The 262,961-nt window shown below is 40.1% G+C and overlaps 5 protein-coding genes across 6 annotated transcripts; 2 read left to right on the forward strand and 3 right to left on the reverse strand.

Moving 5' to 3' along the window:
• Positions 1-34,885: 34,885 nt before the first annotated feature.
• On the reverse strand, positions 34,886-139,834 carry Spag6 (sperm associated antigen 6). Its single transcript, XM_004668415.2, has 11 exons — positions 139,760-139,834; positions 139,593-139,688; positions 99,529-99,695; positions 82,131-82,314; positions 70,803-71,008; positions 67,797-67,970; positions 66,144-66,296; positions 55,070-55,261; positions 47,458-47,574; positions 42,498-42,643; positions 34,886-35,781 (listed from the first exon to the last, which is right to left on the reverse strand). Exons 1-11 carry the CDS (start codon positions 139,782-139,784, stop codon positions 35,712-35,714), a joined length of 1,530 nt encoding a protein of 509 aa, XP_004668472.1. The 5' UTR covers positions 139,785-139,834; the 3' UTR covers positions 34,886-35,711.
• On the forward strand, positions 71,168-74,494 carry LOC105944769 (protein cornichon homolog 4-like). Its single transcript, XM_045135278.1, has 3 exons — positions 71,168-71,239; positions 73,976-74,325; positions 74,467-74,494. The coding sequence occupies exons 1-3, from the start codon at positions 71,168-71,170 to the stop codon at positions 74,492-74,494; spliced, it is 450 nt and encodes a 149-aa protein (XP_044991213.1).
• On the forward strand, positions 120,831-121,356 carry LOC101606223 (S-phase kinase-associated protein 1-like). Its single transcript, XM_045135329.1, has one exon. It carries the CDS (start codon positions 120,831-120,833, stop codon positions 121,320-121,322), a length of 492 nt encoding a protein of 163 aa, XP_044991264.1. The 3' UTR covers positions 121,323-121,356.
• A 12,287-nt stretch (positions 139,835-152,121) lies between the features above and the next one.
• On the reverse strand, positions 152,122-160,966 carry Bmi1 (BMI1 proto-oncogene, polycomb ring finger). Its single transcript, XM_045134848.1, has 10 exons — positions 160,812-160,966; positions 156,503-156,633; positions 156,103-156,199; positions 155,509-155,564; positions 155,364-155,414; positions 155,087-155,195; positions 154,967-155,006; positions 154,437-154,535; positions 154,015-154,095; positions 152,122-153,930 (listed from the first exon to the last, which is right to left on the reverse strand). The coding sequence occupies exons 2-10, from the start codon at positions 156,612-156,614 to the stop codon at positions 153,598-153,600; spliced, it is 978 nt and encodes a 325-aa protein (XP_044990783.1). The 5' UTR covers positions 156,615-156,633; positions 160,812-160,966; the 3' UTR covers positions 152,122-153,597.
• Positions 160,967-161,957: 991 nt separating this feature from the next.
• Positions 161,958-165,653, reverse strand: Commd3 (COMM domain containing 3). 2 transcript variants are annotated; one of them, XM_004668413.3, is made up of 8 exons: positions 165,477-165,652; positions 164,145-164,256; positions 163,980-164,043; positions 163,847-163,881; positions 163,452-163,512; positions 163,309-163,365; positions 163,155-163,214; positions 161,958-162,318 (listed from the first exon to the last, which is right to left on the reverse strand). In XM_004668413.3, exons 1-8 carry the CDS (start codon positions 165,613-165,615, stop codon positions 162,259-162,261), a joined length of 588 nt encoding a protein of 195 aa, XP_004668470.1. In that variant the 5' UTR covers positions 165,616-165,652; the 3' UTR covers positions 161,958-162,258. The 2 variants fall into 2 exon arrangements, with proteins under 2 accessions (XP_004668470.1, XP_044990784.1); XM_045134849.1 differs by lacking the exons at positions 163,847-163,881; positions 163,980-164,043 and having other exon boundaries at positions 165,477-165,653.
• Positions 165,654-262,961: the final 97,308 nt, after the last annotated feature.

Consider the following 262,961-nt stretch of genomic DNA (forward strand, 5'->3'; position numbering starts at 1 on the left):
AACGTTCATCAAGAAAGATAAGGAAGGTCACTTTATATTGATTAAGGGCACACTCCAACAGTACGACATTACAATCCTAAACATACATGCACTTAACATGGGGACTCCCAGATTCATCAAACAAACACTATTAGAATTAAGGTCACAGATATCATCAAACACAGTGGTGGTAGGTGACTTTAAGACCCCTAATCAATTGACTCTAATCAATTGACAGGTCATTCCGGAAAAAAGTAAACAGAGAGGCATCTAGACTAAATGAGGTCATAGAAGGAATAGACCTAACAGATATATACAGGACATTTCATCCAAATGCTGCAGAACATACATTCTTTTCAGCAGCACATGGAACATTCTCTAAAATAGACCATATATTAGGACACAAAGCAAATCTTAACAAATTCAGGAAAATTGAAATAATTCCTTGCATTCTATCTGACCACAATGGAATTAAACTACAAATCAGTAGCAAGAAAGGCCATAGAGCATACACAAAATCATGGAAACTAAACAATACACTACTAAATGATGAATGGGTCAATGAAGAAATCAAAAAGGAAATCAAAAAATTTATAGAGTCAAATGATGATGAGAATACAACATATCAAAATCTCTGGGACAAAATGAAGGCAGTTCTAAGAGGTAAATTTATAGCCTTACGTGCCTATATTAAGAAATGAGAAAGGTCGCAAGTAAATGACCTAATGCTTCACCTTAAGGTCTTGGATAAAAAAGAACAAGGCAAACCAAAAATCAGTAGACGGGAAGAAATAATAAAAAATAGGGCAGAAATTAATGAAACAGAAACAAAAAAAAAACAATCCAAAGAATTAATGAAACAAAGAGTTGGTTCTTTTAAAGGATAAACAAGATTGATAAACCCTTAGCAAATTTGACCAAAAGAAAGAGAAGAGACACAAATTAATAAAATCAGAGATGAAAAAGGTAGCATCACAACAGTAGCCAGAGAAATTCAAAAACCATAGGGACATACTATAAAAGCATATACTCCACAAAGTATGAAAATCTAAAAGAAATGGATGATTTCTTGATTTTTATGACCTACCTAATTTAAATCAACATGAGATTAATCACCTAAATAGACCTAATAACAAACATGGAGATCCAAAGAGTTATCAATAATCTCCCAACTAAAAAAAGCCCAGGCCCAGATGGATTAACTGCTGAATTTTACCAGACCTTTAAGGAAAAGCCAACACCATTGCTTCTTAAGCTTTTCCAGGAAATAGAAAAAGAAAGAATACTACCAAACTCCTTCTATGAGGCCAGCATCACCCTGATACCAAAACTAGGCAAAGATTGAACAAAAAAAGAAAATTACAGACCAATCTCCCTCATGAACATAGATGCAAAAATTCTCAACAAAATATTGGCAAACAGAATACAATAATATATCAAAAAGATCATTCACCCTGACCAAGTAGGCTTTATCCCAGTGATGCAGGGATGGTTCAAAATATGCAAATCTATAAATGTAATACATTATATAAATGGGTTGAAGGACAAAAATCACATGATCATCTCATTAGACACAAAGAAAGCATTTGACAAAATCCAACATCCCTTCATGATAAAAGTCCTACAGAGACAGGGAATAGAAGGAACATATCTCAATATAATAAAGGCTGTTTATGACAAGCTCACAGGCAACATATTACTAAATGGTGAAAAACTGGAAGCTTTTCCACTAAAATCAGGAACAAGACAAGGGTGTCCACTGTCCCCACTTTTATTTAATATAGTTTTGGATGTCTTAGCCAAAGCAATAAAGCAAGAGACACACATAAAAAGGATACAGATTGGAAAGGAAGAGATCAAGTTATCATTATTTGCAGATGACATGATTCTATACATAAAGGACCCTAAAGACTCTACTAGCAAATGGTTAGAGCTGATAAAAACCAACAGCCACATAGCAGAATAAAAAATAAATACACAGAAATCAGTAGCCTTCATATATGCTCACAACAATTACACAGAGGATGAAAGCAGAGAATCACTCCCACTTACAATTGCATCAAAAAATAAATAAATAAATAAAGTACCTTGGAATAAACCTAACCAAGGAAGTAAAGAATCTCTACAATGAGAACTTTAAAACACTTAAGTGAGAAATTGCAGAAGACACTAGAAAGTGGAGAAACATCCCTTGTTCCTGGATTGGAAGAATCAATATTGTGAAAATGGCAATCTTACCTAAAGCAATCTACACATTTAATGCAATCCCTATCAAATTTCCAAAGGCATTCTTCATGGAAATAGAAAAAACAATCCAAAAATTCATTTGGAATCACAAAAAACCTCAAATATCTAAAATAATACTAAGCAGCAAAAATAAGGCTATGGTATCACCATACCTGATTTTAACCTATACTACAGAGCCATAGTATCAAAAACAGCATGGTACTGGCACAAAACCAGACATGTAGATCAGTGGAACAGAATAGAGGACCCAGATGCAAGTCCAGGTAGCAATAGCCACCTGATATTCAACAAAAATGCCAAAAATACTCATTGGAGAAAAGACAGCCTCTTCAGCAAATGGTCTTGGGAAAACTGGATGTATATCTGCAGAAGGATGAAAATAGATTCTTCTCTCTCAGCATGCACAAGATGAAGTCCAAATTGATTAAAGACCTTAACAACAGACCTGAAACTCTGAAACTGCTAGAGGAAAAAGTAAGGGAAACCCTTCAACATATTGGTCTTGGCAAAGACTTTCTGAATACAACCCCAATTGCTCAGGCAATAAAACCACAGTTTAATCACTGGGACCTCATGAAATTACAAAGATTTTGCACTGCAAAGGACTCAGTGAAAAAACCAAAGAGGCAACCTACAGAATGGGAAAAAATCTTCGCCAGCTGTATATCTGATAGAGGATTAATATGTAGGATATACAATGAACTCAAAAAGTTAAATAATAAGGAATCAAACAAGCCAATCAAAAAATAGGCTATGGAGCTAAATAGGGAATAGAGCATTCTCAAAGGAAGAAATACAAATGGCATATAAGCATCTAAAAAAATGTTCTACGTCACGAGTCATCAGGGAAATGCAGATTAAAACTACATTGAGATTCCATCTCACTCCTGTCAGATTGGCCACCATCATGAAAAAAAAAGATCATAAATTGTGGCGGGGATATGGAAAAAGAGGAATCCTTCTACACTGCTGGTCGCAATGCAATCTGGTCCAGCCATTGTGGAAATCAGTGTGGAGGTTCCTAAAACAGCTAATGATTGATCTACCATATGACCCTGCTATAGCACTCCTAGGTATATATCCAAAGGAATCATCTCATCTCTTTAGAAGTACGTGCTCAACCATGTTTATTGCTGCTCAATTTATAATAGCTGGGAAATGGAACCAGCCTAGATGTCCCTCAATGGATGAGTGGATAATGAAGATGTGGCACCTTTATACAATAGAGTTCTACTCTGCAGTAAGAAAAATGAAGTTATGAAAGTTGCAGAAACATGGATGGATCTGGAAAGGATTATACTAAGTGAGGTAACCAAGGCCCAGAAAGCCAAGCGCCACATGTTCTCCCTCATATGTGGATCCTAGCTACAGATGATTGTGCTTCTGTGTGAGAAGGAAAATACTTAGTAGCAGAGGCCAGTAAGTTAAAAAGGAGACATAAAGGGAAGAGAAAGGAAGGAAGGAGAGTACTTAATAGGTTGATATTGTATATATGTAAGTACAATGATTGAGATGGGGAAGTAATTTGATGGAGAATGGAATTTCAAAGGGGAAAGTTTCGGGGGGAGGGAGGGTATTACCATGGGATATTTTTTTATATTCATGGAAAATGTTAATAAAAATTTTAAAAAAAGAAAGAAGGCAGATAGACTGAAAGAAAAAAAAGAATTGCAAAAATAGAACGCCAAAAATAATAAATACATCAATCATCAATGGGCTAATGAAATGAGCAGTTCATGAAAGAAACATAAATGGTCAGTAAATACTTTAAAATTTTTTCAACATCTCTAGCCTTCAGGGAAATGGAAATCAAAACAACTTTGAGATATCATGATAAAAAATAGGAAGAGAAAATGAAGTTCCTGACAATGAAACAATGTAACAAAGTCAAAGGATTTCTTCTATCTGTTCATTGCTATATCCATGGAACCTAGAACAATGGCTGACACATAATAGATCTGCAATATATACTTAAATGGATAACCACCACAGATACCTCCAATACTGCATACTAGGATGCTATAATTACTGCATGATTGAAGCATTAATGCAGAAAATCTAAGTTTATTTTTTATGAAGAGCTTTCCACTATATCCTGTAAGCTTGCCTAGCCATGGTGTGACTTTTCCTTTTTAAAATTTCCAAAGAAATAGGAATTGAGGCAAGGGCACTTCCTCAGAGAAGTTGGTTTTTCTGATTCTTCCCAATTCCACTGAAATGTGTGTGTTTGTGCACGCGCGTGTGCGTGCACACGTGAGCATGCTTGCACGCGCAATCATGTGCATGTGTGATTTTTACCATTCTGCACTGTTTGTTTGTAGACTAAAGTTTAAGGGTAGCATTGTCTGTGTGTTACGGTTTTTTATTTTTACCTTTAATCACAGTATCTTTAAATAATGTGACTTGTGTCTTATTCACTGAATTAAATATTTTTCAAGCCAGATACCACACTAAGCTTCAGTAAACAACAATGAACTTCTATCTTCCAATCTCATAAGTTTACAACAAGAAAAAAAAAATAAACAGATATATAAAATACATAAGGTATCAAAAGGCTATGAATGCCATGAAGAAAGAAAAAGAGGATTATGGAAAATAATCAGTGACAAAAGTTCTAAACCAAAACTCTGAAATTATGAAAAAAAAAATATTGCTACCATATTTTAAATGTATTTTTTTATTCACAACTTCTATACTTACAGACAATAAACCATGAACATTCCCTCCCCTTCCCCTCCCTCTCTCCATTAGTCTCTCTTTTATTTTGACGTCATCATCTTTTTCTCATATTATGAGGGTCTTGTAAAGGTTTTGCTAGGCACAGCAAGGTTGTGGATATCAAGGACAATTTCTGTCTGGACAGTTGCCTTGTAAGGAGTAGTACCCTTCCTTTGGCTCTTACATTTGTTCCACCACCTCTTGCGCAATAGACCCTGAGCCTTAGAGGGTGTGATAGAGATGTTTCAGTGCTAGACACTTCTCCATCACTTCTTTTGAGCACTATGTTGACTTTTGGGTCATCCCAGTGGTCATTGCCATCTGAAAAGAGAAGCTTCTTCAATCAAAAGTGAGAGTAGCTATAATATATGAATATGAACATTAGGTGTAGTGCTTACCGGGGAATTTGGTGAGCATAAAATATTCATTTAGCCAGAAAAAAGCAGGCTTCATACTATGAAGACTCATGACCTCAGCTGCCATAGGCTTTTGATTAGGTTTTCAGTACCAGGCATGTAATTCCTTCCATAGAGCTGGCCTCCAGTCCAATTAGAGAGCAGTTGAGTTCCCACAGAACAGACATGCCACTATTGCACCCATTTGGTCATTTAGCATATCTGGCCAAACTTGAGGCTTCCAGTGTCCACTGTTTTCACTGCTGAAGACTTCTGTCTCCCATAGGGCTGCATGCAGTACTGCTTTTTCCAGTTTTCAGTTGGATGGCCTACAGGGAGGAGATTTTCTGTTCTGCACCAGCTTGATTTCTCAGTGACCTTGCCACCCAAGCATGTGGAGTCTTCAGCAATATGGTCTTACCACCTGTTTCTCAAGGGAAACCCTAACCAAAAACTTACTGTAAGGTATCACATCACTGACACTGAAAATTTTCTAGTAAAAATCTATGGCTTCTGGATGTGCCAATTATCCAAAAAAGTAGGCTTTCATGTGTCTTATTCCAAGTATCTTGAATTTTCATTGACCCTTCCCCTACCCTTCTCTTATTCAATCTCTTCCCCTGGCCTCACGTAGGCCTTCCACTCCCTGTAATCTGTTCTTCTACTTACATATATACAATACCATCCCCTTAAGCCCTTCCCTCTCCTCCCTCCCTTATAGCCTTTTTCTAGCTTACTGGCATCTACTACCAATTTTCAGTTCCAGCTCACACAAAAGTCTAAACATTTGTAGCTAGGATCCACATATGACAGCGGACACATGACATTTGGCTTCCTGGGCCTAGGTTACCTCAATTAGTACAATCCTTTCCAGATACATCCATTTCCCTGCAAATTTCATAATTTCATTTTTCTTTACCACTGAATAGAACTCCATTGTGTAAATGCACCATATCTTCATTATCCATTCATATACTGAGGGACATCTAGGGTGGTTCCATTTCCTAGCTATTGTGAATACAACAGCAATAAACATGGTTGTGCAAGTATCTCTAAGGTAGTGAGAAGAGTCATTAGGATATATGTCAAGGAGTGCTATAGCTGGATCAAATGGTAAATCTATTTTTAGCTATCTCAAGAACCCCCACACTGATTTCCACAATAGCTGTACCAGATTACATTCCGAACAACAGTGTAAAAGGGTTTTCCTTTTTCTGCATCCTCACCAACATTTATTGTCATTTTTTTTTTCTTGATGATAGCAATTCAGACAGGAGTGAAATAGAATCTCAAAGTAGTTTTAATTTGCATTTCCCTGATGACTAAGGATGTAGAACACTTTTTTGGATGTTTATATGCCATCTGTATTTCTTCTCATGAGAACTCTATTTAGCTCCAAGGCCATATTTTAATTGGGTTGTTTGGTTTCTTATCGTTTTGTGTTTTGAGTTCTTTGTATATTCTGGATATTAATCCTCTGTCAAATGTATAGCTGCCAAAGATTTTCTCCCATTCTGTAGGTTGTCTCATTGCTCTATTTACAGTGTTCTTTGCTGTAGAAAAGCTTTGTAATTTCATGAGATTCCAGTGCTTAATTAGTGGTTTTATTTCCTGAGCAATTGGGGTTATATTCAGAAATTCATTGCCTATGCCAATATGCTGAAGGGTTTCCCCTATTTTTTTCCTCTAGCAGTTTCAGAGTTTCAGGTCTGAAATTAATGTCCCTGATCTACTTGGATTTGATTCTTGTTTATGGAGAAAGACAAGGATATATTTTCATCTTTCTACATATAGATATCCAGTTTTCCCAGCACCACTTGTTGAAGAGGCTATCTTTTCTCCAAGGAATATTATTGGCATTTTTGTCAAAAATCAGATGGTTGTATCTTCCTGGATTAACATCTGGGTCCTCTATTCTGTTCCATTGATCTATGTGTCTGTCTTTGTGCCAGTACCATGCTCTTTTTGTTACAATGGCTTGGTAACATAGCTTAAAATCAGATAAGGTGATCCCACAAGCTTTATTTTTGTTGCTCAAAATTGTTTTGGCTATTCAAGGTTGTTTTTTTTTTTTTGTGTGTGTGTGTGTGCTTTCAAATAAATTTTAGGATTGTTTTTCATATTTCTGTGAAGAATACCATTGCAATTTTAATGGGGATTGCATTAAATGTGTAGATTTATTTTGATAAGATTGATATTTTTCCAGGAACAAGGAATGTCTTTCCATTTCCTAGTGTTTTCTACAATTTCTCACTTGAGTGTTTTAAAGTTCCCATTGTAGAGATCATTCACTTCCTTGGTTAGGTTTACTCCAAGGTACTTTATTTGTTTGTTTGTTTTTTGAGGCAGTTCTGAGTGGGAGAAATTCCCTGATTCCATCCTCCACATGTTTGTGTTAGTATATAGGAAAGATACTGATTTCTGTGTGTTTATTTTGTAACCTGCTACATTACTAAAAGTGTTTATCAGCTCTTACAGTTTGCTGGTAGAGTCTTTAGGGTCCTTTATGTACAGGCCATATAATCTGCAATGATAATTTGATCACTTCCTTTCCAATTTGTATTCCTTTTATGAGTTTCTCTTGACTTAATGATATAGCTAAGATGTACAGTACTATATTAAATAAAAGTGGGGACAGAGAATACCCTGGCCTTGTTCCTAAATTTAGTGGAAAAGCTTCAAGATTTTCCCCATTTAGTATTATGTTGGCTGTAGGTTTATCATAAATAGCTTTTATTATGTTGAAATATGTTCCTTCTGTTTTAAGTTTATGTAGGACTTTTACCATGATGTTGGATTTTGTCAAATGCCTTTTCTGCATCTACTAGGATGACCATGAAATTTTTGTCCTTCAGTCCATTTATATAGTGTATTACATTTATTGATTTGTGTATGCTGAACCATCCCTGCATCTGTAGGATACAGCCTACTTTGTCGGCCTGAATAATCTGTCTGATATATTCTTGTATTCTGTTTGCCAATATTTTGTTGAGAATTTTTGCATCTATGTTCATGAGGGAGATTGATCTGCAATTTTCTTTTTGTTTCTGGTTTTGGTATCAGGGGAATGCTGGTTTTGTAGAAGGAGTACAATAGAATTCCTTCTTTGTCTATTTTATGGAAAAGTTTGAGAAGCATTGGTGTTACTTCTTCCATGAAGGGCTGGCCAAATTCTCCATTGAATACACCTGGGCCTGGAAGTTTTTTAGTTGTAAGATGCTTGAATCACCATACTTGTTATAGGTCTATTTATATGGGTTATCTTATCTTGATTTAATTTTGGCAGGTCATATGAATCAAGGAAATCATCCATTTCTTCCCTATTTTCAAACTTAGAGTCATATATATTTTTGAAGTATGTCCTTATGATTTTCTGAATTTTCTTTGGTGTCTGTTGTAATGGTGCCTTTTTCATCTCTAATTTCATTAATTTTTGTCTCTTCTCGATTTCTTCTTCAGAATTGCTAAGGGTTTATCAATCTTGTTTATCCTTTCAAAACACTAAGTCTTTGTTTCATTTGTTCTTTGGATTTTTTGCGGGGGGGAGTTCTATTTCATTAATTTCTACCCTAATCTTTATTATTTCTTTCCATCTACTGATTTTTGGTTTGCCTTGTTCTTCTTTTTCCAAGGCATTAAATTGTTTACTTGTAAACTCTCTAATTTCTTTTTTTTTTTTAATTTTATTTATTTATTTGAGAGCGACAGACAGAGAGAAAGACAGGTAGAGGGAGAGAGAGAGAATGGGAGCGCCAGGGCTTCCAGCCTCTGCAAACGAACTCCAGACGCGTGCGCCCCCTTGTGCATCTGGCTAACGTGGGACCTGGGGAACCGAGCCTCAAACCGGGGTCCTTAGGCTTCACAGGCAAGCGCTTAACCACTACGCCATCTCTCCAGCCCTCTAATTTCTTAATATAGGCACTTAGAGTTATAAATCTCTTTCTTAGGACTAAAGGTTTTGGCATGTTGTATTCTCATCACCACTTGATTCCAAGAATTGATTGATTTCCTTTTTGATTTTGCCAATGACACATTCATCATTCCATAGTGTACTGTCTAGTCTCCATGAATTTCTATATGCTCTGTAGTTTTTCTTGTTGCTAACTTGTAGTTTAATCCCACTGTGGTCACTATGTGTACTAAGAGTACAAGGGATTATCTCAATTTTCCTGTATTTTTTAAGATTTGCTTTTTGTCCTAATATATGTTCTATTTTGGAGAATGATCCATGTGCTGCTGAGAAAAAATCTATATTCTGCAGCATTTGGATGGAATGTTCTGAAGATATCTGTTAGGCCCATTTATTCCATGACTTCATTTAATCCAGATGTCTCTCTGTTTATTTTGTTGCTGGGATGACCTGTCAATTGATGACAGTGTGATATTGCAGTCACCCACTGCAATTGTGTTTAGTGTTAAGTGTGACCTTAAGTCTAATAGTGTTTCTTTGATAAAATTGGAGCCCCCATATTAGGTGCATATATGTTTAGAATTATAATGTCCTCCTGTTGGAGTGTTTCTTTAATCCATATAAAGTTATCTTCTTTATCTTTCCTCACTAATGTTGGTTTGAAGTCTATCCTGTCAGATATTAGGATAGCACCTTCTGCTTGTTTCCTAGGCCTGTTTGCATGAAATACTGGTTTCCTTCCTTTCACTGTAAGAGAGGGTCTATCTTTTATTAAGAGTTGAGTTTCCTGGAGGCAACAAACAGCAGGATCCTTCCTTTTAATCCAGTCTGCAAGCCTATGACTTTTGATGGAGCATTGCAGCCATTAATATTAAGAGTTATTATTGAAAGGTATGTGTTTATTCTTGCCATTCTTTTTGTTTAGTAGTGCTTCCTGATTTCCTTCACTCTCTTGTTTTTACTGTTATTTGAGTATGGTTTATTTTTTCCTGTTTCGACATGTGTGTGCCTTGCTTTCTCTTCAGTATGAAGGATTCCTTCAAATATTTTCTGTAAAGCTGGCTTAGTTGTCATGAATTCCTTTAACCTATTTTCCTTGTGGAATATATTTATTTTTCCTTCAATTTGGATAGATAGCTTTGCAGGATAAAGTAATCTTGGTTGATAGTTATCTTTCAGAACTTGGTACATCATTCTAAGCCCTTTTGGCTTTTAAAGTTTGTGTTGAGTCATCTGCTGCTATCCAGATGGGCTTGCTTTTATAGGTGACTTGCTTTTTCTCTCAAACTGCTTTCAATATATTTTATTTGGTTTGTAAGTTTAGTAGTTTAGTTATAACATGGCAAGGAGAGGTTTGTTCCAGGTTTTGTCTGTACAGTGGTCTAAGACCTTCCTTTATCTGTATTGGCATTTATTTCCCAATTTGGGGAAATTTTTCTTATATGATTTTTTTGAAAATGCCTACTAAGCCTCTGGATTGAAATTCTTTTTCTTCTCATGTTTTATCTTTTCATAGTTTCCTGGATATCTTGAAATTCCCATTAATACCTTCCTATCAGCTTGTCTTTTTGTTGGACTGTATTAGATCTGCCACCTGGTCTTCTAGTTTAGATATTCTGTTCTCTCCTTCATCCATTCTACTTGTGAGACTTCCCATACAGTTTTTTGTTTGACTGACTGTGTTTCTCAGTGCTAGCATTTCTGACTGGTTTTTCTTCAGTATTTCAATTTCCTTTCTCGTGTCTTATAGTGACCTCCTTATTCCATTAAGCTGGTTTCCTGTGTTCTCTTGAAATTCCTTCAAGTTTGTTTTCTTTAATTACCTTGTTTTCTTCTTTGATTCCTTTGATTTACTTGAGTATGGATAAAATCTTTTTTTTTGGAAATCTTTGTTAGGCATTTCATCTAAAATAGTCTCATTGGGGGTCATTTCTGATGGATTTATAAGTTTTAGTGGGATTGTATTTTCTTGATTCTTTGTGTCTATTGTATTATAATGTAGGGATTTTTGCATCCTGAATTGACCTCATGCTTGAATTTTCTAATTATCTGTGGTGCTCTTAGACTGGAAAACCAACTTTATAAACCTTCAGAGTAGGAGTTTAAGGTGCCAGGTGTAGCTCTTGTGCTCCAGTCCAACCACAGAAGCAATCCTAGGTGTTGAGTTTGCCTGCTATTCAAGTATTCTAGTGGGTTAGGTGGAGCAATTTACTGGCGAATTCTAAAATTCAACTGGGTAATATACACATTCAATAAAAACCAGCACAGAGTATGCAAGTGTGGGGATTGAAACACAGATAACCTTATAAAGCCCAAGTCCCAAAGATTGTGTGTTGCTCTACACCCTTAATCCTGTCAGCTGGGAGTTTGAGATTTCTGTTCTGAAATGGGTTCCAGGTCAGCCTGGGTCTGAATCAGACCCTGCCCCCAATAATGACAGAAGAAAAAGACAAAGGCCCTATGAATCTGAAAGCATCAAAGGCAGCAATAGGCAACCCCAAAATACAGCTTAGTTGAGAATGGTAAAGCCAACCACAAATATGTAAGCCATACCTTGCTGCCCTGACATGGAAAGAGAGATTAGCACTTCCAGTGCAGGCCTAGGTACCTGTTTTTTGTCAGTCGGCCTTGTTACCTTTTGGGGTGGCTTCCAATCTAACCAATGCTGAGTGCCCATCTCGATCCCTCCATGTTGTGCTGTGGATCTGGTGTTCTGATTGGTTGTGCTGGATGCCCTGCTGCCAGGGGTGAATGCCTTCTCTGGAGGTTCCTGGTTCTGACTGTTGGGGGATGGCAGAGTGCAGGAAGCCTGGAGTTATACTGGAACTGCTCAGGTAGTCCCACCTGTATCCCCTTCAGTTGGTCTCTGCTGTCTCCCCTTCAAGTTTCTTGACTTTGCAAGGAGACTGATGAGGTTGGAAAACCCCTTGTTTGATCTCTGCTCCTGCAGCTCACTGGCAGATATGTGGGGACTGGGTGTGCACCCGCCTTGGCAGGATTCTGGCCAGCTTCCTCCTTTCTGTTAGATCTTAGTCTCTCCTGCTTCCCCACTGCGGCTGATAAAAACATATACACCTCCACTTTTCAGAAGAAAAATGAATTTTGCTGCGGTTTTGCTTAAATCCCTCCCTGGGCTGGTTTGGCATGACTCCTACGCAGCCATATTATCTGGAAGTCCTTTTTTTTTTTTTTTTGTTTTGTTTTATTGTTTGGGGTTTCCCTCTAGTCCAGACTGATGTGTGTGTGGTCTCAGGCTGCCTTCAAACTTACACTGATCCTCCTACCTCTGCCTCCTGAGTGCAGATATTAAAGGTGTGCACCACCACGCCCATCTTATTTTTATAGGTTGCGTGCTCAAATTAGATGCCTTCACTGATGGCTGCCCACCTCCAGCTTTCTTATTTCTGACAGGAAAAAAAATGTTGCTGGGAGCCAAAAAGAAAGAACTTCCCACCATACAAAATGTAAGAGCACACCATAAAATCTAACAAAACACAAGAAATAAAGCCCTAAGGGGGACGAAGGCCACTGCTCCGCACTAGCGCAGACACAAGGCTCAGACTTGAAGGAGAACTTAGGGACACCCCGTCATCAAGGCCCAGAAGGAAGGCGGCTTCCTTAGCTGGGGACCCGCCCCTGGGAGGCAACAGCGCAGCCCCAACAGTGTCCTTCCCTAAGGCCCAAAGCGCAAGCCGCCTCCACCGGACCCTCGGGGAAGCGGCCACCGACAGGCCCACGGGGCAGGGAGGGCGCGGGGACCCGCCGCCGCGGTCGGTCGGCGCGCGGCTGCGGGGCGCGGACTCGGGGCGCGGCCGAGAGTGCCTCCCCGCCGCCCGCCCTGGACGGAGGCGCTCGGTCGGTCCATCGGCGGGCAGGTGGTTCCGGCGCGCGGGCGCCAGGTGAGGAGCGCGCAGGTACGTGCCTAACAGTGGAATACCGCAGAATGCAACCAGCACTGATGCGGGTAACAACCCTCTCAGAGCGTTGATGGGAGGAAAATCTCAGCAAAGACCATAATCTGATTCCATGTGCATGAAATTTTAGGAGCCCTTAAACTAAGATACCCTTTGGCGAGAAAATGAAACAGGTATCAAATGGAATGCAAGGAGAGGGGGAACTTTTTCAGGGCCCAGGGAGCAATTCCGTATGTTGATACGAGTGATTGCATCAAACAGTTGACAAAATTTCATCAAATCGTGCAATCTCTGTCTAAATGAATGCTTTATTAACTCAAAGTTTAGGTAAAATATTTTCCTCGGAAGTTGTTTGTAGGGGCGAAGTGTTAAGGATGACCAAAGATCGGATGGTGGCATGAGGTCACAAAATCCGACGTTAAGGTACGCAGTCTGGAATGGAGCGGTGTGCAGTCCTCTAAACAGCAGTGAGCACCAGAACTGGGCACAGCTGAAGACAGGAGACTTGCCATGCTCTGCCCCCCAGATCTGCGCAGTCCCATCGAGCCCACGTCACCTCAGCCTCGGGCTCCCGCAGCCGCCGCGGCCCCTGCCTGGGCGCGGAGCTGTCTGCGCGCTCCCCCGGCCGCGCGGGGAGGGCCACAGCCCCCCACCTTCACGGGAGGCCGGAAACAGTGGTGACCCGCCTGGGAACGCCTTGCCTCCGCGGACAGTCCCGCGAAGCTGCTTGGGGATGTGCAGTCGGCCGTACTTTCATGTGAAGCTGCTCTTAGCGCAGAACTGCACCACTTCGTAGTTTCTTTCCTTTACACTCCCCTCGCTCTTGATTTTCTGGGATCCTTACTTCTGATCAAATCTTAGTACTTACGGCTTGGCCTCTGGCTCAAGGTAAATCTTTTCTTAAAAATTTCACAGTCTAAATAAAAATTAAAAAAACATTCACAGTCAATAATTTTGTTGTTTTGTTTTGTTTCTACATTACTGTCCCATTAAACGCGCTACTTTATAACGCAGTTAGGTGGCACCAGAGCTAAATACATACATTTTACATCTATCTGAGATTCGTAGAGATAAAGATTTGGATTTGGTTTATTGGTTTCTACTTGTGTTTCAATCATAAGTTCCTAGATCACAGACACGTGATATGTTTTAAACAAATGTGGAAGTTTGAAACATTTAAGATGTATGTTTATGTAAAACAGAAAATACTTTGTCATGATTATAAGGCTATTGGTCTGGGAGGTCTAATTATGTTTTTGGTTTATTCACAAAGCTATTTTCACTAAAATCATTAGGGGATGATCTTAAACTTTTAAAGTAAGCCTGGTTCTCAATGCTTTGCAAAACAATTTTTGTTTACATTATTTTCCTTTATTTCCAGCTAGGATCTCACTGTAGCCCAGACTGACCTGCAACTGACAGCAAACCTCTGTCTCCTGAGTGCTGAGATTAAAGGTGTGCTCCCTCACACACACCTTCCTTTCATTATTTTAAAGATCAGAGACTTAAGTTTGCGTTTTTAATGACAACTGGCATTGGCTGTGTGACCAACTATTTATGCAGATTTGTCAAGTTTACTCTGGGATTCGGTCCCACCTAACTGTAATTTTATCACAGTAACTTAAAATGGGATTGGCCAGGATCATATGTTAAATGACATTTCCACTTTTCTATCCACAAAATTCTCCCTTTCTTGACCATTTAAAACTGTTATATAATCTACAAACACATGGACTGATTTCTGCTACATGCCTTGGCAAGGGTCACACTTGGAAATTTACCTTTCTAATGGCATAATGTTCTTTATTAGATACTTATTTTTCTTTTAGGGGGTTTTGTTTGTTTGTTTTGTTTTTTTTTTTTTTTTTGGTTTTTTTTGTTTTTTTGAGGTAAGGTCTCACTCTGGCCCAGGCTGACCTGGAATCCACTATGTAGTCTCAGGGTGGCCTCGAACTCACGGCGATCCTCCTACCTCTGCCTCCCGAGTACTGGGATTAAAGGCGTGTGCCACCACGCCCGGCAAGCTTTGCTTTTTAAAACATTTTTCTTGGCTTTGATTTACTTTGTTTTCCTACTTCTTGATTTATTGTTGGTCATTTCTGTCTTTCCAGAAAAAATAAATAAATAAATAAAGAATAAAAGCAGTAGAATGTAACTAATGTAATTTAAAGCAATATAAACTCCTTATCTGTAATGTCTCTCCTCTACAATTTTATATTTTTTCTATTTTGTTAAATATATTTATCAGATTTCTCTATTTCTTGATCATTTTCCTTTTGAATTAATCAATAATTTTATTGTTTTGTTAATGCATTAATTCCTTTTATATTTTTTCTTCTATCCCCTTTTCTTGGACTTAAAAAAATTGCTAGCTTAATTTATTCTTTTTAGTTAAAATTTCCCCTGCTAAACAATGTTAGTAATCTAGATTTCTGGTATTTCTAATAATTTGATCTGCTGAGTGTTGGAAGATTTACTATCAGTGAGTCTGTTATTTAAAAGAATGTGACTCAGACTCTTGAGGCAAATTTCTAAAGAATTCTAAAAATATTTGAGTAATGGCCCACAACTGCAACAAGTTTATGACAGAGTCTGAAGAGTCCAGTGCCTATTTGTAAACATAAAACATGCTCTGTTGTTGAACATTATCTGCCCTCATAAATTTGGAAAGAACCAACAGCTAGGATTTAAGGGGAGTTCTTATGTTTATGGGGATTATCTCTGATACTGCACGTCTATAACCCAAGATACTCTTAAATATCTTTTTCTTTGTGTAAAAATGTAAACATATCAAGTTACAGTCTGGTTTCATTTTTTTATTGTAGTTGAAATGAAATTCAGATGAATATTTTTCAAATGCAAAGTAAAAATTGTCACCATAGCATTTTCACTATGATGTAATGAAAACATGATATATTCAAAAGTAATTTTAAGCATTTTGATGGGCTAGAACTGTAAGCAATAAAAATAAGTCTCTAGCCAGGCATGGTGGCGCATGCCTTTAATCCCAGCACTCGGGAGGCAGAGGTAGGAGGATCGCCGTGAGTTCGAGGCCACCCTGAGACTACATTGTGGATTCCAGATCAGCCTGAGCCAGAGTGAGGCCCTACCTCGAAAAACAAAACAAAACAAAAAAAGCAAAGCTTTAGGCTAGAAATATTACAGGCATAGCCCAACAAACTTTAAACAACATATAATTCCCTTTCTATGTGCATAAAGATTATAAAGACTGGTTTTTATGCATTAAATTTTTTTCTTATTAAATTTTCTAAAATCTATAAAAACAATACTCAAAAAATATAAGCTCACATAACAAATTTTCTTCCAAGATCCAGCACACCAAATTCAACAAAGTCATTTTTATCATGGTATTTTTTTCCAGAAATAGGAAGGTTATTTTGTTTTTGTTGTTGTTATTATTGTTTTTGGAGGTAGGGTCTTGCTCTAGCCCAGGCTGACCTAGAAATCACTATGTAGTGTCAGGATGGCCTTTAGCTCACGGGATCCTCCTACCTCTGCCTCTTGAGTGCTGGGATTAAAAGCATGTGCCACCATGCCCAGCCTTAGGAAGGCTATTCTAATATTAGGAAAACAAATCATACATATAGGCCAATTAAGAAAAAAAAATCTTGAAGCTGGGTGTAGTGGCGAATGTCTTTAATCCCAGCACATGAGAGGCAGAGATAAGGAGGAGTGCTGTGAATTTGAGGCCACCGTAAGACTACATAGTAAATTATGGGTCAGCCTGGACTAGAGCAATACACCACCTCAAAAGAAAAAAAAAAGTGAATGACAGAAGAAAAAATATATATTGGGCTGAAGAGATTGCTCAGTGGTTAAGGTGTTTGCCTGCAAAACCTAATGATCTGAGTTCAATTCCCCAGTAACCATGTAAAGCCAGATACATCTGGAGTTTGTTGGCAGTAGCTAGAGGCCCTGATGTGCCCAGTGTCCATTCTCTTTTTCTCTCTCTCGTTCTCTCTATCTCTATGAATAAAAATATTTTTTTAAAAAAGAAAACATCTTCATAGATAGTAAAATTCCAATATCTGTTCCTTATTTTTTTGTTTGTTTGTTTTGGTTTTAGTTTTTCAAGGAAAGGTTTTTCCTCTTGCCCAGGCTAACCTGGAATTCATCATGTAGTCCCAGTCCTTAGGAGGCAGAGATAGAAGAATCACAGTGAGTTCAAGGCCACCCTGAGACTACATGGTGAATTCCAGATGAGCCTGGGCTAGAGTGAGACCCTACCTCGAAAAAACAAAACAAAACAAAACAAAAAAAACCCAAGAATGAAAGGTATTAAGTTAATTCCTGTCCTTCTCATTCTCACTCCTCATTCTTCCTTTACAAAAGTAATCTCTATTTGCAGTTTTTTTTATATACACCTCCAGAAATCTTCCATACACATACAAGCTCTCTTCCCCTTTAATTTTTTTAAGAATGGTATCATACCTATGTAGTAGCTTGTGCTTGCTTTTAAAAAAATATTTTAAATTTAATTTGTTTTTTTTTTTAATTTATTAGAGTGAGAGACAATAAGAGAGAATGGGTGTGCCACAGCCTCTAGCCACTGCAAATGAACTCCAGATGCATGCACCGCCATGTGTATCTGGCTTATGTGGGTCCTGGGGAATCAAACCTGGGTCCTTAGGCTTCATAGGCAAGTGCTTTAACCACTGAGCAACCTCTCCAATCCCACTGTGCTTATTTTTTTATTTCATTAAACAAACAAAAAATAAAACCTTAGGGCTAGAGAGATGGCTTAGTGGATAAGGCACTTGCCTACAAAGCCAAAGGACCTAGGTTCAATCCCCCTGGACCCACATAAGCCAAATGCACAAGGTGGCACATGTGTCTGGACTTCCTTTGCAGTGGCTGGAGGCCCTGGAGCACCCACCCTCTATCTTCCTCTCTCTGCTTCTTTTTCTCAGTCTCAAATAAATAAATAAAAATAAAATATTTTTTAAAACGTAAGCACTTTATCATGTCAACACATGATGTAGTAATTTTTTCACATTAGTTGAGTAGGATTATATGAGGACCAATTAAATTGTTTCCTAGTTTTCTGCAATTACATATACTGTTACAGTGAGCATCATTGAATGTCTTTGACTATTAAGATTAATGTCTAATAATAGAATTGAAGATTGATATTTGGATAGATATTTCTAAGTCAGTATCCAAAAAGGCTGGATTAATTTATCCCTATAAAAGTGCATATAAAAATGTTGATAATTGTTGAAGACAGATGATAGGCATATGACAGGTTTTATTGTTTAATTATTCAATCTATCTTTGTGTAAATTTTAAAATTTATATACTTAGATGTGATTATAGAGGCATACTCATTAAAACCAGGTATAAATATACCTGTTGTAAGTATCATTATTTAAAATTATGCTGAGGGCTGGAGAGATTGCTCAGTGGTTAAAGTGTTGCCTGCAAAGCCTTAGGACCCAGGTTCTACTCCCCAGAACCCACATATGACAGATGCACATGGTGGTACGGTACATGCATCTGGAGTTCATTTGCAGTGGCTGGGGGCTCTGGTATGCCCACTCACACACACTCTCTCTCATAAATAAATTAAAAAATAAAATATTAAAAACAAAAACAAAATAATGCTGAAATCTGTAATACAACAAAAATGTAAATAATCAGGACAATATTGCAAAGACAGAAAAATGCTTTTATTTGCAGACAATACTTTTGCCTACAAAACTGTAGAGATCTGATTGAAAAGCTAGTATAAAATAATGATTGAAAATCAAATACCTTTCCAGTCATGTCATTACTTAGTTAGAATATACTTTTTAAAAGATTCTATTTAAAATACGTAAGTGTTCTTTTTTAAAAATAATATTGGCAAGACTAAATAAGATTTGTACTCCAAAAGGAAAGAGGACAAAAGTAAAAATATTTGAATGGATTAAGAAGTACTATATAGGGGGCTGGAGAGATGGCTTAGCGGTTAAGCGCTTGCCTGTGAAGCCTAAGAACCCCGGTTCGAGGCTCGGTTCCCCAGGTCCCACGTTAGCCAGATGCACAAGGGGGCGCACGCATCTGGAGTTCGTTTGCAGTGGCTGGAAGCCCTGGCTCTCCCATTCTCTCTCTCTCCCTCTATCTGTCTTTCTCTCTGTCTGTCACTCTCAAATAAATAAATAAATAAATAAATAAATAAATAAATAAATAAACAACAACAAAAAATAATAAAAAAAAAAAAAGAAGTACTATATAGGGGCTGCAGAGATGGCTTAGCAGTTAAGCGCTTGCCTATGAAGCCTAAGGACCCAGGTTTGAGGCACAATTCTCCAGGACATACATAAGCCATATGCACAAGGTGGTACACACATCTGGAATTTGTTTGCAAGGGCTGGAGGCCCTGGCGCGCCCATTCTCTCTCTCTCTCTCTCTCTCTCTCTCTCTCTCTCTCTCTGGCTCTCAAATAAATAAAAAAAAATTTTTCTTTAAAGAAATACTGTATATATGTGTGTGTGTGTGTGTATATATATATATATATATATATATATACACACACACATATATATAGTAAATAAAGTAATCATATATGTATATATATAATATTTATTTAAATGTTTTTGGTAATTTTTATTTATTTATTTGAGAGCGACAGACACAGAGAGAGAAAGAGAGAGAGAAAGAGAGAATGGGCGCACCAGGGCCTCCAGCCACTGCAAACGAACTCCAGACACGCGCGCCCCCTTGTGCATCTGGCTAACGTGGGTCCTGGGGAATCAAGCCTTGAACCGGTGTCCTTAGACTTCACAGGCAAGCGCTTAACTGCTAAGCCATCTCTCCAGCCCAATATTTCTTCACACACACACACACATATATATATATATATATATACCCCCACACACATACATACAGTCTCCACATCTTGGAAATAAAGCACAGAGAAGTTATGTACCTTGCTGAAGTCCACACAAATGGAAAATAGTGGAAGCTGTATTGGGTAAGGCAAGCAGCTAGAGCTAAGGCAGGAGTTATATATGAGTTCCTGTGATCCTCACAACTTTGTGAGGAATCACAAAATACTCTAGCCAGGTGTGGTGGAGCACACCTTTAATCCCAGCACTTGGGAGGCAGAGCTAGAAGGATTTCTCTGAGTTTGAGGCCATCCTGAGACTACATAGTGAATTCCAGGTCAGCCTGAGAGAAGATGATCCTACCTCGAAAAAAAGGAAAAAGAAAGAAATATACTTCCCAATTTAAACTAAGGTGGAGGAAAACCAGAAATGGGATATTGGAAATAATTTTTTAATGATTGGAAAGAAGTAGCTGAGCTGGCATGACGGAAAGGGAAGGGAAGCAAGGCATGCAAAGCATGTGGGTCAGAGGAAGACGTGCCTGGAAGTAGGTTAAACACAAGCCCTGTGGAGGGGAAGGGGCTGTACTACAGGTGAAGGGAAGTGATTCTAAACACAGTAAGCATAAAAAGCATATGAGTTCTTGAGCTATCAAAGTTCATGATAATGTTAGATAACAGAGAGTAAAAGACGTCACACCCACAGAATTTCCATTATTTGGGATCTAGCTGTCTGAAATGTTGGCTCCTGTTTGATGTCACTGTTTATCTAAGAATTTTGTCCATTTATATGTCATTATTTTTCTAATATTCTTGTTAATTCATGTTTGCTTATTTACATAACCTTTGTTAATTTAGATAAGACAAGAGTAAACTACCAAAATGAGGTTTCAATTGAGCAAAAGGATTTTACCTAGTTTTTTAAAAAAAAATTTTTGGTTTATTTTTATTTATTTATTTGAGAGTGATAGACAGAGAAAGAGGCAGAGAGAGAGAGAGAATGGGCATGCCAGGGCTTCCAGCCACTGCAGACTATTTCTAGATGCATGTGCCCCCTTGTGCGTCTGGCTAATGTGGGTCCTTGGGAATCTGGCCTCAAACTGGGGACCTCAGGCTTCACAGGCAAGTGCTTAACTGCTAAGCTATCTCTCCAGCCCTTTACCTAGTTTTTAAATCTATGTAGCCTAATAAAATTTAGATTGAAAAAAAATCTATAGAATTTGCTTAAATAGAACTAACACAATATTTGTTAGCCTCTGAAGTTGTTGCTTTTTATCACGATTTTTTAAAATTCTGAAATACTATGACTGTAGAGAAGACTCACAAGAAACATGCATATCATAGAAACTTTTATAAAATGATTATGTTAAATACACTAAAATTATCTGTTTAAAGCTAGAAAAATAAGTGATTCCTTGGCTATAAAAATGTCAATTGTCTGCTTTTGTTTGGCTAATTTCATAGGTATCAGGACTGATATATATATTCTAAACTTTGTTCCAAGTGTTCAGTTCTTTGGAACTTAAAATTGAATCCACATTTACCACCTGCAAGAAAATTGGTTTATGTACTATAGATTATAACAGCATGTTCAACTTTTACATGAGGTTTAGATTACTTTGGTATCAGAGGGTTTATCAATAAGCTTAATGTTTCTTTAGTGTAAAACACTTTCTTACATATATTTAATAAATACATAGATCTAAATCTTCTCTTAAAAGTAAGTAAAGTCTGTTCAATAAACCCTTCCTAACTTCCCCTGTGCCTAGTCTAAAATTCTTTGTCTTCAAAATCCTCTAGTTACTAGTAGCAACCAAACAGGTTTCTAGTATTTGATCTCAAATAGTTTCTGTTTTTTAAAAGGGGGATGGATTGTTCAGACAAATATTTTGACTATGCCTCAGGGGGAAAAATAAAAGGCATTCTTAATCCATGGTTATAACAACCTTGTTCTAATTTTTAATTTTATTTTATTGTCGGTGCTTGCATGAATGAAATACAGGATGAGTCATTCACTGAGAATTTGAATGCTGGTGGAAATCCAGATGAGTTGACTGAAACAGAGGCCTTTGGAGGAAAAGGCTGTCAGCCAATGGAAAGAGGTTCAGTAATGCAGGGAACACACATATGCAGGTCTAAAACCTGCTGAAGGCCAATGACACATAAAACCAGGATGGAAAAAAAAGAAGCCGAGGGTAAAAAAGTTTCTAAGCTGACTTAAATAGATGTAACTCGCTGACTCATATGTCCGTGTAGGATTTTAATGACACAGACATCTTTAGTGAAGTGCACTACTAAATAGGGATCAAATACAGAGATCAGATTATGTGAGGAGGGTAGTGGAGTCAGAAGGGAGAGCTAGCATCCAGGGGGAAATCAATCCCAGCTTTACATCTCACCAACAGAGAAGCAATTATTTTAGATGTGAGGCTGGTTAGCATCCTAGGTCATGAATTTAATCAAATAACCCTCAAGTGGTAGAAAACAGAGCAAACCACATGCCATAAATATGCAGTCCAAAATTCTTTTTTTCTCCTCCCACATAGATTTGTGGTAGTTCCTCCTCCCTCCCCTCCCCCAGTGTCATCCAGTAAACTCAAATAGATGGGTTGAAATAGAGAGACAAGATTTAGCAAGGGTAGAAGGTTTAAATAGCTATCTGAATTCCTTCTTGGGTTCATTATAAAGGCTAGAAACAGAAATGCCTTGGAGTCAGGGAGAAGATTGTGGTCCTCTTCCTGGTCTTCAGTTGACACCTTGGATAGCTAAGCCAGGAAACCCAAAACAAAGGAATTCAAATGACTGGAACAAGAACTACAGGGAGCCTCCCTTCTGGGAATCTACCCTAAGGAGCCACTCTTCACTGCAGAGATATTTGTTCAACCATGTTTATGGCTGCTCAATTCACAATTGCTAAGAACTGGAATCAACCCAGATTCTCATTGTTTGATGAATGGATAATGAAGATGTGGTACATTTGGTACATAATGGAATTCTATTCCCAGAAGAGGAATAGCTGGATCAGTTGGTAGCTCTATTTTCATCTTTTTCAGGAGTCCCCATATTGATTTCCATAGTGGTTGTACAAGCTTACACTCCAACCAGCAATGAATGAGGGTTCCTCTTTCCCCATATCTCCATCAACATTTGTTATTGTCTGATTTTTTTAATGATTGCCATCCTGATTGGAGTAAGGTGGAATCTCATAGTTGTTTTAATTTGTATTTTTCTGATGGTTAAGGATGTTGAACGTTTTCTTAAGTGGGTATTAGCCATTTATATTTCTTCCTTAAAAAATTCTCTATTCAGTTCTCTGCCCCATTTTTCAATGGGCTGTTTGATTGTATTGTTAGTGTTTAGTGAGTTCTTTATATATTCAAGATATTAGGCCTCTGTCAGTGGCATAGCTGGTAAAGATTTTTGCCCATTCTATGGATAATCTATTGGCTCTACTTATGGTATATTTAGCTATACAAAGGCTTTTTAGCTTCGTGAGATCCCTCTGGTTGAGTGAATATTTAATTTTCAGGAAGGCTTTCCCTACTCCTATATCATGAAAGTTCTTCTATTTTTTTGTTCCAGTCTTTTAAGAGTTTCAGGTCTTATATTGAGGTCTTTAATCCATTTGGAGTTGATTTTTGTGCATGGTGAGAGGAGTGGGTCTAGTTTCATTTTTCTACATGTGGTTGTCCAATTTGTCCAGCACCATTTATTGAAGATGCTGACTCTTTTTTCCAGTGTATGTTGTTGACTCCTTTGTCAAAGATCAAGTAGCTATAGTTACTTGAACTAAGGGATAGGTCTTCAATTTGGTTCCATTGGTCTATTTATCTATTTTTATGCTAGTACCATGTTGTTTTTGTTATTATGACTTTGTAGTATAGCTTTAGATTGGGAATGGTGATACCTGCAGAGGTGTCTTATTTGCTGAGGATATTTTTGGCTATCTGAAGCCTTCTGCTATGCCATATGAATGTTGATATCATTTTTTCTCTGTGAAAAATGATACTGAGTTTTTTATTAGTATTGTGTTGAATCTGTATATTGCTTTTGGTAGAATGGCCATTTTTGCAATATTAATTCTACCTATCCAGGAGCATGGAAGATCTTTCCATCTTCTCATATCCTCAATTTCTTTCTTGAGTGTTTTATGTTTTCATTATATAGGTCTTTTTCATTCTTGGTTAGTGTTATTCCAATGTATTTGATTTGTGTGTGTGTGTGTGTGTGGCTATTGAAAACAGGACAGCTTCACTGATTTCTTTCTCTGTATGTTTGTCTTTTGTGTATAGGAAGACTATTAATTTTTGTGCATTGATTTTGTATCTGGCCACTTTGTTGAAGGAATTTATCGCCTTTAGAAGTTTTATGGTAGAGTCTTTTGGGTCACTTATATATAGGATCATATCATCTGCAAATATGGCAAGTTTGACTTCTTCCTTTCTAATTTGTATCCCTTTTATATCTTTCTCCTGTCTTAATGCTTGGGCTAGGACTTCTAGTACTATGTTGAAGAGCAATGGTAAGAGTAGGCATCCCTGTCTTGTTCTTGATTTTAATGGGAACTACTTGAGTCTTTCCCTGTTAAGTATGATTTGGGCTTTAAGTGCTTTGTATATAGCCTTTACTATGTTGATATATAAATCCTACATGCCTAGTCTTTCTAGTGTTTTAAACATAAAGTGATGCTATATTTTGTTAAAGGCCTTCTTTGCATCTATTGAAATGATCATGTGGTTCTTGTGTTTATTTATGTGGTGTATTATGTTAATTGATTTCCATATGTTGAACTACCCCTACATCTCTCAGATGAAGCCTGCTTCAGAAGGTGGCTAATGCTTATGAGGTGTTGTTAAATTTGGTTTGCAAGGATTTTGTTCAGGAGTTTTACATCTAAATTCATCAGGGATATAGGTGTATAGTTTTCTTGTATCTCTGTCTGGTTTTGGTATCAGGGTGATGCTAGCTTCATAGAAGAGTTGAGGAACATTCTCCGTTCTCTGATTATGTGAACAAGCTTGAAAAAAGTGGTTTCAGTTCTTCAATGTAGGTTTGGTAGAATTTGGCTGAGAATCCATCAGGTCCTGGACTTTTCCCTTTGGGGAGGTTGTGATTACATTTTCAATCTTGATGGATGTTATAAATTTGTCTATGATATTTATCTGCTCTGAAGTTAGTTTTTGTGTATGGCATGTGTCTAGGAATTCATCCATTTCTTCCAGATTATTCAATTTTGTGGAGTAAGAGGTTTTGGAAATGTGTCCTAATGATCCTTCCAATTTCATTGATACCTGTTGTGATCTCTCCCTTTTCATTTCTAATTTTGTTGGCTTTCAACTTGTCTTTTTTTATTGTCAAATTGCCCAGGGGTTTATCAATCTTGCTTATTTTTTCAAAGAACCAACTCTTCATTTTGTAAATTTTCTTATTTTCTTATTTTACAATTCATTAATTCCTGTTCTGATGTTAATTACATCTTTTCATCAGAACTCTTAGGAATAGATTGTTCTTGTTTTTCCAATGTCTTTAGGTGGATGATTAAGTTATTAATTTGAGATTTCTCTGTGTTTGTGATGAAGGCATTTCATGATATGAATGTACCCCTTAGGACTGCCTACATTTGTCTATAAATTTTGGTATGTTGTGTTTTCATTATCATTCAGTTCTGGAAATTTTAAAGCTTTCTTTTTTATTTCTCCCACAACCCATTCTTTTATAGTTTTCATTTTTGTTTTGGTTTTTCAAGGTAGGGTCTCACTCTAGCCCAAGCTGACCTGGAATTAACTATGTAGTCTCAGGGTGGTCTTGAACTCATGATAATCCTCCCACTTTTGCCTCCCAAGCTGGGATTAAAGGCATGCTCCACCATGTCTGGATTCCTATATAGCATGTTGTTAAGTCTCTAGGTTCTTGTGTAATTTCTGTTGTTTCTCTTATAGCTGATTCCTAGCTTTAATTCATTGTGGTCCTATATGATGTAAGAAGTTACATAAATTTTCCTGAATTTATGAATATATGCTTTATGCCCTAATATATGATCTATTTGGAGAAGGTTCCATGGGCTGCTGAGAATAATTCTGTAGAATTCGGGTGGAATATTCTGTAGATGTCTGTTAGAGCTAGTTGAGCTATAGTATTATTAAACTCTATTATTTCCCAGTTGATTCTGTGCTTGGATGATTAGTCTTTTGATGATAGTGGGGTTGTGAAGTCCCCTACTATGATAGTATTGAGATTTATTTTTGGCCTGTTGTCAAGTAGATTTTGTTTTGTAAAGTGTACTGTACTTATGTCTAGTTTGTATAGATTTATAATTGTTATATCCTCTTGTTGGATTGTTCCTTTGATGAGTAAACAGTGGCCTTCTTTGTCCTTTTTGATTTGAAATCTATTTTGTTAGATATTAATATAGCCTCATCCACTTGTTTCTTATTTCCATTTACTTAGAAAATGATTTTCCATCTTTTCACCCTGAGGAAGTGGGTTTCTTAAAGACAGCAGGTAGAAGGGTCTATTTTTCTGTTTCACCCTGTTGTATCTTTTGATGGTTAAGACCATTAATATTTAAGTTTACAATTTAATTTAATTAATATTTAAGTTTACAATTTAATCCCTGCCATGTTGGAGACTTTGTGGGGTTTGGTGCTTTGCTGGGCTTTGTACATTTTCATGCCTGCTCTAGTTTTGTTTATTGTGGTATTCCTCCTGTAGGCTCTTGAGGTTGGTTATTCAACTCTTCTGTGTGGAGTATTCCCTGAAGTATTTTCTGTAACTTTGGCTTTGTTTTCATATAATCATGGAGCTGGATTTTATCATTGAAAGTTTTCCTTTCACCATCTATTTTGAGGGACACTGTCCCTGTGTACAGTAGTTTGGGATGGAAACCATAGTTTCTTTAGACTTTGAAGTGCTTTTTCCATGTCCCTCTGAGTTCCCACATTTCCATTGAAGATCCTGAAGTAAATGCTATTACCTTGTATGTAATAAGTTTTTTTTCTCTGCTTTTTGTACTCTCTTTTTGTGTGTAGTGTTTAGAGTTTTAACTGTAACGTGCCTTAGAGAGTTTCATCTTTGGTTCAGTCTGTTTAATATTCTGTGAGCTTATTGGATCTGGTTGGGTCTCTCTTTTGAGAGGGTGGGAAAGTTTTCAATAGTTTTGTTGAATATGTTCTCTATGTCTTTGTCCTAAATTTCTTCCCCTTCTGTATACCCATGATCCAGATGTTTGGTCATTTTAGGGTATCCCACAATTCCCTCTTATTGATTGCATGATTTTTTGAACTTACTAAAGGTTTTGGACTCCTGAACAATTTCTTCTGTCTTGTCTTCCAGATGTACTGTCCTTCACATGATTTTCTCTGTTAGTGAAGGTTTCTAGAAAGGCTTTTACAAACTCTTTTTGGTTTTTGTTTTCTGTTGTATTTTTCTGCATCATATCCATCCCTTTACTAAGTTCCAATTATAGGTCATGGTTTGATTTTCTTTTTTTCCTGTCTTCTTTTTTTCTTTTCCAAGGTAGGGTCTTGCTCTAGCCCAAACTGTCCTGGAATTCACTACGTAATATCAGGCTGGGTTCTAACTCACAGTGCTCTACCTACCTCAGCCTCCCAAGTGCTGAGATTAACATGTGCCACCATGTCCAGCTGGTTAGATTTTCTAATGCTTCCTGGAATTTATTCTTGAATTTAATCATGTCTTTATTAAGCTTAATAAGCTGGTTATTGAGACCCTTAATTGCTGACTCACCTTCAATTCTTTATTTTTCTTTTAAGGTCTCTTTGGTTTGCCTCAACTAAGTCTAGTGACAAAAGCTGTTTGTTGTAAGAGATGATTCCATTGCATTTCATTTATGTGATTATTGGTTTTTTGATGATTTGTTTCCAGTTTGGCTATTCATTTGGTCAAGTTCACATAGCTTATTGTACTTTCATCTTGGGATTCTATTTCTGTTGTCTCTGTGTTTTCATTGGATACTTCAATTGTGGGACTAGGCAATATTTGTGGAGATCTCTCAGTTTGTTGTTTTGCATTTTTATTCTTTCTTTTTCTGCACTGGTGTCTACCTATCTCAGGGTAAAAATCTTGTTTTATTAAGGAGGAAGAAAAAATGTGTCTTTGTAGGATCTTCAGTGAGTGTTCTGTTTTGGACTGGCTTGGAGTGGAATGGTACAGAAGTATGAGTTGTGGAGGCTGCAAGTGCAATCAGCACCATGAGTGTGTGAGCACTTAGGACTGCAGCCACAAGCTTGGTGGTTTGGGTATTCCAGTCTAATGTATTGTCTCCAAACCTAGAGAAGTTGTTGGAACTGCCTGTGTGGCACTCCCAAATACATCTGTAATCAGCAGTTCCTAACCCACCCTAGGCCAGGCCCAAAATATGCTGGCAATTACCTGGTCTGAGTTCATCAGCCCCAGTCACACCTGGACCTCCCCCACCCTGAGGACATAGGCCCCAAGCATGCTAGCACCTCACCCAGGCTTGAAGGTGTTATTTTTAATGTTTGGCAAGTTATTAAGACTCATTATGACTATAAGTAGAAAATATACTTCAGTTCATATCTCTGGTTAGGTTATAAAAGTGTGACTAGACCCAAATGATAGTACACACCTGAAATCCTAGCACGATGGAGGCGGAGGCAGCAGGATCTTGAGCTCAAGGCCAGACTAGGCAACATAACTAAGACTATCTCAAAAATTTTTTTAAAAATGTGACTCAAAAATTGTAAGCCAGGTATGGTGGTACATGCTAGCATTTGGGAGGTAGAGATAGGAGGGTTGCCATGAGTTCAAGGCCACCCTGATACTACATAGTGAATTCCAGGTTATCCTTAGCTAGCATGAGATGCTACCTCGAAAAAAACAAATGCAGCAGCTGGTCCTTGGCCCTAAAGAGGAGATAAGGATGGAACACTATTGATTATAGTTCACACCTGGTCAGGCTGGAGAGAGGGCTTAATGGTTAAGCATTTGCCTGTGAAGCCTAAGGACCCTGGTTCAAGGCTTGATTCCCCAGGACTCATGTTAGCCATATGCACAAGGGGGCACACGCATCTGGAGTTTGTTTGCAGTGGCTGGAGGCCCTGGCACGCCCATTCTCTTTCGCTCAGCCTTTTTCTCTCTCTGTCTGTGACTCTCAAATAAATAAATGAAAATAAACAAAAAGAATTTATAGTTGGTGCTGCACAGACATACTTCTTATGGTAACTTTACTCAGGACCCGTCAAGTCCAGAATCCTTGGTGGCCTGTATTGTTGAGGAAGCTAAGATTAGTGGGCAAACTATACTTGCTGCAGTGGCAGTGGATTTCTTTCTTTTTAACTTAAATTTTTTTAATTTACTTTAAAGAGAGAGAGCAAACATATGGGCATGCCAAGGACTCTTGTCACTGTACACAGACTCCAGATGCATGCACCACTTTGTGCATCTGGCTTTATGTGGGTACTGGGGAATCAAACTTGGGGATAGACATGGTAAGCAAGCTGTTTTAATCACTGAGCCATCTCCCTAGCCCTGCAGTGGATTTCAACCCTGAAGAAACAGGGAGCAGAAATTTCCCAAATACATCAGGGAATGATACAAAGCAAGACTTTGCCTATTTCCCCAGGCTCACGGTTCCTAGACCCATGCATTTATTTGGAACAGAGGACCCATATAATGGTCATTGACTTAGGGTGCCATCTCTCCAAAGTGAATATAATCACGGAAAGCCATACTGTTGGGCTGGAACATGGCCAATGTCCTTGCCACTCTGACTGCTCTAACCATGTTCCATTGTGCCATCACTGAAGTTACCCTGAGAGAGGCTGGCTGACATGCAAGACTGTGTTATGAACATTTTTCAGTACCTTACTTTGAGATTCCCAGTAACGAGTGCTAGGGTAAAACACCAACTAGGAAGTTCTTCCAAACACCATTTACAAAAGTGGGGAGGGAGCAGCAAATGCGCTTTACTGAGCACTTGTGCGTGTAGCTGGGCAGGTTGTGTACTAGACAAGGGCACCAGCACTTTTTGGATTGCTTTGTTTATATATTAACATCATAGATTTGCATATTTACAAAGAGAATTTTCCAGCAGATGGCAGTAAAGTGTCTTGTTTTAACAAAGTAAGACTATTGCAATAATTTCTGCCAGTTAGAAATGTCTTGAGGATTAGTTATCTTTTCCTACATACACAAAAATATGTAAACTAATAGTGGCTTTGCTTTCTACCTCTGCCAAGCCCTGTGCTCTTTAAAACTCATTTCATCTTCAGAAACCTAGGAAAGGGGTGCTATTGGTAACTTGCCAAAGGTCACTGACTCAGAGTTGTTTGGGGATTATCATGTAGGTCTCAGTATCTTTAGCACTAGTTTGTTCCCTTCCACACCACACTATTTCAGAAAATTAATGCCTCAAAACTTGGAGATTTGAAGTTGACTCAGCCTGTCAGCCACACACCCAAAAGCCCTCTCAGCACAGCGTGCCACTCCTTCTGCCTACCACGCGCTTCCTACAGAGCCGAGTAGCACTGGGGCTAAAGGAAGCACAGCAATGACATATGTGTGATTTGAATTACATTTTATGTGCCACAGAAATATGCAAAAGTGCCAAAAACTCAATATAGCTTATATTGTTTATAAACAGTTGAACTTATTTACTTATTGTTGTTTCTTTTTTTTTTTTTTTTTTTTTTTTTGAGGTAGGGTTTCACTGTAGTCCAAGCTGACCTGAACTCACTCTGTAGTCACAGGCTAGCCTCAGATTCACAGTGACCCTCCTGCCCCTGCCTCCCAAGTGCTGGGAATAAAGATGTGCGTTACCATGCCTAGCTGAACTTCTTCACATCCAAAATATTTTGAATGAAAATTTGTCATCAGTAATATGTACATTTTATATTTTTGTTTACATTTTACCAAGAATGTATTACCATAAATTAGATGCCTGAACAATTAGAGGTTTTAATGTATAAATACCTATATCAAAGTATCTTCACGGTGATATATTAATGTTCTTGATCCAACGCTGAGAAATATATAGAAAAACACTGATCATGAATAAAATGAACTCATTAATAAAATTTTATATTGATCTCTAAATTAATCATTGAGAAAATACCCTTTCTTAAGTCTTCCTAAATCCATTCAGATAAAAGAAAAGGTTAAAACTCTGTGCTTTCTAAAACAACCTTGGGGACTTTAATTTTAAAATTCATGTATATCCTCAATGAGTTTCTAGATGTACAAGGCTAAAAAAGCTTTTTGGAAGTATGTTAACTTGTTAATAATTGTTTTCTTTTTTGTGTTGTGCAGTCTAGATTTATGTTCTACTTCCCTCATACTTGTTTTTACAAACCCAATGAAACCCACCATCTTTAAGGTACTATCAGTGCATATGGATAGCTCTAATTTTTATGGTTTTCATGGCCTCATAAAGCACAATGATATAATCCAGCATGGTGGTGTATGCCTGTAATCCCAGCACTCAGGAGGCAGAGGTAGGAGGATGGCTGTGAGTTTGAGGCCAGCCTAAGACCACATAGTGAATTCCAGGTAAGCCTAGGCTCGAGTGAAACTCTACCTCAAAAAGCCAAAACACACACACACATCCATGTTTATACCAAAATAAAAACATGCTATAAAAATCTAATTTTAAAAGTCAAAAGGTGGGGCTGGAGAGATGGCTTAGTGGTTACATGCTTGCCTGTGAAGCCTAAGGACCCCGGTTCAAGGCTCGATTCCCGAGGACCCATGTAAGCTATCTGGAGTTCGTTTGTGGTGCCCGGAGGCCCTGCTGCACCCATTCTCTCAATCTTTCTTTCTCTCTCTCTGTTGCTCTCAAATAAGAAAATAAAAAACAAAGTCAATAGTAGCAGAGACCAGTAAGTTAAAAAAGGAGACATAAAGGGAAGAGAAAGGAAGGGAGGAGAGTACTTAATAGGTTGATATTGTATATATTTAAGTACAATGATTGAGATGGGGAGGTAATATGATGGAGAATGGAATTTCAAAGGGGAAAATGTCAGGGGGAAGGGAGGGAATTATCATGGGATTTTTTTTATAATCATGGAAAATGTTAATAAAAATTTAAAAAAATATAAAAAGAATATTAAAAGTCATATAATAAATAAATGTCAGGCTGGGTAAAAAAAAAAGTCAAAAGGCTTTGAGCCAACTTGCAAATGCAGTGGTTATACATGACTGTCACTTAATCCTTCTAGTTTCTGGACAAAACAGAACAGTTACAAATCATTTCTTAAACACCAAAATTTTGTGGCAAAATTAGCCTCAACACTTGCTGTCACTTATTTTAATCAAAGTGTAGGCTATCTAAAAACCTAACAGATTGGCTTAGCGGTTAAGGTACTTTCCTTTAATCCCAGCACTTGGAAGGCAGAGGTCGGAGGATCACTGTGAGTTTAAGCCACCCTGAGACAACATAGTTAATTCCAGGTTAGCCTGGACCAAAGTGAGACCCTACCTCAAAAAAACAGTAAAAAAAAAAAAAAAATAGTCAATGTCCTGTAAATATGAAGTTGTCATTTGTTTTTACATACAAATTTAAATATGTCTGTGTTATGTCAGTGTCCTGTGGCTATCTACCCCTGTCTGGGAAAATGTATGTTAGAAAACTCCATGAGGTAAGGAAATGTAGTTTTGCCTTGTCATAAATCACCTGGTTTAAATCTTACTTACCTAAGAGTGTGAGGCTTGTAGGGTACTGCACAATTGATGACCAAAATGTTAATCTTGCCACTATCAGAGTTCCCATAAATCATAACAAGCTTGTGTAAAGTTTAAAATATTTTTATATGTCCACTACAGGTTGTTTACATACACATCTTATAAGTAAGATGAACAAGTATTAGCACTCTTATTATCTAAGAGACTAGTGACTACAACTCAGATTTCAACATCCTTTTTAGAAAGACCACTTACTTACCTCTTCCCACACAGGTAAACTGGATGCAACTATAATAATATCCACCTAAGCCTATTCCTGACATCCAAATAGTAGTTGTTATTCCTAATATAAGTAAGGAAACCTTATAAAAGTTAAGTTTGGAGCTGAAGAGATGGTTCAGCAGTTAAAGTGCTTTCATGCAAAGCCTAATGGCCTGGGTTTGATTCCCAGTACCCACATAAAGCCAGATGCACAAAGTGGCACCTGCCTCTCTAGTTTGTATACAGTGTAGGAGGTCCTAGTGTGTCCCATTTATATTTATTCATTTATTCTCTCTCTGTGTTCTTGCAAATGAATAATTAAATAAGTTTTAAGTAAACAGCATAGTGTAGTGAGCAGTGGGATAGGGTCAGTCTGCCAGATAATTAGAACTGACAAAATGCAAACCAGGAGCGAAAATATCAGAGAATGTCACCAATGAGAGACTCCATTTTTGTTCTGACACAAATGAAAAATCTTTTTTGAAAAAAAACTCACATTTTTCAAAAAAAAAGAAAGTTTCATGTTGTATAAAAGTATTTTGTCAAGGAATACCTCCAAACATAAAGTTTCCTCTGATCAAATTACAAACACCCATCAAAACAATATTAAATATATTTTACTTTCTTAGTATTATCTTGGTTATATGTGTACAAAGTAAAAAGTTTTGAGTATAAAGTCTAATGCCAACAACAAGAAACACACAATTGGTAATTCACCATTCTAATGTCTATGGAGGTTTTAACCTAGATAAACTTGATTTTGTTATTGCTAACATGGTCACCTAAGAAAAACTCTTTTTGTTTGTTGTTTTATTTGAGACATAACCTTACTATGTAACCCAGACTGGCAGGATATTATAGGTGTGTACCACCACACCTAGCTGAGAGAGAGAGAGAGAGAGAGAGAGAGAGAGAGAGAGAGAGAGAGTATCAGCATGTCAGGGCCTCCTGCCACTGCAAATGAACTCCAGACATGTGCCACTTTGTGCATCTGGCTTCATGTAAGTACTAGGAAATCACACCTGGACAATCTGGGCCAGCAGGCTTTGCATGCAAGTATCTTTAACCACTGAGCCATCTCTCTAGCCCTTGAAAATATCTTAATGATGAAAGAAGAAAGCTATTTTTACTTCCTCAGATTGCTAAATGGCTGATAAGACAACTTGAGAAAGCAGGAAAGACAAAGGGAAGCAACAAATGTAGACTAAAAATTATGTTTTCCTATGAATTAAGTCAAAGAAATTGCTGTGTGGAAACAAAATAGGCCATGGACATATTAAAGAATAATCAGACAAAAACATAATCAGGAGGGAGGAAAGAGCTCAGTGATCAAATGCATGCTTAGAATACCATGCACATGGCTATGAGCTCAATCCCCAGTATCATTGCCAACAACAGAAATGGAAATTACTAGCAAATCTAGAGTTTTACAGTAAAAAAAGAGATGGAAGAATGTTGAATGGTCTTAATGTGGCCCAAACTGACCTGGAATTCACTCTGTAGTCCCAGGTTGGTCTTGAACTTGTGGTAATCCTCCTACTGTTGCTCCCTCAGTGCTGTGATTAAAGGCATGTGACACTCACTACATCCAGATATGAGAAGTTTTCAAAGATTCAACAGAGCTATGCACTGTTGGAACTATAAAGAAATGAATCCAGAAAAATGCCCAAATACATGATGAGTAGTTTCCTCTTGAGAAAATTAAAGAGAGTCCAAGAAGACCTCTAAACAGGCCATGGTACTGGGAGCTGTTTGGACTGTGCAGTACCTCCCCTTAAGGCCTCTGGGACAGACCTCCATAAGGAATATTCTTTTATGCTCAAATGCACACATATACCAACCAACAAAAAGACTCCTGAATGCAAGTACAAACTGCCAGGGTCATAAACACAAGAATTAGGAAAAATAAAAAGGGACAAAGTCTAATTATTTTTTTAACATTTTATTGAAATCTGCTTTGACCCGTGTTACAGCTTCCTATGTGCAGTGCATAAAAATCAGAGCCTGATGGCATTCTAGTCAAATTATACCTTAAATCCCTGAAAATGTGACTTCCGAAATTTGGGAAGTTCAATCTGGGACAAGGGAGTGCTGAAGACATCATTTTCGTGTCTGTGTCCTTCAATGTGAGTCATAGGGCTCTTCTAATGAGAATGGATAGCATGTTTGCCAGAGAACGGTGGCTTTTCTTCTAGACAGACCCATCAAAGTTAAGGACTGTTTCAGGCAGAGGGAGAATGAAAGGGCCTCACTCACTGATACAGAGGAGAACTTTCCTAAATTCTTAGAAAAACCTGACAGGTTATCCAGAGATTTGTGTGTTTAGTCAATGCATTTATGTAATCAGCATCCAAGTCTCTTTCATGGGTCCTGTATTCCTGCCACCAGATTCCTCTCTCAGGTATTTTCCTTCTATATCCTTTTCAGGGCCAGTTTTCCTTACTTATGTTTATGAGAAAGTGGCCAAAATAACTAAGGATTCTGAATAGCATTTCTCATCTATTTCTAGTTGCAAGGGTGTGTGTCATGTTTGGGTATTGGTTTTCAGAAAAATGATAAGCTCTCCTAACACCCTTTATTGTCTTAAAATCTATTTGTAGGTCAAATACCAATCATGTCAATGACTGTTGACTAGTCCTTCATATATTCCAGATACTAATTTTTAAAGTATTATACTAACTTAGAAAATATCAACTGAAGATAATTCCACATTGAATAAAACTAGAGTGAACTTAGTTCAAATATTTAGATCATTGGCAATTGTCATTCATCTCCTGTGAATTTTAATATAACTTTGTTCAGTTAGTAAGTGGCTGATAGCTGTCCACTCTCTGCAGAAGTATATCTGAGTATCCAGGGGAGTAATACCTGAAAGAAAAAAAGTGCTATTAGGTGCTTATTCAAAGATTTCATGTAGTAAGTACAAAAGATTCCATATAAAGAATTTACTAAAATAATTTTATAAATGAAATCCCATATATGTCCTTAATAAAAGAAGAGAATACCAAGTCATAATGCTTTCTGATAGTAGTAAAACATTTAAGGAGTAGAGTGCAATGAGAAAGGATATGTCTTCCAAACAAGAACCTTTGATCCAGTGATGATATTTCGTTTCAGAGGTTTTATTTTTATTGCATAAGTAATGTTACTTTAAGGGTCACAGCTGATGGATGATGGATTTTTTTTCATATATCAGATATACAACCCATAATCACTAATCATGTACATTCCCACTGCTGTAGAAATCATCTCTTAATCTCTAATCAGATCTGGTTAAGAAGTAACTTACTTTACTTTTTAAATATAGCTACCAGAAAATTTGAAATTACATATGTGGTTCACATTATCTTTCTGTTGGACATCATTACTTTAAAATAAAGGTCCCTGAATAAACCAATTAGGATCTACCAATAATTCTTGAAGTTTTACCAGGCTTATTTCCATGCTAACTGCCATTGCTATATTTTCTTCCCTCAAACCTCAGAGAGTTCATCTATAGATTCTGAGAGAAGAAAATCTGCTCAGACATACCTGCTCACCCTCAGCAGCAGAGTAAACACTTAGCACTACTAGCTTTCTATGGAGGTTTGATTCACCCCATAAACTCAGGTGTTCTGAATGCTAGGTTCCCAGCTGATGGAGATTTGGGAATTAACGCCTCCTGGAGACAGTACATGTTGGAGGCAGGCTGATGGGTAATATAGCTAGTTTCCCCTTGCCAGTGTTTGGCACACTCTCCTGCTGTTATTGTCCACCTGATGTTGTTGAGAAGGTGATATCCACCCTCTGCTCATACCACTGTTTTCCCCTACCAACATGGAGCTTCCCCTCGAGTCTGTAAGCCAAAATAAACATTTTTCCCATAAGCTGCTCTTGGTCAGATGATTTCTGCCAGCAATGTGTACCTGACTGCAACAGCAAAGTTGGCAGTGAGAGTGGTGTCATTTGCTACTACACACTTGACTGTGTGTCTTTGGCCTTTTGGAGCTAACTTTCAAGAGGAATGTGGCCTAAGAAACACCTTGCAGCATGGTAAGTACAGTTTGATGGGCTATTCTGATGAGAGTTGAAAGACCTGAATACAGTAAGAACTATGAACTGTGAGGTTTAGCTTGTAAAGATGAGAAAGAGCTTTGTCTGGACAGGGCTAGAAGCAGTTTGTATGAGAGGCTTGATGTTATGCCCATTTCCTGAGAACTTGTGCAGGCTTGCATTGCATAGAAACAGGCTGGTATGATCAGAGGGATATGGCACAGAAAAAAATGAAATCTTTGGGCTGAAACTGCTACCTATTCAGCTGCAATTGTATGAAAGATTACAACCTTTGAGATTGGGGCAATAGGAAGAATGCAGACTCTTTTGAAGGGGCCTGAATGCTCAAGGAGTGTCCTGCTCTTCAAAGTCTGCTTTATTTTCCCCTGGATTAACAAATTGGCACCCTACCTGGTATTATGGAGTGCAAGAAATGCAGGAAAGAGAGGCTCATTGAATTTGCAACACAGTCTTGTGTTTTGAAAATGGCCATGGGAAGTGTGAAGCAGGTTAGCTGGATGACTGCACAGAGACCTGATGGAGCTGTGAGGATGAACCATGGGTTGCAGTGGATACCCAGTGGAGATGCTGGGACCATGACATGGCTGCTAAGGAGAGCTGCCAGCCCCAGATGAAATTTCCAGGACTGTGATTAGCCTAGCTGGAGAGGCAGAATTGGAACTCCTGAGACTTGTTGCTGGTTAGAATCACTGGACTTGGAAGCCGGGCATGGTGGCACATGCCTTTAATCCCAGCACATGGGAGGCAGAGGTAGGAGAATCACCATGAGTTCAAGGCCACCCTGAGACTACATAGTTAATTCCAAGTCAGCCTGGATCAGAATGAGACTTGACCTTGAAAAACAAACCAGCAAAAAAAAAAAAAAAAAGAATTGTCTGACTTGGAGATTTGTCACTGACTAGAGTTGTTGGAATTGAAGCTACATAGTCTGATGTTTGCCCTATTTAAATCTTGTATTGGTTGAATATTTCTTAATATTTCTTTGCCATGCTCAATGCCATCTTTTGCAATGTAAGTGTTTATTCTGTGCCATTATGGGTTTTGGTGGGATTTTTTGGTATTATGGTTCAGTTAAAAGACCTTAGACTAGCCGGGCGTGGTGGTGCATGCTTTTAATCCCAGCACTCGGGAGGCAGAGGTAGGAGGATCACCATGAGTTCGAGGCCACCCTGAGACTACATAGAGAATTCCAGGTCAGCCTGAGCTAAAGTGAGACCCTACCTCGTAAAACCAAAAAAAAAAAAAAAAAAAAAAAGACCTTGGACTATGGGGATGTTTGAACATCATTGGGATCGATAATAACTGGTTAAAGTTGTATGAATGCATTGCATTTTATATCATGGATGGTTATCAGTTTATGGGGCTCAGAGACAGAATGTAGTGATTTGATTCAGGTATCCCCATAAATGTGGGTGTTCTGAATGCTAGTCACCCAGCTGATGGAGATTTGGGAATTAATGCCTCCTGGAGGCAGTGTATTGTTGGGGGCGGGCTTATAGGTATTACAGCCAGTTTCCCCTTGCCAGTATTTGGCACGTTCTCCTGCTGTTATTCTCCATCTGATGCTGGCCAGGAGGTGATGTCCACCATCTTCTCATGTCAACATTTTCCCCTGCCATCATGGAGCTTCCCCTTGAGTCTGTAAGCCAAAATAAACCTTTTTTTTCCCCCACAAGCTGCTCTTGGTCAGGTGATTTCTGCCAGCAATGTGAACCTGACAGCACTTCCCATTAGTACATACAGACCAGGAATGTATGTCAAAATACAGACCCATAAATCAACACACCAAGTTGTTCATTCACTATCAGAAAGCCCCATCACAACTAGCCAATCTGATGCTAAAGAATTCAAAGCAGTTTTTCATTAGGAAAAAGTATAGAACTACCCAAAACTAAAGACAATTTAAGTCTAATCAGAATAAACTTATTTAATTCCTTTTTCATCAAAACAAACAGTAAAAATAAGTAACCAAGTATTGCTATATAATTTCTATACTACTACTATAAAATTAAATTTGATATACCTAGTAGTGCTTTTTTAACCTTAAAGGTAAAATGAGAATAGACAATAAGGGCTAGAGAAATGGTTTAGTGGTTAAGGTGCTTGCCAGTAAAGCCAAAGGATCCAGGTTCTATTCCCTAGTACCCACATAAAGCTAGCACATGCATCTGGAGTTCATTTGCTGTGGATAGAGGCTACGGTGTACCTATTCTCTCTCTCTCCCCCACAGCCTCTTTCTTTCTCTCGAATCAAGTGGTTAAGGCAGTTGTCTGCGAAGCCTTGTTGGACTCTTCCAGATCCCACATAAGCCAGACGCACAAAGGTGAGGCAAATGCAAGGTCACACATGCCCGCTAGGTGGCACAAGCGTCTGGAGTTTGATTACAGTGGATGAAGCCCTGGCACACCAATTTTCTCTCTCTCTCTCTCTCTCCATAAAATAAAATAAAATAAAATAAATATAGGCAAATTTAGGGGATTGAAGCAGGGTCTTGCTCTAGCCCAAGATGACCTAGAATTCACTATGTAGTCTCAGGCTAACCTTGAACTCACAGCAATCCTCCTGCTTCTGCCTCCCTCTTACTACCATAAGCTCTTTGGCTAGACATTAGCTCATTTAATGGTAATGCTATGAAATAAGTGATAATCTTTACCAGAAACTGGCTTAAAGGGTTAAATACCATCTCTAACAACACACAGGAAGTGAAACTGAGGACAATCTGTTTGACATACAACCTGAGCTTTTAACTATCACGTTTCTCATTCATGAATCAAAATAAATGTCCCCAAAAGAATGAGAAATTCTTTTACTCCAATTATCAACCCTGCTATCCTAGTCTATCTCCAAATGGCATGTAAGAATGAAATTGAATTAGCTTTAGTCCAGACTATGTAGAACTTGGGTTATTATTAGACTGTATCACTTCTTGACCTTTTGGCTATGATCAAGTATATAATTATATTGTAAGATCACCAGAAATGTGCTGAGTGGTGGGCACTGTGTATGCCTCCTTCCCTAGATTAGCTGTTTTCCACAAGCCACTCCCCTCCTCAGCACCACAGAGATCCAGAAGTCAAAGTCTGTTATGGATCTGGAGTGGACCAGACTTAGAGCTTAGGTCTTTTTAAGCCTAGTTTGGGCTCCTTCCCTCTTTAATACCTGCCTGTACTAGAAATGTTTAAAGAACACTAAAATTGGAAAGAAATATGAAATGACTCTTCAGGCTGTTAACAAATTAGAGAATTTATTAATTGGTTATCGGCCTTAGAGAATTAATCAATTGACAATCTGCCTTACAAAATATAACTATTTCTAAAAGATCTGTTAATAAGTGATCTTGAGAAATATATAATTGCAAATATAAAAGTCATTTTAGAGCCAGGAGTGGTGGTGCACACCTTTAATCCCAGCACTTAGGAGGCAGAGGTAGGTGGATTGCCATGAGTTTGAGACCACCCTGAGACTACATCATGAGTTCCAGGTCAGCCTGGACTAGAGTGAGACCCTACCTTGAAAAATAAAAATAAATAAATAAATAAAATAAAAGTCATTTAAAAAATTGTATCAGCCTATTTTCACAGAAAAGACAATACTTTAAAGATTTCTATAAAACACCATTTTATAGGATCTAATACTTTAAAAATAATAAGCTAGTCAAATTGCTTGTGAAAATAAGTTTTTAAAATGAAATTACAGAAAGTAAGAAGTTAAAAAGAAAGTACCTTCCCATTGGTTGATTCGATTAGGCCATTTCATTTTGAGGATCTTTTATGTGCCCGTTTCCCATTTTTCTTTAATTTTGTTTTGTTACATATTAAGCAAATTTATTTTAAATTTATATAAAATATCACTCTTCCTGAAGGGTCATATGTTCCACGTATAAAAATTTTACCTGGGTGTGGTGACACAGTCTTTAATCCCAGCACTAGGGAGGCAGCAGTAAGAGGATGAATTCAAGGCCAGCCTGAGACTACATAGTGAATTCCAGGTCAGCCTGGACTAGAGTGAGATCCTGCCTTGAAACACCAAAAAAAAAAGCTTAAAAAACCTTTGGGCCTGGAGAGATGGTTAAAGGTGCTAGCCTGCAAAACCTGACAACCTGGCAACCTGAGTTCAATTCCCCATTATCCATGTAAAGCCAAATGCAGGAAGTGACACAGGCATCTGGAGTTTGTTTGCAGTGGCTGAAGGCCCTGGTGTACCCAATTCTGTCTATATCTGTCTCCTCTCTCTGCTTGCAAAAACATGAATTAAAATATTTTTTTAAAAAGCCTGACATGGTGGTACACCCCTTGAGTTCCAATATTTGGGAGGCTGAAGTAGGAGGATCACTGTGAGTTTGAGGCCAGCCTGAGACTACACGGTGAATTCCAGGTCAGCAGGGGCTAGAGTGAGACCCTATCTCAAAATAAATAAATAAAAACATTTATTAATAAGTATTTTTAAAATTCCTTCAGTTAATGATTGTACATATAACTTATGTTATACAACCTTTTATTAAAAGCTGTAATTTATAATATGTAAATTTTAAAACAGGAAATATTATTTTCTAATATTAATGGACAACATATAAATATACCTTGTATTCTGCATGTTCTACAGCATTTTTCAAAGCTAGCTTGTTTAAGTTGTTCTGTTTTTGGGGGGAGGGGGTTCCAGCAACTTTGTATTTATCATGGGTTCAATGGTATAGTTCTCTTTTAAGGTTACAAGATCTGAGTCTTGGGTATAATACTCTGCAACCAACTTCATTTTTTAATAATATTAATCTTGGCAGGAAGTATAGTTCAGAGGCACAGTGCTTGCCTAGCACGTATAAGTCTTTGGGGTTAGTTCCTAGAACTGATCTGAATGTAATATAAATATTTTTTTCTTGCTGGGCGTGGTAGCGCAAGCCTTTAATCCCAGCTCTCAGGAGGCAGAGGTAGGAGGATCACTGTGAGTTCAAGGCCACCCTGAGACTGCATAGTGAATTTCAGGTCAGCCTGGGCTAGAGTGAGACCATACCTTAAAAAAAATTTTTTTTTTCTTGAAAATATCTTCCTGTTAAGCTTGGTGTGTGATGATTCATGCCTGTAATCTCAGAATTTGGGAGTCTGAGGCAGAGGACTTATTAGTTTAAGGTAAGCCTGGCTTATACAGTAAGACCCTGTCTCAAACAACAAAAACAAATAGCTTCTGACTAGATTTTGGTTTTTTTAGATACTGCATATCAGAAGCAATATAATGTATGTAATATTTCACATCTAGATAGTAAACGTTTTGTTATTCAACATCTCTTTTCTAACTATAATGCTTCCATTCATGTAAATATGAACTGAAAAAACTGTGCAGGGAACTATGAAAATCACAATCTATCATGTTCACAACTTTAAAACTTAGTTTAATTTTAACTCTAAATTTAGATATTTAGTAAGGTATATGTCAAATTAATACAGAAATATCTTATAATAATATTAGATTGGTTTGAAGATATGCATTTTAAGTCAAATTTGGTTATTTAATATTGAGGGGAAGTTTGTTTTCCCTACCTTACTATTTCTTCTGGGTAACAATTGTTAATACTGTTGATGTATTCTTGAAGGAGAGAACCAGGTTCTGCTTTTATCTCTTGGACCTTTTTAAGTCCACCACTGGTTACAAAAAGTCTTCGAGCTTTGCTGTCATGCGGCAGCACCTTGGAAAGGAAGCATATGGAATGTCAGCCTTGCTTTGCCAAGTTAGGTCACAGCTATGGAATAAATATCTACAATAATATCTACAAAATATGCTCAATACACTGGCAATGAAATGAGCCAAATATCCTGACTGGAAGTGAAAAGCACCTTTTCTTACAAGTGTACTAATTTCTTAGGTTGTGGAGATAACTCAAAGCAATGAGCATGAGCAGTTAATGAAGAATCTCCCTTACATAAAGCTTATACCCATTTGAGGTAGCTATCTCCACTATCTACAAAATTAGATAGGATCCTTAATGAAGAAGAAAGAGTTCCTTCCCACCTACCTCCTAATACCTCTCCAGGCTCCTTATCCACCACTGTCTCCTAACCTCTGTCTCAGTAACATCAGAGCACTCATGCTGTGCCATTTATTGCCTTTGCCTGTTCTGCATCCTTTCTCTAGAATGCCTTTCCATTCTAGGAGCCTCCCATTTTGCTAGGTTTAACTCTTATTCCTTATTTATGACTCAGCTAAAGTGTTATCTCCTTTAAGTCAAAGGCTGTGTGTCTCCAGACACACATATATAATCCCAGCAGGAAGAGCCCAGAGGATCATGAGATAGGAGGTTTATGAATTTGAAACCAGACTATTTGTTTAAAGAAATCAGTTCAGTGGCAGAGCAATGGGCAAGGATAATGCAAGAACCTAGGTTCAATTCCCAGCACCTCAAGATGAGGAGGAGGAGGAGGAAGAAGTGGAAGAAACAACTACCTTTAAGTAAATATAAGATCTACATGCAGCAAAGACACATTTATAAGCATATATTAAATACTAGATTTGACTTTAACTGATATACTTCTCCACAAATCTCACTGATTTTTTATTTGCTTATTTTGAACTCTTTTTTTTTTTAAAGATTTGTATTTATTTATTTGAGAGTGACAGAGAGAGAAAGAGGCAGATAGAGAGTGAAAGAGAGAATGGGCGTGCCAGGGCTTCCAGCCACTGCAAACAAACTCCAGACACATGCACTCCCTTGTGCATCTGGCTAACGTGGGTCCTGGGGAATCCAGCCTCGAACCAGGGTCCTTAGGCTTCACAGGCAAGCACTTAACCGCTAAGCCATCTCTCCAGCCCATTTTGAACTCTTAATATAGGTTAGCACTTATTTTCATAGCCACTTCAATACAACCATAATATCTTGTTCATTAGCCTACATGATTAAATAACAAGATAAGACTTTCAGAAATGTCAACTACCTATTTTCAGGAGCTGATGACTGGTAAGGGACAATCCACTCATCACTTAATCCTTCTCAAATGAACAAGTTAGCTAGTGACTTCTTACATAATGCCCAACAGTATACAACAGTGAAAAGTGAATCAACTTTTCCCTTGAAGTAATCTAGTCTTTGTGTTATGTCATTAGTTGGTTTGTCAAAGGGCCAAACCATTATATCTCCCACATCTCATCTAATTAAAAAGAAAAGAAAGTTTTAAAATATTGTTATTTTTTATTGTTATTTATTATTTATTTATTTGCAAGCAGAGAGAGACATAGAGAAGAGAGGGAGAGAAGAGAGGGAATGAGAATGGGTGCATCAGGACCTCTAGCCACTGCAACCAAACTCCAAATGTATGTGCCACCTTGTGCATCAGGCTTTATGTGGGCACTGGGGAATTGAACCATGTTGTTAGGCTTTGCAGGCAAGTGCCCTAACGGCTGAGCAATTTCTACAGTCCTATAACGTTGTTAAAAGAGGAAGAATACCGAGCACAGGTGTCTGTTACACAGAACTTTATACAGAAGTGGCTTCAGCCCCAAGAGACCATTGTTTTTAGTAGCTGTGATACTTGAAGGTCAGCCAAGATGGACACTATGGAGAGGGCCCAGAGAACTGAGAGCTGTTGGCAGCCTACTTTTCAGATGAGCACATTGAACAAGGCCCATGTAAGTATCGAGTGTACTTTAAAAATTAAGAGTGATAAGCTGGACACAGTAGAGCTCACCTGTAGTCACAGCACTTAGAAGGCTAAGGCAGAAGCAGCATGAGTACCAGGTCAGTTTGGGCTAGATATTGAGATCCTGTCTTGGAACAACAACAACAACAACAAAAAATAGAATACATAGTTTTTGTTCATTTTTTATAAAAAAATAGTATACAAATAGGACTTCATTTATGTATCATATGATTAACTATTCAAATAAATTTTGTCCTCACCTTAAATACATTGTTTTTAGTTAACATTAACCAGCAAAATGTTTTCTTTTTTTGTTTTGTTTTGTTTTTCAAGGTAGAGTTTCACTCTAGCCCAGGCTGACCTGGAATTCACTATGTAGTCTCAGGGTGTCCTCAGACTCACGGCAATCCTCCTACCTCTGCCTCCTGAATGCTAGGATTAAAGATGTGTGCCACCATGCCCAGCTTCAAAAAGTGTTTTTAAGAAATAAAAAAGTGTTTTTAAGAAATAAAACATGCTAGTCAGTCATGGTGCGGCTTCAAAAAGTGTTTTTAAGAAATAAAAAAGTGTTTTTAAGAAATAAAACATGCTAGTCAGTCATGGTGCGGCTTCAAAAAGTGTTTTTAAGAAATAAAAAAGTGTTTTTAAGAAATAAAACATGCTAGTCAGTCATGGTGGCACACATCTTTAATCCTAGCATTCAGGAGGCAGAGGTAGGAGGACTGCCGTGAGTCTGAGGACACCCTGAGACTACATACTGAATTCCAGGTCAGCCTGGGCTAGAGTGAAACTCTACCTTGAAAAACAAAACAAAACAAAAAAAACCAAAAACTTTTTGGTTGGCTGTATTTTCATTTTGGAGTACCTTGGATTGAACTAAACTCGACATTTAATCTTTACAATGATCCTATGAAATAATTGTATTATTGACATTTTATATGTAGTCAAACTAAGGTGACAAGAGTCCAGACTTTGCTGAAGAATTAGAACTATAGCTGGGAGTACAGTCAGTGGGACAGCACTTACCTAATATATATGAGGCCTTACGTACCATTCCTAGCACTAAAACTTTTTTTAAAAATGCTGAGCCTATACACAAAAATCATGTAGCACTTGACTTGTATTGACCCCATTTTAAGTAAGAGACACAGAGTATAGTCTCATCAGTTCACTCAGCTGTGCTTCCTTCTGACAGCTTAGTCTTTCTACCTTGGTACCATTTACTATTGCTTATTCTCCAATATCTAAGACATATGATAGCCACATTTGTTAAAACTGTTCATAAAGAAGAAAATATGGGGCTAGAGAGATGGCTTAATGGTAAAGGTGCTTGCTGGCAAAGCTCAAGGACCCAGGTTTAATGCTCCAGTACCCATGTAAAGCCAGATGCACAAGGTGGTACATGCATCTGGAGTTTATTTGCAATAGCTAGAGGCCGGGGAGCACCCATTCTCTTCTTCTATCTGCCTTTCTCTCTCATAAATAAATAAAAAATATTTGTTTAAAAAAAGTCCATATGTTCTAAATGACTATCTCAGAACATCTTCAGTAAAGAATGGAGTTTCTGAAAAAAAGTATCTTGGTGGCTCAAATACTTTATTCCTTTCTTTTTAAAAAAAAAAAATTTTTTTATTTATTTATTTATTTGAGAGCAACAGACACAAAGAGAAAGACAGATAGAGGGAGAGAGAGAGAATGGGCACGCCAGGGCTTCCAGCCTCTGCAAACGAACTCCAGACGCATGCGCCCCCTTGTGCATCTGGCTAATGTGGGACCTGGGGAACCAAGCCTCGAACCGGGGTCCTTAGGCTTCACAAGCAAGCAGTTAACTGCTAAGCCATCTCTCCAGCCCTATTCCTTTCTTATATATAAATATCATTGTTGTGTCTAATGCAGAAGAGGTGGCGGAAAGAATGTAAGAGCCAAAGAACTCCATACAACATGCTCCCTCCAGACATAAAATGGCCTGGATATCCATGACCTCATAGTGCCTGACACTACCTACACAAGACCACCATAAGAGGAAGAAGAGACCATGACATCAAAATAAAAGAGAGACTGATTGAGATGGGGAGGGGATATGATGGAGAATGGAATTTCAGAGGGGAAAGTGTGGGGGAGAGAGGGCATTACCATGGGATACTTTTTATAATCATGGAAAATGTTAATAAAAATTGAGGGAAAAAAAAGAAATCCTATGAGCAATCTGTTAAGGTTGGAATTAGATTTGTTCTACAGCATGGAATACTGGAATTCATTAATAACAGAACCTTTAATTTATTTTGTTTCATTTCATTTTAAACATGAAACATAAATGAGGTAAAAAGTAGGAAATGTTAAGTCTGGAAAAATATGATTGGAATAATCTTATAAATTAACCAAAAATGGTTACAATAAAACCTTGTGTAAATATGACTTTCTGAGCAATAATTTTCAATACTAGCTTTATTTAGAAAAGAATATGGAAGCAAAATAAAGAATAAAAATTATTCTCAAAGAAAAAAAAATATCATTGTTGTGCTCCTAGAGGAATCAAACTAAACGACACTGGGAAAGATTACTAAGAGATGGTTATCATAAATTATCTGTATTGTGGTGTTTTATGTGTTGCCATAGTATTTACTTCCCAAGAACAGTAAAAAAAGATAGTACAAAGGCTGGGAGGAAAAGGAGGGAGTGTTTTATTTATCTGTGTATTTTATTAGCCTGTGTTACCTGTGCCAATAGACTGGTGAGAGTGAAGAGTTTAATAGTGAAACCTAGACCCCATCTTACAGGGGAAAAAAAGAACAATAACAACAACAAATCTAAGTTCACAGAATAGTTTCATTTTGTTCCCCTTCTCACATGCTCTGAGAACATTTCTTACCTTACTGAACTGTCCAACCACATGCTTCAGAATATTGGGAGGTGCATCATATAGGAATGGCTCAAGGGCTGGTAGGTAGGTGCATTTTTGTATGATATTCTTTATGGCTTTTTTACTCTATTAAAATACAAAGAAAAATATATACAAAAGCTTGACAATTCATGTCTTCTTTTGGATTTTGAAAATGAAGTCATTTTACTGACCTAACTTATAGTTGCTTTACCTTCAAAAATAGTTGTCTGACAAATTATTTTTGACTGGTTTTATCATATAAAACCCTGTTAGTTGTCTTCATATTAAACCTTAAATGATACAAAGAATTGTTGGACTCTTAAAATATCTATCAGAACATTAAAACTATAAATAAAGCCATATACTTTAAATTAACATGTATTAGTATAAAAATTATAGATATGAAACTAAACCATGCTGTTCCTTCTAATCAACAACTATGAACATATAGCTATTATAGCATATCATTTTCATATATTCTATATTCTCCAAAAGATTTTGTGGCTCATTTATAGGCATTCAAAAATATCTGCAGTGTACATTATTAAACAAGCATTTACAGAGAGCTGCTATAAGCTTATGTGTAGAAATTTCACCATTCTCAAGGAAAAGCACAATGGAATCTTTTCAAGTGTAAAAAAAAAAAAAAGATCCTTTCAGGACTGAAGGGATGGCTCAGTGGATAAAGCACTTATCACGCAAGCTTAACAACAGGATTTTGGAACTTTAGCACGCATGTCGAAGCTAGGCGTGGGAACGACCTGGAATCCCAGTGCTCAAGAAGTGGAGGCAGGGGATCCTCAGGACAAGCTGGCTATCTATTTATTTACTCTTTTTTAATTTTTATTTTCTTTTCATAATTTTTATTAACATTTTCCATGATTATAAAACATATCCCATGGTAATACCCTCCCTTCCCCCACCCCCCGCACTTTCCCCTTTGAAATTCCATTCTCCATCATATTACCTCCCCATCTCAATCATTGTACTTACATAAATACAATACCAACCTTTTAAGTACCCTCCTCCCTTCCTTTCTCTTCCCTTTATGTCTCCTTTTTAACTTACTGGCCTCTGCTACTAAGTATTTTCCTTCTCACGCAGAAGCCCAGTCATCTGTAGCTAGGATCCACATATGAGGGAGAACATGTGGCGCTTGGCTTTCTGGGCCTGGGTTACCTCACTTAGTATAATCCTTTACAAATCCATCCATTTTTCTGCAAATTTCATAACTTCTATTTTCTTTACCTCTGAGTAGAACTCCATTGTATAAATGTCAAGCTGGCTATCTAGACTAGCTGAATCAGGGAGGCCTGGGTTCAAGTGTGAGATTCAGCATAGGTAAACAATATGGACAACAATTGAGAAAGACATCTGACATCCACCTTGGCTTCCATGTGCAGGTATGTGCATGTGTACCCACACACATGTACACACATATGCACAATACACACACATACACACACACACACACACAGAAAAGCTCTCAAAAGTAGGGAGTTTATCGTCTATCACAATAGAACAGGCACTACATGTACCTTTCCCACCCCCACCTCAGCACTCTTCCTTATTTCAAAGTGACTGTATATGGTGCTGTCTCCCTACCAAAGATGTGGCTGAAGAAGGGCCCTAATGTGGCTATAGCATCTTGTTACAACCATTTTAAAGCTGTGGCTGACCATGATTTTATTTATTTATTTTACTGTCCCCTTCATTTCGGGATTTGTCTGTGGCTATTTTCCTCTATCATTTTACATCTTTGTTGTATGTGGTGTTGTACTATAAATCCTTAGAGAATTTGCTCTGCTCACATTTTCTTTCTTTGAGGCCTTTGCCAACTTGTTCTTCTGGTTTTGTTATACAAAATATTTGTCAATGATCTTGGAATGAAGACCATTTTGGCTTTCATATCATGAATTTTACAACTGGCAAATGGATTCAGCCAAACTTTCATATTTGTGCTAACAGTAAATGACCTCTTAAATTTTACATTTTCTCTAGAGACCCAGTCTTCTATAACCTCTTATCTCATGATATATTTGATCTCAAATATTGCTGAATAGATTAAATAAGAAATATCGGAAATGCAACCCAACTTTTCCCACAAATAGTGTAAGTTGAAAATAAACTCAATTCCTAGCACACTTGACTATTGTATCTTTGTGAACTATCCTAAGCTTATGGTAACCTTAGCAGGCCAATATATTGAACTTAGCTATTATTGGTGGTAAAGACAAATAATACCACAGATCACATAAACTGTACCACACAGACAGCCCTACAGTAATTCTAACTTGATTATGTAATACCAAGTTTTTAGTCAGGAACTCTAGAAGAGTCTCAAGGCCCCAGAAATTCATTGAACTTTACTGTCCTTCATTTGAAAGAAATATACTCAATTTATGACTATATTCCCCCAAATAGAAATGCATGTGATGATTGATAATCAGCTCTATTATCCAGCATAAGAAAAGTTTTAAGATTTTGCTTGCATATCTACTTCTTGGCTTAAGAGGTTTAACAATTTTATTGAGATATATGTATTATTAATCCTCTCAAGTACATAATTTAATGATTTGTAGTAAATGTAGAGAACTATGCAAATTATCTCCAAAGTCTAATTTTGGAGCATATTCATTATCCCCCAAAGAATCTCATGCTCTGGCTGGAGAGACTGCTTAGTGGTTAAGGCTTTTGCCTGCAAAGCCAAAGGACCCAGGTTTGATTCCCTAGGATCCAGGTTACCCAGATGCACAAGGGGACACATGCATTTGGAGTTCATTTGCAGTGGCTGAAGGCCCTGATGTACCCATTCTCTCTCTCTGCCTCTCTCTCTTTCTCCCTCCTTCTCTGTCAAATAAATGAATAAAATAAAATATTTTTAATAAAAAGAATCTCTTGCTCATTTGAAATCATTCTCAATTATTCCTTCCAATTATCTCCTGGCAACTACTAATCTACTTTCTGTCTATAAATATGGCTTTTCTGGATAATTCATATACATTAAAACATATAGAATGTGAACTTTTTCCTGAAATCTTTCACTAACTACAATATTGTGAGGGTCATCCATGTTGTAGCATGTATCAGCATGTTGTTCCTGTCACCAATAAACTAGAATTCCATATGTGAGTTTACCATATTTTGTTCCTCTAAATAATAACCATGTGGCTATTTCCCTTTTGGTTACAATAAATAATTCTACTATAAATATATAAAATCTTGGTATAGAAAAATGTTTTAATTTCTCTGGGTAGACACCCATGAATGCAGTTGTAACTTAATAATGTTAAATTCATGTTTAATTTTTTAAGACACAACTAAACTGTTTTCAATATTATCATAACATATTCCTACAATCACTGAGAGGGTTCAAAATTCTCCTTATAGTGGTCAATACTCATTATTGTCCAGCTCCTTAATTGTAGGAGTCCCAAACCCAGACTAAGAAATACATAAATCAGGCATGAAAGGCCACATATGTTGTATGATCCTATTTCAATGAAATATACAAAAGAGGCAAATCCACATAGATAAAACATAAATTCATGTGCCTAATCAGAGGAGACCTAGAATGACTGCCAGTGAGTACAACATTTGTTTCCTTTTGGGGGGGGTGTACATTATACTATGTGTGGGATATGTATGTACACAGCTTCACGTGCCCTGTGCAAGTAAAGTCAGAGGAGAATATCATTTGTCCTCTGTTGTGTATCACCTTAAAACAGAGTCTTTCTGAACCAGAACCTGCCATTTTCTTGAGCCTCAGAGATTCTCTGGTCTCTATTTCTGTTGCAGTCAAGTTCACATTTCTGGCAGAAAGCAGCCAACAAACAGCAGCTTGTGAGAAACAGAAAGGTTTATTTTGGCTTACAGACTCACGGGGAAGCCCCATGATGGCAGGGGGGAAATGATGGCATGAGCAGAGGGTGGACATCATCTCCTCACCAACATCAGGTGGACAACAGCAACAGGAGAGTGTGCCAAACACTGGCAAGGGGAAACTGGCTATAATACCCATAAACCTGCCCCCAACAATATACTGCCTCCAGGAGGCATTAATTCCCAAATCTCCATCAGCTGGGAACCTAGCATTCAGAACACTCAGTTTATACACATTCAGTGTATGGGGGACACCTGAATCAAACCACCACATTCTACCCCCAGCCCACATAAACTGATAATCATTCATGATATAAAATACAATGCATTCAGTCCAACTTTAAAAGTCCCCATAGTTTTTATCAATCCTAATGATTTTCAAACATCCCCATGGTCCAAAGTCTTTTAACTGAGCCATAATACAAAAAATAAACCAAAAACCCATAATGGCACAGAATACACATTCATACTGCAAAAGATGGCATTGGGCATAACAAAGAAATATTCAACCAATACAAGATTTAAACAGGGCAAACGTCAAACTATAGTTCCAAGTCCAACAACTCTAGACAGTGACAAATCTCCAAGTTCAATAATTCTAACCAGCAACATATCTCTGGAGTTCCAGTTAGGCTACTCACAGTACTGGAAGACTTTGTCTGGGGTTGGCAGCTCTCCTTAGCAGCCATTTTGTGGTCCTGGCATCTCCACTGGGTCTCTACTGCAACCCATGGTTCATTCTCACAGCTCTATCAAGTCTCCATGCAGGCATCCAGCAAACCTGCTTCACACTGCCCATGCTACTTTAAAAACGCAAGACTGTGTTGCAAACTCAATGACCCTCTCATTCATGCATTTCTTACACTCCATAATGTCAGGTAGGGTGCCAAGTGGCTAACCCAGAGGAGAATAAAGCAGACTTTGAAGAACATAACACTCTGAGCATTCAGACTCCTTCAAATGACTGTATTCTTTCTGTGGTTCCAATAGGTCAGCTAGCCCAATCTCAGTGGTTGCAATCTCTTAATTGCAGCTGAACGGGCAGCAGTTTCCCAAAGATTTCATTTTTTTTTTCTATGCCATATCCCTCTGCTCACACCAGTCCATTTCTACACAATGCAGCCCTTTATAACTTCTCAGGACACAGCCGTAACAGCAAGCCTCTCACACAAACTGCTTCTAGCCCATTCCAGGCAAAGCTCTTTCTCACCCTCATAAGCCAAACCTCACAGTTTATAGTTCTTACTGCATTCAAGTCTTTCAACTCTGACCAGAATAGTCCACAAAGCTGTACTTATAGCACTGCAAAGCTTCTCTTATGCTAAGGTTTCAAATCCTTCCACACTCCTCTTGAAAATCAGCTCAAAAAGGCCAAAGCCACACACAATCAGGTGTCTAGGAGCAAATGACTCCACTCTCAGTACCAACTTTACTGTTGTAGTCAGGTTCGCATTCCTGGCTGAAATCACCCAACCATGGCAGCTTGTGGGCAAAAAACAGGTTTATTTTGACTTATTGACTCGAGGGGAAGCTCCAAGATGGCAGGGAAAGTGATTTCCTGAGCAGAGGATGGACATCACCTGCTTGCCAACATTAAGTGGACAATACCAATAGGAGTGTGTGCCAAACACTGCCAAGGGGAAACTTTTCTAAGTCAGTTAAAAAGCTACATGTTTTCCCCAGAGAAAGTGTGTTGGGCTGGGAGTGGACACATGCACCTGTAACCCCAGTCCTGCAAAGGGTAGCAGAGACCAGAAACCAGGGAATTGCTAGAGCTCATGAAAAGCAGCAAGTTCTAGTACTAGTCAGTGATCCTTGCTCAAACAAGAACAGGCAGAAAAGCAAAGGACCAACAGGCCAGATGTTCTGCTCCAGCCACCACAGGCAAGTACTTCCCCCCTTTGCCACAGGTAAGCACATGGGGCACCACGTGGGCACATACATGTGCACACCCCACACATACCACATTACATCTGCACACACACACACACAAGCAAAACAAGCAAAGCAAGTTGAAGACATTTTCTTTTAGAAAAATTTAAAATTATTAAATAACCTATCCTACTTTATTCTCATGTACATGAATCACTTTACGAGACAGTAATATTTTTCATAAAATTGCCTTTATGATTTAAAAATGTTTAATCTAGTTAATTATATGAATTTAAAAAATATTTTGTTTATTTATTTGTCAGAGAAAGAAGGAAGGGGAGAGAGAAAGAGAATGGGCATGCCAGGGCCTCCAGTCACTGCAAATGAACTCCAGATGCTTGCGGCCCCTTGTGCATCTGGCTAATGTGGGTCCTGGGGAAACAAACCTGGGTCCTTTGGCTTTGTATGCAAATGCCTTAACCACTAAGCCATCCATCCAGCCCTATATGAATATTTTTAAAGAAAATAATATAAGGCACATAATTAAAGAATCAGGTGGCCTTGAATTAGGAGAGGTGAATTACAGCTTTGGAAACTCACTAGTTGGATCATATCTTTGAAAAGCACCTCAAATTCTTTTGGACTCAATTTTTTTATGTAAAATAGGCAAAGTACTGTTCAGCAAACCTCATCTCTAAACCTCTATTGTGAGGGCTCTCCAGAGTTTGTCCCCAACACCCCTGCAACCCCGGTGCTGATGGTGATGGAGACAGGAGATTCACTGATGCCCTGGACAACCAGTCTGATAAATGTATAGCTCTATGTTCATTAAAAACAGTGTCTCAGGCTGGAGAGATGGCTTAGTGGTTAAGCGCTTGCCTGTGAAGCCTAAGGACCCCAGTTCGAGGCTCAGTTCCCCAGGTCCCACGTTAGCCAGATGCACAAGGGGGTGCACGCATCTGGAGTTCGTTTGCAAAGGCTGGAAGCCCTGGTGCACCCATTCTCTCTCTCTCCCTCTATCTGTCTTTCTCTGTGTCTGTCACTCTCAAATAAATTAAAAAAATTAAAAAAAAAAACAGTGTCTCAAGCTGGGTATGGTGGCACACGCCTTTAATTCCAGCACTTGGGAAGCAGAGGTAGGAGGAACGCTGTGAGTTTGAGGCCACCCTGAGATTACATAGTGAATTCCAGGTCAGTCTGGATTAGAGTGAAACCCTACCTTGAAAAAAAAAAAGAGAGAGAGAGAGAGAGAGAGAAAGAAAGAAAAAGAAAAAAACAGGTGTGGTGGCACATGCCTTTAATTCCAGCACTTGGGAAGCAGAGGTAGGAGGATCGCCATGAGTTCGAGGCCACCCTGAGACTACATAGTGAATTCCAGGAGAGCCTGAGCTAGAGTGAAACCCTACCTCGAAAAACCAAAAACAGAAAAAAGAAAAAGAAAAACAGTGTCTCAGAGAAATAAGGAAGAAAAGCAACATATTTTGGCCTCTTCTGGCCTACACCATGTGAATAGGGTGTGTGCATCTGTATAGAACACACAGCTGCTATTATTGTTCAATTCCTATTTCATAGAAAATGTCAACAAAAATAAAGAATGCAAAAAACAGACATTCATTTTACAAACAACTTTTTTATAGATTATATAGAGTACTTTCTTTATAATAAATTACTGAATTTGGAGACAAAAATAACTCATTTTAGAAGTGTGACGTCAGTTTTTCTGATAAATTTGTATATTTTTTGGACTCAAAAGCAATAATGATCCTTGGGAAAATTAACATATTTTAAATCACATGGAGTCAATATCTAACCAATTTTCCTAAACACATCTTAACCAAGTACTTACTTTCACCTGAAGATCCTCAGAAGTCTCTGTTGACATGTACAATGATAACAGAACTGGCAAAGTGTTCGAGACAGCAACAGCACGTGCATGTTCGGGAGTGTGTCTCCCAATTTGTCCTAAGGCCCAAGCAGTAGCGGCCTTAATATGATCCTCTGGTTCTTCTGACAGACATATTGACAGCTGGGGCACACCCTGCAGGGGTGATCAGAAGAACAAGTGTTATAATCTAGAGCAGGGTTAAAATCTTGAGTCTCTCAGAGTTGGAAGAAGTCATTTCAACCTTGATCTTGTTTTCCTTAAATAAATGAGCACATCACAAGGTCTGTCATTTGTTGAGTCAATAAAATGACTAGAATTAAATTACTTAATTGACCTCTAACAATCCAACATAACTAAGAATATCTCTTAGGTTTTACCCCACCCCCAACCAAATAGAGGGATTTTACCAAACAACAAATGCCACAGACTACACAAAACCAGATTCCGTTGTGATTAATTAAAAGTATTTGGGTAGGATCTTAAAACCTTTGTTATCCTTTGATAAAAATGCCTTTAATCCCAGCACTAAGGAGGCAGAGGTAGGAGGATTGCTGTGAGTTCAAGCCCACTCTGAGACTACAGAGTGAATTCCAGGTCAGCCTGGACTACAATGAGAACCCTACCTCTAAAAAAAAAAAAAGAAAGGAAGGAAGAAAGAAAGAAAGAAGGAAGGAAGGAAAAGGGGCTGGAGGGATGACTTAGCAGTTAAGGCATTTGCCTGCAAAGCCAAAGGACCCAAGTTCGATTCCCCAGGACCCACATTAGCCAGATACAGAAGGAGGTGCACACATCTGGAATTCATTTGCAGTGGCTGGAGGCCCTGGCATGCCCATTCTTTCTTTCTCTCCCTATCTCTTTCCCTATTTCTCTGTCAAATAAATAAATAAATAAAAATAAAATTAAAAAGTTAACTCAAGTTGGGTGTGGAGGTAGGTGCATGCCTTTAAACCCAGCACTCAGAAGGGTTGCCATGAGTTCAAGATCATCTTGAGACTACATAGTGAATTCCAGGTCAGCCTGGGCTAGAGTGAGACCTTACCTTGAAAAAAAAAGAAAAAGATGTTTGAAGCCAGGCATAGTGTTGCACGCCTATAATCTCGGCACTCAGGAGGCCGAGGTAGGAGGACTGCTGTGAGTTTGAGGCCAATCTGGGACTACACAGTGAGTACTCAAGAGGCTGAGGTTGAGCTTCGCTGTGAGTGGTTAGGTCAGCCTGGGATAGAGTGAGGCCCTACCATGAAAAACAAACAAAAAGAGATTATCTTTTCACCAAGAACAGTAAATGTGAGACCAAAATAACTACTACAGAGTAAAAAAATCAAATAATTATGAGCAAGAATCTAAGGAATCTTTTGGATAGAAAATATTCCACTAATATCTTTCCTGAAATAGTAAATAACTTTCCATTAATTCTGGTCAACATTTTTTTGTTTATTTTTATTTATTTATTTGAGATCGACAGAGTGAAGGAGGCAGAGAGAGAGAGAGAGAGAGAGGGAGAGGGAGAGAGAGAGAATGGGCACGCCAGGGCCTCCAGCCACTGCAAACGAACTCCAGACGCATGAGCCCCCTTGTGCATCTGGCTAACGTGGGTCATGGGGAATCAAGCTTCAAAGTGGAGTCCTTAGGCTTCACAGGCAAGCGCTTAACTGCTAAGCCATCTCTCCAGCCCCTGGTCAACTTTTTAATTAGAGTTTTGCTCATTTTAACATGACAGAATGTCAAAGTAGTGATGATTACTTTTGTGGTTGTTTTTGTTTTTGTTTTTGTTTTTTTTTTGGTTTTTCAAGGTAGATCTCATTCTAGCCCAGGCTGACCTGGAATTCACTATGTAGTCTCAGTCTGGTCTCAAACTCATGGCAATCCTGCTACCTCTGCCTCCCAAGTGCTGGGATTAAAGGTGTGCACCACCACACCTGGCTTGAGATGATTATTTTTGTTTCATTAAAAAAAAAAATCCTCGTCCGGTTAAGATGGCAGCGTAGATACCACTGGGCCAAAGCAGCCTGGGGGGGGGGGGGGGAAAAGACCCAAAAAACTCAGCAAAATACACACTTTTACTAAAAAGTGAGGTGTATAGGAAATTGAAGCGGCAGTGGAGAAGTAGAAGAGTTCCAGAGCATCCAGAGCCTGCACAGGCGGGAAAAGCGGCTCCGGCAGCTCCGCCAACCACCGCGGCCGCGGCGCACCAGAAAGCTGCCAGACTCGGCTCCAGCCGCAGGAAAAGCCAGGTGCGGGCACTTCCCCTCACACCGTGCTCTCCGAGAGGCAGCAGCAATGGTGGGTCCAGCAGCAACACCTTCAGCAGCAGTGGCTACAGCCCAGCAGGGGCAGCTTGAGCAGCAGCAGTTCCAGCAGCAGGGGTGCTGATCTGCAGGGCCACACTTGCCAGGCTCGGTTGCCCCGCAGGAAAAGCAAGTGCCCAGCTCCAGAAATCAGAACAGCAGCCCAACGACCCAGGCAGCAACTTGACTGAGACCAAAATCACCCAAGGTAACTGGGATTGCACCAGGGAAGGGTCTCACTTGGTCGCAAGCTGACTTGGATCCCTCAACAGATCAGAAATCTTAACCTTTTTGTTGATAGAGGATCTGGTCGTTATAATAACTACTCTTGTATACATACTCGGGGCTGTTTTTGATTGAATGTGTACAGTATTTAGTTTAATTTTAGAATCTACCTGTATTTTATTCTACTTAGCCTGCTTGAATACTCCTATAGCAGGGAAACTCAACCCCTAAGAACATCTTTGTAGATACTCTGAGAGTCTTAAGAGCCACACCTAACACCTTAAGGTCTTACCCTGAAAATATATTACATCAAATCAATTGATACAGCTAAGAATACACAGCTAGCTAGAAAATCCAAGCATTAAATTAATCCAAGATGCAAAAATTTATACATTATAACACAAGAAACACTAAAAAGCAAGACGATATAAACCCACCTAAAAGTATTAATGCATCAGAAATGTCCTCCAGTGAGAAAGAGTTAGAGGAAATGCCTGAGAAAGAGTTCAAAAGAATGATTATAAATATGTTCAAAGAGGTCAAAGAAAAAATCAAAGGAAACAAAGAAGAAATCAAAAAGGAAATCAAAGGAATCAAAGAAGATGCAGAACACCAATTTAATGCAATAAAGAAGGCAATACAAGACATAAATAAGGAAATAGAAATAATAAAGAAAAACCAGTCAGAATTACTAGCAATGAAGAACACAGTTAATGAAATCAAAAACTCTGTAGAAAATCTCACCAGTAGGATGGATGAGGGAGAGGACAGAATATCTAAGCTAGAAGACCAGGTGGCAGACCTAATACAGTCCAACAAAGAGAAAGACAAACTTATAGAAAAGTATGAGTGGGAATTCAAGATATTCAGGACACTATGAAAAGATCCAATATAAGAATTCAGGGCATAGTAGAAGGAGAAGAACTCCAATCCAAAGGCATAATAGGCGTCTTCAACAAAATCATAGAAGAAAATTTCCCCCAAATTGGGAAAGAGGTGCCAATGCAGATACAGGAAGCCTTTAGAACCCCGGCCAGACAAAACCCAGAAAGAACCTCTCCACGCCATATTATAATCAAACTTCCAAACACACACACCAAAGAAAAAATATTGAAAGCAGTTAGAGAGAAAAATCAAGTTACCTACAAAAGCAAGCCCATCAGGATTACAGCAGATTATTCAACACAAACTTTTAAAGCCAGAAGAGCTTGGAGTGATATATTCCAAGTTCTGAAAGATAACAACTGTCAACCAAGGTTACTTTATCTTGCAAAGTTATCCATTCAAATAGATGGAGAAATAAAGACATTCCATGACAAAAGCAGGTTAAAGGAGTATTTGAAGACAAAACCAGCTACACAGAAAATACTTGATAGAATCCTCCATGCTGAACAAAAGGAAAAGCACACATATAAGGAACCTAGAAAAAACAAGCTATACTCAAATACCAGTTAACAGAAGAGAGTACAGGCAGAACCAGAAACACATACACAAAAAAAAATGGCAAACATAAATACACAACTTTCAATAATATCTCTTAATATCAATGGCCTAAATGCCCCAACGAAAAGACATAGATTTGCAGACTGGGTTAAAAAGCAGGATCCTACAATTTGTTGTCTCCAAGAAACTCACCTTTCTACAAAGGATAGACATTATCTTAGGGTGAAAGGTTGGAAGACGGTGTTTCAAGCAAATGGGCCTAGGAAACAAGCAGGGGTGGCTATCCTAATATCAGACAGGGTGGACTTTAGTCCGACGTTAGTCAAGAAAGATAAGGAAGGTCACTTTATATTGATTAAGGACACACTCCAACAGGAGGACATTGCAATCCTAAACATATATGCACCTAACATGGGGCTCCCAAATTCGTCAAACAAACACTATTAGAACTAAGGTCACAGATAACACCAAACACAGTGGTGGTGGGTGACTTTAACACCTCACTCTCATCAATTGACAGGTCATCCCGGGAAAAAATAAACAGAGAGGCATCTGGACTAAATGAGGTCATAGAAGGAATGGATTTAACAGATATATACAGGACATTTCATCCAAAGGCCACAGAATATACATTCTTTTCAGCAGCACATGGAACATTCTCTAAAATAGACCATATATTAGGACACAAAGCAAATCTTAACAAATTCAGGAAAATTGAAATAATTCCTTGCACTCTATCTGACCACAATGGAATTAAACTACAAATCAGTAGCAAGAAAGGCTATAGAGCATATATAAAATCATGGAAACTAAACAATACACTACTAAATGATGAATGGGTCAATGAAGAAATCAAAAAGGAAATCAAAAAATTTATAGAGTCAAATGATTATGAGAACATAACATACTAAAATCTCTGGGACACAATGAAGGCAGTTCTAAGAGGTAAATTTATAGCCTTAAGTGCCTATATTAAGAAATTAGAAAGGTCGCAAGTAAACGACCTAATGCTTCGCCTTAAAGCCTTGGAAAAAGAAGAACAAGGCAAACCAAAAATCAGTAGACGGGAAGAAATAATAAAGATTAGGGCAGAAATTAATGAAATAGAAACAAAAAGAACAATCCAAAGAATTAATGAAACAAAGAGTTGGTTCTTTGAAAGGATAAACAAGATTGATAAACCCTTAGCAAATCTGACCAAAAGAAAGAGAGAAGAGACACAAATTAATAAAATAAGAGATGAACAAGGTAACATCACAACAGATTCCAGAGAAATTCAAAAAATCATAGGGACATACTATAAAAGCATATACTCCACAAAGTATGAAAATCTGAAAGAAATGGATGATTTCCTTAATCTATATGAACTACCTAAATTAAATCAAAATGAGATTAATCACTTAAATAGACCTATAACAAACATGGATATCCAAACAGTTATGAATAATCTCCCAACTAAAAAAAGCCCAGGCCCGGTTGGATTCACTGCGGAATTTTACCAGACTTTTAAGGAAGAGCTAACACCATTGCTTCTTAAGCTTTTCCAGGAAATAGAAAAAGAAGGAATTCTACCAAACTCCTTCTATGAGGCCAGCATCACCCTGATACCAAAACCAGGCAAAGATAGAACAAAAAAAGAAAATTACAGACCAATCTCCCTCATGAACATAGATGCAAAAATTCTCAACAAAATATTGGCAAAGAGAATACAAGAGTATATCAAAAAGATCATTCACCCTGACCAAGTAGGCTTTATCCCAGAGATGCAGGGATGGTTCACCATACGCAAATCTATAAATGTAATACATTACATAAACGGGTTGAAGGACAAAAATCACATGATCATCTCATTAGACGCAGAGAAAGCATTTGACAAAATCCAACATACCTTCATGATAAAAGTCCTACAGAGACTGGGAATAGAAGGAACATATCTCAATATAATAAAGGCTATTTATGAAAAGCCTACAGCCAACATATTACTAAATGGGGAAAAACTGGAAGCTTTTCCACTAAAATCAGGAACAAGACAAGGGTGTCCACTGTCCCCACTTTTATTTAATATGGTTTTGGAAGTCTTAGCCATAGCAATAAGGCAAGCGACACACATAAAAGGGATACAAATTGGAAAGGAAGAAATCAAGTTATCATTATTTGCAGATGACATGATTCTATACATAAAGGACCCTAAAGACTCTACTAGCAAGCTGTTAGAGCTGATCAAAACCTACAGCAATGTAGCAGGATACAAAATAAATACACAGAAATCAGTAGCCTTCATATATGCTAACAACAAACACACAGAGGATGAAATCAGAGAATCACTCCCATTCACAGTTGCATCAAAAAAAAATAAAGTACCTTGGAATAAACCTAACCAAGGAAGTAAAGAATCTATACATGAGAACTTTAAAACACTCAAGCGAGAAATTGCAGAAGACACTAGAAAGTGGAGAAACATCCCTTGTTCCTGGATTGGAAGAATCAATATTGTGAAAATGGCAATCTTACCTAAAGCAATCTACACATTTAATGCAATCCCTATCAAAATTCCAAAGGCTTTCTTCATGGAAATAGAAAAAACAATCCAAAAATTCATTTGGAATCAAAAAAACCGAATATCTAAAATAATACTGAGCAACAAAAAAGAGGCTGGTGGTATTTTAACCTATACTACAGAGCCATAGTAACAAAACAGAGTGGTACTGGCACAAAACAGACATGTAGATCAGTGGAACAGATTAGAGGACACAGATGTAAGCCCAAGTAGCTATAGCCACCTGATATTCAATAAAAATGCCAAAAATACTCATTGGAAAAGAGACAGCCTCTTCAGCAAATGGTGTTTTAAAACTGGATATATATCTGCAGAAGGATGAAAATAGATTCTTCTCTCTTGCCATGCACAAGAATTAAGTCCAAATGGATTAAAGACCTTAACATCAGACGGGAAACTCTGAAACTGCTAGAGGAAAAAGTAGGGGAAACCCTTTAACATATTGGTCTTGGCAAAGACTTTCTGAATACACTCCCAATTGCTCAGGCAATAAAACCACAGATTAACCACTGGGACCTAATGAAATTACAAAGATTCTGCACTGCAAAGGACACAGTGAAAAAAGCAAAGAGGCAACCTACAGAATGGGAAAAAATCTTCGCCAGCTATATATCTGATAGAGGATTAATATCTAGGATATACAAAGAACTCAAAAAGTTAAATAATAAGGAATCAAACAAGCCAATCAAAAAATGGGCTATGGAGCTAAATAGAGAATTCTCAAAGGAAGAAATACAAATGGCATATAAGCATCTAAAAAAATGTTCTACATCACTAGTCATCAGGGAAATGCAGATTAAAACTAAATTGCGATTCCATCTCACTCCTGTCAGATTGGCCACCATCATGAAAACAAGTGATCATAAATGTTGGTGGGGATGTGGAAAAAAAGGAACCCTTCTGCACTGCTGGTGGGAATGCAATCTGGTCCAGCCATTGTGGAAAACAGTGTGGAGGTTCCTAAAACAGCTAGAGATTGATCTACCATATGACCCAGCTATAGCACTCCTAGGCATATATCCAAAGGACTCATCTCATTTCCCTAGAAGTACGTGCTCAACCATGTTTATTGCTGCTCAATTTATAATAGCTGGGAAATGGAACCAGCCTAGATGTCCCTCAACAGATGAGTGGATAATGAAGATTTGGCACATGTATACAATGGAGTTCTACTCAGCAGTAAAGAAAAATGAAGTTATGAAATTTGCAGAAAAATGGATGGACCTAGAAAGTATTATACTAAGTGAGGTAACCCAGGCCCAGAAAGCCAAGCGCCACATGTTCTCTCTAATATGTGGATCCTAGCTACAGATGATTGGGCTTCTGCGTGAGAATGAAAGTACTTAGTAGCAGAGGCCAGTAAGTTAAAAAGGAGACATAAAGGGTAGAGAAAGGAAGGGAAGAGGATACTTAATAGGTTGATACTGTACATATGTAATTACAATGAATGTAATGGGGAGGTAATATGATGGAGAATGGAATTTCAAATGGGAAAATGTGGGGGTGGGGAGGGAGGGAATTACCATGGGATATATTTTATAATCATGGAAAATGTTAATAAAATTTTTAAAAAAATTCCTTAGAACTGGGCGTGGTGATGCAACTTTAATCCCATCACTTGGGAGGCAGAGGTAGGAGAATTAATGTGAGTTTGAGGCCAGCCTGGGCTACAATGAGACCCTATCTGAAAAAAAAAAAAGAATATGCTTACAGATTGCATCTTAAGTTTCAATTCTATCTAAATAACAAAAACAGAACTAGAGGCTCTCAAACATATTACAGATATCACAGTTTATGTACCTAAGAAACAGTCAAATAAGTTAAATTCTAATTCTGGTTCTGTATAAGCATATTTACTACCTGTTTTGATAGTATAATAATTACCTCAAATTTACTACCACAAAAACCAGTATCACATGCTCATAGTACCATGACAAAGGCCAAAATCATCTTATGTATGGTTCCCCTCTACCTTTGTATTTTAGGATGAATTTCCTGTAGAGACCTACTGTATTTCTTCATCTACTCCTTTCCTATAACTAAAAACATATGTCCACAAATACAAGAGGTCCAACCTGCCCTCAGAATGAGTAACTTTATAAAAGCTTATATTTATAGGATATAACGGGAACGTGGAAGAAGAGGAAAAGCAGGTTTCCTTTCCACTCCATCCTGAGTCTGCTTCACTGGCCCCAGTTGCTACAGATACATAGATGAGACAGGGAATGAATGTACTTCAACAGTTATAGGGCCTGTGGTTAAGGTAGAATGGTGGGAGCTTACAGTAATACAAACTGCTCACCTCATAGCAGAGAGACAAAGAGAGGAAGGGGCTGGTTTCCCAGTGTGTCTCTCAAGGGCACACCTCTAGCAAACTGAGTTCCTCTCACTAGGTGCCATCTCAAACCGTTCTAGCACTTCTCAGAAGTAGCACCACAGGTGACCCTTTAACACAAGGGTTTCTGTGGATACAAACCACAGCATCAGCTAATTGCAGTGTATGGAACTGTTTCAGATCATGATTTCACCAAAACAATTGTAAAAAGGCTTGAAACAAATGGGAAATTTAATCATGAATTGGGTACTAGATGTTACTAAAACATGATTGCTAGCTTTGTTAGATATAATCATTACGTTGCAAGTTATGTTAGAGGTACGAGTAATTATTTGTAGTTGAAATGACAATAAGTTTTGTATTTACCTTAAAATAGTCCATGAAAGATAAAATAAAACTGGCTAAATGAGCCAGGTGTGGTAGCACGTGCCTTTAATCCCAGCACTCGGGAGGCAGAGGTAGAAGGATTGCCGTGAGTTCGAGGCCACCCTGAGACTCCTTAGTGAATTCCAGGTCTGCCTGGGCTAGAGTGAGACCCTACCTCAGAAAAAAAAAAAAAAAAAAACTGGCTAAATGCCAATTGTTAAAAGTGAACAGTGAGATTCATTATATTATTTGCTTTAAATCATAAATTTCACAAAATACAAAGACAATTTTGAGAAATCATATTCCTTTTTTCATTGTTAATTTGTTACTGTCATTTTTCTAGTAGCAGAGAAGAAATATTCTAAACCAATTATTATTATTATTTCCAATAATGATGAAGTAGTTCAATAGTCAATCATTAAACTGAATAATTACAAAAAGAAAGGTACAGAGTGCCATTCCTTGTGTGACATTATCACTAGTCCATGTAGCTTGACAGGACCAGGAAAGAATGCTCTCTGCTGTGTGGCTTGCCACAGACTACCAATCCCCCCTTAATCCTGAACTAACTGAAAAATAAACCAGGTGAGAGAGCTGACTTCAGCCCACCGAGACGCAAAGAGCCTCCTGGCTGGCTTGAGCAGGGCGCACAGGAACTGCAGCTGCTTTTATCAGCCTTCCCAAGTGGTAGCCTCCAGACTCAGCAAGCACGAGAGAGCTGAGGGTCAGAGACGCCAGGAGCACCCTTACGTGACCCTGCACTACAGCAGCACTGCAGTCACCGCCACAGTCTGCCGGAGGGAAGAACAAAAGCAGCTGGATAAAGGATTGAGGCTCAGCATCATTGCGGAATAGGTAGAAAATAAAGATCTGAGACTCCTTTTTATTCTCAGGATTAGCAAGGGATTAAAAAATTCCACATTTCTATTTAACACACAGCAGCAGGTTTTCTATGCTGATAAGAGCCCCATACTCTAGAGGGTCACTACACACCCTGTGAGCACACAGCCTTGAAGCACTTCTCTGGTGAGCAATATTTATGCATCAACATATTCTGTGAGCACCTACTATGGGTCAACTGCATGATGGAGTCATACAAAGTCCTAAATTGGGATAAAGCAAAATCTCTATAAACAATGAAATTTTGAAAAGTACTGCTAATTAGCCATTTGCTCTGATTTCCTATGTGTAAGAAGAGGAATTACCTTATGACAGCTATCTCCTTATATATCTGCCAGGAAAAGTAAAAAGTCATAACCCTCTGAGAAGAGTAAACTGACTAATGGGCAAGTCATTTATAATGCTGTTTCAATGCCTGTGCTCTACATGTTTGTAAAGGTGCATAATTCTCAAGGTAGACATATGTTTGATATTGAAACAGACTACATAGCGAATTCCAGGTCAGTCTGGAGAGTGAGAACCTACCTTGAAAAAGAAACAAACAAACAGAACAAACAGCCAGGTGTGATGGCGCACGCCTTTAATCCCAGCAGAGGCAGAGGTAGGAGGATCAACGTGAGTTCAAGACCATCCTGAGATTCCATAGTGAATTCCAGGTCAGCTTGCCTCAGAAAACCAAAAAAATAAAATAAAATAAAATAAAAGTTGATGTTTGTTAGTAGACGCTGAGTAAAACTTTGCATCTCCTGTAATTTGACCCTTTCTTCAAAGATGGCCCTGGAAATTTGCTCTGGTGAACAAAAGAAGTGGGTGGTTCTTTTGCACTAGCCAGTTATGTTTTCTGTTCTGGTGGAGAATAAAAACCTAAGGTTCTGTCTTTGAATATCCTGTGCAATAACTGGAAGAAATGAAGCAAACTCGCACCTTGGAGATGATCACAGCCATGGCCAGGTTCTCAGAATGAGCAGCCACATAACCAAGCATCATGATGCCAGGCAGCCGTATGTTTCCTTTGCAGGACCCAATGCAATCGATCACGGCCGCAACTCCTCCTGAGTTCACTATCAGCTGTGAAAGCTGAGAGAAGGGCAAGAGCACAGACAGCATCAGACGGTCATGAATGTGACTTGGCCACACTTTGCCTCAGACTTAAAAACAACTAGTAAAATTGAAATACTATTTAAAGAAATTAATGCATGAAAGAAATATTCACATATAATAATAACCCTGCTATTCCAAATGCACAGAGAGGAGGTTTGTTCTGTGGTTTAATTTTTCTTCTTTTTTATTTTTTTTATTTTTTGTTTATTTTATTTTATTTATTTATTTATTTTTTTTTTTGGTTTTTCGAGGTAGGGTCTCACTCTGGCTCAGGCTGACCTGGAATTCACTATGTAGTCTCAGGGTGGCCTTGAACTCATGGTGATCCTCCTACCTCTGCCTCCCGAGTGCTGGGATTAAAGGCGTGCGCCACCACACCCAGCTTCTTTTTTATTTTTATTTATTTATTTGAAAGTGATAGACAGAGAAAGAGGCAGATACAGAGAGAGAGAGAGAGAGAGAAAGGGCACGCCAGGGCCTCCAGCCACTGCAAACGAACTCCAGATGCATGTGCCCTTTGTGCATCTGGCTAATGTGGGTCCTGGGGAATCGAGCCTTGAACCAGGGTCCTTAGGCATCACAGGCAAGCACTTAACTACTAAGCCATCTCTCCAGCTCTAGTTTAATTTTTCAAACACATTGATGCCACTACCTTTATCCCTACTATAATGAATGTCAAAATTCCTCACCTAGACCCAGCCTAGGGCAAGTTCATAGCTACTGAAATGCCAAATCACAATGCCTGAGTATAAAGATTAATTGCTGAATGCCCTAAAACAACATCAGACTTAAAATAACCTACCCTTACTACCTCCTTTGCTAGCAGTGATTACTGGCAGTATATACTTCAATTTTGCAAAATCTCAACCAAAGATGTTAGATGAAATGATGAGCACTTTAATATGAAAATTGATTGTCAAAATATACATAGAAAAAGGATATAAATCTTCAGAATCAACAGACTTGATTTGTCTGTTTCTTTCACATCTAAGAACTCAGAGCAGAAAATGACCATGTAAGAAGTACTATCAGTATAGTCACCTAGGCCAGAGGACCACTGTGGTCTGTCCCAACCAGAGGTGTAAAATATCATTCTCACTGCTCCCTGCTGTGCACAGTCCCCATAATCTAAAATGGAAAGCTTGAATGATGTCCACAATTCAGTGGTTCTCAACTGGGCTATTTTTTACACTGGAGGACATATGGCAATGTATGGAGACTTTTTTGTTTTCATTGTTACCACTTGTAGGGAAGACAACTACTGGCATCTAGTGGGCAAAGACAAGGAATACTGGTGAGTAGAATAGGTCACCACAAAAAAAAGAATTATCTAGTCCTAAATGTCAACAATGCTAAGGATGAGAAACCTCGACCTATGGAGATCATGGGTCACAACTCTCAGGCTCTACAAACAAATTGATGTTTTATTTAAAAACTAAGGCTAAGTATAATTGCTCCTTGAAGTTTTGGTTGTACCTCAGGTGTATGTTTGGCAATCTCTCTAATTAAAGTACAAGCATTTTTCTTCACATAGTCATCTTTGTCCTTCAGACAGGTGAGCACAACTGGGAAAATCTCTGCTTCAACGACCATTTCTGCCAGATCCACAGAGTGTTTTGCAATCTGACTAAGAGCTGACAGGACCTGGTGCTGTGAAAGAAAAAACAAGCCAAAACATTATGGAGAGTGACTAGTCCACCTTAGAGTTCAGATGCAATTAAAATGTTATAATATTCAAATTCCCTTATAAAAAGAAAAGAACTACATATCTAGCATAATTTAAGATTCCTAAGTGTCAGGTCATTCACATCCTGGTCACACAGTCAATTTTTAGAATACTTTAATCTCCCCTGTAGTTCTATACCGATCATTTTAAAACTTTACCTTTGGAGATGATTAAAGAATATGATCTTGGGGCTGGAGAGGTGGTTTAGTGGTTAAGCACTTGCCTGTGAAGCCTAAGGTCCCCAGTTTGAGGCTCAATTCCCCAGGACCCACATTAGCCAGATGCACAAAGGGGGCGCACACATCTGGAGTTCATTTGCAGTGGCTGGAGGCCCTGGCACACCCATTCTCTTTTTCTCTGTCACTCTCAAATAAATAAATAAAAATAAACTAAAAATATTTTTTAAAAAAAGAATATGATATGGGCTGGGAAAATGGCACAGTGATTACAGGTACTTGCTTGAAAAGCTTGCCAGCAAGGGTTCAATTCTCCAGTCACCCATGCATGTTAAGCCAGAGACAAAAAGTGGCAAAAACCTCTGGGGTCTGTTTGCAGTGGCAAGAGGCCCTGGTGCACATGCATGCATGCACACACATACACACACACATCCAAATAAGTGAATAAATGTTAAAATTATTTTTTAAAGACTATGACCTCTATAAGACCCTATTTCTGAAGACTTCACATGCTTGGGCTGTAGGTCATTAAAAAATGAAGCTGGAGTTGAGCTGGAAACCCCCATTGACTACCTGCTAGGATGCAGCATGCAGTCTTTTGAGAGAAGTCATCAACAATGTTAAATAGCAGTGGACTCTGTAAACCTTATAGCTGACCAGCCAGATCAAACGTACCAAATGGTACAATAGTGGTATGTCTGTTATGGGTAAAAAATGCTTTCTGAATGCATGGAAGGCCTGATCCGTGGGAGGGAATGCATGCCTGGTACTGAAAACCTAATCAAAACCCTGTCTGGGTAGGTCATAAGCCCTAGGGTAGTAACAATACTGTTGTCTGGCTAAATACATATGTTATGCCCACAAAACTGTCCTTTAAGCACTCACATTTATGTCCATCTATTAATGCTACTTTCAATTTTGCTTAGAGAAGCTTCTCTTTTCAGGTGGAGACAACCACTAGGGTGATTCAAAAGTCGTCATAGTGCTGAGAAGAAGTGACAGTGGAGTGTTCAGCACTAAGTGAGACATCTCCATCATGCCCTCCAAGGCTCAGGAACTATTGCAGAAGAGGTGGAGGAAAGAATGTAAGAGCCACAGGAAAGGGGAGGACTGCTCACAATGCTGTCATCCAGACACAAAGGAGATTCATGAGCTCACAGTGGCTGATGCTACCTACACAAGACCTGCATAATAGGAGGGGAAAATGATGGCATCAAAACAGAAGAGAGGCTAGGTGGAAAAAAGAAGAGATTCAGTGGAGTGGGGGTTGGAAAGGAAAAAAGTGTATTATCTATGTTTATGGAAGTTGTCAATAAATAATTTAAAAAGAATATGACCTTTAGATGAATAGCACTTCTTTTTATATTATTTTATTTGTTGTGTGTTTGTCTGTGTGCATGTCTATTTGGGTGTGCCAGAGTCTCCTGCCACTACAAACACACACCACTTGCACATGACACTTTTTGCTTTACACGGGTGCTGAGGAATTGAACCCAGGAGACAACAGGCTTTGCAAACAAGCACTATTCACCACTGAGCAGCCCTCTAGCCCACTACCACTTTTTACACAATACTAAGGTTGCTAACTTGGGTATTTAGCACAACAATAATTAAGCAGCAGTAACATCTTTTTGGCATGATATTGATACCTTTTCTTTTTTTTTTTTTTTTTTTTTTTGGTTTTACAAGGTAAAACCCAGGGTAAACTGGAATTCATTATGCAGTCTCAGGTTGGCCTTGAACTCAAAGCAATCCTCCTACTTCAGCTTCCTAAATTCTGGGATTAAAGGTATGTGCCACCATGTTCTGAAGAGAGAGAGACAGAGAGAGAAAGACAGAGAGAATAGGCACACCAGGACCGTTAGCCCCTGCAGATGGACTCCAGATGCATGTGCCACTTTGTGTATCTGGATTTATGTAGGTACTAGGGAATCAAACTTGGGTTATTAGGCTTTATGAGCAAGCGCCTTAACTGCTGAGCCACCTCTCCAGCCTGAGACTGGTACCATTTTAAAGAACTTATCATTGCTTAACTAGCATTAACAATTTTAAAACTTTATAGAGAAATATAATTGGTATTTTTAGAAAGCTATAAGAGGACTAATGTAACAACTGCATAAGACATTTAAATATTTAGTGGTGAGCTAAAAAACTTAGGTCCTTTCCAGCCCCCTGAGATTCCCTCAAATTTCAGCACTGCACATTGATTTAATTATCACGTTATAATTGTGTATTTCTTATAGCATTATTTTGACATATTAAAATACCAAATATATTTATATATATAATATATATTTGCATGTTTTCAATGATAAATTACTAAGTTGGGGTTTTTTTTAGAGGTAGAGTCTCACTCTAGCTCAGGCTGACCTGGAATTCACTAAGTATTCTCAGGGTGGCCTCGAACTTGTGGTGGTCCTCCTACCTCTGCCTCCCGAGTGCTGGGATTAAAGGCATGCACCACCACACCAGGCAATTTACTAATTATTTTTATTATATAATCTCACTCTCTGCACATTTCCATTTTATTAGACCATAAGAAGACTCGCTTGTCTGTCTTTGAACCTCATTTTTAAATACCTTCAATTTTGCATCAGGGTTGAGAATCATCTGGGCTAAGTGAGCAATAGCTCCTGCATCCACCACCGTCTGTGCTAATTCTGGAGAATGCTTTGAAATATCACTGAGGGCTGAGGCAGCAATCCTTTTCAAAGCAATTTCTGGCTCTTGGATACAGAGTACTAAAAGAGGAACGGCTCCTGCATCCACCACAGCTTGTGACAGTTCTGTGGGTTCAAGAAAAGTAATTAAGTGAGTCTGGGTGACTGACCCTTGTGGCAGCCGTTTTTCACCCTGACAGATACTGCAAAGACAAACGGGGTGGGGGGTGTACTTCAGTCTTTCGACATCTGCATTTCAAATCAGCCTTCCTGGTTTCATACACCATGTGGACCAATCCTGAGCTGAAAAGAGCACAGGTCAATAGATGGACCTCCATTTACATGAACGCATTTGAGGTAGATTAGGCTGAAATGGCTTGTTATTCTTTTTTTTTTTTTTCTTTTTAAGAGAGTAAGCAGATGTCAGCTGTTTAAGCGCTGACAATTCTGCACTTCTCAATAGGCAAGCATTTTATGCATGGTTTACAATAACAGAGAAAATGAAAGTACCAAAAATTTACCAACCACACTAATTAGGCAGTATTTTGTGCTATTTATGTGAGTAAACATTAGCATGAATCTTGTGCCAATAATGTCAACTTTTAAATTCCTTTCATCTTGCAATACTTTGAAAAGATTTTTAAATACTTTATACAAAATAAAAAGCTGTGTTTTCATGGTACATTGAAATCACTTTCAAAAAATGAGGTTTGCAAGTTATCAACACACTTTTACACTTAAATGTTGATATTTAAAGAAATAAATTTTATCCTAGCCATGTTACACATCAGAAAGCAAGTAAATATCTTATGAGTACACATGTTAATCTAAATGGCAAAGAATAAGAGCTATAAAATAATATTAAGCTCTATGAAGCTACAAACTCCTCTCTTACTGATTTATGGTATCTTACTGAATTATACATGATTTTTATAACCTCTTCTTTCCAAACTATCTTTGTATTTCCAGATTTGTAGGGACTTTGCAAGATATAAGTGTCTTAATTGTCAAGATAAAATAGCTATCTAGTATGTCACTTAAAGTCTTTAGTTTGAAATAAATAGAGTGCTTAATTTTTCAAAATATTGGTAACATCATGTTTTCTAAAAGAAACTAATTTCAGCAAATGCCAGTTAGTATCCATAATTTGTTTTCCTTAAATTATCATAATTATCTTAGAAGTCTCAATATTGTATAAACAGTTTATTCTTTCTTTAATTAGACAAGTATTAATGAAAGGTTATTACATGTTAGGCTCATTCAATTCTGTTGCCAATGACACACTTTTGCAAATTAACACTACATTCATTAGCAAAAACATGTATTAATTTTTAAAATCTGGTGCATGATATTCAGTGGGAAGTCTATATGTGATCTCAAGAACCTGAGGTAGATAAGGGGGATTTTTTATTTTTATTTATTTATGTTTTAATTTATTATGTATTTATTTTCAAGCAGAGAGAGACAGAGAGAAGAGGGGGAAAGGAGAGAATGGTTACATCAAGGACTCTAAGCTTGGCCAACTCCAGATGTATGTGCTCCTCCGTGCATCTGCCTTTATGTGAGAACTGGGAAATCAAACCCAGGTTGTTAGGCTTTGCAGGCAAGCACCTTAACCACTTGAGCCATCTCTCTACTCTGGGATTTTTTTTAATTAATGCAACAGCAGAAAGACTGGGCCATCAACCTGGCAATATAGCAGGTTCCTCTGCAGCATCTTTGGTCAGCTACTGCAAGAGATCGAAGGCCGCCGGACAGCAGACAGCCACAGCTTCTCTCCCACCTCAAGCCCCACCCCAAATCCACCCGAGGAGAACAGGAACAGACATGAAGTAATTTCTAAATACACTCACTTGCTGTTAATTAACATGCTCCTTCAGAATTGACTCAATTAAAATATGCAGGTATCATATGGTAATGTCACCTTATATGTACCTACTATACTATAATGGGCTAAACACCTCAATAAAGTATAAAGATAATATACCTATTCATAATTTCCATTTCACACATGATTTCATAGAGCAAAGAACATGCAGTAACCTGCAACTCTAAAAAATCTCTCAGGGCTAGATATGTGACTCAGTAGCAGAGTACTTGCCTAACATACCACAGCCCTGCATTCCACCCCGCCCCCAGCATAAATATATAGACCATTAACCAAAAAATGTTCCTTTCATAAATTTATTGATTGACACTTTTTATACATGTATATAATGTATTTTGATGATATTCACTTAGAACATATATTATCATCATAATTCTCAAACATTTTAGCCTTTAGTTGGAGTGCCATCTGCTTTGCCCTCTGAAAACTACAAGGTTAGTAATAAAGCCAATTGTTTTCCTGACTGTTACCCAACCCCATCCTAAGCTGTTTTTCTTATCTCTCCAGAGCAATGATGTTAAATGTGGAGCAAACTGGAAATGTCTCTGGAGAAAGGTAATGAAGTTTCCAAACTCCCACAATTAGCTCAACAAGTTTATAACTGCACTTTCTTATCCTCTATGTTAACATATGCATAGTCTCCAAAAGTAGAATCCACCTTAGGTGCTGCATAGTATTTCTTAGAAATAATATTATTCTATAATCTTCATACACACATTCTATATTAGCTGCTCTTAAACAGGTGACAATGTAATAGTCTATGAATATATACACAGACACTACCAGTTACCTCATCCTGTCACACTCTTTTCTTCAATGATATATATTTCCCCTTCCCCCTACTAGTACTTTCTCTGGTGTTCTGTGCCAGGCACCACAGGTGTCTACACAGTGCCCTTTGTCAGCTTGACATGAGCTTGTGAGCTCATCCTGCCCAAAGGACCTGAATGGAAGTCCACTGGAAGCACCTGTGAAAGTTCTTTTCTATGTACTAAGGGGAAATTCACTATAGAGAATACCATATCCTCTCTGTTGAACATGGCCATGTCTCTAAATGACATGTAACACTCCTATATGCATCTTGAAACTACACAGGAGAAATCAGCAAAATGCTAGCATGACTGGGCACAAAAAAGAAAGCATGACACTTCAACAGCATAGCCAAACTGGAGTCAGAACCTTGATCATATTAAATTTAAAAATAGACTTATTGCTTCCCGTGGGACCACAACTCCCGGCATGCAGCCCACGTGGGCAGCGTGGCTCCCAGTGGATTTGACAGGCAGAGTGGAGGCAGAGAGAGGATAGAGGCGGCCGTGTTCTTCTTCTCTCTCCTCGACTGCTGCATGTTCATCTTCCTCTCGGCCTACTTCATAATTACATTGTTTGATTTAGAATGTGATTATATTAATGCTAGATCATGTTGCTCAAAATTAAGCAAGTGGGTAATTCCAGAGTTGATTGGCCATACCATTGTTACTGTGATAATGCTTGTTTCCTTGCCCTGGTTCATCTTCCTTCTCAATTTACCTGTTGCCACTTGGAATATATATTGGTTCATTATGGTCCCAAGTGGTAACAGGAGAGGGTTCCACCCAACAGAAATACACAATCAAGGGTAGCTGAAGTGACACATGAAAGAAGCTATGATCAGGCTTGGGTTCTACTTGCTTTGTTTCTTCATGTACCTTTATAGTATGATTTTAGCTTTGATAAATGACTGAAGCTGGAAAAGCCGGGTCCACATCAACCTACACTACACTGTGCACTTGAGGAGCCAGAGACTACTTAAATCATCCTTGGAACCATGACCATAGCAGTATATATTTTGGTCTTTGAACAAAAAAACCTATTTTTGCTGTACTTTTTTTTTTAATTTTTTATTTATTTATTTGAGAGCAAGAGACACAGAAAGAAAGACAGATAGAGGGGGAGAGAGAGAATGGGCGCGCCAGGGCCTCCAGCCTCTGCAAACGAACTCCAGACGCGTGCGCCCCCTTATGCATCTGGCTAACATGGGACCTGGGGAACCGAGCCTCGAACCGGGGTCCTTAGGCTTCACAGGCAAGTGCTTAACCGCTAAGCCATCTCTCCAGCCCAGCTGTACTTTTACCATATAAAGTCTTTAAAAAACCATTGAGTTCCCTCACCTTCCAAGACAGAAGAACACAAGTGATCTGGAGAGAGAGGTCCATGTTTTCTCACCCCTCAAGAAGGAAGATCGCAAGTAAACTGCGGAGAAAGGTCCATTTTCCTTCACCCCTCCAGACAGAAGAACACAAGTGATCTGGAGAGAGAGGTCCATGTTTTCTCACCCCTCAAGAAGGAAGATCACAGGTAAACTGCAGAGAAAGGTCCATTTTCCTTCACCCCTCCAGACAGAAGAACACAAGTGATTTGGAGAGAGAGGTCCATGTTCACAGATCACAAGTGACACACAAGATGTTTGCCAAATGAACTGACCAACTGTGATGTAATGTGGCAGAAAAATGCACAAAGGTATTGCTATAAGACATATGGTATTGCAGGCTAGTTAATATAGTTTGTACTCGCATATATATTTATTATCTCTACAGTTTACACACAAAAGAGACAGAAACAGCAAAAAAGAGAATTAAAATGAATTCAAGTAACAGGCTCAGAAATAAAGTTACTGAAAGTGTTAATTTTTAAAGGTTCTTGATATTTTAAGATTTACATCATCAAAATTGCCATTTTTGTTGGCCAAAACTAATCAGACATAAAGAATTTACTGTAATAAAACCCATAGGGTTTGTATCAGAATGTATCCTCTTAACAATCTATGAAAATAGACTAGCAATTAGGCCACATGTCATACACTGTAGCTCTTAATTCAAGAAAAGGTATGCTAAGATTGGAGAGATTGCTTAGTGGTTAAGGCACTTGCACACAATGTCTAACAAGCCTAACAAACCAGGCTCAGTTCCCTAGAATCCACATAAAGCTGGATGCAGAAAGTAGTCCATTCATCTGGAGTTCATTTGCAGTGGCCAGAGGCCCTGTACACCCATTCATTTTCTCTCTCGCTCCCTCTCTCTCCCCCTCCCTCCCTCTCTCTCTCTCTCTCTCCCCCCCTCTCTCTCATTGTGACTAGAATAATTAAGAAAGAAAAAATATGCAAGAAGTTGAGTAATAACCAGGTGTGGTGATGCATGCCTTTAATCCCAACACTTGGGAGGCAGAGATAGGAGTATCACCATGAGTTCAAGGCCACCCTGAGACTACATAGTGCATTCCAGGTTAGCCTGGACTACCTCAAAAAAAAAAACTTGAGGGCTGAATATGTAGCTTAGTGGTTAAAGCAATTGCTTGCAAAGCCAGATGATCAAGATTCAACTCTCTAGGACCCATGCAAGCCAGATGCACAAGGGGGTGCATGCACCTGGAGTTCAGTTGCAGTGGCTGGAGGCCTGGCGTGCCATTCTCTCTCCCTCTCTCTCCCTCCCTTTGCTTCTTTCTCTCTCATAAATTTTTTTTTTATAAATAAAGTTTTTTATAAATAAAGTTGCTTCTTTCTCTCTCATAAATAAATATTTTATAAATAAAGTTTTTTTTATAAATAAAGTTTTTTTTTAATAAATAAAGTTGGTTTTTTTTTTTTAAAGTTGAGTCATTTGCTTCTCCCCAAATTGAATTTTTAGGCCCAGATTTCTTAGCTGACTGCATAATGGAATTTAGTTGTATTGATTCATAAACATATATAATCTGACCTTCTAATGCCATATTGCTCTCTCTGCCCTATGATTCTGGGGATGGAATGCAGGGCCTCACACATGCTAAGCAAGCACTTTACCAGTAACCTGTATCCCCAATACTGCACACTGCTTCTTAACAAATATCCAGAAAGCATAGGTACAGTGTTTCTAAATCTATGCTGGACAATAGCAACATATATCATATAATACATAAAAACAGTTTTAATATACTCTAATGCAATATATCTAAAAGTTATAACATGCAATCAATATTTTAAATTTTTAATATTTCACTTTTATACTAAATCTTGGAATCTATTATGTGGTTTTTAAATGAATTTGCACTTAGAATAATCACTAACTTGTATACAGTTGAAAAGTAGATTTATATAACCAAATTGTTCCAATCATTAAGTAACAATTTTTATACTAAAAAGGTAAAGAAAACATGTAGTTTCTCATCAGTGCTAGCCACAGTTGCAGTTGAAGTCTACCACAATCACATGTGACAGGTGGCCACCATACTGGTAAAACTGTACTGTGAAGCCAACAGAGGCAGAAATGCTATATGGGGTTTAAAAAGATGGCTCAGTGCTTAAAGGTACTTGCTTGAAAAGACCAATGGCACAGGTTCACTTCCATAGTTCCCATATAAAGCCAGATGCACAATGTAGCACATGTGTCTGGGGTTCCTTCACAATGGCAAAAGGCCCAGGTACACCCATTCTATTTCTCCTCTCAAATAAAGAAATTATTTTTTAACTCATGCTTTATATGTAGTCATAGCACTGTAACACAAAGTTACAGCCTTTTCCAAGTCAGAATCCCAATCTTCAGTAAAATATTTTGATGTGATCACCTTATTTGATAACTTGAAAGCCATGTCTTGTTTTTGTGGGGCTAGGGATCAAACCCCATAGATTAGTGCATACTAGGCAATAATTCTATGAGCTGAATTATATCCCCAGCCCTTATTCATGCTTTGTAGTCCAGAACTATGCTTTATATGCCTGTCTAATGTTTGCCGTGATGTCTGGATGATCTCTATGACCATTTGTATCAAGTTTTCTGCCTTAGACTATAAGGTCCGAGAGAGTAGATATTAGCCAATTTATTTTATCCAGTAAGAAAGATATGATAATACACACACACACATACACCCTTCACATACTTTTTCATGACTAACCTAATGATAATGTGCTAAGGAAATTGACTATTAGTCTTACATAGTTATGGGCTGAGTAAAGAAGTTGAAGTTAAATGATTATACTTTGTTGTTCTACATCCTAAATGATCTTTTTAAGTATAAAATATTCTAAAGATCTTATTAACCAAAAGCTCCTAACTGGGAAAAAAAAATAACATCACAAGAATAAAAATATTGGGGCTGGAGCAATGGCTTAGCAGTTAAGGTGCTTGCCTGCCGAGCCAAGTTCAATTTGCCAGTGCCCAGGTAAGCCAGATGCACATGGTGGTGCATGTGTCTGGAGTTCGTTTGCAATGGCTAGAGGCCTTGGCACACCTATTCTCTCTCTGTGCAGGGCCTTGCTGGGTGGGAGCCAGGTAGTGCCCAGGGAAGGCCCAGGCCTGCTGGTTCCTCCCTAGGGGTTGAGGGGATGATGAGCATCCCTACCCAGAAACCTCTCCTGGCCAGGGAGAAAAACCACACTGAACCATGAGTCTTTTCCCAACAGGAACTCACTTTATTGTTATAGGCGGGTGTTTATATAATGTTGAGAACAAAGGCGGAGAGTTAGGGTGGGGTGAGATGTAAGGGCCAATAGCATACCACGACCTTTGAGATGATTGGTTGTAAGCGCATGAGCAGGGGACTCTAATTTCCTGTGCGAAAGTGGCAGGCCAAAGGCCATTTGGCCCCCTGCTGAGTCATAGCTGGGGGGGGGCAGCTCGCCAAACTTTAGCTAGGCTCAGGAAGTTCCACTAGGCCTCCCTTCTGGGCCTCTCAAGGCCCAACATCTCTCTAAATAAATAAATAAAAATAACTTTAAAATATTTAAAAATACTGAAATATCAAAATATACTTCATACCAACATGTAAATTGAACCTTGAAAATGGACAAAAAACATGGTTATAATTCAGACATTTCATTTGGCCTCTATGGTTAAAGAACATAGAAAAAGAAGAAAAAAATAACATATAAGAGACATTTGTTTTCACTTTTTTCTTTTCTTTTTTATCTATGCTCAAGTAATTAGAAAGTTATTTGGAAAAATACGTGTCAATATCAAATTGACAAGCTATATAATATGTATATCCCATATGACTCATGTGCCTCTGTGTTAAGAGACAGAGGAATCTGTCACTCACAGAGCTTGAAAAGAAGGATGACATCTTGTATGTACACTTATCTCTCCTTACATTATAAGAAGGAAGAGTGTGAAGTTCTTAGCTGTCAAATAGTTACACCATAAACTGCCACATGACCAGAATAGACCCTCTAGCCTCAAGACTGCTGTTTCCTAACCAAGACTCTGATCTACAATTTATAAACTATAGAATATCTAATCAGATGTATTCTTTGCCAATCTTAAGAACTGCCCAAATCTATTCCCAAGAGACACCCTGTTTTTTCGCTAAAACTCCCCAAATAAATACTTAAGCCTAACTTTTGAGTCCAAATGTGGAAAGTCTTCCCCCAAAACACTTCCAGCTAGGGTAAGGACATTATTCCAGTCTATACCCTTAACTGGAGCCACTGGAAATATTTCAAGTGTGGGGAGGGCTACTCAAGGGAAGCAGGGAAGGAAGGTTGCAGGCTCTGTGGCACCTCCCTATGCCCATTTCCCAGGCTTCCCAGTGGCTGCCGAATCCTGTCCCTTCTACCTTGCCCCTCATGCTTCTGACTGGCACCTAGTCCTCAGACAGACTTTTATCTCAAAAAGGCCATACTCATCCATGGAAACAGTGAGAGACTTGAGTTTTTTTTTAATTTTTTTTGTTACTTTCATCTATTTGAGAGTGACAGAGTGAGAAAGAGGCAAATACAGAGAGAAAGGGAGAGAGAATGGGCGCGCCAGGGCTTCAGCCCTGCAAACGAACTCTAGATGTGTGCGCCCCCTTGTGCATCTGGCTAATGTGGGACCTGGGGAATTGAGCCTTGAACCATGGTCCTTTGGCTTCACAGGCAAGCACTTAACTGCTAAGCCATCTCTCCAGCCCGAGAGACTTGATTTTGATTAAGTAAACAAATACATTAACAAAATAATTCTGCAGAGTGACAGAGTGGGGAAGAGTAGCAAGAAGGAAGAGAGAGATAACCAATCTGAGAAGAGTTCTACCTCAACTTTTACTAAGAGCGGGAAAAATGAAAAAGTTACAGGTAAATTTATCTTGTGCATTCAATAAAGAGTAAGTTAATAAAATTTAATTTCAGAATTCATACACACAGGGAGACCAAAAAAAAACACCATTTCTGCTTGTTACCCCCCAGTTACTTTTGATTGTTGGTAAAATGTTCTGAAATCTACATGTAACTTTTAGATATTGTATTTTTCAAATAAGCAAAAATCAGATACTTGCTAGTTTCTTTTTTCATCTACTACATGCTTGTTTTAGTTTTGTTTCATACATACATATACATATATATATATATATATATATATACCTCAAAAAACAAATAAAAAAGTTTAATTTTGAATACCAACATATCCTTAATTCTACCACATTAGTAATCTAAACATGTATATTTTTATAATTTGTGCCCATATGAAAACTTATTTTTACATTATTCTAATTGTAATGTAGTTTATTATGTTAACATTAACACTTTTCTATGTTTCCACGACCATGTAGGGGTCATACTTACCTCTTTATCTTGTTAGATTAAATTCTATTAAGTGAGTTACTATAATTTAACTACTAAATTGCTGTCAACTATTTGCTATCACAAATAATGTAATTAAATTTTTAAATAATTGTATGTATTTACTTCCAAGCACACAGATACAGAGAGAGAATGGGTGCCCCAGGGCCTCTAGCCACTTCAAATAATCTACAGACACATTTGCCACTTTGTGCATCTGGCTTTATTATGTGGGTACTAGGGATCTTCATTCTGTGGTATTATTCTTAAAATTTATTTCCAAAGCAGACTTTTTAGGTAAGTATGACTCTTTCATGACTTATATTAGTTTTACCTAACTGCTTTACATGAGTTCATACATTTTGTAGTTTAACCTCCAATGTGATGTCATTTTATTTTACTTTATAATATTTTTAGATGAGAGTCTCACTATATTACACTGACTGACCTGGCACTCATTATGCCTCTGCCTTCCTCGTAGGTGAGAATACAGGTATACTCCACCACGCCTAGCTAAATGTCATAAATGTTATAATAACCTCTCCAGTATTTAGTACTAATACTCATGTCACATTTATTTTATTTTATTTATTTATTTATTAGAGACAGAGAGAGAGAGAGAATGAGAGTGCTATGGCCTGTAGCCATTGCAAACGAACTCCGGATGCATGCGCTACCATGTGCATCTGGCTAACGTGGGACCTGGAAAATCAAGCCTTGGTCCTTAGCCTTTGCAGGCAAGCACCTTACCTGCTAAGCCATCCCTCCAGCCCTCATGTCACATTTACCAAATATTGACCAAGCAGTCGTTCAAGTACTTTGCCAATAGTTTAATGGTCCTCACAATACCCTTTTTTGCAGATGAGGAAGTTAAGGCTTGGGAAGTTCAAAGCCATGTTTGAGGTCACACATCTAAGTGTGGTACTTGGACTCAGATGCAGATCCTGTCTAAATGCTATGGCACTCTTAACCCCACAGTTATAGCGCTGCTGTATTCTTCCTCCCCACACAGAAAAGGAAAATGATGGCGTTTCAACAGCAGTTTGAATCATGGCACACTTGACTATCTTTACATGTATTTACCCCCACCACCTTGTAAGACGTGATAGGAGGTGGGGGTGATTCTGTTCCCTCTGTATTACTGACTACCACGTGTCTGCACAGCCTTCTCCCGGAAGAGTCTGCTATCTCTTCTTGATGACTTCACCAAAATGTCAGTTTACAGGAGAAGATTCTTTTTATTCTTCCTCCTTCCTGCCCAATAGGAGCAGAATATAAACATTTTCTTCACAGTTATATTAGCTTTTCACATCATTTACACATGTGGTAAGGCTTCTGGATAACTTAAGAGTGCCCTTTCATGGATGAGAATGATGACCAGTTGAGCTCATGAGGGGTGACAAAATACACTCACCTCTGTAATTTTTACCTGGTTGGTTGGTTTTGCTTTGTTTGGTTTGGTTTGGTATTGAGGCAGGATTGTACTATGTAGCCCAGATGAATCTTGAACTCATGCTTGTCCTACCTCAGCTTCTTGGATACTGGGATTACAAACATGTATGATTACGAATGGCTACCAAAGCCTTTGAAAGCCAATCCTACTCTTCACACCATCCCCTTCCTTCAAATTTCCCTTCTATTGAAACTAATATATATTGCTATTTTGTAAATATATGATTCAAACAACTTGGTTGTCATTCAAAAATTGATCTCTCGTAATGTAGCGACCTGCTTAAAACCCATGTTTGCCATATTAAACAAAACTGGAATACCCTAACCAATCTAAACTTGAATCATCTATTTCAAATATGCTCCTTTACCTGCATTATGTCGTGCTATATATGCCAGTGCCCAGGCTGCAGCCTCCTTGACTCCAGGGTCAAAGTCTTCTAAGCAGATCACCAGCGTGTCCAAGGCTCCACAATCAACTATAGCCTGAGCTAGCTGAGGAGAGTGTTTACCAACTGCTCGCAACACGAAGGCAGCTGCTTTCTTGTAGAAACGCTACCAGGGAAGAGAACAAATGCCAAATCTAAAATAGGCCACAAACAACATAAAAATGGTGTTCATATAAAGATCAATGGTTTTGAATACAAAAGATTTAAAAGTAGCATGCAAAACCTTTTGATATTTTTGTTCATTGGTTTTTTCAAGATGGGGTCTCACTCTAGCCCAGGCTGACCTGGAATTCACTATGTGGTCTCAGGGTGGCCTCAAAGTCACAGCAATCCTCCTATCTCTGCCTCCCAAGTACTGGGATTAAAGGCAGGCACCACCACAACCAGCTTGATTATTTTTGATATTACCCATTGCTCTGTCAGGAACTAAACTAAAAATAAGGTAAGTCTTAAATTGCATTTCAAATATTTGACTCTGAAGCACACATTAGGAATTTATAGAAAATCAAATATAAACATAGCACTTTCCACAAATTCAAAAAATGATGACACTTTATGTATCTGCATGACACTGAAAGGTACTGTTTGACTCATAGGAACTCTTAGATTATTATCATATATAACTAAACTCCCTGTCAACTTACTAATTCAATTTCCTTTACTTGCCCTCAGTCTACAACTATACCAGGACTTTGATGACCTCAACTAACCTTTCTGGTGACCCAAGTTATCTTGAAATAACAAGCATGTTCTAAGATGCATTTAGTCATCATCACAGAAGTAGAAAAGAAAATCATTCATAATATTTTTAAACTTCTCCTGGTAAAGAAATAAGCTAAACAGGGTAAGAGAGATGGCATAGCAGTTAAGGTGCTTGCCTGAGAAACCTAAGGACCCACATTTGACTCCCCCCGCAGATCCCACATTAGCCAGACACACAAGATGACATATGTACAAGGTTGCCCATGCGCACAAGGTGGCACATGTGTCTGGAGTTCGATTACAGTGGCTAGAGGCCCTGGCCAATTCTCAAACTCTCACTCTCATTAAAAAAAAAAAAAGCTAATAAAAATTTAAAAATTATAATAAAAAATCTAAACAATGGAATATAAGTTATCTGTCCTCTCTTTGTAAAAAAAGATTATTAAAATAAGTACACTACTATGTTATTGCTAATATTTTGCTATATTTTCTTCAGTTTCCTAAATTATGTTAGTAACCCAATCTCTAGTTAATCCATTACAAAAATTAGGAAAACCTTAGGCTGGGAGATGGCTCAATAGTTCAAGGTGCTTGCTTGCAAACCCTGCCAGCCCAGGTTCAATTCCCTAGTACCTACCTAAAGCCAGATGCACAAACTGGTGCATACATGTACAGTTCATTTGAAGTGGCAAGAGGCCCTGAAATGCCCATTTTCTCCCTCTCTCTCTCAATCTCTCTCTGTCCCTTGCTCTTTCTTTCTCTCTGCTTACAAATAAATATATTTTTACAAAATTAGGAAAATCATTTTACTGAGAACTTTAATATATGAACACACTGTAATTGAGTCATGTTTCTGTCACTTTATCCTCTTTCTTCCCTTTCACCTGACCCCAATTACACTGGAGAACCCCCTCTTTCAAAGTTAACTACAACATATAAACCAATCAAACTATTCCATGTTAAAGTCCACATATGAGAGAACATGCAACATTTGTCTTTCTGAGAATGGGTTACCCACCTAGTATAATTTATTACAGATCCACCCATTTCCCTGCAAATTACATAATTTCAGTTTATTTTACAGCTGACTAGAACTGCACTGGGTATACGTGCCATGGCTCCATTATTTTTTGTGGGGTTTTTTTTTGTTTGTTTTTTTGGTTTTTGTTTTTTGGTTTTTGGTTTTTCGAGGTAGGGTCTCACTCTGGTCCAGGCTGACCTGGAATTAACTCTGTCATCTCAGGGTGGCCTTGAACTCATGGCGATCCTCCTACCTCTGCCTCCCGAGTGCTGGGCTCCATTATCCACTCATCAGTTGATGGGCATCTATAGCTATTGTGAACACAGCAGCAACAAACATGCCTGAGCAAGTCTCTGTAGTAAACTGTATACTCTTTAGGGTGTATGTGCGGGTGCAGCATAGCTGGGTCATATGGTAGATCAACTTTTAGGTTTATGAGAAACCTCCATACTGATTTTTCACAGTAGCTGTATAAATTTGTACTCCTACCTACAATGAATCAGAGTTCCTCTTCCCAACACCCTCACCATCATTTGTTGTCATTTGATTTTTTTTTTTATGAATAGCCATTCTGACAGGAGTGAGATAGAATGTCAAAAGTAGTTTTAATTCATGTTTTCATGATGGCTAAGGAAGTGAACATTTTTCAGATGTTTATTTTATCATTTGGATGTCTTCCTTTGAGAACTCTCTTTTTAGTTCCTTGTCACATTTTTTGAGTGGGTTGATAGATATTTTTACTAGTTTTTTGAATTCTTTGTATAGGCTAGATATTAGATCTCTGTCAGGTGTATAGGTGGTAAAGATTTTCTCCCATTCTGTAGGTTGTCTATTCATTTGACTGAAAATTTGCTTAGCTGTACAATAGCTTTTTAGTTTCATAATATCCCATGGATTGAGTATTTTCTTATTTTCTGAGCTGCTGGGGGCTTTTTCAGAAAGTCTTTCCCTTATGCATACATATCTTGAAGTGTTCTCCTTATTTTTCCTCCAGCAGTTTCATAGTTTCAGGTCTTATACTAATCCATTTGGAATTGATTTTTCTGTAGGTTGAGAGAAAAGGATCTAAATTTGTTCTTCTACACACATTTATCCAGTTTCCCCAGCACCATTTCTTGAAAACCCTGTCTTTTTTTCTTTCATATATATATATATAATTAACAACTTCTATACTTACAGACAACAAACAATGGTATTTCCCTCCCCTCCCCCATTTTCCCCTTTTAACTCTGCTCTCTGTCATATCCCTTCCCTCTCTCCATTAGTCTCTCTTCTAATTTGATGTCATCATCTTTTTCTCCTATTATGAGGGTCTTGTGTGGGTATTGCTGGCACTGCAAGGCCTTGGATATCCAGGCCAAATTCTGTGGTACCCTTCCTTTGGCTCTGGCATTCTTTCCACCACCTATTCCACAGTGGACCCTGAGCCTTGGAGGGTGTGAGATGTTTCAGTGCTGGACACTCCTCTGTCCCTTCTTCTCAGCACTATGTTGCCTTTTCCTGTCTTTTTTCTAATGTGTGTTGTTGATTTCTTAAAAAAAAAAAAAGTTGGGTAGGTTTAGTTATTACTGTAACTTCTACCTGGATCTTCTTTCTATTGCATTCATCTATCTGCTTGTCTTGTGTCAGGACCAAGCTTTTTTTTCTACTGCTATAGCTTTGTAGTATAATTTAATAACTGATACCATGATATCACCAACAACAATCTTTTTGCTGAGGACATTTTTGCTATCTTTTGTGCTTCCATGTGAATTTTAAGATTATTTTTCCTATTACTATGAAGAATGGTGCTGGAATTTTGATTGGAATTTTATTGATGTGGCTTTTGGTAGGCTGGTCAGTTTCACATTAATTCTTCCAACCTATGAGCATGGGAGATCTTTCCATCTCCTCATGTCTTCCTCAATTTCTTTCTTCAGTATTTTTTTTCTTTTCTTCAGTCTTTTAATGATTTCTCTAAATTTTTTTGTCTTTAAGGACATGCTCAGTATATAAACAGAACATGTTGGTATCATCCTTACCCTCATCCCTGCCCTCCCTCCAAAGAGACCCTCCCTCATGAGGAATGCTAGTTATCTCCATGGGGATTGTGGGTTGTGCATTGTGGGATTACCCATCAGTTATGTGGAAGAGGCAATGTCTCTGTGTGTAATGTCACAACTTGTGGCTCTAACAATCTTTCTGCCCTCTCTTCCTCAAAATTCCCTGAGCCATGTTGGGTTCATTTTAGTTCTACTTCAGTGATGGGCTCTTAGGAGCCTCTGGATCTCTGGTTTGGTGGGTATTGAGTGTCCTTAGTGTCTATCTCCTTCACCCTTGTGTTGATATCAGGTTTACTGACAAAGCAACACTCTTGCTCATTTTCCCAGTTCCTCTTTGGTTTCAGCTGGGGCCCTGGTGAAGTGTGATGGGCCATTTCTCTCCTCAGGTCCTGCTTCTATCTGCAAAAAAAAAGCAGATTCTCCAACAAAGAGTGAAGTCAGCACAGGTTAAATGGGATAACTATTGTTAGTTTAGAGATAATTTAATGTGTATAGGCCCTCTTGTAGCCCAAGATAGGTGGGAGCTTGATATTAGAGAGCAAACTTGTTATTTGAATATGATTCTGACTTGTTTCCCAGTTCCAAATATGGGTTCCTTTCCACTGTGCACATCTGTTTGCCAATCCAAAAGTAGTTGGTTTCTGGGCTCCCCACAGCAGGTAGTGCTGGGGAAGGACCAGGCCCGCTGGTTCCTCCCCAGGGGTTGAGGAGGAGGGTGGGTGTCCACGGCCAGGAACCAAACCACCAAGCCAGGGGTCTCCTCAAAGCAGCAACTCACTTTATTGTTACAGGCGGGTGTTTATATAATGTTGAGAACGAAAGCGGGGATTTTAGGATGGGGTGAGATGTAAGGGCCAATAGCATACCACGACCTTTGAGATGATTGGTTCTAAGAGTGCACAGGCAGGGGCTCTAACTTCCTGTGCAGAAGTAGCAGGCCAGAAGCCATTTGGCCCCATGCTGAGTCATAGCTGGGCAGAGGCAGTTCGCCAACCTTTAGCTAGACTCAGGAAGTTCCACTAGGCCTCGCGTCCAGGCCTCTCAAGGTCCAACAGTTGGTTCCCCACCATGGCTGTGTGCCACTACTGCACTTGTGTGAGCATGTCAGGTTGTTTGCTTCTGAATAGCTTAGACCTCAAGTTGCTCAGACAGATATTGGCCACTTTCCCCCAGCAGACTATAGAGTTACCAACAGACCCAGTTATTCCCTTACTGGGCATTTACCCTAAAAGCTCCATACCTCAGTTCAGAGATGTTTGCTCAACTATGTTTATAGCTGCTCAAGTCATAATAGCTAAGAACTAGAATCAACCCAGATGTCCATCATTGGACGAATGGATAACCAAGATGTAGTATATCTACACAATGGAATTCTACTCAGCAGTTAGAAAAAATGACACGATGAAATTTATAGAAAAAAAATGGTCAAATTTGGAGCAAATCATACTCAGCGAACTCACCCAATCACAAAAAGACATTTGTCACATGGTCTCATTCATCTGCAGCTCCTAACCTGGATCAGCCCAAGATGCTGACATACCTAATGGGCATCACAAGGACTGGAAAAAAGGGAGGGGAGGGCTTGGGGGAAGGGTGAGAGTTGGGGGAGGGGACACAAAACTGAACCCAAATGGAACTGGTACCATAAAATCCTATATTCTGGAAGACAGACTAAAAGGTTGAACCCTCATCAGGACCTTACAGGGAACACCTGAATCAAAGGGCCCTGGAGAAGGTGAGATGAAGCCTAACCTTAATTTTCTCCTGTTTCTCTCTTTTTTGTTTTCATCCTTTTTCTTCTTCCTTTTCCCTTGGAGCTATCTTGTAACTCCCAGTACTAGGATGTGGTTAATATCCACAATGAGCTGTTGATACAAGGTTCCCCAAAAGAAGACAGACTTCCATAAGAGCACTTGATTACCCCCCAGAGGTTAGTGGTAAGACCCCATTGCTGAAGACAACATATGCTGTTGGTACAGAACATGGAGAGACCTGGCTGGAATCTGAAAGATTGCCAATCCCCAAACAGTTAACCCATCTAGTGCTAGAAGGTGCTACATGAGCTACTGGGGGAAAGTGGCCAACATCTTTTAATGTTTTCATTGTAGAGGTCTTTCAGTTCTTCGGAAGAGATGCTTCAAAATATTTAAATTCTGTGGCTACTATAAATGGGACTGTTGGGACGGGAGAGATGGCTTAGCACTTAAGGCACTTGCCTGTGAAGCCTACAGACTCAGGTTCAATTTCCTAGTACCCATGTAAGCCAGATGCATAAGGTGGTGCATGCACCAGGAGTTTGAATTGGTTAGAGGTCCTGGCATGCCCATTCCCTCTATCTGCCATCTGCCTCTCCCTCTATCTTAAAAATAAATATTTTAAAAAACTAAAATAAATGGGACTGTTTCCCTGATTTCTTTTTCAGTATGATTGTCATTGGTATATATGAAGCCTATTTATTTTTGTGTGGTAATTCTATATCCTTCTGCTTTGCCCAAAGAGTTTATCAGCTTTAGGAGTTTGTTGATTGAGTCTTTAGGGTCTCTTAAATACAGAATCATATCTGCAAATAAGGCTGGGTGGTTTGACTTTTCCCTTTCCAATTAGACTTCTTCCTTTGCCTTTTATTTCTTTCTCTTATCACTCTAGCTAAGACCTCAATTTCTATGTTAAATAGCAGCAGGGAGAAAGTGGACAACCCTGTTTTGTTCCAGACCTTTGGAAAGGTTTCAAGTTTTTCCCCATTTAGTATGATACTGACTTTAGGTTTGTTTTATGTAGCCTTTATTATGTTGAGATATGATTCCTCCACCCCTCATATCTTCAATGCTTTTATCATGAAGGTATGCTGTATTTTGTCAAAGCCCTTTTTGCATATATTGAGATGATCATGGGATTTCTGTACTTAAGTCTATTTATATAATATACAAACTTCATTGATTTCTTTAGGTTGAACCACCTCTATGTCCCTGTGATGAAACCTACTTAATCAAGATGGAAGATATTTTAATACATTTTTGAATTATATTTGTAAAAATTTTATTGAGAATTTTTACATTTATTTATCACAAATATTAATCTATAATTTTATTTTTTTGTGTGTCTGTCTGGTTATAGTCTGTGCTGCTGGCTTCATAGAAGGTGTTAAGGAGCATTCTGTCCTTTCCAATTTTATGGAATAACTTAAAAAGCAATGGTTTCAGTTCTTCCATAAATGTCTAGAATTGTGTTGGTTTGAATCAGATGTTCCCCATAAACTCATATGTTTGAATGTGTGCTCCCAACCTGGTGGCAATTTGGAAGTTGGAGCCTTGATGGGGGAGGTGGGGTTCTGGGGGTGGGCATGGAGTGTTGTAACTAGCTCCCCATTGCCAGAATTCTCAGCTCACTCACTTGTTGCTATCTTATGCTATTGCAAAGTGTGATGTCCAGTCTCTGTTCATGTCATGCTTTCCCATGCCATCATGAAGCTTCCCTTCAAGAATGTAATAGGGCTGGCAGCATGGTTTAGCAGTTAAGGCATTTGCCTGCAAAGCCAAAAGACCTAGGTTCAATTCTCCCAGGACCCACGTAAGCCAGATGCAGTATCTGAAGTTCGTTTGCAGTGGCTGGAGACCCTGGTGCACCCATTCTCTCCCCCTATCTTTCTCTCTGCCTCTTTCTCTCTATCAAATAGATAAATAAGTAAAATATTTTTTAAAATTTTAAAAAAGAATGTAATAAATAAATCCATTCCTCCTGTCAGCTGATTTTGAGTCAGGTTTTTTTTTTTTTTTCATTTTAGAGAAAGAGAGGCAGAATTGGTACCCAGAGCCTCAGCCACTGAAATTGAACTCCAGACATTTGTGCCACCTAGTGGGCATGTGCAACCTTGTGCTTGCCTCACCTTTGTGTGTCTGCCCTACATGGGTTCTGTAGAGTCAAACATGGGTCTTTAGGCTTTGCAGGGAAGCACTTAACCGCTAAGCCATCTCTCCAGCCTTTGGTCAGGTATTTTGTCCCAACAATATGAAAGCAACTCCCCCCTCAACACTGAGTCCATCTGGGCCTGGACTTTTTTTGGTTGGGTGGGAGAGGGGGTAGTTAATTCTTTTTTTTTTTTTTTTTTTTTTTTGGTTTTTCGAGGTAGGGTTTCACTCTAGCCCAGGCTGACCTGGAATTCACTATGGAGTCTCAGGGTGGCCTTGAACTCACAGCGATCCTCCTACCTGTGCCTCCCAAGTGCTGGGATTAAAGGCGTGCACCACCACGCCCAGCTCAATCTCATTCTTTTTATGTCTCTATTTAAATTATTTATCTCTTCCAGGTTTAACTTTAGTAGATCATATGTGTCAGGAAATTATCCATTTCTTATAGATTTTCCAGTTTAGTGGAATATAGTTTTTGAAATATGTCCTTATGATTCTCTCAATTTGATTGGAATTTGTTGTAATATCTCCCTTTTCATCTCTCATCTTATTGATTAGAGACTTCTCTCTATTTAGATTAATTTGACAATGAGTTTATCAATGTTATTTAACTTTTCAAAGTATTAACATTTTTTCTTTAGTTTTTTTAAATTGTTTTCATTTCTTGGTTTCTTGATTCTTTCTTTCTGTCCAGTACTTTTGGGTTTGTTTGTATTCTTGTTTGTCCAAAGCTTTCAGATGGATCAAAAAATTATTTGAGAACTCTCTAGTTTTGGAATATAGGCATTTAGGGTGGTAAGCTTTCCTTTTGGGGCTCCCGTCATTATGTCCTATAAATTTTGATGAGTTGTGTTTTCATTTCATTCAGTTCTAGGAATTTTTTGATTTCCTCAGCGACCCATTCATTTTTCAATCACCAGGAGTTTATATATTTTCTGTTGTTTCTTATTTTTTTTTTTAATTTCTAGCTTTATTGTACTGTGGTTAGATATAAAAAAAGGAATTATTTGAATTTCCTGGAATTTTATTTGTTTGTTTGTTTGGTTTTTCAAGGTAGGGTCTCACTCTAGCTCAGGATAACATGGAATTCACTATGTAGTCTCAGGGTAGCCTTGAACTCATGGTGATTCTCCTACCTCTGCCTCCTAAGAGCTGGGATTAAAGGTGTGTGCCACCACACCTGGCTCAATTTACTGGAATTAACAATATATATCTATTTATTTGTAAGCAGAGAGAAAGAGAGAGAGAGACAGAGAGAAAGAGAGAGAATAGGTGTGCCAGGGCCTCTAGTCACTGCAAACAAACTCTATGCCAAATGCATCACCTTGTGCATCTGCCTTTATGTGAGTACTGTAAATTGAACCTGGGTCATCAGGCTTTATAGGCAAGTGCATCTACCACTGGTCCATCTCTCCAGCCCCAATTTTCAGGAATTTGTAGAGACCTGCTTTGTGTCCTAATATGTGATATATTTTAGAGCACACTCCATGAGCTGCTGACAATGTGTATTCTATTGAGTTTGAATGGAACATTCAGTAGATGGCTGTTATATCCACTTGATCTATGGTATTGCTTAGCTCCATTGTTTCTTTACTTATTTTCTGTTTGGATGTCTACTGATGATAGTGTGGTATTAAAGTCACCTGCTATTATTATGTTGGGATTGATTTCTGATGAATGTCTAGTAGATGTTGGTGTGCCTGTGTTTGGTATATATATGTTTGTGTTTATAATATTCTCTTGTTGAACTGTTCCCTTGCTGAGTATAAAGTGACCTTCTATATCTCTTTTGATTAATTTTCATTTAAAGTCTATTATGTCTATATTACTATAAACACATCTGCTTGTTTCCTATTTCCATTTACTTGGAGTATCTTTTTCCATCTTTTCACTCTAAGGTGTTATCTGTCTTTGACAGTAAGGTAGGTTTCTTAAATATAGCAAATGGATAGATCCTACTTTTTTTTTTTTTTTTTTTTTTTTTTCTGAGGTAGGGTCTTGCACCAGCCCAGGCTGACCTGGAATTCACTATGTCATCTCAGGGTGGCCTCGAACTGCCAGTGATCCTCCCACCTCAGCTTCCTGAGTGCTGGGATTAAGGTGTGCACCACCACACCTGGCTAATAGATCCTGTTTTCTGATCCACCTGTTAACCTGTGTCTTTTGATTAGGGAGTTAAATCCATTGATATTCAGAGCTATTAAGTGTGGGTTAATCTCTATCATGTTGAAGGTTTTGTGGAGTTTGGTGTTTCCTTGATTTTTATTTGCATTAACAACTGTTCTAATTTTTATTACTACTTTTTCCCTTTGGTAGCCTCTGGAGTATTATTATTCTTCTCTACAGTGTGGAGTATTCCATCCAATATTTTCTGCAGGGCTAGCTAGTATTTGAATACTCATATAGTCATATGCCTAGCTTTGATCATGGGAAGCTTATCTTTTTCATTCTAGTAGGAGGGATAACTTGGTTGGGTATAGTTTGGATTTGCAGCTATGGACTTTGAATATTTAAAATACTCCATTCCAAGCCCTTATGGCTTCTAGAATTTCCACTGAAAAAAATGGATGTTATTCTAAAGAGGTTAACTTTATAAGTAAGTACCTATTTTTTTCTAGCAGGTATTAGTGCTCTTCCTTTGTTTTCTGTGTTTACTGTTTAATGTGATATGAGGAACTTCTATTCTGGTCTTATTTGGTATACCTGATAGGTCTCTCTTTTCTAGGCTTGGAAAATGTTCTTCTGTAAAATTATTAAAAATATTTTCTACGCCAAGTGTGGTGGCACATGTCTTTAATCCCAGCACTCGGGAGGCAGAGATAGGAGGATTGCCATGAGTTCAAAGCCACCCTGAGACTACCCGGTGAATTGCAGGTCAGCCTAACCTAGAGTGAGATCCTACCTTGAAAAATCAAAATATATACATATTATATTTCAATGACCTAAAGTTCTTCTCCTTCTTGTATGCCCAGGATTCAAACATTTGGTCTTTTTTTTTTTTTTTTTCAATGTAGGGTCTTACTCTAGTCCATGCTGACCTAGAATTCACTAGTCTCAGGGTGGTCTTGAACTCATAATGATCCTCTTACCTCTGCCTCCCAAGTGCTGGGATTAAAGGTATATGCCACCATGCCTGGCTCATTTGTTTTTTTCTTAAAGCTATCCAAATAACTGGGCAGAGCAGTGCATATCTTAATTCTAGCACTTGGGAGGCTGAGGCAGGAAAATATCGATGAGTTTAAGGTCAACCTGAAGATACAGAGCAAGGTCCACATCAGCCTGGGCTAGAGTGAGACCCTACGTTGAAAACAAATAAATAAAAAGATCCCACATTTCTCTGTTTTGCTCATACTGTTTTTTCTTTTAGCTTGTCACTGATTTTGACCTCCTGATGTATTTCCTCCATCTTATCCTCAAGTCCTGTCCTTCATATAATCTAATCTATTCACACTGCTTTCCTGCCTACCTTGTCAGATATTAGGATAGCAACCCCTGCTTGTTTTCTAGGCCCATTTGCTTGAAACACCATCTTCCAACCTTTCACCTAAGATAATGTCTATCCTTTGTAGAAAGGTGAGTTTCTTGGAGACAACAAATTTTAGGATCCTGCTTTTTAACCCAGTCTGCAAAACTGTCTTTTCATTGGGGCATTGAGGCCGTTGATATTAAGAGATATTATTGAAAGGTGTATATTCATGTTTGCCTTTTTGTGTGTGTGGTTCCGGTTCTACCTGTGCTCTCTTGTGTTAACTAGTATTTCAGTATTGCTTGTTTTTTCTAGGTTCCTTATATGTGTGCTTTTCCTTTTCTTCAGCATGGAGGATTCTATCAAGTATTTTCTGTAGAGCTGGTTTTGTCTTCAAATACTCCTTTAACCTGCTTTTGTCATGAAATCGCCTTATTTCTCCATCTATTTGAATGGATAGCTTTGCAGGATAAAGTAACCTTGGTTGACAGTTGTTATCTTACAGAACTTGGACTATATCACTCCAAGCCCTTCTGGCTTTTAAAGTTTGTGTTGAATAATCTGCTGTAATCCTGATGGGCTTGCTTTTGTAGGTAACTTGATTTTTCTCTCTAACTGCTTTCAATATTTTTTCTTTGGTTTGTGTGTTTGGAAGTTTGATTATAATATGGCAAGGAGAGGTTCTTTCCAAGTTTTGTCTGGCTGGGGTTCTAAAGGTTTCCTATATCTTCACTGGTACCTCTTTCCCAATTTGGGGGAAATTTTCTTCTATGATTTTGTTGAAGATGCCTACTATGCCTTTGGAGTGGAATTCTTCTCCTTGTACTATGCCCTGAATTCTTATATTGGATCTTTTCATAGTGTCCCGAATATCTTGAAATTCCCACTCATACTTTTCTATTAGTTTCTCTCTCTCTTTCTTGGACTGTATTAGATCTGCCACCTGGTCTTCTAGCTTAGATATTCCTCTCCTTCATCCATTCTACTGGTGAGATTTTCTACAGAATTTCTTATTTCATTAACTGTGTTCTTTATTGCTAGTAATTCTGACTGGTTTTTCTTTATTATTTCTATTTCCTTATTTATGTCTTGTATTGCCTTCTTTCTTTCATTAAATTGGTGTCCTGTGTCTTCTTTGATTTCCTCTTTGATTTCTTCTTTGATTACTTTGATTTGTTCTTTGACCTCTTTGAACATATTTACAATCATTCTTTTGAAATCTTTCTCAGGCATTTCCTCTAACTTGTTCTCACTGGAGGTCATTTCTGATGCATTAATACTTTTAGGTGGATTTATATCGTCTTGCTTTTTAGTGTTTCTTGTGTTATAATGTATATATTTTTGCATCTTGGATTAAGTTAATGCTTGGATTTTCTAGCTAGCTGGGTATTCTTAGCTGTATCAATTGATTTGATGTTACATATTTTCAGGGTAGGAGCTTAAGGTGTTAGGTGTGGCTCTTAAGACTCTCAGAGTATCTACAAAGGTGCTCCTAGGGGTTGAGTTTCCCTGCTATGGGAGTATTCAAGTAGGCTGAGTGGGATAAAATATAGGTAGATTCTAAAATTGAACTAAATACTGTACACATTCAATCAAAAACAGCCCCAAGTATGTATGCAAGAGTAGTTGTTATAACAACCAGATCCTCTATCAACAAAGAGGTTAAGTTTTCTGGTCTGTTGAGGGATCCAAGTCAGCTTGCGACCAAGTGAGACCCTTCCCTGGTGCAATCCCAGTTACCTTGGATGATTTTGGTCTCAGTCAAGTTGCTGCCTGGGTCGTCGGGCTGCTGTTCTGATTTCTGGAGCTGGGCACTGGCTTTCCCTGTGGGGCAAACTGAGCCTGGCAACTGTGGCCCTGCAGATCAGCACACCCACTGCTAGAACTGCTGCTGCTAAAGCTGCTGCTGCTGGGTCCACCGCTGCTGCTACTTCTTCTTCTGCTGCTGCTGTAGCTGCCACTGCTGGAGCCACTGCTGTTGCTGAAGCTGCTGCTGCTGGGTCCACTGCCGCTGCTGCCACTGAGGCTGCTGCTGCTGGGTCTTCCACTGCTGCCTCTGAAGCTGCTGCTGCCACTATTGGATCTGCTGCTGCTGGGGCCCCTGTTACCATTACCAATGCCGGAGCCACTGATGTTGCTGCCAGACTCTGCTCCTGCTTGGGTCCTGCTGTGGGCTCAAGTTGGTGTGGCCGGGTCCCGGGACCACTGCTCTGTTCGCTGGAGCTGGGCTCAGGCTGTGGGGGAGGGGAGGGAGCTGCAGCTGCTCTGGTTCTCTCACTGCTCCACGTGTTCTTCTACCTCGTGGTCTGCTCCTCCGTTGCTCACTGCCGCTCTCCCTTCACGTTTCCTGAGTTGCGGAGAGCACAGTGTGAGGGGAAGCTCCCGCACCTGGCTTTTCCTGTGTCTCAAGCCGAGCCTGCTGGCTTTCTGGTGTGCCACCTCCGCCACGGTTGGCAGAGCTGCCGGGGTCACTTTTGCTGGCCTGTGCGGGCTCTGGATGCTGTGGATCTCTTCTACTTCTCCGCTGCCGCTTCAATTTCCTATACACCTCACTTTTTAGTAAAAGTGTGTAGTTTGCTGAGTTTTTTTTGGTCTCCCCTCTCCCCCCAGCTGCTTTGGCGTGGTACCTATGCGGCCTTCTTAACCAGAAGTCTTGTTTTGGAATTCTTTATGTAGAGTTTCCTCTAAGTAGGTCTCCTTGGAGGCTTCAACTGCAGGACTACACATTGTTGGTGGGGATACAGTTTCTTGTGTTACTTGCCTTAGTCTTGTGTTACTTGGTCTGCATAGGGGTTTTTCCATATGGATATATTCCCTTTGTCTTGGCAAGAATGTAGCAACAGGGCCTTCCCTGGGGGTTGGGAGAAACAAGGTAGGCTGGGGTTGGGCCTGCTCCTGTAACAGCCCACAAACTTATTGGACTGACTGCTTCCAGTAGTCTTCAGGAGTGGGGCAGAGGTATGTGCTTGAGTGGCCTGGTCCTCTTGGCTATAAGAAGGCAGCCTAAATGGTCTGAGTTAGGTGAAAGGAGAAGCCAATTATGACCTCATAAGGGCCAGGGGCCTGTGCCCCACAGCCTAGAACTTTTGGCTCTGAATGGGTGGTCTACACACATCTCTAGGGTAAACTTTTAAAGTAACTTTTAAAGTAAAGATTACTTTCTTATAATTGTGGAAACAGAATAGTGATACATTTCATGTCATTACCTTAAACTAATATGACATTTTATTTTTCAGGATTATCAAATTTTAAATTTGTAGCTATCTACCAGTGCCTGTTATTCATACTTTCCGGTTCCCTTCTCATGCTTTTTACTTTTTCTTAAATCTAATGTTCCTCTTTCTTATCCATGTCCATAAGAATTGCCAAAAAAAATAAACTAACTAATAAAGAGGAGATTAAACCTCCCATGAAAAATAACTTAAGAGGTTGGTAGATAAAAGATATGAAGGCTTGTGAATACTGCTGTACATTCTAGCTGCCTCCTCTCTTTTCTGCCTAGTACTCATTGTTTCTTTACATGTAGTAGACATAAATATTTACACATAGAAATTTTTTTGAAAACTTCTATGTGGAAACAAAACATGGAGCTTCTTCTCCAAGGAAAGAGCAGACCCAGGAGGAAGAACAATATCTGATGAAGAATAGCCACAGCAAAAATATAATTTATAACTGTCAAGTTTATAAAATAAATCAAAATTTCAATTTAATTCATGTGGGGGGCACAACAGGGCCTCCTGCTACTGCAAATGAACTCTGAATATATATGCTACTTTGTGCATCCTGCTTTACTGGGGAGTTGAACCTGAACATCATGCTTTGTAAGCAAATGTCTTTGACCACTGAGCCATCTTCTCAGCCTAGACCCTGAATCAAATTATTGTACAATTAAGATTTTATTCTGGTAAAATACACATGTCATAAATTTCTACCTTGAATGATGTTAAAGTATATATATTGATGGCATTTAATGTATTTAATGCATTCACAATGCTGTGCAAACATCACCACTTCCTAGTCCCATTCTTAAACAGAATCTTCTTAAAATTAACCTGTTATTCCCTGTTCTTTTCCCTCCGGCCACTGGCAACCACTAATCTGCTTTTGTCATTATGAATCTGCATATTGTTTAAATTAAAAAATGGGATTATATGGAGGCTTCAAAAATGGCTAAATGGTTAAGAGCAGTTACTGCACAGCTTGAGAACCTGAAGTCAATTCCCAGCACACACATAAACAAAACACCAGGCATGGCCACATATGCCTGCAACCTCATTGCTGAGGGCAACAGAGAAAGGAAGATCTGCTGGGGCTTGCTGATCCACCAGTCTGATTGAAAAACAGTAGCTTCCAGTTTAGTGAGACTCTGTTTCAAGTAAATATGGCAGGTCACCTGATGTTTTCCTCTGGCCTGCACAAAGGGTACATGCATCTGCACACACAGGCATACACCATACACAACACACTCACAAACAATAAAACAAATAAGAAGAATTACATACTACGTGGCCTTTTGTGTCTTACATCTTTAACTTGGCATAAGGTTTTTAATCCTCTATGTTGTCACCTCAGTACTTTAATGACAGAATAATAATCCACTGTACAGATAAACATAACATTTTGTTTATCCTCTATTGATATACTTTGACTGCTTCCACCATTAGGCTGTTATAATGTTGCTCTGAACATTTGTGTATGACTTTTGATAAACTATATTGAGTTCTTCTGCATGTATAATTACAGGGAGAATTGCTGGATAATAGGATAAAAACATTGAACTTATTGCATACCTGCCAAACTGTATTTCATAGTATTTTTTGTTTTTGTTTTTTAAGGGGGTCTCACTCTAGCTCAAACTGACCTGGAATTCACTATGTAGTCTCAAGCTGGCCTTAAGCTCATGGCAATCCTCCCACGTCTGCCTCCGGACAAGTGCTTGGATTAAAGGTGTGTGCCACCACGCCCAGCTGTTTCACAGTATTTTATATTCCTACAGTAATATATTAAGGCTCCGATTTCTCCAAATGTTTGCCACCACTTGTTATTTTCCTACTTTATTTTTTATTATGGACATTCTATTAGGTGTGAGGTGATATCTAATTGTGATTTTGATCTTTATGGCTATGCTGTTGAGTTTCTTTGGGTATGCTTATTGGCCATTTGTAGATATTCTTGGGGAAAACATATATTCAAGTCCTTTGTACTTTTTTGTTTGTTTGTTTTTTCCAGGTAGGGACTTACTCTATCTCAGGCTGACCTGGAATTAACTATGTAGTCTCAGGGTGGCCTTGAACTCAGGGCGGTCCTCCTACCTCTGCCTCCCAAGTGCTGGGATTAAAGGTGTATGCCACCTTGCCCAGCCCCTCTGCCCATTTTTAACTGAATAATTTGTCTAATTATACAAGTAGGGATTTATTCTTATATATATCAAGAAATAAATATAATAAAATAACAGTGGAAATGGATATTCTACTTACAGAGCCTCTAACTGTTGAGGAAAGTAAGTAGCACTATATAGAACCAGACTAGCACTGGCAAGCAGGGAGGGAACAGGAACACTTTTAGACTGTTTTTAAAGGGTTGAAATGCTTGTTAACTTAGGGAAATAATGTTTTACCAAAATTTCCATTAAACATTTTCTCTCCTCTCCCTTCAAGACTATCTCTCATTCTTTCTACTAACCATATTTCACCTATGCATAAGAGCTGCTGAAAACAACTACTTGGTTGCCTGCCCCCTATGGTCCTACCTGACATAGATCCTACACTTTCATTTAAAGGTCTCATGTGCCGGGTGTGGTGGCGCACGCCTTTAATCCCAGCACTCAGGAGGCAGAGGTAGGAGGATTGCCGTGAGTTCAAGGCCACCCTGAGACTACATAGTGAATTCCAGGTCAGCCTGAGCCAGAGTGAGACCCTGCCTCGAAAAACCAAAAAAAAAGGTCTCATGTGCAGAAATACTGATGTATTTGTAATTCTCTATTTTTTGTATTGTCCCTTTAAATTAACAGTAATAGAAAAAGCTGCATATCAACCCCCAAAACAAAATATTGCTATGCACAGTTCAGAGAATATGATGCTGTGTAACACCCAATAATTCTAATGCCTTCAAATTTACAACTGTGCCAAAATCATCAAGTTTTTGAACCTAAACCAAAAACACAGATTTTTTTTTAAAGTCTTACATTCTGTTCTGCCAATGAATAGACAAGTTGTGGAAGAATGTCACCCTTCACAACTGCTTCTGCCAAGTCATCATTATAATTAGCCAGTCTTCCCAGGGCCAAAGCAGCAGTCTGTTGAATGGTTGGGACCACATCCAGAAGCAGAGGCCTCAGCAAAGACATTACACCTAAGGTAAGTTATGAAAAGCAGAAATCAGCAAAATTTTAGGTATATCAACATCATCACCACCATAAGTTGTTTATATTGATTGGGTACTTTATTGTATGAAAGCATTGTACTAAAGACTTTTTTCCTTATTAACTCATTTAACTCTCATAACAAACCTAAGAAGTAGGCCCTTTTTTAATATCTATTTTACAAATAAAATTGAGACTGACGAAAGGTAAGTAAATTGTCTACAAATAGTAATAGTAAGGTGAGACTAGAATTAAAACAGTCTTCATTGATAATTCTTAAACAAATAATATGGTTGAAAATGTGAGGTGGGGAAAGGGAGACCAATAATAATCCATTGTGTTTGGATATTCCAGCTCTAAAGTTTGTGTTCAATTGCTATTTCTGCTTTAATATCACTACTTTAGTCTAAGGTTACAAGAAAAAATAGTGACAGAGTTCAAACTGGAATAAAATGCCCCTTGATTTTCTAAACTTACTTAATTTGCATATTTATTAAACTTGCTATTACATTTAGTCTCTTAAAATATATACTTGTGATAAAATCAAATATTACCAATATTATTTTATCATGTTAGGACCAGAAATATTTGAAAGAGAAGAAAGTAAGATTTTCAATATCACTTCAGATCAGACCAAAATAAGAGAAATAGCACTACCAAACAGCATATACTGAAAACAAGGATCCTTATTGAGGTGCATTAATATTGATTCAGATAATGATGTGGCCTGGGATTTTTCCAGTTTCTAGTTTAATTCATTCCTTATTTTATGCCTAAATTGGCTAGATTAGATCAGCTATGAGGCCACAGCTGCCAACTGTGAACACCACATAGGCTGGTTAGCTTTGGGTAGGAAAGACCACCTGCTCATGTTTGGGTCATAGCTAGCCTTAATGTTCATGGATGTTGTCTGCATTATTATCTCAGCTTTCTTTATAGAGAAAACTTCTTAAATCTCAGAACAAAAAAGTTAAAAGCACAAGACACAGAATAAAGGATTAGAATAAAGTTCCAAATCTTTACAGACTATTTCTGGAAAGTTTCTAGATTTAAAACAATTTGTTGAACTCTTTTCAACAGTTTGCTTTATTTTGTTGTTTTTTATTGTGATAATCTGTAAGTACCATAAAACTACCAATGTAATTCTTTTTAAGTATACAAATCAGTGGCATTAAGTCTCTTTATGGTGTTGTATATTTATCAACATCTAAGAGCCACAAAACGGTTTTCCATAGTGGCTGCACCATGTTTTGTTTCCACCAGTAAAGTACAAAGGGTTCAGTTTACCCATATCCTCATCAATTAATATTTTCTATTTTTAAAACATATTAGCTATCCTACTGGGAGAAAAGTGTCACTCACTGTAGATTTGATCTGCATCTCCCTACTACTAATCACATTGAATATATTTCCATGTGCTTCTTGGCCATTTGGTTTTCTTCTTTGGAGAAATGTCGATTGAAGTCCCTTGCCCTTTTCTTAATTTTCTTGGTTTTGTTGTCATTGTGGTATAACTTCATATCTTTATAATAGATATACATCACTTTTATTGAAAGAGGTCAATACTCAATGGGTGTGGTGGAGCATGCTTTAATCCCAGCACTCAGGAGGCAGAAATAGGAGGATTGATGTGAGTTCGAGGCCAGCCTGAGACTATATACTGAATTCCAAGTCAGCCTAGGCTAGAGCAAGAACCTCAAAACAAAACAAAAAAAAAAAAAAAAAGAGGTCAATACTCTAAATAGAAAACTTTTCACTACTGAAGCCAAAACATACAATGTATGCTTAGAATAGCATCCAAAGAACCACAGTTCTGTTTCATTTTTAAATGACTTTATTATTCCCTTTTTTTCCTCCACTTGACATCTTCATGTGAAGGCAGTGATTTATTATCATTTTAAATATGCACTGGGAAAACCATCTGTACTGGGTGTTGTAGTCAGCTTTGCATTGCTGGCAGAAAACACCTGACCAAGAGCAACTTAGGAAAGGGTTGATTTTTGCTTATAGACTTGTTGCAGTCAGGTTCACATTGCTGGCAGAAATCACCCAACCAAGAGCAGCTTTGAGGGAAAAGCGGTTTATTTTGGCATATAGACTTGAGGGGAAACTCCATGATGGCAAGGTAAAACAATGGCATGAGCAGAGGGTAGATATCACCCCCTGTCCAACATAAGGTGGAAAATAACAACAGAAGAGTGTGCCAAACACTGGCAAGGAGAAACTGGCTATAATACCCATAAGCCTGTCCCCAACAATACACACTCCCTCCAGGAGGCATTAATTTCCAAATCTCCATCAGCTGGGAAACTAGCATTCAGAACACCTAAGCTTATGGGGGATACATGAATCAAACCACCACATTCCACCCCTAGCCCCCATAAACTGACAACTATCCATGATGTAAAATGCAATTCATTCAGTCCAACTTTAAAAGTCCCCAACATGCCCATAATCCAAGATCTTTTAACTGAGCCATAACACCAAAAAAAAAAAAAAAAAAAAAAAAAAACATAATGGCACAGAATAAACATTCACACTGTGAAAGATGACATTGGGCATAGCAAAGAAATACATATACACTTACCAACACAAGATTTAAAACAACCAGGGCAAACATCAAACTCTGTAGCTCCATGACCAACAACTCTAGTTAATGACAAGTCTCCAAGTCTAGTAATTCTAACCAGCAACAGGTCTCTGGAGTCCCAATTTTGCCCCTCCAGCTAGGCTACTTAGACCTAGAAAACTTCATCAGGGCTGGCAGCTCTCCTTAGCAGCCTTCTTGTAGTCCTGACATCTCCATTGGGTCTCCACTGCAAACTACAGGCCATCCTCATGGCTCCATTGGGTCTCAATGGAGGCAAACCAGCAAACCTGCTTCACAATGCCCATGGCCATTTCCAAAACACAAGACTGCATTGCAACTTCAATGACCCTCTCTCTTCCTTGCATTTCTTATACTCCATAATGCCAGGCAGGTTGCCAATTTGTTAATCCAGCGGGGAATAAAGCAGACTTTGAAGAACAGGGTACTCCTTTAGCATTCTGGCCCTTTTAAAAGACTGCATTCTTTCTGCAGGTCAGCTGGCCCAGTCTCAATGGTTGTAATCTCTCAATGGCAGCTGAACAGGCAGTAGTTTTGGCCTGAAGATTTCTTTCTGAGCCATATCCCTCTGCTCCCACCAGTCAATTTCTACACAAAGAAACCCTGACAACTTCTCAGGACACAGGCATAACAGCAAGCCTCTCACACAACCTGCTTCTATCCCAGTCCAGACAAAGTTCTTTTTCACCCTCATAAAGCAAACCTCACAGTCCTTAGTTCTTACTGCATTCAGGTCTTTCATTTCTGACCAGAATAGTCCATCAAGCTGTACTTATAGGACTTTAAGGAGTCTCTTAGGTAAAGGTTTCAAATCCTTACATATTCCTCTTAAAAATCAGCTCCAAAAGGTCAAAGCCACACAGTCAGGTATCTAGCAGCAATCCCACCTCTCTGGTACCAACTTTACTATTGCAGTCAAGTTCAAATTGCTGGCAGAAATCACCCAACCAAGAGCAGCTTTGGGATAAAAAAGTTTTTGGTGTTTTTTTGTTTTTTTGTTTTTCCTGCTTACAGACTCGAGGGGAAGCTCAATGATGGCAGGGGGAAATGATGGTATGAGCAGAGGGTGGACAGCACCCCCTGGCCAACATAAGGTGGACAATAGCAACAGAAGAATGTGCCAAACACTGGCAAGAGGAAACTAGCTATAATGCCCATAAGCCCACCCCCAATAATACACTGCCTCCAGGAGACATTAGTTCTCAAATCTCCATCAGCTGGGAACCTACCATTCAGAAAACCTAAGTTTAGAGGGGACACCTGAATCAAACCATCACAAGACTCGAGGGTAAGCTCCATGATGGCAAGGGGAAATGATGGGCAGAGGATGGCCAACATCATGGTAACAGCAGCAGAGAGTGTGTCAAACACTGATAAGAGGAAGCTGACTATAACACCCATAAGCCCGCCCCCAATAATACATTACCTCCAGGAGACTCTAATTTTCAAATTGCTATCAGAACACATAAATTTAAGGGGGACACCTGAATCAAACCACCAAATTCCACCTCTAGACCCCATAAACTGATAACCATCTATGATGTAAAATGTAATGCATTCAGTCCAACTTGAAAATTATTTATTTAAAGAGAATGAGAGAGAGAAAGAGGCAGAAAGAGAAAGAGAGAATGGGCACACCAGGACCTCTAGCTACTGTGAACAAACTCCAGACGCATGTGCTACCTTGTGCATCTGGATTTATGTGGGTACTGAGGAACATATGGGGACTTAAACTTTGGCCTTTAGGCTTTACAGGCAAGCACTTTAACTGCTGAGCCATCTCTCCAGCCCCAGTCCAACTTTAAAAGTCTCCATAGTTTTTATCAGTCCCAGTGATGTTTAAACATCACTACAGTCCAAGGTTTTTTAATTGAGTCATAATTTATAATTTAATTGAGTCAAAAAAAAAACCCACAATGGAACAGAATAAACATTTACAATGCAAAAGATGGCATTAGGCATAGCAGAGAAATATTCAACCCATACAAGATTTAACACAAACAGGGCAAACATCAAACTCTGTAGCTCCAAGTCCAACTCTATCCAGTGCCAAGTCTCCAACTTCAATAAGTCTAACCAGTTATGGGTCTCTGGAGTTCCAATTCCACCCCTCTAGCTAGGCTACTCACAGTCTGGGAAAACTTCATCTGGTGCTGACAGCTCTCCTTGGAAGCCATCCCATAGACCTGATATCTACCTTGGGTATCCACTGCAACCCACAGTTCATCCACATGGCTCCAATGGGTCTCCACACAGGTAGTCCAACAAGCTTGCCTCATATTGCCCATGGCCATTCTAAAAAACAAAACTGTTCAAATTTAATGACCCTCTCTTTACTGCATGTTATTCTCCATAGTAGCAGGTGGGCTACCAATTTGTTACTCCAATGGGGGAAAAAGAAAATCTGACTATAAAGAGCAAGACACTTCAGCATTCAGGCCCATTACTTCAAAGGAGTTCACATTTTTTCCTGCTGTCATAACTTCTCAAACAAATGCAGCTGAATAGGCAATAGTTTCAGCACAAAGATTTCATTTCTTTCTTTGCCATATCTTTCTGCTCACATCAGTCTGTTTCTACACAATGCAACCCTAAACAAGTTCTCAGGACATGGATATAACAGCAAGCCTCTCACACAAACTGTCTTTAGCTAGATCAGACAAAAACCCTTTCTTCCCTTCATAAACCAAACCCCACAATCCACAGCTGCTATTGCATTTAGTTCTTTCAACTCTGACCAGAATAATCCATCAAGCTGTACTTACAGCACTGCAAGGCATCTCTTAGGCCAAGGCTTCAAGTCCTTCCACATTCCTCCCTCAAATTAGCTCCAGATGACCAAAGCCCCAGTGTGATTTCTATCAGGAGAAGCCCCACTCCTCTGATACCACTTTACTATTGTAGTCAGCTTTATATTACTGGCAGCAAACACCCAACCGAGAAAAGCTTGTGGGAGGAAAGGGTTTATTTTGGCTTACAGACTCAAGGGGAAGCTCCATGATGGCAGGGAAAAATGATGACAGGAGCAGAGGGTAGATATTATCTCCTGGCCCACATCTAGTGAACAACAGCAGCAGGAGAGTATGTCAAACACTGGCAAAGGGAAACTGTCTATAACACCTATAAGCCTGCCCCCAACAATACATCACCTCCGCAAGGCTCCAATTCTCAAACTGCCACGAGTTGGGGACCAAGCTTTCAGAACACATAAGTTTATGAGGGACATCTGAATCAAACCACCACACTGGGTTATTCATAATTGGATTATATATTTGGGGGTATTTTAGGTGGGTTCTTACTCTCACCCAGGGTGACCTAGAACTCAATCTGTAGCTCATGGCTGCCTTTGAACTCATGACAATACTCTTACATTAGCCTCTTAAGTACTGAAACTCAAGGTGCATGCCACCATACCCAGCTGAATTATATTTTAAATTAAACCTTAAAATTACTTAAATCTTAAAAATTTGCAAAATGAAATATTACCTGGGGTTAAAATATTTTACTTTAAATGTGTATTGGCTGTGACTCATTAGTTGGAGCTAATCAACCCCAAATCTCTCAGTGTTGTAGTAAGCTCCACATTGCTGGGATGAACTTCCACACAGTTTATGGGAGAAAGGGATTTATTTCAAGCTTTAAGATCCAGGGTCAAGTTTCTATCAGTGGTGGAAGCTGCATCCATACAGCCAAGCATAGAAAACTATCACCATCTGGCAAGCATCAAAAGCAACAAACTCAAAAGCAAACAGCAGGGACCCTCCATCACTCAGACCTCTCTGCATACCTCAGTTCCACCACCACCAAACGAATGTACCATAGGGCTACACCCCAGGATCCACCTACAGTGACTTCCCCTTGTGGCAGTTTGATTCAGGTGTCCCTATAAATTTAGGTGTTCTGAATGCTAAGTTCCCAGATCATGGAGATTTAGGAATTAATGCCTCCCAGAGAGAGTGTATTGTTGGGGTGGACTTATGGGTATTATAGCCAGTGTCCCCTTGCCAGTATTTAGTGCACTCTCCTGTCCCTGTTGTCCACCTAATGTTGGACAGGGGGTGATGTCCACCCTCTGCTCATGCCATCATTTTCCCTGCCATCATGGAGCTTCCTCTCGAGCCTGTAAGCCAAAATAAACCTCTTTTTCCCACAAGCTGCTCTTGGTTGGGTGATTTCTATCAGCAATGCAATCCTGACTGCAACAGTAAAGTGGTACCGAGGAGTGGGGTTGCTGCTAGACACCTGATTATGTGGCTTTGGCTTTTTGGAGCTTATTTTCAAGAGGAATATGGAAGGATTTGAAACCTTTGCCTAAGAGATGGCTTACAGTGCTTTAAGTACAGTTTGATGAACTATTCTGGTCAAGGTTGAAAGACCTGAATGCAGTAAGAACTGTGGACTGTGAGGTTGGGCTTATGAAGGTGAGAAAGACCTTTGCTTGGACTGGGCTAACAGTTTGTATGAGAAGTTTGCTGTTATGCCCATGTCCTGAGAACTTGTACAGGGTTGCTTTGTGTATACATGAGCTGGTGTGAGCAGGGGGATATGGCATAGGAAAAAAAAATATTTGGGTGAACTGCTGCCCATTCAGCTGCAATTGAGATTACAACCTTTGAGACTGGGCCAGCTGACCTGCATTGGGGCAACAGGAAGAATGTAGAGTTTTGAAGGGGTCTGAGTGATCAAGAAGTGTCCTATTCTTCAACGTATGCTTTTACCCATGACCCCTCCCCCCAGATTAACAAACTGGCATCCTACCTGGTATTGTAGAGTATAAGAAATGCAGGAAAGAGAGGGTCACTGAGTTCACAGTGTGGTGTTCTGCTTTGGAAATGGCCATGGGCAGTGTGAAGCAGGTTTTCTGGTTGCCTGCATGGAGACCCCATGGGGCAATAAGGATGAACCCTGGATTGCAATGGAGACCCAGTGGAGATGCCAGGACCATGAGATGGCTGCCAAGGAAAGATACTGGCCCCAGATGAAGATTTCCAGGACTGTGAGTAGCCTACCTAGAGGGGTGGAATTGGAATTCCAGAGATTTGTTGGTGGTTTAGAATTATCGGACTTGGAGATTTGTCACTGACTGGAGTTGTTGGACATGGAGTTACAGAGTTTGATGTTTGCCCTGTTTAATTCTTGTATTGGTTGAATATTTATTTGCTATGCACAATATCACCTTTTGCAGTGTGAATGTTTATTCTGTGCCATTATGTGTTGTTTGAGGTTATTTTTTGGTATTATGGCTCAGTTAAAAGACCTTAGATTATGGGGATATATGAGCATCATTGGAATTGATAGCAAATAAGGAAACTCTTAAAGTTGGACTAAATGCAATACATTTCACATCATGTAGATTATCAGTTTATGGGGCCAGGGATGGAATGTGGTAGTTTAATCCAGGTGTCCCCCATAAATTTAAGTGTTCTGAATGCTAGGATATCAGCTCATACAAATTTGGGGATAAATGCTTCCTAAAAGCAACTTATTATTGGAGCAGGCTTATGAGTATTATAGCCAGTGTACTCTTGCCAGTGTTTGGCACACTCTCCTGTCCCTGTTGTCCACCTAATATTGGCCAGGGGATGATATCCACCCTCTTCTCGTGCCATCATTTTCCCTGCCATCATGGAACTTCCCCTTAAGCTTGTAAGCCAAAATAAACCTCTTTTTTCAACAAGCTGCTCTTGGTTGGGTGATTTCTATCAGCAATGCGAAACTAACTATAACACCCCTCTAGCTAGGAGACTATAGATCCAAGTTTCAAGCTTTATTAAGACACCTACGTACTTTGGTTCCTCTTCAGATTGAATAAATCTTTTGCCTTTTACTAAAAAAAAAGAACAAAAAACCTGAGAACGGTACCCCCTTGTCCCCGCACAAAAGCTGCCCTGCTCCCCTCCCCCACATGAAAGCTACTCTGCTCCTCCCTCCCACCCAAGGCATGAAAGCCACGCCGCTCCCCTTCAGCCCCCACGTGAAAACTGCCCTACTCCCCTACCCCTCACGACCACAGTCCCACTCTCCCTGCCCCTACACTGTGATGGGAAGACCACAGCACAAAAGAAATAATGTGAAAAATCAAATACAAGTAAATCCATTAAGAGCACCCAGTCCTACAATGGATGTCTCTAATCAAAATATAGAAGAGACATTAGGATCAGAACCCCAAAATGAAGTTATGAGTAACGCAAGCTAATAGCAGAACTTGCAGAAAAGCAACAAAGGGCCAATAATTGTGTGGATATTGTCACCACTAGACTAGACCTAATAGATAAGAAAATGGAAGGGCTCCAAAGACAGTTAAAGGATATGAAGGAGAGAGAGGGAAAAAAAAGAACCTCAAAAATCAGCTGGCTAAGCTAAATAAAGACATAAAGAAATGCAAAGATGAATTCCAAGAAGCATCCAGAAAATCAGAAAATGATGTGAACAGGGAACTTGACAGAGAGATGGAAACTATACATAGAAAAGTAGTAGAAAATGTAAACCTAATTGAACAAGCCCAAAATACTTTAGAAGCTCTCAAGAAAAAGAGTCAGCCATATGGAGGATGGAAACTCAGATCTGGTTTTTATGTTTAACCTTGTTTATGTGGTGTATTACATTGACAGATTTCCGTATGTCGAACCACCCCTGTGTTTCGGGGATGAATCCCACTTGGTCAAGGTGGATAATGCTTTTTATGTGTTGTTGGATTCGGTTTGTGAAGACTTTGTTCAGGATCTTTGCATCTAAGTTCATCAGGGAAATAGGCCGGTAGTTTTCTTTTCTTGTGGCATCTCTGCCTGGTTTTGGAATTAGGAGTTGGGTAGCTTTCCTTGTTCTTCAATTGTGTGACACAGTTTGAGGAAGATTGGTTTGAGATCTTCCATGAAGGTTTGATAGAATTCAGCTGGGAAGCCATCTGGTCCTGGACTCTTCTTTTTGGGGAGGTTTTTTTTATTACTTTTTCAATCTCCATGAGTGTGATGGGTTCATTGAGGTGATTAATCTGCTCTGAATTTATTAGCTTTGATAGATAATATGTATCCAGGAATTTATCCATCTCCTCCACGTTATCCAATTTTGTGGAATAGAGGTTTTTGAAATATGTCCTGATGATTCTCCCAATTTCACTTATGTCTGTTGTGATTTCTCCTTTTTCATTTTCTTAATTTGAAGCTTCTCCTTTTTTTGCTTGACCAAATTGGCAAAGGGCTTGTCAATCTTGTGCATTTTTTCAAAGAACCAGCTCTTTGTTTTGTCAAGTGTGTTAATTGTTTCCTTGGTTTCCAATTCATTAATTTCTGCTCTGATTTTAATTATTTCTTTCCTTCTGGAGCTCTTTGGGTTGGATTTTTCTTGTTTTTCCAGTGCCTTTAGGTGGATGGTTAGGTAAAACCACATGATCATTTCGATAGATGCAGAGAAGGCCTTTGACAAGATACAACATCACTTCATGATCAAAACATTGGAGAGAATTGGCATGGCTGGTTCATATCTTAACATAATCAAGGCAATATACAAAGCTCTAAAGGCCCAAATAATACTTAATGGAGAAAGACTGGAGGAATTCCCATTAAGATCAGGAACAAGACAGGATTGTCCACTCTCACCTCTGCTTTTCAATGTAGTACTAGAAGTCAAAGCTCAAGCAATTAGACAGGAGAAGGAAATAAAAGGGATACAATTTGGAAAGGAAGAAGTTAAGTTATCTCTATTCACTGATGACATGATTATATATGTAAGAGACCCAAGAGATTCCATCCCAAAACTCCTGAAGGTGATTAATTCCTATAGCAAAGTAGTAGGATACAAAATCAATGCACATAAATCAGTAGCCTTTCTGTATGCAAATGACAAAGATACAGAGAAAGAAATAAGAGACATAGTCCCATTTTCAATAGCAGCAACAACAACAACCAAAAAAAACCTCAGAATAACATTAACCAAGGAAGTGAAAGATCTCTATAATGAAAACATAAAAACACTCAAAAAAGAAACTGAGGAGGACTTGAGAAAATGGAAAGACCTCCCATGTTCCTGGATAGGCAGAATCAACATTGTGAAGATGACAATCCTACCAAAGGCAATATACAGATTTAATGCAATTCCAATTAAAATCCCTACAGTGTTCTTCACAGAGATAGCAAAAATGATCTCAAATTTCATATGGAAAGGCAGAAGGCCTCGCATATCCAAACATATCCTCAGAAAAAGAAATACCTTTGGAGGCATTACCATACCTGATCTAAAGCTATATTACAAAGCCATAGTAATAAAAACAGCATGGTACTGGCATAAAAACAGGAGTATAGACCAATGCAATAGACCGGAGGACCCAGACTTTGGGTCAAATAACCACAGCTACTTGATATTTGACACAGGCCCTAACAATACAGGCTGAAAAAAAAGACAGCATCTTCAACAAATGGTGCTGGACAAACTGGATAACCATATACAGGAAACTGAAACTTGATCCACACATTTTGCCATGCACAATAATCAAGAAGACTGAAAACTCGGTTACTACTAGAAGAAAATATAGGAAGAACTTTCCATGATATAGGAATGGGAAAAGACTTCCTGAACAAAACCCCAACAGCACAGGATCTTAAACAATCATGCAACCAATGGGATCACATGAAGCTGAAGACTTTCTTCACCAACAAACATACAATAAGCAGAACCAATAGTTAAGGCACTGGCCTACAAAGACTAACCACCCAGGTTTGATTTTCCAGTACACATAAAGCCAGATGTACATAGTGGCACATGCATCTGGAGTGTTTACAGTAGCTACAGGCTCTGGTGCACCCATCTCTGTCTCTCTCTGCTTGCAAAAATAAACTAATTAATTAATTAAATAAATAAAATAAAATAAATAAATAAACTTTTTAAATCCTCTGAGTCTATAGGGAGCATACCACTCTCAGGTTTGGAAATTTTTCAGTTTATAACTTTCAAAACTATTTTAGTTATTTATGAGAGAAAGAGAGAGAGAGAGAAAAAGTGATTATGAGCATGTCAGGGCCTCCTGCCATTGCAAATGAACTCCAGATGCATGTGCCACCTTGTATGCTTGACTTTACATGAGATCTGGGGAACTGAACCAGGACAGGCAGGCTTTTCAAGCAAGTGCCTGTAACCAGTGAGCAATCTCTCCAGCCCTTAAAAGTAAAGTATTCTACCCTCCAAAATTGTATTCCACCAGTCCAAAGAGTTTTCTTCTTTATGTGTCTTCTCTATTTTTCTACTACATATGGCTCATATGTAAGGTTATATAATGTAAGGATAAAAAAATGACTCATAATTCTTTTCCTTCTTTTTTATGTCCAAAATCAGAGTTAAGCTTCTATGTCAAGGCTTCTGCCCTTCTTACAATTTCCTGTACTCCTTAGTTTAGATAGTAGCACAATGTAATTTTTGAAAAAATTTTAAAAATCTTTAAACATATAAAAGTAAAAAAGTCAGTTTGAGATACCTTAGTTTGAATAAACTTACTCAATAAATGACCTTGAGAAGTCATTTTTATTGAAAAATAAATTTTCAAAAATATTGCCCCAAATATCTAGCTAAATTGCTATTCAAGTGTTTCCTAATTACCCATTCTCAAGTGCTTCTCATTCCATAAAGAGCATGCTCTTGCCTCTTAGACCAATTGAAATGTAGACTGTTATTCCAATGATAAATTTGGGGTTTGGAAATATAATTCAGTGGTAGAACACTTGCCTACCATGTCTATGAGCCTGGGTTTCAGCCTTACAACCACAAAAATATATAAATTTGTTCTAAAAATATAGAGAAGGTACAAGAGGTACTGTATAAAAGAGAAGTAAATGAAGAAGGAAAAACAGAAACAGAGAAAAGAAAGAAGAAAAAAGTGATATATCAAGAAAAAGCAACAATATTTTTGTTGCCAAACTGTCCACATGAAAAGCAAAAATCCATAAATTACAGATACCTGTGCTCTTACCCTTCATTGGAGTATTTTTTCTTTTACAGAAAACAGTGAAAACCAGGAAGAAATAAAATACATCAACATAACAAGAAAACATAGCTGACTCACTTAATGTCCCTAGTCCACTTGGATTTGATTCTTGTGCATGGAGAAAGAAAAGGATCTATTTTCATCCTTCTACATGTAGATATCCAGTTTTCCCAGCACCACTTGTGGAAGAGGCTATCTTTTCTCCAATGAATATTTTTGGCATGTTTGTGAAAAATCAGATGGCTGTAGCTGCTTGGATTAACATCTGGATCAGCTATTCTGTTCCATTGATCCATATGTCTGTCTTTGTGCCAATACCATGCTATTTGTGTAACTATGGCTTTGTAACATAGCTTAAAATCAGGTATGGTGATGCCACCTGGCTTATTTTTGTTGCTCAAAATTGTTTTGGCTATTTGGGTATTTTTGTGCTTCCAAATGAATTTTAGGATTTTTTTTTTCTATTTCTGTGAAGCATGCCATTGGAATTTCAATGGGGATTGCATTAAATGTGTAGATTGCTTTTGGTAAGATTGACAGTTTCGCAATATTGATTCTTCCAATCCAAGAACATGGGATGTCTTTCCATTTCCTTATGTCTTGTAATTTCTCACTTGAGTGTTTTAAAGTTCTCATTGCAGAGATCTTTCACTTCCTTGGTTGTTTATTCCAAGTTACTTTGTTTTTTTTTAATGCAACTGTGAATGCAAGAGAGTCCCTCATTTCATCCTCTGCATGTTTGTTGTTAGTATATAGGAAAGCTGCTGATTTCTGTGCGTTTATTTTGTATCTTGCTATGTTGCTTAAAGTGTTTATCAGCACTAACAGTTTGCTGGTAGAGTCTTTGGGGTCCTTTATGTATAGAATCATATCATCTGCAAATAATGAAAATTTGATCTCTCCCTTTCCCATGAGTATCCCTTTTATGAGTGTCTCTTGCCTTGTTGCCATAGCTAAGACTTCCAATACTATATTAAATAAAAGTGAGGACAGTGGACACTCTTGTCTTATTCCTGAATTTAGAGGAAAAGCTTCAAATTTTTCCCCATTTAGTATTGTGTTGGCAGTAGGTTTGTCAGACCCCTTTTATTATGTTGAGATATGTTCCTTCTATTCCCAGTTTCAGTAATACTTTTACCATGAAGGGATATTGTATTTTGTTGAATGTCTTTTCTACATCTATTGAGATGATCATGTGATTTTTGTCCTTCAGACCATTTATATGATGTATTACCTTTATCAATTTGTGTATGTTAAACCATCCCCACATCTCTGGGATAAAACCAACTTGGTCGGGGTGAATAATCTTTCTGATAAATTCTTGTATTCTGTTTGTCGATATTTTGTTCAGAAATTTTGCATCTATGTTCACGAGGGAGATTGGTCTGTAATTTTCTTTTTCTATTCTATCTTTGTCTGGTTTTTGTATCAGGGTGATACGAGCTGATGAGCCACCTCTTGCATATCAGTCAGGGTCTGGGGAAACCACAGAGGAATTGGCAAGTTAAGCAAGAGCACTGCTTTCATGGAAAGCCTGACAACCTGTGCCAAGGAGATGATGATAGATACTGGGGACATTCAAAATGTATCAAAGCAGAAATCCAGAATTTGATGAGAGCTTACCAGTAAAGTAGACTCATAATATGCCTGCCAAAGCTCAGGGAACATTGTGGAAGAAGGGGTGTAAAGATTGTAAGAGCCACAGTGTATGGAGTATCCAAAAGCATTGCCCCCACCCTTATAATGACTGACTGATGCTCTCATAACTTATAACCCCATGGTGAATACCAGCAATGCCTCTGAGGAGGGTCCTCATTGAAAGGGGGTCAGGGAGGAGAATGAGACCAATACATGATTTTTTCATACAATGAAGTTGAATAGTTGCTATGATGTCTGATAAGCAAGGTTTCTAATGAGGAGTTAATGATGTCACTGGTGTCTTCTCTAGAGGTCCTAATGTGTACTAACAATATAGCCAATATTAAAAGTAAAAGTTTGGGCTGGAAAGATCACTTAGTAGTTAAGACACTTGCCTGCAAGGCCAAAGGACCTAGGTTTTATTCCCCAGGACCCATGTAAGCCAGATGCACAAAATGGTGCATGTATCTGGAGTTTGTTTGCAGCGGCTAAGGTCCTGATATGCCCAATCTCTCTCTCTCTCTTAAATAAATAAATAAAAATATTTTACAAGTAAAAATTTAGGGCTGAGGGTGTGGCTCCATGGTTCAGTGTTTGCCTAGCATGCAAAAGGTTCTAGGTTCACTCATCAAGACAGCAAAATAAAATAATTCACATAATGTACTCTAATATATAAAAATATTCTGTCCATATAAACAGAGGAAATGGCACAAATATATTTTTGAATTTTACCAATACCAGTTTATAGCTTTATGTTCCTTTTCTGTTTTTCCTGTATGCCATGGTGCAAACATGGCTTCTAATGTTTGCATTGTAATCTAGTTATAAGAGAACAAATAACCTTACTGAAACATTCATTCATTCAAAAAATCTCATCAGGTGTCAGGCATGGTGGTGCATATCTTTAATCCCGGCACTTGGGAGGCAGAGGTAGGAGAATCACCTTGAGTTACAGGCCACCCGAAGACTACATAGTGAATAACAGGTCAGCCTGGGCTAGAGTGAAACCCTACTTTAAAGAAAGAAAGAGAGAGGGAGGGAGGAAAAAAAAAAGAGAAGAGAAGAAAAAGTAAAGAAAAAGAAAAAATCTCATCAGTGTGGTTAGGAAACCACAAATGGTTAGAAAGAATACAGACAGTTCAGAGTATATGCATCCAGAAACCAGTTGGTTTCAGGTCTTAAATATTGCCCACAGGCTCATATGTTTGGACATTTGTTCCCCAGATGGTGGCAGTTTGGGGTAGTTATAAAACCTTTTAGGACATGGAGTCTAGTTGGCAGACAAAGGCCCCTAGGGGTGGGTGGTCGTTTGAAGGTTATACCTGCCTCTAGTTCCAATATAGCTCTCTATGTCCTGTCTTCAAGATGTGAAGACCCACTGCCACAGGCTCACACCCTCTGGGGTAGAACCATTCCTGCCTCTATGCCTTCCCACCACAATGTATCCTATAAACTATGAGCCAGGATAACCCTCTCCTCAAGCTGCTTCTGTCAGGTATTTTGTTGAAATAACAAGAACTGAATACCCTATTAATCTAGTGGGGATTATATAATAATCACAATTCTTTGATTTTATTAAAATTTATTATAATTATGTTAAAAACACAATTGTTGTAGTCAGGTTCACATTGCTGGCAGAAAGAACTTGACCAAGAGAAGCTTTTGGGAAAAAAGGGTTTATTTTGGCTGATAGACTTCAGTGGAAGCTCCATGATGACAGGGGAAAATGATGGCATGAGCAGAGGGTGGACATCACATCCTCACTAACATCAGGTAGACAATATCAGCAGGAGTGTGTGCCAAACACTGGTAAGGGGAAACTAGCTATAATACCCATAAGTCCACCTCCAACAACATACTATCTCCAGGAGGTGTTAATTCCCAAAGCTCCATCAGCTAGGAGCCTATATTCAGAACATCTAAGTTTATGGGGGACACCTGAATCAAACCGCCACAGATGTTTTCTGCCAGCAATGTGAAGTGATTTCTGCCAGCAATGTGAACCTGACTACAACAGTATTGTTGGTAGCAAAGAGTAGTATCATTTGCTGCTAGACACCTGATTGTATAGCTTTGGCCTTTGGGAACTGATTTTCAAGAGGAATATGGAAGGATTTGAAACATTGGCCCAAGAGACACCTTGCAGTGCTGTAAGTACAGCTTGATGGACTATTCTGGTCAGAGTTGAAAGACCTGAATACAGTAAGAACTATGGACTGTGAAGATTTGCTTATGAGGGTGAGAAAGACCTTTGCCTGGACTGAGCTAGAAGCAGTTTGTGTGATAGGCTTGCTTTTCTGGCTGTGTCCTGACAAGTTGTGCAGGGTTGCATTGCTTATAAATGAACTAGTATGAGCACTAGTATATGGCACAGAAATGAATTTTGGGGCTGAAACTTCTACCCATTTAGCTGCAATTATATGAAATTACAACCTTTGAGATTGGGCCAGATGACCAGCACTGGGGCAACAGGAAAAATGTAGACTCTTTTGAAGGGGCCTTAATGCTCAAGGAATGTCCTATTCTTCAAACTCTGCTTTATTCTCCCCTGTATTAACAAAGTGGCACCCTACCTGGCATTATGGAGTATAAGAAATGCAGGAAAGAGAGGGTCATTGAGTTTGCAACACAGTCTTGTGTTCTGGAAATGGCCATGGGCATTGTGAAGCAGGTTTGCTGGATGCCTGCATGGAGACCCAACAGAGCTGTGAGGATGAACCGTGGGTTGCAGTGGAGACTCAGTGGAGATGCCAGGACCACGAGATGACTGCCAAGGAGAGCTGTCATCCCCAGATGAAGTTTTCCAGGATTGTGAGTAGCCTAGCTGGAAGGCTGGTTAGAATTATTGGACTTGGAGATTTGTCACTGACTAGAGTTGTTGGACTTGGAGCTACACAGTTTGATGTTGCCTTGGTTGTTTTAAATCTTGTATTGGTTGAATGTTTCTTTGCTATCTATGCCCAATGCCATCTTTTGCAGTGTGAATGTTTATTCTTTGCCATTATGGGTCTTTTGGGGATTTTTTGGTATTATGGTTCAATTAAAAGTCCTTGAATGGGCTGGAGAGATGGCTTAGTGGTTAAGCACTTGCCTGTGAAGCCTAAGGACCCTGGTTCAAGGCTCGATTCCCCAGGACCCATGTTAGCCAGATGCACAAGGGGGTGCATGCATCTGGAGTTCGTTTGCAGTGGCTGGAGGCCCTGGCACACCCCTTGTTTCTCTCTCTCTCTCCCTCTGTGCCTCTTTCTCTCTCTGTCTGTCACTCTCAAATAAATAAATAAATGTTTAAAAAAAGTCCTTGGATTATAGGGATGTTTGAACATCATTAGGATTGATTTAAAAATATGGGGACTTTTAAAGTTGGGCTGAATGCATTGCATTTTACATCATGGGTGGTTATCAGTTTATGGGGGCCCAGGGTAGAATGTGGTGGTTTGATTCAAGCATCCCCCATAAACTTAGGTGTTCTGAATGCTAAGTTCCCAGATAATGGAGATTTGAGAATTAATGCCTCCTGGAGGCAGTGTATTGTTGGGGGCAGACTTATGAGTATTATAGCCAGCGTCCCCTTGCCAGTGTTTGGCACACTCTCCTGTTGCTATTGTCCACCTTATGTTGGCCAAGGGGTGATGTCCACCCTCTGCTCATGCCATCATTTTCTCCTGCCATCACAGAGCTTCCCTTTGAGTCTGTAGGCTAAAGTAACCCCTTTGTTCCCACGAGCTGCTCTTGGTTCAGTGATTTATGCCAGCAATATGAACCTGACTGCAACAACACTTGACCAAGAGCAGCTTGTGGGAAAAACAGAGAGATTTATTTTCGCTTACAGACTTGAAGGCTCCATGAAGGCAGGGGAAAATGATGGCATGAGCAGAGGGTGGGCACCACCCCCTGGCCAACATGAGGTAGACAATAGCAACCGGAGAGTGTGCCAAACGCTGGCAAGAGGACACTGGGTATAACACCCATAAGCCCACCCTCAACATTACACTGCCTCCAGGAAGCGTTAATTCCCAAAACTCCATCAGCTGGGAACCTAGCATTCAGAACACCTAAATTTACGGGAGACACCTGAATCAAACCACCACAACAACATAGGCCATACTGCTTTAATGCATGCCAATGGTATATAGAATCATAAGGAAGAAAATGCCAAATATTCCCAATAACAATATTCTCATTTTAAGTATGAAATTTATATACATATTACATCAACTTGCTGTTTTATAAGGATATTCAACATTACCTAAGGATGCAGTTCAGGGAGAGTATTAGCCTGGCATGCACAAAGTCCTGGGTTCAACCCCCACAATCACATAAACTGGATGCAATGGCACACCATGTAATCTCAGCACTCAGAAAGTGAAGGCAGGAGTTCAAAGTCATCTTCAGCTACACAGTGAGTTCTAGCCCTGCTTAGAACATGTGAGGCCCTGTCTCAAAAAAAGAATTAGCATCTCAACTATCTTTGTTTAAGAGTATTGCCAATTATAGCCTTCTCGTCTGTGTAATATATCCTAATAAATTTTAAATATTTGTAATAAGTGTTTTAAATATTTTTACAAGTCTTCAGACTGTGCCTTTGGTCTGTTTATATCATAACAAACATTTTTAGCTAGGTGAGGATACTCACTTAGAGTTCCAGCTACCTGTAAGGCTGAGGAAAACTGCTTGTGCCTTGGAGTCCCAGGCTAGCTGCAAGTTCGAGGCCAGTCTGGGCTACATAGCAAGACCATGTCTCAAAAAAAGTGGTGCACGCCTTTAATACCAGCACCCGGAGGCAGAGGTAGAAGAATCGCTGTGAGTTCAAAGATACCCTGAGACTACATAGCTTGGGCTAGAAGAAGACCATGCCTTGAAAAACCAATAATAGGGCTGGAGAGATGGCGCAGCGGTTAAGCACTTGCCTGTGAAGCCTAAGGACCCCGGTTCAAGGCTCGGTTCCCCAGGTCCCACGTTAGCCAGATGCACAAGGGGGCGCACGCATCTGGAGTTCGTTTGTAGAGGCTGGAAGCCCTGGCGCGCCCATTCTCTCTCTCTCTCCCTCTATCTGTCTTTCTTTCTGTGTCTGTCGCTCTCAAATAAATAAATAAAATTTTAAAAAAATATTTTAAAAACCAATAATAATAATACCAATAATAATACATTTAAAAGGAAGAGGAGGAGTGATAGCTCAGTTGGTAAAGTGCTTTCTTTGCAAGCATGAGAATCTGAGTTATATTCCTAGAACCCATGTAAAAAAAGTTCTGGCATGGTGATACACACTTGTAATCTCAGCACTGGAGAGAGACAGGTGCATCCCTGGGGCTTGCTAGACAACCAGTCTAACATACTTGGTTAGTTCTAGGCTAGTGAGAGACCCTGTCTGAAAAAAAGTAAAATTTAAAAAGGTGGTGGATTAAAAAAAAGAAGAAGAGGGGCTGGAGAGATGGCTTAGCGGTTAAGTGCTTGCCTGTGAAGCCTAAGGACCCTGGTTCGAGGCTCGGTTCCCCAGGTCCCACGTTAGCCAGATGCACAAGGGGGCGCACGCGTCTGGAGTTCGTTTGCAGTGGCTGGAGGCCCTGGCGCGCCCATTCTCTCTCTCTCCCTCTATCTGTCTTTCTCTCTGTATCTGTCAAAATTTAAAAAAAAAAAAAAAGAAGAAGAAGAAGAAGAAAGAAAGAAAAGGTGGAGGAAGCCTGAGGAACAACTCCCCAGGTTATCCTTTGGCCTTTACCCACACATGTGCATATTCAACCCACATGTGTGCATCTGAATACACACACATAAAGAAGGACAGAGAGGAGGGGAGAAAAAGGAGAGCTTCTTGTGGCCAGATTATCCATTGATAGCTGTGTTTAATTTTATTTATTACTATTTAACTATTTCATGTTTATACTTTAGTGTTATAAAGTACATTTTATGATATTGTGCAGCTATCGCTGCTCTTTCTTTCTAGACCTTTTGCATCAATCCTAACTCTATACTCTACAGAGCAGTAAGTTCCCTTTCCACTCCCCCTGCCCTGATAACCTCTAGTCTACTTTCTGTCTGTATAATTTGCCTGTGCAAGTATTTCACTTGGAATTATTCTGTATGTGACTTTTTTTTGTCTGACTTTTTTCATAGCCTCAGGATATAACTGCCTGATCAAATTCTGTTTAGTATTTCAAGGAATTCTCATGCTGTTTTCTAATTTGCAAAGGCATTTCACCAGCAAAGCACAAATGTTTCTTTCAATTTCTCCACATTCTCACATCATCATCAACATTATTTAGATTCATCCTAATGAGTGTTCAGTGGTATCTTATTATGGCTTCTCAATTTAATTTTATTTATATCTGTGTTTTGGGTGCTAATTATCAAACCCAGAGTCTTGTATGTGGTAGGCAAGCACTCCACTACTGAGCTATATCCCCAGCCACTCCCCCCTTTTTTAAATAAGAGATCTCCAAATGTTGCTCAGGTTTGCCGGTTTGCCTTGAACTCATGATCCATCTGCCTCAGCCTCCTAAATAGCTGTGACTATAAGCACACATGCAGCTGACATAGTTTTGATTTACATTTTTCTGCTTTAAAATGCAAATTTAGGGCTGGAGATGGCTTAACAGTTAAGGTGCTTGCCTATGAAGCCAAAGGACCCAGGTTCAATTCCTCAGGACCCATATAAGACAGATGCACAAGGTGGCAAATGCATCTAGAGTTCTTTTACAGTGGCTGAAGGTCCTGGTGCACCCATTCTCTCTTTCTCTCTCTAGCTCTCTGTCATATGAATAAAATAAAATTTTTAAATAATGCAAATTTGTCTTTTACTCAGGTAAAACATACAAATTATAAAATCTAGGGCCTTGTCATCTGTCTTTTTCTCCTGTGTGCAGACGCCTTACTGTGCCTCGTTGGCCTCTGGCTTGTGGTGCTGACCCCAACACGATGCCTTCAATTAAGTTGCAAAGTTCTGATAGAGAGATATTTGAAGTTGATGTAGAAATTGCCAAGCAGTCTGTGACCATCAAAACCATGTTGGAAGATTTGGGAATGGATGATGAAGGAGATGATGACCCAGTCCCCCTACCAAATGTTAATGCAGCAATACTAAAAAAGGTCAGTCAGTGGTGCACCCACCATAAGGAAGACCCTCCTCCTCCTGAGGATGACGAGAACAAAGAGAAGCGGACTGATGATATCCCTGTGTGGGACCAAGAATTCCTGAAAGTTGACCAAGGAACACTTTTTGAACTTATTCTGGCTGCAAACTACTTAGACATCAAAGGTTTGCTGGATGTTACATGCAAGACTATTGCTAATATGATTAAGGGGAAGACTCCTGAGGAGATCCACAAAACCTTCAATATCAAATATGACTTTACCGAAGAGGCGGTGGCCCAGGTGAGCAAAGAGAACCAGTGTTGTGAAGAGAAATAAAAGGTTGTGCCTGACACTGTAACACTATAAGGATTGTTCCCAATACTAGTTGCACTGCTCTGTTTATGATGCTAATATTAGACAAACAGTAGGGAAATGCAGCAGCAAATCAACTGTATTAGCATAACAGTGTCCTCCTTGCATGTGTAGTCTGAGTACAGATTCCAAGTTAAAGGCGGAGTTCCTTCAAGTGTGAGTGGAAGTTGTCTTTCTTTACTCTCAATAAAACTGAGCTATGGGTTCTCTGGAGAGAGTGGCATCTTGGGCTTTTTCTGTCTCCTATAAAGCGGTTTCTGCCTGGTTTACTGTCCAGTTAACTTCAGTGAACTTTTCAGAGTTGCCATTGTAAATAAAACAACTTATGAGAGGGGTTTTGTAATAGAAAAACTATGATCTTTATTTAAGAGTTGGAAACTGGAAGCAGGCAACTTGAAGTTAATGCTCTGACTGGAGTTGTTAGGATGTGTTCAGCCTCCTGAGCCAAGCAGAGCACTGCTCTTGATTAGCTCGTGTGTAGCTGGGTTCTCCTCATTAAACCTGAGGACTGGGGTTTGGTTTTTCTTTCCTTAATATTTTTTGGGGGATGGATTTTTTTAAAAATTTTTAATCACAGCTTTGAATATGTTGCCTAGAGACTTAGTTATTACCCAGTTTGTGGTTTTGTGGGGAAATGTAACTAGACAATTTGTTAGTTTTCAATTAAAAAAAACACAATAAAAATAAAATAAAATAAAATCTATTCTATTGTACAATTTAGTGTCATTTAATTCTAATCTAACTCTATGTGGCTGTTAATTATGAAATTGCTATTACAGTTCATTTGAGTGTTTTTTTTTTCTTTAATTACAAAGAGAGAGAGGGAGAAGGAGAGAGAATTGGCACACTGGAGTCTCTAGCCACTGAAGGCAAACTCCAGACACATGTGCTACCTTGTGCATCTGACTTACGTGGGTACTAGGGAATTGAACCTGGGTCCTTGAGCTTTGCATCTTAGCCATTCCTCCCACCCTCATTCAAGTTTTGAATATAGCAAAAGATCCACTTTCGGACCATTTGACTCAGGTTCTTACAAGTATAATGAGAATATGATTAAAACCCACCAAGGCTCAGGGAGTTTTGTGGAAGAGGGAATGGAAAGATTGTAAGAGTCACAGGTTGGGATGACATGCCCATAGGCACTGCCTCTCCCCAATAACTGGCTGCTGCTCTTACAATGCATAACCCACAACCCCACAGGGAATACCAGCAACCCTACTGAGGAGGCCTCCCCTACAAAATAGGGACAGGGAGGAGGGAAAAGTTGGTAACAATATATGATGTATCCATACAAAACATGTTGTTAATAATAATAAACATTAAAAATAAATTACTTAATTTTAAAAACCATCATACACATCAAACAGAAGACTAGTGGAAAGGAGAAAGGATTCAGCGGATTGGGGGTAGGGGTGAGAGAAAAGGGAAGGTGGTGGGTGGGAATTATGATCATGGTATATTGTCTACATTTATGGAGGTCATCAATAACAAGTTTTTAAAAATCATCATGCTTTAGAATAGGAATCCTTCTTGCTTGCTACCTGACTCTTACATTGGGAGGGAACACAGTGAGGTACTTAAAAGCAGGACTCTACAGGGAGACTGTTTAGATGTGGGCGCTACCATTAATTACCTACCTGGGAAACCTGGACAAAGTTACTTAGTATCTGTTTGGCTGTTTTCTCATAGGTAAAATGGTGACAAGGACAAGTAAAGTTGTGGGAATAGTTGAAATTTGTGAAGTGCTAAGAAGACTACTTGGGACAAAGTAAGTATCACCAAATTCTTGACAAAAACCATCAAGTACTTACCAAAGAAATCAGTCTGCATATTTTATTAGTGAATAACCCATTAATATATTCCATTGTGATTAAATATTTAAGGTCCCATGATCCCATGGATTGTGCCTTTTAAAAATATTTTTTCTTATTTGAGAGAGAGAAGGAAAATGGGAAGGAGAGAGAGAAAGACAGAACGGGTATGCTAGGGGCTCAAGCACGCAAGTGAACTCCAGATACATGTACTACTTGTGTACCTGGCTTTACGTGGGGGATCGAAAGCAGGCCATTAGGATTTGCAGGCAAGTGCATTAGCCACTTAGCAATCTCTCTAGCCAAATTGAGCCTTTTTTAACCATACATTTTAGAATTACTATGGTAAGATTTATTGGCTTTAATGTCTTTTTTTTTCTTTTGTTTTGTTTGAGATAAGATCTTGTTATAAAGCCCAGAATGGGCCCAAATTCATGATCCTCCAGTGTCTACCTCCCCAGTGCTGGGATTATAGGTGTGTGCCACCATACCCAGCTGAAATAAGTAATTCATTTGAGAAATATCTGTGAAAAATTATCAGTGTACTAGAAATAATTGTCCTGTCCTCAAGGAGTTTATACAGATAATCCCAACACATCATGTGTGCTACTAGACCAGACGGTACTCATCACATGTGCAACAAAGCATGCTGTGAAGGACATGGAAAGGTAACCCAGGAAACATGAAAACTTGTATCTGAGGGTCTCAGGCACACAACATGCTCAAAGCATTAGAGTACAAAGGCTGGAGAATGCTCTGGCTGGAAAGAACCAGATTGTTGAAGCTTAAAAGCAAAAAGAGTTTGATGCATCTAAAAGTCCTGAGAATTCAAGGTAACTACAATGCAAGAAGGTAGGCAACAGGCTGGAGAAAAAGATCTACATGATAAACAAGGAGAGAGGAAGGGGCAAGGGATACACAAAACAAAAGTCAGAATGAACAAACACTATAGAAGCTAACTTCTTCATTGGCCAATTAAAACATTTAACTTCTTTAAAAGAGAGAACTAGTTTGCTGGGGTGGAGAAAGCTTTACCCTGAATCTGTAGATTGCTACAGGTAAACCCCAGTGCCTGAGATGGGCCACATCCTCTTCCCACAGAGAGCTGTTCTTAGGCCAAAACAGTACAGGCCATTGACAAAGCCCTAGGTTACCCTCCAGAACTAGATAGTATGACTCTAATACTAAAGATACCACAGGCTAAAGACACAAGACATTGAGAAGTCAAGCTTTAACTAAGATGGAAACCATCTACTTGCAGGCTAGCTGACATAGTGCTAGGATCATCTATGGTCTGAAAAGTAGTTGATCCTGCAAGCAAAAAAATCAACCTGGGCTTGAGAAATGGCTAGCAGTTAAGGCATTTGCCTGCAAAGCCAAAGGACCTTGGTTCAATTCCCCAGGACCCATGTAAAATAGATGCGCATGGGGGCACATGTGTCTAGAGTGTGTCTGCAGTGGCTGGAGGCCCTGGTGCGCTCTCGCTCCCCCCCCTCAAATAAATAAATAAAAATAAGCTTAAAAAAATCAACCAGCCCACAGCTACAATAGTGACACCTAAGTTATAGAGGTAATCACTTGCTCTGATTGGATATAAGGCCTACCCAGTGGAAGGGGATTCATGCCTGGCACCGAGCCAAAACCCTATACCTTAGAAGATCATAGACCCCAGAGGGAAACCTCCACTACCCTCTCACTAAACAGAGATTTTATGCCTATCAAACAGACTTATAAATGTGCATGTTTAAACCCTTTATAATGCTGTTCTCACTTTTGGTTGGAGAATGTTTTTACAGATGGCAGTGAATAATGTGGAATCCCAAGACTCATCAAAATGACATAAAAAAGAGAAAGCTGAGTGCCTAGCAATGGATGAGTCATCTATCACACTAGGACCCAAGGAACACTGCAGAGGAGATGGCATATTAAATATGAGTGCTATTGTAACTGCTAACCAGAGAACCTTCTCTGTGGAGATGCCAGTAGACACTGAGGAGACTCAAAGTTCCTCAAAGAGAAAAATAAGAGGCTGTCCAGATCTCAGCACTAAAGGAGATTCCTCATGCTCTCCAAGGCTCTGTTAACAGTGGGAAAGAAGGAGGAGAGTGTGGGAACCACAGGATGGGAAGGTGCACTGTGGGACACTATCCTCCCCACCTGAACCAGCTGGTGTGTTTGTGACCCACAGTAATTGCTGATACAACCTGCAAGACCCGCACTGTTCTGAGCCCATAATCATTTTCACATGGAGGATGGAAGAGGACAAATGGAATGAGGCAACAAAATAGAGGAAGGACTACCATGAAAGAGGAGAGTCCTTAGTGGAATGGGAGCAGGGGATTGGAGACAAAAAGAGGCTAATGGGATAGAAACATAATCAAATTATAGTATGTTCATATAAGGTTCCCAATTTTAAAAATTAAGGAAGCTGGGCGTGGTGGCACCAGCCTTTAATCCCAGCACTCAGGAGGCAGAGGTAGGAGGATCGTCAAGAGTTCAAGGCCACCCTGAGACTACATAGTGAATTCCAGGTCAGCCTGAGCTAGAGTGAGACCCTACCTCAAAAAAAAAAAAAAAAAGTCTCAAACCATAACAAAAGAAAGTTCTGAAGTGTTCAGCAGACTATTTTAAGTATTTTGAACTTTACTGAGCATTAATGCAGAAACACTATCAAGTTTTCAGTCTGTAAAGAAGTATCACTCTTTGGAATGGGGAAGATGGCAAAGTACAGCAGGGAGGGAGGACCATCAAGGAGAAAGCCATGTGAGGAGCACAGCCAGGATTGAGACTACGCAGAAAGAAAAGGTGAATTGCCTAAGGGGATATTTATAAGACTGAATCTGTAAAGTTGCCATGTTTTTGGCCAGGACAAGGGATGCATGACTATTGCAGATTGAGGAACTCAATAAATTCACACTGACCTGAAATATGAGATGGTGGAAGGATGGTGTGGGATGAGATAAAGCTAGTAAAGTTGATTGTGACTAGTTCAAATTTGACTGCAAGACAAGTTAAGATTCTGATTACCTTTACGCTAAGCTGAATAGTAAGTCATTTTACTGTTTGCCCAACTTACTCTCTGGAAGTGAGTAAGTAAAATGAAGATTTTTAGTAGTTCCCACGCCCATCATGTATGGCTATGCAGACTGTGCTGTGCACAAGTCCAAAGGATGCCATTTACTTGGATCATGCTGTAAATGGAACCCCTGAGAAGTGGTCAGATATGAAGAAAAGCACAGCAGCCATCCCGGACATGCCGTGTCATCTGCTTCTCCAGTTTGTTTTATAGGGTAAATATGTGATCTTCTCCGTAAATAGCCATCTATAGAGGAGAGCATATGTATGTCTTAAGCTTCTTTTCTATTCCTCAGATTACTTAGCATAGTTCTGTATATTCAGCTAACCCTATTTAAACATGGATATCTATCCCAGAAACTACTATCTACTTGGGTTTTCTGATTATAAGCATTATTCTATTATAATAAAATTATGATCATATATCAGCCTTATTTTCATATGTTGCAAAGTAAATTTCTCTGAATTGAAATACTTCTGCCTGAAAGAAGGAGGGAGTTCAGGAGACTCAGCTCAAGTCTGGGAAAGCTGAAATTTGAAAGGTCACAGGACCTCTCTGCAAGATTATAGGAGAGGTAAACAACTGTTGAGTGGCAGACTCTGACTACTGTTGTGTAGCAATTAAAACATTCCTTCCTGGGGGGGGGGGAGGCGGGTGGGAGGAAGGAAGCTGAGGATAATCACCCTAAAATACATTAAGGTTAAACAACTGCTTGGAAAGAGACTCCCATCTACCCAGCTGCCCGTAAGTCCTGAGTGTACCGGAGACTCCCACCAGCAGACCGGCCTGCAGGTTGTGCTGTGCGTGCCAGAGAAACAGCTTTCCTGAGTTGTTGCCTATGCGGGGTGGGCTCTGCACCGATGCAGCTGACTTTGAGTCACCCTTGCTCCTCACCCTGCTCTGCAGAGTGTCCCTGACAAACTCACTGGCTCACCAAAAGTGGTTTTGTGCGTCATCTGAGTCCTACCTGGGATGATCAGAGGTGTTCATGCCTCCCCAGGGAAAAAGTTTTATACAACATCATAGATTTTTTTAATCTTTTTTTAGTAATGTGCCTACAATTTATGTAAACTAGCTTCTCAACACTAACTAATGTATAACATGTTCTCATTTCCTTCACTGATTTTGTAATGAAAAGTATTTGTGCTCCTTTTTTTAAAAAACTCTAATGCATATGATCAAGATTTGCTTTCTTTTTTTGTAGCCTTTATACTTATTTTTCTCTGACTACTATTCCTGCCTTTGAGTATTACATCATAAATTTTGATCTAATGCCTATTTGTCTTGTAAAATATTTGATTGCTATAACTACAAAGTCAATTATTACATAAGATATTCCTCACAACACAGAGTCTTATAATTTAAAGGGTCTGAATGAGTCACAAAAGGTATCCGGTTTTGAGCCGGGCATGGAGGCACATGCCTTTAATCCCAGCACTTGGAAGGCAGAGGTAGCAGGATCACCATGAGTTTGAGGCCACCCTGAGACTACATGGTGAATTCCAGGTCAGCCTGGGCTAGAGCAAGACCCTACCTCAAAAAAAAAAAAAAAAAAAAAAAAAAGTATTCTGTTTTTACATCAAATTCAAAAGTAATGGCAGGGCTGGAGAGACAGCTCAGCACTTAAGGCTCTTGCCTGCAAAGCCTAATGACCCAGGTTTAATTCCTCAGTACCATGTAAAGCCAGATGCACAAGGTGGTCTGGAATTCATTTTCAGCAGCTCTCTCTCTCTCTCTTTTTCTCTCTCTCCTCCTTCCCTCTCTCTCTCCCTTTTTCTCTTTCAAAAAAATGAATAAATATATAAAATTTTTAAAAGAGTGGAGAAAAAATTTTAAGTAATGGTAAATAATTCAAGAAACTTATGAGCAAGAATTATCTATTTTCTCTCTAATATTTATTCTCCCTGTCATACCTTCTGAGTTGTTTGGTGTTTCAATGATGACTTGGCTGTGAAGAGAAATGCCACTTGATATATCACTGCTGAGTATGGAGGGAACAAGAGAATACAGAAACCACTGATTTACTGGCCTTCTAACAACTCTTCTGAGAGGCAAAGGTGTATGTTACTCATTTATTTATTTAGTTGACAGACATTAATGAAGTCTTGCCCATGTGTCAGGTGCTTCCCTAAGAAACTAGCAAATATCAACCTACTTAATCTTCATTTCATTCCTGTGAGGTAGATACTCTTTAGTGCCAGCCTATGTTGTCTGTTTCCTCTGCTGCCAATTATAGCTCACTGGTTGATGTGCCAGGTGTAAACTGCACACCAAAGGATTCAATCTGTGGAATCCATATAATTCTACCACTAGTATTGCTGTAGCTGTTTACTACTACTATTCATTTTTCTGGTACAACTATCTCATTCTTAACTAGATCAATACTGCTACCATTTATCTGTGGGACTTTATACTGAGTGGGAATGCAGAGAACATAATTTCATGGGCTGGAGAGATGGCTTAATGGTTAAGGCGTTGGCCTACAAAGCCAAAGGATCATGGTTCAACTCTCCAGGACCCATGTGAGCCAGATGCACAAGGGAGCACATGCATCTGGGGTTCATCTGCAGTGGCTAGAGGCCCTGGAGCACCCATTCTCTCTCACACTCTTTCTCTCTCAAATAAATAAATAAAATATATATATTTTTAAAAGCCATTTCATGGCTGAGGGTACAGCTTAGAAATATAACTTGTCATAACCACATAGAAAAGGTTACTTCAAGCCAGCATGGTGGCACACACCTTTAATTCCAGCACTCTGGAGGCAGAGGTAGAAAGATTGTCATGAGTTTGAGGCAACCCTGAGACTACAAAGTGAATTCCAGGTCAGCCTGAACTAGAGTGAGATCCCACCTTGAAAAACCAAAAAAAAAGTTATTTCGGGGCTGGAGAGATGGCTTAGTGTGGTTAAGGTGCTTGTCTGCAAAGCCTAAGAATGCTTGTTCAAATCTTCAGGTCCCACATATAGCTACAAAAGTGATGTAGGCATGCAATGTCGCACATGCACACAAGGGGGAGCATGCCCCTGGAGTTCATTTGCAGCAACTGAAAGGCCCTAGCAGCCCCCATTCTTTCTCTTCTCTCTCTCTGTTTCTCTCAAAACAGATACTTCAAATGAAATATGCATTATATTAGACAGAATTATTGGAACATGTTTATAATTAAATGGCTCTTTACATAGTTTTAAAATGAACATGCAAGTCCCACATGATTAAGCCTTTCTTTCCAGCCAAGAACCGCTCACTAAGTGCAGCTCTCTGTAACCAGGATGCTCACTGCAGTTACTATGTCCTACGTAGGTACATATCTCAGACACATATCAGCCTCTGTGTTGTTACATAGAGTCTCCATTCCCTATGCTTTCAGTATCTTTTATTACTAAATGGTGCTGATGTGTCCAAGCAACCAGAAGCCTGGGAGTCAGTCACCTCAAACAAACTCATCTTCTCACCTGACCCTGCCCCCTTCTAAGTCACTACATCCTGCAGACTTCACTCCTGTAATAGCTCTATTCAACATGGCTGTTATAGCAAGAATGGACACTCATCTTCCTAATTCCATTTTAACCCCCACCACACTCCTAAAATCATCTTTCTAAAGCAAAAAATAAGACTAATAATTCCTGTAACTACAACCAGCCATCGTTACAGTAAAAATCCACATTTCATGACTGGGCCTGGTTTCCTCTCCCTTGACCTAGCACCTGTGCACCAGCCACACTGACACACTGGCCTTTGAATTCACGACCACCTTTTTCTTGCTTTTGTGTCTTTACAGGTTGTGTATTGTCTAAATGCAGCTGCATCCAGGCATGATAGTACATGACTTTAATCTCAGCACTAGGGAGGCAGAGAGGTAGGAGGATCACTGTGAGTTTGAGGCTAGGCAGAGACATCATAGGGAATTCCAGGTCAACCTGGGCTACAGCAAGACTCTACCTCAAAATACATACATACATACATACATACATACATACATACATACATACATACCTGGGTGTGGTGGCACATGCCTTTAATCCCAGCACTTGGAAGGCAGACATAGGAGGATCACTGTGAGTTCAAGGCCAGCCCAAGACTATATAGTGAAAACCAGGTCAGCCTGGGCTACAGCAAGACCCTACCTCAAAAATAAATAAATAAATAAATAAATAAATAAATAAATAAATAAATAAATAAAATGCAGCTATATGTACCTAATTCCCAGAAAATTCAGCAGGGATTACACCTCCACCAGATGTGTTACTTCAATAACAACCCTCATTCCCAAATCTTGATTTTAGGTACCCTTTGAATAAATAGTGACATTATACAGTAACATATAGATACATACTGTATACATATGCATATATATATATATATATATATACACACACACACACACACGCACACATACATACACACATATACATTAGCAAATAAACCATTTGATGGCAGGAACTATTCTTTTTAGGTCTGCATGATCTTCACATAAGCCTAGTATCTATCTGGCACTTGTGCACGCAATAAATGTTCACTGCATGAAGAGTGAACCAACTGTGAAAAGTGTGCAATTTTCTCTCCTTTCAGATAGATTTTAGTTAAAAACAAAATAGATAAAACTATGTTTTCAGTTATTTTCTTTTTAGGTACAAGATGTCAAATATGAGAACAGGACTACTACCCTAAGTTCATAAACCCTTAAGGAACTTATATTGGTCATTTAAATTGTCCCCTCACCTGAAATCAGCTCACAAGGACATAATTCTATCTTAACCTGAACATCATGTAAAAAACTCTGAATGTCTTATCTTTTCTTCTACAAGATATACCCATTCTACTCTTCTGTTGCATCTTTGCCGATGAAAACTTCTAGCAAAGGGGCAATACAGTTAGCAAAAGGACAGGTCCAAAAGGATTAGCTGCTGCAACGAGCTTCATAGGTAATATCTGAAGAGGAAATATTTGTAAGGCAATTAATTTAAAAATATGTCTAAGGCTTGGAGTGTATGTAACTCAGTAGCAGAACATGAGGCCTAAGATCAATGCCTAGCATCACACACATGTGTTTGCACATGCACACACCCATCTATCTACAGTTAGAATCTTTTCTACTTTACACATATTTTACCTACTCTAATTTTTTTACTCTATATGTATATATGTTAGAATAATCTTACTTTTAAAAATGTGTATATATGATACATCCCATGTTTAGCATGACAGAACCTGGGTTCAATTCTCAGCACACTCAAAAAAGATATGATAAAAACATATTAATAGGTATATATTGGGCTGGAGAGATGGCTTAGCGGTTAAGCGCTTGCCTATGAAGCCTAAGGACCCCGGTTCGAGGCTCGGTTCTCCAGGTCCCACGTTAGCCAGATGCACCAGGGGGCGCACGCGTCTGGAGTTCGTTTGCAGTGGCTGGAAGCCCTGGCGCGCCCATTCTCTCTCTCTCCCTCTATCTGTCTTTCTTTCTGTCTGTCACTCTCAAATAAATAAATTTTAAAAAATGAACAAAAAAACTTATTAATAGGTATATATTTGGGAAGGGAATGAACTGTACAGAAAATAACAAGATAAGGATATTACTTGCAATTAAGGTCTAACCATGAGTTTCCTGGTAGCAAAAGAAAAGGGAAAGGGGACTGGAGAGATGGCTTAGCCGTTAAGGTGCTTGCCTGCAAATCCTAAGGACCCAGGTTCAATTCCCCAGTGCCTACATAAACCAGATGCACAAGGTGGTGCATGCATCTAGAGTCTGTTTGCAGTGACTAGAGGTCCTGGCGCACCCATTCTCCCTCCCTGTCTCTCCTGCTTCTTTCTCTCTCAAATAAAAAAAAAAAAATTTTAAACAATGGAAGAGAGAAGATTTTTAAAAATAAAAAGAAGGAGCCAGACGTGGTGGCTCACACCTTTAATTCCAGCACTTGGGAGGCAGAGGTAGGAGGATCATCGTGAGTTCAAGGCCACCCTGAGACTACATAGTGAATTCCAAGTCAGCCTGAGCTACAGTGAGACACTACCTCGAAAACCACAAAAGTAAATAAATAAAAAGAAGGAACAGGACTGGAGAGATGGCTCATTGGTTAAGGCACTTACTTGCTGGTAAAGCCTAATGACCCAGGTTTGATTCCCAGTACCCAAATAAAATCAGATGCACATGGTGGCACATGTGTTTGGAGATTTTTTACAGTGGCTAGAGGCACTTGGTTACTTTGTTTCTTTCTCTCTCTCTCTCCTCTCTCTCTTGCTGTCTCTCTCTCTCAAATAAATAATATTAAAATATAAGGAACAGGGCTGGAGATAGGGCATAGCAGTTAAAGTGCTTGCCTGCAAAGTCTACGGACCCATATTCAACTCTCCAGATGCCACATAAGGCAGACACACAAAGACAAGCACAAGATCGCACATGCCCACTAGGTGGTGCAAACATCTGGAGCTTGATTATAGTGGCTGAGGCCCTGGTGCTCCAATTTTCACTCTGCTTTTCTATCTCTCTAAAAAACAAAAAGATAAAAAATAGAAGAAAAAGGTTGATAGTGGCACATGCCTTTAATCCCAGGAGGCAGGGGTAGGAGGATCTCTGTGTGTTCTAGTATAGCCTGGGACTACAGAGTGAGTTCCAGGTCAGCCTGAGTTAGAATTAGGCTCTACTTCAAAAAAAAAAAAAAAAAAAAACTAAAAGAAAAAAAAGGAGCATTTTTTACCTGAAATTTTGCATATAGCTGCTAGCTTGACACAATATAGACACGTGTATCTTCCTAGAAAATTTTCTTGACAAAATGGGCAATGTCTTCACTGGAAGACTAAAACAAGCTGTTGAAAAAGCTGTCTTTTAAAATGTATTATAGCATATCATATTGTAATTTAGACAGAGCCTCAACTATCTCAGGTTGGCCTTGAATGCACTATATAGCTAAGGATGACTTTGAACTTCTGATTCTCTTGCCTACACCGTGTCTGTTTATGTGGTGCTGAGAACTGAACCGAGGACTTTGTGCTTGCTAAACAAGAACTCTACCAACTGAATTATATCCCCAGCACAAGCCTTTGAGTTAAAAATAAATAAATAGGGCTGGAGAGATGGCTTAGCAGTTAAGCGCTTGCCTGTGATGCCTAAGGACCCCAGTTCGAGGCTCCATTCCCCAGGACCCATGTTAGCCAGATGCACAAGGGGGCACATGCGTCTGGAGTTCGTTTGCAGTGGCTGGAACCCCTGGCGCGCCCATTCTCTCTCTCTCTGCCTCTTTCTCTCTCTGTCACTTTCAAATAAATAAATAAAAATAAACCAAAAAAATCAAAATAAATAAATAAAAGCACGTCATAAGCCAGATGCAGTGGTATGCACCTGTATGTAATCCCAGCACTAAGGAGGCTGAAGCAGGAGGATCATACAAGGCCAATGTGAGCTACATTAGCAAGACCCTGTCTCAAAAATAAACAAAAAAAAATGAATTTTAATCTAAGTCTATAAAACTTTCTAAAAATAATACATATACTATAATAATGACTCTGAGTTGGCATAAGCATATAACTTAAAATACTTAGAAAGGCAAGTGAAGACTACTCCCTTCGGAGACATATATGTATGTGTATATCACATTTCAACTAGACTTTTGAAAAAGCTCAAATAAAGCCATTAATGTAATACTGAGCCAGCCTTATAACAGAAAGCATGAGGAAAATGACAATACCAATACTTCCTTTTGAAAACTAGGGAGGTCTGGCTTATATTCATATAGGCCATGTCACTGGCTAAAAGGCAAGGCCAACATTTTTCTCAGAATGTAGCCCTAGATGTCTCCTAGCGCCAATACAACTACTTAATTAGAAATCTCAAAGTTCTGCCATCACTGAAAAAGTACTTCATATAAAAAAGTATTATTAAATCAAAAACAAAGGGAGGAAGTGTTCGTTACAGATCATGTCAATCAACCAGCAACTAAGGGCCAATCCCTGCACTGCTCCACTTAAGATGTTCTGAACCACCCATGACTCTTGTCAGTAAATCCCAGAGAAACTGACTGCCCAGGGCTGAAAGCAACTTTCTCCTGAGGGACCCACCTTGATTTAGGCAGGTTATCAGTCCAAGTTTTTATGAATTACTATGTTGGTTCTCAACTCCCAGTGAATTACAGAGTTTTTTTATTTTAATAAAAGTTCTCAGGGAAAAAAATAGGTATATATATTTGTATACACACACACACACACACACACACACACACACACACAGATGCAAGCAGAGACAAAGACAAGAGAAAGGGAACTCCTGGACCTCCTGACACTGCAAACAAACTCCAGATGTGTGTGCCACCCTGTGTATCTGGCTTTTCTTGGGTAATGAGGAATCAAACCCCCAGTCTTTAGATTTTGCAAGCAAGCTCCTAAATCACTTAGAATCAGTTTGTTAAGTTTTCCCAAGAAAACTTAGGAGTCAGAGAAGCCTAAAGATACCTATGAGGCCAACTTAAACTCAATACCACTCCCAATCCCTCACACCCCCATGGATTTATCAGCTGAAGCTCTCCAAGGCTGGCTCCATTCAAATTCTCATGATGGTCTCCTCAAGATCTCAAAAGCTAACAAGTTTAACAATTATTGGATGACCACTGGTACCTAAAGACCTAAACTGAGAACCTGTTTCAAAGTTAACATTCATTAGGAAATTCTAGGACTATCTAGAAACAATTTTCTAATACTTGCAAAGAAAGTAGAAAAAGCACAAGATGAAGCTGCAATTAAGAAATGAGTTCTAGAGGCTGAGGGGAAAGTCAGTGCTTTAAGTTAAATGTTTTATATTCACAAACTTAAGCCTTTTTCATTTTGCTTTGTTTGCCTTGTTTGAGACAGAGTCTCATACATTCCAGACTGGCCTTGAACTTCTTAAAGAGCTAAGGATTACCTTGAATTTCTGATCCTCTTGCCTCCACCTCCTGAGTGCTGGGATTAAAGATGTGTGCCTCCATGCCTGGTTTTAAAACTCCTCTTATATTATATTAATAAAATATGCCAAATACAAATAGCATGATTGGTTAAGTTTTTTGATGTCACTGCTAATTTAGTTTTCTGTTTCAATAACCATTGGAACAGCTGGTCTTGTAAGAGAAACATAGTATTTTTACACATCAGGATACATTATGAACATTAGCTATGGGATTTTCCTTCTCATAAGTACTGAGATATTAAATTATATGAAGATTTTCACTCCATTGCATATCATGTTTAAAATCATTTTATATTGACGGTATGTGTTTAAAGCCTAAACCAAAGTCAAAGTCAGCAAAATAGCTTCATATAAATGAATAAAGTGTTATGCAAACTTCTTTATTCCTCCTCACCTAAAAACATAATTAAGTACTGATCTGCCCTATTTTACTGTTGTACAATAGGTAACATGTAAAGTATTATTAATTTTTACCTCCACTATAAAATAGTTGCTTTAGAAACCATATATTTTATATAGCCAAGCAGTATAAAAATAATTTTCTTGGAGCCTTTATTACCTTGCTTTAGAAGACTTCCTAAATACAGCAAAGAGTTGCCTGGTGTTCCAATATACAAAAAGAATGTTTCTTATATTTAATAACTAATCAACTAGCTCTTAATTGCTGAAGATTATTATTATTGGTAAAAATAACAAGGTATTAATTCTATTATTGTCATATGTTGGTGATTATTCTAGAAGCAAAATATCAAAATTCATTTTTAAACAGCTGCAAGATGTAATGATTCAAGCATGCAGGGCTTACAGGTACATAAATAACTTTTTATAACAAGCATTAAATCAGGCATATCCAAGCTGTGACCCACAGGCCCCATGCACCCCAGAATAGCCATGAATGTGTCCCAACACATTTGTAGATAACAACATAATGCCTTATAAACTTGTTCACATTTTTATGTGTTCTTTTGACTTAGAAGGAATAAAGCACAATTTTAAAATCCAAGGTTATAGACACATGGTACATAGTTCTCTCTAGTAACAACTGTTATTAAAAAACCAAACTTTGCCTTTGTTTAGGCATGGTCTTGCTTCGTATCCTGGCTGGGTGGAGCTTGCTATGTAGCACACACTGGATACCAATTCATGGGCCGTCCTTCTGCTTCCATCTCCAGCGGGCTGAGATTGTAAGGTGAATCATCACACCTGTCTAGAAGTCAAACTTACTGTTTTTCAAATAGTCTGAAGAAGAGAACTTACAATACTTCATTTGCTTTGGTGATGACTTTGGAAATAATAGGTAAAGCAAATCCTCTTGTTAGCTTAACAATGAGAAACAGCAGAGATTTAAAACGTAATAAAACTCCATAGTGTTCATCTTTATATCCCTTTCACATACAACGATTCAAAATTCTTAGCAAAAGGAATTACAGTTTGTTCATGATGCCTATATGTAATTTTTTTCTATCATTTTGGATCCATGATACATGTTTAACCAGTATACTGGTGAGGGGACAAAACAAAATCCTCCAAGTAGGTAGGCAATATCTTGAACTCAAGAATAAAATGCATTGGTATTTTATATTGCTAAAAGGCACTTGCCTGACAAAAGCTGATTTACAATAAACAATTAATACATATTATGGTTCATTCAAATGCATTTTTTGAGTCCATGATATTTTAAAAGAAATAACCCTTTGAATGGTTAAATTCATTGACTAGCAACAAAAGGCTTTATAACAAAGCCTTCAGGTTATTTTTTTATTTGAAAGCGACAGACAGAGCAAGAGGCAGATAGAGAGAGGGAGAGAGAATGGGTGCGCCAGGGCCTCCAGCCACTGCAAACGAGTTCTAGATGCATGTGCCCTCTTGTGCATCTGGCTAACGTGGGTCCTGGGGAGTTGAGCCTCGAACCGGGGTCCTTAGGCTTCACAGGCAAGCGCTTAACCGCTAAGCCATCTCTCTAGCCCCTACAGGTTATTTTATGTCTAGAAGAATATGTGGGTATTCATGATTTAAAATTACTACTGGAATGCTTGAATCTAAACCAAAATATGTTGAAAAATAAGTTCCCCCAAGAAAAGGAAAAAGTCTTAGCATTCCATCAAGATAGTATTCAAAGGCAGATCATTTCAAAACACTGTTCTATTCCTTTTGTATTCCATCTCTTCATAAACCAGATGTATGACACAATGTCGAATCTAATCCACAAGCCACTTGTACTTTGATGATCACTTAATCAGCCAGTATGGATTAAATTCCTTTTAAGCTTGGTTGCAGTGGCTCTTGCCTGCAGCCCCCACTACTTGGGAGGAGCTTAAGGAATTCAAGACTAGCCTTGGCAAACTCTGTCTCAAAAAGAAAAAAAAGAAGAAAAATTTTGCAATGTATTTTAGTTTGTACTCTTATAGAAAGAGGTAGCCTGTCACTAGAATCCTAAAGATATACTCTTTATCTTAAGTGTTATGTACATTGCAGTATTTCAGTATTAAATTTCTAAAATAATATTCTCCCATTTAAAAACATAAAGTTTTAGTTTGCCTACATATATATTATCCAGACAGTAAATTTCTGTAAATAGTTAAATGTCCATTCACAGATAACACTGAGTAGGACCAATGAGAGAGAAAAAAAACTTACAAAGAAACTGCATGTAACACTGTAAAACGCCCTAATGAACTTAACATTTACATATGGACGCTTTGAGTATTATGAGTGCATACACACATAACAAAGAAAATTAATCAACAAGATATAGTAAAACTTTAGAAATGGATACTAGTTTAGTGGTTGACAATAGCTACGGACAGCAGGGTAGGTGTAATTATAAAAGGACAACACAAAAGATCATTGTAATGACTAAAGTGTAATGTTTCTTGCCTGCAGTGCTGGTGGGTATACGTGTGGTAAAATTACATAGAATGAAACAGATAAATGCAACTGGAGAAACATAAATAAAAACTAATTTCGGTCATTCTCAGCCTTCATGTCATGATAATGTACTACAGTTTTGAACGATGTCACTGGAGAAAGCAAATTAAAGAGTAAATATACTCTATATTATTCCTTACAACTACATGTTAATCTACAATTGTCTCAAAATAAAAATACTTTCTTATTCCAAATCCCACCCTGACACCACCAATAAAAACACCTAAGAAATAACCAAAATCCTGGAGACAAAAGAACCAGATAGGTGCAGAGGTGATACCTCTCAGCAGAGTAAACAGTCTAAATATTCTTGCTCTGTCGATTTGTTTGCATTTCTTTTTTAATGATGTGTTAATTTAAATTAGTTTCACAGTTCAAATCCTATAACCTGAAGATTTCTTAGGCCATAGAAATAACTACCTTACAATTCAGTGTTTGTTGTGGGAAGTTGTTTTCTGACCCTCTTGAACTCTCAGCAGCTGTGATTACCACAGATCCACATTAGACTGGGCCCCTTAACTTTCCTCCCAGAGGATCAACAGGCAGTGACCAGTTGCTAGGGTGAGGAGTTTAATAGGCCCTGCCCTTCCCCAGGGGACACAGACATGGCCAAAGGTTGCTGGGGCAGAGACATTTTCTTAAGTCTCATGGCTCATGGAAGCAAACCTGGATCCACTGGCTCACCCCCAGGCTAAGCTTGGGTAAAATACTTCTTTCACTTGTCCTTGGTGCCCTACCAGGAGTAAACAGATGTGTGATCCAGGAAAAATTCACATAACAGTGGGGGAATCCTATTTTAACCCACGAAAAGTGAAGCCTCTCTCCCTTCTCCTTTCTCTCTTCTTTTCTTCCAAGAGTCAAGCATACCCTTCCCCTTCACTCACACAAGCTAGGAATTACCGGAGTTTCTCTGCTGCCCAGAAGACCCGAGTGATCAAAAGGTGAAGAGAAATGGCACCAGGATAAAAAATGGTCTGGTTGGGATAGGTTCCCATCACATAAAATGATTTCCAGGCTGTTCGGATAGCCACGATTCAGCTAGACAACTTGCTGATCACAATGAAGATATCAGACCTCTCACCCCATAGCTCTCACCAGATGACACCTTAAGGGGACTGGAGACTGTACAGAAGGGATTTGCAGGGGCTCCTGTAGTTTTACTACTCACAGAGCAGGACCGCCAGGAGCTGCGACCAGGGAGGGCGCTGGCGGGACGGGCCGGGTGGACGGGGCGGCGAGGGACCGGGAGCGCGGGACGGGCCGGGTGGACGGGGCGGCGAGGGGCCGGGAGCGCGGGACAGGCCGGGTGGACGGGGCGGCGAGGGACCGGGAGCGCGGGACGGGCCGGGTGGACGGGGCGGCGAGGGGCCGGGAGCGCGGGACAGGCCGGGTGGACGGGGCGGCGAGGGGCCGGGAGCGCGGGACAGGCCGGGTGGACGGGGCGGCGAGGGACCGGCAGGTGGGAACCGAGGGGCGCGCGGTGCGGCTCACCCGCGTTTTGCAGTGTCTCGATGTTTTGGGGTCTGGTTGCCTGCTCCGCCACCATCTGCACGAACCGGGTCCGGGCGTTCTGGTACTGTTCGAACACTGTGGAGAAAGGGTCGGTGGAGCGGCCGGCGCGCCGCCAGCCCGTCGGGGCGCCCCCGCCGCGGCCCTACCTTGCAGCACCTGCCGCTGGCTCATGATGCCGCCGCTCGGCCGTCCGCGGACGCAGCACCCCGGCCACCCAGACCTCTGTGTACCCCGACTCCAGGCAACCAACCGGAACCGGAACGCCGCCGTCTCACAGCAACGGCTGGTCCCGGCGTGACGTCACGGTCGCGGTCCCGCGGCCCGCCGAGCCGGATCATCCCGGAGGAACCCCGCATGGACGTGCATTCTCTGGCCCCGTCAAGCTAATGCTGAGCTCGCAGACCTTCTGTCAGATGCGGGGCATTTCTGATTCAGGGTTCCTGGAGGGTCAAAACATCGCGTTCAAGCGATACCAGAGATTCAGGGAGTAAAGACAGGAAGAAATAATTCGATAAGTGTCCTGGCCTCCAGATGTTCTGCTGGTTAGTATCAGTCTTGCTGCTTCCTCGTTTCAGGGCGGTTTTAAAAACATTATTTCTATTTAAATGCGGGTTAGATGTTGTTTCTGAGTGGCATTTTCCAAAAGAAAGGGAGTCTTCACCTGGAAAGACTAACTTATGTCACTTGGTTTAACAAAATTTAGCACTGCACTTAGTCTACCATTAGTTTTTACCTTCTCTTTGAAAGCAGTATACAGTTTCTGTAACAGGTGTCAACTTTAAAAATGTCTCTTTCTGAAACTATAATTTCACCAGATGTCACATGGGCAAATAACCGCAGCTGCTCCAGAGTGGTCTCGAGACAGAAAACCCTTGTCTCCTCTGCTGCGGAACGGTGCGTGCAGATGAATCTCACACCTGGAGACCTCTACGATAACTTGAAATTTCACCTTGATCTGAGCTCTCTGATAAAGTTAGTGGGATTTAGTGGAACCCCTACTAGTTGTGGAATGAATTCCGATCTAAGAAATGTCTTAGTCTTTTCCCAGGTACCCTCCCTGCAGGGCCCATACATGACTTGCCAGTAACCAATTCCCTTAACTTAGGTATAAGTTTCACAATGATGTCTACATTTTCCCACCATGTCCTTTAAAAGAAAGGTTGGTATGTGGCTCTCATTTAGACATATAGGCAAAACACTGAGTAAATAAATATAATTGCAAATGAGCCATCATAATTTCATTTTCAGTTCCTTGTTGCATTGTGGGAAAATCCCCATAAAACTGAAAGATCCCATTGTTTAGTTTCAGTCTTTAAACAGTTGCAGCTCCTAAACTGGACACCTACCATTGTCAGTGGTTGCTTCTTTACTTTCAAATAGTTAAGAGGTCAAATGTGCAAAAAGATATAAACCTCTAAACATAACATAGTCTACTTATAGGATGCTACGTAGTTTGAATACTTAAGTTCAAATGGCATGCAAATGAGTTTAAAGTATGGAGCCTGAGTGTGTCATTAACAACACCTGTGAGTTAAATTTATTGTTCCTGAAAAAACATGATAGGATACCTGTTTCTTGTCTGAAGCACTTGGACATATGAAAGAAGTTAGTTTATTCTGACTTTCTCTTCTAAAGACTTTAAAGTTAAATGGATCATTGTGATATAATGACCATAATGTACATACCAAATAAATTGTTACCAATTAAATATAAAATATGACAAACATTAACTGACAAAATCACTCCAAGTTTCTGACCCATTTTTCTGCTTACAAACTAAAAATGCTTCTCTGCTTTCCAAAGTTAAGTAAATGATCAAAGATCACATGCAAACCTGTACACTGGCAGCTAAGCAACTAGAAAGAACTACTGGGAAAGATGTTTTAAAAGTGTTATTAAACTAAAGATATTGTTCTTAAAGCACCAGCTGACTTTAAAGATATATAATGTACTTGACACATAAAATTATGTATTTGATTAAATGTAAATGTTTCACTGCAGTGTGGAAGACTCTGCCTCCTTTTAAAGTTACTTAAATGTCTTCAAAATCATTTTTTTCACCTAATTTCTTTATAAAACTGAAACCCACGAGTATAGTAAAATCCTAACTCTTTAAGAATAGAAAAAATAGCAGTCATGGGACTATAGCTACCCATGTCTAAAAAAAGCTTTGCTAATCTTAACATACCTTATTTTTTCAGTTGCTAGCTCAACTTCAAAAGTTCAAGTTTGAGGCCAGAGAGATGGCTCAGCAGTAAAAGGCACTTGCTTGCAAAGACTGCCAGCATGAGTTTGATTCCTCAATACCCACATAAAGCCAGAGACACAGAATGGCATGCACATGTGTCTGGAATTGCTTTGCAGTGGCAAGAGACTGCAGCCCCCATTCATTCTCTCTTTCTCTCTCTCTCAAATAAAAATATTTTTAAAAGTTCAGGGATATGTGCTAATCAGATATTTAAACCAACATTTTTAAACCGTGTTAAAGCATTTGAGGGGTATTCCTCTAAAGACAAAATAAATAATGGGTGCCAAACACTATCTATGAAGGCAAGAAGTATAGTAGGAGACATTCATTCATTCTGCAAGCAGTATAGTGCAGTTTGTATGAGTTGTCCACGCAATTGCCTACAGCTGTGTTAAGGACTCATTGCAGCAAAGTTCTCTCAGAGCAAGAATAATAGGGTTAGGATCAAGTACGAAATTGTGAAAATATCTGAAACCTCATTCAAATAATAAAAAATAAAATATGTGGACATGAAATTGATTTTTAAAAAGAATCAGACAGCCGTGGTGGTGCACACCTTTGATGTGAGTTGGAGGCCACTCTGACACTACATAGTGAATCCCAGCTCAGCCTGGGCTAGCTGATCCTACCTGAACGTACCTCTAAAAAACAAAAATAAAAAATAAAAAGAGAATTCAAACATGTTAGCATTTTAAAGGCGTTCAACTGGCAATTGCATGTAATTTAGTCAAGTTATGACAGTTTAGTAATCACTTTGCCAATATCAAGTGCAAAACTACTGAAAAACCTCCACAAAAGCATTGCACCTTTCATAACCAAATTAGTAGACGCCACATACCATTGACAACAGTGAAAGCAAACATACGGATATCTTAAAAGCTGTATAAGCCCTGTTTGGGGACAGAACATCGTTTAGATCTGAGCAGACCATTGAGCTGCGCGTAGTAGACATGATTTGAACACTTCCACCACCAGGAAAAGATGACCGCTGCTACGCATGCTTTGTGTTTCTCTTCTTAGTCTTTGCTTTTCTAATCCTTTAAAGTCAACTCTACGCGTTCGAAACTTCCAGGTTCTTATGCTTCCAAATGATAATGCTAAGAGGACCGTGATTTAGGTGTTCAACAGTCCTAAAGACACACCTGCACACGTAGTTTTCCTTCCCAGTAGTTCAGAGATTCAAGTCACCTTGTCACTCCCAAAAAAAACAAGATTAAAGACATTCAACCCATGAACTATTTTACTTGCCCGGTCAAAAAGCATCACGTACCACAGTAATTGATAAGAAGTTAAGTTTTTAATGTTGAAGTCGACACAGCATTTTCCATGACATTTAACATGCATGACAAAAAAAAAATGCTGCTTATGGTATGTATCTCCTTTTAAAGACTTACCAGAGTTTTTCTAATTAAAAGTTGTTTGAAAGCCCTGAGCACTACTACCTCAACAACCTCTCAAAGCCCACATTTTGTTGCTGGACTTCTCTTAGGAGTATCTATTTTGCTGTCCCATCTCTTTGCTTCGTATTATTATTACTACACAAAACACAAGGGGCAAAGACAGAACGCGCCTCGGAGGAAGCCGCCCCTAGGCGCACCAAGCTGGCGTTTGGGGTCTCGACCCAAGGCTGGGTCGCGGGCGCTGCGGAACCGCCCCGGGGTGGCAGCTGCGCCCGGCGTCCGCCCGAAGGACCGGGCTCCAACTCGCTCAGCTTTTGCCCTTGGCCCAGACTTTCTCCGACTCCGCCGGCGGCGGGCGGCGCGGAGGGGGGCTGGGGGCGCGCGGGCGCCGGTACGGAAGCGCCACTCCGGGCTCGGAGCCGAGCTCCCGCGGCCTCCCGGGACGGCGTCCCGCTCCGCCCCGCGGGCCGCGGCCTGGGAGTCGGCGCGGCGGGGAGGTTGGCACCAGGAAGGCCTCTTTCGCTTTGGTTCTCGGCCGGGACTCGCACCCGGGCCGCGAAGCCGCGCGGGTTCCGGCCGAGGTCGTACTCTAGCGCCCGGTGCGCGGCGGGCCAGGCTGCGGGGCTCGGACGCGAGGCCGCGGCGGACGGAGGCCGGAACCGAGCGCCAGCACTTCCCGCGGCGGCCCGCCTGGCCCCGTCTCCTCCCAGGCCTGAGCGGCTGGGGTAGGGGAGGATTTCAAGCTCCCTTCGCCACAGTGGGGTGTTAGAACCCGCGCTGCCTTGCCACAGGCAGCTCCCTGAAACCCTGCAGCGCAGGCCGACTCCCGCAGGCGGGTACCGGAGCCCAAGTCTCGTCGGGGGCGGGGGGCGGGGGGGCCGGGGGGAGGAGGAGCAGCTGCACCTCACTGCGCATGTGCAAGCCTCGAAGATATTTTTAAAAAACCTTCAGTGGTTCTCTGTATCAAGTCCCAAGTCAAAACATCTTGTGCACTGATTATTTTAGAGAGTACTTGGTAGTATGCGCTGACTCCTAGAAATTACTGAGAAAGAATAGAAAAGGTTTTCAAGGCTTCTGAACCCTTTGAAGTAAAAATAGCGGCTTCTGTCTGTTAATTCTCTAGGTTCATTCCTCAAGCAGAGATGGTCAGAGTGAATACTCATCAGCTCCGCGAAAGTGATAGACTATATTCAATACACAGTGGAGAAAGCCCCTATTCTCTTAGAGAAAATGCTGGCACTGTGATTCACACCCTCTTTTGTGGTTATTATTTAAGAAGAAACTTCTGAATATTGCCAAAGTAGAATTATTTTAATTTACCTCTTACTCCAATAATAACACATATTTAGAGTGAAGAATAAATATCCTGATATAAACAATATAAAAGAACTACCCATAAGAAGAAAATATTAATGCCTTTCCCATTAAGAAGAAAAATATAGCCTTAAAGAAATGAATTACACAAATATTTTTTATCCTAGAAGCGGTTTTTGTCTCTTGCTAAAACAACGTGCAATTGCTTACCGTTTTATTTAAAACCCAAGCGAAAAGGTCATGGAAGTTTACAAATAATTGCAGTATGTTGATGGACTTATCTCAAGGAGAAGCGTCTTGGTAATGAACTGCTGGCAATACTAATGCCACATAATGGATAAAGAGAGGTACAGCCTTCTTGTAACAAAACTTAATACAAAACGTTGAATTCTTTTTTAAATTGGTGTTCATGTAAACGTAAGGAAGTTTAAAAGGGATACCCAGCTGGGCATAGTGGCTCATGCCTTTCATCTCAGCACTCCGGAGCAAGCAGAGGTAGGAGGATCGCCCTGAGTTTGAGGCCACCCTGAGACTACATAGTGAATTCCAGGACAGCCTGAGCTAGAGTGAGGTACCCAGGTATCAGTTGTCTGTCTGGAAACGGATATTCCCAGAACCCACTGCAGACCTTGGCAAATGGAAGAAACTTTTGTTTCACTACAGTCTCTCTGTGTGTATTAGTGTGCATTTGCCTGGGTCTGCATTAAAGGTTTTTTTTTATTAAAAGTTTATTATACTGAATTTTCTAGGAAATGTTCTCTAAAGTGGTGTAAAGCATGTTTATAAAGGAATTATTTGATTAAAATAACCATTTGGTAAAACCAAATGAGTTTTATTGAATCTGGTGCCTCTTAGAAAATGATGGAAGTTTGAAGATGACACAAATGAAAATCTTTTAAGAAAATTGTCATGAGTCATATTCAGAAAGAAACAGTTGGTAAGCTCATTTTTCTCAAGCTTCTCTCAGTCCTTAACTTACAGTAGAAAACAAACTGCAATGAATCACATTCAAAGCAAAGCAATCTCCTAAGCTAATTATTGATAAAACTTATCTGTCTGATTCATGAACAGTTAAAAGCTGTGTTTCCCCCACCACAATGAATTCATGAGTATTTTAGACATGTACTTACTGAACCTAGGACTTTTGATGAGAAGGCTGGAAAGGAGTAAAAAATTGAGTGGTACGATTCAATAGAAATGTAACAGATACCCCCCACAATAAATAAACAAACAAAAAAAAGATCTCTGTATGGAAGTACATTATGAAAATGGCATGGTTGTCAGACCCAATTGCTTGGTTTTTGAGTAGTCATAGAAGGAATTCTACAGCCTTAGAGTGCAGCCTCAAAAGCAACAGCAATCCAGGCTTTAGTTTAAATAAAACAATGAGGTCCATCATTATTCATGTCAATAATTCACATGAATATGAATGCATTTTGATGTTATCTTTCAACCTATTGAAAGACAGTAATAAGGAAAAATAGGCAATATTTTTAACTTGATCCAAAGGAAGTTGTTACAGCTTTTCTTTCTTGCAAGACCTTAGGAAGCACTGAAAACTTGTCTTTCTATTTCTAAGGTGATAGTGGGGTGGCTGGGCAGACAATAGGTAGCCTCTAGGAAGCTAGGAAGACTCACTTTCTTCTTAGAAGCAATTGTCTTAATGAATTTTACATTTGTGAAGTTTAAAGGTGAACTCTTTTTATAACACCTACAAGTCATTTTAGGAGATACTGTTTGAGTTTACAGCACTTATGATTATGATACAGTAACTATTTTCAGTATGTTTCAAGATGGGCTATCTTAGTGGATTTACAATGCCCAATGCCACCCATGTGAGTATTTTTGTAGAACCACAATAGCAGTTAGTTCATGTCACATCTGTGCTTTTTGACAGTCTGGAAACCACTTTAAAATCTTCTTACTAATAGATGTTTAACCAATTTCCCAAACATTTTCAGTTAGTAATTAGTAAAATTTCAGGTTCTATTGGACAATTTATAGTTCCACAAATCCTGAAACATTTATCAGATATTTCAAAACACAGTCTACCCCATTTGAAATATAATTAGGTTAAAATATTAATGTATGAGGATATTTAATGCTTAAAAGATGTTTAGCATTTTACAGAGTCCATTAAGCACATTCAAGATCATGATTGTTATTAACATGCTATTTTTCCCAATAAGAACTGTTGAGACTTCTGAAAACCTGACAGACATTAGTTGACTTCTAAAGGGCTTCAGAGCATAGAAAGTTAAAAAGACAGATGCTGTCCTCAAGCAACTTTAAATTTAGACATTTCAGGATATTTGTGACTTACATGACATTTCAGTCCACCTAACATGATGGGTTTAAAACGTCAAGGCAAGAACTGAGAGTGAAAGATTTGGCAACACACATATCCTAGTAGTCAAAGAAAAGATTTAGCTGAACACTGTGAACACTTTGCTTTAATAAAACCTGTCTAAAACACTAACAATAGTCCTACCGTTTAAGAAAGTTAAAACTTAGGCCCATGAACCACAGGAAAAGCAGAAAGATCCCTAATTACTTATGCAACCTCTGTCAAGGGTTGATGTGTTTTACCAAATGAAATGAAGGTGGTACTGTTTGTATGTACCAAGAAGCAAGTAAGCACCTGGATGTAACTTTTGAGCCAATACAAGTTACTACGCTTTGGGTTCCTTGCAAAATATTCGTGGTAGACAAAGAGGGAAGACTGTAGGTGTGCTTGTGCCTGTGAAAAAGGCCACCCTTACCAACAGCAGACACAATTAGCTCTGCTTTGTGTCAGTGTTACCAGAAAGGTATTGACCATCTTGACGTCTCCCCCCCCCCCACCCCATCCTATTCCAGATCTCAACAAAAGCCCTTTAATTGGCCATTGAAAGGGAATTTTGGCATACATCGAAAAAGAGGGCACCTGGGCTCCCAGCCGCTCCTATTGTATGCCGTGGGGGCAGGGCCAAGCCCGGGGAGTGAGGTTTTGAGACGAGTTGATCGTCCAAGAATATGAGCAACGGGCTGGGGGAGAGAGAGAATCCCCGAGATATTAAACAGGGGGAGGAAGGAATCTCCAGGCGTCCGAGCAGGCAGCGGTACCCGCGGCAGCTGTCCGGGATGCACTTAGTCGTGTGGTTGCTACTGGCAACCGAGCACTGCCTCACGCGCAGCCCGCAGCCTGCCGCGGCTGGAAGGAGGAGGCAGGGGAGCGGCGGCGGCTCCGCACCCCGGCCGCGGCCGCCCACCTGGCAGTCGCTGCCCCTAGCGCCAAACAGGTCCTTGGGGATTGACAGCGGCAGTGCCCCGCGGGGAGGTAAAGGGCTCCAGCGCCGAGGGCCTCACTGGCTTGAAAGCGTCAAAATACAGGCGTCCTCCGCGAGAACAACATGGCAGCTGTGACTGGAAGCTCCGCACCCTTCTGCACTCCATACCGACGGAGGCGGCCGACCCCGTCGAGCACGGTGCCCCCGCTGGGAGGCGACTCGGCCTGCGCCCCAGGAACCCGGCCCCAGGGGCGGCGCGCGGCCTCTCTCCCCCACCATTGTTCCTAGCCCGCAGCTCCCCCGCTAGGAGGACCTCAAATGCCCCTGGGGAAGTCGCCCTCCCGCCGTCCCCTCTCGTCCGGGAGGCTCTTTCCGTCTAGTCTTGGCTCGCCGTCTTCTTTCACATCTCGGAGGTGCGAGGCCAGAGACCAGGGAGGGGAAAAGGCGGGGTCAAACGCGGCGCCCCCACCCCATCCCACAGAAGAGACTGCGCGCGGGGCGGGCGGCTGCGGGCCGGGATTCACGCGGCCTGGGGAAGGCAGGATCCGCCACGCCCCAAGGTCCGTGCCCCGCCACAGCAGGCCCTCCACCCGAGGCCGAGCCCCACAGCTGGAAATGAGTTCAATACCCGCAGAGAAAGAAAGCTGGAGAAAATTTTGCATTTGCTAAAAAAAAAAAAAGTGTCTTTTTTTTTTAATGCCACGTAGACGAGACAATTGTGGTATTCAGCAGAAAGTGCTACAGAAATACCGTGAACCGCCACCAAATGGCGGTTCCTGCAGCATGGTGTCGCCCATTTTAGGCCACTTTCACTTCTGGGCAGATCCTCCCGAGGACTACCCCAGCGCTACAGAACGCCCGTGGGACCGCCGTGCGAAGGGGCGCCGGAGCCCGAGCGGAGCCGCGCGGTGCTCCCGAAGCCCTCGGCGACCGGCCGGCGTCGCTGCTCGGTAAGGCCGTCCTTGCCAAGACCGACGCGGCGCCGACGCTCAGCCGGTCGGTCCGCGTCAGCGCCCGGGAAGTAACACGTCGGATCGAGCACGCTCGGCCCGTCCGCAAGTCTCTTAACGTGGGCAGCTTGGTGCTCGTTAGCGAGCCAGCGAAACGCCCCACCGCCAGGACGCGTCACTGGGGAGGGAGAAGGGCTTTGGAAGGGCCCGCGCGGAGACGGGAGGATGGGGCGGGAGAAGACCCTCCGGCAGGCTCGGCCTGCGCCCGGGCTCGCCCCGCGGGGAGCTTCGGGCGACGCGCCTCGCGCCTGGGCAACCCCGCGGGTTGGACGGCTTCGGCAGGAAGGGGACCACCCTGCGAGACGGTGCGCCACCCTTCTTTGGCCGCGACTACCCTCGGGGTCCACCCTGGAGGGCGGCGGAGTCCCAGGCCTCCGGAGCCCCGCGGGGCTTGACAATCCAGCTTTCAAATTTGGCGGGAGTCGACTTGAGGGGCTGAGGGTGGCGCGAGGCGAGCGGCGCACGCGCAAAATGGCCTCCGGGTCCCCGCGGCCGGGCTCGCGCCGGCCAAGCCCGAGCGGGCGGCGCAGCTCGCAGCCCACAGCCGAGCTGGGCTCTTCCCCGCTCCTCCGAGGGCAAGTTCTCTATAAATTAGAAAAGGAAGAAAGGGTGTTTCCAGCTGACATACTCCTGTGGGGAAGGCAGCGCACCGGCCGCAGCGAGGTCATTTCCTCAGGTGTCCGGCCTCCCTGCACGCCGGCACTGTGTGTTTGTGGATGGAAAGTGCGATGACACACGAATCACATTCGTGCCCAGCTTCATCCTCCGCGCTTTACAACTCTCTCTCCTTTGTTCCACTCTGGATCACCAGACTGAGGATTGATTGACTCCTCCATGGACCGACTTGCCTCTTCAGAACCCTCTCAATCCATTTCTGTAACGTTCTCATACCTTCATCCCAATTGTCCACGCGTTTCTCAAGGACCCTGATCCGCAGCTCTCAGCTTGGGTTCTAGCTAATTTAGGACAGAGTTTGAGTTAGGACAAACCTTTGAGTCTGTATGAACCTTGAGATGATATTCTCGATGGATTGGGGGTCTTATGGTGACCCAACAATCAGAGCAACAAGGAATGTTTTCACTGAAGAGAACTTGCGTGTAACAATTTACCTGGAAGTACGATTTTAAGACAAGGGTCAGAGGAACCAGTAATTGAACTCAGTGGAAGTTTTATTGAGTGCTTACTCCTTACTTAAAGGGCTAAATGAAATTTCAGAATGTTTTCCACTTTAACCTCTTCAGAAAACCCACAAGGATCTAAAGTGATATGCTGCTTTTGAAGTCGACTTGATGAGGAGTTGATAGTGAAGTTCTTATGTGACAAAGACCTCCAGAATTGCACACTAAGAAATAGAAACTGATGCAAATAAAGGAAATCCGTTTCAGGAAACAAAAGAAAAAAACGTTTAAAAATTAAGTGCGGAAACAGGAAACACTCGAGTGTGTAAACATTTTCAGACTTTCATAATCAAAACTAAGTGATCTTAGATTTGCAGGGCCATCGATTGGTTTAGGGTCTCCTCAGGACAGTTTCCTGAGTCTTGATATACTGGATACTGCAGTGTGTAATACCTTATTTTTCTTCATTATATAGACCCTGATTTTGTGGCTCCAGTTGACTTTAGGGCTTTTTTTTTTTTTTTTTTTTTGAGGAGTCAGGATGATTTTAGAGCTAGTTTCAGAAATACCACCTGTTGCAGCGTTCATTGTATATGTGGAGAAACAAACCCAGATGAAATTTGTGCCTAACTCAAGAGCTTTACAGTTGGGTTCTGTGCGCTACACATTAGATGACTTAAAAGTATGTGCAAGTTTTGAAAAGGATTTAATTCGTGTATTGTGAGAAGATGCATTGACATTATAAAAGTTCAGTTATTTTAAAATTAACTTGATCAAGAGCTTTTTGTTGTTTTTAAAGTAGGACAGAGCTACCATATAAGCACTACCAGAATTCCTGGTGCAAAAGGAAGAAAAAGGTATGAACTGTTATCAAACCTTGAAAATATACAGAGAAATGAAAAAAAATAACACTTTCTTCACTCTAAGGTTCTGAGATTGGGTTTGAAGAAATCACATCCCTTCCCAAGGTTATCATAAACTATCTAAAGAGATCAAAGGTCTTCATTTCGTGCTGATCAATGCAAGTATTTAATATGCATATTTCATTTCCTATTAAAGTTTTCTAACAAGTCAGTCGAAGGGCAACTTTCTTTTCTACTCAATGCAAATAACGGGCTGGTAATTTAAAAAGCAAATGTACTTTTAAAGTGGTGTCCATGTGTAAAGCAAAACAGGTTACTATTTATACATTAGTGACCATCCCCATTTTACTTTTTACATTTAAGCTAAACATCTGTGGAATCAATTTAGTTAGGTATTTTATGTATCATAGTTTGTTAGCACTAACTTTGTGTTCTAGAAGCAAAGCCAAATCTTTAAAGCCCAACTATTCATGTTTGAGCTTTGATAAGGGTTTTCTTATGGTGATTTTGTTAAAGTGATAATTTAGCAAAGGTTTTAAATCTTAATGGTACGAGCTGTAATAACTAGTTGCTTAAGAATGCAATCCATAATCATCTTTCTCCTGTTTTATTAAAAGACAAATTTTGGCTGAAATTACATCCATTTAAGGTTAAGCAATTTGCAAATTGAATAAGGATAAAAATCCTTTTACCAAACAACAATAAATGGAAATATTTTCAAGTATGGTGAAATACTGTTAAGTAAGTAATAAATGCAGCAATTTTAATAATCAATTTCAAAAATAAGTCCATTATAGGAGATTAGATGTCTTTTGCCCTAGATAACATCATGAAAAAACTTGAGAAAGCCTAGGAAAATGAGTTAAATTCACCCCCAAACTGGCAAACATTGGTAAATTTTACTGCAAAAATTGTAAGTAAACAGATCCATCTCAGTGGGATCTCAGGCAGTATAAAACATAGCATAGCCTTCTTAGCAATTCCACTTAAGACAGCAATGTCTTCTCTTTACCCTTAACATCTTCTAATCCACTATAGGGTTTCTAAAACTTCTGCACATTGTGCTTTTCATATCAAATTTTTATTAAAGATTTTAGCTATTTTCTAAATATCCTTTTTATTGGATTTTTTCAATTAAAAATGAAATTTCATTTTACATCTGTAATTAGAAACAACAGTTACAATGGGACTGTACAAATTTAGTTCAAAATAAAAATATATGTATTTTGTGGCTTCATAAAACATCAACTACTGAATCTTTAAAGAAAGCAGAAGTAACAGCAACCTATGTAAAAGTAATGATTTAATGACTACAAGCAAGACAAAGCAATAGAATTGTGCTTTTTTTTTTTTGCAGACTGGGACAGTGAAATGTTTAGCTACATTTTCCCAAACAAACATGAAACAATATTCATTTAGAATAAACATCCTCACAATAACTGATGGGTGATGAACACACACCAAGTTCGACCAAAGCAAAACAAACTGAAAATTGACAGGGTTGTTCATATTTTAAAATCAACCTGTTTGTTCTATTTAAAAATACCTGTAGAAACCCCTAATAAACTGCTTCTACTTCCAGACATTACAGAGAAGGCATATTCTGTTAACTGTTAAAGCAACTCCTAAATTTGAAATTACTATTACACCACATACTAAAATAACTAGATAAAATGCCTTCTTCCAGCAATTAGCTGGTTTATTTAAAATTTTATTTTAGAATTCCAGTGATAAATATGTATTAAGCACATTAGTTCCATCATAGCCATGGAAAATTAAAATGCTATTTCCATTTACCTTGGTTAAAACTTTTCTTTACTATAACATTAAAAGTAAGCATGTGTTACCAGAGAAAAGTCAGAACTATGGTAATCTGTCAATTGCTTCCAAATGGAAAAGAATTTGAAATTAGTTATCCACACTAAAAAAGATTCTATGCTGGTAGGTAAAGTTCAACATAGAGTATAGTGTGGGTATCTGCAAAGGTCGAACTAGTTGGGAGAATTTTAACAACCATTTCTGAATGCATGAAACACAATAGTTTTATAGTATTTATAAATATATCATACAATACTGTTTCCTGTTATGTCATATACCAATATGGCATTGTACAACAAGCATAATGCCACCTGATTCTTACAAAAGCGAATCATTTAAACAAGTCAGTAAAATAAACGGTAGTACCCGCTTTTAGGCATACAGATTGTAAAACTGGTTTACTTTCCTTTGATCAGTTTTGTGTAGCAACAGAGAAGTAAAAATCAAAACAGAAAATGGCTAAATATGCAAGAAATTGTTATTCACAGTGACATGGCTACATAGAATGCATTATTCTATGCTTATTCTTTCCATTTGTTGTATTTCAAGATAAAAAGCACTTGTTTCCTACAGGTTCACAAAACAGCATAACAAGAACAATCAAGGAGAATGTGATGTAGGGTTAGTTGAGAGTAACAAACTATGGCCCAATGCCTCTACCTGCTGCAGAGTATTTCCAAATCCAAACAATAGTTACAGAAATCATTTGACATCTTTCCTAACACAGAAAAAATTCTTGCCTGCCTCTCAGAATCCAATTCTTTATAGAAAGAATCCTTCTGTTCCATTAACGTCCACATGTATATCACATTTATTCCATCTTTATAGCCAAATTTAATGTTACTACAAAAGAAAGCAAATTGGACGATAGTCTATAAAGCTGTACTGGATGGAGATCTCTAAGTCAGGGGTTTAAAACTGTTTTCTTCAACAGTCTTCAGGAATCAACCAGATGAAGTTGCTGATGACCCATTTATTGATGATTTTCGAGGTCTACTGGCAAAGGAAGATTGGTGGCTACCACCGCTGGGGATGTTGCTGGTTCCATTCATGGTACTGGAAATGTGAGGAAACTGAGGATGAGGAGACTGCACTGGAGTACTGGGACTCGGCAAACAAGAAGAGGTGGAGGGGAGACCACCCACTGGGCTGTTGGCCTTGTCACTCCCAGAGTCACTTTCCAGTTCTCCAGCATTTGTCAGTCCATCTCTCTGGTGACTGATCTTCATTCTTTTACATGTAGGCCGAACTCTGTATTTCAAAGGAAGTGGACCATTCTACAAGGTAAAAGAAAGAAAAACCATCACTCTAAGTCTTTACATGCACTTGGCCAACAAATCTAAAAGTAGGCAGCTACTCACCCTTCTCCAAGTGTAAATGTAGGCAATGTCCATTAGTGTGTAGTAATCCTTCAAAGGCTCCTCTTCATACATGACATCAATCTATTGAGATACATTTCAACATTAAGTGACCAATTTCACATGGTTTTTATCATCTAAATATAATCCAAAAGTGCTTTAAAATGCTTTTCTCCAAACATTTGGACAAATATGAAAATTGTTTTAAATGTTTTATGTTAAATGTTTTAGATGAGGAAAAATAGCTTTAGAAATTATTAAGGGATTTGTTTTCATAGCATAATGCACAATTTACTCAAAATAGTTTTGAAGATGTCTTCAAATTTACCATTAAATATGTTTCTGTTGCTTTTAAAGACCCAAAATCCAAAATGAAGATAATTTTTAACAAATCTAAATTCAGTGCGTAATTATAAAGTAGGTACCTGGAAGGTATTAGGTATGTCCATCTTACTTCTGAGAAACTTTCTTAAGTGCATCACAGTCATTGCTGCTGGGCATCGCAGGTATCTTTTATCATTCACCTAAAATCATATTTTCATAAGAAACTTTTCTAATTCTCAACTTTCAGATAAAAAGAAAATTTCTATTACCTAAATATGATAAAAGGTACTAACACCCAAAGCAGATGCAATGAAACCCCCAACTATATGCTTTGAGTTTGCTATTATAAATACTATATGAGCAAGCTCCTAACACAGTAAGATATATTAAATATTTAGCAAGAACTATGAAAAATATTTAGTTAGTATTGCAACCATATACAAAATGGATTCCAATTGTTAAATAGCAAACGTGGATCCCTCTTAAACATCAAACGTGGCCATTTTTTTTTTTTTTTTTTTTTTTTTACTTAACACCATCAACTGACTCCAGACTATTGTAAAGGAGAACATAAAACTCATAAAATCTAGCATCCAAGGTTGCCTTTATGTTTTTGTAACACAGAACATACCTCTTCCTTAGATTTGTCTTTGTTTACCTTGCGATCCAACCTAAGAAATAGAAAATTTATTGGTGAAACAGTGTACCTAATATATACGTTAACATAAAATAGATTTCCTAGAGAATTTACCTGTTCTGGTCAAAGAATTCAATTGATAAGCTTATTATCTCATCATCAGTTATAATCCTCTTATCTTCATCTGCAACTTCTCCTCTATCTTCATTAGAGCCATTGGCAGCTATTAAAAGACATATTGAAATCCAACTTTTTAAAAAGGAATATTTAATTATTTTGTATGTAGGAGGATGGAAGGTGTAGTTTAGAGTGAACTCAATTAATATTAACCACTAAATAAATTTTCCTCCCCAAATAAAAGTCTTTTGCCCCTCCCCCCCCCAAAGTTTACCATCAGCTGAAGGATGAGCTGCATAAAAGTCCCTTCTTCTCTTCATTTCATCTGAAGGGGAGAGGGAAAGACTTAAAATTTTGACATAATAGTTACAACTAATAAATACTGGTCTTTGAAAAATTCATTTAAACAAATTACTCACTTTTGAAAAGTCCTGGAACTAATTTGTATACAATATCTTGAAGAGTTTTGTCTGACCTGAAAATGATAAGAAAAGTAAATATTGCAAAACCTAAAAATATTTTTAAGTTCTTATAGATTTTTGTGCTACAGTTTTTCACCTGATTATGGTGCTGTATATAAATAACTACACTGATAATAATGAAATCTATAGGTAATGGAACTCTTTCAAATCAGCAGAAGCAAATTCTTCACTTTCCCTGATTCAAGGGAAGTGTGCCTTTCAAGTTACTGATTTCACAAATATGAATAAAAAGAATAGGGAAACACTTTAAAAATGTATTGTCATTATGTCAATAAAGCAATGCAAAAAAGAAAACTAATTCTGTTTTAAAAGATAGAAAGACCTTTAGATCTTTGGAATAATACTGAACTTTACCTAAACTTGGTCACCACTAAAATGACAAGGAATTAAAGGGCTGTCTTCTACAAAGTACAAATATCTGGAGGGGATTCAAGAATAAGTGTTCTGTGGAACAAAAAAAGAAATGTTTTCCCTGTTTGTGAATCATGTAATGCTAATAGTTACCAACAAAGAACTTAAATATTTTCCTACCTTATATTCAGTAGTGGTCTGGTTTTGTGAACCTGGACATCACAGATAGGACAATACTTGCTGGTCTCCAGGTAGCGCACAATACATGTTTTACAAACTAGAAGTAGGAACATGTAAAGTTTAGAAATCAAGGCTCAAGCATTAACATTATAGTTAATATTTCAGTGTCAAACTGAAATTAAAAAATAGTAAATGACAAAATGTACTTAATATACTAAATCAATTAGCATCCTAAGAACACTACACACTATTTATTATGAAATAACAAGTCATTGGATAGAAAAACAACTCCCACTACTTTGTACAAACATTCCCACGGTCTGTGGGAATTGTTAAATTTTATATTCAGGATGAACTGTGAAGTATCAATGACATTAGTGGGCTAACGCTGTGTACTTACAGGAATGTAGACATTCTATTATGGTGGTGGCATCAATGAAATACCCTCCACAAAGCACACACATGAGGTGGGGATTTAACTCAGTGATCTTGATTCTAGTTGTTCGATGCATTTCTGCTTGATCAAAGATCCTGCAAGACACAAATATTGACCATAATTTAAAAAAAAAGAGGGGGGGGGACAGCTAAGATTATCTTCACAACTCCTAGTAATTGCAGATTTCTCAAACGCTGAGGAGTTCCTAAAACTTAATACAGTACAGCTGGGCTGCCCCATCATTTTCCTCAGAAGGAATTTGCTAATGAGATCAGGACAATCTCCTCATATGGTTTAAAAGGATCTAACTAAAATTTCTTCTGACCCTCCAGGCCATTCCTGGGGGAAGATAAAATGGTCAAGAAGGGGCTGGGCGCCAGGTGAGTTCAGGTTCCTTCTCTAGGTCCGTCCTCCAGCTCCGCAGCCCCAGGCTTCGGCAGACACCAGCACTCCCAGCAGTCATTCACTAACCAACTAGGGACGGTTCTAAGTCTCTGAATTTATAGTCAATTGCCTCCGGGTTTCTTCTTTAGAAGGCTTAAGCAACCAGAACCTGGCAGGTTTCAAGCATACAAAGGCAAAACACCTTTTACCCTTTATGCATCCCTTGGCTTTTCCGGTGCCGGCAGAGAAGCACCTCCCAAGGCCTGGGGCCCGGGCTAGCACGCCGAGCCGGCCGGCCGGGACGTGAGGGGCGGATCCGGCGGCACCCGGAGCTCCATCTCGATCCTGAGATTCGGAACTCGCTCCGGTCGAGGTTTCCATAGCAACTTACACTTACACTTGGCATCCGGCCACCCGGGCAACTCCTCTTGCAGCCAGCCGAGCCCAGCCGGCGTGCGTGCGGTGCGCGGGTGCGGACGGGGGAGGGGCGCGACAGATCGGCAAGGCGAGGCCGACACCCGGGCCCCGGGGATCCCCGGCCCGGAGCCCGCGCCAAAAGCACTCCCCACTCCGTCACACGGTCTTGGGGGTATCAGTCTGCTTAGACTGGGCACGAAAAGCTATTCTTATCTTGCCTCTTTCCATCTGTCCTGTTAAGATCGCTAGGTCAGAAATTTCACGAAAGGGATCTTTTGAGAATTGCCAACTGTGCACTTAGCCCCATGCCCGGCAAGGCTCAAGTTGCAGAGATGTTTGTTGAACTGAACCTCTAAGGCTTCTTGCGCTAGTAAATTCTCTTGTACTTGAGAAGAGCCATACAAAGTTTTGTTGGGAGGGCTGAACACTGAGATCGGTTTTTTTTTTGGGGGGGGGGGGAGTTCCCTTTGAATAAACTAGGCTGAAGACAGGAAAAACTACTTGATTCTGCAGGATAGTGGCAATATGTAAAGAACCATGTGACCAGTCCATTCCCAAAGCTAAATCAACACCTTGTCAACCCCGAGTAATGAATGAAGAGAAAACAAATGACATTTTCTTCCCAGACCCCTCACGCGATGAAATGATAGTCCCAACAGCTAGTATGCAGAAGCCACAATGTAGGGCTGTCAGCAACAACACACCAGAGAGCATCAGGGAGGTCAATTACTTGGTGTAGTACTATTGGACATTGCATTTCTTTAACTACTACCCTTTCACTTACTGCAGAACCTGAAACAAGACAGAATTCTGCACCTTGAATTGCCTTGAATAGAAATTTAGGAACCAGTGAAATTGGTTGTAAAATACACCTGAGGGTTTAATTCTTAAGAGCTTTGTTAAGCGATGTCTCTTAAAGCATAGCAAGATACAAGTTGAATTGTACTCAGTGGACTACAGACCAGCCTGCCTGGTGCTTAAAGGAAGCTCTTCTTGGGAAATCAGGATTTTCCCTAGGAAGATGGTCAGCGAAGTGATACTCTGCCTAAGAAATCATCCCCCACTAACACCACTCATCATGAATCTCACCCAAGGGCTCCAACACAAACAGCTCCTTTATCTCTTCTATCTTGCAGCAAACACTCCATTACACAAACACAAGTACCAAGTCAAAGACCAACCAAGGAGGGTTATCAGCTGGTTGGCTTGGAACATTTCAGTCACAAGAACTGGACCAAATGCTTTCAAATCCATCTTAAGTCTCAATTTACACAACTCCTCTGACCCAGCGAAGAATATGATCCCAATTCTACTACCACTCATACTGTTATTAAATTGTCATTTTATTACTGATGTAAAAATCTGTTAATATTTCATCCTGCTGCATAGTACTGACAACCTAAGGAAGACTTCCAGAATGTCCAACAGCCTCAGAATGGCTAAGAAACAATCTTGTAGCACCTTGAAAATGAACATCTTCAAGGTTCCAACACAAAAGCTGCCTGTAAGCAGTAAAAATGCACCCAACACATAATGATGAAAATGACAGTTAAAACCCGCCTTTCTAACTTACTTACTTAGGCTGTCAGTCTTTAGTTGCAGGCGGAACACCAGCCTTGTGAAAATGAAGGGAAATAGAAGCAAGTTCTTACGGTAACAGCTCAGATGCCTACCATCTAAGAAATGCAAATGAAGTCCATGATCCCAACAGTTGGGGCTCACAGCTCTAATGCAAGTATGGGTAAAATGGGAGTTAATTTGACTCGTGAAGAGAATGTGGCCTATCTGGGCACTTAACATGCATCTTAGAACTCAGTGGGTTTATCAAATACAACCAAGACTTAATTGTCTTACAAAAACCTTTGAGTATAGACACATACATAGTCTTTTATACGGCGTTAAAGACACTATTATTAAAGGATAATTTGCCCACTTAGGTAATTTCAAGCCTCTCTGCATGTTGAGTAAGACGCATGGAAATGAACTTTTGTATAAATTTTTTAATAATTTTACTCAAAAAACTCAACCTCTGAGAAATACTTCTTAACTTTTCATCCGTCTACTGTCTACTGTTACTGGACACTGTCCTTAACTTGGTACACCCATATCATTAACAATTCACATACTTGAGTACTCAATTTTTATTACAGCTTGTAATGTGTTTCCTAAACTTGGAGGTTAGCTTTTCTATAAATAGGTTGAACTACTACAGTCTACACATCACTCGCTTCCATTGCATTTGGGTAAATGACTTCTGCGTTTTGCCTACTTTTAAGGGAAGGGGTTAATGTATGACTCTCCTTCAGAGAGTAAACCGTGACCACTAAGTCCATTAAATCCTTTTATTGCAATTGGGAATGATCAAAGCCTCTCCTTGTTTATTTCCAATTATTAATAGTAAAGCTCTGGAAAAAAGAGGGTGCTTCTATGGCTGTCAAGTCCAAATGACTACATAAACATAAGCTACCAACGTTTTAGTGCTCCCCTGCCAAAGCATCTCCTTGTCACATGACCTATGCTATAAAACGCAGTGGACCTAAGTCAGGATTCTGAGCGCATCCCATGGACAAGAGAAAAGTTAAGTAGCCTCTGCGAGGGAAAAAGGAAAGGGGGTGGGGAGAGAAGTGGGGACAGCAAGGAAACCTCCAGCTAACGTCCAGTCACCATCACTTCAAAACAAAGCTCCAAACTTGAAAAGCACTTCCCAGACAGCACGTCCAAAGCACGTTTGGATCACTGGTCCAAGGCGCCCAACAAATCCCACCTTGACAACTTCACCCTTTTCAACACAAATGCACAAGCCCTTGGAAACAACTGGGAACCGCCATCTTACCAGCCACCCAGGTTCAGACAAGTGTCCCTCCAACTTAAGTTAATAACATTTTTGCCGGGGCTCCCTGAAGGCTAACACCCACCTGGGCGGGATCGCTGTCCCCCCGGGTGCCCGTCCCTATAAGATGGGGGCGTTCCCTGGCCGCTCGGCCCCCTCCGGAGCCCTTTCTTCGGGAGAGGAGGGGAGCACTCGACCCAGGCGGCCCGGGACGCGAGGCTCCCGTCCGCGTTCAGCCCGGTCTCGCGCTCAACAAAGGGCGCCGCGGCCGCGAGAGCCGCGCGGGCGGCACGGGCGCGGGCTCCGCTCGGGGACCATGTGCGTCGCGAGGGTGCCGGGGGGCGCTCGGGGGAGAAGGGAACTCCGGCGTGGGGCGGCGCGCGGCCGGCGGGGCTGGAGCGGCGCCGAGCCGAGCCGAGCCGAGCCGGGCCGAGCCGGGCGGCGGGCGGCGGCGGGGCGCGGGCTGCGCTCGGTCCCCGCGCGGGGCGGCGGCGGGGCGCGGGCTCGGCGCGGCGCCCACGCTGTCAGCCTCCCGCCGGCGCGGGCCGGGCCGGGCGCGGGGGGGCCGGGCTCCCGCCGCTCCCGCCCGCGGTGCTCCGGGCCCCCGCCGCCCCCGCCCGCCCGCGCCGGCCTCCTACGTACCCGGAAAAGCAGCCGGCGAGAGGCGATCGAAGCGGGCGGAAAAGACAATGAAAGTTAAAAGTCGTTCAGCAGAAAATGAACGTGAGCCAAGCGGCCATCTTGAAGCGAGCTGCAGACGCCGCTGTCAATGGGCACCGAGCGCCGCCGCGAGCCGCCGCGGCCGCCGCGCCCGGCTCATGCCGCCTCCCGAGCCGGCCTCCTCCTCGCGCGCCGCGCCGCCGCGGCCTCCTCCCGGCTCGGCCTCCGCCTCCTCCGCCCGCGCCGCGGCCTCCAACGCCGCCTCCTCCGGGCCGCCGCCGCCTCCGCCTCCTCCCTCGGCCGCCGCCGCCCGCTCCGCGCTCCGCGCTCCGCGCTCGGGGGAGGCGCGCGGAGGGGCGCGAGCCGGATTATTCTGCGGGGCCGGGAGGTGTTGCTAATCCGGATCGGGGCTCGCTCGCCCTCAGCCCCATTGTCTCGCCCGGTCTCTGCCTTTAATAGTACGATTATTATTTCATACTTGCTGCGGGGGGCGGAGGCGAGGGGCGCCGCGTGTGCGCGCGGGGCGGAGCGGGGGGAGGGGAGGAGGACGGGAGGGGGAGGGGAGGTGGAAAAAAATGCACCGCTGAAGGCACAGTGGAAACTGACACCCGCTCCAAAATGGCTCGGAGTCCGCCCGCCCCCTCTCCCCGCCCCCCGGTCACGTGCTCCCTCATTCCTTAAGGGCGGCCTGGGAATTAGTGTCGGTGTAGTCGGGCCCGCGGCCGCCCCCTCCCCTCGCGCTGCGCGGCGGCGGCATTTCTCCACAGCGCCACACGCGCCGCCTGCTCTGCGCGGGCGCCGCCGCGACCTCGGGCGCCGCGCGGCCGCCCCCGCCCCCCGGGATGCCTTCGCCACGGGGCCCGCCTGGCTGCGGTTCCCGCTCGGCCCCGCCGGTGGCGGCCCAGGCTCCGAACGCGCGCCCAGTGGGGCGCGAGGAAACAACAGCGCCCGCCCGGCCTCCCGCGGGGGCCGCCGCCCGGTCGCAGGTAACGGGCCGGCTCCCCGCCGGGCCCCGCACCCCGGGATCGCGGCCTTCCCAACCCGCGCGCCCTTCCGAGGAGAGGCCGGCTCAGCGCCAACCACACGGACTTTCCACACACATAACACAGTTCAAAAGAATACCGACGCTTTTAGTGGGAGCATCACCTCATTTATTCAGGGGACAATGCTTTCTTAGAGCTTGGAAACGACGAAAATAGAAAAAATACGTAGTTAATACTGAAAATGAGTCAAATACTCGGGCAGATTTTCTTTCTTAACCCTTTCAACGCGGGTAAGAAAGTGCCAGAACTAACGGGTGGCAAAACTTTAAGAGAAACGTCTTTTCTGCTGAAAACAAGGACATCCAATTTGCATAAGCGATGGACCGGCTGAAGGCAAGGCGGTTCTGGTTTTCCTACGGAGCCAATGGATCGTGAGCTTCCGCAAATTACAGCTGAGTTGCTCTTTCCAGGCTTTTTGAAGCATCTCTAAGTTTCCCCACCAAGTCCTAAAAGACGTATATCTTATGCCATGTTTGTAGGATAAAACATGTAACAAAGTATGCGAGTTTGACAGAGTTGCAACAAAAAAGACGGTAGAATGCTTGGTAAAGTAGGATTTTAACCTTTGACAAATCACTGTTGGTTACTAGAAGCATTTCATGTACATCTCGTCTTCAAGCCGGCTATTTCTCTACAGTTTAAACCTGATTTCTACAAGCATAGTGTCATGGTGTATCTAAATTATGTCTCAAACTGCTTCATAAACATTTTGAAAGTTTAAACTTTAATATACTGAAATTGCTTTTTAAATGTACTTCAACAATTCAGTTTCATCTAAATTCCCAGGAATGATCTTCATTTTAAAAAAAGTGGTCAATAAATTCGTTGTCATATCCATTCAATGAAGTTTTCTATTTCTCCAGTCTTACATCGATAATATAAACAGTATTAAGAACTTATGTATACATTTCCCTTTCTCAAAAGTTATTTTAAACTACCCTTTAAAAAATCCAAATTTTAAAGTTTAATTTGTGAAAGGTGTCTCACAATCCTTTCTGTTTTCTTTATCACACTGGGATCAAACTCATAAATTGAAGGAATTAACACTGAACACAACACAAAGTGTATTTTAATTAGAACAGCAATACAGGCCACTAGAAACATTAAGAACATCTTCCTTTCAAGTGTTGTCTGTGTTAAAATACTGCTTTTTCAAGCCCACTTTGCCATTAAAGTTGTAACCAACCTTCATTATCTGCTAACAGGCAGTTAGATTATTTTTTAACTTCCCATAATCATAATTCTCTATAAGATAGGCACATTCAGATTCCAAATACCATACCTGTAATTGTTCCATGCTGCAGCTAAAACTAATCTCTGGGTAGGACTGGGAATCCTTGTTCTAGAAGAGAAAGAAAGCTGTGTTATTTAAATCAAGAAAATATTTAAGATTTTATCAGACATTTCAATTTTAGATAAGGATTATCTATACATACCTCTACAGTTAAAGTCACCAAATATGCAGGTCTGTACATCTTATGAAGCTGATTGGTCTAAAAGAACACAACACATACATACTAGCCTTTGCTTCCTCTTAAGTGTCCTAAATCCCTCTGCAGAACAGTTTGTTAAACTTTACCTTTATCTGATATTCCAGGCGCCAAGAAACATCAGTTATATGAGGGAGAGCGCTGCCTATACTGAAAGATAAAACAGATAATATAAAAGATAATTTTATATGTAATAACTACAGAATATTAAGGTTTACCTTTCTCCCATCACTCCATTTCAACCCACTCTAAATTACTGAAAAACTTCGTTTTCAAATTCTGAGAGTTACAGCATCCTAAAATTACCACAAGTCTTATCTTTAACAACATGACTTCAGTTTTCTCACTTGTTTTTTGGGCCTCTTTTGTGTCAGGATCTCAGGGGTTTTGTGGGGTTTTGTTTGTTTTTAACCCTGTTTTGTTTCACATTCTCCATACATGCAAGTGAAAAGTGTCTCAGCTTGACACCTTATACAGTACCTACCTTCCCAGTAGAATTTCTAGAGAATTCTTATTATTCTGAGGAGGAAGGGGGGAAAAAAGTAAAGAAAACAATTTTTTTCATACATTGTAGAAAAAAGGAGTAAATGTTAATTTGAAACTTTAAAGTAAGTAACCTGATACTCCATGCAAAATAGTTCTATCCGCTGTCTGTCAAATTTACAGTCTTCTAGATAAGTGCTAGAAGAGAGAAAGCCAAAGTTTGGTCTCCATCATTAAAAGTGAAATTGGGATCATAAAGATAATATTTGAAAGCAAATGTATAGACATAAATCCTGTACCTGAGAGTTGATTGGTCAACACTGTGTTTTCCTGCTTCCAGAATGTAAGTTGCAGCTGCTGCATGACAATGTTTTAAAACCACTGGGTCGATATGTTTCAAATCTGGGTGATCTAAAGTAATACAAAAATGTTTATATTCATGTTCCTAAAATGGATATTTTAATTTGGGGTAAAATCCCCTATTAAAAAGATAACAAAAATTCCATTATAAGGTCTGTCAGCTGTAAATGAATGAGATGAACACGGTCAAGCGAAGAGGCTGCATTTTCCACTGTCAATCTGTTTCCAATTACTTACTTGTATCCTATCTTAATATTTCATAAGACATTGTGGCCCCCAAAATAAAAGTAACCATATAGTGGTCATTCTAAAACTGATTGGAATAAATTAAAGGAAAAACCAAAGGTAAACATTTCACACAGTGTAAAATTTCGGACAGAACGTTTTTAAATGAAGTTTTAGAGAAATTAGCTCTGTGGACATTAATTACATGGGATGTTGGAGGAATGGCAGAAGTTAGAACATAGAACAGAAAATTCAAACTCTTCCGTATTTTCGGTTTTTGACAGCCACCTCCCCCCACCACACCCCGCCCCGTTTTGAGATTAATCCATGTGTCAATATTTTGGCTTTAAGAACTTCCGCTTTCATACTTTTTGTACAAATGCCTAGCTTGTGAAATTATGGGAAAACGCACACCATAAATTGTTAGGATATTTATTTTTTGAAAAAACTAACTACAGGCGATCTGTTTTTAAATATGCCCTTAATCCATACACTGCATTCTGCGACCAAACTGCTCAAAACAGTGTCGCCTCCTGGTATCTGCAGGGGACAAAACATCCTGCACCCTACAAAGGTTCTAGGCGAGGAGCCTGGGCAGAGCACACCCAACCAGTGCAGCAGGTATCAGAAACCCGAGGTCGCCTTATAGGTTGGAAAATGTCAACACTAGGTGACCCAGTAATTACTTCGGGAGCAGCCCCCTTTCGACCTGGGCAGGCCCAGTCCCCAGAGCTTGCATTACCAGACGCTCCCCAGATGAAGTCCAAATGTCAAAGCAGCCGCAGCCGAGAGCAGGCTGCAAAGCTCACGCGTTTAGGCCACAAACAAGACGTGAACGCGGCTCTACAAAGGAACAAAGGGGTGAGCGGGGAGCTCGGGACTGACGGCGGGGCTGGCTGGGGCAGGTGCCCAGCGCGGGCAGAACAATGCACAGGGCCGCGGGACGCTCCGGGACGGCTCGGACCGGCTCCGGCTAGGGCTCTGACTCCAGGCTCGGCGGCCGCTGGCTCCGGGGCCCCAGGCCGCGCGCGGCGCCGGTCGCTTACCTAGCACGGCCTCGTCCGCCCGGGCGTCCAGCAGGCTCCGGAACGCCGCCCGGAGCAGCAGCGCGAAGGCGTTGGAGTCGAAACAGCTGGGATCTGCCAGCGTTTGGAAGCCGCTCTGCACAAACGCCGAGAGCTCCATTGTGCGCGCGCCGTGACCTTCGACACGCGCACCACGTGACCCCGCGCTCAGCTGGGCGGCGGCGCGCGCGCGCGCGCGGCAGGCTCGGGCGCGCGCGGGCCTCGGGTACCCGCCCGGCCTCGGATCCCGCCCGGCCGGCGGCCTGCGGCTCCGAGCCAACGCGCCGGCGGAAGCCCCGCGCCGACCGGGGGCAGCCCGCCCTCCTGGGCCGCTCCGGGGGGAGACTCCAGCGTTTTGTTTGTGTGTGTTTTTAAACTCCCGGCTTAGCCGCAAAGCACTGCCCTTTTGTGAGATTTGCGCACATCTAAATTTATAGATCTGATCTAAATTGACCTCGCTTTGCCACTTCTGCAATATGACAATAGATTACTGCGTGGGTGTGCACGCACTGCGCTGCAACAATTGGAGAGTCATAAATTATTCATGAACATATTTGACAGGATTATTAAAATTTGTACTCACTCTTACAAATAAACACATTTCCAAAGCAGACTGTGTTGCTGTACTCACTACCCTGTGATTTTAATTACTAATAGAATCTTCATAAGTATACTTTAGGTATCTGAGTAAAGAACGATTCGACACAAGATCTTTATTAGAAGTGAATTTCTTTTTTGGAAGGTCATAAATCCCGTATAAAGTTTAACTTCCTCTCCATTTCTGCAAAGTTAATTTGGAGAACAGGATTATTTAAAAAGAAAAGAAAAAAGAACCGCGAAGTATGTCTGACATTTTTTATCAAAAGAGCTCAAAAAGCTAAAAGAAAATGCAATTTTTTAAAGTATGGATGGAACAAGAATATATATTGATCTTCAGGAGGGATTATTTGCATCGTTATATTACACTATGAAACTTCTGATTTTTGTTCTAATTTAGATGCTTATTTGGAAAAAATGCATTAAATGAACTAAATTAACATTTAACATTGCACCACTAAATAGAGAATACCTCATTTAATAGAGAATACCTCAGTAACAAGATGAACAATGCTACTTGGTCGTGGTTTCAAAACACAAGCACCACCACTTTACCAGGTGACAATATAGCAGCCATGGCAGCCTGAAAGCTCTCCTTGGGGTCTTTATGAAGCAAAAATTTTGTTTTTGCCATCACCCCTCCCCCAGGCGGGGGTCTCACTGTAGCCCAGAGTAACCTGGAACTCACTCTATAGCCCCAGGTTCTTCTAGAACTCATAGGGATCCTCCTACATCACTTTTTCTCATCAGTAATAAAATATCAGCTGTAAAATGTCAAGATATCTGATTTACACAAAGAATATTTTGCAGGGCAGAGCTATGTAAATATTAACAATATCCAAACTCACTCTGTTTATTATACGAGTACTTTATGACCTGGCAGAACATTGAGTGTTAATACTCTTAATAGCGTTAGAGCTGGTAACTACTCATACTTAACTGACTATCTTAAAGGAAAACCTCACCTTTGATCAGACTTTTAAATTCTATTTTTGAAAGAGAATAGTGAACACAAGTGGCTCTGAGTTTATAGGCACTAATGTTAGGAAATTGACAAGATTTGTTTCCACAATAGCATTCATGCTCTTTTCCTGCCTATATGTTATTACTTTCTCTCAGAGGATGTCTGTCCCCTTCTGCCTGAACATACTCACATGAGAGGCCCAAGCAGTAGGCACATTTCCAGCTCACACAAAAGTTTTAAATTGTAAGGGTTTGTGATACTAAAAGCTGAATTTTCCTTGAAAATTCCATGAAAGAGACACAAGATTAAGTATTTGTTTAAAATGTAGAACATGAGTGTCTTTGAGGAGCCATTGAGATATATAGTAGTGTGATCATTAAGACATAATGTAGACTGTCTTGTTCATCGTCACAAATCAATGCATTTTTACATTATTAGAAAAAAGTAACATTCTGAAATTCTAAAAATGCTGCTTAAGATTTTTGCTTTGATCACTGAAAACAGCATAGAATTTTCATTAAACTTTCAAATTTTTTGCAGACTGAAAGCCAATAGTCTGACCTAAAAGAGTATTTTAAAAGAACAGTTACGTGCAACTAAAAACATATTCAAACATTGTCATGTTAATAATATATCTTGCTAATAAATTTACTTTTTAAGACTCAGGAAGTTATTTCCAAAACATTTTCAAAAATGTAATTTTAAGCAATATATTACAGTTTCAAAATACATTGTACCCTTTGAGCTGATTAGTTAGCTTTTTTAAAGGAAACAATTTAATATTACTGCTTGTATTGTAACTTCAGTTAAACTGGTCTGGGGCTTTTATAGAATGTCTGTGGCCAGCTTTCCTTAAAAGCCTTATTGCTGCTACAATTGTTTAGTTTTATGAATTTATTCAAGAAAGTGACAGAGGTGGGGAGAGAGTATGTGCATGCCTGGGCCTACTGCCATGGAAAATGAACTCCAGACACATGCACCACATAAAGCTTCTGGCTTTATGTGGGTTCTGGGGAATCAAACAGTGGGCATCAGATTTTGCAAACAAGCACCTTTAACTGCTGAACCATCTCCCCAGCCCTGAGTTTAATTTGTTAAAGTATACACAAATACTTTGGTGAAAAGCAAGCTGAAAGAAGGCAAATTCCTTTAGATTGATCGTCTGTCGAGGGGAAAAGGTATGTTTAAATGCCAATGAGGTATCCAGAACTTTGCCAGGCATGGAGAAGAGCCAGACTATAGCAGAGGATCTGTTTTATTCTTTCCCATTTGTCTCTGGAAACTTTTTCCCTGGGGAGATGCAAACACACATCTATGCACTGCAGATAGGGTAACGGGTGACATACTAAAGCACAATTGTACCAAAACTGGGGTTACTTACCGAGCAGGGTGAGGTTTGCGTCCAGGAGCATGGATGACTCAAGAAAAGCCACCCAACATAGGTGAGGACTCAGGGAAGCTGTCTCTGGAGCTCACTGTACAACCTGCAGCCTGCAGAGTCCCCCAACACTTGTTTTCCCTTTATGTGGCCTTCGAGAGGAGTCTTGCAACTTCCCCCCAGACTTGCTGATTTTCTGAGTCTCCTGAGTGTCCTTAATCCTTCCAGGAGGGAATGTTTCCATTGGGAGGAAATTGCTATAGAGTATCATCAAATAACCTGCTCATTTTCTAGGGAGAAGAAGACCTACCTATAGAAGAAACCATGTGCCCCTCATACTGATTCTTTGTTTATTCTCTATGTCAAAGTCGAGATATTTACACTGAAAATGGATTTTTTAAAAATTTGGCCAGATTCATTAATTCCATAAAACAATGATTTTGCCTTTTAAAAGAAGTAAATCCATTTTAACCACAAATGGACAGTTGGAAGGAATATTTAGCTGAGCTACACATGGAATCATGGCAATGAAAAAAAAAATCAATGAGACAAGGTTCTCTATAACACTTAAAAAATTTATAATTATGTTTTCACAGAGTGTTTTGGATTTTTCCCCACAAAACTTTGATTAAAGGCATTAAAATTAAATAGTGAGCAGTTCAATTTCTATTTAGATGTCCTCATCATTTAGTATAATTATTTATAATTTGATTTTATATATTTTTATATAAATGTAGAAAACTTCAAATTAGAAAAATAAGAAAAGTGAAAAATACAAGTTTTAAAGGGTAAAATTATCATGCTAGTAAGATACTTTTCTTACAACAAATTTCAAAGCATCTCCAGAAGGAAGAATGGTAATGCTGCATAAACTATGCAAACAAGGAATTATACTGTCAAGATACTGGCAAGAATTGAGCATCAAGAGGGACAGCAAAGCTTTTATTTTCAAGTTAAACATAAATTTCTGAAGTGAAAATTGGGAACTATTATCATCAGGGTCATACCTGATTTTGTTATCTACCAGAGTAACTGTGAGATAGCTGCAAACTTAAGGAAGAATGTATAAACATCAAATTATAATTTCTCATGTCAAAAATTTGTATCTAAACCAGTGTAAAATTTTAGAAAGACTTTACGTATATAAGAAAAGTCATGTCTTCCATTTAGGCTTTCATTGTATAACATTGAAATTAAGAAGTTTGATTTTTTTTTAACAGAAGTTTTTTTAAACAATTATTATCATTTGTTTATTTGAGTAAGAGAGAGAGAGAAAATAGGGAAAGAGAGAAAAGAGAGAGAGAGAGAGAGAATGGGCATGCTAGGGCCTCCAGTATCCACAAACAAACTCCTGACATGTTTGACTTTACTTGGATCCTGGGGAATCAAACCTGGGTCCTTTGGCTTTGCGGGTAAAAGCCTTAATCACTAAGCCATCTCTCCAGTTTAAGAAGTTTGATTTCTTATTTTAAAGTAAGGCAACTAAATTACATGGGATTTGCAAAGTCATAGAGACTAAAGTTGTGAAAACTTCATTAAGAAGAAAGAATTGCTTTGCAAAAGGGAAATGGAAACAAACAAATATACTTTGGCAAAAGATAAAAACATTTTAATTTTACTTTAATGTTGAGGAAATTAGAAAGGAATAAAAAGCAAGGCGGTCATATATTATGCGTCATTCAATGAGAAAAGAACAGGCTAAATGATATGTCTTGAAATTTCTAAATAGACAATTAGGAAACAATGATTTGCCTTTAACTGCAACAAGTGACTAAGTGATTGCCATTTACTAATCTTCTTTTAGAAGCTGTTAAAAGCAAATTTACTTCTGAAATCACACCATCTTTAATCTTGATCACCAGTGACCTAATGTGAAAATCATCTAAGATGTTCTGTGTAGCTTAATAATAAATAAATAATTAAATTTATTATTATTTATTAATAAAACAATAAATATAGTTAGCCCCTCAATGGCAGGGTTTTTTTTTTTCTTCTTTCTTCCTTTGCTTGAATTATAAAGTCAACCATTTCAGTTCCCAACACCACCGATCTGGTGTCAACCAGAATGATCCGTGGCTTGGGTGAAAGAGTATACATGTGAAGCATGGACATGTGGAAGCAAGTTTATTTTGATGACTATCTAATTCCTCATGTGTGCTGATTATCCACTACATTGCTCATATATCTTTTTTAAAAAGAGGGTGAGAGAAAGGGAGAAGATAAATAAAGAGAAAGGAAAGATGAATAGAGTAAGGAAGGAAAGAAAGAAGGTAGGATGGGTTTTTGTTCTATTGGGAGAAACATCACAGGGAGTTTATTTATTTTCTCTGATGCCTCCATTTCAACAAGATTTTCTTAGCAGCTCTGAATTCAGCTGAGCTTCTTAGTAACTCTCAAAATAGACTGAGTGTTCATTTCCTTGTCATCAGGCTCCAAGCCTCCTACATGTAGATGACAGCAGCAGAGAGTAACTAACAGGTTTGCTTCTTTCTTTGCTTCTGGACTTGGAATCTATTCTAATTCTGGATTTTCTCAGGTTTTAGAAACTAGAGTTTTGGCCAGACCCATAAATTCCAACAAAAATATCAAACAAAAAGGCCTATGCTATGTATATCTACAGCAACAAAGTTTAAAGTTTTGTTTTATTATTTATTAAAATAATGCACAAATATCCACATTTATTTTAAGGAAATTTAATCTTCAACACAAATAAAAACAGAAATAAACTAAACAGAGTGTTTTATAGACTAAAACTCAAGTAACAGAAATTTATTCTTGCTTATATACTGCAAGATGTGGTCATACTCATTTATCAAATGAAGTATTTCAGAATGAAAATTACATGTGCACAGGATTATCTGAATTAAACATTTTATGAACACCAAATGATGAAGTTAAATGCATTTTGTGATTATTTGAAATACTCATTTAAGTCAGAACTAGATTTTAAATGAGGTTGAGGGTGACACCCTTGCCTAGCCTGCACAAGGCCTGAAGTCCAATCACTGTAGCACAGCAAGAAACAAAATACCATAATCCAAATAATCCAAAATATTTTAAAGATCTTAACAAAGATAAACTGGAGTAAAGTGTTTTAATGTTTTGAAATATATATATATATATATATATATATATATATAAAATTTAAAATAATACTGGTTTAGAATCTATCATTTTAGTTATGTCTCAATCTCTCTCTGTCCCCCTCTATGTTTGCAAATAAATAAAAAAAATTTTTTTTTTGTTTTTTTCAAAATGTGGTCTCACTCTAGCCTAGGCTGACCTGGAATTCACTATGTAGTCTCAGGCTAGCCTAGAACTCACATGATCCTCCTACCTCTGCCTCTGGAGTGCTGGGATTAAAGGCATGTGCCACCACATCCGGTTCATAAATAAAATTTTTAAAAGTAATGCTACAGACTGTGAGAACTGTTCACCATGAAAATAGATAAAACTTTTCACTGTGTTTCTTCCCATAGACTTTTTCTTAAGTTTTTTTTTTTTTTGATCATTTTAAGGTTAAAGCATAATCTATTTTTTTAAATGCTATATTCAAAATTAGAATTCTATGTGTGTGTGTGTCTGTGTGTGTGTGTGTGTGTATGTCTGTGTGCATGTGCATGTGTGTGCTGTGTGATGCTAGGGATTTAAGTCAAGGCCTTGTACATTGTCAGTAAACATGTTGCCATTGAGGTATATCCCAGCTCTAGCTAGAATTAATTTTCACTTATATTTTATGGAAAGGCAGAAGCCAAATTTTACAAAAAAAAAAATTTTTTTTCTTGCTTCCCAGAACTGAGGATCAAACTTGGTCCACAGCTAGGCAACTGGTCTACCGCTGAGCTGCATCCCCAGGCCCATAAAACTTTTTGTTGTTATAAGATACCAAAATAAATAATGACTAACAACAGAGGGAAAAGGAGAACTGTATTTAAAACTTTTTGTTTATTATTTTTATTTATTTATTTAAGAGTGACAGACAGAGAGAGAAAGAGGCAGAGAGAGAGAATGGGCACACCAGGGCCTCCAGCCACTGCAAATGAACTCCAGATGCGTGTGCCCCCTTGTGCATCTGGCTAACATGGGTCCTGGGGAATCAAGCCTTGAACCAGGGTCCTTAGGCTTCACAGGCAAGTGCTTAACCTCTAAGCCATCTCTCCAGCCTGAGAATTGTATCTTATATTCAGTTTCGTCCAAGAAGAAGTGTCAGAGAACTTAAAATGAGCTCAAGAATGATACATAAGTGAGAAGCCCACCAAGATATAATAAAACTCTTGTTTGTTTTGTTTTTTGTTTTTTTCGAGGTAGGGTCTCACTCTAGCCCAGGCTGATCTGGAATTCACTATGGAGTCTCAGGGTGGCCTCGAACTCACGATGTTCTTCCTACCTCTGCCTCTGGAGTGCTGGGATTAAAGGCAGGCGCCACCATGCCTGGCAAAAACTTTTATTTTTACTAAAATTATAGGCTAGTAGGCTGAGGTAGGAGGATCATCATGAGTTTGAGGCCACCCTGGGACTCCATTCTAGGTCAGCCTATGCTAGAGTGAGACCCTACCTTGAAAAAGAAAACAAAACAAAAAAGTAAACTGAAATTAATAGTTTTTTAAATATTTTATTTTTTTAAATCTTATAGGGAGAGAAAGAGGGAATGGATGCGCCAGGGCCTATAGCCACTGCAAATGAACTCCAGACACATGTGCTGTCATGTGCACCTGGCTTATGTGGGTACTGGAAAATTGAATCTGGGTCCTTAAGCTTTACAGACAAGCACTTTAACTGCTAAGCCATCTCTCCAGCCCAGTAATATTTTTTAAGAATATCTATATCTATACATATCTATCTATCTATCTATCTATCTATCTATCTATCTATCTATCTATCTATCGACTATCTATGTGCAAGCAGAGAGACACAGACACAGAGAGAAACAGAGTATGGGCTTGCCAGGGCCTTCAACCACTGCAAACAAACTCCAGATGCATGTGACATTTTGTGCATCTGGCTTTACATAGGTATTGGGAAGTTAAGCCTGGATCATTAGGCTTTACAGGCAAGTGCCTTAACTGCTGAACCATCTCTCCAGCCCTGGAGAATAGTCTTATATGGCCAAGTGTACCAATAAAAATAACCTATTTCATTTCATAAATTTCTTTCTCATCTTTATAAAGAAATATTTCAATAATATGTACTAGAAGTGTTGGAGAATATTAATTTTTGCACTTGCCAATGATAATAAAAGGAAAATAATAAGGCTATCATATTTTTGTGTAGTTTTGAAGGTGTTTTCAAGTTGTTTTGTTAGCAAAATGGACATAGATAAAATCTAAAATACAGATGTTTGTGAGATATTTTAACCAATCATTAAAGAGTATTTTCAAATAATATTTTAAAATTAATTCACATTTCATTTTACCCTTATTCTTTGTTTCTAAAGTTGTTAATGACCAGTAGTTGTTTGTAGAAACTTCATTTAGTGTTAAGCTGAGTCATAATAATAGTCTGTTATATTAAAATGAAGAGTCACTATAGGAAAGTAGTCATTTTGCAAGCAAACATCCTGCCATATAAGGAGGGGGAGTGCATATATCATAAAGCAACAGACTCAAATATTTACCTCAGCCTTAAGTGTTTGTCCATTGACATAAACAGTATAAAAACAAGCTAGTTGTATTGGATTAAACCTTTTCTCTTAGTTTCCCTTTTAGGAAACAATAAGATAAAGTCTTGGTTAGATTTAAACATATGATATAAGTATGATTTCCATGATGGGTTTTACAAAAAGCCATCAGGATTAGGAGGTAGCTCAGTGGTAGAGTGTATGCTCTGGATGAACAAGGTCCTTCACAGATTGTCAGTATTCAAAAAATACGTTAGAGATGGGAATGTGGCTCAGATGGTAGAGTGTTTGTTGCCCAGCACACATGAAGCCTAGGGTTCATCCCCACCACTGCATAAATGGAAATGTTAGCACATGTCCCTAAACCCAGAGACAAGAGGATAAGAAGTTCAAGGCCATCCTCAGCTACATAGGGAGTTGGAGACCAGTCTAGGATATATGAGATCTGGTTTTAAATAAATAAGTGAATAAATAATTAATAAATGGGGTAAGAATGTAGCTAAAGTGGTAGAGTACATGTTTAGCTTGTGCAAGGCCCTAAATTCCATCCCCTGAACTGCAAAAATAAATAAGGAAATAATACTTTTAAATTGAAATTTTAAAATCTGTTTTATGGAATTATCAGATTTTCAAGCATGGTAATACATTATGCAAATATTTAATATTCATTTCATCTAAATAAAATATGATAATAGAAAGACAGCCAATATTTTTTGTGTGTCATAACATTGCATCATTCTTTGTGAAAATGTCATCATATTTTTGTTAGACATCTTAAGTAGCAGCTAGCAGGATGGCTTAGCAGTTAAGGTGCTTGCCTGCAAAGCCAAAGGACCCAGATTCCATTCCCCAGGACCCACATAAGCCAGATGCACAAGATAGCTCATGTATATGGAGTTCATTTGCAGTGGCTGGAGGCCCTGGAACACCCATTCTCTCTCTCTCTCTCTCTCTGTCTGTCTGTCTATCTCTCTCTCTTTCTCCCCTCTCTCTCTTACAGACACACACACACACACACACACACACACAAATAAGTAAATAAAAATAAATAAATTTTAAAAAGATATATTAAGTATATGGCTGATTACTTGGGAATATGTAAAGGTTTAAGTGGCAAATTTAAGTATTAGAGTTTATTTTCAGTTTCAAATAGAACATCAATTTTTCTAATAACATACTTGATTATAAGATTGATTGAAAAGGAATATCAAAAAGTCTTTTAAAACAGCATTTATTCAGAGATAAAGCTTATTATTACTATTACTATTATGAGGTAGGGTCTCTCTGCAGCCCAGGCTGACCTGGAATTCACTCTGTAGTCTCAGGGTGGCCTGGAACTTTCCGTGATCCTCCTACATCTGCCTACCTAGTGCTGGGATTAAAGACATGCACCACCATGCCCAGCTAAGCTTATTTTTAAATAGGAAGAGTTTCATAAATTTTCTTTAAAAGCTTATTTTTAATTTAAGCATTCTAAGAATCACCATAAGTTCTCAATAGGCTACAGTGCCTTTCCAAAGTTCACTGAAGTAAATGGGAGTTATATTGTGGCTTATAAAAAAAGTGACTTGAGTTGTTACTTTTTCATTGCTGTTCTTATAAAGAGTCTTTTTTATTAGCTAAGTACCTGGTATACAATAGATAGTCATAAGAATTTATCGAATGAATGAAGGCAATATAGAGCATGGAGTGGAGGCAACTGAGGTCAAACCCCTATCCCACCTGCTTCCACTGCTGTGACCTTGGACTATAGATTTATTTTCTCTAAGTTTCATTTCCTTCAAGGGCAGCAGAAATAATAGTGTCATCTCTTTCATGGCTCTTGAAAAGTAAAGAGTTAAGGTGGCACATGCTTCATGCATGCAGTTATAACCACAGTACAGAATTCTGTAATTGTGGATTTTGTTTCTACTGACATGAATTTTTTCACTTAAGTTTACTGCTGCTGTGTATGTGATGTAATCACTTTTGGGCCCAAGTCCCTACTTAGGGAATTAAAATAAAAACCTTTTGGGCTTCCTGGCACTTCTTCACTTTTAAGAAGTCTGCAGTGAATCTTTTAAAGGTTCTATAATAATACAATCATATTATACTCTACAGGGCTTTGATGACAATTTGCTTACCTTCTCATCTCATGAACCACCAGGAATCTCAGAGTCCACCACCACCCATTATAGTCAGCTTCCTATAAATGCTCCCTCTAAGAAGGCCCAGAGAGCCTTTCTGTTTCCTCTCTTCCCACTTAGGACACTTACTCTAGATTTTCTTGAATCATTTCCTTTGGTTGCCATCTCTTGAGGAAGTCTTAGGGAGAAAAATCAAGATTCCTTCACATTCTCTTTGGAAGATAACAGAGTTTCTGTCTCATATGCTACTTAGCAAATTCTACCAAATCTTTTTGCTCCTGTTTGAGGACATTATATGTGACCTATCCTTAATCCCATGAAATCATTGAGCTACTTTACTCCATCAAAACTTTGTCATTTTGGAACAACACACAATTAGAATCATGCAGTATAAAGACTTTCGCGTCTGATTTCTTTTACCTCTTGCAACAACTTTGAGATGCGCCCCTGTTGGCATACCAGGAGCTCATTCCTTCTTATTATGGGATTGCATTCTGCTGTATGATTATCAGTGTTTCCCCTTCACTAGCTGTTTCTAGCTTTTGGAAATTATGGGTAAAGCCTATGTAAAGACTTGTGGACAGATTTATGTTTTTATTTCCTTAGAATGAATTCTAAGGTGGGGAAATCTCTGGGTTATACATGTGTATACTTTATAAGAATTGACAAATTGTTTTCCATAGTAGCTATATTATATTGCATTTCTACTAGCATTGTGTAGAAGTGAATGGAAGTTCAACTGCTTTGTGGCTTCTTGCAAATGTGATTTCTATTTTATTTTATTTTATTGACATTTTCATACATATATGCAATGGATTTTCATCATATTCACCTCCATTGCTCTCTCGTATTCCTCTTTCACTTCTGCTAAACCTCTTCTTTCCTACTAGCCCCACTGCTACTGTCATATTTTTATTACTAATTTGTATATATGAACACATGTGTAGCACACATGTACCACTTTGCATCTGGCTTTACATGGATGTTAGGGAATCAAGCTTAAGCTGACACATTTTGCAAGCAGGCACCTTTCATCACTGAGCAATCTCTCCAGGTTTTCTTTTTAAATCCACTAAGTTCTATTAGGGTTGCTTGCATGAGCATGAGTGTGGTGGGGAGGTTATTCATGCACCATGGACAACTTACCAGTGGGTGAACAACTGAAGAAAATCTCTCTCCCTCACTGAGCAACCATTACTGCTAATAGCTTCTCAGAGAAGGGTGGGCAATCATGAACCCCTTGTCCATCAATGATGGAATGTTAGTGGTCTCAACCTTGTGCAGAACTTGTATGGGTAACCACAGATGTTATGAGTTCATGATCAAAATGGTTATGTCACATCCATAAGACAGCATTTCACAGCACTCCGTCTTTCTGGCTCTTACATTGTTTCTATCCCCTCTTCAAAAGTTCTCTGGGCTTCAGAGAAGGTCACATAGATGTCTCATTTAGAACTGGGCACTCAACAGTCACGTATGAGGCTCTGCATTAACTGCCACCTACTGCAAAAAGAAGCTTATCAGGCTGGAGAGATGATTAAGTGGTTAAAGCACTTGCTTGCAAAACCTGATGGCCTGGTTTTGATTCTCCAGTATCCACCTAAAGCCAAATGCACAAAGTAGCACATGTGTCTGGAGTTCATTGCAGTGAGTGGTAGGAGGCCCTGGCACTTCCATGTTCTCTCTCTCTCTCTGTCTGCTTTCAAATAAGTAATTTATTTCTAAACAAAGAAACTACTCTATGGCTGAGAGCAACACTAATCTATATGTGTGAATATATATATTTAAAACACAGTTTGACAACATGTCCACTTAGGAAATCAACATAGTAGGTACCTTCTAGGGCTTGTGACCTCTCCAGCCATGGGCTTTTGATCTAGTTTTCAGGATCACATGTGAATTCTTTCCTATGGACTGGGCCTCAAATCCTATCAGAAAGAGGTTGGTTACCTGTACTACTAATTGCACCATTGGGCATATCTTGCCTATTAGTTTGGTATTGTGGCACTCAGGATCCACAGGTGGGTAAGACTGTTAATGACTTTTCTCACCTAGCCTAACACCTTTTGGGACTATGAAAACTAGCCAGCAGGGAGGAAACTTGATTTCTATGTCCTGCAATCAAAATGTATGTTGTCTTCAGCAGTGAGGTCTTACCATTTAGTCCTGGTGGACAACCAAGAACAATGGTAATAGTCTATGTTACTTTAGGGATATCTTGGGTCCCCCTGATGAACAATTTATAGAGGGCTTGGGGTTTTTTAGTTCCCTATAACTTCTGGGAGCAACATTATCCTCCCATGCAGGATACCTGTACTCAAACTCTTTTTCTTTTAATTATCTTTTTAGTTAGCATTAGAGTAGTAACTTTGCTTTTCAAATCTCCCCTACCCCCTTTGAGACAAGATCTTACTCTGTATCCCTGACTGCTTTAGAGCTCATAACTCAGGCTGACCTTGAGCTCATGATAATCCTCCTGCCTCAGCTTCCAGACTGCTGGGATTATAAGCATGAGCCACTACACCCAGTAATCATATCTGATATTAACTTTCTTACTTTTTTCCTCTTCCTTCTTTTTTTTTTTTTCCTTTAGCACACAGTTATGTTATATTGCTCATTTTAATAGTGATATAGTGGTTGTGGTGGTTTGATTCAGGTGTTCACCATAAACTTCGGTGTTCTGAATGCTAGGTTCCCAGCTGATGGATATTTGGGAATTAATGCCTCCTGGAGGGAGTGTATTGTTGGGGGCAGGCTTATGGGCTTTATAGCCAGTTTCCCCATGCCAGTGTTTGGCACACCTCCCGCTGCTGTGGTTCACCTTATGTTGGTCAGGGGGTGATGTCCACCCTCTGCTCATGCCATCCTTTTCCCCTGCCATCGTGGAGCTTCCCCTCAAGCCTGTAAGCCAAAATAAATCTCTTTTTCCCAGAAACTGCTCTTTGTTGGGTGATTTCTACCAGCAATGTGAACCGGACTGCAACAGTAAAGTGGTACCGAGGAGTGGGATTGCTGCTAGACACCTGACTATGTGGCTTCAGCCTTTTGTAGCTGATTTTCAAGAGGAAAGTGGGTGGAGTTGAAACCTTGGCCTAAAAGATGCCTTGCAGTGCTGTAAGTACAGCTTGATGGACTATTCTGGTCTGAGCTGCAAGACCTGAATGCAGTAAGAACTATGGACTGTGAGGTTTGGCTTATGAGGGTGAGAAAGAGCTTTGCTTGGACTGGGCTAGCAGTTTGTGTGAGAAGCTTGCTCTTATGCCCGTGTCCTGAGAAGTTGTGCAGGGTTGCTTTGCGTAGAAATGAACTGGTGTGTGCAGAAGGATATGGCACAGAAAGAAAAACCTTTGGGTGAACTGTTGCCTGTTCAGCTGCAACTGAAAGATTACAGCCTTTGAGACTGGGCTAGCTGAGCTGCGCTGGGGCAATAAGAAGAATGTAGACTCTTTAGAAGGGGCCTGAGTGCTCAAGGAGTGTCCTGTTTTTCAAAGTCTGCTTTATTCCCCCCTGGATTAACAAATTGGTACCCTACCTGGTATCGTAGAGTATAAGAAATGCTGGAAAGAGGATCATTGAGTTTGCAACACGGTCTTGTGTTTTGGAAATGGCCATGGGCAGTGTGAAGCAGGTTTGCTGGTTGCCTGCATAGAGACCCCATGGGGCCATGAGGATGAACCGTGGATTGCAGTGGAGACCCAGTGGAGATGCTGGGACCATGAGATGGCTGCCAAGGAGCTGCCAGCCCCGATGAAGTTTTCCAGGACTGTGAGTAGCCTAGCTGGAGGGGCAGAATTGGAATGCCAGAGACTTGTTGCTGGTTAGAATTGTTGGACTTGAAGATTTGTCAGTGGCTAGAGTTGCTGAACTTGAAGCTACAGAGTTTGTTTGTCCCAGTTGTTTTAAATCTTGCATTGGTTGAATGTTTCTTTGCTATGCCCAATGCCATCTTTTGCAGTGTGAATATTTATTCTGTGTCATTATGGGTTTTTTGAGGTTATTTTTTGGTATTATGGCTCAGTTAAAAGATCTTGGACTATGGGGATGTATGAACATCATTGGAATTGATAAAAACTATGGGGACTTTTTTTTTTTTTCTTTTTCAAGGTAGGGTCTCATTCTAGCCCAGGCTGACCTGGAATTCACTATGGAGTCTCAGGGTGGCCTTGAACTCACGGCGATCCTCCTACCTCTGCCTCCCGAGTGGGGACTTTTAAAGTCAGACTGAATGCATTGTATTTTTCATCATGTATGGATATCAGTTTATGGGGGCCAGGGGCGGAATGTGGTGGTTTGATTCAGGTGTTCCCCATAAACTTCGGTGTTCTGAATGCTAGGTTCCCAGCTGATGGATATTTGGGCATTAATGCCTCTTGGAGGGAGTGTATTGTTGGGGGTGGGCTTATGGGCTTTATAGCCAGTTTCCCCATGCCAGTGTCTGGCACACCTCCTGTTGCTATGGTCCACCTTATGTTGGCCAGGGGGTGATGTCCACCCTCTGCTCATGCCATCCTTTTCTCTTGCCATCGTGGAGCTTCCCCTCAAGCCTGTAAGCCAAAATAAATCTCTTTTTCCCAGAAACTGCTCTTTGTTGGGTGATTTCTACCAGCAATGTGAACCAGACTGCAACAGTGGTATTTGACTGGGCTTTTGTTTGCATTTCCCTAATGACTATGCTGAGCATCTTTCCTATGTGCTATTTATAATCAACAATCTGCTGGGAAGATGGCTCAGTGGATAAGGTATTTGCTATGTAAGCATTAGTGCTGAGCTGTTAAATGCAATAGGATACATTTGCTTTGTTCATATGACTCAGTCATATGCCTACTCCAAACTTAGGACCATAATTACAAATGTTAAACTTATTTGCATTTGTATCTAAACATTTTTTGTTTATCTTATAAAGTAATATTTGGTTTGCTCCTCTGAACAGTATTAAAAATATTGGGCTGGAGAGATGGCTTAGCGGTTAAGCGCTTGCCTGTGAAGCCTAAGGACCCCGGTTCGAGGCTCGGTTCCCCAGGTCCCACGTTAGCCAGATGCACAAGGGGGCACACACGTCTGGAGTTCGTTTGCAGAGGCTGGAAGCCCTGGCACACCCATTCTCTCTCTCTCTCTCTCTCTCTCCCTCTATCTGTCTTTCTCTCTGTGTCTGTCACTCTCAAATAAATAAATAAAAAAAAAAATTAAAAAAAATATTTACAACCAAACAAAATAACATCTTAAACATGATATCAAAATATTTTGCAGGGGCTGGAGAGATGGCTCAGTGGTTAAAGGTACTTGCTTGCAAAGCCTGATGGCCCATGTTCATGTCTCCTTGTGAAGCCAGATGTACAGAGTGGAACATGCATCTGGAGTTTGTTTGTAGAGGCAAGAGACCCTGGTATGCCCATTCTCTCTGTCTCTCTAAAAAAATTAATAACTTTGAAAAAATAGAAATATTTAAAAATATGTTCTAAAAATTTAGAGCAATTTCTTTGAAAAATAGTAAATCAGACTACTGGTGCTTACCATAAAGTATATTCTTATACTGACAACATAAAAAATGATAACCAGTCATGGTGAATCACAGCTATAACTCTAGCACTTAGGAGACTGAGGAAAGAGGATTGCCATGAGTTCAAAGCCAGAATATAAACTAACATTAAGGAATTTTAGGTCATAATATATGGAAGAAATGTTGGCTTGAGTGACATAACAAGATAATTTGGGGCCTGAGGAGATGGCTTCGTGGATAAAGCTTTTTATGTAAGCATAAGAGCCAGAGTTTGGATCCTCAGAACCTGTGTAAATGCTGGGTGGGCATAGTGACCCACCTGTGATCCCAGTGCTCTGGAGGTAGAGACAGAGGATCCCTGTACATAAAGTGGAGAACAATAAAGGAAGACACTCACAGTCAACCTCTGGCCTCTGCATGCTCACACACACATACTTGTACACATGTGTGCCCACACACATACACACATGTGTACGCACATGTATGCCACACACAGATATAGACACAAAAAGACCAATTTAAGATAATAATTGTACCACTGTTCAAAGTATTGTGTTATTTTGTTATAAACTTTGGATAAGTTTTGAATGAAAGAATCATAAACTGGGCATGATGGTACATGTCTCTAATCCCACCACTTAGGAGGTAGAGGCAAGAGGATTAGGAGTTCAACGTCATAGTCAGCTACATATCAAGTTTAAGACCAAACTAGGCTATAAAAGACCCTGTCTCCAAGTCTCCTTGAGATAGTCAATCTTCATTGTCAACTTGACTGGATTTAGAATTATCACAGAAACACCCCTTTGAATGTATCTATGAAGGAGTTACCAAGGTTTAACAGAGCAGAAAAAATCCATCATGAGTATGGGTGGTACCTGTCCATGGCTGGGGTCTCAAATGAAAAACTGAAAAGGTGAGCTGAACATCACTTTCATCTCTGCTTCCTGACTGTAGACAATTTGTGACCAGCTGCCTCACACTTGGCTGCTATGCCTTCCCTGCCATGTTGTACTTAACTTTGAACTCTGAGCCAGAATTAACCCTTTCTTCCATAAATTGCTATTGTCAGGCATTTTTTTCCCCAATCAATAGACATAGTAACTCATGCAGCTTCCTTCCACAACGGTCAACTGGTGATACATGAGCTGCATTCAAGCCAGGTCTTGGTATCATGTGTATTCTTGTCCAGTCCATCACCATCCACCTCAGTATTCCAAAATTCATGGGCTAACTTATAAAGTTAATCACCAGACTGATTTAGAGGATATGTAAAACAGTAGGGAAATAAGAATTTGGGAGAAAGAACGTTAGCAAAAATGTATAGTTGGGGCTGGAGAGATGGCTTAGCGGCTAAGCGCTTGCCTGTGAAGCCTAAGGACCCCGGTTCGAGGCTCGGTTCCCCAGGTCCCACGTTAGCCAGATGCACAAGGGGGTGCATGCGTCTGGAGTTCGTTTGCAGAGGCTGGAAGCCCTGGCGCGCCCATTCTCTCTCTCTCCCTCTATCTGTCTTTCTCTCTGTGTCTGTCGCTCTCAAATAAATAAATAAAAAATTAAAAAAAAATGTATAGTTGTTACTTGACTAAGGAAGGGAAGAAAATAGATTTCATTTATGTCATGAAACAAAGTAAAGGGAGATGTTATGATTGTCTCCTTCGTGTTTCATATTCTCGTTGGCTTCATCTAGCACTTCAGGCAGGTGAGATTCCTATTTTTTTTTCTTTAAAAATATTTTATTTATTACAATGAGGGAGAGACAGAAGCAGACAGAGAGAGAGAAAAAATTGGGAGAGAGGTCAGGTAACTATTTTAGTTAGGGTGACTGGGATTCTGAAAGTTAAAAAAAAAAAAGCAGGAATGACTTTGGGCCTATCTTTGTGGTATCCAGTTTGCTAGAGATTAAAGCAGGATCTGACTTGTTTTCTCTTACCTAGATCTGTTTTTCCACAAACAACCTGGGCCCCTCCTGGGAGTCTCCTAGGATTTAAATCTAGCCCTAACATTGTAGTTGGTAAAAGTTCAGCCCCCAGAACTTGGTGTCATGGCTAACCTCTCCTGAGAGAGTCCCAAGCCCAAACTAATCAGCTTTCTCTCTCAGGTGAGCTGAGCCGGATTGCCGGGCCCACCACCATAAGATTATAAATCATGTTGGTGAGGGAAGAACAAGGTCTCTGTGCTGCCTGACCTCTCCTGAACTTCCAGCTGCTGATGAGTTCCTCTGCTGTTTGGCAAGCCAAGGGGAGAGAACCCTCCCCCCAGTCCTTTCTCTCCACATGAGCTCTTTACCCCCCTCAACTCCCCATGTAGCAGGAGCTCTTTGAACTTTCTTTTTCTTTCTTTTCTCTCCAAGGTTTTCCCAGCCCCTCCACATGGGATCTCAAGCCACGTGGGTGTATTTGCTTGGTTCTGTACTTCCTTAACTGTACTTCCCTAAATTAATGTAATAATTTCATTCAGTCCTATTTTATTCAATTATTTGATTAAAATTAGACACTAACCTAGGATTTAGGGTTCAAGGACTTCCTTTCTTTTTTTAATTTTTATTAGCATTTTTCATGATCATAAAAATATCCCATGGTAATTCCCTCCCCCCCCCCCCACTTTCCCCTTTGAAATTCCATTCTCCATCATATTACCTCCCCATCACAATCACTGTCAAGGACTTTCTTGAATCCCTAGCACCGCATTACAGCATGTGCTTGCCAGGCTCTCTAGTCACTGTAAATGAACTGTAGATGCATGCACCACCTTGTCCATCTAGCTTTATGTGTATACTGGGTCCTTAGGCTTCTCAGGAAAGCACCTTAACTATTGAGCCATCTTTCCAGCCCTGAGATTGCTAATCTTATGGAACTCTATCTCAACACAATACAACATTCCTTAGATACGTGAGCCTTTCATTGTCAGTCTAGATGGAATGAATATATATATATATCTCCATCCATATATGTGTGTGTGTATACATATATATATGGATGGATATATATATGTGTATATATATATATATATATATATATATATGTATATATATATAGTTTGCAAGAAGAGAGAGATAGAGGCAAGAGAAACAGACAGAGGGAATGGGCATGCCAGAGCCTCTAGCCGTTGCAAAGGAACTCCGGATGCCTATATCACTTTGCACATCTGGCTTTACATGGGCATGAGGAATAAAACCAATGTCATTAGACTTTGCAAGCAAGCACCTTAACCACTGAGCAACCTCTCCAGCCCATAGATGGAGTTTATATAATTTTTACAACTGCCAAGCAGTAGGTGGTGACATGATATATTCTCAAAAACTTTTCCCTACCCTTTGTTAAGTGGCAGCCTTATTTCCTTTTACAAATTAGTAATATTCAACACTGAAAACAATGTAAAATCCGTCTTGAACTGCTAATGTTAAATCATAGGGATGAGTCATTTTATACTATTTCTACTTTTGAATTTTAGTGATTAAAAGTATTGGCTTGTTAGATGATCTTGGGCAAGTTGTTTAACCTCTTTAAATCTCAGCTTCTTCATCTGTAAAATAGTGAGCATAATATTTCCTTGTTAGTTAAGGTTATCATGAGACTTAAATTAAGACAATCTGTCAAGTGCCCAGTGGCATAATCTAAGAATTCAGTGGCCACTAAACTTCTATTTCCTAAGCAAAACTTAACTAAGAATATAAAGTGCCCAGTCTCATCAAGAAGACATTTACAAATAACCATAAAATGCCTCAGCAGGTGTCTAATCTCAGCCACTATAAAACTGTCATGATGAAACACTAAAACAGACACACCATCAATTCTGTGGAAATTCTCAGTGTCAAATTCAGAGAACAGTGAAGCCTCTTCTTGAGTCTTTTTTTTTTCTTCTATGGGTCAGAGGTGTGATCAGGATCTTGCTGTGTAGCTCAGGCTGGTCTTGAATCCTACTGCTTCAGCCTCCCATGTTCACCTGCATGCCCAGCTCCTTCAGTGCCTGAGTATGTATACTAACTCTTGGTTTACCACTGTGTCCCTCCAAGCTACTGCATCCTAGAGAAGGTATGGCAAACATCACACACTGACAAAATGCTTGCTAAATAAATAATATATCTTATGATCATGCTTCCAAGTTCTAGAAACATACTGTTTTTCTCAGCTTCTGAAGCCCAGTGGAATAACACACCCCCAAATAAAATTCCAGCAGGTGGGGCTGTGGAGATGATTAAAGATGGTTAGGTGGCTGAAATGCTTGCTAAACAAGCATGATGACTTGAGTTCAGATCCCCAGCATCCACAGAAAAATTGGGAGTGATGGGGCACACCTGTAATCCTAGCTGTGGGGAGACTGAAGTGGAGATAGGAAGATCCCTGAGACTCATTAGCTAGTTAGTCTAGCTGAATCAGTGAGTCCTCTTTTCAGTGAAAGATCCTATCACAGAAAATAAGGTAGAAAAGAAATTGAGAAAGACATCAGACCTCTGGCCTCCACATACATTCATGTACATGCACACATGAATTTTAAGGAAAAAACAGAAGAAACTTTATGATACTGGAATAGACAAAAATGGGTTACCCACCATACAAACAGAATAACCCCTCCCTCTAAAAAGACTTAACAGGATTGAATTAAGATTAAGAACTCAGGCTGGAGAGATAGCTTAGCAGTTAAGTGCTTGCCTATGAGCCTAACGACCCCGGTTCAAGGCTTGCTTCCCCAGGACCCACGTAAGCCAGATGCACAAGGGAGCACGTGTATCTGGAGTTCATTTGCAATGGCTGGAGGCAGGCCCTGGCATGCCCATTCTCTCTCCCTCTCTTTATCTGCCTCTTTCTCTGTCTGTCACTCTCAAATAAACAAAAATAACAAAAAAAGATTAAGAACTCAGCTCATCAATAGACATCATTAAAATCATATGGGGTGGGGGCTGGAGAGCTGGCTTAGCGAAAAGCCTAAGGACCCAGGGTTGATTCCCTAGTACCCACATAAAGCCAGATGCACAAAGTAGTGCATACATCTGGTATTCATTTGCAATGGCTCCAGGCCTTGGCATGCCTGTTCTCTCTGTCTATCTCTGTTTTTTCTATCTCTTTCTGCTTGAAAATAAGTAAATAAAAATTTAAAAATATATTTAAAAAGAATGTAAAGGGGCTGGAGAGATTGCTCAGTGATTAAGGCTCTTGCCTGCCCAGTCTAATGACCCGGGTTTGACTCCCCAGTACCCACATAAAGCCAGATGTACAAAGTGGATCATGCATCTGGAGTTTGTTTACAGCAGCTGGAGGCCCTGGCATACCCATTCTCACTCTCCCTCTTCCTCTTTCTCCTCAGAAATAAATAAATAATATAATATAAAGGAGCTGGTATAGTGGCACATGCCTGTGATCCCTCTACTCAAGAAACTGAGGCAGGAAGATCAAGAACTCAAAGCCATCAGGAACAAGAAGAGGATGTCCACTTTCTCCATTCTTATTCAATATACTATTTGAAGACCTTGCTAAAGCAATGAGGCAAAAGCAGGTAATAAAAGGGATACACAGAGTGCTGGAGAGGCACTTACTTGCACAGCCTGATGGCATATATTTACCTCCCCAGTATCCACATAAAGCTAGATATACAAAGTGGTGCATGTGTCTGTAGTTTGCAGTGGCAGGAGGCCCTGGCAACCCATTGTCATATTCTCTCTCTCTCTCTCTCCTTGTGAATATAAATTAATTTTTTAAAGGGATATAAAGAGGACACAAAGACTTTAAAGTACCCTTATTTGTAGATGATATGATTCTATACAAGTCTCACTGATAAACAATTTTAGCAAAGTGGAAGTGTACAAAATTAGCATATGAAAATCAGTAGCCTTCTTATGCACCAATAACAAACCTGCTTAGAAATCTGAAAAACAATCCCATTCACAATTGCCTAAAAACAAGAAACACCAAAACCTTAGAAGGAGGTGACTCAATGCTTAAGCCTGAGTATCCAAATTCAATCTCCAGACTCTATGTAAAAAGCCTATAGCTATGGCAGGTTTCTGTAATCCTAGAACACTGATAGCAAGATGAAATGTGGACACAGAGTACTTAGCAGAAGCTCATAGTGAGAGTGACAAAGAAGAACAACAGCAAAACAAGATTCAGAGAAGAAAACCCTGCCTTGCGTGGTGTGAAGACCCACACAGAAGTTGTCCTCTGGCCTCCTTGTGCACGCCATAGCATGCACACACACATACACACATCCAAACATGCTCACATGCACACACACAAAATACCTTGGAATAAACTTAAGCAAGGAAGTCAAAGACCTCTATAATGAAACTTTAAAACAATCAAGAAAGAAATTGAAAATAATCCCAAGAAGATGGAAAGACATTCCATGCTCATACACTGGCAGAATTAATATTGTGAAAATGTTCATCTTACCAAAAGCAATCTATGGATTCATTACAATACTCATTACAATTCCAATGTCAGTCTTCATAGAATAAACCTCAGAAATTGCCTTTCTTATTTCTGTTATAGTTCTATTTGTGGTTTTTCTCTGCAAGCACAAAAGACCTCAGATAGCCAAAGCAATCTTGAGCAAGAAGAATGCTGGAGGTGTCATCATACTACAAGTTATATCATAGAGCCACAGTGACAAAAACAGCATGGTGTTGGCACAAAAACAAACACAGAGATAAATGGAACAAAATGGAGCATCCAGATACAATCCCATACAGCTACATGTCCTTTTTTTTTTTTTTTTAACAAAGATGCCAAAAATATACATTGGAATAAAGACAGCCTCTTCAACAAATGATGCTGGGAAAACCCATAAGTAGAAAAATGAAACCATACCATGATCTCTGGAGTTGTATGAAAATCAAGTCCAAATACATCAAAAATTTTAATCTACGGCCTGAAACTCTGAGACTAATATAAGGAAAGCATTACAAAATGTTGCTTTTAGGCAAGGACTATCTGAATAGTGCTCCATTTGTTCAGGAAATACGACCAACAATTGAAAAATGAGATTTCATGTAATTAAAAGGTTTCTGTATAGCAAAGGAAACAGTTGACTGAAAAGACACAGAATGAAAGAAAATCACAGATGATTAATATCTAGAATATATAAAGAACTATAAACGAACAAGAAATGTAATAGGTACCCAATTAATAAATGGGCTAATGAAGTGGACAGAAACACAAAGGCTGGGGAGATGATGTAGTAGTTAAGAGTGTTTGCTGCACAAGCATGAGGACCCGAGAGGACTTGAGACCACCCAAACCTGATTCTCCAGAACCCACGTAAACAGGTGGGCACGGCCACACATGCCTATAATCCCAGTCCTGCAGAGGGTGGAGACAAGAGAATTTATGGGGCTTGCTCACTGAAAAAATAATGAAAATGTCTGTTCTAGGTTGAGGGAAAGATTTTGTCTCAAGGAAACAGGTAGCTTAGTCAAAAGAAGAGGACACCAAATGCTCTCCTTTGGTCTCTGCATGTATGTGCACAGGACATGTACATATGCACATAGGCATTCATACAGTGCATACACATCACATCATGTACCACTCCACACTACTTTCCATAGGCACCACCCAAAATCTCCTGAAACACAAACAGTAAATAAGCATGAAAAAAAAAAGTTCAATCTTGCTAGCCATCAGAGAAATGCAAACTAAAACTACATTGAGTTTCCATCTCATCCCAGTCAGAATGGTACTGGCAAGGATGTGGACAAATGGAAACACTTATACATTGTTAGTATGTGAATTAGTCCAGCCATTATGAAAATCAGTTTATGAGCTTTTCAAAAAAAAAAAATACAACTAGTTCTTCTATATAACTCAGCTATATCACTCCTGAAAATTTATCCAAAAGACTCCAAGTAAACATATCACAGAGATAATTTGCTGATAAATGTTTATTTCAGTACTATTCATAACAGCTAAGGTATAGGACCAACATACATGTCCCTTATCACACAAATGAATTAAGGAAATGTGGTATATAAACACAATGAAATTTTTTTCAGCCATAAAGAATAAACTTATGTCATTTTTCAGGATAATGGATGCAACTGGGAATAATCATACTAAATATAATTAAGTCAGCCTCAGAAATGTAAATATTACATGTTCTCTATTATTTGTGGGTCTTGGGTTTTATATAGATACATAAAATCATGTATGTCCAGATTACGTAAGAGTAGAAGTGAAACAATTCAGGGGGAAAAGGAAGTAGCAGGAGGGGGAAGGGTGAAGAAGGGAGGGTGGCAAGAAGTGTGGGGATTGTCCTTAAAGCATATACTTGCAAAATAAAAACTGAAAAGAATTTGAGGCCATCCTGAGATAATAAGCAAAACCCTGTCTCTAATAGTGAAAGAAGGAAGAGAGAGAAAAGAAGAAAATAAAAAGGCAAACTACAGGGTAAGGTAGGAAAGATATTGATAATACTTATGTCTGATAAACCAAGGAAAAGGCAATACCAATTGGAAAATGGACAAAAGACTTGAGCAGATTTTCACAAAGATGATGTTAAAATGTCCAATAAGCCTATAAAAAGATGCATTAAACAATAGGAAATGCAAATTAAAACCACATTGGTTTTACCAAACATCTAGAGAAGAATTAACACCAAGCATTTTTAAACTCTTCCAGAAAACAGAAGAGAAGGAAACACTCACTCTATGCAGCCAGCATTACTTGGATACTAAAGACAGACAAAACACCATAGGAAAAGAAAAGTACAGATAACATTTGTTATGAATGTTGCAGCAAAAACCTTCAAGAAAATATCAAATCAAATCCAACATCATATTAAAACAGCCAAAGAAGCTTTATAAACTGTAATTGAATAGGAATTTTTTTATTTGAGATAGAGTCTCTCTATGTTGCCCAGGCTAACCTTAAAATCTCAATCCTCCTGATTCAGCCTCATGAGTTCTGGGAACCCAGGTATGTGCTACCCCACCTGGCAAGTGGGTTTAAACTAGGAATGCAAAGGTAGTTTAACACAAGAAAGCCAATTAATAGAAATGAATAAAAAAATTACTAAAAACCTAGGAATATCCATAAAGTAGCAATTTAGCTAATGAATTCAAATCAGCTGTGGTTTCCTGCATGCGAATGAGCCTGTCAATATTTCAGTATTGATGGGGGAAAGGTTTATGAGACCTCACAGCTCCCAGAGTAGCTAATGACAGCTAATGGTTATTGAAAAGGAGGAATCAGATTCATTAGTAGTATGGCTACTGGTAAGTTACCCATTCCACAGTAAATAACTTTCTGCCCATGATCATGCAAGTAACCCTAATTTAACTTGATGTGAAAAAAACAGTATTAAAGTAAGATGGAGATTAAGCAGGAGAAAAATACTGTTAGTGGGAGGGGAATAAGAGAAGGTAATTGGGAGGAATCAGATCAAAATATATTATTTACATATATGAGATTGTCAAACATGAAAAAACTAAGTAAAAAAATAAAACATAAACACATAAAACCAGGAATAGGAGGGAACTTCCTTCATGTGATAAAGGGCATTTACAGGGCTGGGGATACACTACAGTGTGAGAGAACTTGTCCAGCATGCACAAGACCCCAGAGACCTTGGGTTCAATCACCAGCACTGCAAAGAAAGCAAAAAGACATTTTTGAAAAACACACAACATTGCACTCAATGGTAAAAGACTGAAAAATTTCTCCCTAAGATCAATAACAAGATAAAGTGTTTTTATTATCACTATTATGCAGTAGTATGCTTTAAGTTCTACCCAGAGAAATTAAGCAAGAAAAAGAAAAGTAAATAAAGGTATTTAATTTGGAAAGGAATAAAAGTAAAACTATATCTAAATAACAGAGGACATCTATATGCAGAAAATCTCAGATTACAACAATAAACACCATTAAAGCAATTAAAAAATTCATTAAAGTTGCAACGTATAAGATCATCACTCAAGAAAACAGGTTTTTGTTTTGTTTTGTTTTGTTTTTCGAGGTAGGGTCTCACTCTAGCCCAGGCTGACCTGGAACTCACTATGGAGTCTCAGGGTGGCCTCGAACTCAGGGCAATCCTCCTACCCCTGCCTCCCGAGTGCTGGGATTAAAGGCATGCGCCACCATGCCTGGCTCTTTTTGTTTTTTGAGAGATAAAGAAGCAGACAGACAGAAAGTGAATATAGGCCCATCAAAGCTTCCTGGTACTGCAAACTAACTCCAGACACAGTGGAATAAAACTAGAAATTGGTACTAAGAAAATCGAAACAATTAGTTGGAGACTAACTACTACCATCTTGATCAATGAGCCACTGCCAAAATCAGGAAGAAAATTTAAGCATTCTGAGAATCATATTGAAAATGAAAGTACAAATTGCCAGAACCTTTGGGATGGATCTAAGGCAGTTCCAAGAGGAAAGTTATAGCCATAAGTGCTAACATTAAAAAATGTCAGAGAGGGCTGGGGAGATGGCTTAGTGGTTAAGCACTTGCCTGTGAAGCCTAAGGACCCCAGTTCTAGGCTCCATTCCCCTGGACCCATGTTAGCCAGATGCACAAGGGAGCACACGCATCTGGAGTTTGTTGGCAGTGGCTGGAGGCCCTGGCGTGCCCATTCTGTCTCTCTCTCTCTCTCTCTGCCTTTCTCTCTCCGTCTGTCGCTCTCAAATAAATAAATAAAAACAAACAAAATTTAAAAAAAAAAATGTCAGAGAGAGCCAGGTATGGTGGCACACGCCTTTAGTCCCAGCACTCGGGAGGCAGAGGTAGGAGAATTGTCATGAGTTCGAGGCCACCCTGAGACTACATAGTAAGTTCCAGGTCACTCTCGACTAGAGTGAAACTCTACCTCAAAAGAACAAACAAAAAAAAAAAAAAAAAAAAAAGGAAGGAAGAAAGAAAGGAAAGAAATCAGAGTGATCACAAATAAATAATGCAATGATTCAACTCAAGGTCTTATAAAAAGAAGAACAAGCCAAGCCCAAATGCAGAAGATGGCAAGAAATAATAAAGATAAGGACAGAAATTAATGAAATGGAGACTAAAAATACATAGAATTGAAAGAACAAAAAAATTTCTTTCTTTGACAAGTTAAACAAGATTGAAAAATCCCTAGCACCAATAACCAAAAGAAAGGAAGAAAACCAACATTAGTAAAAATTAGAGATGAAAAAGGAAATGTTACAAAAATTGCAACAACATTTAGAGGATCATTAGGGAATCCATTGAAAATATATATTCAAACCAGGAATGGTGGTGCATGCCTTGTGGTGGCGCACGCCTTTAATCCCAGCACTCAGGAGGCAGAGGTAGGAGAGTCTCTATGAGTTTGAGGCCACCCTGAGACTATCTAGTGAATTCCAGGTCAGCCTGAGCTAGAGTGAGACCCTACCTCGAAAAACAAACAAAATAAAATAAACAAATTTTAAAAAGCAAATATATATTCAAAAAACCTGGCCAATCTAGAAGAAATTGATTTTGCTGGACACGTATAATCTGCCAAAATTAAATCAAGAAGATATAAACAATGTAAGCAGATCCATAAAAGGCAACAAAATTGAAGCAATTATAAAAAGTCTTTAAAAAGAAAAGAGCCCAGGATTAGATGGATGGATTGACCAATGAATTGTACCAAAGTTTTAAAAGACAGCTACAACCAGTGCTCCTCAGACCACTCCATGAACTAGAAAGGGAATGAACTCTATAAAGTTGGCATTTTCCTGATGACAAAACTGGATAAGGATACAGCAAAGAAAGAAAACTAGGACTGGAGAGGTGGCTTAGAGGCTAAGGGACTACAACATGGGTTCAATATAAATAAATCCACAATTTAGCACACAGAATCAGGGACAGAAATTACAAGATTATCCCCAAAGATGCCTTTGACAAAGTTCAAAATTCCTACATGATAAAAGCCTCAAAGAAAGAAGGAAATGAAGGAATATCCCTCAGTATAATAAAGATTATATATGACAAAACCTATAATCACAATTATATTAAATAAAGACAAACAGAGCATTTCCTCTAATATAAAGATAAGGGCACACATTCTCTCCACTTTTATTCAATATAGTAGTGCTCAAAGTCCAAGCTAGATCAATAAGACACAAGAAATAAAGAAAAGGGTACAGACAGGAAAGGAAGAAGTCAAAGTACCCCTATTTGCAGATGTGACCCTAGTCTTAAGAGACCCTAATAATTGCCCCAGAAAACTCTTGAGTGGATAAACACTTGGCAAAGTGGATCAACATATTAAATTAGTAGCTTTTGTATATATCAATAATGAATTTGCCAAGAAATGAAATTGGGAAAAAAAACAATCCCGTTCACTGTAACTTCAAGAAAAACAAAATACATAATAATTAACATAATCAAATTCAGAGAAAATACACACACACACACACACACACAACCTAACTAGCCGAAATAATTTGAAGCAGGAATAGCAATGCTGGAGGCATCATGATCTCAAACTATGCTACAAAGTCATAGTAACACAAACAGTGTAGTGTCAGCACAAAAAGAGACATGTAGACCAACGGGACAGAATAAAGGACCCAGAATAAATCCACACAGCTAGAGCCACCTAATTGCCAACAAAAATATCAAAAGCATACATTGGGAAAAAAGATAACCTCTTCAACAAGTGGTGCTGGGAAAACTAGATACCCACCTGCAAAAGAATGACACTAGATCCATCTCACACACCTTGCACAAACATCAAGTTAAAATGTATCAAAGACTTTAATGTAAAATCTGAAACCCAGAGAAAAATATAGGTAAAGCACTTCACGATATAGGCATAAATACTTTCTGAAATGGACTTCAAAAGCACAGAAGTAAATCCTAAGAATTGGCAAATGAGATTGCATGGAATTAAAAAGTTTCTGCACAGCTAGGGCAATAATCACCAGATTGAATAACCACAGAATGGAAAGCAGAATAGAAAAAACCATTTGGCATCTGTATATGTATATATATAGTTTTTTGTGTTTTGTTTTGTGTTTTCTGAGGTAGGGTCTCATTCTATCCCAGGCTGACCTAGAATTCCATCTGTAGTCTCAGGGTGGCCTTGAACTCATAGTGATCCTCCTACCTCTAGTTCCTAAATGCTAGGACTAAAGGTGTGCACCACCACACCCAGCAGCATTTGTATATTTGACAAAGGGTTAATATCTAAAATATATAAAGGGCTTTAGAAATTAAGCACCCCAAAATCATCCCATCAATAAATGGACTAAGTAACTGAACACAGTTCTCAAAATAAGAGATACAAATGACCAATAAATATTTATAATTTATATAGTTATAAATAAAAAGTATTCAATATACTTAGCCATCAGAAAAATACAAATTAAAACTGTTTTCAGATTCCATTGAACTGCAGTCAAGTGGATAACATCAAGAAAGCACCTGACAACACGAATGCCAGCTGAGGACATGGGAAAGGAGAAACCCATACTTACTGCTAATATGAATGTAAGTTTGTATGTCCACTATGGAAATCAGTACGAAAGTTCCTTAAAAATTAAAAATAGAGGGGGCTGGAGAGATGGTTTAGCAGTTAAGGCACTTGCCTGCAAAGCCAAAGGATCCAGGTGCGACTCTCCAGGACCCATGTAAGCCAGATGCACAAGGGGGCACATGCATCTGGAGTTTGTTTGCAGTGGTTGGTGGCCCTGGCGTGCCCATTCTCTCTCTCTCTCATAAATAAATAAATAAAATATATTTTAAAAAATTAAAAATAGAACAACTGCATGACCCAACTATAATACTATTTGGTATATATTCAAAAGATACTTGCACACCCTTGTTTATTGTTGCACTATTCATAACAATCAGGAAATGGAACTAGCATAGATATACACCAACAGACAAATGGATAAAGGAAATATGGTACAATAGAAATTGATTCAGTCAAAGCCAGGTATGGTGGCACATGCCTTTAATCCCAGCACTTGAGACACAGAGGTAGGAGGGTCACCATGAGTTCGAGGCCACCCTGAGACTACAGAGTGAATTCCAGGTCAGCCTGAACTAGAGTGAAACCCTGCCTTGAAAAGAAAAGAAATTTACAGGAAAATGAATAGGGTTGGTGGTCACTACATTAAGCAAAATATGATCGACTTGGAAAGTCAACCTTTGCATGTTTCTTCATGTGCAGAGTCCAGACTTAAGTCTGTGCATATATGGTGGTGGGGTTGTGAGAGTAGAAAGGATTCTGAGAGAAGAGGAAGAGGGATTAAGGGAAGGGAGGGCAGAAAAAGGAGGCAGTCATGGAACACACGTGACATAAAGAAAAAGGTAAGTTTTAGGGAAGAAGAAAGGGACCAGCAACAGGAGGGGGATATAAGCAGGAGTAGGGCAGTGGGAGAGATGGATGAATAAGAGCAAGAACAAAGTATAATGACTTATGTATGAAAACGTCACATGACAGGACTGAGGTGAGTTCAGTCAGTAAAGTGTTTGCCTTATAAGCATGAGCACCTGAGTTCAATCACTGGGGCCTGTTTAGGTTCCATGTAAGCCAGAAGCACAAGGTGACCAAAGCAGGCAAGTTCGCACATGTGCACAGGCGGTGCACACATCTGGAATTGGATTACAGTGGCTGGAGGCCCTGACACACCAATTCTGTCCCTTCCTCTCTCTCTCTCTCTCCCTCCCTCATTGAAAAAAAAAAGCCTGTCTGTTGGGCTTGCCTCCAAAAAATAAAAATCAAATGCCAACAAATGCTGATGAGGGCTTGTGTACAGAGGGACCCTTATTCACTGTTGGCGGGAGTGTAAACTGGTGCAGCCATTATGGAAATCAGTGTGGAGGTTTCTCAAAAACTAAAAATAAATCTGCCACATGATCCAGCTATGCCACTCCTGGACACATACCCTAAAGACTCCACTCTTTACTCTAGAGACACTTGCTCAGCCATGCTTGTTGCTGCTTTGTTCACAACAGAGGAAATGAAATCAGCCTAGATGTTAGATACACAATGGAGTTCTAGTCAGCTGTAAAGAAAAATGAAGTTATGACAATTTGCAGAAAATAGATGGATCTGGAAAAACATTATACTTCTTTTTATTTATTATTTATTTATTTATTTATTTATTTATTTATTTATTTATTTGAGAGAGAGAGAAAGACAGAAAGAGGCAGAGAGAAGGACAGATAGAGAAAATGGGCACACCAGGGCATCCAGCCACTGCAAATGAACTCCAGACACATGTGCCACCTTGTGCATTTGGCTTATGTGGGTCCTGGGGAATTGAACCTGGGTCCTTTGGCTTTCTAGGCAAATGCCTTAACTGCTAAGCCATCTCTCCAGGCCCCCCAAATTATACTTAAGTGAAGTAACTCAGGCTTAGAAAGATAAATATATGTTCTCTCATGTGGATTCTAGTTTCAAAAAGGTAGGTTTGTTTGTAGGTAGCAGTAAGTGTCAGAACTAGTGCTCAGGAAGTTAGAATGAGGCTTGAAGAGAGGTGAAGTAGGGAGGGACTAGGGGAGGGATAATAGTGGAGGGACAGAAAGAAGAGGGTGGAAAGGTCTTGGGGACACAGGGGAAAGAGAAAGAGGGGAGGGCTACACAAAAGTAAAGACAGTATGTATAAGTACTATAGAAACTTATTTCATTAGCTAATTAGAAGAAATTTTTCAAAAAAAAGAAAAGGAGAGATAGTTTGGGTGAAAGTGCCATGCTGAGTGTAGAAAATTTTACCCTGAAGTTATAGGTTGGTACAGGTAAGCCCCACTGCAGAAAATGGGTCACCTTCCCTCACTCCCCACTCAGAGAGGCTGGTCAGAGAGGCCCACAAGGTCAGCAATACATTTGATTAATACTGACATTTGATTAATACTGCTCTTGCTCTTGGTTAGAGAACCTTCTCTTTATTAGTGAATACTGGAGAGCCCCCAAACCCATCAAAATGACAAAATGAAGAGAAAGCCTAGGGCTTAGCACTTAACAAGTCACTCTATTACACCCCAGGTCCAGGGAGCATTGCAGAGGAAATGGCTGAATGACCATGAGTGCTGCTTGCCCTGCTAGCTAGAAACTGTCTTTGTGGAGATGGCAGTGGACACCAAGGAAAATCAAAACACCTCAGTAGTAGATAAGAGGCAGTTGAGAGTGCAACACTAAAGGAGATTTTTATCAAGCCCTCCAACGCTCAGGAAATATTGAAGAAGAAGAGGAAGAAATGTAAGATTCACAGGGTGTGTAGGCGTACTTTGTGGCACTGTCCTCCCGACATGAACCAGCTGGTGAATTCATGACCCCTCTGTGGTGATTGATATCCCCAGAATAACAGCACTGTTTGGAGCCCATAAATATTTTGACATGGAGGGGGGAAGAGGACAATAGGAACAGGACATAAAAACAGAGGAAGGACTACCTTAAAAGAAGAGGGTCCTAGGGGGTGGGGAGCAGGGAAGTGAATACAAAAAAGGATAGTGGGAAAGGAACAAGATCAAATTACTACATGTTCATATATAAATTTCACAATGAAATCTTTAAAAGAATAAAATACCTGGATTTAAATTTAACCAGAAGGAGAAAATTTTTACTAAAACCTATGAGGTATTGATGAAAAAAATTGAAGAAGACCTACATTTTCTTGTTCTGCTTTACAATAGCATTTTCTTTTTTTTTCTCACTTTTTTTATTAACAACTTAGATGATTGTGAACAATTACCCATGGTAATGCCCTCCCTCCCCCCACTTTGCCCTTTGAAACTCCATTCTCCATCATATTCCCTCCCCCTCTCAGTCAGTCTCTCTTTTATTTTGATGTCATGATCTTTTCTTCTTATTATGATAGTCTTGTGTAGGTAGTGTCAGGCACTGTGAGGTCATGGATATCCAGGCCATTTTGTGTCTGAGGGGAGCACATTGTAAGGTGTCCTACGCTTCCTTTGGCTCTTACATTCTTTCTGCCACCTTTTCTGCAATAGACCTTGAGCCTTGGAAGTTGTGATAGAGATATTGCAGTGCTGAGCACTCCTGTTACTTCTTTCCAGCACCATGATGCCTTCTGTGTAATCTCAAGGTTACTACCATCTGAAAAGAGAAGGTTCTCCACCAAAAGTGAGAGTAGCATTAATAATATATAGGTATGAATATTAAGAGAAGTACTGGGCAGTTTGATGAGCATAGTATGTGCATTTAGCAAGACAGAAGCAGACATTGTACCCCTAGGGCTCATGACTATCCCTGTTTTAAATTTTCAGTATCAGAGATGTTTTCCCTCCCATGGAGCAGGCCTCTAGTCCAGTTAGAGGGCAGTTGGTTTCCACCATGACAGATGAGCCACAATTGCACCCATTGGCTCATTTGGCCTGGCTGGGAAAAGATAAAGCTTGCAGTGTCCACTGTTGAGTGTCTTCACTGGTGTTTTCTCTCTCTCCTATTGAACTACATGGAAGAATGGTTTCTTCCAGCTTTCTGTCAGCTGGTATACATGGAGGAGGTTATCAGCTCAGTTCCAGCAGGACTTTTCAGTGGCCTTGTAGCCCAAGTATGTGGAAGAAGACCTACATTTTCAAAAAGGCATTCTGTCTTCATGGGATGAAAGCTTCCTAAAGTTAAGAAGATGGCAATGAAGCCTGAAGTGATATATAGTCAGTGTAATATATATATAGTATATAGTATATATATATAGTGTGTGTATATATATATATATATATATATATATATATTATATAGTCACTGCAATAACAATTCTTGTAGAAATTAATAAATTCAAAAGAATTTTAAGGGCTCTAATTGCCAAAAAAATATTAGAAAAGAAGAACAAAGTTAAAGGACTCATGCTTCTCAATTTCAAAACTTACTGTAAAACTATTATAGTAACTATTGCCTGGGACTGATATAAAGCAGATGTATGTGCCTTTTTAATAGTCAAGAGTCTAGAGCTAGAGAGATGGCTTAGTGGTTAAAGGGGCTTACTTGCAAATGCTGATGGCCTGGGTTTGATTCCCCAGTACCCATGTAAAATCAAATGTACAAAGTGGCACATACATCTTAAGTTCATTTGCAGCAGTAGGAGCCCCTAGCATACCCATTCTCACTATCATTTCTTCTCTCTCCTAAATAAATGAATAAATAAATAGTTTTTAAAGAGTCTAGAAATGAACTCATATATCAAAGACTTCCTATTCACTGAGAAAAAGGCACTCTTTTAAACAAATAACACTGGGACAATTGAGTATGCATGTGTAGAAAAAATGAAGTTGAAACCTACCCCATACCATATCAAAAATTAATTCAAAATGGATGAGCACCCATGAAGTCAACCTTTTTCAGATTTAGCACCTAGCACATTTGATGGCTGAGTGGTATCCAGTTATGCACACAGACTCAACATTTTCTGTGTCTATTTGTTCATTTGTGGATATCTAGATGATTCCATATCCTTACTATGTGAATAAACTGTAATAAACATGGGTGTATAAGTATCTGGCATGCTGACATCATTTCATTATGTATATACTCAATTATAGTATTTCTGTATCATACAAATGTTATGTGTCAACTAAAAGAATAAAACATAGATCAACAGCCAGGCGTGATGACACTTTCCATAATTCCAGTACTTGGGAAGCTTAGACAAGAGCATTAGGATTTGTTTTAGATATTTTTAATTTATTGGTGAGGAGAAAGAGATAAAGGAAAACAATGGGAGCACCAGGCTTCTTACTACTGCAAACAAACTCCATATACATGTGATACTTTGTGCATCTGGCTTTATGTGGTTACTGAGGATCTGAACCTGGGCCGACAAGCTTTGCAAGCAAGTACCTTTAACTGCTGAGACATCTCCCCAGCTCCAGGATCAGGATTTCAAGGCTAGGCTGGTTTGCACACAAAGGACAAACAATTCAAATATAATAGCTTTAAAGGAATCTTTTAGAAAATGGGCTGGAGAAATGGCTTAGTGGTTAAGACACTTATCTGCAAAGCCTAAGACCCATGTTTGAGTCCCCAGAATCCACATAAACCATATGTACAAGGTGGTACATGTATCTGGAGTTCATTTGCAGTGGCTACAGGCCCTGGTGTGCCTATTATACCTGCTTCTTTCTCTCTGTCTCTCTTTAATAAACAACTATATAAAAAATTTTAAATGCTAAAAAAGTAAATACTGAGTGCCTGTGAAGCCTGAGGAGCCAAGTTTGATTCCCTAGAACCCATGTAGGACAGATGTACAAGGTGGCACATGCCTCTGGAGGTGGTTTTCAGTGGCTAGAGGCCCTGGATAAAGAAAGAAAGAAAGAAAGAAAGAAAGAAAGAAAGAAAGAAAGAAAGAAAGAAAGAAAGAAAGAAAGAAAGAAAGAAAGAAGGAAGGAAGGAAGGAAGGAAGGAAGGAAGGAAGGAAGGAAGGAAGGAAGGAAGGAAGGAAGGAAGGAAGGAAAGAAAGAAGGAGAGAGAGAGAGAGAGAAAGAAAGAAAGAAAGAGAGAAAGGAAGAAAGAGCGAGAGAGAGAGAGAGAAAGAGGGAAGGATGGAGGGAGGGAGGAAGAGAGAGGAAGGAAGGAAAGAAAGAAGGAGAGAGAGAGAGAGAAAGAAAGAGAGAAAGAAAGAAGAAAGAGCGAGAGAGAGAGAGAGAGAGAGAGAGAGAAAGAGGGAAAGATGGAGGGAGGGAGGAAGAGAGAGGAAGGAAAGAGGGAAAGAAAGAAAATACAGGTATAAATCTTGATTTTGGATTCAATATTAGATGCTAATGTGATACTCAAAACATAAGCTACAAAAGAAAAGAAACAAAATCAATAAATTAAGCTTCATCAAAATTTAAGTTTAGTGCTAATTTCCAATGACATCATCAGAAAAGTGAAAGGCTACACATAGAGTGGAAGAGAATACTCTCAAATAATTATATATCTGACATGGGACTGGTACCCAGAATCTATAAATAGCACTTAGAATTCAACAGCAAAAAAAAGAAAAAAAAAACCAAACCACTAAACAAAACACAACAAACAACAACAACAAAAGTGCCAAAGGTGGCAATGGCAAAACCGTCCATCAGTAAATTTATGGATAAACAAGTTGTGGTATATACATAAAGTGGAATACTATTTAACCATTAGAGAATGAAATATTAATACACATGCAACATGAGTGAACCTGAAAGGCATGGAAAGTGGCATATGTCAAATACAGGTGAATGTATGCTATGTGATTCCATTTACAATAAATAACCACAATGATAGATATAAAAATAAATCAAGATAAATGGAGTTTGCTGGTTGTCAAGGGCTAGGTGGGTCAGAAAGCATGAGATGAAGATTAAAGTGCTTAACAGATAGGATTTTTTTTTTTATTTGCCCCCAGAAAGACAGACAGAGTGTAGCCCCACCAGGGCCTCTTGCCACTGCAAACAGTCTCTAAACAATCTCTAGACACATGTGCCACTTTGGGCATCTGGCTTTACATGGGTACTGGGGAATTAAACCCAGGCTGACAGGCTTTGCAAGTAAGTGCCTTTACCTGCTGAGCTATCTCCCCAGCCTAGAGTTTGCTTTTGGTGTAATGAAATGTTTTGGAGCTAGGTAGGTTATTGCATAATGTTGTGAATATAATGAGTGCTACAGAGTAGTCCACTTTCAAAAGGTTAATTACATATTATATGGATTTTACCTACAATGAACAGGGCACATACACAATATCAGCTGTCAGTAAGAATATGGAGCAATGAAAGCTTCCATAACTGGTTAAAAATTACCTGTGGAGGGCTGGAGAGATGGCTTAGTGGTTAAGCGCTTGCCTGTGAAGCCTAAGGACCCTGGTTCGAGGCTCGGTTCCCCAGGTCCCATGTTAGCCAGATGCACAAGGGGGCGCACGCGTCTGGAGTTCGTTTGCAGAGGCTGGAAGCCCTGGTGCGCCCATTCTCTCTCTCTCCCCCTCTGTCTGTCTTTCTCTCTATGTCTGTCGCTCTCAAATAAATAAATTTAAAAAAATGAACAAAAAAAAAAAACAAAAAAAATTACCTGTGGAAATAGGCAATATCTAGTATAGCTGAACCACATACATGTGCCATGACACAAAAACTATACTCTTCAAACACTCATTGAAAGGCACATACTAGAATGCTCATGAGCAACCTATTTGTAGTAGATCTAATATAGAACCTAGCCAAATACCTGTGCACAGCAACAAGCAATAGAATATCACATAGTAGTTACAATTCTAAAGTATGTGCAATACAGTAGGTAAATTTCATAAACATGCTGCTAAATGAAAGAAGTCTGACACAGATTTCATGTTACATTATTCCATTTATATAAAGTTCAAAAAACAGGACATAGGCTGGGGAGATGGCTCAGTGGTTAAGGGCACTTTCTTGCACAGCTAGCCAAGCCAGTTCGATTCCCCAGTACTCATGTAAAGCTAGATGCGCAAAGTGGTATTTGCATCTGGAGATTGTAGCAGCAAGAGGTCGTGGCAATGTCATACTCTCTATCTCTGCCTCGGTCTCTCTGTCTCCTATCTCAAACAAACAAATGAATACATATTTTAAGCAGGACACCTCTTTGTCATTGGAAGTGAGGACATTAGTGGCTTTGAGAAGTCACTGGAAAGAAAGTAGGGATTCAGGGTGGTGGGAAGGTGCAGCTCCTTCGGCTGCTGCTGCTTTGATGGCTACATTCAGCTTGTGAGTGCTCCCAGCTACACGCTTACAACATGTACCCTTTTTGGTTTGGATTATCCTCGAGGGAAAAAGTTTAAAGAGTTTTGAAAATGATTTTTATTTATTTATTTGAGAGAATGAGACAGAGAAAGAGGGAGAGAGAGGGGAGAGAAAGAGAGAGAGATAGCACACCAGGAGCTTCTGCCACACTGCAAATGAACTCCAGATGCATGCACCACTTTGTACATCTGACTTTGTGTGGGTACTGGGGCATCAACCCCAGGCCAATAGGCTTTATAGGCAAGTGCCTTTAACCTCTGAGCCATCTCTCCAGCCCTTAAAAAGACATTTTTTATGCAGAAGTTTTGGATTCAGAAAACCTATTTCTGAAAGTCCTAAAGAGATGACTAGATCAGTCTGGGCTAGAGTGAAAGTCCTTAAAAGATGGGCAGAATGAAGACTTCCTTGCCAGTAAAAAGTTATGAATTCAGAGCAACTAGGATTGTATAGTGGGAATTGTTGTGCCCTATGCTCCTTGGCATAACAATAGACATGGTGTAGAGGTTTAAATTAGGTGCCCTCCACAAACTCATATGTTTTGAATGCTTGGTCCCCAGCTGATGGTAATTTGGGAGGTGGACCCTTATTGGAGGAGGTTTGTTTCTGGGGGTAGGCTTATGGGTGCTATTGCCAGTTCCCACTTGCAAGAGTTTAGCTCACTGTCTTGCTGCTGTTTTCCACCTGCTGTGGCAGAGGTGATGTTCAGCCTCTCTCTGCTCATGCCATGTTTTCCCCTGTCATCATTAAGCTTTCACAAAATAAATAAGCCAAAATAAAATCTTTCTCCAATCAGCTGCTTTTGGTTGGGTGCTTTATCCCAGCAATGAGAAATTAACTATAACACATAAGGAAACTTTCACTGGAGATGTTGATTTGTGCCTTGAAAGAAGAGCATCATTTCATTGGTTCACATCAGAAATGAGGAACTTACAGCTGAGAAAACCTCCGAGGCAGGAACAGAGGGTGAAAGGCTAAAGAATTCTTAGCTAGTAAGTAGCCTGATTTCAGGGTTTTTTTTTTTTTGTTTTGTTTTTTTTTTTTTTTTTTTTTTGGTTGTTGTTTTGTTTTGTTTTTGAGGTAGGGTCTCACTCTAGCCCAGGCTGACCTGGAATTCACTCTCAGGGTGGCCTCAAACTAATGGAGACCCACCTACCCCTGCCTCCCAAATGCTGGGATTAAAGGAGTGCACCACCATGCCCAGCCTAATTTCAGGTTTTGATTTTAGTTTTTGATTTCACCCGTTAGAAAACAAATAAATAACACCACAAGCAGTGAGGAGATGGTTCCTGTGGTTAACAATTGCTTGCAAAACCTTCAGCACTGGGTTCAATTCACTAGCCATCCAAATATAGCTTGACAAGTATTTGTTTATAGTGGCAAAGACCCTAGTGCACCACTCACACGTGCACACACACACACACACACAAATAAATAGATTAATTAATTAAAAAGAAAGAAGCACAGAGCAGAAATATAAGCAAGTATATAACTGAATACTACATAAAAAAGACAAGCAGTCTACCCAGAGAGCAAGACAGGAAGTGGCCAAGGATTGTATAACTCCAATACCCTGCCAGCAGCAACCAACTCTCTTCAGTTCAGTCTATCCTCCTAAGTTCCTACAACCTCCCAGAATAGTAGTACTATCTGGGGACCAAACATTGAAATAATGAGCCTATGTGGGACATTAAATATTCTATAACAAGATCTTGTATTAAGCTAGAGATAGCCTCCTCCCAAGACAATAGTATGCTTGCTTATCACAAATAGGGCACAGTATGTCAAGAGGTATTATTTCTTTTTACATATCAGAGCCCATTTAATACCATGTTTGGGTGCTGTTGAATATTTTTTAATAAATTTTATTTATTTATTTGCAAGCAGAGACAGAGAGAAGGGAGACAGACAAAGAGAAAATGGGCATGCCAGGGCCTCTAGCCACAACTCCAGACGTATGTGCTGCTTGTGCATCTGGCTTACATGGGTCCTGGGGAATCGAACCTGGGTCGTTTGGTTTTGCAGGCAAATGCCTTAACCACTGAGCCATCTCTCCAGCCCTTGAATATTTAAATAATTAGTTGCAGAGCTAATTAACCTTTGGGGAAGTCTTTGTATTTCATTCTAGAATGTCAAGTTTTTTGTCTTTTAATGATAAAAAAAATATTGCTTGGGAGTATGCAAAGTAAGTTTTTAGTCCAGTTAGTTAGAAATTGACGTTTTGTTAAGTAAATATGCTTAAGCAGAAATATTCTATGGTCAGTTTTAGTACAAACCAACTGATACTTGAGATCAGAAAAGGTCTTTAAATGCAAGAATAATGAGAAATGGGAAATGTTGGCAAATGGTAATATGGTGAGAGCTGTCTGTTCTCATTGCAGTGAGGTTTTCCAGCTAACTGGGTTCATTACTTGCCACATTAAAGGAGATTAAGAATGTCAACACTGGCTGCATTATAGAAGATTTGATGAAAAGTATGACCAACCTTGAAGTTTCAATTTTAGTTTCTAGGTTACAAGATATAAAAGTAGAAAAGGGAATGAGGAAATGAGAGATTTAGCATTCAGGAGTGAATATGCAAAGAACCTTAATAGGTATAAATAGCAAAGCTTGGAGCCGGGTGTGGTGGCGCACGCCTTTAATCCCTGCACTCTGGAGGCAGAGGTAGGAGGATCGCTGAGAGTTCAAGCCCACCCTGAGACTACAGAGTGAATTTCAGGTCAGCCTGAGCCAGAGTGAGACCCTACCTTGAAAAACAAAAAAACAAACAAACAAATAGCAAAGCTTGGGAGAAATCTACAAGGTATTTTTCACTTCTTTAGGTTTGCAATTCACCTATCTCTTCAGCTTGGGAACCACATAATTTACTCATCATGTTATCTTACCTTGATACCACTAACCAAAATTTTCCTGTTAAGGTACAATTCCAAGCCAGTTTGGGCAGAGGACACCCACATAGCCAGATATCATCTTACTGAATGAACTTGTGGTAGACATTGTCATTGCTCCCGCCCCCTCCAAATATGTTCTCTCCATTTTTCTATGGGAACTCTTGATTTTTTTTTATTTATTCTTTTGATACAGTGAATGAGAGAGAGAAACAGAGACAGAGCACGAGAATATGAACGGGCCTGTAGCCACTGCAAACAAACTCCAGATGCATGTGCTACTTCATGCATCTGGCTCTATGTAGGTTCTGGAGAACTGAACCCAGGTCATTAGGCTTTGCAGGCAAGTGCCTCACCACTGAGCAATCTCTCTAGCCCCTAATATTTTCATTTTTTAAAATTATTTAATTTATTTATATGTGTGTGTGTGTGTGTGTGTGTGAGAGAGAGAGAGAGAGAGAGAGAGAGAGAGAGAGAGAGAGAGAGAGAGGGAGAGATGGGCACTCCAGGACCTTCAGCTGCTGCAAATGAACTCCAGACACATGCATCACCTTATGCAGCTAGCTTACATGGATCCTGGAGAATTGAACCTGGATCCTCTGGCTTTGCAGGCAAGTGCCTTAACTGCTAAGCCATCCCTCCAGCCCCCAATTTTCATTTTTTGACGATGTTTTATTGAACTTTAGCAAAGTGGAATTTAAGAACTGTTGTTAATCCCCCACCCCACACACCATGACTTTTATCATCATCTTTGCTAAGTAAGCACCTTATAATTTTAGTTAATGATATTTCCATTTGAGTCACTGGCAAAAGCTTCCTTAAGAATGTACCCTCATTGTGACTCTTTTTTTTTCAAAATAGGTAGTGGACCACTATTCCTTTCTGAATTCCTCTGACTTGTTTTGCTGGGAATTTCTGCCATAGCTAGCCAAATATAATTTCCATGACTTTCAAACCAATCCTCAGTCTTATTAAGGTTAGTTCCAAGAACTCTTACCACTGTTACTTTGTCTATTCTCTTACTCCAGGTGAGAATACGTTCTCCTGAAGTCCTTTACTGAAATCCTGTTCCTTTCTTTCTTTCCTTTTTTCTTTCTCTCTCTCTCTTTCTATCTTTGTGTGTGTGTGTGTGTGTGTGTGTGTGTGTGTGTGTGTGTGTGTGTGTATTCATGTTTGTGAGTAGGGGGCACATATGTTTGTACATGTGCATGTGTGTATACATGTGTGTGCATTTGTATAAAGTCTAGACTACCTGGACATTGGATATCTTCTTCAGTTGCAATCCACCTTCACCTTTGAAGCAGGGTTTCTCACTGAATCTACAACTCACTAATCAACTGGACTAGCTAGCCAGTGAGCCCCAGGAATCCTTTTCTCCATCTCCCCATCTCTGGGATTACTGCAGTAATGCATGGATGCCTACTTAGCATTGAAACTGAGATGGCCTGGATCTTAAGTTATTAAAACACCTATGATAAGAAGCCCAACAACTCCCAAAGCCCCACATCTCCTGATAGCTACACCATTACATGATCCCTAAGTATAGGCAGGACACTGACTCAATTCCAGTGATGGAAAAATGGCAGCAGTATGGTGTGTACCTGCCACAATGCATCTTTATGACAATGGCTGCATTTGTGGGTTGCTTGACTCTTACTCTCACTTGGATCAGAAATTCAGAGCAAATCCAGTTTCCCTGTTATGGATGCCCTGTTGAGAGGCCTATGTGTAAAAGAACCACTGATGACCTTTGACTCAATTGAAGCCCTCAATATTCGTCTTAAAAAAAATGGAAGCCTGGCAAAAAATCATTCACATGAGCTATAAGTGAACCTTGAGTTGGCTGTAGTCCTGCCTATAAACTCATGAATAGCCCTGAGTCACAACCACCTCATTAATAGTACCCAGGTGCCCACATCTCAGCAACCAAGAGATATGAAATGTGTTAAATGCTATTTTAAACTTCTGACTTTTGCAGAGTAATTTCTTATGCCAGAACACATAAAAGTTACAAAACATAACACTTCTGATAACCAAAATCCATTGGGTGAAGATCATAAATGCCAGTTTTAAGCCATATTCTATTCAGTAACTACTAATAATATGTAATATATAGAGTAGAATATAAGGTTCACCTAAACTAGGTTGTAGTATCTAATATTTCTTATTTATGTGTTGTGAGACTGGGGCCTAGTGCATGCTAGCCAAGTGCTCTACCACTCACCTGCACCATTTTGGGAAGGAAGATGTTTGTGAGCTTTTGCTGTGTAACTCAGGCTGACCCTTGAACTCACAGTCTTCTTGTGTCGGTTTCTTAGGTGCTAGGATAGAGGCATGCAGCACCACATGGAGCCATTACATATTTAAGGTGAAATTTTATTTTTTAGAAGTCAGTCAAGACTTAAGGTCTCTGGCCAGATTGCTAGGGCTTAGAATCTCGAGTATCTCTAATGTGGACAAGTCTTTCACCCCCAATTCATTTATTTCAGTTTAAGGGCATGTAACCATAGTAATATGAGAATTAAGCAAGAGATTTCAGTAAAAGAGCTTGATGGGCTTGAGATGTAGTTCACTGGTATAGCCTTTGCCTAGCACATGAAGCCCCTGGGCCTGAGCCTCAGCAAATCCAAAGCGAGTAAGTGAAGTGTGGGTACCAACATGCATTTAGCAAATCTAAATGAGCATCATTACCAAGTCAAAACCAACATACTGGCTTTCATCTTTGATATTTTCCTTTACATTTGAAAATGTTCTGTTGTTATAAGATAAACATACCACTAGGTTCTCATTCTACAAAGAACTATGGCCAGTAGTTGTTTCAGGTTGCAGACAAGCGGCTCTATTTAAAGAGCATTTCCATTCCTTAAGTGACCATTTTGACTCTCATGCTCTGATATGCCATGGTAAAATTTTCACAAGTGTAACATGGGACAAAAATGCAAGTATTAGAATTCCAAGCAAATGACAGTGTCTTTTGAAGTATGTCTAGTATGAATGTCATTAGGACATTAATGGTGTCCATGAGTGGTTTGTTTTGATTGATCAAGCACAGTAGAACCTTCAAAATAATGGCTTTCTTTCAGTCGACACATGTGCATCTAGCACCTTTGTCCTTAACACTGTGCTGGGGGTCAGTGGTGAGACTGACATAATCCTACTTACCCATGGGAGACAGCACAATGCACAGGCCACCTGAAGACAGTTTAAAGGATACAATGAGGATGCAAAAATGGGGGTAAGAGAAAGTTGACAGCCAAAAGGTTAGCCAGCCCGGCATGGTGGCACATGCCTTTAATCCCAGCACTTGGGAGGCAAAGGTAGGAGGATCGCCGTGAGTTCGAAGCCACCCTGAGACTACATAGTGAATTCTAGGTCAGCCTGGGCTAGAGCGAGACCCTACCTTGAAAGACAAAAACAAAAACAACCAAACAAACAAAAGTTAGCCAGAGAATCCAGGTAGGAGAGGTTAAGGAGGGCAGGTTGCTCTTCCATCTTGTGCAGACACAGAGAGGAAAGAGTCTGAGGATTCTTCTGAGCCCACCATCATCTATTGGTGATGACCTTGCAAGGCAGAGAGAAATGACCAGAGAGGCAACTGGGCACATATACAGAGTTTGCAGCATCCAGAATCCTATGCGCCATATCAACTCTTTGGGGCTTTATTGTGAGGAGCCAAGACTCGGCTTGAAGGGAGAGGGACTGTGGCTATTTGGCAATTCTCTTCCTTTCTGTGAAGCTGGAGGAAACACCTCCAAAGACACCTTCCACACACTGAGAGGAGAGTGTGAAGCAAATAAATGGGTTGATGTTGAGAGGACTGGGGATTGGGGTGAGATGGGAATCCGAAATGGTACATAGAAAAATTGTATTTAGCAAACAATGTTAATGGTAAAGCAAGGTAATTATTATTTAGAGTCAAATTTTTCTGATTACAAAGGTATGACGCTGATTTTGAAGGGGGCACACAGTTCTTCCCCATGGAGCTATAAACCCCAACATCTGAGTCCTCACTTTTTTTTTTCGAGGTAGGGTCTCACTCTAGCCCAGGCTGACCTGGAACTTACCTATGTAATCTCAGGGTGGCCTCGAACTCATGGCGATCCTCCTACCTTTGCCTCCTGAGTGCTGGGATTAAAGGCGTGTGCCACCACACCTGGCTGAGTCCTCACTTTTAATTACATCTCATAAGACAAACATTAATGCCCATGTTTCTCACTGGCTTGACAACAGCAGTCACCCAACAGCTTTAAAAATCCCTGCTAGGGCTGGGGAAATGGGTTAGCAGTTAAGGCACCTGCCTGAGAAGCCTAAGGACCCCAGTTTCATTCCCCAGGACCCACATAAGCCAGATGCACAAGAGGGCACATGTGTCTGGAGTTCATTTGTAGTAGCTGGAGGCCCTGGCATGCCCATTCTCTCTATCTGCCTTTTCCTCTCTCTCAAATAAATAATAAATAAAATTTTTTTTAAAAATCCCTGCTATAAGGAAGTGGCCATGTAGGGAGCTCCAGGCTGAGCAAGGACTTAGCAATCAGAGCAGCAAACTGAGCTGAGCGTCCCCTGTGCACAGCATCCCTGCAGTCCAAGTTGCTGTGGTCCTGAGCATTATCATCTAGATGTGGGTTTCTTACCAGATTGAACTGTACATCAGTGTTCAAAACATGTTTATCTTATGTGAAGTGTTGGTGACAAACACTTCCAGTTGAATTCTGTGATGTGTGCAGTCCTTGTCACTACGGTGATATGGTCTAAGGCCAAAACTGAGTGTCATTTATAGTTATCTTACTCATAAATCTATGGTGACATGGAGGAAAATATGCATCTCATTGAAGTAGAAACTCAAGTTTGGGAGCAACATAATTATTCTACTAAAGTGATTTTATGTCTATAAAGTATGCACTCTCAAGTTTTACTCTGCTAGCCTTAATCTATTGGTGGGTTTTTTCAATTTGAGAGATTAAATGGCTTTTGTTAATCCTGTTTCTTTGTTAATATGATATATTGTAAACCTATCTATTTCCAGAAAGGGGATAAAGGAAAAGATAGTAGAAAAGACAAGATCAAAGTGAGGTAGTTACATCAGGTATAGTGAAAGCTTTGCTTTTGGGAAGGGAACCAAGTGGACAGTTGTACTCTCTGCCTCTCTCCTTATCCCTCCACAATCCAGAACTGCAAGGGAGCCTGAAAAATGGCATTATCTCTGTTTGAGTTATACAGAATAGCATGGTAGATGAAGGCTAGGAGAAAATCCCGGAGATATCATCTTAGGAACTTTAGTTTTCAGGAAAGTATGGTAGACAAAGTCAAGAGAGCACCCTGGGAACAATTTCCCGTAGCATCTCAGGAACTTTAGTCTTCAGTGTGTGGTCTAAGTTCAGGCATGGAACCAATTTTGGCTGATAAGATATGAGAAATGTCTTCTGGCAAGAGCTTCCCTTCTGAAGAAACGGATAAAACTTCTGAAAGAAATTATTCTTTGCTCTCACCTTTCCTTTCCGAAGCATGGATGCAATGCATGGAAATTCAACAGCAGTCTGGAGACCATGAGATAACAAACATGAGAATGAAATAATTATTAAGGATAACAGACAAGGGTAACAGAACCTGGGACCCAATGGCATCACTGAGCTATTGCCTCAGACCTGGGTTATTGACCTTTGGGCTATTCTTATAAGAGAAAAATAAACTTCTCTGAGTTAAAAATCACATAGTATAATTTTCTGTTCTTTGCTGCTGGACACATTCCTAACTGTGGCTGGGGAAGGGGTGACTGCTGTTTGGATACAGTCAGACTTGGATATGACTTGAAAGTAGAGTGACTGGCTGCAGGGGAAAGGAGAAATGGAGGGTGGCATCTAGCTTTTTGGTTAAATACTGCTGATGAGAATGTATAATCTTGTTTCTAATTCAGAATGTGGGAAGACTCTTCCTCTCAACTGCTGCAGAATACATAAATACATACTTGAACTAAAAACATCTTTGCACTATACCCTTGGCATCTGTTTCCCATTGAACCTAAGGAAAACTTGGGTTGAACTCATGTTTAATGTTGCTAAAAAGGATTGGAAATACCTAACATCTAACCTGAATACTGTAGCTGGAATATGCAAGAGCACCTCCAAACCTTTCTTTTTCATCAGCCCAGGTGCACAAAGCCCAATCCTTACATCAGCCACCTTGTTCTGTTTATTTTTATTGCTTGCATGAATAAACTACAATACTAATACTTCTAAAGAATATACTAACTTCTTGAATTAGTGAATAATTCTCTGCAGCTGGATCAAACACATATTCCAAACCAGAGCTTTAAAAATATATATACTTATCTGTATATAATGATAGTGGATGTGTCCACGTATAGATCTTAAAAAGGAAGATTGCTTTATATATGTGATAGGCCAGAGGGATGGCTTAGTGGTAAAGGCATTTGCCTGCAAAACCAAATGACCTAGGTTTGATTCCCCAGGACCCATGTTGGCCAGGTGCACAAGGGAGCACATACATGTGGAGTTCATTTGCAGTGGCTGGAGGCCCTGGCACCTGTGTACCCATTCTCTCTCTCTCTCTCTCTCCCCCTCCCTCCCTCCCTCCCTTCCTTCCTCCCTCTTTCTTTGTAAAATAAATAAATAAATAAAATATATTTAAAATATATGTTGTACACATTTGTTAAGGTTGTGTTACCAAGGTACCTTAAGGCCTGATTGTCAAGGTACCTTAAGACCTGATTGTCAACTTGTGGCACAATTTAGAAACAGTGAAACCTTTAAGAGGTGGGTCCTATTTGGAGAAAATTAAGTCATTGGGAGTGCGTCTTTGAAGGACTTACTGGCACCCAGACCCTTATGCCTTCTCTTTTCTACTTGCTTCATGGCTGTCATTAAGCTATCAGCTTTGTTTTCTCCCATGTTCCCTGCCATTATGCTTTGCCCCTCCTCAAGCCCAAGGCAACAGATCCAATCAAAAAGACTAAGGGATGGAGAGATGCTTTAGTAGTTAAGGTGCTTGCTGGCAAAGCCAAAGGACCCAGGATCAATTCACCAATACCCACGTGGAGCCAGATGCACAAGGTGGCACATGTGCCCAAAGTTCATTTGCAGTGGTTAAAGACCCATTCTTTCTCTCTCTCTCTCTCTCTCTCTGTCTCTCTCTCTCTCTTTCTTTTTTTTTTAATTTTTTTCAATTATATTTATTTATTTATTTGAGAGCAACAGACACAGAGAGAAAGACAGATAGAGGGAGAGAGAGAGAATGGGTGCGCCAGGGCTTCCAGCCTCTGCAAACGAACTCCAGATGCGTGCGCCCTCTTGTGCATCTGGCTAATGTGGGACCTGGGGAACCGAGCCTCGAACCGGGATCCTTAGGCTTCACAGGCAAGCGCTTAACCGCTAAGCCATCTCTCCAGCCCTCTCTCTCTCTTTCTGCCTCTTTCTCACTCTCAAAATAAATAAGTAAAATACTTTTAAAAAGTGGACTAAAACCCCTGAAACTATGAATTCAAATAAGTCTTTCCTTCTTTTAAGGTTTGTATTTTGTTTGTGAATATACTAGGAATGTCAAAAACACTGCTTGCCACAACCAGAGTTGCATTTAAAAATGCATTAACCTCCATACCCCCTGAAAGGGCATCCTGCAGCACACATGTTATATAATCTCCTTCAGCCCATGAGTCAGCCCCAGTTGAAAGGACAGGACATTGGTAGACCAGCATGAGTAGGCTTGGAAGGGTGAAGGGCCTGTCAGTCAGATTCATTTTTTCCTCTCTCTGGAAATTTGAAATGGAAACCTCACGTGTCTTTTGCAGAAGATGAAACTTAAGAGCTATGAGGTAGAGGTGTCAGGAGAGTGACCAGAGAGAGAGAAATTGCAAGTTTAGTGCTTGCTCTGAGCACAAAGAGCCAAGCCACTACTGCAATGGTGACACCTTTCACCTATCCTCCTCTTTTCCCTACCTACTCTCTGAAGTCTGGAGAAGGAAACCTGAGATGATAGCAAGGGAAGAACCATCACTAGCCAATACCAGACACAGTTAGGAAGTCATCAACACCAGCCATTGTCCACATGCTGCTAGATGGTAATTCCAGTGTGGGTTCTGCAGGCAACCAGAGAAACCTGAGCTGCCCTCCACAGAAAAATCTTAACTAGAACCTCAGGCAATGACACCTGTGTTAGCTTGGGACAGGCTCCCCAAAATGGAGTCACCAAAGACAGCAGGAAGGCGACAGACACAAGGAAGTCGGTCATCCACACTCCTCAAGAAACAGCCCAGCCATCAGGCCTGTGGTGGCTAACAATACCCCCAGGTCATGATTTCCTGCCCCCTTATCTTGTAAGTCTCCTGGCCACTGTTCTGTTGTCACTCCCTGGCTATCTTAGATCTCTCCTAGAAAGCCCACTACCTGGAATCTCAGATGGGCTGTGCTCTGCTCTTGAGAGTCAGTCCTGGCAGCTTGTGCTCCTCCCCTCCCATAAAAGATTCCATCTTTGCCTCAGAGTGGTTTCCTTGGTCTTGGTTACACCTGAGCCTTACAACCTGTTGCTATCTTTTTCACTATAAATGATTAGTTGTTGTACCTCTGTGATCCTTCTAAGCATATGCCACAGAAGATCAAGCATTTGGGAAGCATGACTATACTTTCTTCAAGGCAGAACCCAAATTACACATGTAGCATTTATTTCATTCAAAAATTCTGTTCAAACTGAAGCAAATGCAGTGCTCTGTAGAGAAATATTTACACATCTTTCCATTGCAAGCCCAACCAGGCCTGTGTTGTGTGTGATGGAAGGGAACAGTGGGGAAATGCTCAGCTGTGCTCTGGAGGGCACTGGACCACTGACTCCTCCAAGACTGCAGTGCCCTTTGTCAGTTTCAGAGATCCTCCCCTCTGCTCTCCACTGAGACCCAGACAACCTGCGTGCTTGAGTTCCCACGTCCACCAGTCCCCTGGCACCCTGAGGGGCATAGAAGCCCTGCCACCACTACCCGTGCTCTCTTTCTGCCCTCCTTGCCTTGCTGCTGGCCTAGGTGCATATCTATACTTCCTCTTTGCTTCTTCCGCAGCTTGCAGATGTCTGTCCACACCAGCTCCCCGGGCACATTTCTGTCTCTCTCCTACTTCTTCCCCTCTTCTCTTTCTCTCTCTCTTTCTCTGTCCTGATTCCCTTTTCTGTTCACAGCAGCCTACAGTGGTGGGGCCTGGACCCTCCTGCCTGGTGCCATGAGGCCCAGTAGGGACTCTGATCATCCCTGCTGGCAACCCAACTCACAGGTTCCCACTTCCCTCTGGTGCTGGCTCCCTCTTCATTTCCCCACTCTTAAAGCTATAGCCACCCTAATTCAGAACAGATTTAAAAAGCACTTTGATCTCTAACACCCACATTTTTGTCTCAAACTCTGCCCACAAACACTTGACACTCTTCACCCGTGTTCTTGGACCTTCTTCCTTGCCTTGTTTGTTTCCTGTCCTGCTGGAGTCCACTTCCACCCTGCACAGATGGCCCTTGGCAGCTGGGAAACTATTTGATCACAGCACCAGGAGAAAACTCCAGGGAATATAATTAAAGGGAGTTTGAAATAATCCTGGTTGGAGTCACACAAATTGAGAGGCATGTATTTAGTGTCGCATAACATGAATTTTAACTTACACAGACCATGGTTTACTCCAGGAGTCTATCATCTGGATGCTGAGGGAAATGGCTAAATATGCAAGGCTTTCTTTTTTTTTTTTTCCCCCACACACACTTATCTTCCTATCAGGTACCCAGCTGTCCACATTAAGACCCAGTTGTTTATAGAACTTTATATTTCCATTTAAAAGAGGTGTCACCTCACCCCCTTCAGGAATCTGCAACAACAGATAGGCCAGGCCCATAAAGAAGCTGCTTTTCTTTGCTTTTTCTTGTGTCCAGAGAGAGCCAAGCAAGCCTTCTGTTTTCTTGTATCTTTTTTGATACTTTTGTAGGTCTTCCGGTTACCTGGCTAACCAAATTTAACCAGTTTAAATCCCTCCATAAACTATATGTGTGCACAGCTGCTAGAACAAAGAAAAACCACCTGTGCTTCCTCTTTTGTTTGCCAAGTGCAAGAGCACCTAAGCCAGCTGTGATGTACACCAGCCTGCAGAAGCTTCCTCTGTCCTTGTCCCTGATGATGGGTGGGAGGAGGAGGTGAGGTGAGGTGATCATGGAGGAGGTGAGGTAATCATGAAGTTTCTCTGGCAGTGAGAACTTGAGAAGACACTGAAGAAGACTTGAGGGAGAAGACACTGAAGCTGCACTTAGCAGAGGAGACAAAGGTGCCCAGCAGGGAACAACCTTTATGTGCTCCTTGTGAAGGAGAACAGGAGACAGCTAAATTCTTTTTGGCAGTTTCAATTAGAAACCGACTCAGAGAGAACCAATGCCACCTCACCCTGACTGAAATGGGACTCTTGGCTGAAATGGAACTCGTGTCTAATCCAGACTCAGCTACAACTCAAGCGAGAAATTGCAGAAGACACAAGAAAGTGGAGAAACATCCCTTGTTCCTGGATTGGAAGAATCAATATTGTGAAAATGGCAATCTTACCAAAAGCAATCTGCACATTTAATGCAATTGCTATCAAATTCCAAAAGCATTCTTCATGGAAATAGAAAAAACAATCCAAAAATTCATTTGGAATCACAAAAAAACCTCGAATATCTAAAACAATACTAAGCAACAAAAATAAGGCTGGTGGTATCACCATACCTGATTTTAACCTATACTACAGAGCCCATAGTAACAAAAACAGCATGGTACTGGCACAAAAACAGACATGTAGATCAGTGGAACAGAATAGAGGAGCCAGATGTAAGCCCAAGTAGCCATAGCCACCTGATATTCAATTAAAATGCCCAAAATACTCATTGGAGAAAAGACAGCCTCTTCAGCAAATGGTGTTGGGAAAACTGGACATATATCTGCAGAAGGATGAAAATAGATTCTTCTCTCTCACCATGCACAAGAATGAAGTCCAAATGGATTAAAGATCTTACCATCAGACCTGAAACTCTCAAACTGCTAGAGGAAAAAGTAGGGGAAACCCTTCAACATATTGGTCTTGGCAAAGACTTTCTGAATACAACCCCAATTGCTCAGGCAATAAAACCACAGATTAATCACTGGGACCACATGAAATTACAAAGATTTTGTACTGCAAAGGACACAGTGAAAAAAGCAAAGAGGCAACTTACAGAATGGGAAAAAATCGTGGCCAGCTATATATCTGATAGAGAATTAATATCTAGGATATACAAAGAACTCAGAAAGTTAAATAATAAGGAATCAAACAAGCCAATCAAAAAATGGGCTATGGAGCTAAATAGAGCATTCTCAACAGAAGAAATACGAATGGCATATAAGCATCTAAAAAAATGTTCTACGTCACTAGTCATCAGGGAAATGCAGATTAAAACTACATTGAGATTCCATCTCACTCCTGTCAGATTGGCCACCATCATGAAAACAAATGGTCATAAATGTTGGCAGGGATGTGGAAAAAAAGGAACCCTTCTGCACTGCTGGTGGGAATGCAATCTGGTCCAGCCATTGTGGAAAACAGTGTGGAGGTTCCTAAAACATCTAAAGATTGATCCATATGACCCAGCTATAGCACTCCTAGGCATATATCCGAAGGACTCATCTCATTTCCTTAGAAGTACGTGCTCAACCATGTTTATTGCTGCTCAATTTATAATAGCTGGGAAATGGAACCAGCCTAGATGTCCCTCAACTGATGAGTGGATAATGAAGATGTGGCACATTTATACGATGGAGTTCTACTCAGCGGAAAAGAAAAATGAAGTTATGAAATTTGCAGAAAAATGGATGGACCTGGAAAGGATTATACTAAGTGAGGTAACCCAGGCCCAGAAAGCCAAGCGCCACATGTTCTCTCTCATATGTGGATCCTAGCTACAGATGATTGGGCTTCTGCGTGAGAATGAAAATACTTGGTAGCAGAGGCCAGTAAGTTAAAAAGGAGACATAAAGGGAAGAGAAAGGAAGGGAGGAGGGTACTTAATAGGTTGATATTATATATATGTAAGTAGAATGATTGTGATGGGGAGGTAATATGATGGAGAATGGAATTTCAAAGGGGAAAGTGTGGGGGGGAGCGGGAGGGAATTACCATGGGATTTTCTTTATAATCATGGAAAATGCTAATAAAAATTTTTTAAAAATTTTAAAAAAAGACTCAGCTACAGCCTGCAGTCTAGCATGCTTGAAACAACTTTTTGCCCTTGAAATCTACAAACCAGTTGGGTCTTCCCCTTACATATCCAAATCTGATGAACAAATACATTTCCATCTACTATGAAGGCTATTCCAACTCCCCCTTTGCTCTCTTGGTGTACCTTCATTCTGCTCTGTGATCTCTGCTTGAATACAGGTGGGTCTGGGAAAGCAGAATTCTGCTTCTTGGTCTGGATGGTTTTTCTGTTTGCCTCTGCTTTATAGTTGGGGGTAACTTTTCACTTAAATTACATCTATCATTTTCCTCTTCTACCATGTAGGTGCTTTCTCTAACGCTAGGCCTGTTACCTGTGGAATTACTCTAATCTTGGGGTAACCATGGGTATAACTCTCTTTACTCCTCATTTCTCATCTGAATTTCTTGGTCTCTGCTTTGATGTTTTCCCCTCTGCTATCCTACCTTAAACTCCCACCATTTTCCCTCTTCCATGGCAAAGCACAAGGTGAATGCTTCCTTGTATGTCTCCCTATACAGGCTCCTTGGCTCTATCTTCCGCTCCAGTCTTTTCCTTGAAAGCCTCAGTTTCATTTAAATGAACTTTGTGAGCTATGCAGTATTTTCCACATGTGTTCATGTTTCCTACTTCCCATGTATTTGTCTCTGCTAGATCCCAATTTCCCTTAAATAAATCCCACAGTTTGTGATTTCTCCCTAAATAAACTTAATAATTCATAATTTGTCCTTCCTCAGGTCATTTGATCAATTCTTTGTTAAAAATAGAACAGGGGGGCTGGAGAGATGGCTTAGCGGTTGAGCGCTTGCCTGTGAAGCCTAAAGACCCCGGTTCGAGGCTTGGTTCCCCAGGTCCCACGTTAGCCAGATGCACAAGGGGGCGCACGTGTCTGGAGTTCGTTTGCAGAGGCTGGAAGCCCTGGCGCGCCCATTCTCTCTCTCTCTCTCTCCCTCTATCTGTCTTTCTGTGTCTATCGCTCTCAAATAAATTAAAAAAATAAAATTAAAAAAAAAATAGAACAGGGGGCTGGAGAGATGGCTTAGCGGTTAAGCGCTTGCCTATGAAGCCTAAGGACCCCGGTTCGAGGCTCGGTTCCCCAGGTCCCACATTAGCCAGATGCACAAGGGGGCGCACGCGTCTGGAGTTCCTTTGCAGAGGCTGGAAGCCCTGGCGCGCCCATTCTCTCTCTCTCCCTCTCTCTCTCCCTCTATCTGTCTTTCTCTCTGTGTCTGTCGCTCTCAAATAAATAAATAAATAAAATTAAAAATAAAAATATTAAAAAAATAGAACAGGACCCAAAATTGAGGTTCATAACCTTGGGACCCCCACTGAACCCCCAAATCCTGCATCACTTGGTGCCCTCAAGGAATATAATAAATAAGATCAAGTGAGCTGGAGCATGCTGAGCAAATGGGGAATGGCAGGACATGAGCTCAAGATAAAACAAAGAGGTAGAATAGTGTTGGAATTGGTAGCATGTTTGTGTATAAATTGTGTAAAACCTTTGAAAAGGCCAGGCAGTGGTGTCCATAGGGGATATTATAGTGTAAAATTACAAGAAGGGATTAGCTATAGACATTTTAAATAAAGGAATGACACATTTGTCAGCTTTCCATTATTGTAACAACATACCCAAGGTAACTTTAAAAAAAGGGTGGCTTATGGGCTGGAGGGATGGCTTAGTGATTAAGGCGTTTGTCTGCAAAGCCAAAGAACCCAGGTTCGACTCCTCAGAACCCATGTTAGCCAGATGCACAAGGTGGCACACATTCTCTCTCTCTTTCTGTCAAATAAATAAATGAAAATAATAAAATTAAAAAAAATTTAAAGAGGTTTATTTTTGGCTCATAGTTTGGGTGGCTTCAGTACACACTTGGTTTGAGAAAATTAAGGGGTAATAGCTCCCCACAAAGTGAAAGAAAACAATGTCCTTGAGCCTGTAAGGGAAAATATGGTTTTTTTCCTTATTTCTCTCTCCCAAAACCTCACTGGAGGATATGAACAGGTTCCTCTGGCCTTTCTTTCTTTCTTAGAAGAGAAAAGAATGTAAAATGATATTTCCATTCCTGCAAACCTGGTGGCATATAGATACCTGGTGTTCAGGCTGGACAGATGAGTTCACCCCATCTAGTAAACTCATGTAGAAGACCCTACTAAGTGGGCTTTTCCATTTCCAGAAACTCCTTTGTGCTGTACTGCTCGGTATTCTGTCTCTTAAGCTCTATCTCTATAAGCACTATAGTAAAATCTTTCTAAACTTTATCCTCTGGTCTGTGGGCTTCATTCACTGAAATTCCTAAGAAAAAGAACCTGGAAGGCCACTAATTCAATGGAAGCTTTGTGTGGCTTTGAGGGTCCAGCAACATAGCTCCCGAGTTACTGCCTACCCATAATCTGGCAAAAGGACTGAGGTGCCCAATTCCTGTATCATATCAATCATGATGCTTTTGGGCCTGAGGCAAGACAGCACATCATGATAGAAGTGAGTAATTGGGTCAGGCAGCTGCTTACCTCATGGTGGACAGAGAGTTAGAGACTGGCAAATCATACTCCTCTTTATGGGCATGCCCCCGGTGGCCTAACACTTTATATTAGATCCCTCCTCTTAAAGACTCTATCACCTCCCCAAATCACTATGATCTGGAACCAAGCAAAAAGGACATATGACCTTTGGGGATGCATCCAAATAGCAAAGATTTCCAAGTTTTTAACTTGAGCAACTAGGCAAAACGTGATGCTATTCACTGACTATAAGCAGATGGATTCAGGTTATATGTACATTTAGTGCCCCCACAGCACCCAAGTGGTGGCATCAGGTAGATTATTAGATGCACTGGTGCTCAGAGAAAAGACCTGTGATGAAAGTGCAAGTATTGGCTTTGTTGGTGTTAGAACCAGAATGCCTCCATTTTTGCACTCTGACTGCCATCTCATTGTAACTCTTGTTTTCCAAGAGTGCCCAAGACCACCCCTCCCCATTGTCACTTTCCTGGAATGACCCAAACCTGAAGTGGCCCAAGCCCTGAGGCAAGAGAGACTTCCCTGCAACCAAAGAATTCCATTGCCCCCACCATCCCGTAAGTTTTCTGTGGTCTGTAAGGGAAGTGGCTTCTGACCTGCCTCATCAGAGCCCTTCTCAGGCTTTCCTTGAAAAAGCCTGTCTCTGCTGTTCATTTCTTGTTTTTCCCAATATTTGGTGCAGACAGGTGCTTGGAGTAAGAACTCTATTGCAACCCAGGGAGAAATGGGCAGTGGTAGCTCCTCCTGAGATAACCCCTGGATTCAGAGATATCCTTGACCTCCACCTTGTCCTTTCTCTATCTCCCTGTCTTTCATCATGGTGAATTATGTAAGAATTGCAATTCCCCTGGGCAGTGCTGCCAGGCTAAGGCTATTCTTTAGTGGGTTCTCAAAACTCCCGGATGGCTGGAGGCAATTTCTAACTGCCTGGTAGGGTAATTCACCTGCCTTAAAGCTTTCTCTCTCCATCTTCTTGACTCCATATAATCCACTGAATTATCCAATACTAGACCATCTTTAGCCCAACAAGGTGGTGAATCAGCCTCCACCTGTCTTCCTAGGAGAGACTGACCTAGCTCTATTGTCCTGTCCTCTGAGGACTGCCTTTTAGAGCCTCTGTCAGAAGCAACTGCTCAGGGACAACTCCTTACTTTCTGAACCCTCTGTGCTTCTCCAGAAGGTTTCCAGCCTCTGTCCTCAGATTAGGGATGCCTGATCCTCAGACAGACACCCTGGCACTTCTCACCCTCTATAAACTCCCAAATTTCCAAAATTTCACTGGTCTCCCAGCTGGGCTATCTTCTGGCCAATCTTAAAACCCTTGGCCAAAAAGGAAACATAAATCCCAGGTACCTCATTTTTAAAAAATATTTTATTTATTTATTTAAGAGGGAGAAAAAGAGCAAAAGAATGGGCACATCAGGGCCTCCAGCCATTGTAAAAGAACTCCAGACACATGCACCACCTTGTACATCTGGCTTACATGGGTAATGGGGAATCAAACTTGGGTGCTTAGGCTTTGCAGGCAAGCATATTAACTGCTAAACCATGTCTCCAGCCCCCAAGCACCTCAATGTTTATTGGACTACATTATGGCCACAGTATATATTTGACAATGATTCCTGTTGGCCTAAATTGGCACATATGACTTCCAAATTCTTACAGATCTTGGATAACTTCATAAACTGCAACAGCTAAGGACAAGAAGTCCCCTCTATTCATGCATACTTCTACCTCTGATCTCTCCCCTATCTGTCAGTTCTGTTCTCCTATCCAGGTCGTCCCCCTGGGAAAACAACCTATTCTTCACCCCATTAAATGTTCCTATTAACTACCCACTTTACCCCAGTCCAAGAAGATGACCACAGCCGTTCTTTACTATGCCTCTCTCTCTTTCTTTCAAAGTGTTGTCCTAAATTGTAGTTAAGTTTGCTTAATCTGTTTCTGTTCAAAGTGCAGTTGTAAAACTGGCCTTTGAGAATGGCCTCCAGCCTGTTCTCCAGATTCCACTGGTTTCCTCATTTGGCCTCTTGGGTTTTACCTTCAAGATTTCTAACATCAAACCTGATAACTAAACTTCAAAATTAGTTAATTTCTTAATTTCTATCATGTTTAGATTTAAAATTGTTCAAGATGTTTTAAATATTGTTTCAATACTAGTTTCTTATACTTCCTGCCTTACGTAAGCCAAATCTTCATCTTTCTGAAACTTTCAATCAGCTCTTCTTATCCAAGTTAACAATTCTTTCTTTCTTACATCTACAGACAGCACTCCTGTTTCCTCATCTCCCACCTATATAATTATTTTAAACCTTAGATATAATACTCATGTGTCACCTGTAAATATCATGTCACATACAAGAAAATTTATATATATATATATATATATATATATATATATATACCGTATCATAATGGATAATAGATTTAATATAATAGAGGGCTTTCTTTCATAATGGCTCTGATTAGTATCACTTTCCTAAAGATCTTCCTCACTGACTATTCAGTATCATCTATAACAGACCCTAACAAAAAGCCTCCAGGCCTTATGGGACAACAGCCTGCCATGTACACAAAGTTTGGCAAATGGAGAACCAAATCCTGAGGCTCCCAGAAGCTGCATCTGTGTGACTAGAACACCAATGATGGACTACAGCAATTATGGAAATGTAAATATTACCAGTCCAGAGTCAAAATAATTTGGGGCTATATTAGCCTTTTAAAATAGCCAGTTTATTATCTTTTTCTGTGTATGACTTGACATCTCTATGACCAGCTGAGATAACTATTGCTCTGGGTTATAGTCTTTATAGACATATGCCTATTAAGCTAGACCTATACATGAGACCTTGCTTATGTCCTCCAAAGTAAAACTCATTCTCTTGTCTTCCAGGACTCCCTCACATTTATTGAGGTTTTTTTTCTTTTTCTTTTCAATATCATAAACTGATTGATCTTTTATTTTTCTCCTTGTACAACTTGTTTTAGCATCTCCAATTCCAAATAGTTTCAGAAATGCCTATTGCTGCTTGGGATTCTGAGGCTGCCTCCCAGTATATTTTTTTACTTCCAGATCCATCTCTTGGGATAAGATTGGATCCATGTTTCTACTATAGTACCATCAAGCCTCAGCCCCCACAATCAGAACCCTGTAACCATAACTCACTCCTGTAACATTCCACACCTGTCTTTCTATAAGATGATAGAGTTGGAAATGTTAGAACCAGAATGTTTCCATTTGTGGATTCTGATTGACATCACATTGTAACTCTCTGTTTTCTAAGAGTGACACAGATCACCCATCCTATTATCACTTTCCTGGAATGGTCCAAAACCACTTGTCCAATTATTATTTCCTTAAAATGGCCCAAGTCCCAAGGCAAGGTGAACCACCCTGTAAACCAAAGAATCCCAAAGACCCCATCACTCCTGTAAGTATTGCCTAGTCTATAAGGGAAGTGGATTCTGACATGCCTGGTCAGAGTCCTTCTCAGGCTTTCTCCCAAATAAAACCTCTCTGCTCTTGAGCCAAATCTTTCTTGTTTCATTTCTTGCTTTTCCTAACAACAGGTCTACAGATTACAACAGACATGATGAGAATGTTTGGGGTCATCCAGGGAAAGAGGCTACAGAGTATAAGGAGAAGGGAGTCTTGTCAGAAGCTTAGGATGGTAAAAAGCTTTATGATGGCAGGGAAAGATGATAGAGCAGAGGCTTGATATCACCTCTGCCACAGCAGGTGGAAACAGCAGCAGGAGAATGAAGCAAGCTCTGGCAAGGGGGAGTGGCTAAAAGGAACACACCTCTTTCAGCAAGACCCAACCTTCCAAATTGCCACTAACTAGGGACCAAGCATTCAAAGCACATGAGTTTATGGAGGATAACTGATTCAAATGACCACAAATACCAAACCAAACCTTCAAGGAAGTAGAAGGCTCAGTAGTGGGGTTAGGCCCTGCCACCATTGTTTATGTCAGAACCCTTTAGATAAAATAATTATCAACAAAACATGAGACCTATGTTTTGGAAAATATGGCAGTAAAATTATTTTTTAAGCCATCAGAATGCATTGTATTCCCCATACCAATAACTTGCCATTTAATTCCCACAGTTTTACTGACAATACACTTCAAAGATGTGCCTGGGGGCTGGAGAGATGGCTTAGCAGTTAAGGCATTTGCCTGCAAAGCCAAAGGACCTCATTTTGATTCCCTGGTACCCACCTAAGCCAGAGGCACAAGGTGGCTCATGCATCTGGAGTTCATTTTCAGTGGCTAGAAGCCCTGGCATGCTCATTTTCTCTCTCTCTCTCTCTCTCTCTCTCTCACACACACACACACACACACACACACACACACACACACACACACTTACTCACTCACTCTGCTTCTTTCCTTCTCTCAAGTAAATGAATAAAATAAAATATTAAAAGAAAAAGATGTGCCTGGATTCAGCAAAAGCTACCACAGGGCCCAACATCCCTGGAGTACAGGAACCAATGCCTATAAAGACAGAATCACAGTGTTGCTATAGTTTCTAAACATAAAGGCCAAGATAAGGTCAAGGATGCTGAGGTCTTGCTCATGGCCTTCTTATTGTTCACACTCTCCTACCTGGAGGCCTGGGCTCAAAACAAATCTGAAGCCATAGCTGAGGATAGTGTAGTACAGATATTGCACTGTGTGGGGAGAGTTTTCTATTTCCTTTTAATGAAAGATGAATTAGTCAGCTTGTCAGATGAACCTGGTGGAAGTTATTACTCACTGATATAGTTAACACACAGGAAACTGAGGGAAGTCTGAGCACAGCTGTGGAGTGCTGGAAAGGTGCTATCTTTCCTAGTCTGAGCTGATGGAAACCTGGGCTACAATCTGACATGAAGCACAGTTGAGAGGGAAATATAACCAACAGACCCTGGGGCTGGGGAGACACTTCAGTCAGTAAAAGCTTGCTGTGTGAACATGAACAACTGAGTTTGAATCCCCAGCATGCATATAAAAGGCAGGCACTGGGTATTCCCAGCACTGGGGAGACACACAGGAGGATCCCTGGGGCTCACTATCTAGCTAAATCAGTGAGTTCCAGGTTCAGTGAGAGACCCTGTCTCAGAGTGGAGAGTGATTGTGGAAAATACCCAACGTTAACCTGTGGCTTCCAGACACATACACATGCACTACAAACACATGGGAAACACAAGTAAAACAACAAAAAATCCAAAATAAAGTAAGTCCAGCTCCCTTGCTAGTGTTTTGCACACTTTCCTGCTCCTGTCACCTCATGTTGGACAGGGGTGATGTTCATCCTCTGCTTATGCCATCATTTTCCCTGCCATCATGGAGCTTCCCCCTCAAGCCTGTAATCCAAAATAAATCTCTTTCCTTCCCACAAGCTGCTCTTGGTTAGGTGATTTCTACCAGCAATGCAAACTTGACTGCAACAGTAAAGTGGTACCAGGAGTGGGGTTGTTGATAGACACCTGACTGTGTGGCTTTGGCCTTTAGGAGCTGATTTTAAAGAGGAATGTAGAAGGATTTGAAACTTTGCCTAAGAGATGCCTTACAGTGCTGTAAATACAGCTTGATGGACTATTCTAGTCAGAGTTGAAAGACCTGAATGCAGTAAGAACTATGGACTGTGAGGTTTGGCTTATGAGGGTAAGAGCCTAGATTGTGCCTAGATTGGGCTAGCAGTTTGTGTGGGAAGCTTGCTGTTATGGCCATGTCCAGAGAAGTTGTGCATGGTCGCTTTGTGTAGAAATGAACTGGTATGAGCAGAGGGATATGGCAAAGAAATGAAATCTTTGGGCTGAAACTTCTGTCCATTAAGTTGCAATTATGAGATTACAACCTTTGAGATTGTCCCAGCTGATCAGCACTGGGGCAACAGGAAAAATGTAGACTCTTTTGAAGGGGCCTGAGTGCTTAAGGAGTGTCCTGTTCTTCAAAGTCTGCTTTACTTGCCCCTAGATTAACAAATTGGCACCTTACCTGGTATTGTGGAGTATAAGAAATGCAGGAAAGAGAGGGTCATTGAATTTGCAATGCGGTCTTCTGTTTTGGAAATGGCCATGGGCAGTGTGAAGTAGGTCTTCCGGATGCCTGTACGGAGACCACCATGGGGCCATGAGGATGAACCGTGGGTTGCAGTGGAGACCCAGTGGAGATGCTAGGACCACAAGATGGATGCCAAGGAGTGCTGCCAGCCCCAGATGTTTTCCAGGACTGTGAGTAGCCTCACTGCAGGGGTGGAATTGGAACTCCAGAGACTTGCTGCTGGTTACAATTCAGACTTGATATTTGTCACTGACTAGAGTTATTGGACTTGAAGCTACAGAGTTTAATGTCTGCCCTGATTGTTTTAAATCTCATATTGGCTGAATTTTTTTTTCTTTTTTGCTATGCCTGATGCCATCTTTTGCAGTATGAATGTTTATTCTGTGCCAATATGGGGTTTGGGGAGGGATATTTTTGGTATTATGGTTCAGTTAAAAGACCTTGGACTGTGGGGATGTATGAATATCATTAGGATTGATAAAAACTATGGGAACTTTTAAAAAATGAACTGAATGCATTGTATTTTACATCATGTATGGTTATCAGTTTATTGGGGCCAGGGATGGAATGTGGTGGTTTGATTCAGATGTCCCCCATAAACTTAGGAGTTCTGAATTCTAGGTTCCCAGCTGATGATTTGGGAATTAACACCTCCTGGAGACAGTGTGTTGTTGGGGACTGGCTTATGGGTGTTGTGGCCAGCTCCCCTTTGCTAGTGTTTGGCACATTCTTCTGTTCCTATTATCCACCTGATGTTGGCCAGAGGGGGGTGATACCCACCTTCCGCTCATGCCATGTTTTTCCTGCCATCATGGAGCTTCCCCCTCCAACCTGTAAGCCAACATAAACCTCTTTTTTCCCACAAGCTGCTCTTCACTGGGTGATTTCTACCAGCAATGTGAACTTGACCTCAACAATATCCTTGCCAAAGGTCAGGTACTTCCAGAGGTATTAGTGCTGGATTAGTCACTGATCTACAGGGTTAGCCTTCTTTGGGAGAGCAGATTGTGACCTGAGAAGCAGATGAGTATCTTTTCAAAGGCAGGTCAACACCAAAATACAAATCTGTTTATTTGTCATGTCAAAGTTAGGAATGAATACAGGGGAGATGTAAGTCTGCAGCCACAAACTAAAAAGGGAGAATCAAATCAGAGGGAGTGAAGCCTGTAGACTCTTGAAGCTAGACCCAGGAAGCAAAGACCCAGTTAGAAACAGTTCAGTATCTTTATCAGGACCCAGAGTACAGGATAAGGCTCCCTTAATACACAAACCAGCTTTCTGAAATCAGCAATGCCTCTATATTGTGTGAATTAATTTTAAGAAACATTGCACCATTGAAAAGTGGTTTCCAATTGTTTGAGCTTAAAGAATTAAATGGTAAAGCTGAGCATAGTGGCATGCACCTTTAATCCCATCACTTGGGTGGCAGAGATAGGAGGACTACAGTGAATTCAAGGCCACCCTGAGACTACATAGTGAATTCCAGGTCAGCCTGAGCTACAGTGAGACACTACCTCAAAAAACCAAAACCATAAACAAACAAACAAAAAGAATGAAATGTTGAAACACATTTCTGGTTACTGAACTATAAGGAATAACAATCAACTATTAGATAAAAATTATAGAAGAAGGCTGGAAAGATTGCTTAGTGGTTAAGGTATTTGCCTGCAAAGCCAAAGGACCCAGGTTCAATTTCCCCAGTACCCATATAAAGCCAGATGCTGAAGTTGGCACATTCATCTAAAGTTTGTTTGCGGTGGCTAGAGGCCCTTGTTTGCTTATCTGCCTCCCTCCCTTCATACTCAAATAAATAATTTTTTTTTAATTACAGAAGAAAGTTAATCAGTATAAACAAGTAGAAAAAGACATGACACTTGTTTCACAACTCCAACCTAACCTAACACTGAACCATAAAATGGGAAATTTTTCTGTGTGGATTTCTGCTATTCTTTCTGATTATCTTTTCTTTCTTGGCCAACTGCTTTTATAAATGTTCTTGAAACTGACTTAAGTCTTATTGTCATGTTGTTCATGATCATGTGGTCAATAAAATTTTAATTTTGGAAAAAATTATATACTAATTGTTTTGGTTTTGGCTAATTCAATTAGCTCAAGGTTTAAGGACAAGGGTCACACATAAATTTTACTAATGACAATTTCACAATTGTCATTGGTATTTTGACAAGCAATTTTTCTCTTAGGTGTATGAACCTAAACTTAATGACTAATGATTCAATAATCTTCATTTCCTTGGAAAAAATTTACTTTTAGGATAAAAGTTGGAACAGTTCATTGTCTGGTGTTTTATGTATGAAATAACTGAATAGATACATTATTTTTGGGCTATATTTATAAGAGATTTTTGAGTTGCTAAATGTTCGTATGTGACACAATGTGGAAACATCACTAACACAGACCATTGAGAAAACCCTAACAGCAACTCTAAAATGGTTTAACAGACAGTATTTAGTTATATTAGTAGTTTGCAATAAAACTGAAACTTACCAATAATTTCATCAATTTATGTAGGCAGATAAGTTATCTAGTTATCCATTACACAGCAAAGCTGATATTTTACTTCCTATATTACAGATATGACCTTAATGATCATCTATTTTGCATTTGTTTGCCCCATGTTGCAGTCAGGTTCACATTGCTAGTAGAAATCACCTGACCAAAAGCAGTTTATGGGGCAAAAAGGGTTTATTTTGGTTTATAGTCTCCAGGGGAAGCTCCATGATGGCAGAGGGAAACAATGGCATAAGCAGAGGGTGGACATCACCTCCTGGCCAACATCAGATAGACAACAGTGACAGGAGACTGTGCCAAACACTGGCAAGGGGGAAACTGGCTAATACCCATAGGCCTGCCCCCAACAATACACTGCCTCCAGGAGGCATTAATTTCTAAATCTCCATCAGCTGGGAACCTAACATTCAGAACACCTAAGTTTATGGGAGACACCTGAACCAAACCACCACACCCCAGAAATCTCTTAATTCATTTTTCCATTGTACCTTACACATACAACTTTTTTTCCCAGATATAAAGAACTGCATAAAATGTGATTATAGATCATCAAATGTTAATTTTTTTATTTGCATGTTTGTGCATTTCGGGACCTCTTGCCACTGCAAACGAACACCAGATACCTGTGCTACTTTTTGTGTCCAGCTAACATGGGTGGCTTAGGAATTGATTGGCAGCCTTCGCTAGCAAGTGCAATTAACCACTGAGCTATCTCTCAAATGTTAGTATTTGAAGCATTATGTACTGAGTTCATATTGACCAAGAAAAACTGTAGACAAAAGTTGGCTCAATTGTTCAGTCCTTTTTATCTCCTCCAACCTCTAGTTCTTCTCTGTTCACTCATGTTACTCAGTGTCTTGACACTTTCTCCTCTTTCCAGGACATTTCCTCTGACATTCCAGGACATTGAATAAGTGATAACAGAATGTGAACTTTCTATAGAGTATTTGAATTTTATAAACTTCGATTACAACACTGTTAAAGGCACCCATAATTGGGTGATGAATACATCTGGGGGAAATGACTTCTTGGAATTGGCCTTGAAATTATATCAATATTTCTTGCCTGTGCTGTCTGTGAAGAAAACAAAGAATCCTCCATTCCCTTTGTATATTTCAAATTTTCCTTTGCTTTCCATAATCATTGTCTACATATTTGCTTCATTTCCATTTTTCCTGTCTTTGTAAAGAGGTATGATAAAGCTATAACATTTTATGCTTAATATTCTAAATTTAACATTGTAATCAATTCCCAGATGTCATTGCAAAGAATTCATTTTATATATCATATCACTCATAAGGTTAACCTATTACTTTAGGGTTTTTTTTTTGTTTTTGTTTTTGTTTTTTTGTTTTTAGAGGTAGGGTCTCACTCTGGTCCAGGCTGACCTGGAATTAACTCTGTAGTCTCAGGGTGGCCTTGAACTCATGGCGATCCTCCTACCTTTGCCTCCCGAGTGCTGGGATTAAAGGTGTACGCCACCACGCCCGGCATACTTTAGTTTTTTTTAACCAGGTTGCATAGTTTAAACAAAATGAGGTAATCATCACTTCCTCAGTGGAGAACCAATGATGGAAGTAAGCAAAATAGAATTGGAAAACAAAAGGAAAGCTCCTTTCTAGGCCGTCCTCAGTGTAGTGTACAATATGCAAATTCTGCATTCATTTGTTAATTCTTGAAGCTACATAAATGGAAATTGCTCATGGTCTTTCCATGAAGAAACAAAACATGGCTTCTGTTGCTGTCAAGTAAGTTAATTATGCTTTATAATCTTCAAATGGAGCCTATAGTTGATTTATGAAATTCTGTTATAACTGTGCTTAGATTCTTATTATTCAACAAGAATGCTTACAATTTCTTTTATGACTAATATACAGAGTCACCTGAGTAGTCGACACATTGAAAAACAAGTGAATTCAGAATATTGTGCTGTAATAGAGTCTGAAACAATATATAAAAACCTTGTGTGAGAACCATTTTAAAAGACTTTACTGAGTTTTATACTCATTGCATTATGGTGACAAAAATACTTTTCTCATTCAGTAACATGACAAGAAAAGCTTTCTGCAATATTTTGTAAAACTTGCAGTCATAATACTTTAAGTATTAAGAGTTCTGAACAACGTAGACCAATAATGTCAAAAGTAAAAAACAACCATTTTATAAAAATCATATAAGTTGCCTATTATATACTAGACATTTGTGAATTCATGTATTTGTAAGAATTACTTTGCCCCAAAATTGTTCTGATGGCAATTTATGTTAATTAGCATTCTAAATGAACTTTGGATTAAACTTAAAAGCTCTACTTAAAATTCTGCTTTTCTTAATTCTTGGATAGGAATCATATGCCTACTTTCATATGGTAAATCGATTTAATATTTTCTTTTTTTTTAAAAAAGTATTTTTAACAGCTAGGTGTGGTGGCGCACGCCTTTAATCCCAGCACTCAGGAGGCAGAGGTAGGAGGATCGCTGTAAGTTTGAGGCCACCCTGAGACTCCAAAGTGAATTCCAGGCTGGCCTGGACTAGAGTGAAACCCTATCTCCAAAAACAAACAAAAAAAATTATTTATTTGAAAGGGAGGGAGGGAAAGACAAAATGAGAATAGGTATGCCAGGGCCTCAAGGAACTCCAGACATATGCACCACCTTGTATGTGCACCTGGCTGATATGGGTCCTGGGAAATAGAGCCCAGGCCCTTTGGCTTTAGCAGGGAAGTGCTTTAACTGCTAAGCCATTTCCCCAGCCCAGATATTTTCTTTTTGAATTGTATACTAAGAAATACTAACATGAAATATTAGGAATGGCATAATGTGATAATTGTGTTCTACACTGAATGATGACCAGTACATGGCCTCTTGAAAAGAAGCCCAAGTTTCTCTTGTGAGTTTAATAGATGTTTACAATGACGTTAAAGCAAAATAGATCTCAAGCCCTAATCAGTTGCATTCAATGAATAGCTTCAGGAGTGGATAGACTACTTGCTAAGAATGCAATTTCCAACTTTTAATTTAGAAGGGAATATGCTGAGAGACAAAACAAATCATTTTAAGCTTTACTCTCTGCCACAAAATATCCTTTTCTAAGTGGCTTTAGAGTTTGCAATTTTCTTTTTAAATCCCAAGTTAAAAAAGATCTGATGAGTAATTGGTAAGGTTTCCTGTAGGAGAAACGCATGAAAGCTAGCACAATTATTTAAGAGACCCTGTGAGCACCTGACTTATTGACAATATTCAATTTTAAATTTCGTCTATTGTCAAGAGTTGACTATGCCAGCTGTGAATATTTTAATTTCAAAAATCTCATCGACTAAAATAAAAAAAACCCTATCACAGCAACAGAAGCTAGAATGTGATTTCTAAAGTAGGTTTTGAAGCTTGTCTGTCGATAAAGTCCTTAATTTTGTGAAATATTCTTAAGCTGTCACATATCTATTTCATTATGAAGTCTTAGTTGTAACATTTCACAAAAACACAGGGAAAAGATGCCCTGAGCAAACGAGGTAAGGTACTAATGTTTGAGCCAAGTCATGGAGTCTTCTCTAAAGGAACGGTTTCAAGGTCAATTTAAAACCTGTATTTTGATGCACCTTTTCTAACAGAAAATAAAAGAAATCTGGTTCTACTGCTAGGGAAAGATCTGTTTTCCTTGTGAGAATCTGTAACTTGAAAAGAATTAGATATATGAAGGATGAAGTGTTGACTATAACCTAAACGTTTCAAACGTCAAAGGCAGGTCGGGTGTGCAGTAACCAAATACCCCAAAGCCCCGAGGCAGGCGGCCCCGCTGGGCCCCGCGCGCCGCCGACGCCGACGCCGACGGCCGGGGAGCCGCGACGACGGGCGCTCTTCGGGCGTTCGGCAGAATCGCGGCTGGAGGGCGCCGCCAAGCGCCGCCGGGGACCCCGACGGCGGGTCGCTCCCGAGCCGCGGGGCCGCGGCCTCCCAGCGCGCCGGCCTCCCGCCCCGAGGCTGCGCTCCGCGGCCCGCGCCCGCGCCCGCGCCGGGGACGCCCCCGGACGGAGCCGGAACCGAGCCGCCGCAGGAGCCCCCCACGGCGAGCTGAAGCGGAGCGTCGCCTTCCTCCCTCCCGCTGCCCCCGTCGGCGAGGCTTTCCGGCCGGCTCCCGGACGACCCCGGCCGGCCTCCGGAGCTCCGCCCGCACGCTCGGCTCCGCGCCACGCCGCCGTCCTCCGTCCCAGAGGCGAGTCGCGGGCCCCGGCCGGCTCCCGCCCCAGCCCGGCTCCCTCGGGTCCGCCAGCCGGCCGAGGGCGTCCGAAGGCGGAAACCTCCTCGGAGCAGCCTCGGGGCCGCGGCCTCCGGCACCCCGCACCGGAGCCGTTCCTCGGGAGCCCCGGCCCGGGCCCGTGCTCCTCCTCCCCGGCCCTCCCGCGGCCCGCGGCCCTTCCTCCCTCCCTCCTCCCCGCCTCGCCCGCCGCCCCTCCGCGCCGCCCGCGCGCCCGCGCCCTTCCTCCCCGGCGCTCCCCCTTCCTCTCCCCGCGCCCGCCCGGCGGCCTCGCCTCCGCTCCCCCCCCCTTTCGATCTGCTCTTTCCGTTCTTGTCTGGCTTGCTTGCTGTTCTTTTCTCCTTCCGACTAAGAGTGGCTTCGCAGCAGCGGGTTTACGTGGTTTGCGATGGGCGAAGAACTCGAATCTTCTTTCCCCAGTGAGGTTTTTTGAGCGCCGCCTTCGAAGAAGGTTCAGCTGATGCTGTTTACTCCTGCCAAGCAGGAGCCCACCGCACTAAGATAGGTGTCCTTCTACGTCGCTGACCTTGACCCCCCTTAAAAAGTTTCAGCCTTGAGCTCTTCCAAAAGAGCCAGTTACTTCTGAATACATGATGTCTCCAGATTGTGATTCTTGGAGTTGTTCCCTGAGACGCAGTCGGAGTTTGAAGTAGATCTCAGACAAGACCGTGGTATTTCCTGGGCCTCCTGACTCTTGGTAGCAAACTTAATTTTCTGTATGCTGGCAGAATTTGCCTTGGATTTATGAGAGCCAACGAATAGAAAACGTTTGAAGGGAAGGGAAGTTCGTTGTCATCTGCTAAAACGAGTGTGGCTTTCAATCATAGAAAAACAAAAGGGTGAGTTTGAAAAAGAAAATAATTGTTTCCCAACTATATTTAGCTCTCTAAATTCACATTTACCAGTGCATTCTCACATATTCTGTCTAGTATGACCTTCCTGTCAGCCTCCAGAAGAAATTACAGGTGTCTTGTCCTTTCTGTGACAGACTTGAGTTTCCTGGAATTATTTAAAGACTAAATAAATTTTTATAGGGAGATTCTTCTAAAAAAAATGTATGAGGGAATTCTTCCTTTAAAAAAAAATCATAGAATATTTTTATTAAAAAAAATAACTTTGGGCTGAAGAGGTGGCTCATTTGTTAAAGGCACTTGCTTGCAAAGCCTGATGACCTGGTTCAATTTCCCAGTACCCAGTAAAACCAGATGTGCAAGGTTTACAGAGACAAGCGACCCTGGCATGCTCATATCCTCTGTCTCTGTCTCTCCTCCTCCTGTCTGCTTGCAATTCGGGGCAGGGGTGAGGGAAAAGAGGGTACCAACACATGATGTATCCATACAAAATATGTTGTTATTAATTATAACAACAATAATAATAATAAACCTAAGGAAAAAACACAACAAAAAAGACACCCAAAATAAACTGGAAAATGATAGAGGAAGATACCTGATTTGGCACACAAAACACTATGCATACACACATGCACGTACAACAAACACACATGCAAAATAGAGAGATGCCAACATGACATGAAAAATAATATTATTCTAGTGAACTGTGGTTCATAATGGTGTTCATTAACATAAAAATCTACCTGTAGTTGGTCCTTGGTCTCTTTACCTTATTTCCTATAGTTTATATTATGTAGTTCACAAAAATGAAGTAATAGGTCCTAATCAAAAACCACTGACTTGAAGAAAAATCAATCATACTCAATAAATGTTTTTAAAACAAAAAAAAAAAATTAAAAAAGAACCTTTCTTAGTTTTCACTCATTGCCTTTGATTAAAGTTGTTTTAAACATATCTTATTTGCATACTACTTACAAGTCTTGGTAGAAATTAAGTACAACCAGACCTTATTAAGAATTTATATGTTAGCATCCCCAAAATTTAGAAAGTCATTTTGAATCAGGAGTAGGAATTCTTCTGATGAAAATAGTTGACCTTTTTTTTTTTTTTTCCTAGAAAAGGGCCTCACTGTAGCCCAGACTGACTGACCTAGAACTCACCCTAGTAGTCCAGGTGGTCTTGGAACTCATGGTGATCCTCCTACCTTAGCCTCCCAAGAACTGGGTTTAAAGGTATATGCCACCACACCTGACAAATAGTTGATTTTTGGAATCCTATACAAGTAGATTAAAATGTTTCTTGGGCATCAGTCTTTGTAAATAAGCAGATGAATCTGATTTGATGAAAAGATAGATGTTTTCCCCCCTCAGATGAGCTTGCCAAAAATGGACATTAGAGAAGTCACCAATATCCTTCAATTTAATTGGAATAGCTTTTTTTAAAAATTTATTTAATTGAGAGCAACAGAGAGAGGGAGAGGGAGAAGGAGAGACGGGGGGGGGGGGGGGGGGGGGGGGGAATGGGTGTGTCAGGGCCTCCAGCCACTGCAAATGAACTCCAGACACGTGCGCCCCCTTGTGCATCTGGCTAACGTGGGTCCTGGGGAGGCAAGCGCTTAACCGCTGAGCCATCTGTCCAGCCCTAATTCTGTACTTATACTGTTAATCTTCTCAACAAGATTTTTTTTTTCAGAATAAAGTTTATTTCAAAGTTATATGTTGAGTATCAGTATTGTTTAGATAACTTTGAGGAAGTATATTTATGAGGTAAATATAAATCAGTGTCTAACTGCTAAGGAGTTACAAGGATGATTAGAGAATGAAAATTTTCTCAGTAAAAAATATTCATGTAAAAAATGAATTCCTACCTTTCCCCACATACGAATTAACTTTCAGATACATTGAATACTGCAATAAAAACAGTACTTACAGTACTTAAAACTGTTGTACATTTAGATTTCTTTATAACTAAAATAGTTCAGTAAAGCATTAGTGTACACAACCTAGAGAGAAAATGGTAGATTGAATCATAGTTTTAAAATACCTTTAATATGACAGGAGACAAAAATTAAAAGAAACCTGAGATGGTATTTTTAAGGCATGTACTTGGCAAAGGATTAATATTTAGATTGTATAAATAACAGATTTACTAATTCATAATTTCATAAGTGAAAGATGTGGTTAGAGACATACACATGAAAGTGTACTACTGTTAACAGGAAGGATACATATTTACTTCAAAAGAAAGTGATTTCCTCTTGGGGAGATGGAAAGAAGGAAGGAGATGAATTGGAAGGAGTCTCAGAGGAACACCAACTCTTTCTAGAACATCAGAGGCAATTATGGCAAGATGTTAACACTTTTTGTTCTTCCTATTTTTTTACAATCCTGTTATAATTTACCTAAAATGCTCTAACATCAATTTCTAGTCCAAAAAAAATCTAATGACATCTCTGTTTTTCAGTCAATAATAATCTAGTCTGATGGTGTTCAAACACATGATGGCAAAGCAAACCCTGTCCCCTAGTGCTTTTCCTGAGCAGAATTTAAGAGTAATACAATATTCTTAGCAAAGATTTCTCTACTGGGGTGTGTCTGTGTGGTAGGCTTATTTGTTTTTTGGACCAGATTTAGTGAGAACAGAAACATTTTTAGAACTATGAATTATATGAGCATTTATTCTTATACAATGTGACCAATTTTTAAATGTATATTTGCAAGGAGAGAGAGACACACAGAGAGAGAATGAGCATACCAGGGCCTCTTGCCACTGCAAACAAACTCCAGATGCATATGCCACTTTGTGCATCTGGTTTTACATGGGTAATGGGGAATTGAACCCAGGCCATCAGGCTTTGTCAGCAAGTGCCTTACCCACTGAGCTATCTCTCCAGTCCTGAAAACTTTTTTTTTTCTACCTCCCAAGTGCTGGGATTAAAGGCGTGTGCCACCACACCTGGTGATGCTCTTCTTCTTTTTTTAATGTATAATTTTTTTATTCACAACTTCTATACTTACAATAAACCACGATAATTCCCTCCCTCCCACTTCCCCCTTCACATCTCCATTCTCCATCATATCCCTCCCTCTCTCCATTAATCTTTTATTAAATATTTACTTATTTGGCAGAGAAAGAGAAAGAGAATGGGCGCACCAGGGCCTCCAGCCACTGCAAACAAACTCCAGACACATGCACCCCCTTGTGCATCTGGCTAATGTTGGTCCTCGGAAATTGAACCTGGGTCCTTTGACTTTGCAGGCAAACGTAACCACTAAGCCATCCCTCCAGCCCTAATTTCTCTGTTATTTTGATGTCATCGTCTCTGAAAACATTTTTTTAAATTGCCACAGTTAGACTTTAAACAAAGACCAATGTAATCAAAATGTGGTTCCCAGCTTCTTCCTTTCATCCCTTCTTTCTTCCCTTCCTCTCACTCCCATCTAATCTTCCTTTATCCTTCCTTTCTAGTCAAGATCTCACTGAGTTTTCTGACTAGATTGCCATGCCTGATCTGAACTCCTGAGCTCAAATGATCCTCCTACCTCAGTCTCCTGTGTAACTGGGACTACAAGAGCATACCACTGTCTGGCTTCCCTTGTTCTTCCTAACCTAACATAAACCTCAGCTGAAACAGAGGCTTCTTATGTAACAAAAACTCTAAAGAAGATAAAAAGGTTCTGGTGTTTTCTAAGAGGGTCAGTCATGTCAAATTGAACTCTGTAGTTCACCAGACCTTAACCTCATGGCTGCAAAATGACTTCCACAGTTACAAATATCACAATTTCAAGAGCAAGAAGGGAGGGAGTCTCATAAGCCAGTTGTGATAGTGGGCATGTGTCATCCTAGCTCTCAGGAGGTGAGACAGGAGAAACGGAGTTCAAGACCCAGATTAAACTAGAGTTGGAAGAGAGGAGTCTGTTCTCAAAATAGTTTGAGAGAACATTCTGAGAAATGGGGTGCACTCACAGTTTGTGTGGTCATGAGAGACTCCCCTGCCCCAATCAAAGCATTGGTTTTGTGACTTGTTGAAGAGGTGGATGTGGCAATGTGGGCTTGGCCATACAAAGTTGATGGGCGTGTGGTGGACCCAAAGAGAGCTATTTCTAGAGGGGATCCTGTAAATCCCCTTGGTGCCCACTTAACAGTGAAGAAAATTTTGTTGGTGGTAATGAAGGAGGATAGGCAAAAGCTAGGTCCTTTTAGGCAGTTTCAGTTAGAGATCGAGGCCCAGAGAGAACCGGAGATGCTACTTCACCTTGCCCTGACACAAGAACAAAACTCTTGGCACAAATGGAACTCATGCCTGATCAAGACTGAACTACAGTGTCCCCTTCTGTCCACAGTCTGCTGTGCTATCCAAGACAGCCCAAATGGGCTGGCTCTGGGATCCACGCTCAAATCTACAAATCAATCAAGTCTTCCCCTTGCCTATAAAGGCTTTTTGTTCTTCTTCATGTCACTAGCTCTGCCCCACTCTGCTCTGCTCTGCTTTTCTGACTCTGCCTCTTCACTCAGGCCACAGGGATGCACATAAGTCTGGCTTACCTCTGGGTGAGGGGAGAGCATACAGTTTCTTGTTCTGGGAAAACTTTTCTGATTGCCTCTGCTTTATAGTTTTGGGTAATTTCTCACTTTGATTACGCACATGATTTTCCTCCAGTCTCTGAATCCACCAGCACATTCTTCCCTTATACTTGAGATCTACCACATGGGTGCTCTCACTAACTCTAGACCTGCTCCCTGTGTAATTTTCTTAAACTGGGGGTAACCATGAGTGTAACTCTCTTCAGTACTCATTTCTCCTCTGAATTTCTTGGTCTCTTTTTCTTTGATATTTTTCCTCTTATTCTTCCTTGAGCCTCACCATATGCCCTTTTAACTTCCCTTCATAGGAAAATGGCAGATGCCATGTGTTTCTTCTAACTTGCCTTACACAAGCTCCTAAAATTCTACCCACCACGTGCTTGTGTCTCTACTCCAGGCTTTCTCTGAAAGCCTCAGTTTCTCGTGAATAATATATAGAATTATATAATAATACATATACCTGCATGATTTTCCTGATATATATCTGAGTCTTGTTCATTATATATATGTGTGTGTGTATATATATATATCTTTCATGAGACTTGTTCAAGGAGGCATAATATTTTCCTAATACTTCACCAAATGATTTCTTCTTACCTTTCAGCCCAAACTGTGACATATACAGGAGCTGGTGCCACTCTTTCACATAAAAAATGAAGTTGCTTAATATTTACATAAAACTGGAAGGCTTGTTTGTTTTGTTTTTAGCAAAAAAGAAAAGAGTGACTTTTTGGACAAGCAATTCCCCAGTTGGCTCCTTAGGACCTGCAAACCAGCTTGTTTTCATCCATGTTTTGACACATCTTTGACTGATGTCATCCGTGACTTTCAACTGATGATCAATGTTTATTGTCTGAGTTGTGAGGCTCAAGCATGTCCTCCCTGAAGTGTTTTCTTCATCACATACCCACATGGCTCTCTGTGGACCAGCTGCTCTGCCTGATGACAGAACGCAGCAGTGCCCATGCAGAGCCTGGCCCCTCCACAAGCTCAGGCCTACCAGTAGAGGAAGGAGCAACGTGGTAAGGTGCTGTGGTGGAATGGGGCTCAGTGATGCAGCAGTCATTTCCAGAACTCAGCTGCTTTCCTCTTTGCTGGGAAGAAGGTGTCCATTGAGACCATGAAGAGACTGACTTGAACAGGAAAGTAACTTTCTCTGACCTTCTGGGACCAACTATCTTCTCCACTCCTTGGTGTTCCTGAGTTCGGCCTGCACACCTGAACCCTCTACCATCAGCTCAGACCTTCCAACCACACCACTGGCTCACCTGGGGCTCTAGCTCTCAGAGGGCACATTGTGGGATTTCTCCATCTCCACAGTCATGAGAGCCAATTCCTGACAATGCATATTAACAGTGTATGGATCTTGTTTAAAGACTTACCAAGAAGAGAAAATCCTTCCAGTAAGACAAATCTGGAGAGTTGTTATAAAGCTTGTGTAAATCAATGTGCTTGGGAAAACCAGGACTCTCCTGCGCATTTCTATGTGTGTATGAGGGTGGCCTAGGTAGAGCTTCAGAGGGCCACCATCACACAACAGTGTGGGCTCTGATCCATCTTGGAAATGTGTCAGTGGAGGGTCAGGAGCAGAGAGGGACCTGCTCAGGGAGCACCCTGTGTTCAAAGACCTGCCACGAGGAAGAGTGCCATTTTATGTCCCCATTTAAGAAAAATTAAGGCAATGGCTTATAGTATCAAGTATTCCACAGGGATAAATAAGGAGTAGAGGAATCCTATGGAATTTTAGAATTTGGAGGGCATTAGTGACATGCCCCAGTATTTTTCCTATAGTAGAAGGCAGACTGTGAATTATTCAGGGAGTAATGAGGGAGATAGTCATAGGAACACACAGTAACAATGTATGCACAAAGATACAGGGTTAAACATAACACAGGATGACTTCCTCCTGCTTCTGTCACCACCCTCCTTGTCTCATTGCCTGTTAGCAACAGGACACTTTAGTATCTTTTTAACTTTTTCTTGTTGTTGTTGTTTTGAGGTAGGGTCTCACTCTAGCCTGGGCTGGACTTGAATTCACTATGTAGTCTCAGGGTGGCCTTGAACTCATGGTGATCCTCCTACCTTTGCCTCCCAAGTGCTGGGACTGAAAACATGCAGTGCTGTAGCAGACAGCTTCATGTTCACTGAGATGAACTTCCAGACCAGGCACAGTTATGGAGGAAGGGATATTTATTGAAGCTTATAGATCTAGGGGAAGTTCCATAATGGCTGGCCTGCCTTCACAGGTCCAGGCACAGAGAGAGAGAAGCACAAGCCAAAAAGCCACACAGCACAGCACATGTCAGGAGCTCTAGCTAGCACACTTTGCATATCTTTAAACTGAAATCTCAAACCCATCACCACACCTTAAGATCTGCCCAGTGACACCACCTCCAGCCAGATGCCTGCAGATACAAATTATAAACTAATAAAACACTGAATATATTGGGGGCCATCTATTTAAACTACTACAACCACCATGCCCATTTCCTTTATTTTTTGAGATAAGGTTTCCCAGGCTGGCCTGGGACTTGTGATTCTCCTGCCTTGGCCTCCATAGAGCTGGGATTACAGGTATGTACCACCATGCCTTGTTGGAAGAATGGTTTTTGATTTCTGTGATAGGTGTGGATCCCCAGATTTAGATCCTAGCACCGCTTCCCTCTGCTTGCTCCTCCTGAGCAGTTTCATCCAATGTAAAACTCTAACCACTGCAGACTAATTACTTCTCTGCTCCATTTGTCCAGCCCCTGACTAGCTAAGCTTGAATTCCACATTTCCTGCTATGTGCACTACACTGAGCACTCAGCAATGTGTCCTAAGATAAATATTGATCCTGAGTCACCACGTGATATGGGAGTACATTTAGACATTAAAGAACCTGACATTTTCATGGTGACACATCTGTCATGAAACTTCACCCATAAACTAGAAACCAGGTGAGTTCAGGATTTGGGCAGCTTGTCCAGTGAAGACTAGAGATTGCAATGCATGGATCAGTGAATCAGAATGTAGTTCTGCAACTAATTTTCTGTTCCTTCATTTCCAGCAGTTCTTAGTTATTTGTTTTTATTTATTGTTACTAGGATTTATAACACAGATAACATAAATTCACCCTTTTCAAGTGTATGACTCAGCACGTTTATATAGTTATACAAGTATCAGTGCTATCTAATTCCAGCACATCTCATCATCTGTAAAGGGACCCCACGTTAAATGGTAGTCAGTCTTCATTACTGTTGCAGTTACCTTTTTGTTGCTGGGACAAAGCATCTGACCAAAATAAAGTGATGGGAAGAAAGATTTTATTTTAGCTTGTAGTATGTGGGGAAGGTCCATGATGTCAGGGTAAAGCTTTTATTTATAAAGATTTATTTGGGCTGGAGAGATGGCTTAGCAGTTAAGCGCTTGCCTGTGAAGCCTAAGGACCCCGGTTCGAGGCTTAATATTTGTGTTATGATGTAAATTCAGGATTTGACTTCATTCTTTCCCATGTAATTGTGCAGTTGTTCTGGTGACATTTGTTAAAGATATTCATTCCCTGTTGAATTGTCTTAGAGTCCTTATAAAAACTCAATTGGGAACTGGAGAGATGGCTTAACAGTTAAGGCACTTGCTAGAGGCACAAAAGTGAGACAAGTGCAAAGTCACATGCCCACTAGGTGGCGCAAGTGCCTGGAGCTCTATTGCAGTGGCTGAGGCCCTGGTGTGCTAATTCTCCATCTCTCTTTCTAAAATTAAAAAAAATTTAAAAACTCAATTGGCCAGTATATATGAACTGTTAACTCTTTTTGGCTGATCTCTGCTCCATCCTTCTAACAATACTATGATGTTACAATGTGTAACTACACAGAAGGGATTTTAAAAAAATTAATTTACTTGCAAGGAGAGTAAGAGAGAAGAGAGGGAATGGCTGCACCAAGGCCTCCTGCCACTGTAAATGAACTCCAGATGCATGTGCTATCTTGTGCATCTGGTTTACGTGAGTCCTGGAGAATTTGAACCAAGGTCCTTTGCCTTTACAGCAAAGGCTTAACTGCTAAGCCATCTCTCCAGCCCAAAAGGGATTTTTAAAATTTTTTTTGTTGTTGTTTATTTTTTATTTATTTATTTGAGAGCGACAGACAGAGAGAGAAAGACAGATAGAGGGAGAGAGAGAGAATGGGCGCGCCAGGGCTTTCAGCCTCTGCAAACGAACTCCAGACGCGTGCGCCCCCTTGTGCATCTGGCTAACGTGGGACCTGGGGAAGCGAGCCTCGAACCGGGGTCCTTAGGCTTCACAGGCAAGCGCTTAACCACTAAGCCATCTCTCCAGCCCCAAAAGGGATTTTTAAAAACTCTTTTACTTGATAATTCAAGAGACTTGTGGTTATAGATTTTCTTTCATATTTAACTTCTTTGCAAAAAGGAGTCTTTCACCAATGTCATCCAAAATAAACTACATGTATAAATGTAAACTTAAATGTTCACCAGCAGGGCCCTTCTATGTAATTCTACTTAGGTTAATGATATGGGTTTTGGTAATCTCTTTCTTTGCAGTTTTAAAATATTGTTTATGCAGGGCATGCTGACATTTACCTGTAATCTCAAGTACCTGAGTGGCCATGAGGAGTAAGGGTCCTTCATTTGGAGCTGAGCCTAAGCAACACAATGATGCCAGAGTTTGGCTTGTCTTTGAGAGTAATAGATCTTTCTTGGCCTTTCGTTGGACTGTAACGCAGGAGTTAGGGTACTTAATGTCACAGTAACTCAAACTTTCACTGAATCAGTGGCCTCTAGGTTGCTGCCTTAGGAATTTCTACAAAAAATCACAGACCATAGATAGAGAAGTTTCGAAAAATTTTACAGGGCTGGAGAGATGGCTTAGCGGTTAAGCGCTTGCCTGTGAAGCCTAAGGACCCCGGTTCGAAGCTTGGTTCCCCAGGTCCCACGTTAGCCAGATGCACAAGGGGGCGCACGCGTCTGGAGTTCGTTTGCAGAGACTGGAAGCCCTGGCGCGCCCATTCTCTCTCCCTCTATCTGTCTTTCTCTCTGTGTCAGTCTTGCTCAAATAAAAAATTAAAATAAAATTATACAGAGCTTAATGAAAAAAAGATGGCAAAGCTCCTGTTGTAGGGCAGAATGGGTCCCCAGAAATGGGACAGCCCTGCTGAAGAAATAAAGTGGAAAGCTCCCCAAGTGGGAGGGTCCTGAGCAGGGAAAACCTTCCTGGTGACTCTGTTCAGGGTCCTTCATGGGAACTCACTAGAGTCCAGCCCCTACCCCAGGTGTCTGGGCACTTCTTTTGGAAGGGCATTCTTCTCTTTTAGGGATGGAAAACTCTTTTAGGGAAAAAGAGATAAGAAAGACCAGACCCAACATTTCTGGCTTTCAGCAAGGTGGAGGCTATGAAGAACCCTTTACGAAAAAGAAATAATGAAAGCCGGGCGTGGTGGGGCACGCCTTTAATCCCAGCACTCGGGAGGCAGAGGTAGGAGGATCGCAGTGAGTTCGAGGCCACCCTGAGACTACATAGTGAATTCCAGGTCAGCTTGAGCCAGAGTGAGACCCTACCTCGAAAAACCAAAAAAAAAAAAAAAAAAAAAAAAAAAAAAAAAAAAGAAATAATGAAAAACCAGATTCTTCTCTTTCAGGGTCAAACACATTTCTTTTTTTTTGTATTTTTTAAAAATTTTATTTTTTATTTATTTTTATTTTTTCACAATTTTTTTTAACATTTTCCATGATTATAAAAATTATCCCATGGTAATACTCTCCCCCACCACACTTTCCCCTTTGAAATTCCATTCTCCATCATATTACCTCCCCATCTCAATCATTCTACTTACATATATACAATACCAACTTATTAAGTACACCCCTCCCTTCCTTTCTCTTCCCTTTATATCTCCTTTTTAACTTCCTGGACTCTGCTACTAAGAATTTTCATTCTCACACAGAAACCCAATCATCTGTAGCTAGGATCCACATATGAGGGAGAACATGTGGTGCTTGGCTTTCTGGGCCTGGGTTACCTCATTTAGTATAATCTTTTCCAGATCCATCCATTTTTCTGAAAATTTCATAACTTCATTTTTCTTTTCCGCTGAGTAGAACTCCATTGTATAAATGTGCCACATCTTCATTATCCACTCATCAGTTGAGGGACATCTAGGCTGGTTCCATTTCCCAGCTCTTATAAATTGAGCAGCAATAAACATGGTTGAGCACGTACTTCTAAGGAAATGAGATGAGTCTTTCGGATATATGCCTAGGAGTGCTATAGCTGGGTCATATGGATCAATTTTTAGATGTTTTAGGAACCTCCACACTGTTTTCCACAATGGCTGGACCAGATTGCATTCCCACCAGCAGTGTAGAAGGGTTCCTCTTTTTCCATATCCCTGCCAACATTTATGATCATTTGTTTTCATGATGGTGGCCAATCTGACAGGAGTGAGATGGAATCTCAATGTAGTTTTAATCTGCATTTCCCTGATGACTATTGACGTAGAACATTTTTTAAGATGCTTATAGCCCATTCGTATTTCTTCCTTTGAGAATGCTCTATTTAGCTCCATAGCCCGTTTTTTTTTTTAATTTTTTAATTTTTTTAATTTTTATTAACATTTTCCATGATTACAAAATATATCCCATGGTAATTCCCTCCCTCCCCACCCCCACACTTTCCCATTTGAAATTCCATTCTCCATCATATTGCCTCCCCATTACAATCATTGTAATTACATATGTACAATATCAACCTATTAAGTATCCTCCTCCCTTCCTTTCTCTTCCCTTTATGTCTCCTTTTCAACTTACTGGCCTCTGCTACTAAGTATTTTCATTCTCACACAGAAACCCAATCATCTGTAGCTAGGATCCACATATGAGAGAACATGTGGCGCTTGGCTTTCTGTGTCTGGGATACCTCACTTAGTATAATCCATTCCAGCTCCATCCATTTTTCTGCAAATTTCATAACTTCATTTTTCTTTACCCCTGAGTAGAACTCCATTGTATAAATGTGCCACATCTTCATTACCCACTCAACAGTTGAGGGACATCTAGGCTGGTTCCATTTCCCAGCTATTATGAATTGAGCAGCAATAAACATGGTTGAGCACGTACTTCTAAGGAAATGAGATGAGACCTTTGGATATATGCCTAGGAGAGCTATAGCTGGGTCATATGGTAGATCAATCTTTACTGTTTTAGGAACCTCCACACTGTTTTCCACAATGGCTGGACCAGATTGCATTCCCACCAGCAGTGCAGAAGGGTTCCTTTTTTTCCACATCCCTGCCAACATTTATGACCATTTGTTTTCATGATGGTGGCCAATCTGACAGGAGTGAGATGGAATCTCAATGTAGTTTTAATCTGCATTTCCCTGATGACTAGTGACGTAGAACATTTTTTTAGATGCTTATATGCCATTCGTATTTCTTCCTTTGAGAATGCTCTATTTAGCTCCATAGCCCATTTTTTGATTGGCTTGTTAGATTCCTTATTATTTAACTTTCTGAGTTCTTTGTATATCCTAGATATTAATCATCTATCAGATATATAGCTGGCGAAGATTTTTTCCCATTCTGTAAATTGCCTCTTTGCTTTTTTCACTGTGTCCTTTGCAGTGCAAAATCTTTGTAATTTCATGTGGTCCCAGTGATTAATCTGTGGTTTTATTGCCTGAGCAATTGGGGTTGTATTCAGAAAGTCTTTGCCAAGACCAATATGTTGAAGGGTTTCCCCTACTTTTTCCTCTAGCACTTTGAGAGTTTCAGGTCTGATGTTAAGGTCTTTAATCCATTTGGGCTTAATTCTTGTGCATCAGAGAGAGAAGAGTCTATTTTCATCCTTCTGCAGATATATATCCAGTTTTCAAAACACCATTTGCGGAAAAGGCTGTTGCTTCTCCAATGACTATTTTGGGCATTTTTATCGAATATCAGGTGGCTATAGCTACTTGGGCTTACATCTGGGTCCTCTATTCTGTTCCACTGATCTACATGTCTGTTTTTGTGCCAGTACTATGCTGTTTTTGTTATTATGGCTCTGTAGTATAGGTTAAAATCAGGTATGGTGATACCACCAGCCTCATTTTTGTTGCTCAGTATTATTTTAGATATTCGAGGTTTTTTGTGATTCCAAATGAATTTTTGGATTGTTTTTTCTATTTCCATGAAGAAAGCCTTCGGAATTTTGATAGGGATTGCATTAAATGTGTAGATTGCTTTAGGTAAGATTGCCATTTTCACAATATTGATTCATCCAATCCAGGAACAAGGGATGTTTCTCCACTTTCCAGTGTCTTCTGCAATTTCTCGCTTGAGTGTTTTAACATTCTCATTGTAGAGATTCTTTACTTCCTTGGTTAGGTTTATTCCAAGGCACTTTATTTATTTTTTTTTTTTTTGATGCAACTGTGAATGGGAGTGATTCTCTGATTTCATCCTCTCTGTGTTTGTTGTTAGCATATATGAAGGCTACTGATTTCTGTGTATTTATTTTGTATCCTGCTACATTGCTGTAGGTTTTGATCAGCTCTAACAGTTTGCTAGTAGAGTCTTTAGGGTCCTTTATGTATAGAATCATGTCATCTGCAAATAATGATAACTTGATCTCTTCCTTTCCAATTTGTATCCATTTCATGTGTGTCTCTTGCCTTATTGCTATGGCTAAGACTTCCAAAACTGTATTGAATAAAAGTGGGGACAGTGGACACCCTTGTCTTGCTCCTGATTTTAGTGGGAAAGCTTCCAGTTTTTCCCCATTTAGTAATATGTTGGCTGTAGGCTTGTCATAAATAGCCTTTATTATATTGAGATATGTTCCTTCTATTCCCAGTCTCTGTAGGATTTTTATCATGAAGGGATGTTGGATTTTGTCAAATGCTTTCTCTGCGTCTACTGAAATGATCATGTGATTTTTGTCCTTCAACCCCTTCATGTAATGTATTACATTTATAGATTTGCATATGTTGAACCATCCCTGCATCTCTGGGATAAAGCCTACTTGGTCAGGGTGAATGATCTTTTTGATATACTCTTGTATTCTATTTGCCAATATTTTGTTGAGAATTTTTGCATCTATGTTCATGAGGGAGATTGGTCCGTAATTTTCTTTTTTTGTTCTATCTTTGCCTGGTTTTGGTATCAGGGTGATGCTGGCCTCATAGAAGGAGTTTGGTAGAATTGCTTCTTTTTCTATTTCCTGGAAAAGCTTAAGAAGCAATGGTGTTAGCTCTTCCTTAAAAGTCTGGTAAAATTCAGCAGTGAATCCATCCGGGCCTGGGCTTTTTTTAGTTGGGAGATTATTGATAACTGTTCAGATCTCCATGTTTGTTATAGGTCTATTTAAGTGATTAATCTCATTTTGATTTAATTTAGGTAGGTCATATAGATCAAGGAAATCATCCATTTCTTTCAGATTTTCATACTTTGTGGAGTATATGCTTTTATAGTATGTCCCTATGATTTTTTGAATTTCTCTGGAATCTGTTGTGATTTTACCTTGTTCATCTCTGATTTTATTAATTTGTGTCTCTTCTCTCTTTCTTTTGGTCAGATTTGCTAAGGGTTTATCAATCTTGTTTATCCTTTCAAAGAACCAACTCTTTGTTTCATTAATTCTTTGGATTGTTCTTTTTGTTTCTATTTCATTAATTTCTGCCCTAATCTTTATTATTTCTTCCCGTCTACTGATTTTTGGTTTGCCTTGTTCTTCTTTTTCCAAGGCTTTAAGGTGAAGCATTAGGTCATTTACTTGCAACCTTTCTAATTTCTTAATATAGGCACTTAAGGCTATAAATTTACCTCTTAGAACTGCCTTCATTGTGTCCCAGAGATTTAGGTATATTGTGTTCTCATTATCATTTGACTCTATAAATTTTTTGATTTCCTTCTTGATTTCTTCATTGACCCATTCATCATTTAGTAGTGTATTGTTTAGTTTCCATGATTTTCTGTATGCTCTATAGCCTTTCTTGCTACTCATTTGTAGTTTAATTCCATTGTGGTCAGATAGAATGCAAGGAATTATTTCAATTTTCCTGAATTTGTTAAGATTTGCTTTGTGTCCTAATATATGGTCTATTTTAGAGAATGTTCCATGTGCTGCTGAAAAGAATGTATATTCTGTGGCCTTTGGATGGAATGTCCTGTATATATCTGTTAAGTCCATTTCTTCTATGACCTCATTTAGTCCAGTTGCTTCTCTGTTTATTTTTTCCCGGGATGACCTGTCAATTGATGAGAGTGAGGTGTTAAAGTCACCCACCACCACTGTGTTTGGTGTTATCTGTGACCTTAGTTCTAATAGTGTTTGTTTGACGAATTTGGGAGCCCCCATGTTAGGTGCATATATGTTTAGGATTGTAATGTCCTCCTGTTGGAGTGTGCCCTTAATCAATATAAAGTGACCTTCCTTATCTTTCTTGACTAATGTTGGACTAAAGTCTACCTTGTCTGATATTAGGATAGCAACCCCTGCTTGTTTTCTAGGCCCATTTGTTTGAAACACCGTCTTCCAACCTTTCACCCTAAGATAATGTCTATCCTTTGTAGAAACGTGAGTTTCTTGGAGACAACAAATTGTAGGATCCTGCTTTTTAACCCAGTCTGCAAACCTATGTCTTTTCAATGGGGCATTGAGGCCGTTGATATTAAGAGATATTATTGAAAGGTGTGTATTTAAGTTTGCCTTTTTTTTTTTTTATGGTCCCGGTTCTACCTGTGCTCTCTTCAGTTATCTAGTATTTGAGTATTGCTTGTTTTTTCTAGGTTCCTTATATGTATGCTTTTCCTTTTCTTCAGCATGGAGGATTCTATCAAGTATTTTCTGTAGAGCTGGTTTTGTCTTCAAATACTCCTTTAACCTGCTTTTGTCATGGAATGTCCTTATTTCTCCGTCTATTTGAATGGATAACTTTGCAGGATAAAGTAGCCTTGGTTGACAGTTGTTATCTTTCAGAACTTGGAATATATCACTCTAAGCCCTTCTAGCTTTAAAAATTTGTGTTGAATAATCTGCTGTAATCCTGATGGGCTTGCTTTTGTAGGTAACTTGATTTTTCTCTCTAACTGCTTTCAATATTTCTTCTTTGGTGTGTGTGTTTGGAAGATTGATTATAATATGGCGAGGACAGGTTCTTTCTGGGTTTTGTCTGGCTGGGGTTCTAAAGGCTTCCTGTATCTGCATTGGCACCTCTTTCCCAATTTGGGGGAAATTTTCTTCTATGATTTTGTGGAAGACGCCTATTATGCCTTTGGAGTGGATTTCTTCTCCTTCTACTATGCCCTGAATTCTTATATTGGATCTTTTCATAGTGTCCCGAATATCTTGAAATTCCCACTCATACTTTTCTATAAGTTTGTCTTTCTCTTTGTTGGACTGTATTAGTTCTGCTACCTGGTCTTCTAGCTTAGATATTCTGTCCTCTCCCTCATCCATCCTACTGGTGAGATTTTCTACAGAGTTTTTTATTTCGTTAACTGTGTTCTTCATTGCTAGTAATTCTGACTGGTTTTTCTTTATTATTTCTATTTCCTTATTTATGTCTTGTATTGCCTTCTTTATTTCATTAAATTGGTGTCCTGTGTCTTCTTTGATTCCTTTGATTTCCTCTTTGATTTCTTCTTTGTTTCTTTTGATTTGTTCTTTGACCTCTTTGAACATATTTATAATCATTCTTTTGAACTCTTTCTCAGGCATTTCCTCTAACTCATTCTCGCTGGAGGACATTTCTGATGCATTAATACTTTTAGGTGGGTTTATATCGTCTTGCTTTTTAGTGTTTCTTGTGTTATAATGTATATATTTTTGCATCTTGAATTAAGTTAATGCTTGGATTTTCTAGCTAGCTGGGTATTCTTAGCTGTATCAATTGATTTGATGTAATATATTTTCAGTGTAGAAGCTTAAGGTGTTAGGTGTTGCTCTTAAGACTCTCAGAGTATCTACAAAGATGTTCTTAGGGGTTGAGTTTCCCTGCTATAGGAGTATTCAAGCAGGCTGAGTGGAATAAAATACAGGTAGATTCTAAAGCTTAACTAAACACTGTACACATTCAATCAAAAACAGCCCCGAGTATGTATGCAAGAGTAGTTATTATAACAACCAGATCCTCTATCAACAAAGAGGTTAAGATTTCTGGTCTGTTGAGGGATCCAAGTCAACTTGCGACCAAGTGAGACCCTTCCCTGGTGCAATCCCAGTTACCTTGGATGATTTTGGTCTCAGTCGAGTTGCTGCCTGGGTCGTCGGGCTGTTGTTCTGATTTCTGGAGCTGGGCACTGGCTTTTCCTGTGGGGAAAACCGAACCTGGCAAGTGTGGCCCTGCAGATCAGCACCCCTGCTGCTGAAACTGCTGCTCAAGCTGCCGCTGCTGGGTCTGTAGCCACTGTTGCTGAAGGTGCTGCTGCTGGACCCACCATGCTGCTGCCTCTGCTGCTGCTGTAGCTGCCACTGCTGGAGCCACCACTGCTGCTGAAGCTGCTGCTGCTATGTCCACTGCTGCTGCTCCCACAGAAGCTGCTGCTGCTGGGTCTGCCGCTGCTGCCGCTCCTGGGTCTGCTGCTGCTGCTGCAACTGGTGCTGCTACTGCTGGGGCCACTGCTACCAGTGCCGGAGCCACTGATGTTGCTGCTGAACTCTGCTCCTGCTTGGGTCCCACTGTCGGCTCAAGTTGGCGTGGCTGAGTCCCGGGCCGCTGCTCTGTTCGCCGGAGCTGGGCTCAGGCAGTGGGGAAGGGGAGGGAGCCACAGCCGCTCTGGTTCACTCGCTGCTCCACATGTTCTTCTACCTCGTGGTCTGCTCCTCCATTGCTCACTGCCGCTTTCCCTTCACATTTCCCGAGTTGCAGAGAGCGCCGGTGTGAGGGGAAGCTCCCACACCTGGCTTTTCCTGTGGCTCGAGCCAAGTCTGGTGGCTTTCTGTTGTGCCGCCGCCACCGCAGTTGGCTGAGCTGACGGAGCCGCTTTTGCCAGCCTGTGTGGGCTCTGGATGCTCTGGATCTCTTCTACTTCTCTGCTGCTGCTTCAATTTCCTATACACCTCACTTTTTAGTAAAAGTGTATATTTTGCTGAGTTTTTTGGGTCTTTTTTCCCCCCTAGGCTGCTTTGGCATGGTACCTATGCTGCCATCTTAACCAGAAGTCCTCAAGCACATTTCTTGTTTTCAGCCACTTTTAGTTTATTTTTGGGGGCCCTGTTAACCCCAACTGACTCAATACTGAAACTCTAGCTAAAAACCAAACAAAAATAAGTTATGAGCAAAAGCATTCAATTAACAGAATGTGTAATGTTGGTCTAACTTTAAAGCTGTTCTTCAAATAAAACCATTCAGATTATTAATTTTAGGAAAAAATTATTCTATTTTATGGATTTAGTATTAGGATTTAATATGCCTCTACTTTAAATGGAAGGATTTTCAGAAATCAAAAATTTCTTATCAGTAGGGTGACATAATCTCTTAATTTAATTTGTAGTCTTTGTGGTTCTCTTAGTAGAAAAAAAAGTTTTAAAATTATTTCCTAGAAGGAAAGAGACACATTAGCAAGCAAGGCTTACTCTCTCACTCTCTCTCACACACATAGACAGACCAAATTGCCTCCAGGTGCTGTAAACAAACTCCAGATGCATGCAGCACTCTATTCATTGGGTTTATGTGGGTGCTAGGGAATTGAACTTGAGAGCTTTGCAGGTAACTATCTTAACTTCTGAGTCATTTCTCCAGCTCTCTCCAAAAATATATTTTAAACAATGTTTCTGGGGGCTGAAGAGATGGCTCAGCAGTCAAGGCACTTGCCTGCAAAGCCTAATGACCTGGGTTCGATTCCCCAGTACCCATGTAAAGCCAGATGTACAAAGTGTCCCATACATCTGGAGTTCATTTGCAGTAACTAGAGGTCTGAGCTCTCTCTCTCTCTCTCTCTCTGTGCTTGCAAATAAATAAATAAAAGTAAAAATTTTAAAATATTTTACTCTCATTTATTTATTTGAGAGAGTGAGAGATAGATACAGAAATAGGCAGGTAGAGAGAGAATGGGTGCACTAGGGCCTCCAGCCCTGTAAACAATCCCCAGATGCATGTGCCCTCTTGTGCATCTGGCTGACATGGGTTCTGGGGAATCGAAATGATGTCCTTTGGCTTTGCCTAACCACTAAGCAATCTCTCCAGCTCCCAAAGTAAAATATTTTTCTAAAAAAGTTTCTAAGTAGTTGAGGCTCTTCATACTGTATGGTATTGGATACTGAGAAGTTTTGTTCTGGGCATCCTCAGAGTCAACACCACATGTCTCTGAGCTTATTTGACTTCATTCTTTCCAGACTACTGTTGTTCAGGTTGATATTGCAATGTACAGGCTATTAAGTGTAGTAAATAGAGGGAGGAAACTGCATAACCTGAACCTGGCCATGAGGAACCACTAGGCAACACAGTCCTTAGGAATACTCTGCAGGCCTGTGCTTGTCAGAAATGTGGGTCATGCTGAATAGGAGAAGAAGATCAAATGCTGTGTTAATCAGGGTTCTCTGGAAGAATAGAACCAATAGAATGAATTGTATTAAAAGGGAATTTATTAGATTAGCCTACGTCAGTCCAACAACAGCAGTTTGCAGGCTTGATAATCAAGGAACCCAGTAGCTTCTCAGTCCACAATGCTGGATGCCTCAGCAGTCCCAATCCCACACTGAAGGCCTGGAGGCTTCGTGGAGAGCTGCTGCTCTTCAGTCCACGCTGGTCTTCAGTCAACACTGGAAAGCAGCAAACTGGGAGCAGCAAGTAGCAAGGGGGGAGGAGGGGACACTTCCCCAGCTTCCTCAGATAAAGTCCCCTCCCCCTGCCCAGGGGCCACCCACTCTAGGGGAAGGGTTCACCCTGAGGGACAGATTCCTCCTTTAGTCAATCCTCCCTGGAAGCAACCTTAGAGACCCACTTACAGGTAATGGATGTGGATTCCTAAACAGATCAAGTTGACACAAAAGCATCACAAATCCACTCCTTGTCAACTTTACACCAAACCCTCTCCTTACATCATACTTAATTTCCAAATGAAGACAGTAACAAGCTCATAATTCTGCCTAACATGTAACTATCCCATGTACAACTGGAAATGCACAATCTTCCTCCAACACAAAGCAAGGGTCCTTGAGGAATGCTTAGTCTCTAATATAATAGGTCAAATATAAATCCAACAGCAGTTAACTAGCAATATGATCATAACCAATATTAATTACCTAAAAGAAAAATAGAGGAAGAACAAAAACATCTTAATATTGGTGTAGATATGTACAAACATTTGTAACAAGGTAAGACAGAAACATTCATGGCAATTACAATCCTCATTTTTGTAACTGGTCATGTGGACTTAGCTGGTCTTTCCTTCTTTCTTTCTTTCTTTCTTTCTTTTCTCCTATCTTTCTTTCTTTTTTTAATTTATTTTTTTCTGTATTTGTTAGAGAGAGGGAGAGAGAGAGAGAGAGAGCATGTCAGGGCCTCCAGCCACTGTAAATGAACTCCAGATATTTGCACCCCCTTAAGCATCTGGCTTATTGGGTCCTGGGGAATTGAACCTGGGTCCATTTGCTTTACAGGCAAGTGCCTTAACCACTAAGCCATTTCTCCAGCCCTTTGCTGGTATTTCTACTACCCATTCTATATTTTCTCCACCTTCAACAAGCACCTCAGCAGGTTGGTTTTTTACCTGGAAGGGTGTCCCATACCTTCATTCCCAAAGGATCTGGGCCATTTACCACACTGCCTGGATTGTATTGTTGCAATTGTCCACTGACTTTGGTAACAGACCGTGGTAACACCAAGAAAAGCCCTAAAGTAAAGTTTTGGCTAGAGGGTCACTTGGGATGATGATAAGCAGGACCATTTCCCATTTCCACCCCTTGATTCCTGGACCCACAAATCCACAGTAAAGGAGAAATAATACCATATATAGGATGCTGATTCAGAGCATATATAGCCTGCTGGAGGACACTCCCCCAGCTCTCCTAGCTATTGCCTCCTAGTTGGCACTATAGCTGTTTCTTTAAAAGGCCACTCCACCATTTTATCAAGCCAGCTGCTTCTGGATGGTGGGACACATGGTAAGACCAGTGATTTCCATGATCATGAGCCCACTGCTGTACTTCCTTGGCTGTGCAGTGAGTTCCTCAGTCAGAAGCAATGCTTTGTGGAATACCATGACAGTGGATAAGGCATTCTGTAAGCCCACGGATGGTAGTTTTGGCAGAAGCCCTATGTGCAGGAAAAGCAAATGCTGCTTTTTCCATGATGGAAGTGGTCCAATGTAGTCAACCTGCCTCCGAGTTGCTGGTGGTCACCCAGAGGAATGCTACCATATCAAGGGCTCAGAGTTGACCTCTGCTACTGGCATATTTGGCACTCAGCAGCAGCCGTACCTAGGTCAGCCTTAGTTATTGGAAGTCCATGTTGTTGTGTCCACGCATAACCTGCATCTCTGCCATCATGGCCACTTTGTTCATGGGCAATGTCAGGAATGGCTGAGGAAAGAGGTTGACCACTATCCACAGAATGGGTCAGCTTATCTACTTGATTATTAAAGTCATCCTCTGATGAGGTCACCTTCTGATGAGCATTAACATGTGACACAAGTATTTTTATATCCTTTGCTCATTCAGGGAACTCTACCCTCATACACCCTCCCTAAAAGTCTTCACCAATTTTCCAACTGTGCTCCTTCCAAGTCCCAGACCATCCAGCCAAAGCACTGGCCACAGCCCATGAATCAAAGTATAACCACACATCTGGCCATTTTTCCTTCCAAGGAAAATGCACAACCATGTGCACTGCCTGAACTTCTGCCCATTGTGAAGACTTCCCTTCACCATAGCCCTTCAGAATTGTCCCAGAAAGGTGTTACAGCTGTCCACTTCTGGGAGGTGCCCACATAACATGCTGAAACATCTGTAAACCATGCCCTAGTCAGTTGATCATAGGGCACACCCCATGATGCCACAGGTGCATGCTTGGGGACAGAAGGCATTATAACAGGAGTAGCAGCCATAGGCATTTGGGCAACATTCTCATGTAACTTACTTATGCCTTAAGGGCCTGCTAGAGTCCAACCACGTATATACCACTTTCACTTAATGATGGACTGCTGCTGTGCACGTCCAACTTTATGGCCTGGTGGGTCAGATAACACCCAGTTCATAATGGGCAGCTCAGATTGCATAGTAACTTGATGGCTCATTGTCAGGTGTTCAGTTTCCATTAAGGCCCAATAGCAGGCCAAGAGCTGTCTCTCAAAGGGAAAATAATTGTCTGCAGATGATGGCAGGGCCTTGCTCCAGAATCCCAAGGGCCTCTGCTGTGATTCACCTATGGGGGTTCAAAACAGCATCCATATCTGCCAATGACACCTCAAGTACCATTGGATCTGCTGGATCATATGGCCCAAGGGGCAGAGCAGCCTGCACAGCAGCCTGGACCTGTTGAAGAGCTTTCTCTTCTTCAGATCCCCACTGAAGACTAGTAGCTTTCTGAGTCACTTGGCATATGGGATGGAGTAAGACAATCAAGTGAGGAATGTGTGTCTCCAAAATTCAAATAGGCCCACTAGATGTTGTGCTTCTTAGTGGTAGGAGGAGCCAGATGCAACAATTTGTCCTTCACCTTAGAAGGAATATCCCTGCATGCCCAACACAACTGAACTCTTAGAAATTTCACTGAGGTAGAAGGTCCTTGAAATTTGGATGGATTTATTTACCATCCCCTGATGCGCATATGCTGTACCAGCAACTCCAGAGTGGTTGCCACCTCCTGCTCATTTGATCCAATCAGCATAATGTCATCAATATAATGGACCAAGGTGACACCTTGTGGAAGGGACAGGAAGTCAAGATCCCTGCAAAGTAAACTATGACACAGGGCTGGAGAGTTAATATAACCTTGAGGTAAAACAGTAAAGGTGTACTGCTGATCTTGCCAGCTGAAGGCAAGTTGCTTCTGGTGGTCCTTATGGACAGGTATGGAGAAGAAAGCATTTGTAACATGAACAGCTGCATACCAGGTACCAGGAGATGTGTTAATCTGCTCAAGTAAAGAAACCACATCACATCTGGTACAGCAGCTGCACTTGGAGTCACCACTTGATTAAGTCTGATAACCCACTGTCAATCTCCAGGATCCGTCTGTCTTTTGAACAGGCCAAAAAGGAGAGTTAGAGAGAGATGTGGTGGGGAATCACCACCTCTGCAAGTCGTTTATAGTAACATTAATTTCTTCAGTCCCTCCAGGAATGCAATACTGTTTTTGTTTCACTATGTTCCCTAGTGGAGGGAGCTCCAGTGGTTTCCATTTGGCCTTTCCAACCATAATAGCACTCACTCCACAAGTCAAGGAACCAAACCTAGCAAAAGGCTATCAGGCCCTCTGAGGAAATATAGGACTATGCTTAATATTGAAACTTTTGGGGTTATAGGAGGGTCCTTCCTTAAGGGGACCTGGCCACCCCTTCAATCAAGGGGCTCGGGATCTGTAAACTGGCTCAAGTCTGGAAACTGTTAAGAGACCTTGATTCTCTGTTGCTATAATTCAAACAGGCCTTTTGTTCCTTTGCTCTTGAACTTTTCTACTTATACAGATCAAGAAGGAACTTAGTAGGCTTCTTATCTATTTCACTTCTGGAAACATAATAATTAATCAACCAAGGGTCTACATGAGTCATGTCATTATGAACATTGTTTTGCCCAGTCTGTCCATTACAGTAAACATACTCACCTCACCCTTGGCAATTCAGTGCTGCCACTTGGCCCTTGTTACCCCAAGATCCAGTTAAACCCACTGCATCTAAGTCACCGAATACAGTAGCTGTGGTTTCCACTGTGATGCCTCCTTTCCATATTATGGCAACTACTGGCAACTTTAAGTGCACTAGGGCTCCCCTCACAAATCTGTTTCTTATAGTCTTAGTGAAGGGCACATCTTCTGGATGCTTCCATTGTGGGGACAAAGATGAGTGTACATGGCAAATCCACTCCAGCATTCCAAGTTCTCTGAGCCTTTCAATTCCCTACATCAATATTGAGCCAAGGGATACCAGGCAGCTCGAGCTCACTCAGAGTAGGACACCTTTGGAGCCATACTTCAGCCAACCAATCAAATAAACTTTTGGCACTGCTTCCAACTGCATGAGCTGCAGTGCTAATTCTAAAATCTCTGCTCAGTGGGCCCATATCAGTAAATTCAGCCCGATCTAATCTTATATTTCTTCCTCCATCGTCCAACACCCTTAAAATCCATTCCCACACATATTCCCCATGCTTCTGCCTATACATTTAGAAAACTCCTGAAGTTCTTTAGGGATATACCTCACTTTCTTCTGAGATAAGCTTTCTATCTCACCTTTAGGGGCCTGCCTTCCATCTGGTTATAGGCCTAGAGGCAAAGATGGGTGGGCACTGAGGAGCCTCAGCACCTCCTGCAGGGTGGATCATTGCTGGATCCTCAGACAAAGAAGGATTAACTCTCCCAGGCAAGGGTGGAGAGGACAAGACTTGAGGGTGTAGCAACTGCTGCTAACGGGGGGGGGGGGGGGGGGGGTCACATTCTCATGCAAAACAGCTTCTTCAAAATCTGAGAGATCAATGTCCCCAGATTCTTTAGGGTCTTCCCACACATCCCCATCCCAAGTTATAGGATTCCACTCTTTTCCAATCAATGCCCTCACTTTAACTTCTTTTTTTAAAAAAATTTTTGGTTAATTTTTATTTATTTATTAGAGAGAGAGAGAGAATGGGCATGCCAGGGCTTCCAGCCACTGCAAACGAACTCCAGACGAGTATGCCCCCTTGTGCATCTGGCTAACGTGGGTCCTGGGGAATCGAGCCTTGAACCAGGGTCCTTAGGCTTCACAGGCAAGCACTTAACTGCCAAGCCATCTCTCCAGCCCTCACTTTTAACTTCTAATAGCCTGTGAGGCCGGGATTTGAATTTACATTGCAAGTTAGCCAATCTCACAATGAGAGCTTGGATTTGGTTTTCTAATTTGAGCCCTGTTCTGGCTAAAGAGGAGACTCTCTTCCAGGGCTCCCTTAGAAATCTTGAGATCATGTATGTGGGTCTTAAGCTTGGACATTTCCTTTCTGAGCTTCTGTTGTTCCCTTAATAGTTTATCCAGAGATGCTAGAAGTGACCAACCACTGAAGGGACCAAACTGATGCATGATAGGCTTCAGTAAGGTGCCACCCTAACTAGGCCTAAGTTCCAGTTTCCCAGGGAGGCAAATAAGACTTTTGAGAAAGGGTGGGCTGTTAATCAATAGTGATCCTGACAACTGGTCAAAAAAGATAACTACCCAGGGGCTAAGTCAGTTCCTGGAGACATGTCCTTTTCATTCCTTTTGACAACCCTCCTGCCCCAACCAATCAGAAATGCACAACTGTAATTACTGCTTGCCTAGCCACTCATTTAAAAAAATTACCTAAACCCGCCAAAATTCCTCTAGCTGTGCTTAAAAGGAGCTGGCGAGCTCCTCTCAGGGTCGCCATTTTGCATGAATGGTTGACCCCCTGCATGCTGGCTGACTCTACAGAATAAACGCTCTTTGCTTTTATATATTATTTGAGTCTGGGGGGTCTTTCTTCAGTGATTCTTGGATACTTATACCAGCATCATCATTTGTCTTTTTAACAAATACTGAAAAGTTTTAGATACAGAATCACTAAACTCCTTTGCTGTTTACAAGGTATGACTCAGGACCACCCAATATATCTATTTCATGAAGTTCTTTAAATAGTTCCCACCATGGATTATTAGTGCCCTTCTTATTACCAGTAAAAGCACTCTCCTTATTACCAGTAGGGCCTTTAGTGGCAATGAAGTTGTAGAGCCAACTCCAGAGAGCACCAAGCCCACTAGGGAAATCCATCCTCACAATTCTGTTCTCTAGAAGCACTCCTGGTACCACAACCTGTATTAGTCAGGATTAGCTAGAGGAACAGAACCAATAGAATGAATTGTATTAAAGAGGAATTTATTTGATTAGCTTATGGCAGTCCAGTAATAGCAGTTTGCAGGCCCAAGAGTCAAGGGACCCAGTAGCAGCTCAGTCCATGAGGCTGGATGCTTCAGCAGTCCCAGTTCCACACCGAAGGCCTAGAGGCTTTCTGAAGAGCCACTGCTCTTCAGTCCATGCTGGTCTTCAGGCCACACTGGAAAGCAGCAAACTGGGAGCAGCAAGCAGCCAGGTGGAAGGAGGGGACACTTTCCTTCCCCAGCTTCCTTAAATAAAGCCCCTCCCCCCAGAGGGGCCGCCCATTCTGGGGGAAGGGCTCACCCTAGAGGAAGGATTCCTCCTTTAGTCAATCCTCCCTGGAAGCAACCTCACAGACCCACTTACAGGAAATATCTGTGGATTCCTAAACAGATCAAGTTGACACAAAACTTAACTATCACAAATGCACTGTATTATTCCAGGTTTTCTTCTGCATTAAGGACCTCAGGGAAAAAGCTAGTAGAATGTGAAGGAGGTTTGTTGGTCAGGACCAATTCTAATAGTATTAAATTTATAGTCATCTCATTCTATGATAACTGCAGTGTGTTCAATCATTCCTCAAGTAGGAAAAACACTGAAGTATTAAGAGGATATCAGGCTGGGTGTGGTGGTGCACGTCTTTAATCCCAGTACTGGGAGGCAGAGATAGGACGCCACCCTGAGACTACATAGTGAATGCTAGGTCAGCTTGAGCTAGAGTGAGAACCTACCTCGAAAAAACAAAACAACAAAAACATGATATCAGGTCCTAAAGTTACTCTCAAAAAAAGTCAGCAGAAATACTACACTTTTGAGGAACAAGTAAAAGAGAAAATTATAAAGCCCACGTAATAAGACATTACCACTTGGGGAATCAGATGGAATTCTTCATACTAAGCTTGCAACTTTTAACTCTAAAAAAATTTTTTTTTAAACTAATGGAATGTTTTTTAAAGTTTGCAAAATTTTAATAAGTGTTTAACATGAAAACTATTCTGTAGTTTAAAAATTAGAGCTAGGGATGTTTGGCTCCATGGTAGAGTGCTTCCATAGCAAGGGTGAAGCTATGCACATCTGCCTTCCTAGGGGCAGGTAGGGCTGTAGGAGAGCAGGTCCCGCTGGTCTCTCCTTGGGGCTGAGCAGGATGGTGAGTGTCCACGACCCAGATCCCTCCTAGTCCCCGGAGAGAAACACACTGAGTCGGGAGACTTGTCGAAGCAGGCTCTCACTTTATTGTACCAGGCAGGTGTTTATATAGCGTTGAGAACAAAGTCAGGGATCTTAGGAAAGGATGAGGTGTAAGGGCCAATAGCATATCATGACTTTTGAAATGATTGGTTCTAAGCACACACGTGGGAACTCTAACTTTTTTGCAGAAGTAGCAGGCTAGAGGCAATTTGGCGCCCTGCTGAGTCCTAGCTGGCCAGAGACAGATCACCAAACTTTAGCTAGACTCAGGAAGTTCCACTAGGCCTTGCATCCGGGCCTCTCAAGGCCCAACACACTCCATTCCAATACCACTAAAAGAAAGACAGAAAGATGGAAAATAAATAAAGAAGAAATATCGAGAGAAAAGAAAGAAAGAAAGAAAGAAAGAAAGAAAGAAAGAAAGAAAGAAAGAAAGAAAGAAAGAAAATGAGAGGTAAAGAGAAGAAAATAAAGGAAAGGAGGAAAAGCTTGGCCTTGAATTCTTGTTTTGCATCGACTCTATAATCTTAAATGAGTTATTCTAACCTATTTTTTAAATATATTTTATTCATTTATTTATTTGAGAGAGAGAAAGAGGGAGAGAGAGAGAGAGAGAGAGAGAGAGAGAGAGAGAGAGAGAGGGAGAGAATGGGCGCACCAGGGCATCCAGCCACTACAAATGAACTCCAGATGCATGTGCCTCCTTGTGCACCTGACTTACATGGGTCCTGGAGAATCGAACCAGGATCTTTTGGCTTTGCAGGCAAATTCCTTAACTGCTAAGCCATCTCTCCAGCCCCTATTTATTTATTTTTTATGTATTTGCAAACAGAAAGAGTTAGAAGAGTGACAGAAAGAATGGGAATACAGGGCCTCATCCACTGCAAATGGACTCCGGATGCGTGCTTCACTTTGTGCATCTCTTTCCATGTGAGTATCTGAGAAAGAGAACTTAGGTAGTTAGGCTCCACAGACAATAGCCTTAACCACTGAGCAATCTCTCCATTCCACTCTCTGGCATCTCTCATTGGCATCTGCTTACCTTATTCCTTTGAAGCAAATGCAGAAAGTTATCAGTTGTAATTTTATTACAACAGTGTTATTTTATTATTGGTGTTTTTGAGACAGGGTCTTGGAGATGAGGCTGACCTGGGACTCACCATATAGCTGAGAATGACCTTAACCTCCTGTTCTTCCTGCATCTACCTCCCAAGTGCTGGGATTACAGTTCTGTGCCACCATACCCAGTTAAATTCTAATTTTTAATAGATGAGTTCAGAAAGATAGGTAGGAAACCATTGATGGTACTCTTGTCACTGCCCAGCCCACTAACATTAAAAAAGCTTTTCTTTCTGTTGCATGGAAACAAAGAAAAGGCAATCCAGGCAAGACAGCACTTTCACTATAGAGCTGTGCAGAAGACTGCTCTCTGGAAAACACCCAGAAAAGTGCAAGGCCCTGCTAATGGAGTGGTGAAGTCATGGATTGTGTCAGTTACTGAGGCAACCATAGGTCTCCCAATAGATGTTCCCCAATGTACTAATGTACTGAAGAAAGGTACAGTCTTCCAACTCCTGAGATTCTATTAG

This window comes from Jaculus jaculus, chromosome 15 (assembly GCF_020740685.1).
Source record: "Jaculus jaculus isolate mJacJac1 chromosome 15, mJacJac1.mat.Y.cur, whole genome shotgun sequence".
Classification (NCBI taxonomy): Eukaryota; Metazoa; Chordata; class Mammalia; order Rodentia; family Dipodidae; genus Jaculus; species Jaculus jaculus.

Excerpts from the sequence above, each read along its gene's own strand:
- LOC105944769 (XM_045135278.1), top strand. The coding sequence starts at position 71,168 with ATGTGGACCAATCCTGAGCTGAAAAGAGCACAGGTCAATAGATGGACC. Across the intron at positions 71,240-73,975 it reads TTTACATGAACGCATTTGAG|ACTTATTGCTTCCCGTGGGA; the intron begins GTAGATTAGGCT and ends ATTTAAAAATAG. Across the intron at positions 74,326-74,466 it reads GCCACTTGGAATATATATTG|TATGATTTTAGCTTTGATAA; the intron begins GTTCATTATGGT and ends GTACCTTTATAG.
- LOC101606223 (XM_045135329.1), top strand. The coding sequence starts at position 120,831 with ATGCCTTCAATTAAGTTGCAAAGTTCTGATAGAGAGATATTTGAAGTT.
- Spag6 (XM_004668415.2), bottom strand. The coding sequence starts at position 139,784 with ATGAGCCAGCGGCAGGTGCTGCAAG. Across the intron at positions 55,262-66,143 it reads TGGCTGTGATCATCTCCAAG|GGTGTGCCCCAGCTGTCAAT; the intron begins GTGCGAGTTTGC and ends TCACCCCTGCAG. Across the intron at positions 47,575-55,069 it reads CTGAGGATCTTCAGGTGAAA|AGTAAAAAAGCCATAAAGAA; the intron begins GTAAGTACTTGG and ends GTATTTTAATAG.
- Bmi1 (XM_045134848.1), bottom strand. The coding sequence starts at position 156,614 with ATGCATCGAACAACTAGAATCAAGATCACTGAGTTAAATCCCCACCTC. Across the intron at positions 155,415-155,508 it reads AGTTCCAGGACTTTTCAAAA|ATGAAATGAAGAGAAGAAGG; the intron begins GTGAGTAATTTG and ends TCTCCCCTTCAG. Across the intron at positions 155,196-155,363 it reads AGCTCATCCTTCAGCTGATG|CTGCCAATGGCTCTAATGAA; the intron begins GTAAACTTTGGG and ends GTCTTTTAATAG.
- Commd3 (XM_004668413.3), bottom strand. The coding sequence starts at position 165,615 with ATGGAGCTCTCGGCGTTTGTGCAGAGCGGCTTCCAAACGCTGGCAGAT. Across the intron at positions 164,257-165,476 it reads GGCGGACGAGGCCGTGCTAG|ATCACCCAGATTTGAAACAT; the intron begins GTAAGCGACCGG and ends GTATTACTTTAG. Across the intron at positions 164,044-164,144 it reads GTTGACCAATCAACTCTCAG|CACTTATCTAGAAGACTGTA; the intron begins GTACAGGATTTA and ends TCTCTCTTCTAG.